This window comes from Oryza glaberrima, chromosome 12 (genome assembly GCF_000147395.1).
Source record: "Oryza glaberrima chromosome 12, OglaRS2, whole genome shotgun sequence".
Classification (NCBI taxonomy): domain Eukaryota; kingdom Viridiplantae; phylum Streptophyta; class Magnoliopsida; order Poales; family Poaceae; genus Oryza; species Oryza glaberrima.
Genome location: NC_068337.1, coordinates 9,257,385 through 9,545,236, shown reverse-complemented (window position 1 = coordinate 9,545,236; position 287,852 = coordinate 9,257,385). Strand labels below are relative to the sequence as shown.

Sequence of the window (287,852 nt, the reverse complement as noted above, 5' to 3'; positions counted from 1 at the left end):
ATATTATTGGATAGAACATGTAACGGATCTAGAAAATTTCTTAAGCATGGGCAAAATAGCTACTGGCAGTGGTAAACACTGGTGAAGCAACATACTCATCCTTTGTGTCATGCGGGTAAGCCCCAACAAGTGCCTAGTCGGGCAATGCCAAGAATTTTCCAAAGCCCAAAACAATTTATTTAGGTTGAATATTTGCTAAAATAATTAAATTTTAATTCCTTATTTTAACATTGAAGTTCTAATGCACGATCACGCAGGGCACCACTTGGAAAAAATACTTACTCCATTCGTCCCAAAATATCATAGCAACATAGTATTAGATAGACACATTCTAGTACTTCAAAATAATAACAAGCCTCTCCAGATTCATACTACAAATTAGATTGTTTTATTTTGGGACATGGTAGTATAATGTTCCGTTGTTTCTATGGTGTATATTACTTGAAAAAAAAAGATCATCAGATATCTATATACTTCCTCCGTTTCATATTACAAGACTGCCCATATTCACATATATATATATATATATATATGTGTGTGTATGTATATGTGTATATATGTATATGTGTATATATGTATATGTATATATATGTATATATGTATAGGACACACATATGGGGCACCATGGTGCCCGGGCACCATGGTATCAAATGCACAAAATCACTCAAATTTTTCAAAATTTTCAAATTGTGAGTATATACCTAGTTATAATAATTTGATTCATACCTATACCTATCAACAAAACAACTCAAATTTAACTTTATTTCACAATCCATGATTACATACCTAACTAATTATATGTATGGATGCTATATACCTAGAATCAAAATCTAACAAAAACAAGTTCAAATTCAGTTCAAACTTGCTTTGAACTAGTTAGTAAAGTAGTTAATGTTAATACCTAAGTAATTGAAAAAGTTTCATACTCATTTGAATTGGGTATATACTCAATTTCAACAATGGTGCCCGGGCACCATGGAGCACCAAACAAATTTACTATATGTATATATATGTATATATGTATATATATATATATATGTGTGTATATATGTATATATATATATGTGTGTGTGTGTGTGTGTATATATATATATATATATAGAGGACACTCATATGGGGCATGCCCGGGCACCATGGTATCTAATGCACAAAATCACTTAAATTTTTCAAAATTTTCAAATTGTGAGTATATACCTAGTTATAATAATTTGATTCATACCTATACTTATCAACAAAACAACTCAAATTTAACTTTATTTCACAATCCATGATTACATACCTAACTAATTATATGTATGGATGCTATATATCTAGAATCAAAATCTAACAAAAACAAGTTCAAATTCAGTTCAAACTTGCTTTAAACTAGTTAGTAAAGTAGTTAATGTTAATACCTAAGTAATTGAAAAAGTTTCATACTCATTTGAATTGGGTATATACTTAATTTCAACAATGGTGCCCGGGCACCATGAAGCACCAAACAAATTTAATATATATATATATATATATATATATCAATGAATCTAGGCAAGGCATATATGTGTGTCTAAATTCATTAACATAAGTCTTATGACCTGAAAAGGAGGGAGTATGTAAAAAAATAATTTTAGAAGGACCACAATGTAAAGGCCGCACAACCCAACCACACCTCACGAGCATAGAGGCAGAGGGAAAAAAAAGGAAATAAACAAAGAGAAAACCGAAAAGAAACGGACCCGAGAACGAGGAGGAAAAGCAACAGCAGCCCAGCACACCACAGCACAGCGCCGCTCCCTCCCTCCTCCCATCTCCTCCTCTCCTCTCCTCTCCTCCGCTCTCGCGAAGCTCCCAAGTTTGACTCCCTCGAGACCCACCACCACCACCACGCCGCGAGCACGCGAGCGAACGCGCGGCGGCGGGGGGGATGGGAGGGGTGACGTCGAGCGTGGCGGCGAAGATGGCCTTCTTCCCGCCGACGCCGCCGTCGTACGCGCTGGTGGACGACCCGGCCGCCGGGGTGACCACCATGACGGGGCAACCCCACAGGGAGAACGTCGAGGTGCTCCGCCTCCGGACGCGGCGGGGGAACACCGTGGCGGCGGTGTACGTCCGCCACCCGGACGCCGCCACCACGCTGCTCTACTCCCACGGCAACGCCGCCGACCTGGGCCACCTCTACCAGCTCTTCCTCCACCTCTCCTTCAACCTCCGCGTCAACGTCCTCGGGTCAGTCCACTCGCTCCTGCTCGCTCGCTCGCTTCTTTCCTTCCTTGCTTGCTTGGTTGCTTCCTGCTTCGTTTGCTCCCTTCTCCTACTGGGGAGGTGGGCGTGAATCTGTGTGGTGGGGTTTGGGCGCCCGGTTCGTGGTTTCTGGGGCTCCTCCATGGCTGCGGCTTTCTCGATTCGTTACGCCCCGGATGGGAAATTTCATCTTCTGCTGTGAAAATTTCCCCCCTTTTTGAGCGCTGTTCATGTTGCGGTACTCGATAATTTTGCTCCTTTAGCCTAGGAAATTGATGACTTCTCCCCGTCTTTGAGAAATTTTGGTTCCATCTTTCGGAATATTCGTTTCCGTCTCCTTAGGTTTGCGGCACTTATAAGCAAAATCACGCAAATTCGGCATGTACTAGACGGTGTGATTTGTGAATTGTGATGGTTCGATGCCTCGAGTTCTGGGTTTACTTTGCGAGTAAAGTTGATGCAACCAGGCTGTGCCTTTCGCCAATTTCCTTTTCTTTTACTTTTCCTAGGACTTTTCTTTATGATTTCTGGCTCTCCATAAAAAAAATTTCCCGCTTTAATTTATTTTCCCCTTTTCACTTTCTTCGTTGGATGATTTTATTTTATTTTTACATCTCAAGATTTTATTAGTCTGTTATTGTATTTTTTTTCCCCTCACTATAGTGTAGAATATTCAGGTCCAGCTCTGAACAGCTGCGCCGTCAAGATCCTGTCTACCTGTTTTGGGGGTTTGGTTTTGCAGCTTTTCTTAAAATAGATATATCTTGTGTACGCCAATCGGCGTGATCTGATGATCTTTTCCTTGTCGGCTTTGCGCATATTTGTTGTTGTTGTTTGCAAATTTTAACAATGCCAACTTACTACTGGATTTTAGTGATATTTCTGCATACTAGTTTTTAATTCTTAATTGTTTGCGCTTTCACCTATGCATAAGACCTTTTCTTAGAACTTTTTTAAAAACCCTTTTCTTAGAAGTTGACCTATATCACAGGGAAAACATAAACAGTTTCTTGTATCAACCAGAAGCCCAAATCTGTTGTAGTTTATCAAGTTTGCTCTTTTTTTTTTCATTTAAAATGTATGATCCCTTGTTGTTAAAGTAGCCCTGTTGTGCAAAGCGATGTGTTTGTGAAGGTATCACTCAATCTTACACGCTTGGGTCATAAAACGTCCCTGCGGCAAATTGCTTGTGCATTTTCATGATTCATCTTTCACAGGAGCTAAGATTTCCGATCTACTGGACAATATAATTAAGGTCATACCTGGGGTAATAATTTGTTTAATGTAACAGAAAATTGTTCTGTAGAGTTCATGATCCACCTGGGTCCTCAGTTATGTTCTTGTTGCAGAGTTGATTATATGCATTTTATCTCTTGAATATTTTGTTTTGCTACATCCTTCTTGAGCTAGATTGAATCTTTGTCATCAAATTTAGCTTTAGAGTAACCTTTGCAATTTAATTTCAATTTTCGTATGCTTGAAACCTTGGCTACATTGTTTCTTATCTGGAAGGTCTTTAAATTAAGTTGTGTTTATAGTTTGTTACTAAAATCTGATTATAAATGTGGACGAGTCCCACATAATAATTTTATACCAAATCTTTATTTGCACATGTTTACAATTATTACAACTGTTTGATGGGGCTCAAGCAGCACTAGCTTTCATTTATGCCGCATCTAGCAGTGCAGTCCTTACTCATCATGATATGGGGCATAGAATGTGATGTTTCATGGAGTTTGATGTGGCCTGGTGTGCCTTGGTACTGCTTAGTTGTCCTTGACATATTTCACTAGTGCTTTCATCATTTGCATTTCTGTGTGGCCATCAATGATTGGTCTATTTAGCTTCTGTTTTTGTGTCCATCGTATGAGAAGTCTGTTTGAAGCAACCTGTGCTCAATCATATTTTTTGTAACTAAGCAGTTCCTAAATAGAGGTATTTTCATATAGTCTTTATTTGTTTCTTGTATAAGATTGAAGATTCATTGCGAACAAAACAATTATCCCACTACTCCCTTGTTAAAAATAGATATCATGACAAGGTCAGAGATTTACATTGCACTTTTAGTTGATCTGCTTCATTTATGGATTTGAGATCTACTTTGTGGAAGTAGCACAAAGGAAATTACTTGATCTTGATTGAGCATAACACTTCACATCTTAGGAAAAAGGCTTCATGTTGAATCTAATACAACAAACACTACTTATTCTAATTTCCTGTTATCTGGGTTTAATAGTGCTTTTGGAACATTGCAGATATGACTATTCAGGATATGGACAATCATCAGGAAAGGTATGCTGAAGTTTGTTGTGAGCAGTGCATACTACGTGACATTAACACGCTGAAGCTTGGTTAGCTTAGTTTTTCCCTTCTCTGCTTTCAGCCAAGTGAACACAACACTTATGCTGATATAGAGGCTGCTTACAAATGCCTCATTGAGAACTTTGGTGCCAAGGAAGAAGAAATAATTCTTTATGGACAATCTGTTGGAAGTGGACCCACAGTAGATTTGGCTAGTCGATTGCATCGGCTTCGAGCTGTTGTCTTGCACAGTCCTATACTGTCAGGATTGAGAGTTATGTATCCTGTGAAGCGTACATACTGGTTTGACATATATAAGGTTTGTTATCCTTTTTTATTCCATGTTGATTTAGCTTGATCTATTATTTCTTGCATGCTGCCCTTTTCTATATTAACACTCAACTTTCCCTCGGTATCCATTGACTTCCAGAATATCGATAAAATCCCTCAGGTCACCTGCCCTGTGCTCATTATACATGTAAGTGCATCCCATCATGCATTAATTTCTTTAAGAATTTGAATTATTGAACAAGCAGTTGCCAAGCTTGAAGTGAAGTCTTATAATTCAATCTAGTTCTTTAAGTACTGCTTTGATCGATAATTTTAATGGCTAGCAAGCTGGTTAATTAAGTGCACCACCAATGGTTCAATTTTCTAGTTGACTACTAGCAAGTTTAGTTGATGGTTATTCAACATAAATTTCCTTGTACGACATACATCATCTTACATGCACCCGCAATTACTTCTCTATTATTTTCCACTAGTTGTGCTTGCCGCGCTGAACTAATCTGCTTGAGGATCATAAAGGGAAAGAAGCTCAAAGTCTCAAACACATTCCTATTATGCATCATTGATGTTGAAAGAAAGAGGTGCACTGTCATTGTTCTTAGGGACTAGAGGTGCACTGTCATTGTTCTTAATGCAATGCCATATCATTTACTGTATTATAATAGTTGTTCCTGCTTTAGATGACACTTTTTTCTTGGGCAACGACGACTGTAAGTAGGGTTTTGGTCTCCCCAACCTCACCACCCAGAAAAACTGATCTCTCTCCCTCCATAATGGGGCATAAGGGCCGATGTCCAAGTTGAGTGCCTAAGCTTGAATTGTTCATAACTAGTCAAGTCCTGTAAACAGCAGACCTTAAAATCACATGATTTATCATCTGGAAGTCAGGATGATGGCTCTAGTCTGTGATGGCATGGCAACTTGATGACTACACCAACTAATTGATAACTTAACGATTTTTATTCACCAATCCACGAACCATGAAACTCTGTACATTACTATCTTTTTTGCACATGCATATTATATGCACTAGCTAATGTGAATTTTTAAGGAATACTACCTTACAGTGGAAGGGTTTATTGGGAGGAATGAGAAGTTTTTTTTCCTTTTTTTTTGTGTGTGTGTGTCTGGGGGGGGGGGGGGGGGGGGGGGTGGGCTTCGGTTCTGCCATCCAGTTTTTTTTTGTCCTTTCTGCCATAAAATCCCTTTTCATCTTTGCTAACTACAAGGCAAAGCAATGTTAGTCTATTTCCTGGCTTTGGTAGAAGGCCCATCTTATTTTCTCCATGCTTCTAAAAATACGATTTTTCAAAAAAATGTTTTTTTACTTCATTGGTTAACCTATTTGTTCAGTTTATTTCTCAAAATATTAATTTACCATGTTAATCAAGTTGATCATCCAACTTCCACGTTTCATCACTTTAGAACCCTCCCTAAGGACGTCTCACTGTTTATGTGAGGTAAAAATGCAGGAAAGAACAGTCCTCCAAATTACGCTACTATCAACACGGAAGTGCCTTGTTTACCTAGGATGGAAGGGTCTCTTGTGACCCCTGTAAGTGGAGAATGCAAAGGGCTTATGTGTTGTAGCGGTTCCTGTGCTGGGAATGCAAGAGCTGGACTATCTGCTGTCTAAGCCACTCTTCTAGACTGAAAGGGAGTGTGGTGTGCATCACAAGTGAGGGCATGCTCTTTGCGTCATGCAGAGATTCATGCTAGCACCTCTTTGCAACTATTCTTGGTTTGCTGGTTTTTGCCAATAATTTCCATTCCTGGGTCGCTTGATTCATCCCGAATCTTGTTCCTAGTTACTAGTTACAGGAAATTTTCTTATTTGCAATATTTAGCGTGCTCTAGAATCCTCCATAATATGTTGCTTTAGTAGCACTCTAACTAACAAATATTGCAGCTGCTTATTCAAATTCCAGTTCCAAAAGTTGTCCAAACTTATTGAACTCCTTTAGTTTCTTGGTGACCCCTTGTCCAATATCCTCCAGATACAAATATGTCTAATATACTCTGGGTTTTGGGAATAAAGGCATTAATTTTCAGAACAGTTAGCTGAGTAAATGGTTTCACTGGCTAAGTAGACCAGCTATTTGAAGAGCATGGATGATTAACACTTGCATGGTCTGTTGGTTATGCTGTTTTTCTTTTGGACCAAGGTTGGCTGGTTATTCTTTTGTTTTTCTTATGCCTTGTGCCAAGGCAAGCTGGTTATTCAGATTGGTTTTAATTCTATATAAGTTGATCTGATGTTACATATAAGCTGGGGCTTTATGTAGTTTCTCATATTCAGCCTGTAAAATAATGTGGGGCTTGACCCAGCAGCAGTCATGGACTGATGGACTTTCTAATTTCTAATATCATATGTCCTTTTAAATTTGACATTCTAGAATCCACAATATCAAAATTTGACAATCATGATGTTTAACTATCTAGATTAGAAATATGAGTATTATTCTACTGGATTATTCTAAATAATATTTTCATGACGATGTTTTTAAAGTGATGAAAATTGTTAAGTCTTAATTATGTCTGCTGCTGCACTTGCATGCAAATAGTGTGAAGTTATGTATGCAAACCATGTTGTATGGGATTACAAGTTTTAGTTTTAATTTGTTCCTGATAGGCCAGTATCAAGTTTACTTGAAATTGTGCATTGCATAATCCTGCATGTATGCCTGAATATTTTATTAGTCTAATCTCTTTCCTCCCTCTGCAGGGAACTGCTGATGAAGTAGTTGATTGGTCTCATGGTAAGCAACTATGGGAGCTTTGCAAAGAGAAATATGAGCCTTTATGGCTCAAGGGAGGGAAGCACTGTGACTTGGAGCTCTTCCCAGAATATCTTCGGCATCTCAAGAAGTTTGTCAACACAGTAGAGAAGTCACCATCCCCAAGGAATGCCTGGAGGGAAAGTTTGGACCGGATTGAACCCTCTCGGAAAAGTGTCGATTGCTTTGAACCCTCGAGGAGAAGTGTTGATTTCTTTGAACCCTCGCGGAAGAGCACAGACCGAAGGGAGAAATCAAGGCCAACCCGTGATAGGATGAGAGGTGTTGAACACAGATATAGCAATGTTGAGAAGACGGACAAATTAAAGTTCTCATTTGACCATATGGAGAAATCGAGGAGAAGCATTGACATCTTTGAGAGGCCAAAGAAGAACATTGAACAGCTCGACTGTGGAAGGAAGAGCGTGGATAGATTGGACCGGATTTGGGCCAGTTAAAAACTTTTTTAACATCTTATACAAGGTATACATGGGGCTTGGTTGTTTTGGGGGGGTTTTACTTGTGTATTTATTTGTATTCACCCATGTGCTGGAAGGTGTGGCATAAGAGTTGGTTCGCCGAATCTAAAGGAGAGAAGAAGAAGAGCTAGCTAATTGCTGACAATGTTGTTTGTCTCTGTTTAGAACTTGTACTGGTTTGTGTGGTGGAAGAAGTGTATGTTGGTCCTCAGCAAATGGTTGTTCTGTTAGGGTTGTTAAAAAGTTGGGACTAGTCCATGGATGGCAGCATTGTGTATAAATTTACTATCTGTTGCTCTGCCATCGTTATTTTTCTTCCTTCGTTTTCGTTATTGTTTTTTTTTATTACCCCCGTTGGTATTTGCTAATTGATACAATATATATGTTGATATGGCGCTGGCAATGCAAATTAGCATTAGCTGATCGTATTGTCATCATATTATGTAGTAAATCTACAGCAAATACAATGTGTTGCAGAAAATGATCATAGCTGAACAAATCCACTTGTTTAAGAGGGAAAAAACAACGAATATACTCCCTATTCCCTCCGTCTCAAAAAATAAAAAAGCTAACCTGGTACTAGTATTTGACACATTATAGTACTAGGTTTTTTATTTTTGTGGACCGAGGGAGTATTTGTTTGTTTAGGGAAGTATTTTTCTAGTGTAATTGTGTGAAGCAACCTTTTTTTGACAAAAATGAAATGGAAGGAAGCAATTGATCCAAACGAATCTCGTCATCTTGTTGGGTCAGCGTCAGCCAACGTGAGAACAATATCTTTAATCAACAGAGTATATATTTAATCAACAGTTAACAATATTTAGTCATATGGGGTACTTGCTCTATAATCTGACGTCACACCATTGTTTATGTCTTACTCTATAATCTAACATCACACCTTTATACCTATTCTATACTCTTACATCACACCACTATTCATGCTCTGATCAGATATGTGAATCCTTTTAAATTTGAATTTGTGATTCCCTCAGCCTCCTCTTTCTTCCTCTCTAATCCCGAAGCATCCGGGCCCACCTAAAGCTCGAAGAGCTCATACGAGTGTGCAAAGGGTGTCCACGGCAGCCCCATCACGGATCGGTGATGCGTTGACAAGTTACCGATCGAACGACGGACCTGGGAAATGAGACGAGCAAGCACGTTCATCCTCGTCGCGTCCGTATGTTGCTGAGACATGTCCCTTGGGCTCCATGATCCCCTTCCTCATCTGCTGCTGGCACCACTGCCGGCGGCTTCTCCCCCAACGCCGTTGTATCTTGCCTTGTTTTCCAATTTCCGTCTTGAGCCCACGGTTTATTTCACCAAAGAAATTTCATATGCCATAGTTTATTTATGAATTATGCTTTATTTTGTGCTGATCAAGGTAGAAATATGTACTATAGTATTTTTCCTTTCTGAGTGAGCATCATGAATGGCTCCATGGACGATTTGGCTCCCTAACAAATCAATAGGTTTAATAGGTTTTTAACTTTTTTAGAGAGCTACCTTAGCATTGATAGGTTTAATTGATTGAAATCAATAGCTATCTTTCCACATGATGTTTGCCTTCCCTATTGTAGCTATTAAGGAGTATGTGGGCTTGGTCTATGTAAAATTGGAATATGAAGATTTTGATGTCAGATATAACTCATATGAGAGTATATTAACACATGGCAATTGTTTTGTTTACGAGGGTCAAGTGACGAGGTTTACAACTGCAACCAAATGAAAGGAGGTTTGCTCCTGTTATTATATTATTTGATATTTGAGTAGCAGTCCATAATATTTATAGACAATGGAATCTTTCTTACAGAACTAGATGGACTGCTCCGCATGTTTTTTTTTTTCATATGCACATTCAATGGATCTACAAAATCTGGATCTCTCCATTATATTTGTCTACAAAATCTGGATCTAGAGGATTCAATAGGTTGTGCAAACCTATCTGAGAACGGGGCCGAGCAACATTGTGTGGATGTTGATTACGTGGAGATTCTTAAGGCGGGGATTATGGATTATGGGGACGGGGGCTCGAAAGCAATCGATTCGAATGAGCTGATTCATTTCCTTTCCCTAATTTATTTTGTCTCGTGCAAAACTATAAGTGTCGGGTGCTTGTTCACAAACGACACCTATATGTAGTTATAGGTGCCGGTTATGGAACCAACGCCTATAAGTTGCTGCATCGGTGCCGGTGGCGAATCCGGCACCAAAGGCTGATTCCCAACCGACACTAAAGTAGATTTTTGTAGTACTGATGGTCGCTGTCCTACTCGATCCGCGTGCACTGCCCATACCGTGTCAAGTACTCAGGATCGGAGTTTAGGTACACGGTGTCATGTCATTATAAATCTTGCAAATGGGAGGCCTGAGCTCGTAAGGGGAAAGCAAATAGGTGGAAGATAACGGGTTAGGCCAAGGGCATACTTGTGGGAGCGCTGTGGCATTGGGCAAGGACTTGCAACTAATATCCAAGTTCATTGGCAATTGGTTGTAGCCTTTCATCCGAGCTGAATGTACAATCTCCACCACCGATATAGTTGAAGCCATGGGGTTGATCTTTAAGTACCAGCCATCCTATAGTGATGGTTGTGGGCCAAGCAAGCGGTTATGAAGGTCATATTCAGAGAATGGGATGAGGCATACGTGTGCTTGCCTACATTGCTCAATGCTCTCAAGGCAAAGAACCCTTGTATGCACTAATGTGTTGAACCACACCCCGAGAAGTCAAGAACGGTGAACAGTTTTGCAAGGCGTGTATTTGGCCAAGCAACTTGAATTTTTGGGCAATATGTGGAAGCATTTAAGCTTTTAAGACTTGTTCTTGCGATTGATGGGATTTTCTTAATTAACTAGGAAGTTTAAAGGGACCTTGTTGACAACGATTGGGATTGATCATGGATAAAAGCTTGTGCCCCTTGCATTTGCATTGGTAGAAAAGGAGAACAAGGTAGGTTCATACGTGTACTGAGGCTTCGTCCTGCAAATTAAGCTTTGCCACACGTTGGCAAGTTGAGATGGCCTCCACGCTACCGGGGGCATGACATTCAGGCATTCAACGCTCTTTAACTTGGCACCAACACGTGAACTCAGTGTGATCTCCCAGTTTAGTTTTGAAACAGGTATTGGTCATGGTAAATTTTCGAAATAAGTTTTCCTAAAGGGCTAAGTTAGACCAGTGTACGTAGGTAAGAAACAGTATCATCACTAGAGTAATGTTGTACTTATTGATTGTTGATTATTACTGATCTAGTGTGTGAAGATTTGTTGAGTGTTTCAACAATGAAAACGAAGCGTTCGGCATGGATTAAGCGTTCAGAAATGAAAACGCCATACGGTTCACTCGTAGATAATGGCCTTGCTGTCCATCAGTCCATGTACTACATATAAACAGCATGCAGTAAGGCTGCATAGATTGGCTTTTACCACACTGTCTGGAAACCTCTTTTCTTCTCAGAAGCTGGGTAAGAACATTTTGAAAGTCCGATAAATATCATCAATTTGAAATCTTTTCGATGCAATCAAATTCAATCGTTAGGATTAGCTATCTTCTTCAACAATTAATTGGAAGAGATAGCAGCCCATCTCTAACTCTAACTTGTCCATGCATTTCAGTCGCCATTGCTTAATTCAGCACATTAATGAAGAAATTGAATATCTGTACCTTTCTACCTGAAACCAATTAATTGTGGTCAGCAAATAGGATTATCATTCCTTAAATTCCAAAGAAGAAGCAGTTTTCGCATGAGCAGATATTGTTAGAGTTTGTGTCGTATATGTGTACGTAGTCGGTTATAGTTTAGGTCTTGGAGGAGTTGTAATAGGTATTAGGACTAGAGTATGAGTCGGATTCTATCCTAGGATCTCTCATAAATAGAGGGACGTGCCTGTTGTAACCGCATGGCGACTTAGCATAGCAAGAGGGAGCGGCTGCCGGCGGCGATCGGCCGTGAGTCGTTGTAACTCTGATACGCTGTAATATGCTGGATCGGGGAGGAGCGCCCGTAATCAGTGCCCCGGAGATGTAGGCCTCGGCTGAACTCCGTTATCAAATATCGTGCCTTGGTGTCGTCATCATGTTTGGATCTCCTATGGCGTTTTCTTCCACGTTTAGCTACCAATGTCGATTTCGGGGCTGGTTTTTATAACAAGTGGTATCAGAGCCTGTGGGAGATCCATGGTAGAGGTACGAGGGAGGTGCTCCACGCCGCGACGACTACACAGGGTGTCCAGGGATGGACATGGACGCAAGGTGGAGCAAGGCGGCGATCAACAGAATTTGATCGGTGGAATCGAACACTTCTGGCGGCGGCCGGAACTGTCGATGGCTGCTTCAACAGGGAGATGACCAGATATGGTGTTCAGGTTGATGGCGGCGGAAGCGATTGGCGAATTAATCGGTGGGTTGGACACTTCGGGCGAGTGGCTCGAACTTTCCAGTGAGCTACTTTTAGCAGGGAGCGGCTGGCCAGATGCTCGGGGTTGATTGAAGTTGGAGGCGATCGGCATTCTCGATCGGTGGAATCGAACACTCTGGGCGGGGTGGCCCGGGCCTTTCGATGAGCTGTGTTCGACAGGGAGATGGCTAGACGTAGCGCTCGGGTTGTTCGGTGGTTGAGAAGACGGCATGGTAATTTGTCGGCTTCGGCTCGCGGCTAGATTGGCAGGTGGTCAATCGGAGGTCGGAGCGGATTTGTTTGCGACGAACTCTGGGCGGCAGGAACACGGCTTGGTGTGGTCGTCGTGTAGGTGCGGACGGAATTCGACGCGGGCCGGTTCCGGTGTTTGGAGGCGGCAGCTTTCTACGCGGCTGCACACAGGAGTCATGAGCAAGATGTGCAAATATTGGTCAGATGCATGTAGCATTAAGGAAGACAAAGATGCGAGATTGCTGAAGCATTGGACTATGGGCTATGTTTCTGGAAGCTATGCATGGACGCTGTGTATGTGCATATGCATGGGAATTATGGTGGCCATTAATGCAAAGCAGGATATCTGTTATTTTTTGTTGACTTGGGAGCTACATGGTGGCCGGGCAAGCACGGAGCCGAGTCTGATCAAGCATCAGGATTGATAGCCGAACGTGTGCGGGCCTAGTTGGAGGCATGGCACAATACGCATCAGCCCTAGCTAGGCGAGGAGTGGTCGGACGTTGGCGGAGTGGTGCGGTTTTTAGTTGTCGTTGATTACGGTGTGATCGAGGAGTTGTTTTCAAGTCGGAGTCGATGAGCCCGTACGGAGGCCGGGTGGCAGAAGACGGAGACAGAGTCAATTTTGGACTCAGGTTGTCTACCTAAACCGGAAAGTGGGACCGTGAATTAACAACAACATTAATTGAGCACCAGGTTTAGGCGTTCACCATGGATTGATCAGAGAAGGCGGTGGCTCAGGCGGAGGTGTACAGCAGTGCGTGGAACTGCCGGGCAACAGCGGGTGAAAATCGTTGAGGGCGTCAACGATTTTGCATGATGGGATATATGGAATCTGCGTCACTGAAGAGTAAGAGCAAATGCTATGGTGATAATTTCTTCGAGTGATTCAAAGCAACGGTGATTTTATCAAATTATCAGGAATTCGGTCTACGGATGTGGGAAAGCGTGGATGTTGGATTATTAGCTTGGTTCATAAGACGACAAGGAAGAAAGGGTTCTCTTCAAGTCTGGTGAGTTTGATTTATCTATTTGTTGATGACATCGGTTATCTGGCCATGGATTAGATCAAGTCAAATTTAAGACAGTAGATGGAGTTGAATATGGTCTTCAGGGAGTCCATGATGTAACAGCTAGAAAGGAATCTAATTTCGCTTGGCAAGACGGCTGTGGTGATAGGTGAGAAAGTGGAGCATTGTTGCAAGTAGAGTCAAGAGAAAGAAATTACACGGATAGCGGGAGTCTCTTGTTACGGTGAGCCTGGTGGAGGCTTGTCGGGGCAGCTCGGCGTGAGCGGCGAAAAAGGACCAACTCAAGTCCTGGTACATGGAGGTTTGAGCAAGTGACAAATTCAGATTGGCGTGGCATATTCGTCAAGGTGGAGTTTGTTAGAGTTTGTGTCGAATATGTGTACGTAGTCGGTTACAGTTTAGGTCTTGGAGTTGTAATAGGTATTAGGACTAGAGTATGAGTCGGACTCTATCATGAGATCTCTCATAAATAGAGGGGCGTGCCTGTTGTAACCGCATGGTGACTTAGCATAGCAAGAGGGAGCGGCTGCCGGCGGCGACCGGCCGTGAGTCGTTGTAACTCTAATACGCTGTAATATGCTAGATCGGGGAGGAGCGCCCGTAATCAGTGCCCCGGAGATGTAGGCCTCAGCTGAACTCCGTTATCAAATATCGTGCCTCGGTGTCGTCATCATGTTTGGATCTCCTATGGCGTTTTCTTCCGCGTTTAGCTACCGATGTCGATTTCGGAGCTGGTTTTATAATTATAACAGACATAATTAGCTGAATGATTAGCCCGATTAATTAAATATCTATAATATAAAGTTAACACATATAGGTCAAAAAAATATTTCAATCCAATGTTGAAGGAAGATTTTAAAAAACCGTATCGTTTAGTAGATAATTAACTGGCTAATGAGAAGAAACTGAATTGTTTAGTAGAATAATGAAGCGGCTAATATCAGATCTGTCAAAAACATCTGTTGAAGGAAGATTTTAAAAAACCGTATCGTTTAGTAGATAATTAACTGGCTAATGAGAAGAAACTGAATTGTTTAGTAGAATAATGAAGCGGGTAATATCAGATCTGTCAAAAACATCTGTAGCGGGTCGTAACTACCACATCTCATAGATAATCGAAGATCAGTGATGTCTCGTCCTCCATAGTAATTTGAGAGCTCTTTTCCAACCCGCATTAGAGGTAAGGTTATCTCAAATGTGATGTGTTAATTCAGCAGCTAGAGATACTCATTGGCATGTCTATTATGTAATAGTGTTGTTATTATTATTTTCAATATATTATTAATAATATGAAATTATGATTAGATGAAATATGTTTAAATATTAATATTGTTTGTTTGACACTAAACATCTATATGTTAACTTAATATAATCATATATCCTATATATATATACGCACCAACTACATCAACACCGGTTCATGTTAAAAGCGAGTAAGCTTAAAACCTGATTAAGGTCCTCTTTATTTAGGCTTAGGTTTATTGGCTTAGACTTTTAAGTTAGCTTATTGGCTTATATGATTTATAAGCCAATGAATTTAATGTTCTAAGTTTAGTGGTGGAGTCATACATCTGTCTCATATAAGCCAAAAAAGCTTCTCCAACCTAGCTTTTGGCTTAATAGTGTTAGAGTGGCTTATGGCTTTAAAAAAGCCAAATGAAAAAGCTGCTTGTTTATTTTGGCTTAAACTTTTTGACTTATAAGTTAGCTTATAAGTCTAAACAAAAGGGCCCAAGAAGTGTATGCGGACATGTAATCAATATTCGCACTGCTAACCTACCAGGCCAACAGTAGCTAGCACTAAGCAGCTGATCTGCGTGATTAATTGGATTAAGCCGGCGAGGTCGGCGTCATCGATCGTGTCGATATTTTGCTGCAGGGGGCAGTAGCCCTGCCCCACACCAGCACAAAACGCATGCTGTTTCCAATCGCCATCTGCCATGATGACATGATATGAATTACTCCTAGTACATGGTTAATTAGGCTGCATTCGCAGGTGGGGACTTTAATTACCTTCCACAGAGAGATCTATCAACACATGACTTATATAATTTTTAGATAATGAAAGTTTTTATCGAACTCAGTCAATTACATCAAAGTGATACAATTATTTTGAGAATAATTTTGGCCTCTGCATAACTAAGATGCACACAGCCGAACATACAAAACCACACTCGAAAGAAAAAAAGAATGACATGGAGTATTGAGGACCATCAATCTAACGACTAAATTGACACTCATGAACAACTAACTCCTTGGCCATCTCCTCCAAAAGCACAGAGTTTTAAGGACCACCAATTCTAATAATTAAGTGTTTGCTAAAATAAATTTATAGAAAACAAATTTATATAATTTTTTAAAACAATTTTCAAATGGAAATTGGATGTTTAGCAATTTAGGAATCAGATCTTGCATTCAAATGTAGTCTGTACATGGTTAATTACAAGTATTTATAGAGTAAAAAGGGATGTGAAGATAGTGTGAACATGCCCCTCATGAAGAAGTGTATCTCATGAAGAGGTGTCTCTTCATGGATAAGCACAATTAACATGTGCTGATTGATCATCATATAATCCTATTTCTAACATAGTCTAGCGAATCAAAAACCCTCCAGCTAAAAGTTTTAACCATATTTTATTTTCTAGTTTTTTAAATAAGATGGTTATATTTGTAGTCGCCACGCATTTAAGAGTTAAATGAAAGATTGTCTTTTTGTTTTACATAAAATTATTGACTGGACTCGAGTAGTCATCTTAATACTCGTAAGTTGCATGCATATGTACACTTTCTTGGTCTTTGTTACATAGTATATGAGTTATTTTCTCCTTGACATTGGTGACAGATGAAATACGGTAGGTCTTAAACTTTTCGATGATGATAGTATTAGAAAGAGGTTAAAGTAGTATTATACCCTTTATCAATACGGAAAGAGAATAAGGAGAAGCTACAAGGTAGTACTATTGGATGGTTAAAAATGAGGACAAAAATTTAAGATAAGAGAGAATCCATTAAAAAGTATAGTGGATCACTATAAAACTATACTCTTTTACAGAAAAAATCTTAAACCAAAACTACATTCTTAGAGATGAAGGGAGTATCTTCAAACCACTGTTTCATCCGTACTAAAAATAAAACGAAAATTTTAAATGTATATCTAAACGCCATCGAAATCAAACATTAAAAATCTGAAGTAGTAGGTAAAAGTATGTGATGGCTATTTTAAATATATTTGTGACGAATAATTTAAAATGGAGAGGGCAATATCCAGCGATGTGATGTGATGATCCATAAATAGACCCATGCATGCAGAAAGCCAAACCAAAACCATGTATTGAGCACATGTACTGTTGGCAACTTTCTGTGACAAGTTGACAAGCACGATCGCAGCACTTTATGCCTTACGGTGATCCTAGAGTCGCCAACCACCTCGATCTAGCAAAGAGCTAAACCTAGATGGGTTTTGATAACTAAACCGGCTAGCGGAGCCGATTTCTAGATAACTACCCGTCTCGTGGGCAAAACGGAAGGTTTTTAGGACAAACCTACGAAGAGGTGTCGCACTCTCGCAGCGGCGGCGGACGGTTTACGGCGCAAACCGACAAAGATGGACAAACTAAAAGAAAACTAAAAGCAATATGAAAAACGATTCGATTGATTGATACTAGATTGGTTTTTTACAATGAACCGGCCATGTCCCTTATATAGGGGTTGGTCTTGCCCTCTACAGGCTCTCCTCTACGTCCAACTCGGGATAGAAGCCAAAGGAAACCCGAAACATGCCTTCCCGGGCAAGGAAACCTCGAGACCCGACGAAACAGAATCGGACTCGGCCCTGCCAGTCAGACCGGCCACACACCGCCGGTCTGACCGGCCCTCAACCGGCGGTCTGACCGCCAACACACGGCGGTCAGACCGGCCCACTCGGAGAAAACCGGTAGACTTCCAAATTTGGCAATCTTTCCTATTTTAATCCTAGGTGCCAAATTTGGGTGTAAACACATGCCCCCCTGCCTTTTTTATGAATAACGTGAATCTAAAAGCATAAAACATGTTTTTGGTCTTAGGACGATAATCTAATTACCGGCCATAGTACCTCCTAAGCGTCTTGCCAAACGCTCGGGATGTATTTCTTCAAATATTTCCCGTTGATTGCTCGCTGAAAACGCTCCCCTTGAAGTGTCTCTAAAAAATACGCGTTCCCTCGAACAATGCCACATACTCGATAAGGACCCTCCCAACTAGGAGACCACTTACCGAACTCCTTGGATTGAGTACCCAAAGGCAAAATTGTCTTCCAAACCAAGTCTCCAACTTGAAACAACTTTGCTTTCACCCTTTTGTTGTACGCCTTGGCCACCCTCTTCTTCTCTTTCTCTATCTCCTCCAATGCCTTCAAGCGCTTGTCGATGACTTCATCAAGATTATCTCCCATCAACGTCTTGTAATCTTCACTTGACAAATCATCTTACTTGATATAACGAAGAGAACCAAGATTTACCTCTACCGGTAAAACGGCTTCTTGACCATAAACCAACTCAAAAGGAGTGACTTTAGTGGCACCATGTTTAGATATCCTATGCGCCCACAATGCTTCGAAAAGCACCTCATGCCACCTCTTTGGGTGTTCTTCAATCTTCTTTTTTACTAGCTTCAACAATGTCTTATTACTCAACTCGGCTTGTCCATTGGCCCGAGCGTAGTAAGGAGAAGAACTTAACAATTTAATACCATAAGATTCGGTAAAACTCTTCACTTCCTTAGACATAAAAGAAGTACCTTGGTCCGTAGTTAATGTTCGCGGAATACCGAATCTATGAATAATATGCTTCAAAATAAAGTCAATTAGCTCCGTATGAGTCATATTCTTCAAAGGCACGCTTCAGCCTACTTGGTGAAGTAATCCGTAGCAACTAGCACGAACCTATGCCCCTTTGATGACGAAGGATAAATTTGACCAATGAAATCCAAAGCCCATCCTCGGAACGGCCATGGTTTGATTATGGGGTTCAACACGCCAGTGGGCGCCAATTGAACATTGCCGAACCGTTGACAAGCCTCACATCCCCTATAATATTTAAAGCAATCATCAATCATCTTCGGCCAATAGAATCCCGCTCTTCTAAGCAACCAATTCATCTTGTGGGCCGATTGATGTGTTCCACAAATTCCTTCATGCACCTCTCCCATAACCACTTTAGATTGATCTTCATTTAAGCACTTCAACAAGACACCATCTATATTTCGGCGATATAAGTCTCCATCAAGCAATGTGTATTTGAACGCTTGCCGCCGAATTTTCCGATCAACCTTAAGTGTGGGATCCTTCAAATATTGAATCAAAGGAATTCTCCAATCTTCTTCTGTTCCCTGGGCACAAATGTCCGAATTCACAATTAATTCGGCCTCCAAATTGATTGAAACGTGCCTCCCAGTGCTCTGTCCAGAACCGGTCAGACTGGCCACACAAGGCCGGTCAGACCGCTCGGGGTGGCCGGTCAGACCGGCGGCATGCAGCCGGTCAGACCGCCCTTGGTCACCGGTCAGACCGGCCGTGCAACGCCGGTCAGACCGCCCCTGGTCTCCAGTTTTGCCAATTTCGCACAAAGATTTAAAATTAAGCACCGGCTCTTCTAATATCAGAAATAATCCCTTCTTCACATTATAACCAGATGCTTGTTGTGCCAAGTCATTTGCTTAGAATTATCACGCCTAGCAATATGTCTAATAACAAAATTATCAAAATTGGCAATAATATCCAAACAAGAATCGAGGTACCTATTTAGTGATCCGTCCAAGCATTTGTAGATTCCGGCGACTTGTTGCACCACCAATTCCGAATCACCAAAAGCCTCCACGTACTTAGCTCCAACCATTTCCATAACTTGTAAGCCGAACAACAAAGCATTGTATTCGGCTTGATTATTTGTACAATAATATTCCAAACGAACCGATGCTTCATAACACATGCCATTAGGTGAAAGCAAAACTACCCCTATGCCTTGACCTTCTTTGAAAGAAGAACCATCAAAATAAATTCTCCAAGGTATAACTTCAACTAAGCAAACCTCTCCTTCATAAGCAATATCTATATGATGGTCTACTATAAAATCACATACAATTTGGCCCTTCATAGATTTCAATGGTTCATAAGCCAAATCATATTCTATCAAAGCATATGCCCACTTGCCAATTCTCCCACTTAGAATTGGCCTTTGCAACATGTGTTTAATAACATCGGCTTGACAAGTAACTATGCATGTACTAGATAACAAATAATGCCTCAATTTGGTACAAGCATAGTACAAACATAGACAAAGTCTCTCTATAAAAACATACCTCGTTTCAGCATCCAAAAGACGGCGGCTCAAATATGTAATGATATACTCCTTGCCATCCTCCTCTTGCGTCAAAACGGCACCAATGACTTTGTCTTTGGAAGCAATATATAACCGAAAAGGCTTTCCGGCTTTAGGCGCTCGTACAACGGGCGGAGTAGACAAATATCTCTTCAACTCTTCAAACGCCTCTTGTTGTTTTGCCCCGCAAGTGAAATCGGCTTCTTTTTTCAAGCGAGGTATAGGAACAAAAGCATCGAATTTACCCACTAGGTCAGAAATAAACCTTCTCAAATATTTTACTTTACCTTGCAACTTTTGGACCTCCTTCTTGCATGTCGGCGCTTTGAAATCACGAATCTTTTCTATCTTCTTAGGATCAATCTCAACTCCTCTCTCATGCACCATGAATCCTAAGAACTTCCCCGCCGACACACCAAAAGCACATTTAAGTGGGTTCATCTTCAAACCATACCGGCGCATCCTTTCAAAAGCTAATCTCAAATCGGCTATGTGTCCTTCCATACCATCCGATTTGACAACAATATCATCAATATAGATTTCTAAGATAATACCTAGCAAATCATGAAAGATTAAATTCATTGCCCTTTGATATGTTGCACCGGCATTCTTCAACCCAAAAGTCATGACAACCCACTCAAACAAACCAACAAATCCCGGGCACCTAAAAGCCGTCTTGTATATATCCTCTTCCGCCATAAAGATTTGATTGTAGCCGGCATTGCCATCTAAAAAACTAATAACCTTATGACCCGAGGCATCATTAATCATCATGTCGGCTATAGGCATAGGATATTCATCTTTGGCAGTAGCTTTATTTAGATCTCTAAAATCTATGCAAACTCTAATCTTACCACTCCTCTTATTCTCCACCGGGACTATGCTAGATACCCATTCCGCATAACGACGTGGCCTAATAAACCCCGCCTTCAACCGATCAATCTCCTCTTTGACTCGGTCATATAGCAAAGGATTGAAACGACGAGGTGGTTGTTTATAAGGCCTAAAACCCGGTTTAATTGGAAGCCGATGCTCAACAAGCTCACGGCTAAGACCCGGCATCTCATGGTACTCCCATGCAAAGCAATCAACATACTCTTTAAGTAGCTCGATTATCTTAACCTTATAATCGGCTCTCATATTTTTGTTTACAAAAGTCGGCCTTGGTTTAGTTCCATTGCCTATATCTACTTCTTCCAAAGGATCGGCCGATGTAAACCCTTTCTCAAGCTTCTCTACTTCATCAAAATCTTCAACGGTTTCACCAATATCGTCCTTTGTAGACCGATATTCTTGCACCCTCTTTTGTAACCACTCTAAATTAGCCTCTTTACTCATTATACAAATTCATATGGCTTAGCCGTGCTACACTAGCCGGCTTTACAGAGATGGGTACAAATTTGCCATCGGAGATACTAATAAAATCATAACTAGAAAGATCCCTCCCCGATAAGCATTGGATATTCCCATGACGCCACTCGAAAGTAGCATCGGCCATTGCAACCTGGGCCGATGTATCCGCTTGAACAATCTCAACATCATCGCCGTCCCATTGAACTAAACATTGATGCAAGGTAGAAGGCACACAACAATTGGCATGGATCCAACAACGACCCAAAATAACATTGTAGTTACCTTGCACATCGACGATGAAGAAAGCGGTTGGTAGCGTCTTGTTTGTCACACCCTAAAAATCCCAAATATATAAATTGTTGTCTAAATTGGAATTATTAGAATTTATTTTAAAAGCCTAGAAGAGAAGATCTAGTTTTAATTAATAAATTCCAATATAAAATGGGGCCAGATAAAATTTCATTAAATACTTTGCTTAATTCTATAATTCCTAGATTTTTCTGGGATTTATTTGAGCTAAGGAAGTATTTTTAATAAATGGAATTGCATTTAATGAATAATTTAAATTGAAAAAGGTTTTTAAAATCCTCTTTTGGCTTTGGGCCGAAAGTCGGCCCAAAACCTTCTCTCTCTCTCTCTCTCTCTCCCCGGCCCAAGCCGGCCCTTTCCGCCCGCAGCAGCCGCGTGCGAGCGCCCTCGGACGCTGACAAGTGGGGCCCGCCTGTCAGGTCGTCATCTACCTCTGGCCGCCCGCCGCCTGAGCCCTAGCGCCGCGCCGCCGCCATCTCCCTCCAAATCTAGCCGCCCTTTTCCGTTTCCGATGAAATTAATAGAGGGGAAATGATCCCCGGGATCCCCTCTATCTTTTCTCTTATGGAATCGTCGGCTAATTTCGTTTGGAAATCTGTGGATTCGATCTCGAATCGGATTCATCTCACTCCCCGAACCCTAATCTTTCCATCGCCGTCGTCGGCCGCCGTGGGCCTCCGACGCCGCCTCCTAGCCGCTATAAATTGACCCCCAAGCCCGCCGCTACCCGCCGCCACCCTCGCGTTCGCCTCTCGTCGCCCGTAGAGCCCTAGCCCCGTGCAGCCTAGCGTCGCCGTCGCCGCCGTCACTCCAGCCGTGCGCCGTCGTCGCTTCGGTCGTCGCCGTCGCTTGGGGAGGTCACCATCGTGGTCGCCAAGTTGTCGTAGTCCTCGTCCGCCCCTCCGCCGTCGCTGTCGACCGCCGGAACACCGTCGCCGTCGTCAAGCCGAAGAGCGCCGCCGCTTCTTCCTCGTCGCCGACGTCGTCCGGTCACCGTCCGTCGCCGTTTAGGTCATCGGTGAGTTCGCTGCGTCGCCCGCATCGTTTTGGTGCTCTTCGTTCACGCCGCCGCGCCGTCGTTCGCCGGCAGGCATGCATGCCCGAGTCGTCGCCGGTGATGACGTCACCGCTGACGTCATCGTCGTCGTTCCCCGTGGCCCGGTCATGGACCGATGGATCTTGGCCGTCCGTTTTGGATGGATCGATCTCGGCCGTTCGTTTCCGTGAGCCGCCGCCGTGCACCCGGTTCACCGCGAACCCTAGCCGCTGACGCAATAAACCCCTTTTTCCTTTTCAAAAATAATTCATTATTGCGTCATAATTCAATTAAAATCTAAATAAGTGTTTTAATCCGATTTAATCTTTAAAAATTCATAACTAATTCATCTTAGCTCGGATTTAGTTGGTTCAAGTCTCTAAATTTTTCTAAAATTGAGATCTACATGTTAAAAATATCCACATGTACTGTTCATGCTTGTTTATGTGCTGTTTTGGTGATTTTGCTCCTTTCTGTTTAGATTCCGACGTCCCCGGAGAGTCTGAGTTTGCAGGAGAAGAATTTGAAGAGTTCCAAGGCCAACAAGGCAAGTCACACAGATCCCAAACAACCCTTTGAGCATGTTGATTTCGTTTAAAGCTATTGTTTCTATTCAACTATTGCATTTATTTTTGAATGTCATTGGGTGGAATTAACCTATTGTTTGTTATAGCCCTTTTGTTCTTGATTACTTTATTCCTTGATACCTTGGGTTATTGTAACTTGACTAGTTGAGCTTTATATATTGGTTCAGCTAGATAGTAGATATGATTGCTTAGCCATGCTTAGAAGCATTAGCACACTATTGGGATAACTTATGATTCACTATTATTTAATGATGGCTTAATGATAGTTCACGATGGTCAATCGTGATTGGTTAATTAATTAAATTGCCAACTAAAACTTGATAATGGTGGGTTGTGAGCACATGGTTTTGATAGTCATGCTCATGACAATTAAGGACCGGTTCACGAGTTTCGGTTGTGAAACATTAACCGTGCCAACCACAAGCCAGCGTGGGCAACGGCTTTACCTTTTGTATAACATGGTTCATTGCGGAGCACCAGACTGAGAAGTGGCGGAGATGAGCCCACGGGGGTCGCTGGGGAGTCCATGCCTTGTTTATAAGGGGGTGATTATGATCCAGGAACAGTGCGCTGTGGTGGATTTTGTTGTGCGAGGGGTACTGTCACAGCTCCTTTCCAAGGTACCGTGGTGGTATTGAGGCGCATGGTGACATGTCATGGGGCTGTGTCTTGTGGGTACAGTGGTACATCTCTGGCCAGAGAAACTATTCGAATAGCCGTGCCCGCGGTTATGGGCGGGTCTAACAATGTCTTTCGTGATTAGTCTCACACTTCTCATCATAATAAAAGATGCTATAACTGGTAATAATTTGATTAGCTCCTGGTTTGGAATGGTTAATTCCTGGTTTGGAGATAGAACTGTGCAGCCGGGATGGTTGTTCAGAATGGTTGGGCCTATGCAACAGGGTATGTTGTATAGCGTTGGATTAATATTGTTTAATTATTACTTAATTGTTTTATTAAATTCTGAAATGTTTATTAAATGTTGTTTATGCAAATGAAACCCTACTATGCCATCCTTCGTTATCCTGTGCACTTGCATATTTGCTGCGTGGCTTGCTGAGTATGTCATATACTCACCTTGCAATCATTCATCAGAGGAGGAGTTCTACAGTGATGCTGATGGTGTGGAGGATTAGGTGTAACCCTGGTCAAGCTGCCTGTGGAGTGGAATCGTCTGCGCCGTTTATCTTATTTTTCCGCTGCTTAGATATTTATTGATTGAGAGGAACTATCTACCTCTGTAATGACATTTTATTTGCTTATTAATTAGAGTAATAATTGTACTCTATTATCAATTTGTTATTGTGTGCCTCGGCTGATTCCTGGACGAGGGTTCACACACATGTAAGCGTTTGGAATTTTGGATAGAAATTCTGGGCGTGACAGTTTCCCACGGTGAGCTCCGCCAAAAAGATACCCTTTGCCTCCGTTGGTTCACCATTGAAGCCATTGAGAATCATGTTGGTCTTCTTCAACTTATCATCCTCACGCCCCAACTTCTTGAATAATGAGTACGACATCAAGTTCACGGCGGCACCTCCATCCACTAGCATCGTAGAGACCGGTTTTCCATCAACATGGCCTTTGAGATAGAGAGGCTTCATGTGACGGTTTAACTCATCAGGCTTCTCAAAAACCACGTCTTTAGGACCTAATGAGAATTGAGCAACCTCAGCTTCATCCATAGCACAAAACTCCATAGGCAACATACACACCATGTTGATATCCATGTCTTCCTTTGGAGACGATTCACCTTTGTCAACCGATTGTTCTTCCTTCTCCTTTACATCAACCGGTTTTCCCTTCCTATGGATTTAGGCCTCGATACCGGTGGTGGTCGCAACTCATTGAACCTTTTATCCCTTTGCTCTTCGGCCTTTTTCTCTCTTAACTCTTGGGCCCGAAGACGTTGCAACCTTCTCTTTTGCGTAGCCGTCAAATCCTTAGGCATCCACCTAGGATTCGGCTCTGTTCCAGGAGGTAAATAATGCCCTCTATTAATCTTATTTGAAGACGATGAAGCCCTCACATCGCCCTTTGCAGCCCTCTCATCAAACCGGCGCTGGAGCCCGGTCAGACCGGCCGTAGACCACCGGTCAGACCGGCCAGACGCGCTGGTCAGACCGACATGTGGCGAGCGGTCAGACCGGCCTGAGGCATCGGTCGGACCACCATCGGGTCGGCGGTCAGACCGGCCTGATGGCCCGGTCAGACCGGCCGACTGCGAGGAACTGGTACCGGCTTCGGATTTCTTGTTTGGGGACACTCCAACTCCATCTCTAGAAGGTATTGGCATATCATGAGACCCCACTTTGATAGTAATCACCTCCGAAGTCCTCTCCTCCACTTTAACGCGCTTTCCTTCCCTCTTTTCTTCATTAGCCCGATTTTTACCATAAAACCGGCTATTGTTTGGTGAAGACAAACGCTCATGAATTGGCCTCCTTGGTCCTCCCCACCCTTGGTTGAATTGCATTGGAGGCATATGGTTGAACATTGGCGGCGTTGCTCCTCATGGCATGAAGTAAGGATAAGGATAACCCGGCGGCGGCATTGGATAAGAACCCTATGACATGCCTTGTGGATGATGATATGGAGGTGAATGCGATCGTCTTGGTGAATGACCAAATCGCTCTCTAAGAGGTGATCTTGGTCTTTTCCCTTTGTTGCGAATCTTCTCACCACCTTGCCTCTCATATTTCTCCAAAAGCATATCAAAAGTCACCTTGGTCTTCCTAGGGGCCTTAGAAGTTGAAGCTCCACTCTTATTTTCTTTCCAAATACCAACCTTCGGCTTCTTTGGAACTATCATCTTAGGCCTAGGTTCACCAATGACCACTTCCTTTCCCTTAGTAGATTCGGCTTGCTCCGGCCGAATCAATACCTTCTTATCATTGAAATTAATTGTGTTCACCGGAAAATGATCATCATCAAGCTTCATCTTGGAACCATTGGTGAACTTCAATCGTCCTTCATCTATGGCCGATTGAACCTGTCGTCGAAACACATTACAATCATTAGTAGAGTGAGAATGAGAATCATGCCATTTACAATATGCTCAACGCTTCAACTCTTCTTGGGATGGTATGACATGGCCTTTAGGTAATCTAATTTGTTTTTCTTGTAAAAGATAATCAAAGATCTTATCACATTTGGCCACATCAAAACTATATTTAACCTCACTTTGCCGATCTTTGCGAGGAGTCGGCATTAGGTTAGAACAAACAAAAGGCTTATTTTTATTAGTCCATGACCATTCGGCAACATAAATATCATGATCACCCTCTTCCTCACTATCACTAGCCTCAGGGTAATCAACTATATTAACATTAGGCTTTTTGTCAAATGGTCTAGCAAATTTTTTATTATCCTTAACCCGGCTTTCTTGAGCCAGAGCCCTTTGCATAAGTTGACTAACATCAAGAAATTCTTGGCCATCTAGTCTTTCTCTAAGAGGAGCAATTAAACCATTAAAAGCAAGACCAGCCAAATCTCTATCAGTTATATTCAAAGTATAACATCGGTTTCTAACATCTCTTAATCTCTTAATATAATCAACAACAGATTCATTATACTTTTGCTTAACCGATGTTAAATCACATAACCTAAGCTCAGTTTCTCTAGTATAGAAATAATCATGAAATTTTTCTTCTAATTGAGCCCAAGTATGAATAGAATTTGCCGGTAAAGAAGTAAATCATGTAAAAGCATTACCGGACAAAGATAAAGAAAACAAGCGCAATTTAAAAGTATCACTATTAGCCTCACCACATTGCGCCAAAAATTGACCTACATGCTCCCATGTGGTCTTACCATCCTCACCACTAAACTTGGCAAATTCGGGAACTCTATAGTTACGAGGAAACGACACATTATCATAATAATCAGGATACGGCTTTTTGTAAGTTCTAGCACGATTCCTAGTTTCGATCCCTAGTCTATTCCTCATAATATCACTAATTATATCCTCCATATTATTAGGCCCTTGTTGATTTGGCGGTAGATTTGGTGGCCTAATAGGTTGTGTTTGTGGTGCAATATGATTATATTGGCCTTGTCTAGTATCGGAAGGATATCCCCTAGCAACATCATTATAGGCATTAGGAACATGTGGGGGAACTTGGGGATTGCTTGTAGCAGTAGATACAGGAGGATCAGATGTTCTAAGATGATACAAATAACTAGCATTAGTCATTGGATCTATCCCCTGTATTGGTATAATTGCACCGGTCTGACCGGCCCAATGCCCGGTCTGACCAGCGTCCAGAGGCGCGGTCAGACCGGCCTGAGTCCCGGTCTGACCGGCCGTCAGGCCCGGTCAGACCGGCCGTGTGCGCCGTTCCTTCGGTTTGACCTATAGGAGGTTGATTAGCGGTGGAAGAGGCTTTATTTTTTACCATGTGATCGGCCAAAAGAGGGCCGAATTTAACCCTTAAAAACTCATCAAATTTACCCTCAAAAGTTGCATCTAATTGATCTTTAAAAACAAGCATAGATGAATCTATTGTAGATGCAATTTGTTGTTGGATAGATTGTGATACCTCATCATTGCTTACCGAGTCGGGAGCGAGCTTAGGACGTGGCCCGGGCTTGATGGTCACGCCTTGACGAGTCCTAGTGCTTGCCCTCATCAACGCCTCCCGCGTGAGCTCGTTGATGTACTCCTCCATAGCTTTACGATCTTCTCCTTCGAAGTCATCCAATGTGACCGGGATCATATTGGATGGCTCCACCTCCGTCTTGGATGGCGGCTTCGTCATGGCGAAGTCGAAGTTGAGTTGACGATGAACGGATCTCCTCCCTAGTGGAGTCGCCAAAAATCGTGTTGGCAACTTTTTGTGACAAGTTGACAAGCACGATCGTAGCACCTTATGCCTTGCGGTGATCCTAGAGTCGTCAACCACCTCGATCTAGCCTAGATGGGTTTTGATAACTAAACCGGCTAGCGGAGCCAATTTCTAAATAACTACCCGTCTCGTGGGCAAAACGGAAGGTTTTCAGGACAAACCTACAAAGAGGTGTCGCACTCTCGTAGCGGCGGCGGACGGTTTACGGCGCAAACCGACAAAGATGGACAAACTAAAAGAAAACTAAAAGCAATATGAAAAACGATTCGATTGATTGATACTAGATTGGTTTTTTACAATGAACCGGCCATGTCCCTTATATAGGGGTTGGTCTTGCCCTCTACAGGCTCTCCTCCATGCCCAACTCAGGATAGAAGCCAAAGGAAACCTGAAACATGCCTTCCCGAGCAAGGAAATCTCGAGACCCGACGAAACAGAATCGGACTCGGCCCCGCCGGTTAGACCGGCCACACACCGCCGGTCTGACCGGCCCTCAACCGGCGGTCTGACCACCCAACACACGGCGGTCAGACCGGCCCACTCGGAGGAAACCGGTAGACTTCCAAATTTTGGCAATCTTTCCTATTTTAATCCTAGATGCCAAATTTAGGTGTAAACATGTACATTTCACAGGAAAATGGAATTCCTTATGGCTGGCTTTGGTCTCACTGCTACTGTGTTAGCTGCCTTGTTGATCCGTTTGTTGGTCATCAAACGGAACACCAGTATTCCAGTAAATTAGTACAAGGGAAGCTGCCGCCAGGGTCGAGGGGCCTCCCTATCCTGGGCGAGACCCTCGACTTCTTCTCCCAAAGCCCCTCCTTGAGCTGCTCGGCTTCTTCAAACGTCGTCTTGATAAGTAAAAATATAAACATATTCTACATGTTTATATTCTACATGTTTATGTTTATGGTTATACCGTGTTAAGTACAAGGAAATACATATTCTACGATAACATGGGTTATTTTTCTAACACAATGATATTTGTATTGTAGGATAGGATAGGACATAGTTTAATATTTTGGAAAGAATAACATTTGGAGAATTATTTTTTAAAGTTACGGAAATATTGAGAAGTTCATAATTGAAACATTAATACTACTAGCTTGTTAAATTAAAATTCCAAAAAAACATTACCAAAAAGAAACATACCTCCAAGACAGCCGTCGAGCTAAACCCTAAATTTTAGTGCAAAATATTTGAGCCCTGGGATACCATGCAAGTGAGTAACTCTCCCCGAAACAATCCATTCTCCCTTTCACATAGGGGATTTTACGTTGTGCCAATTTTTACACCTAATATATTTCAGTAAACTTAATATATATGTAGTACCTAGATACTGGAGTGTACAGTTAAACATAGAGGATGAGATGAAACATATTCTTTATTAGATTAAACACGTACTTCCTCTTACCTCTTTCTATTGAGATACCTTTTTGTTTAAATATGAACTAGAAATATTCTAATTCAAATTTGAACTTAAAAAAAGCTGCTATATTTTGTTACGAAGGTAGTACAACGTTATATCTCTACTATCTTTAAAGTGGAGTGTTTTTCCTTTCATCCCCTCCTTCCTAGTGTGTTTGTACATGAAAAGTAACTACCGGATCCAAAGTTTTATCCTCAATCACTCTCCCATACATCCCTAATCCTATCTTACTATAAAGTTATCCCCCACTAACTCTTTAAACTTAACATGCAAAGATGCCACATCATTATCCACTAATTAACAAGATACCACATCATCATCCACTAACAATCATCACATTTAAACATCATGCAAACATGCTATATCTTTATAGTTTTTATAATTTAAGAGCATTTCAAATATAAACATGTTAAATTATCATCCAACATGATTCACGTAATGTTTCAATGTATATCTTTATTATGTTTTATGATATCCTATATAGTATAGTTCATCCTCACTTAGTGCTTAAATGATTAATCTATGATCTAAATTATCTTTCTTCTTTTTCCCTCTAATTAAGTCATATCACATCAATTATTTTTAGCCTTTAGATGATTAATCTACGGTCCAAACTATCTCCCTACTTTTCTTCTTCCATAAAGTCATACCACCTTACTTTTTACGTTTAAATCACCATTCTACATACTATTTAAATTTAAATTATCATAAACCACATTAATTTACTTAATCTGATATTATCTAGCTATTTTACACGTTATTTTTTATTGTTATCATACTAAATTCCTACAGCAATGCGTGGGGTTTCACCTAGTTATATTTGTTTGGCCCCCCTAATTATATGAGCTAGATCCATTACAACGTACAGGCAGGCAGCATCTAACTAGTAATTTAAAAAGAATCGTCTTGGATGTTGTAGAAGAAATTAGTTATCATCGATGGCTCACACGTGGGTCTTTTAGCAACATGCTCTTTTTTCTCTTCATGGATTAGTGTTGATTTTGTAATAAAGAAAATTTACAAAATACCATTGTAGAGATACATGAGTTTTGCAAAATACCATTTTATCTGAGAATGACGTGACAATGAAAATACGATGGTATTTGTAGACCAAAAAAGTTGGCCCATATAAGTACTAAATTTTAATTTAAGCATATCTTAAATCTGTTGATTATATTATGAACTATAGCAGTTTGGTAAAAAAAAAGGAAGGTCCATGCAAACTACAACTTGGTAATCTTTAATTTCAAAATTATAAAATTGAATTACTAAAACACTAAATTGAGAGTCTATTTAAGATGGATACAATTCTATATTAAGTTTTCAACAAAAAATATTAAATATGAAAATAAATTTTATGTCAAAGATTCACTAGGAGCTCACTCAAGATCCACATAATAAATGGTTAGATCTTTCTAGTTAAAGTGACAACTCACTCAAACTACACTTAAATAGGTATACATAGATTATTCCACTTATCATAGCATACATGCTAGGTGTTTTTGTTCCTTATAAATTATATTTATTTATTTAATACTACATATATTATACTAAGAGAGGTTAAGGAAAGTCATCACATATAACTCAAAAATCTACAGCACAACATAGTGACCGATAAAAATATGTATGCTAACACTCAATTGTGCATGTTTTAGGTATGGTCCGGTCTTCAGAACAAACATTGTCGGCGAAGATCTGATCGTGTCTCTTGACCCGGAAGTGAACAACTTCGTGTTCCAGCAAGAGGGGAGGCTTTCCGGATGTGGTACCCGGACTCGATCATGCGGATCATTGGTGCTGACAGCATCATCACCACGCTCGGGTCGTCGCACAAGTACATCAAGAACATGGTGTTCCGGCTATTTGGCCCTGAGAATCTCCGGCGAGACATGATCAAGGATATGCAGAAAACGGCGGAGGCCAGTCTTTTGTCATGGCTTCATCACCCAAGCATCGAATTGAAGGAAGCAGCCTCAAGCGTATGTCTGATAGGTCAACCATAAAAAGAAAAAAAAACAAGTTCATTTTATTCCCACCAACTATCTCATCAGATTACTTAAACCCCCTTTAAAAAGCCCATTTTACACTTACGAACTATTGGAAACAACTCACTTTACCCCCTAATGGAATTTTTCTTTTTTTCCCTATCTATATATAAGTCGTATTTTACCCTAAATTTTGGTAGCATTGATAGGTACGTTATATATAACTTACTTCTCAATATTTTTTAGAATTTTTATCACTATATTTACATAGGTTTGAAAGTACTAAGACTGATTTAAACATTGAGGTTTTATATTTCAAGCAAGTAATCATAAAAATTCTAAAAAAAAATTTGAAACTTCGACAATGGAGTCATCTATAACATGAAAGAGTTAGCTTAAAATATGAATCTTGTAAAGAGAAACAAAGAGAAATGTTATTAAGCAGTGAAGTGAACCTTGTAAAATGAGAAAAAAAAGTTTAAGGTGTTATGGGCTCTGATGAAATATTTCAGAAGAGACAATTCTTGAATGAATGATCTTAAAGTGAAATGTCTAATCTTAAATCATTAATATACTAAATATATTTGGATTTAATATGTAAAACATGTATATTATATTTGTCACAATAATACGTTCTTATAGTTTTAATACTCCCTATGTGTCACAGAATAAGACACGCGTGTATTTGTAGATTTCAATCTTCAAATATTTGACTAATTATATATTATTCCAATATAAAAATTTTATTTGATGAAAATAATATCATGTAATTGAAATTCAAATTTGTATTATAATATATGAGAAATTAAAAGTATATTAGTTTTGAAACATTATTTAGTGGGACATAGGTTAGTAATTTTAACAAATATATTTATAAAGAAAGCAATGACGAGACTTTTTTTTGACTGCCATAGGGGAGGTTGTCGCGGTTAACAAGTTAAAATTAAAGAAGAAACGTGTTATATGTACAAAGCAAATAAACATGTAGTAACTATGTAGCTAATACAGAATGATTCACCCATTTCGCAATTACTTTAGTGATGGATCCACTACACTTACGTATACACACAATTGACTCTTTAGATCACTACAATATATTGCAGATGATATTCAGCGTTACAGCCAAGAAGTTAATCGGCTATGACTCCGTGACCTCGGACGGAAAGATGTGGAAACAGTACGATGATATCATTCAGGGCCTTCTATCATTTCCACTATGCATTCCTGGCACTTTATTCTACAAATGTATGCAGGTAAATTAATGCATATAAATTTGATGCGCCATAACCTAGTAATTAGATGTACAGTGCGGTTATATAGTTCAGCTACATATCCTCACTGAAAAGAGAAACTAAGAATATGCAGTTACATAATTAGTGCAAATATAGATCAACTTGCATTCATATTTTTTAAAAAAAAATGGTTTATACACAACCAATAGGTTTTTAACTATTCCCTTCGTTTCAAATTACTTATTGTTCTAGATTTATCATCAATTAAAAATATTAATCTTTGACTATCAAGTTCTATAACTATTGTTCTAGATTTATCATCTTAAAAATTTTTATCTTCAACTATCAAGTTCTATAAACTCATATAGTTCGACATCATAAGATTTATACTTTTATATTTACCATGAGAGATACTTTTATGATATATAATTCGCGTGTTGTTAAACTATATGGATTTCTAAAAAAAATAATGATCAATGATAGACACGTTTGACTTAGAACTAACCCAGGCTGATTGGTAATTTAAAACGAAAAGAGTAAATAAAAAGGACATAGCTAGGGTGACAGGATAAATTCTGAGCTACCCAAAGAAATTAAGAAGACCAAGTCAGGCTATAAAGAAAACGGAAATTTCAACAGACAAGCCTATTGTTTATTTTCAGGAACTGACGACAGGAGTTTCTCCTGTCAAAATTTATAGAAGAAGAGAATTGGCCCAGTTAATAAGGGAAACCGGGCCCAAAAACCGAACAAGCACGGTTAATTAAACGGGAAACCGACAAAAACCTATACAGAAAAGGAAAAGAAAGCAACTAATGAGACCTCACACAAGTCGTCGTTGCCAAGCTTGCCAAAGGCAAGCAGCTTCAAACAACAAAATGCACGAGGTCTCCAGAACCACCCAATATCCTCCAGTGGAGTAGAAACCTTCTGAGCGAAGCCTTCAACAAGGGAAACAACATTAAGATGCTGTCAACGCCCGTTCCCAAATGGAACCCGGTTTTCACCTGAAGGGAGAGAGAGCCATCATGACGATACCTCCAAGGAGGAAACGACACCCACAGGCGTCGATATCATCAGCCTAGGAAAGCACTAGGCAAGGTTTTCACCCGAGACTCTAAAAAATGCTCCACTTCCCAACCCTCGTCGCGTTGCCTAGACGTCTATTGAGGGTCATCGTTGCCGAGCTTGCAAGACAAGCAGCTCCGACTCTGCCTCAACAGTCAATCACAATGCAGCTCGACCAGAAACCACCTCACACACAGGAACCCAACTGCAGCAAACCTACGGCGTGGCCGACGAACAGCGAGACAGAACACCGGAAACCAACTCCGCACGCCACCCCTACCACACCAAAGTGCTCCTCAACAACGACTGGAAGCAGCCTAGCCTAAGAAGGGAGGAGCACCTAAGAAGAGGGTAGCGGGCGCCACACCGCCGGAGAGCACTGGAAGAACAACTGAAGAAGATGAGAAACCAGATCTGGAGGGAAAGGAGGGAGGGAGATGAAGGTGCCGTCCTCGCCGCCGGTAGACCGCAGCAGGTCGGCAGCCCCCGGCCAGGTCCGCGGCAGCCACCGCTAGAGCAGCCGTCGTCGCCGACGAGCCCGCGCCGAAGAAGCCTGTCGTCGCCGCCGCCCGGCCTCGACGTCGCTGGTCGGGACCGAGGGCCGCCGCCCGCCGCCGCTTTGCCAGCCCCTCATCGGCTCGCCGCCGCCGGTGGAAGTACCAGATCTGGCCAAGGGAGGGCCGGATCCGACCTCACCACGTGCTGGCCTGGGCTCGTCGCCGTCGCCGCCGCCTAGCCTGGTCGTCGTGTAGCACGCGCCGTCGCCGCCGCCCGGCCTCATCGTCGCGTAGCTCGCGCCGACGCCGCCACCATCCCGCCAGCCCCTCGTAGGCTCGCTGCCGCCAAGCGAGGGCCGGATCCGAGCTCACCGGCGTCGGATCCGGACGTCGTCGCCGGTGCCGTGCTCCCGCCTCCGGTCTCGTCGGCGCCCCAACCGCATTGACCATGGAGTGAGGGAGATGGGGAGCCCCACCGCCGCCGTCTTTGCAGCTGCCCGGCTTTGCCGGCGGCTGCTCGAGCGGCGGCGAGGCGGGGGGAGGAGGGGAAGGGTGGGGCGGCGGCAGGTTTCACCACCCAGACAAGCCTATTGTACTAAGCCATCTACAGAGATATGACATCCATGGGTACTCTGAGAGAATGAATTTAACCTTCAACGCATTTTTTTTCTCTGCTCTAGGTTCAAGTTGACAAGAGTAAGTGCAGATGTATATATGTTGCATGATCATCCTATATTATAATATTAGTTTGTAATATCAACAAATTATAGCTTCCACACTTTTTACAAAGAAATGAGCATACATAACTTATTCCGGAGACAGATCGAAATATTGTTTTAGCTATACTAGCGCACGATGGATTCAATCCGATCGATCCCTGCAGGGAAGGAAGAATGTCATGAAGATGTTGAAAGAAATGATGGACGAGAGGAAGAAAGCAACAGGCCGCCAGGAAAGCATTGACTTCTTCGATGTTCTACTCGAGGAGCTCAAGGAGGAGAAGCATGCAATGAGCGAAAATGTCGCCTTGGACTTGATTTTCTTGCTGCTGTTTGTTAGCTTCGAGACCACGGCATCCAGAATAACTGCAATACTGTGTTTTCTATCGGATAATCCCAAGGCCCTGCAAGAACTAACAGTACGTATAATAAGTCTTGAAATCATTTCAAGACTAGTAGACTTCTACTGTAATAATACTTCCTCCATTTCAGGTTATTTGTCATTCTAACTTTCTAAGGTTTAATGAAAATTCTTATTGTTCTCTCATTTTAAAGCTTTTTAGATGTGGCGTTTTATCTTAGGTAAATATATGGTGGAAACATGACCTAGGAGAAAACTTGTGTAAACCACCACCGAAAAGTCATCTAAAATCGCACAAAAAATCCCACGTGTACATAAGATGATGAATAGCCATATAAGAAATCTTATCCAAACTTGAGTTACCTTGTAACATATAAAAATGACAAATTATGAACCAGAAAATAGTACTGTAGATTTGTTTGAAATTAGTCCCTTTTTTTATCTCACAAATGAAGTCAAAATTGGAAAAAAGAATTTACACAACTATTCATTATCATCTTATCACACATGGGATTTGTTTTTGTATTTTAGATGACTTGTTAGTTGTTGTTTACATGAGTTTTTATCTAAGTTGGGATTTCCACCATATATTTTTCCCTTTTATCTTCATCCTTCATTAATACAGCAATGAAAATATATTAATCCAGGTTAATAACTGCATTAAGAAATGATTAGGATGTAATTAGGGTACCTGTATAATTTGCCGCAGCTCTTCGTTTGGTGTGAAATTTGGTAGAACTAAATGCACCCACGTTTTGTTGTGGAATATATATGGATGAATATATGTTAAATGTTATAAAAATGGCAGATAGATTTGGGTTGAAATACTATGAAAACGATGTGATGAATGATGATTTACCATGATTGTGTGTTGACTCTTACAATATCATAAATTGTAGATATAATAACTATGCTTACATGATGCGTTTTAGGTGCTTGCATGTTTGGAGCACTAATAATTGCTATATTTGTACGTTCAGTTTTAGATGCTTAGTCCATTGTAAGTATATAGAAGATATACTCCCTTTATCCTAAATTATAAGGTCTATATTTTTTACACAGTCTTCAATAACATACTTTGACCAGTATTTTATTCAATTCTATAATCCCAACAAATATAAAATTAGCATCACATAAAAGTACTTTAAAATATGAATATAGTGATATAACATGCATAATACTTATAGATATAGTTAGTATGATTATTACTCAAAAGCTACCGAGTTTGATTTTCCTTTAAAAGGGGATGCACTATAATTTTGGATGGAGGGAGTAGATGACAAATACTCTGAAATGGAGGTAGTAGTTATGTTTAATTACTTTCCTCATTGCTACCCCTTCGCGATTGTGACAATTAATTATATTGAGATGTGAAACCTAGCTATGTAGTGGAAATATATATACATAAGAGCTCTAATCTCTACTATTATAAAAGCTTTTGGAAATACATGTCCGTATTTTGTATTTGAGTCAATTTTTAATTTCGTTCATTTTTGAAAATACAAAAGGAGTCGTATAAGAAATCTCTTTAAAAAAACTCACATGCTAATTTGAGATGATCAAACTCCTAAATGCAGCTCATGATTTAAAAAAAAACAAACATTCAAGCGAACTGCCACAGTGAATTTCACCTTAGCTAACCATATAACGATAATAAGATTTAAATAGCCTTCACCCGTTGCAACGCACGGGCATTTTTTCTAGTTAATTAAGAATGTGAATGCTGATATTTGATACAAGTGCTTTCTTTTCTCAACAAGTTACTGTGGTAATGATATTTCTTCAAGTAAGGTAGGATACATTTTGTTGAACAAATTAATGATATTTGGTGCTTTCAGGAGGAGCACGATTACATCCAAAAGAAAAGGCCCGATCTTAACTCTGAAATCACATGGGAGGAATACAAATCTATGAAATTTACATGTCATGTATATGACTTAACTTCCTTGCATTTTTATTTTTTATAAAAATCACCAATTCACTTATGTATATAAATCCTTTTATAATACGCGCATGTCATCTGTTCTTAATTATTTGTTATTTGTAGGTTATACATGAAGCCTTAAGGCTTACTAACATTGCGCCAGTGATGTTCAGAAAAGCCACAGAGGATGTTCATATAAAAGGTAAAAAGCTACTCCCTCCGTTTCACAATGTAAGTCATTCTAGTATTTCCCACATTCATATTGATGTTAATGAATCTAGACAAATATATATCTAGATTCATTAACATCAATATGAATGTGGGAAATGCTAGAATGACTTACATTGTGAAACGGAGGGAGTATTGTTTTTAACAAGTACACTAATACAAGAGAATATATATAATAGAAGTACGTGTATATATATATTAGCATTTTTTTTGGAAAACACTTTTAGAATCTATTGCGCCATGCATGGATTCTAAGAATCATTTTGAGAACGATGGGAGTACATGTGTAGCTTTGGTACTTGAATGGGTTATATAAAGATAATTGCATTTAAGTGGATGAGTTAAATATTATATATTATAAATCTAAAAATTCGATTAGAACAATTTATCAAAACTAATACTGATCCATGCATTAAGTTTTTTCGGAAATCATACTTTTGAAAACGTAGCGCCTTGAATAGCCGATCAATGTTTATAAGTCATAGCTAATTAACATTTTTTTCCTAAATATGTTTGTATAATTAATTTGTGTAGGTTTTGCTATCCCGAAAGGATCAAAAATTATGATTTCCCCTTCCATTGTTCACCTAAACCCTGTGGTATACAAGGACCCGAATATGTTCAATCCTTGGAGATGGAAGGTTTGTAAAAGGATTTTTCTATTCATTCAATGAAATTAATTAATTTTCCATAGCTCAGTAACAAATAATTAAGTTTAATTTGTATACTCTAATGGTGTTATCTGTGGTCTTGATCCACTATACTTTACTTTTCCCCGTGTGAAATATCAAATAAAGCAATATTGTTTTTCTCACATGTTACAAATTTGTTCCATGACAAAGTATTTTTTTGGACAGAATGTCATATAGCATAAACACTCTTTTTTTTTCCACACGCCTTATACTCCCTCTGGTCAAGAATCCTTCACGCTTCCGACAGCTAAAATGTATTAAGCGTGGGTCATTTTGTTTTTCCTAAACGTCAAGTATTCTTGACCGGAGAGAGTATATTTTTTAAGGTAATGGAAATGTTTTCCACATTTTTCCATGTTAGAATGGAATGCCTTAGTGAGAAAAAATTAGAAGTGTGTGACCTAGCATTGTGCCTTCAAAGTTGAAGTGTGCGCGCACAGCTGTCCAGGATACTGCTGAACCAGCTGGTGGCGCCTCCAAGGATTTCATGGCCTTTGGAGGGGGACGGCGCTTGTGTGTTGGTGCCGATTTCGCCAAGCTGCAGATGGCGATCTTCCTCCATTGCTTAGTCACCAAGTATAGGTAAAAACCTTCACTCCCAACCTGCACATGATTTTCCCCACATGTCTACTTAGGTATACATTGCATCCTACTCTTGCAAAGATATTATTACCTAATCAGTTCACAGCTAGCCCATTTAGCTGAAAACTTCGAGATCATTTTTATCGGTATTAAAACATGTACACTCATTTTGCAAACAATTTGTTGTGCAAGTAATATGCAAATTTAATATTAATATAATAGCTCTTCTAATCTTCTATATACACATATTCTTATTTGTTAACTCGGCAAAAATGATATTGTGTTTACGCTCGGCAGATGGAAAGTGATCAAGGGAGGGAAAATGGTGCTTGGTCCTGGACTACAATTCCCTGAAGGTTTTCATATCCAACTTCTTCCAAAAGGCTGAAGATAATTGGGCCATTAATGTACTTTTAGCTCCTACACAATATAATATATATACTCCACAATAAAGCTCAGAAGCATGTCCCAGATGTATATTATCGCTGATGCTCGATACTTTGGTGTAATTTTCATTTTATGCAATATGATCTACGGTTATCCTATACTTGATTTGCTATGCTGTGTACTGCTCAAACACCAATTTGGCCCCTTAGGTAACTGGATTCAAATATCAAATGGCAAGATAGCGCAAAACTCACTCTAAACCCTTTCCAATGAACATCTTCTGGATTTGTTTATATCTAAAAAGAACCATTGGTCATGCGCTTCCCTACACCGAGAACCAATTGGTTCTAGTAGGTTATTGTAATTCTAATTGGATAAAGGATATTCTCAGGATATAAAAGCGACTAGTGCATACTTATTCAATTTGACTGAAGGTGCCATGTCATGAAAGTAGTCTAGACGAACTATTATAACTCACTGTACCATGGAAGGCTGAGTTGGTGGCTCTTGACTCAGCTTCAGTTGAGGCTGAATGTTAAGATAATTATATTTGTGTGGTTTTAGAAGTACTGGAAAAGCCAGTTCCCACTATACTTTTACAAATTATGATAATCAAACCTTAATTAAAGGAGTTACGAATTTGCATAGTGGAAACTCAAACTACACAACCACAAGAGGAAAACTAGAAAATGGGCTCACGTTATTCATGGGCCGTATTTTTCGGCCCTACCCAACTCTCTCTCTTGCCCCCGCCGCCGCCGCCGGGGGCAACCTCTCTCTCTCTGATCACCGCCGCGCCGCCTCGCCCCGCAACATTCTCCTCCGGCGACTCAACAAAGGTGAGCTGAGCCTGAGCCTCTCGAGTAACTCGACCTGGCGTGCGGTTCCTCTCGAGAGGCACTCGCGTGCTTGGGTTCTAGGGCTCTTCATCTTCTTGGTTGCTTCATCTTGCTTGGTGTTGGATTTGGATTGGATGCGGCTGCGTTGCGTGTGTTTTCCGCGTCGGGAGAGTCGGTAGCCGACACCTTTAGGCTGTAGATGCGCGGCAATGTAGCGGAACCCCATCTTCTTCTGATCCGGTGTCATGAGATGAGATTAGATGGGTGAACCATTTTCTGCTAGTTTGATCCAAATTTAGTGATTTTAGAGGTTTGATTCTGCTGCTCTTATTGCGATCGAGGGCTTATGTGGCCGTTTTCCCCTTTCAGGATTGAGTACATAAGGGCTTAACGCAAGAAGAATATGGCAGCATTCCTGAGGTCAAAATGTTCATCAGGTAATGAAATGGTTGCCTCAAAATTTCCCATTCGTAAATGTGCTTCTTGCTTCTCAACTATGATAATATACACCATTTGCATTGCTTACGTGATAGCAACTGATATGTGTTAGTAGATATGTTTGGTTCATGCAAAGTTAGAATGTACATGCTATGTGTGTTCTTTCATATTGTTCTTTTCGATCCATAAAAAACATGGACAAAAGTTATGCTTGTCACAGCGTATTAGTTGGACCTTAACCAGTTCAGGTTGCATTAGCCTGGTTAACCAACTCTTGTAATTTTTTGGGCTGTCATCTGATGTGATAGGATCATCGATTTGTAGCACTTAAACACTTGCGAAGTAAAATTGTTAATTTTGTGCATATGTGATTGATGCTCTTTTAACTATAAGAAAACAGAATCTTGTCTCTGGTTATATTTGGGCTGTTCATTTCCATTTTTCACATCTGCCTTATGGGTAGCTTACTATTGTTGCTTATGGTGCTGTTGTATGATGCTTATCTAATTCACATGTTGCACATGGTTGTTCTTCATCTACTTAGTTGGACGTACCTTGATGGGAGGCCTTGGGAACAATCTATTTGGGGCTGTTAACTCATCTGTTGAAACTGTGACAAGGCCATCTCACTGTGATGCTATCTGTCAGGTATGATTTCTTCTTTGAAGCAGAAATATTTGACATTTTGCTAGCCTTTTCAGATGCTTGCGGTTTTTTAAAAGTACTTCTGATATCCAGTTCATGAACATGGTGCTTTTTAAGCAATATCACATCTTATAGTAACTTGAAAATTCTAAAATTGATCCATGGACAAATATCTGTTGTTTTCACCAGTGAATCCATGACCGAGCAGCTGATGTTATTTCACTGTGATGTAGTTTTGTTTGATATAATTGAATACCATTTATCATATCATTCCTGTCAAGATTGAGATTCAGGTTTGTTCACTAGAACAATTGACAGACTAGACTCTTGGTATTTTACATGTTTTCTTTTATGGCACACTGTTTATTGTTCTCGGGTCAAAACCAAGCAGAGAATACATGTCTGCTAGTTTTTCTGAATAAATTTTCTTCATCCTGCTATATGGTACTAAGATAACAGGATTGTCGCTAGAATCGCAGTTATTTGAATTTGTTTGTATCATCATGCTTGTAGTAAAAATTATAAGTCATGTTCTCATTCTCCTTTCAGCAAATCAGAACATTCATTCAGATGAGAACCAACCTCAAGGTGGTAGACAACTCTGGCGCCAAGCGTGTAATGTGCATTCAGTCCTTGAGGGGGAAGAAAGGAGCAAGGCTTGGGGACACTATAATTGGATCTGTCAAGGAAGCGCAACCCCGTGGTAAGGTCAAGAAAGGTGATGTGGTCTACGGAGTGGTTGTCCGTGCTGCTATGAAGCGAGGACGCAACGATGGCAGTGAGATCCAATTCGATGACAATGCGATAGTTCTGGTGAACAACAAAGGCGAGCTGATTGGCACCCGTGTCTTTGGTCCTGTTCCCCATGAACTCAGAAAAAAGAAGCATCTCAAGATCCTGGCGTTAGCTGAGCACATAGTTTGAGATATCTAATGCAGAATGAAATAAACATGGGTCTGCCTTGAAGAGTATTTGACATTTGCTTTCATCAGTTGTCTGCAGTAATGTACGTTGAAAGGAGTAACTGAACTAATGGGTCTGCCTGCAGTCAATAGTCCTTCACAAGTTAGATTTTGTACTGCCATTTAACCTCAGTATTGTTGCATCACATTCCGATGGCTAACATACATTGCTTGTATTCTGTTGTTAAACTTGAAATTAGAACGTGCCTCTTGTAATTTCTGATCCCAAAGCGTTTCAGTTCATCTGCACCCCTATTCCTACCATTATCTTTCTGGGACATGCAGAAAATAAGGTGGTCTTTTCGCCATGTATGATATTTCAGTTCAGATGTTCATGCATGTGATGTAGTATCATCTAATTCCAAAACAAAGCTTTTCTTGTTTCTTTCCTTCATGAATGTTTTATAGAGACATTTGTTTTTACACTTTTGTGTTCCATTGCTCTTCTTGTTCTTGCTGTCTAGCAATATGATGCCCAGACTTGCGTGCTTTGGGTTTTAGTTTGCATGCTTGTTGGTCCAACTTTGTTTGTTGAGTTTAATCAGTGGCGTAGTGTTCATCATTTGCTAAATTTTGTGCAAATTGGCTCGTTGAGGTAGATTCACGCGCTATGTAAATTTGTGATTTTTTTCTCCTATTAGCTGCCGGGTAAAGACTTAGATAAATTTATACGTACTAGTACTACTCAGTAATCCACATGTACCGGGTACCTGACGACCTGGGGCACACTGAAAATGAGGCTTCTAAATATGAAATTGATGAATTTACTGAAAATGAGGCTTCTAAATATGAAATGGATGATTTACATCACGGTAGGAGGTACGGAGTTAAACATGAACAAGACAATCATACTTGCATGACCAACCTCCAGTCTTCTCACTCTCACTGTTGTTTAAACACGTATGAGCATACATATGAGGTGACATGGAACAAAATGAATATAGCTGCACAACTTTGACGACCTTTTACTACAAGTAAATTGCAGTTTGTTTTCTGTTGCAGCCTGATTGACCTTGGATGATCAGATAATAACAATACAGTTCTTGAATAGAACCGATTTAGCCTTAAAAAAGTATATATTGATTCACTCATGGCTAGTATATCAGTTAGTTTCTGAGATATTGGAAAAAGACAAAGTAAAACATAGACAATAGCACAGTGCATTTGAGGCTCAACTTTCAATTCAAGATAAAGGTTGAGATGTGGGTGTCAATTCATTAATCATGTTAAGAAGGCAGATTTTATACATCATAGCACTTATCTTAACCTACATAATTTTATTTGACTACTCAATAGAAAGTTAGGATGTGGGTTTCAATTCATTCATTGAGGAGGCAAAGTTTATACGGGTTTAAACAGCACACTTTTATTTGACAACTCGACGATTTTACTATCAAAATGCATAGCAACAAATGGAATGAAGAAGTAGACTCTGTTTATTTCAGTTTATGCTCTATTTTGGCATTCATTATTTGGTGCCATCAAACACTCTTCTCGATTGCAATATAACACAATGCGGAGATTCATATTGATTCATCTGGTCTTTTTTCATATGATACGCAATAAATAAAAGTGGTACTTGTGTTTTTACCATGTTTTTAACTCCAGATGTATTTTTACCACTACTTTTCCATCATGTCAGGCTTGTTCTTGCACCCATTTTTTTAACTAAATAATAAATGAATGTTCATATTTAAACAAGGGAAAATCATGTCAAAAAACATGATGTCATAACATGAGCAAAATAACAAAGTAATCAAAAAGGGCAAATCTGCAAGGGCATACTCCCTCCGTTCAAAAAAAAACCCAACCTAGGAGAGGATGTTGTCCAGATTCGTTGTATTAGGAGGGGTCAGGTTGGTTTTCTGGGGACGGAGAGAGTACGTGCATTTTAACACTGTTTAGGCTTTGTTTGTTGCCCCTGGTTCCCAACTCCCCCTCTCGTTTTCCACGCGCACGCTTTTCAAACTGTTAAACGATGTATTTTTTATAAAAAGTTTTTATACAAAAGTTGCTTAAAAAATCATATTGATCCATTTTTCAAAAATTTTTTTGCTAATACTTAATTAATTATGCGCTAATGGACCGATCCGTTTTCCGTGTGCGGGATATGGGTTCCCAACCCAGGCTGCCGAACACAACCTTAGTCATCTTAACATAATGGTGGCAACCATCAGCCTCAGTTCAAAAAATGAGGGTAAAATCACAAAGTTGAAAAAAGTAGGGACAAAATCACAATTGGAGTTGAACAGGGATAATAATACAATTGTCTCTAAATAAAATTTCATTATTAACTGTAAATAATGGGCAAGTCATCCTTTCAACTAGGTCATACCCGCGCGTTGCGGTGGGGATTCTAAGTGATAAACTAAAGATTTCTTATTATGATGATTTGTATGAATGAAAAGTGACCAATTCTAATAAAATGGTGTTAATAAAGGTTGACATTTCAAGTTTAATGATAATACAAAGGTATCATAATACAATATAAGAAAAATCAACTGTCAGTATGTTAGGCCAGATGGGTTAGTGATAAAAAATTAATATAGACAATAGTAATTTAATGGCCAAAAATATAGAGGAAAAATTGCAAACCTTGTCATTGGCATGTTTTTTTTTCTCCACTCAAGTTGTTGTTTTCCATATACATCATATCGACCTGTAAATTTGCGTTCTAAATGTTATGTTCAACAAAAAATATGTTAAACTCTTGCAACAAATTATAAGTGATATGAAGATAGAAGGTCAACTTTGAGACATATGAATGGACTGGTAAGGTCAATTTTGTCAGGCCAATTTTGAGAACATCCGAACGATAGAAGTTTCTTCAACAAAAGTTATAAAGAAGCTAATAATTAAATAGATAATACATGTGCACTGCTGCGAGTGGCGATCAATTGCCCTTTTCGTGCATGATCAAATAAGTTGATGCGTCTCAGTGTTTGCATCATTGGAATGAAAAGAAATGATATTGCGGTGAAAAGGGAGAAAATGGAGTGCATCAGCTTTCAAATGATCTGAAATCACCATTTTATCAGGGAGAGGACAAATGAACTCATAATTGCTAAAAATTGTTGAAATTTTGAAGGTAGAAAAAATATCATATAATTCCTTGCAAATCCACTGGCAGTGGCAGTTAGAAGGTTGCTTCGAGTAGTTCTGTCTACGTATAGACACGTACTGTAGTAAATTGCTAAATATTTGTGATGGCATGTTGTATTGCTATCTTGAAAAAAAAAAGAAGCTTAATCTGAGCCAACTACGAAATAAAAAATAAGGGATGAAATTATCTTGAAAAGAACTGATGAAGGATGACAAATTGGTTACCTATCACGAGAGTCTGCCATCCAGCAACGACGCCAATTCACTGGAACGACTGTTCCAATTATCGATGATGAGTATACGAGGCAAAGCAATTCCAGCTATTGAACAGAGTTGAATCCATCAGAGTGAGAGAGCATGTAAAATTTTAGCAGAATCTAAGACTAAGACTTGTTCGGAATGAAAGGCTTAAAAAACATGAATAAGAAACGTTTAAACATAGCATTTGAAAATACTATAGGAATAGATATTTGGATGAACCACGAGAATAACATATGAAACAATATAGAACTATAAGCCTAATAATGCTTAAGCCTTGCATTTGTGGTATTAGAGCTTGATTTGCCTCGATCCTACGCGAGGGGAACTAAAACAAAAGGGTAAGGTTAGATTTTTTTTAGTAAAGTATACGGGCGGTTTATAAGGTTGTACCATCTAGGTCCCCAAAATCTCAAAATATATATCCAGATCATAGAACTTGTCAAAGTGTGTCATCTAGGTCCCAAATCACCACAGCCTCTCTACTATCCTACATGATATTGTTGTGGCATTGCCACACAAACATGACATGGTATAATCTTGACTGACAAATTGGACTCAAAAAAAATTTTCCTTTTCCTTTTTTTTTCTTCTTTCCCTTTCCTTTTATTTTTCCTTTTCTTCTCATTCTCTTTTTTTCCATTTCTTCTCCTTCCTCTTATTGCAATAGTAGGCCACCACCGCACAGGTGCTGGGTCATAGAGAAAGGAGAAGAAAGAAAAAGAAAGAGAAGAAAAGAAAAAAAAAGAAAATTTTTAAGTGGGTCCTATTTTTCAGTCAAGATTTTGCCATGTCACATCCGTGTGGCATGCCATGTCAGTGCCATGTAGGGTCCTGGAGGGACTACAGTGATTTGGAACCTAAATGACACACTTTGATAAGTTCGGGGACTTCGATCTGCACTTTGAGAGTTTAGAAATCTATATGACACACCTCTATGGCAGTGTTTGGCAAATGTCTAAGGGAAATGATTTCCCACCCCTCTTTAAATCTTAACCATTCATTCTCCCTCATCCATTTAATCCTAACCCTTCATTCATTTCCCAATCCCAATCCCACTCCTCATTTCCCATTATCCAAACACACCCTATAAGTTTAAGGATCTTTGCAATTTATTGACGAAATCAATATCTCCTCAATTTTTACTACACAAGAATTCTCTGTTATGAATGTCCTCCTTTTCTTAAGAATCTTTTGATCCGAATAAGCACTAAATAATTTGATAATACAAATAAATTTATATGATACCAAAATTAATGATTTAGTACTATTGAGAGCCAGATAGAACCCAAATATTGAAGGTATGAATAAGTTGGCATAAAACCAAACATCTAAATGGTGTTTCTATTGAAATTGAAAAAGATAATATTAGGGTAAAATTTTTGTCGAACCCAAACTAAGGGTCTGTTCAAATTATAGCTAAAATAATCCTTATCAAATTTTAAGTAATACCATATATTTATCAAGATTTAACAACAAATTAAATATAAATATTTTTTTGGTAACTTTATAAAAAAATGTATAGTTGAGAATTGCATAAATCTCAACGGCCCCTAACCCTAGAATTCCACGCCGTCGATTCGAGTATTCGTTCTTCAAGTATTTTTTGCCTTCCCGGCGCCTCCACCCAAACCCCCATTCTATCCCTCCCCAAAACCACCAAGAAAATCCTTGTGATCTCGCCTCCAAAATCGATCCATGTCGCTGGAACCGGCCTCCCCTTCCGCCGATTCCGGCGTCACCAGCCTCACCTCCACCGCCAACAACGTCGCCGTCGTCGTCCGCGGCGGCGACAGCGATGACAGCGACAGCAGCGACGGCGTCGGCTACGACAGCGACGACCTGATGGACGACATGATGGACGACATCTTCGAGCAGTTCATCGAGAAGGACGAGCTGCTGGACCGGATCGGGCCCGCCTCGTGGCGCCGCTGCTCCCCGCCGCCACCCGGGCGCAGCGGCGGCAGGTCCTGGAGCAGAGGGAGCAGGCGCGCGCGGCGCGGGAGGAGCTCAGGCGCGGCGTGGCGAGGAGCAGGGAGCTGACGAGGAAGATCAGGAGGCTCAAGAGGATGGCGAACGCCGACGTCTCCGGCTACCCCGCCGCGCGGCGGGAGGCGCACGAGAGGAAGACGCGGCGGCTCGCCCGGGAGATCTTCGGCTCGGATGCCTAGCCTGGTATACTCTCTCTGATCTGATCTGATGGATGGATTGGTTGCAATTTGCTTTGCTTTGATTTGGAAAACAGGGATATCTTCGGTTCGGAATTCGGATGCTAAGTCTGGTAGTAATACACTATCTGATATCCCATGGATGGATTGGTTGAAATTTGTTTGCTTTGATCGGGGAGACAATGCAATGCTGTGCTAGTAGATTAAAGGGTAAATTAGATTTTAAACGGTGCTAGTAGTACTAATTTGGTGCCGTTTTGAATGCTGGAAATTCTCTAGTACTAATTAGGCGTCGTTTTGAATGCCGGAGATTCTCTTGATTTGTGGTAAAAACTTCTTGTTACCTTCAAAATTGGGATGCCACTGTGCTGGACTATTATTAATGCGACTCTACAGCCTAGTGTTGGTTGAGCTTTCATGATGTAGATGGGGATTTCTTTTTTAGTTCTTTGTGGGTGAAATATAGACAGCAATTGACCATCAGAAAACCAACCAAGAGACACTCAATCTCTCAGGCTCTTACATGTGCTACGCCCTGGAAGGCTGGAACATCTTTTCAAAATTTAGTCTCTTATATTTTTTTCTTTCTTTTTGACATCTGACAATCCCAATTTTCTTCACTTCAAATTTACAAAAAGAATAAAAAAAGACAGGCTTATGTGAAAATCTTGTGTTCCAATTCCGAACAGGGTGTTATATATGCTGTGTTGGCAACCTGGTTTCTAGAACGAGGCATCAATTGTTGGCTCCAGTGAGCTTTCATATTTTGTGGGAAATGCATGACGTGCTAATTGCCTACAGAACAAAATGTAGGTGTTGTAGTTTACACTTGTGCTAATTGCCCAAGTGATTTTGTCTTTTGAACTAACTGCACAAGTGATTTGATTGTGTTGTGTCAATGAGAACTCTTTTCAGAGCCCTGTTTGTGAAAAAGGTTTTAAAATGTTGAACCATGCTGAAAAAAAAGAACTGGATGAATCGAGGCCCCATGCATCCAATATTCCAATACATATATATGTTAAAATAATACCAAATTTGAACGCTACCTTGAGATATAACAATGTTGTCTTTTGTTAGTGTAAGATAAATTATACAAAATATTACATTCTACAGGATTTCTAAGACAGCCATTTATGTAGTGAAAACCACCAAGTAAGGAAAACCAAGGAGTAGAACTTCCAATAGTTGTGTAAAAAAATGCCCTTATTTTTTTGTAGTAAATGGAGGTCAAATTAGGCACAAATAGTTTTTTCAAACTTTTGTTGCCCTCCATCTTTTTGTCTGCTAAGTACATTGATATTGGCAATATGACGTAGCAAAAATGATCTTGATTATTTTATCTTTATTCCAGGCAATCACATCTATTCTTACTGCCAACTCAATTCTTGACAACAGAACCAAGAGGGTATTGTTGGCACCAATTTTGCCCATGATTTAAACATGATTTTAATATGTTGTATATTAATATTTAGCTTGTAATATACTGTATAGAGATGACCGAATGGATGAATAAAATCATTAACTAAATAAATAGCCATAATAATATGCGGATGGTGTGAAATAAATGTGCCCCTAAATATTCACCGGCACGGAATAAAATGTGTGTCACTTGCGTGCCTTATAAAATGTGTAGCAAAAACCACTGCTTTATCTTAACGTATGTAGTTGGCTCGATAAATACTGATATTTAGTTGCCACGATATATCCATGAATAAAATAAATAATATGATAAAAAGGGCGTATGTGAAATATATAAAATATATTTAGATACGATCATCCAATAAATTAAATCTTGGGCTTCGAAGGTATATCCATGAATAACGTTTATCTAGCTGACCAAAAATAATTGTGCTCTATTCACCAGTAAAAAATAGCAATTGCAAAATACGCCTCCAAACATCAAAGCCATTGCCTCTTTCTTTAATAGATGCAACCCGTTCTGATCAATGACTTGGAGGCACTTCTTTCATCAAGATGAAATCATCGGGACAGTCTATGATAGAGATTTGGCCTATGGTACCATACTTGCGTTCTCTAATTGCAAGGAACACGTCCATTTAGATTATCATGCCGAAGGTCCCTCATGATTGAGGGGAAAATCCGAATGAAAGTTGTACACCAATCAACTCAAGGAAGTGAGGCTTTTCCATAACGGGAATCGGTTGGGAGCTGATAAGGATTTGCTGGCCATCGCCTCCCGGTCGGGATGGCTCGCGGGGCAGATCGGGGTCGTACATCCGCTCGCCTGCCTGGCCGTAACGTGGTTGCCGCGTTGGCGTCACGCGTGCGCCATGTGGTACACCCGTTCCCGACCGCATGCGTCCATCCGCCCGCCCATGTGTGCCTCGCGTGCTCCAGTCGCCTTGTGTCACCGACGGGGTGGGCCCCGCTTGCCGACGCTGGCCTCCAATCCGCTGACGTCAGCCTCAGGCTTTAATGCGTAGTAAATCATTAAGGTTTTTTTTCTGTTTATATTAAAAACACAGTGAATCTTCTAATATTCATAACTAATTCATCCAAGTTCCGTTTAAGCCCATTCAAGTTGCAGTAAATTGATAAAAATGCCTAGAATCGAATTAAAATGATCTTGTTTCCCTTTTCAGTAGTCTTATAGCATATTTTACTTGTGTGGTTTGTTTGTCCCATAGATTCCAGCAATTCCGACGTTCCAATCTACTACGAAGTTGTTGCAAAGGTTCTTGTAGCACCAGAGCAAGGCAAGTCATGCATTCCTCATTGAGCATATAGTTCCTACTTTGCAAATATCCTGCTTTCTATTTGAATTGCACTATTTTATAATGTCATGTGGGATGGTTCATATGTACTCGACCATAGCATGCTGAGCCGCAGTATATCCTTCCCCATGATTAAAAGTTGAAGGTCTCTAGCACCCCTTGGAGTAGTAATTTGGAGGCGAGGCTTGTATTGCTTGTGTTGTGTCAAACGGCCACACAAATTGCCAACCTTTGAGTGGATTAACGTCATAATGTATGGAGCATAGTAAATGTCTTGCCCGAAGGTTCCTTTGGAGATTGCTATCTCTTGCATCATGAGGTTGATCCCATCGAATCTTCGTCCTTGCATTATGGCATCAATCACATGCTAAGCCACTCCCCAAATGTCATTGTTTTTTCCAAAACGAGGGAGTATAGTGGCTGTTACAATCTGATTGACCACACTCGTGAGGGTTCTCAAACCTGCCACTTTGCCATAAGTGTGCCTCTCACCATCCTCATAAAACTGAGCTAGATAAGCACGGTAATTCTTCTAGGGTTTGCCGCGAACTGGTCCTTAAATGCCATGGGCATGTCTAGCGAACCATGCGCCCACAGCCCACCATTAGGCATATTTTAGTTGAATTAGTACCATGGTGGTACATGTCCAATGGCATCTAATTAATCAAGATCTAAGATATTAGTGTGATTCCGCAAAGTGATAGTTGATCTAAGTATGGCTAAGCATCTCCTAAATCAACATCTAATCATATTAGTTCCCAAGTTATCAATGACACAAGGTAGTCAAGCTATGGCTGAGTACATAAAAGCCATCCCACATGACATTATAAAATAATGCAATTCAAATAGAAAGTGGGATATTTGCAAAGTAGGAACAATATGCTCAATAAGAAACGCATGACTTGCCTTGCTCTGGTGCTATGAGAACCTTTGCAACAACTTTATAGTCGACCGGAATGGCCGAAATCTATGCGACAAACAAAGCACACAAGCAAAACAAGCTATAAGACTATTGAAAAAGGAAACAAGAACATTTTAATTAGATTCTAGGCATTTTTATCAATTTACTGCAACTTGAATGAGCATGGAGCTCGAATGAATTAGTTATGAATATTAGAAGATTCACTCGGTTTTTTAGTATAAACAGAAAAACCTTAATGAATTTTTGCGCATTAAAGCCTTAGGGCTAACACCAGCGAGGTGGAGGCTGGCGTCGGCTAGCAGGCCCCACCCATTGGTGACACAAGGCGACTAGAGCATGCGTAGCGCACATGTGTGGATGGATGGATGCATGCTGTCGGGAACGGGTTCATCACGTGTTGGCCACGCGGGCGGGCGGATGGACTGCCCCGTGGCATATTACTCTAAAAGTGAACTTATTTTGGGACAAATAAAATGAGATAAAAATAAACTTATTATGTGACGAAGGAAGTAAGACCTTGTAAATCAATGGCTTAGATAATTTCTGTTGCCATCTATACTGGTACACTAATACTGCAAAAATAGTTGTTTTGTGTAATGAAATTGTGAAGTATATTTTTCAAGGATACTAGAGATTCAGGTACCTAATTTATTGACGGTAGTAATCATCATGTTGTTGGAGGATCTTATGATTTTCTGAAGTTGGATAATTGGTTTTATCATTGATATAGTACGCTCATAACATCTCAATTATAGAATTGTATGAACTTATAAAAAAAATTCTTAGGAATCATACAAGTAAAGGAGAATCAGTAGTTTCGGTTTGCTACAAGAATTAAAATGGCGACAGCCAAAATTATCTGCCTGAATATTTTGGTCTGTCACCTGCACATCTTGGTACTCAATTTTCAATTTTAATTAGGCAAATTTTGCTGCAGGACATCGCGATTGTGTGTATTTAGCTCAGGGACACCGTGAAAGTGAAGCTTTGGGGAAAGACATCCCATAATCGTGGTTATTTGCTGATGGACACCGCGCCGTCTAGCGTAGACTTGCCGTGCTGACGTGGCTGACGGGAGGCTGTTTTTTGACGCGGTCGGACGTAAATACCCATGCGCCTTATCTCCTCTTATCCACTAGGTTTGGCTCCATTCGCAAGCAGTACGGGTGGTAGAACCCTAGCTCTACTGATTCAACCGATACAGTGCCTATTCCACCGATTCTGTCGCCCTCGATACTGGCTGTTCCCAGGCATTGTCGCCGACGTGATGCAAGTTTGACCGGCGGTGATGGCTTCACCGTCGCAGGAGGCGGTGGAATCTGCGCTGGCGGCAGCTCCGCCGATGCCAAAATGGATTCCGAAAGGGTAAGTTTGGATTCCTCTTCTCTTTGATTTGTTTTTCCTCTCTTTGATTCGATTAGGATGCATGGTTTGGTCGAGCTGATTTGGGATCCCCTTTTTCTCTTCATTTGCCATCGCATTGTAGGATGGATCCGAACTCTGCATGCAGAGTTGTGGTTAGGGTTGTTGCTTACGTTGAGTATATGGATAATGGTAGCCAAGATTATCATGTTTCATCTTCACATAAGTGGGTTGTAGATAAAGACACCGTATGCTGATAGATTTGATGAAGGACTTGGATGATGAAATCATCCGTGGTAGTGCGCAGGAGCTTACAGTGACTTTCTGGGACAAGAGAGTGGGTAGGGATGTAGAAATTTGTTATGATGCTGTGTTATTAGAGGCATTTAACCAATACTGGAATGTTAGGAAGCTTCCATTGCAAGTGACAGTGAGTAAGCCTTGTTCCCAAACTGTGTCTTGTGTGGATGAAGCTGAAACAGTTGTTCCACTGAGTATGGTTTTACCCACACAAGCAAGTCAGGCTGACAATGTTCCTACTAGAGATGCTACCACAAAAAAGGTTCCCACCAAAAAAATAGCAAGTCTAGGGACAAAGCTACTGATCAATCAATGCCAAATCCAGATCCATGGTTTGAGTTTGATGAGGTTGAGTATGTAGGAGTTAGTGATGAGAGGGAGAATTACAATGAGCTGGTGTCAGATGATGAGGCTAATGATCCATATTATACTCCTGAGGAATCTGATGGTGATGAAGAGAATGATGATCCAGTAGATGATTTAGAAGTCAATGATAATAGGGGTTGTGAGCCTCTAATCCATATAACTGATGTAGACAATCCAAGGATAGAAGTTGGTGTTACTTTTGAGGATGGACTTTGTTTTAAGAAGTGTATGAGACAATATGCTGTCCTGAAAGAGGTTGAACTTGCAGTTCCCTACTCTGAGGCCACAAGATACAGAGCTTATTGCAAGGCAAAGAAGTGCAAATGGAGTATCCATGCTTCTAGGTTGTCAGATGGTAGAACTTGGCAGGTATGTAGCTCTTTTGTTTTACTTCTTTGTCACTTAAGTTTTGCAACTGAATAATGGTTTGGATGTTTACTGTCCCTTTTTGGTTGCAGATAAAGAAGATGCCATATGAGCATAGGTGTGCTAGCACAGGCAAATTGGAGAATAATTGCATGGCCAACAATTCTTGGGTTAAGGACAGGGTTATCAACAAGCTTAGAGAAGATCCAACCATAGGGGTTGCTGCTCTCAAGAAGACTTTGGAGGAGAAGTATTTAATCACCCTGTCATACTATGTAGTATGGGATGGTAGGCAGATGGCTTTAGATGAGATACTTGGTGGCTGGGAGCAAAGCTGAGGTAGTGTATAGTTTTAAAGCTAGGATTGAGAAGAGATCTCCTGGTAGTATAGTGGAGATGGAGTATGATGTGATCAATGAGAAGCATAGGTTCAGTAGGATGTTTGTTGCTTTGAAGCCTCTTGTATAGATGGATTTTTGAATGGGTGCAGGCCATATTTAGGCATTGATTCAATTGTGTTAACAGGCAAGTGGAGAGGACAGTTGGCTTCAGCTATTGGTATAGATGGCCACAATTGGATGTTCCCAGTGGCCTATGCTGTCTTTGGATATGAAACAAAGGAAAACTGGGAATGGTTCATGGTTTGTTTGAATAAGGCAATTGGATCTCCAGAAGGCCTAGTACTGTCCACTGATGCAGGCAAGGGCATAGATGCTGCAGTGACAAGGGTGTTCAACAATGGAGTAGAGCATAGAGAGTGCATGAGGCATTTGTACAAGAATTTTCAGAAAAGATTCCATGGAGAAGTATTTGAAAGAAATCTGTGGCTTGCCTCAAGAGCATATAGGAAAGATGTTTTTGACAGGCATTTTAATATCACGAAAAAGGCTTCCCCAAGAGCAATGCAATGGATTGAAGAGAATCACCAGCATTTGTGGGTAAGGTCTAGCTTCTCCACTTCATCTAAGTGTGACTATATGACAAACAACATTGCAGAGACATTTAACAGCTGGATTAGGCTAGAGAAGTCACGACCTGTAGTTGAGCTGCTTGACAAGATTAGGCAGATGATCATGGAGAGGATGTGTACAAGGCACATATTATCTCTTAAGCTGCAAGGCAATATCCTAGGAAATGTAATGAAGCAACTCCATGACAAAAGTAGGAATCTCAACTACAATCACCACAAGAGTCTGCCATTTGTAGGTGAAGTCAGTGGTGCAAACAGGGATTTGACAACATGGAGACACACAGTGGACTTGACCAAACAAGAATGTAGCTGCAATGAATGGCAGCTAACAGGCCTCCCATGTAGGCATGCCATCTCTTTTATTGGATCCCTGAGAGAAGTGGAGCTAGAAGGCTATGTCAGCCCCTACTATATTCAGTGGCATGTTCAGGGCTGCCTATTCCACAACTGTGCCTCCAATGCCAGACAAGAGCCTATGGGAGAAAGTGGACACTGGATTCAAGATGTGGCCACCAATACTGAAGAGATCAGCTGGAAGACCTAGAACAAGGAGGTTCATTGGTGTTGAAGAAGGTGGTTCAGGAAAGAAAAGAAGGAGGTGCAAGAGGTGCCATGGCTTTGGCCACCTACAAAAGACATGCAATGAACCTGTATATGATCCAGATGCCCCTCCCCCAGCTCCACCCAAGCCTAAGAGAGTTAGAAAGAAGAAATCCAAGCTTGAACAAGTGCCTACTGGTGGTAACAACACTATGTAAGTGTGTCCTGTTTTGATCAAGTTTTCAGTTGCCAATTTTTTTAAATATTTGTTCAATATCTCTTTCACAGGCCTCCTACTGCTGCTACTGATAGTGCTGATCAAGCCACATCTACTGTTGCCACTGCTGCTGATCAAGCCCCATCTAGTGTTGACCCTGCTGCTGATCAAGCCCATGCTGCTGCTGCTGCTGGTGATCAAGCCCCTGCTCAAGTTGCTATGCAGGTGGATGACAACCCTGGACTAGTTACAAGGAGCAGGAGTGTTGCATCCCTAGTACATGCAAGTCCATTTAAAGCCAACAAAAGGAAGGCTGTGGTTACCAGGACGGCAAAGAAGCTGTAATCCAATGCTATTAGAGTAGGTTATTTTGTTGAAATTTCCAGCTGAAGTAGTACCAAGACTTGTCTTTTGTGTACATGTGAAATTGCCAGCTGAAAGACATCCCTTGTTTTGCAAGCCTTGACTTTAGCTACCTATGTATATGTTGCAAGACATGACTTCAGCTATCTATGAAAGTCCTACTGCTGAAATGGAGGAATTGTTATTATTCAGATAATTGCTACTTCATATGCCATATGATTCTGAAATGTCAACAACAAATATTTCCTGCATTACATCTCAATTTTGGGCAAACACAAATATTTCCTGTAATACTGCATTACATGGTTCTACTTCATTACATTAAGTGCACAAATTTTGATTCATCACAATTCATCTCATTACTGCATTACATGGTCCTACTTTATTACATTCATGGCAACAAACATAACAAAAGCAGTCACAACTCACAAATGCAATCCCAAACATACAAATTCTACTCATTGCCTCCTTCATCTCACGTCTTATCTTCTCAATTCCATCATGTAGTCCTTTCAATGAAGCCTTCACTAATTTTGGGACATCATCTTCTGTCCTGTGAGCACTACAATCTGTCCATCCATGAAGGAAACCTTCCTTCACAAACCAAACAGCATAATCCCCTTGCCACATGAAAACTTACATTGTGCACTTGTCTGAAAATAACAACAATGAGCACACAGCTTATCAAATGACAAACTCGATTTCAACTCAAACCCTAGAAAAATTGGGGATTGCAAAGAACAACTTACAGTCCGGTCAGGCATCGATAGAACTTGCGGTTGAAATTCTCTTCCTTCTTGCATGTCCGCTCCACTACCGTTGAATCGCCCTCGCAGAATGGACATTTCACAAGAGGCAACTCACTAACCTATGAATCACGACGAACCCGAGAGGAAGAAGCACCTGAGAAAGAAGAAGCGGAAGACATCGTCGCCGCCAACGAGCTCCCTCCCTACCGCGTCTACCAAAGGGACCACGCCGACTTCAAGCAGTCGTCGCCTTTGACGAAGACGATCCTCGCCGCTGCCGTCCAGCTACAATGCTAGATTCGCCGATACTGCTTGCGAATGGAGCCAAACCGAGTGGATAAGAGGAGATAAGGCGCAGGGGTATTTACGTCCGACCGCGTTAAAAAACAGCCTCCCGTCAGCCACGTCAGCACGGCAAGTCTATGCTAGACGGCGCGGTGTCCATCAGCAAATAACCACGATTATGGGATGTCTTTCCCCAAAGCTTCACTTTCGCGGTGTCCCTGAGCTAAATACACACAATCGCGATGTCCCGTAGCAAAATTTGCCTTTTAATTATGTATGCTAATTATAATTATTCCCTCTGCACAATCATACAAAAAGAAACACATGCCCTGTGGAATATAATCTTCTGTTGTAATCATGCTGAATTTATATTTGTGATCATATCTTTGAAGAAGTCCAAGTGTTGTTATATAGATTTCACATAGATGTCTTTGTCGATTGTTTTCACGTGGATAATGTGCTTTGCTCAGTTTCCCTTTTTGTTTTAGATTTGACCATTGGATTGCATTTTAAATAAGTAGACCGATTGTTCCCTGTACGCGAGAATGGTTGCAGCTTGGAATGCATCTTCCATTTTTCACTTTGTTTTTAAAACTGAAGTGATGAATGACTTTTAAGAGTGACGCAAATGCAATGGCGATCGCGTGGTTTTGGTTAGTGGTTTTCAGTTTGCGACGGCGGCAAGCAGGAAAACTTGCCGGTGAGCTTTTCTGGGCTCTTATAGGATCAGAGATTAATCCCCTCAAAGACAAAATTACCAACTAAATGAAATTTACACTTTATTACCTCTTATAAGACACTTTTTTCTTAATGAAACTTTTATATGTTTTATCAAGTTTATAGGAAAGCATAGAAATATTTTCAAGAAACTACTACCTAAAGCGTAGCACGCGGTTTAAAACCAGCACGCCTCATGTACTCTGTTTCATCGGCGCACATGTTGAGAGGGTTTGTAATTATTTTACCTCCTACTGGTATATCTCATATTTTTATGGACCAACCCCCCCCCCCCCCCCCCCCCCCCCCCCGCGCCCCCCGCGATTGAGATCACCTGCACTTAAGCAGTCGCATAGGCATCGTTGGATTAAAAAGTAGCATACAAGATTTTCCTAGGCACTATTTAGCAAATACTGTAGCTGGATGTCTCCTGTAGCAAGTACTGTAGCATTTACTATTTAGAGCTGACGTGGCACAGATTACAACCGTTGATCGTTTCGATCCAATGGTAAAAAATAATTCCAACCGCTTAAGTTGCAGTCTTTATTATAACTGCACTGGATCCTTATTCTCCAACCCCACCCCTGGGCAGTTCCTGATTTTACGTATCAAAGCAAATCCAGTGAGGACGCCGCTGCCTACTCGGTGGAGGGGGCCAACCTCCGTATAGCGGCGGGCTGCTTCCTCAAGCGGCCTCTGCCTGTCAATGTTGCTGGCTTGCTGCCTTCCGCAGGTCCTGTCAATCGGTCCAGCGACCTCAGGACCGATCTGTAGATTTATGTGTTTTTTCGGTGTAATTACTTTACTTACAAGCTGTAGTTTAATGTGTTGGTTCTATAACATCACTTCACCATTTTCTGCCCTGCAAAAGATAATATTTTTACTTTCTTCTTTTTAACCAGTGGTGGCTATTTACCAGACATAAAGTGAGCGGGCTAGTGGAGTAAATAGATTACTACCACTACTACTACCATTTTCTGTCCCTGCAAAAGATAAAAATTTTACTTTCTTATTTTGAACGGATGGTGACAATTTACCACTTACCAGGCGTAAAGTGCACTAACGGGGTGGAGTAAATAGATTATTAATCCTAATTTTGTACAGTACCAGGACAACCGTTGCGAGTAATTTTGTTACACGTAAACGGGACAGTACGATTGTAGGAAACAGAACAAACAAAAAAGAGGGGACAGTACAAAACAGAAAAAAAGAAAGGAGGTGGAACGGGTGGGGGAGAAAACAGAAAAATAGAAAGGGGAAACGCTTGGAGGCGCACTAGTATTAAATTAACGTATTGCGCATGTGTTAGCCACTACAGAAAAATCTTTTTTTTTTCAGACGATGGCCTTTTTTTTCTTTTCCAAGCGGGTATACCCCTCGGAGCCAAATGGCCGCCTACGAAAATAGATCACAAGCGGCACGCCTACTATTATTGCAGGCGAAGATCTATTTTCGTAGGTGACCCTTACTTTTCTGCCAGCAAAAATAGGGCTATATGGCCTTCTTCCGCCCTGTGCCCTATTCACATCCGAGGTTTTTCTCTCTCCGAACACAACAAAAATATAGAGGGGTAGAGGGGGAGGTTTTGAACTCTAGAGTGGTTAGATCTATGTCTTTCCACTCTTGTTACGCATTTTTTTATATAATTTTAAACTTCCTTTTGTGATGTATCTATGTATACAAAATAGTGAAGGAAAAGCTCCATGCTTTTTTCCTTTATTTTTTGTTTTTAATTTGCTTTGATATATTTGTGTTGGATTTATGTGTGCTCCTTGATGCTATGTTGTTCTCTCATCCTCTACCGACTTCTTCAACACCAAATATCTTATCAAAATATATTCAATGGTAAGGGGATCTTAAACCTTAAAAGTAGGCCTTATACATTGTGAGAGTAGTCCTTATAAAAGGCATTTGGTTGAGCTAACTATATATATAAAGACTACCCATAAGAAATAAAAAAAAGTTCTATTACACTTTTCACTCATGGTAGTGCTACTCTCTCCCTCTCTCAATGGCTTTTTTTTGGGTTCATGGGGTCCACCTTAATACCCTCTTTCACCTTATAAACTATATCATGAACATCGGAATCCAATATAATGTCAAGATAGTCCATATACATTAAGCATGCCCCTATAAAAGCTAGTATTATATTTTTCCTACAAGCTTGCTCAAACTTATAGAAGTTTAACGTGGAAGAAAAAGTCAAAACGTCTTCTGATGTGGGCTTTTCATCTTCTTTAAAAGTTATGCAGTTTTTTCTTTGAAGAGCATAGAAGCATATCTCTTGTAGCTTTCATATTATTATTATAGATATACTATTTGATTTCATAAACTTATTGTTGCAATTGGAAATTAGTCTTTAAAGATGTATTTTTCTCACCACCTTGATTATATTACAAATTTTGATCCTATGGTTTATAGCATCCAATCAAAATGCATTGTGTATGCATTACAAATTCAATGTATGCATAGCGGTTTCCAAAATTTAATGTTGGAGTGGACTGCAGATAGCTTTTTGTAGCGATGATCTTCAGTGTTTTCTTTAGCTGTCTTTTGGTACCATGGAAGGACAGCTGCTTGTTCTACTCCTGTTCATGCTCTAGTGAATCCTGAATCCTACAAGGCCATAACTCAGTAGGACACTGTCCAGTTCACCTCTTCCGACACAAGCATGAGAGCTTTATGCTTTCATCCAGTAGGCGATAGAAATGCCCAGGAGGAGCTTATGATATTACATTCGTTTAAATTTAGATAATCAGCATCCCTTGTACCACATTGCAAACAAATGCCCTAAATGCTCTATTCTTGAGATTGGCATTGCCATCACCAGAAACTATCCGATAAAAACCATCATATGTATTTATAAGTTTTTACAATATTCCTAACAAAATTGACATGTAGGGGAGGTGTTTAATACATGCACGTAGTATCTCAAGATCTAGCTTGATTTTTTGGTATATATGAAATTAACAGGACAGGGGACTGATTCATGCATACAAATTGTATGATGTTGAAATATTATGTTTACAATAATCCAAGTGAAATGTAAATACCATTTTCTTATCCAACCGGATTATATCCTGGACATTTTCATCCCACAAGACTGAAATCGAGACTAATGGCAATATCTATACTATTTTAGCATCGGGACAAAGTCAAAATTTATATGTTTACCAACAAATTCTTGTACTCTATTGATAAAATCTAACCAAAATGCTTTCGTTTAAAGAAATGAGTTATGTTCTTGGGTAATTATTGTTCTTGATTGGTCATAGTCCGCCATAAAAACAAACTGCACGCTTCAAAGGTAATTAGTCAAGTTGAAATAAATTGGGACCAAAGAGCAAAACTAAATTTAAGATAGTACTCCCTCTGATAAAACATATTTGACTTTAAACCTGTTCTCCCATCATCAAATAAAGTTGATTGGATGGGTAATTGTAATTAAAATAACACTTTTTTTTGCGGGGAATTAAAATAACACATTTGTTCTTCCTCTCCATACAAGAATAGTGGATAAGACACTTTTAGCTATCAAAAACATTGTGGGCCCGTTACATTATGCTTTGGAGAACTAGCATCGAACAATTGAGGGGAAAGGAGATAGAGGGCATGTTGTGGTAGAGCTCTAACTTCTAAATTTAGGTAGAGCTGAAACTATTTGGCTGGGATCCAACTCTAGGAGAGGTGGAGTTGGAGTTTTGCCAAACATGCCTAAACTTTGCATAAGGAAAGGGAAGATTGAATTGGAAAATAGAGGTGCTCTAATAAGCCAAAATTTGTATTTTTCGAGTTTAATTTTCAAATTGATTTTAAGATATTTTTGACGCAATTTCTTTTTCAGCATTAGCTTTCAAGTCACTAAGAACACGTATATTCCCTCCGACCCAATATAAATTCAACCTAGTACAGATGAGACATAAGGACTATAAATCTGAATAGACATATGTCCCATCCATACTAAGTTACACTTATATTGGGACGGAAAGAGTATAAAAGCTTTACCTATAAATTAATTTTTTTCCCGGCTTATCTTGAGATACTTATATTGGGCCTTATACAGATTTTGATACCCCTTCAATCTAGGCTGGTACATTTTTATACGGAATAAGTTCACTTTAGGTCTCTCATTTTTGTCGCCTAGTTTGATTTTTGTCCCTGAACCGAAAAACTAGATACAATGCATCCTCCAACTTACAAAACCAGTATTTGACCCCGGTTTTGGCTAATGTGGCGTCTACATGGATCTTTTGACTAGGTCTTCATCCTACGTGACATTAACGTGGCGCTTACATGGCAGTTTCATCCCAAAAAAATAAAAAGAGCAAAATTGAAAACTAAATAATTAAAGAATATGCAGGGCCCATCTCTAACCACGACTTCGCAGCACATCATCCTCCCAACCTCTTCTCTATCCTTGACTTCGCCGCACCTCATCTCCCAACCTTTTATCTATCTGCGACTCCACCGATGACCTGAAGTCTGTGGGGAGGCCAGTGAGCGGGGCAGGAAGAGGCGAGGACTCCGGTGAGGCTGGCGCGTGGGTCGACGAACCCCGACTTAGCCTCATCCGCGTTGTTGTCATCGTCCTCCACCTCCTCGCCCCTCGCCTGTGCCGCGGGTGCTGCCTGTTGGAGCCACGCGTGGAGCGCTGACGAGGTGGACTGGTCAGTAAGCACCACCCATCTCCCTGCCGGCCTCTCCGCCCTGCCTCTCCCTGGAGCCCTTCCCCTTCTTTGACTCCGACGACGAGGATGCGTGGGCGTGGAGTAGGAGGAGGAGAGGGTGATGAGCTTTCTCGCTGCCGTCCCTCTGCTCCGCCTTGCCACCCGCTCCGCCCACCCACCGCCATCACCACCGGCGTCGCCATGCTTCCTCCACCCTAGCCCAATGAGCCCCCCCTCTTTCCGGCAGAGCGATGCTAGGATGGGGGTGGGGGCCGTGATGGTGAGGTGCGCGTCCTCCTCAAATCCGTCGCCATTGTCGTCTTCGGCAGTGATGGCGTTGCAGGTGTCAAGCAACATGACCCCTCTTCCCCTCCGCCGTAGCAACCTCCCATGTCATTGCTATAGCTAGGGTTAGATCCGCTGGAGAGCGTGTCCCGCCGGGCACGGTGACATGCGAGCGGAGAGGGAGGAGGCGGGGAGGTCGGCAAGCAAGGTGAGGGTGCCGGTGAGCGCGTTCGGAGAGGGAGGGTCCTCCCTCCCTGCCCTAGCCCTCCTCGCCGTCCTCCCAACCATTCCGACCAAATATGGGGAAGGAGGGGAAGAGGGGAGTAGGAGAAGGGGAGGAGATAAAGAGGAGGGAGGATGAGGTGGAGTAAGTGGGCCCACTGACATGCGGTTTCCACTATTTTTTAATCTTAATGTTTCATTGATATATGGGCCCACATATTTTGTTTTAATTTTTTAATTGTTAAATTTTGCTTCATGTGTCACGTTAGATTAAGCTCGAGTCAAATTAGCCACATAAACGTCACGTCAGCTGAAACCGTTGTCCAAACTGCCTTGGGCCTATATTGCACTTGTTTTGTAAGGCCTGGTTTAGTTCCCAACTTTTTCTTCAAACTTCCAACTTTTCTATCACATCAAAACTTTCATACACACAAACTTTCAACTTTTCCATCATATCGTTCCAATTTCAATCAAACTTCTAATTTTGGTGTAAACTAAGCATACCCTAAGTTGAGGAACCTGTTGTGTCTCTGGCTTTTCGGTTCAAGGACTAAAATTGGATTCGGTGTCAAGTTAAGGGACCCAAAATGAACTTGTTCCTTTTTATACTCCACATCTAACACAGGTGGTTGAGCTTACCCAGCTCTTTCCGACCCAATGTAACGAGAGTTGAGCCTCCTGTGTTTTCTGCTCCTGGCCCGTCCCTGTACAGGGTTGGTAACAGGGCCTGGCTTAGGATGCCATACTAAATAAAGGAAAAAGTGCACCGAAGGTCCCTCAACCTGTCAGCGAGATACGTTCTCGAACCGTAAAACCAGATATGCAGGGTCCCTTAACTATACAAAACCGGTCACAACAGATCCTTTAGTGGTTTTCAACCCGGTTTTATCCGACGTGGCGGCTGAGTCAGCGTGGACTCCACGTGGGCCCCACATGTCAGCTAGCCACGTCAGCCCTCTATCTCTTCCCCTTGCGGCGCCGACGGTGGACCAGGGCGAGGCGACGGCCACGCGGTAGGCCCTGACCGAGAAGGACCGAGTGCCGCGGTGTCGAGCAGGCTGGGGAGAAGAACGGCGGAGGTCGAGGGAAAGTGGGAGGCGTGCGGCGACCGCCTCTTTCCACGGCGTGGAGGATGTTCACAAGCTCCGGCATGAACCCGGCGTTGCCCATGGCCTTCTTGGTGTCCTCCGAGACGTGGCACAGCCGGTGCGCCGCCTTCAGGGAGCAGTGCTGCAGCGTGACGTCGCCGTTGGGAGGAAGACGAGGACGCGGTCGAGGAAGCCGGCAGCGACGAGCCGAGATGTCGAGGCTAGCGAGGACGCCGACGCCGTCGGCGACGTCGGACACGATGACGCGGACGCACTTCTCGTCGTCGTGCAGCACCTCGCAGAGCGCGTCGGCGGCCTCCCTCCGCATCTCGCCGCCGTCGATCTGGGGGTCGAGAGGAGGTCGGCAGGGCGATGAGGGAGAGGAGAAGGCCCGGCGGCTGGCTCGCGGCCGCTGCTCGCCCGCCGCTGCCGCTCTGCTCCGCCGACCGCGTGCTTGCGTACCGCCGTCGGCGCTTCGCTCCGCCGACCGCCCGCTCGCTGCAGCGCTCACCCGCTGCGCATACGTGCCCGCTGCCGCTCCGCTCCACTGCGCGCCTGACACTCACCGACGCCCCGACCCCTCTGTCCTCGGCGAGCTCGTGTACAACGTCCCCGGCGCCAAGAACGTCCTCGAGAAGTCGAGATGCCCCTTCTCGCAGCTCAGGCACGTACATGAACTCTCATGCATGCAATTATCCATTTAATCATTGTGTTTGTTGCTCATAATCATCTACGAGTTCTTGTTGATGGCGATGGATCACTTGACTAAGTTCAAGTGCGGCGGGTTCGTGCTGGGTCTCGCCATCAACCACTGCATGTTCGACGGCGTCGGCGCCATACAGTTCGTCAACTCGTGCGAGGGGTGTGCCGCTCTCCGCAGGTCGCTTTCCCGCACCACGAGTTCGGCAGATCGACGGCGGCGATAACGGCGGCTCGCCGACGCAGGACGGCGCCGAGCCGCTCCTGCACAGGTCGTTCTGGTTCACGCCCGAGTCCATCGCCCGCGTCAAGGCGCTCGTCGCGGTCGACGGCGGCGGCGGCGGGCGCGCGCCCACGACGTTCGAGGCGCTGGGGATGGGGCACGCGCGGCAGAGCAAGCTCCTCTTCGCCGTGGGCGGGTGGCCGCGGTTCACTTCGCCTCCTCCGGCAAGGAGACGCCGGGCCCAGCTCCACGCGCGTGGGCGCCGCCCTCCGCGTCCGAGCCCGGCGGAGACCTGGTGGTGGTTAGGCCGGTGTGCGCGATGGTGCCGACGCGTAAGAAGTGCGGCCCGCTGGAGGACATGGCGGCGCGGCGATGGGATTCGTACCGGCAGGCACCGCTGCTGCCGCCCTCCCCTTCTCCCGTGTCGCCGCCGCCGCGTGGCCGGTCGGCGATCGTCGGACCTCCTCTCCCGCCTCACCCTGGCGACCTCCCCACCCGCCGGCCGGCCTTCCGAGAGGAGAAAAGTGAGAGAGAGAGAGAGAGGGAGAGGAAAGAGAGAGAGGTGATGACATGGGTTGCTGACATATGGGGCTCACGTGGGTTCCACGCTGACTCAGCTGCCACGTAGGACAAAACCGGGTCAAAAACCACCAAAGGACTTAAAGTGAACGGTTTTGTATGTTGAGGGATGTTATATATCTGGTTTTGTGGTTGGGGGACGATTTTGTAACTCAATGATAAGTTGAAGGACCTTGGGTGTACTTTTTCCCTAAATAAACAACAACAAAAACTGTACTCCAATTCACTAGCAGTTCGGCGATGATCTATAATGATAAAAGGGGCTGTTCAGATTGATACCATTTTCAACCATATTATTTTTTTTAAAGTTGCCAAAAAAGTGTATACGTTTAGGTTTTTTTACCAAACTTTGGTAAATACATAAGAAATCATGTCAAAATTTTGGCTATATTGCCAACTTGTCAAAATTTTGGCACTACCAAAATAAAATTTGGTAAGATTTATTTTAGCTATAATTTGAACAAGTCCAAACACTTATTTTGTTTGTATGGTGATTTGATATCTTATCAAGTAAAAAGTAAAAAGAGATGCACTTCTTTTATAATTAATGGTATATCCACTATCCATACATTATTGGACGAACATACCATGCCTACATTCTTCCATGGGTGCCAAAGATCACACAAGGCCCAAATAAATAGATGTTTTTTTTAAAAACAAAATATATAGATATTCAGTCAAATATCTACGAATGCCAACATTGGTAGGTACACCGTAAGGCTGAGTTCTTTTCTTCTCTTTCTCAACTCACCTCTCTCATTTTGTGCAAGCTTTTCAAACTGCTAAAAGAGATATCTTTTTTTTTAAAAAAAATCTATATGAAAGTTGTTTTAAAAATTATATTAATCCATTTAAAGTTATTTTTAGCTAATAATTAATTAGTTATATACTAATAAACCACCGCATTTTTTGTATGGGGAGGTGGAGTTTGGTACTCCACGCAACCTAATTCTTGAGAAAGATTACATATATTTAAGATAATTGCAAAATGTATCAAATTTCTTAAAATATTAGTCATATTAGGGCCGAGGAGTGTTCTTTTCAGATTTTACATGTGGGAAAAAAAGGAATATTATTCATGTAGATATTACTTAAACTTGTTTGACCGTTCGTTTTATTAAAAAACTTAAGTAGTAATAGCATATTTAACAATGAATCAAATAAGAAAAAAATTAATAATTACTTAAAATTTTTAAATTAGACGAACGTTAAATATATTTTAAAAAAATTAATTGCGTCAAATATTGCAACGACGGAGGGAGTATTTCATTACTGATGACGAATGTCATTGAGCCGCGGAAATCGAAAGCGGCGTTACTTCCATGCCGAGCAGGAAGCCCCCTCGCCCACTTGGCCACCTGACGGCCGCAGCCGCCGGCACGAGTCCGATCTATCCATCCCCACCGTCCATCATCGGGCCACCACCACCACAGCTCGATCGGGCCCCACCACCCCTCTGTCTCGCCATCCACCGACGCACCCTCCCGTCCACGTGCCTCCGCTGCAGCACCCTCATGCGCCCAACCCGACCAACCCATCCCGCCTCCTCCACCACTCACACTCCGCCACGTGTCCATCTAAGCCTACACGAACTCCAGACACACGGTGCGTCGCCCGCACCCGATCCGTCTCCGCCTCGCGCCCCCTCGACGCGCTACCGAGCGTACTCCCACCGGACGCCGTAACGTCCTCGTCCATGACCGGTGGGTCCGGGAGCTAAGTGGGCCCACCGGTCAGTGAGGTAGGTGTGTATCGTAGCGTGGCGGGCGCTTTCCTGGTGGGGCCCCGCGCTGCTGCAGCTGCTGTCTGCGTCTCTCTGCGCTGCACAGCGACGTTAATGGATCTCCTCCAAAACAAAAGCGTACAAAAACAAAAACGGCTCGTTCTCACCGACGAGTGGGCCCATCCCCCCACCCGCCCTGGCCCACGCGCCAGTACCCAACGGTCGCCATCCACCGCCACCACCACACCACCCGCTACGCACGTTAACCACGCCGACACGTGGGCCATGGCTCACCCCGGACCCCACATGTCAGTGAAGGATTCGTCCGCATCCACCAAAATTATTCCCCCACCAAGACCCATCCCCCTACTAGTAGTAGGCTAGTAGTACTAGCTTTGTGGCTTCCGCTGCTTCTGTCACTGCTGCTGCTGCCGTCGCTATTATTAATCGCCATCAAAACGCCACTTCGCCCTCATTACTCCGTCACACCCAAGCCACGGTACGGCCTCCTCCGCCGCGGCGATCTCCATGGCCTCGCAAACCCTAGCCACCGGCGGCGGCGGCGGCGGTGGAGGCGGCGCGGCATTCTTCTGAGAGGCTCCGATCCGGGGGCGGAGGGTGGTGGTGGGGGGTTTCGTCGATGAACCCGCTCTGCTGCATCGCGCCGGTCTCGCTCGACAGCGCCGTCGAGCACCACCACCAGCCGCCGCGCATCCTCGCGGCGGCGGCCGCGGCGCCGACGTCGCCCACTCCGCCAGCGGCGGCGGGGGCGGCGGTGGCTGCGCAGGTGGTGCTGGATGCGGCGCAGGCGGCGGTTGCGGGGGTGCTGCACAAGTGGGTGAACTACGGGAAGGGGTGGCGGCTGAGGTGGTTCGTGCTCGAGGGCGGGGTGCTGTCCTACTACAAGCTCCGGGTTGGAGGGGGCGGGGATTCCGCGGCGTCGCCGGCGGTGGCGGCGAGGGTGATCGGGGAGGGTGGCGCGCTGCGGCGGGCGCGGGAGGAGGCCGCGGCGGCGGGGAAGCAATGGAAGCCGTTCGGGGAGATACACCTCAAGGTATGGTCCAGTTTGGCTTCCCATTGGATTGGGTTTGTTCGTAAGCGCGGTTGCGGCTTGGGGAAGTGAGATTTTTGGAGCGGCATTGCTCGGGTAATGATTGGGTGGAGAGTATTGTATTCGAAGTGGGGTAGATGTGTTTAGGTTTAAAAAATGGGGATCTTATTATTATTGTTTGTTATTTGTTTCACCTTTTCGATTGATGAGATGTGATGTGAGGGAGGCCTGGTCATAGATATGCTTCGCGTTGTTGCAGACAATATAGTTTAATACTGAAATTGACCATTGCTACGGAATTATCCAAATGATGTGGCAGAATTCTAGAGGGACAAGACCAGCATTGCTAAGGAATTTCCTGCTCTGGTGTTCAGGTTTCGTCAATCCGTGCAAGCAAGTCGGATGATAAGAGGTTGTATATATTCAGTGGAACAAAGACGTTACACTTGAGGTGTGAAACTGAGGAAGATAGGAATGCCTGGATACAGGCTCTGCAAGCGGCAAAGGATCGCTTCCCACGTTCACTAACGAGCAATGATTTTAGTCCCATGTCTGATGTTTTGTTGTCCACGGAGAAGCTGAGGGTGCGGCTGCTGCAGGAGGGGCTGAATGAAACAGTGGTCAAGGAATGTGAGTCTATTATGATGACTGAGCTTTTGGAACTGCACAACCAGATGAAGTCACAGCAGCAGCAGTATTCTATTTTGATAGATCGGCTCCGACAACTAGAGGTAGCTTTCCGTTTCTTGTTTTCATTACTTGTTAATGTTTTTTAGGATAAATCTAGTAATCTGTTCATGTGTTCTCGAAATTTCTGCAATAGACATGATACATCTTATTCCCTTAATCAGTGAAAAATACTAAGTGGGCTATCATAATTGTTTGTCTTAGTTTCTAAATGCCAGACAATAACATATGCCTGCAGCTTTTGTGCTTGGCATTTTTTATGTACAATCAACATTTTGTAAATCAAGCTACAGACTATTTGTCGATGTAAAATCATGTGGATAAAAATGGGATATCCATTAATTCGTCTGCAGTCCTTTGCATTCATATGAGAACCAGTTAATTGTGGTAAACAAAGTTACTTATTTATATTGACAAACATTGATTTACAGCAAAATAAAACATTTGCTTAGTCTGAAACAATTGCTTGCTGTGACAATAGTGTGGTTTAGTTACATAACACACTTAGTGTGTAAGCTTATCACAAGCTGCCATTTGTTTTGTTCTTAGTTCTTGAATGTTTTTCTTGTGAGATGGCATAAATTTGACCATAATCTTAAGGACCAAAATGGTCCATTTCTGGGTGCAGACAGAGAAAGTTGAGCTGGAGAGAACTGTTGTGCATGAAACTAAGGAGAGGGAAGCACATGGATATGCTAATGGCAGATATAGTGGTTAGTAATTTCATTAACCCATATCTTGCTTCTGATTTTGGTTGCTCTTTTACTTTGTTTTGACTTGAATTTTTTTTTCAATCAAATCACCTATTTCTATTTTGAGTATTTCTTAGCAAAAAAGGTAATTATCAACAAGGATATTATTTGGTAATTATCAACAAGGATATGTTAATAATAATTCAGAGATAAGCATATCCTTCCAGTAGCAAGTAGCAACAGTACTTAGGAAGCAATATTCAATTTACAAGATTATTCCACTTTTTTTTTTGCGGGGAAGATTATTCCACAATTTGTTACTTAGTTGCATTCAAGATATATTTGTTATATGCTGGTTGCATACAATATTCCTAATTATCTTCTTAGGGACTTGAGAGTTGTTATCTCAGTTCAACAAGCAGTGAATAACCAGGGCATCTAAATCTTCCTCCCATACGTTTATCCCCCTCCTTGTGTGCCCTTTCTTTCTGTCCCTTAGCCTAAGGCCCTGTTTGTTTCAGCTTAAGATTATTGTAATCTAGATTATTAAATCAGATTACTCTAAGCTGGATTATAATAAGCTGACATAAAATAAGTTACGAGTTGTTTGTTTCTCTGGATTATTAGAGGCATCTAAGGGTAGTGGGTCTTTAGCCACTCAATAATCTGGAAAAAGCTCCTCTAGAGGAGATTATTGGATTATAGTAATCTGGCTTATAGATTATAATAATCTAGCATAATAATCTACTTGTTTGTTTCAGCTTACTCCTAATAATCTAGATTATAATAATCCTAAGCTGAATCAAACAGGGCCTAAGTGTCTTCTTATTTGTCCCTATGCCTTTTCCCATTAGTCTATTGTTCATCTTCTTCTTCTCCAACATGGAACCTACCAGCAGGGAGCCTGCCCGGATGTTGCCCACCCCTGTTACACTACTCATTACATTTTCTAATCTGAGGCCAAGGCATGGATGCAATTTCTTTAAATGGGTAGTACTTTTTTTTTTGTGTGATTACAAGTGGATATATTCATAACTTCATATACCCATTTAGTATTTCATTGCTTTTTCCCATTAGTCTATTGTTCATCTTCTTCTCCACCATGGAACCTACCAGCAGGGAGCCTGCCCAGATGTTGCCCACCCCTGTCACACTACTCATTACATTTTCTAATCTGAGGCCAAGGCGTGAGGCAGATTTATACACTTGATGCAATTTCTTTAAATGGGTAGTACTATTTTTTTTGTGTGATTACAAGTGGATATATTCATAACTTCATATACCCATTTAGTATTTCATTGAACTTTTTCTGAATTGTGAACTGAGGTTTTTAGATATGGGAGGAAAAATAATAAATATAATATTTGCAAGTTTAATATATTGTTATTTTAGATGTTTCATATGACTCATTAATCTATTTAATAATCTGTGAGACTTTAGCGTGTTGATTGGTAGTTTGACTTATTAGCTTTTATGCGTGTTGTTGGAAATATGCTGCTGTAGATTAGATATTCTGTTCAACCATTGTCAGAGTTATTTGATGGTATCCAACATATATTGTTTCCATTATTTTGAATTGCTCGTTGCATGAATATGGCTGGGGCTGTTACATAGTGCATTTTCACATGGTTTTAGAGATAGTCTACATTCACATTTGCACATTGACATGCTGTTATGTTGTACATTCACATGGTGTTAGATATAGTCTATTTCTACTGTTAGCTACTTGCTGGATGTGTCAATGTTAGCATGGAAAAAAAATATTTTCTGTTGGTTGGCAGGATTAAGGCACCATCATTTGCCTTTAATGTACTAAAATTTCCTGATTGGTTCCTACACTCCCAGCTGATATTTTCCTGCTTGCTTTATTGGCAGATTTTTATTCAGTTTTATCAGGAGGAAGTGCAAGCGAGTCTGATCCAGATACTGCAAGTCAAGTGGCAGATGTTGAAACTGATGAAGATGAAGTGATGTACTTTGATACAAGAGACTTCTTGTCTGCAGAGTCTCTACGAAGTGCTTCATGTCGAAGGAGAGAACTTTTGACAAATGGTTGCAATGGATTAGAACATATAGACCCTGCTGCAAATGTCGTCAAAACTACTCAGTATCCCTCTGTTAAACGTCGAGATAAGTTACCTGAGCCAAAAGAAAAAGAAAACCCAGTAGGGTTGTGGTCAATAATTAAAGAAAATATTGGAAAAGATCTCTCGGGTGTTTGTCTGCCTGTTTATTTCAATGAGCCACTGTCTTCTTTGCAAAAATGTTTTGAAGATCTCGAGTACTCTTACTTGGTTGACCATGCACTACAGTGGGGAAAACAGGTATAGTTGATAGTCCATCCCAACTATTTATGTAAAGTTTGGTTGTTCTTGTTCAGTACATGAAATCCTTACATCTGTGTTCTTTATCTATTGACAACATGAGACTTTTTCTTAGACTTATGTTGGTTCATAGAAAAGCGGTTGATATGCTTATTGTTGTCTGAAATCATTTTTTGGTGCTGTATTCATCTCTGCCATTCATATGTATGGCACAAGGCATCCAACTCTATTGTTCTTTGTTATGTGTTAATTGAACCATTCATATAAAGTCTTCAAATATCTGTTATCATTGTAGACATGAACCTTGAACATAACACAGTCTTGGAGGAAATATTCTTATTTGAGGCTATAACATCAGGTTTTCTGAATCCTTAAGTATTTGCATGGCATTAATGTTTGACACCTTTCTTTAATCTGACAAAAATAGATCAGCAAAATGTAAAGAATTTAACCCACTACCTCCGTCCCAAAAAGAGTTCACTTTTGCACACGAATCTGGACAAGTACCTGTTCAGATCTGTGTAGAAAGTTGAACTCTTTCTGGGGCGGAGGTAATATTTTTCTTTCAGGTTAGGATATTACCTACATTATAGCATTTTTTGTACAATGTTCTTTTAGCCTTGTGCCTGAAGGTTAATTTCCCCTTGATACTGCCCCTTGTGGTTTTGTAATGAAACAACTCTTGTAAAATATAATGCAGGGCGATAGCTTGATGAGGACACTTCATGTTGCGGCATTTGCAGTATCAGGCTATGCTTCAACTGAAGGTCGGCAATGCAAACCGTTCAATCCTTTACTGGGTGAAACATATGAAGCTGATTATCCAGATAAAGGACTTCGATTTTTCTCTGAAAAGGTTGTGTAGTTATTTGAGAGCATGGAGAATTATTCCTTACTAAATTATTTCCTAATTCTGAATGCTTTTCTTAGTGTTGTGCAATTTTTTTGAGAAACATGTTCTTATTGTGTGTTAACGTGTCTTTCAGGTCAGTCATCACCCAATGGTTGTTGCATGTCACTGTGAAGGAAGAGGTTGGAAGTTTTGGGGGGATTCAAATCTGAAAGGGAAGTTCTGGGGTCGATCAATTCAACTTGATCCTATTGGTGTTCTAACTCTCCAGTTTGATGATGGGGAAACGTTTCAATGGAGTAAAGTAACTACTTCCATATACAATATCATAATAGGCAAAATTTATTGTGACCACTATGGTACAATGCGCATCAAAGGAAGTGGCGACTACTCTTGCAAGCTTAAATTCAAAGAGCAGTCAATAATTGATCGAAACCCACACCAGGTATTTATATTTTAGTGCATTGTGTTGATAGATTTGCAATATAATTTTGATCAAAGTACCTCAGATATACGAGCTATTCAATCCAATATTCAACATGACGGCTAACTGTATTGGAGAATGGGGAGAAGTCATTGTCTTACAATATTCTCTTCAGTTGTGAAAAAAATTCAACCATAGAGAAGCTTCCTCATATGCCACTGAAATTTCAACCATTCCATTATTCATCCCTTGTTTTTACTTTCGGCATATGTGTGGCAACTGCAGTATAGGAGTGAAAACCGGTGTAATAAAAATAAATCAGTGTGGAAAGATCTGACTGTTTGCTCTAAATTTAACTAAAAGAAAGCTTCTAAAAATTATGTATGGTAATGTCCATCCACAGGAGAGAAGCACTTGATGCCTACTCCCACCACCCCAAAAGTAACACTTTTTTTTTTGCCAAGATAATCTTGTGAACTATTTATTACCATTAATATAACACTATATGTTAGCGAAAACATAAATTTATAATTTGAAAGTACTGATGATAAACTATGTCATGTGCTTCTATAAACATGGTACAAACTCCAATTATGAGACCTATATGTTATCCTTTATTTCTGGATAAATGTTAAGAGAATTGTTGCTGACTGGCTGGTGTGTGCTGATTTTGTTGAAGAGGCGCAATGAATTTGAATAGATTTGCATATGAACTATGTCATGTTTGAAGAGTCCAAGGAGCTTAGCAACAGCAGGTGCACAGTATCAGCTATCTGGTTAGCCACATGGGCCTCTAACACTAGTCAGTTCAAATCTTTTAGCCAAACTATAAGCTTGATTAATCATTTAATGGCATTAGATTAGCTTGTATAGCCATGGTTTAGGTTTAGGTGGATATCTATTTATACTTAGTATTTCTGTAGTATTACCAGTTTCAGAGCAAAGTTCTCTGGTCTATTCTTCATCCTCCCAAGTCCTCTATGAACCATTATCGTTCATCTAGCCCTTTCTCCTTCAAGCTATCACGTCTTGCTTCTGTTGGTAGTTGTACTGTTGTGAATTTTGGTCCATTGCAAACTATGTATTTAATGTTTCTTACACCTTGGGTCAAATTGAAAGGTAGGCATATCAATATCTAGTAGTCTGTTTTGTGGTTTTATAAACATATTAATTGGACACTGTTCCCAGCCTCCCACATTAAATAGTTTGAATTGCTCGTGCAGGTGCATGGATTTGTGCAAGATAATAGAACAGGGCAGAAAGTTGCTATGTTAATCGGAAAATGGGATGAAGCTATGTATTATGTTCTTGGGGATCCAAGTGCAAAACCCAAGGGGTATGACCCAATGTCAGAAGCAGTTCTTTTGTGGGAGAGAGACAAGTCTCTGAACCAAACACGATACAACCTTTCCCCTTTTGCAATTTCACTAAATGAATTGACACCTAACCTGGCGAAGAAGTTGCCTCCTACTGATTCTCGTCTGAGGCCTGATCAAAGGCATCTTGAAAATGGTGAATATGAGATGGCTAATGCAGAGAAACTTAGGCTTGAACAACTGCAGCGACAGGTATTCCAACCTTTGGTTTGATTCATTTGTGTTTATATGTTTTTTGCTTCTGTTTGCCATGGCATATTTTCTTGGACATATGAAAGGTGAAAGGCATAAATTATGAAGTAAAGTTTTCATCCATTATGTAATGATGAGCATGTCTCCATAGTATTTACTTCCTCTGTTTAACAATGTAAGACTTTCTAACATTGTTCATATTCATATAGATTTTAATGAATCTAGACATATGTGTGTCTAGATTCATTAACATCAATATGAATGTGGGCAATGCTAGAAAGTCTTACATTGTGAAACGGAGGGAGTATTTGTTTTTGTCATATAAATACATAGTTAGAAAATGCCATATGGAGCTGAAACTGGCAGACTGTGAATGATGCTTTCTCATCTGAATTATGGTCGTGCTAGTGTAACTATTCAAGGGTTCTTTCATGATAAAAGTTCTCACTTTACATCTGAAGTTGCTATGTTTCCTCATTTTACATTCAAAATTGGATATTCTCTTGTATATGCCATCTGAAAATGATTTGCATCCCTTGGATGCTCTAGCTGCGAGAACACTGCTACAATGCTGCTGTTAAAGATTTTAAGCTAACCAGATATTTTGTGCAAATGAGAAAACTGCCCAACACAACTTGGCAAGGCATTTCAAGTTCAGTTACTCTTATATCTAGTTTTTATGCCACTTTGCCAGTTTATTACTACTATTATATTTTTAGGAAAAGTAGGGGGATTGCGCTGGTTCCACAGCATAATTGGACCACAAGGTTTTGCAGTAAAAAATGTGGCCACGCTAGACCCGAAAATCTCACTCATATGAGGCCAAACACACACCAGAGATTTTTCTACTCCTGCATACGACGCAAAGTTCAATTTCAGATATTCATTCCGTGGTGGCATGTAGTAGCATGTCCTACTGCTGCAAAGGTCATTCGGTGGTGGCATGTTTACTGGGATCCCTGGCACTTCTTACCTGAAACTGTTCAATTTTGCAGGCCCGAAGGTTACAAGAGAAAGGATGGCAACCCAGGTGGTTTAGCAAGGATGACGACGACAGCTACCGCTACATTGGCGGTTACTGGGAAGCAAGGGAGAAGGGGAACTGGGATGGGATTCCAGACATCTTCGGTCAGCGCAGCGCTTCACCTGGGTGGTCATAGCTTACCTACCCCCTCTCCCTGTGTAGTGTAATCCCACATTTCTTTACAGAAAAAAAAGTATGTTACCTTCTATATATACATATATTGAAGCAATGTCCATATGTGTGCCGATGTACTGGATTCAGAGAGCCGAGATGTACTGGTAAACACACGGCAAGATTACGTTAGTAGGAATTCGGACCCCAAGTAGGTTAGATTAATCCAAAGTTTGAGTATAATTTTATTGTCGGCCAGAAGATGTCCTGGTTTTGAGGCTACTCTTGTACATTTAAATTTTCTCAACTCACGAGTACTTGAGAGCTGTTTCCTGCTAGAACCTCAAGTACAAGGCAATATATTAGTTGTTTCCTACTCTATCCAGCGCAATTCAGGCATATCAGCGGCACAAAGCCGCAGGTTGAGGACTAATTTGTCCATGTGCATTTCTAAAATGCTAGAGACCATGATCCATTGATGTGCGCATTCCTTTCTGATCTCCATTTGGTATATGCCACAATTGATTTATCTGTAAACGGTATGGATTTAGTATGCATTAGCACTAATAACTTGATGGAAATTAAACTGTTCATCGTTAGATCAAGTTGGTCCAGCTCCAGCAGAATTTCAAGATGTCCGGTGTTTGATTGCCAAACCTAGGAGCTTGATAGCCATACTTGCAATACACATCATACTGAACTCTGGTCAGCACATTATGCGCTGGATTTGTCATCAAACTTCGCCGCACTTTGGGGCTAAAAGTTCGTTTGCTATGCGTTACGTGGCATGCCATACTTCTGCTGATTGACTTTCTCAAATTTAGATACCAACACCAATGTTTCGTTTGAAACTTGAACAAGTTGATTTGGCACATCTAAAGCTGAAGAAGAGAATCTTAACAGCGAAGTGATAATTGCGTATGCTATGTGAGGGAAAGATCTACGATCCCTACTACTCTCTTCATCTTAAAATATAAAAACCTAGAATCATATTAGACTAGCAACCTATGTTCTTATTTTTCAGATTCTTAGTACTATAAAATGCCCCATCCAATTCTAGATTTTTATATTTTGGGATGGAGAGAGTACGGTGATTCGATTTAAACTTAAATTTTATATGAGATGAGTTAGTAAACTCTAATAAGTCTGATATTATTGTAGTACTTTTCACTAAATATGAGAATGTATTGTTAGTAAAAAATTTCAAATGTTTGACCAATTCTAATTATAAATGTCAAGTATTTATGATCTGAGAAGAAGAGAGTATTTCTTTTCTTATTCAATTACATAGAAGACGTGCACCCGTACTTTTCCTAACATGCTCTGTCAAAGAAACGCTAGGAACAAAATTTAGAGACATCACAAATTTCTACCTGTGTGTGTAATTGTAGATATTAATATTAGTATTTAAGTCGTGAGCTCATAATTTGAATCTCCAGTTGATCCCTACTATTCTCGTAACATTTCTATGAAGCCTCAAATTTACAAAAAATGAACCTTACGGTAAACCTTTTACTGGCGAGTGGCAAGGATGAATGTTCTGTTGTTCACCGAAACTTACGGTGGATTTGACTCATCGAGACTGCAAATTTTGCTGTAACAATGCAATGCAGCTGCAATCCAGTAATGTAAGCAGTAAGCGTTGTGCAACCCATGTGTTTGGCTATGATTAAGCCTAGTTTAGAGCTTAATCATGTGGTTCACCACTAAAACAGGCCTCGAGATTCCCGCTCAGACCAGACAGATTTCCTTGGTGCTCGTTTACTTAATTCACGCCGTAGCTAGGGCTTTGCTTTTTAAAAACATTTCTTTGCTAAATAAATTACAGCGCAGGCCTTTCATCAACCAACAGGAACAAGATCTTTGATCTATGCACCATTTTCAGGGAAAAGCACGCTTGATTTGATGACTAAATGGTTTTACTAAACCAAAAGTAGTTGGAAGTGAGTCCTTAATTTGAACACAGAAATTTCACGATAATTTTGTCGGAAATTTATAGGAATCAATTTTTTTTCTTAACAATATTATAAAGAATCAGCTCAATTATCGTTGCTGCAAAATTACTAAGCAATTTTTAATATATTTTTTTTGGCAATCAAGTTAGGAGTAAAAAGGAAAAATAATAATGAAACATTAGGGTTTATCAGTACTTATAAGAAAAATGATATTCGCACTTTAAGGTGAAACATATTGATAAGTATATGTTAAATATTATAAAAATGATAGATATATTTGTTAAAATATTACAGATGTTGCTATATGCTTGCGTGAGACTATACATATGTAATTATTGCTAGTAGATGATGATGTGGCATGATTGCATGTTAAACTTTAGACTTAGTGGACAACTTTATATAAAAGTATAGATACCAAAATTAACCATGACACGACCAACGTGTTGGGTAGCCGACAAAACGTACCGGGGACAGCTTTGGAAATTATGCAAAGATCCTGTCACCATTTTTCAGTCTGTGGCAAGATTTTGGTGTTAGGACAACCATATCTACCCGTAGTCACAAACTCCAAGAATGAGACAACATGGAAGTATAAAGACCCATGCTTTTGGTTGTCCCCATTTCTCCTGCAATCTTCTTCAACCAACATGGTTCAGTAGAGCACAGGGGAATAAGTGCAGCAGAAGAGCCTCATGAGAGCTTCTCAAGTTGTATGTTTGATCCTTGTGGTTGCTGCCTTGTTTGTTGCACTTGCTTCTCTACAAGCAAGTGCAGGTGAGCCGACTTGTTCCTCATTCTCGCTCTTGTCTAGGGCTTTTTGGAGTGTAGGAATTTCCCAAGAATTTCGTAGGAATTCTACACGATGTGGTTTATTTTTAACATGGAATTCTTGTGGTCCGAATGAGCCCTCTCTTTTTTCCCTTTTTGAAGTGGTTTACATTTTTGAAGCAAATGATTTGCCGCTATATATTTATGGTGAAACTTTTCTTAAATTTTTTGCATCAACTTTTGATTGGAACAACGCAGATGCCGCTGGGTTGCATGAAGAGGCCGGGGCATTCAAGAAGGGCAAGCTGCCATGGTGGTGGGACACCGATTATACACGGTCGAAACGTCGAAGGCCAATACATAACTGAACTTGATACTTCATTAGTCTTAGAAGTGGTCTCTACTGATTCATATAATCATGTATGTCATCCGGTTAATCATTGTTGTATTAGCTAAGTTAGGCTACATCGTGAAATCCCTTTTAGTACTTCGGTTTCACATTATTCTTGTTTTTATTATATTGTAGAAACTTTTCTTAAGAATGATGGATGTTAATGTTTGACATGAGGAAATGTGTGGCAAGTATGCGCAAAGCAGCCCAGGCAACGAAATTCAAGGCATAATCATTCCATCCTAATATAAGGATGACAGTAAGGTAAGATTGCAGTAAGTCATATAACCTTGATTTTATATCTGTAAATTTCTATCTTTTTTGGCCTGGAATGCCAATTTCTGTCTTGCCAGTGTCAGTGGAGTATTCAGCCTACCTTTGTCGTACCAGTTTAGCGAACTTGATGGAAGCAAAAGAATGAGATGACCACAAAGAAACATAAAGTTCAAACTATAACATCAATGAGATCACGAACATGCCGGCAACTGTAGCTCTAGTTTCTCCATGCAAGATAAGATGTACAAACCAGGCTCCGACAGTGAAAAATAGTTTGCTTAGCAAGTTTTTACACTGATCAAGAAGCTCTCTTCATAGCGATGTACAAACCACTCTCTTTGATCCATAGAGGTGTCATAGCGATGCAGTTTTTACACCATATTAGGCCTTTGGGGTAGCAGAAGGTTGTAGAACTTGTCTTTCAGGAAGAAGCTACGGCCTTTGCTGTCGATGGATTTCTTCCACCCACACCATCCACCATTCACGATCTTCTTGAGATCATCAGCACCAGTATAGTGTGGATCAAGGATGAGAAAAGCACAATCACCACTGGCTTCGTTGTAGTCAACTCCTAAAAGGGTGTAAGCCAAGACTCCACCACCTGCATTAGTTTGGGTCAGGATTTCAGCACATAATTGACCCAAAACTATTTGAAGACAACCATGAATAACATCACGTCAGGGTTTCAAATGTTTCTTTGACGTGAAGAGCAGGGAGGAGATGAATGCATTCTAGTCTCAACAAGTGGAAGTGCAGGGTTCAGTTTAGAAAAAAAGTGGAATTGCACGGAAGGCAAGAATATTCATTCTAGTATTTAATATCTCGACTCAAGCAATGTTGCTGTCCACTGATGGTTGCATCATACAAGCACTAGCTAAATGTCTGTGCATTGCCACGGAAGTTAAGAAAGACAACTTAATTATATGTTGTAAAGCCTATATTATATACACAGAGAATGGATCAAAACTATCCATATTCTACGACTATCCTATACTCTCCTTTCTTTTATTCTAATTTGATATACCAACATATATGGTACTATTGCTAGATCCCACATGTCAGTTGGTAGTGGTGGAGGCAGACTCACTGCCACCACCACTACTGGCTTTTAAAGTAGTAGAGATACAATCTTGCTTGGTTAAGGCTGCGTTCGGCTCTTCTAGTTCCCATCCTCTTCTCCCTCGTTTTCCGTGCGCACGCTTCCCAAACTGCTAAACGGTGTATTTTTGCAAAAATTTTCTATAGGAAAGTTGCTTTAAAAAATCATACTAACCCATTTTTAAAGTTTTTTTTAGCTAATACTTAATTAATCGTGCACTAATCCATCGCTCCGTTTTCCTTGCAGGAGGTGAGGGTTCCCAACCCTCACCTAAGAACACAGCCGACGTCAGGTGTTAAACATGTAAAAGACTTCTGAATTTACTACTGTGTATAAACCTTCAAGTTTATATTCATTCTACATTAAGAACAAGAAATGCTGATAAACAAAAAGGAAAATGAAAGAACAAAAGGACCTGTTTCTCATCACAAAATTTAATGCTTTTTTTTGGGGGTATTTCAAACAAAATATGAATTTGAATGTCAAATTGTTAAGAACGCTACAATAATCGATATACTATGCCATCATCTTCCTTTTGGAACTTTTCATGTTGATTTAGTGCATCTACCAAAAGCCAAATTGTATGATTACACCATAAGGGTAGATTGCAGGAAGGTTTCTGTGATTGATACAAACAATAATACCAAACAAGTAGAACAAAGCACATACCAATCATCACAGGAGTTCCCTGGGTTTCAAAATGGATTGCAAGTTCTCTGCATTTCTCAGGAAGTTCATCACCAGATCTCACATTAATAACCTTGCAACTAACCTGTTGTCACATATTCTGTTAAGCTAACATGGTACATGGCATGATATCAACATAGAAAACTACATAAAGCTAACATGGAAACAAATTGCCTGGTGTCAACACAGGAAACTGCTTTAAGGTATGTGTTCTCAGATAAGTTCTGCTTCTAGTTGATCAGATTGTTAGATTCCAGAATGGTTTCAATGTGCAGCAATTTGAAATTCAGTTTAATTTAACATATAACAGGGGCAACAGAAACTGCGGAGAAATTAATTCCAAGCTACATTTACTGTGAACAATCATGCAATCTGATAGCATGACATGCCACAGAACCAACATCTAGCAATAACAAATTTATATCTGCTTTTTGCTTGAGATATAATTTGATTGTTTTTTGCTTAAAGGTATACAGGCAACACCACAAGCCAATTTGAAATAGACATTGAAATCATAAAATATACAAGATACGATATTGCATTGATAACATGGACTTCAGGTATTAACTAACAAAGCCCTCCCATTCTCAGAAAAAAAATGATCTAGATAATTGTTCATCAGAATGGAAGTAAAATAGAAACATACTCCAAGCAGTTTGTCAAGGACAAAGCTTAGTTCAATTGCTCCAATCCACTCTCGAGATCCAATAAATGATGGATCCTTGTCACCGATTTCAACAAGGACTTGCTGAATCTCCCTGAATAGGAGTCTCGAATACATGAATCAGTCTGACGTCATAATTTGTAAAGTGTAAAAAAAAGTCTCTCCAGTTGAAAGCACATATGGCAAGCTAGATTTATGTTATTAATCAACAACACCAGACTAATTGCATTTTAAGTAAAGCATACCAAAAATACCACAATTCTGTTCCGGTTTTCAAGAATACATTACTAATACTTATATCAAACAAATATAGATGTAAATGACCTGGTAATTAAGTGTGACGGTAAACAACAAGAAATGTAGGCATGAAAAATATTAGTACATACAAACCTGTGTGATGGAACATTTATAGATGAATACTGTTGCAATCTGTACCAAGACATGATAGTTTGTAGAGAACGATAAGCACATCCCCATCCCTGAAATAGAAAAATGGCCAAGACTGGTCAGAACAACAGTAGGTCAGATACAAAGAGTCTAGAAACATATGAAGAGGACACTAAACACAGTTCTAGATATTGTCCTCCAGGCATACACTGCAAAATGCTAACTGGATAATCCAAAGCAGCACAACAATATTTAGGTCTCATCCTGTAATACCAAAGTTTTGGCTTGGTGATAAGGCAAGCAACTGTGGCCAATATGGAATCTACTTTCGAAATTTAAGTGTGCTAATTACGAAGTGTCTTCCCATACTTCTGCTATTACTAGACAGTTGTGCATGAAACCTAACATCATAGTTTGAGGTGGAAGAACTTCGAATGTAAGCCTATGTAGCATGATCATGTCTAGGAGGTATCGTGTTTGTAGAGATACTGTGTTGGGCATGGAAAATAGCTCCGAAACACCACTAACACCTGTTTGACGTATGGTAGTGTTTTCATGTTCAGATACAGTTAATTTTATTGTTGCAAATTTTAAGGTGGCTTTGTCCCTCTTCGATGCAAGGAGTTGAAGAGAGATTTTTATAAGAGAAAGTAAGAATCAAAGAGATGATACTTAAAAACAAGCAGTCAAGCAGTCATGTGTCGAGCCAAAGTCATCGTATTGGTTCTGCTTGATTCAGAATGGTTACAATGATCTTTTTGAAACTACGGTTCTGTGGTGCACCAATGAATGATTACAGTTCTGTAAAACATTATTAGTGAATTTATTTCTAATATTTCGTTTATATTCCACATCAATGTCAATCTTTTTGGTAACGTGTACCTCAACTTACTACCTGTCAACATTCATATTAGGGATCTATAATCTGTTCTGAAGTTAAACCATCAATATTTTGTTGTATAGGCAGCTTGAACAAAATACTCGAAAACAAACTGTACGATACTGAGGTAAAAATATTCAGCATAGATGGAAGCCAGGCATTACATTATCATCAATACCATCATGAAGGTAATGGTAGTACTCATAGGAACCATCAATCAATGATATAATTCCTCCAGATACTGCAGTAAATAAGAAATGAAAACTCATTATCTCCCTGAAAAATATCCATAGGATTTCTAATTATGTTTAAATTAAAATATAGAGAAATTACGAACCACCACTAGATGGAATCTCTCTGTGGACATCCCGAAGCAATGATGAACCTGAACTCGATGGTGGATCACAATGAAAAAAAGAAAATTATTTTCAAAATAGAAGTGTCAAGAAACGGAAATCAATAAGCAGACATTAGACAGCACGAAATTAATTTCATTAAATCCAACATTCAAAATATTTTTATAATATACTTTTTTGTTGTTGGAAATGTTGATATGTTTTTCTATAAACTTGGTCAAACTTGAAGTCGTTTAACTTAGGGCAAAACAAAAACATCTTACATTCTAAAATGGAGGGAGTATAACATTCTAACAACATATACATATCACCATACCACTTTTTGATGCTTTCTTATCTGTCCCTCCTATGGAAAAATTTAGTGCATTTGAAATTCGTAATAAAGGACGATCTAAGGGAAGTTGTAGCCGTAAGTGCAGATTTCTTCTCAGTTCACCTGCAAATTAGGTAAAGTTCATGAAATAGATTATCTCGATGCACGCTATGCTCACTGGAAGTAATTACAAATTCTCAAAAAAATATTAGCATATAAAGAAAATTGCATACTTTGCTTTTCCTCAATCTCCCCATATCTTGTGTCATATATAGTCGTTACTGGGATTAACAGTCCAGGAGGAACAAAATGGTACGGAGAAAGCTGAAAACAAGGGCAATAACCATTTGATAAAAAAATCTTCAGAAAAAAACACTTTGCACCTGCAATCAATTTAATATAAATACCAGCGAAATCATATTAAATGATGCAAATAAATTAAAACAAAAGATACATGCACGGCAACATCCTATATATTTTCTCAGGTTTACTACAGAGATCCATGCAACCTTTATCTTTTACTTGTTCATTTGGTATTAAAAGTCCATGTTCCAAAAAAACCTTGATAATAAAAGGAATACATGTGATTACATAATGTCACACCTGTGGCATGCCTTGTACGCTTTGTTCATGACAAGTCAAAATCACTAGATGACGCGAATGTTATGATAACTTCCAGATTGATTGTGTTTGCAGTCATTACATAGCTGACACGAGATGTAAGATGTCAAACATTCAGAACACGACTACCATCTTTTAGCACCTGAGAATTATATTCAAACTAGAAACAAATTAAACACGGCCTAGAATTTTACAAGTTATCCTTGCTACAACTCTTGTTAGGTGGATTGGTGGAGTCAAAGGAACAATGCTGCTGCTGCTGCACCATCTTTAAGCATTCACACTACTGCTAGAGCATCTCCAATGCAGTCAACATGGTTCATCAAAAGAAGCATATGCGTAACACTGTGCACCCATCTAAGAGCTCAATCTTACTAAGGAAGCACAGGTGGTTATTCCCTAATGTCTGCACAAACTCACAAGAGTGACTTCATGCAGGCACGGCTAAATTAAATATGCTCCTAGAATCACATGAAGCCATGTTTTGTTTTGTACACTGCACTTAGATTGTAACATGTAAACTAGCAAATAGTTGTGCAAAAATGTAATCACGTGCACTGCATGGAAAAAATATGTGCAATTTTGTAATATCGCTTTATTTCTTTTGCACAGTGCATGTGATCATATTAGTGCAAAAAAAAAAAATCATGTGCACATATTCTACATTTACGATCTATTTTAGAACATCCTGAAATGCACCAAAAAATTTGGAAGAGCTGGGTGCCCTTGCGGTGAAAAGTTCTTGTGGTTCGCATTCCATAACTGCCGCTGGACAGCTAATTGCCTTGCCAAGCGTGGGCTAACTTATTATGTACCTGGGGTTGTTGAGTTGTGAGCTCTGATACAATAGCCTTCTTCATAATGCTCAGCTGATCAGCTAATCCTGGAATAATAAGTTCAGACACAGCAGCAGCTACAGGGAAATCTACTGAAGTGTAGCAAAGTATATCTAGCTTCAAGTTGATTGCTCTCAGGCTAGCCAATGCAGGTGCTGGCAAAAAGAACAAGAGCATATTTACTTTAAGGGAGAGTAACATTTCCTGAATTGAAGTGGACAACGAAAAAATTGTATGACATTAAGTAATGTTGAAGCATAAATAATTAAGTGTACTTCTGCACAAAGAATTTGCTTTACTAGGCAGAATGCCAGCTGCCACACCACAATCAGTACAATGGAGGGATTTAAACTTTTGAGGGCGCAAAATAAGTTCAAGAAAACAAGTACCTGGAAAGTACTCAACTGCTGGGGTGCTAGCCTTTGAGCTATTGAATGACTGATTGGACAATATGGTTATTTGAATTGCATCTGCATTCTAGCAAATAAAATTTTCAGAAAGGTGCTCACAGAATGGTACAAGAAGTCTGCATCATCCTACTATAGAATGCACCAAATATGATATATATTACTAGGCATTTTCAAAACAATATAACTTCATGTACTTCACATTTCTATACATGTCAGTCAGGCAATTTGAAATATAAACTTTCATTGCCAGATATTGAAGCTAGGTATACTTAAAATTTGATGCCTTCATGAACAGGCGAAAGGTAAGTGAACCAAGCTGACAATGTCCATACTCCACATTCCTCATTCGAGCTCCAGGAAACATATTCTCACAAGCTCACCAAGAAATAAATTTGTATCAAATTGGAACTAACAACCAATCACAACATGGAAGTATTAAGTTAAGTATCAACTTATATGGCAGGTTTAGTTGAGTCTAAGCTTACCTCTCTTGTCAATGAGAGGCTCCTCTTTGCTGGGAAGAATTTTGAACAAGATACAATATTTGCATCATACTCCTCTGTGCTTCCATTTCGAGATAAATGGGGAACAGAATTCAGATCATTGCCATGCAAGATAATAGAATAATGTGATTCACCAGGAGTTGTTCGTGGGCCTTCGATTAGGTAAGAAACATGAGGATCTCTGAGCTTAGAAGCTGTTGATTCAATGAGTGAATAAAACCTTGCTTCAATGCCTGCAAAAAGTGACACAATACATAATAAACAATTTGGAAACATTTGAATAAACATTTGCCAGAATCAAAACCATACAGATGAAGTAGGCACATCTCCAACTTTGACAACACATGAAGCAATTTGGTCCTTGCATTGCTAATAGTTTACTTAGGTCCTTCTATTCATATCATCCAATGGAAGTATTCCATCTGTTTTATTAAATGTAATGTCTTCAAGTAAACTATCATGGTGATATTTGTGTTGTACAAACCATGTGAATATTGATCATAACAAATACCTGCCTACTGAAATTTACCCTTAACACTTCACAATCCCCACATACCCTACTCCCTATTAAAAAAAACCATTCATGCAGCTTATTATACCATTTTGCTATGTGAAAGATAATCATACCAAACACAATTTGCTTGATGACATCAAGATATTTACAGCATGATCGTGCTGTACCTAAGTCTTAAGATATTTACAACATGATCGTGCATTCGTGCTACATATTTCAAATAATGCATGCAAAGTAAGAACCATCATGCTTGCACTGCAACTATCAAAAAGGATTTCAGTCTCTGAAGCTCAAGGAGAGGATCGAACAATTACCAGACGTATCATCCGAAGGAACATAGAGCGGGAGCTTCAGCAGCAACTCGCAGCGGAGAAGGCATCCCTTCTCCCACAGCAACCTCCCGGGATCATCCTCCCACACAACCTCCGTCACTTCCACCGCCTCCACCCCGTCCCCCTCAGAAACAACAAACCGAATCTCCCCGGTGCCCAATTCCACGCAGCCCCCGACCATGCCATGGCTCGCCCTCTCCCCGTACAGCCTCTCCCTCACCGCCCGGGCCAGCTCCAGCGCCCCGCCGGCATCCGCGCTCCCGACGTGCACCGCCCCCACGATGTCGAACCCCCTGACGAGCAATCCCCTGATCTCCTCTGCACGGAACCACGAGATTGTCAAGCGAGAGAGCGCACTGGATAGATAGAGGAAGGTGGCGAGTGAGGCGAGAGGGTTTTACCTGCTTCTCGCTGGAGATCGGGGGAGGAGGCGCCGTCGGGGAGGGAGCGGAGGGCGGCGGCGACGGTGAGAGGGGGGAGGAAGCGCGGGGAGCCGAGGAGCCAGCGGAGGGAAGGGGTGGGTGGGGAGACGAGGGACTTCTTCGGGCAGAGGAGGCGGAGGAGGGTTGGACGGCGGCGTGATCCGCCGGCGGTGGCTTCCATCGGCGGCACAGTCAATACGCTGCCTCACTTCCCAACTCCCAAGGCTCCCACCGTTTGCTCGCCAGTTGCGTTTCGGCTTGGGCTTTTTTTGGCCTACGGGCGGCACAGCTATGAGCTTCTTGGGACCTGAATTTTTTACATTTTGGTCCTTTTTGAAAACTTATTTTACAAATAGACTCCTGGAAAAACTTAAACCTAAAATGGTCCTTTTTGGGGCGCCAGAGTTACTGGCGCCGTACCCCAACATGGCAGCGCCAGCCATACTGGCGCCGTGCCCGTGCCACCGTGGCCCTAGGGCTGGCGTGGAGGAGCTGACTGGGCAGAAGTGGGGCGCCAGCCACACTGGCGCCGCCCCTCATACCACGGCGCCAGCATGGCTGGCGCGCCCCTTCTCTGAGGGCCGCCCCCCTAAACCCCGTGGGCCCCACCACCTTTCTTCTCCCCACTCCCATTTTCGCCCAAGCATCAGCCCGAGCTGAGCAGCAGCAGTTCTTCCCCACTCTCTCCCCCTCACCTCCCCACCTCAAATCCACTCCATTTGAATTTGTTTTTCGCGGGATTTTTTGTGGAAATCGAAGAGAAAGGTAGACTCCTCCATTCCCTCCTCTTTTTTTTCGTTTTTATTGGTTGAATTTGTAGATCGAAGGGTAACCCTAGAATCCCTTTTTTGCCCAAATTTGTGATTTTTAGCATTTGTTCTTAGGATTTACTTGTTGTAATGCTACATGTTTGCAATGTACTCATTGGTGTCATGATTTTTTTAACCATATATGTGGTAATGTTAATATTTGGATTGTTTGGTTGGATGGATGGATGAAAAATTATGGTTGAGGCATGAAAGTAATTTTAATTTGATGGACTTGATGCTAGAGCCTATAGGTTAAACTTTTAACCATTAATTATATGAAGGGGAGAAAATTTTAGTTGCATTATAGAAATTGATTATAGTTAATTAGAACTAGGTTGGGTTGTATGACGGAGTATTTGTAATATTTAGATGTGTAATGCACTAGTAAACTTGTTGATAGTTGTCGGTAGATTAAATATTTTTTTTTGGAGTAGTAGCTTTGGGATAAATTAAGTTATGCATTGGTTATAATACGTCGGTTTGGACTACGTTTAGGAATGAAGATTTAATTTATGTTGCAAATTTACATTTGATTTTTTGGTGTAGATGGATAGAATTGTTCGTGTTTACTACGGTGGTAGAATGGTGGAACCTTATGTTGGTGCACATGTTGAGTTTGAGGATATGTCATTGAAGACCATTTTATTTCCCACCCACCCAACTCTAGATGAACTAAGGTCACGAGTGAAAGAAGTTCTTGGATGGACCGAGGATAATGTGGAGATTTGTTTTTATGGGAGATACGATGTTGGTCAAGGGCATAAGTATATATTAAATGTAATAGGTCAGTTGGAATGGGAAGTTTATTTTGATTTGGTAAAAGAGTCTCAGTTTAGATCTCTAGAGGTGTTTGCATCAAAGTTGGTACGTACCGTAGAAAATTTGGATCTAAACAAATCTCCTTCTTATCATTACATTGAGAAGAATTTTGTGACATATTCTTCTCGTCGTGGAGGGGGTGCAAGTAAGACTGAGTTGGTACGAGAAGACTTGGAGGGGGAAGAAAATAAGAAGAGACCTTTGCTTGGAAATGATTTAGGGGAGGTAGGCCCATCAAAGAGACATTGCGGTAGTGATGATGTGGATGCAGCGAGGGAGATGAAAAGGGAGTTAGTACAAGAGGGGCTTGATCTAAGTGAACATTTGTCGGAGAGTGTGCATTGGTCGTTGTACGGAGGCAACCGTGAATACACGACGGAAGTAGCAAGCCAATATGTGAATCCAGATGATTACTTTTATGTCGAATTGAGTGGTGGTCACGATTCTGTCTCAGTAGAAGTCAATAGAGAGGAGGTTGACGAGGAGGCAAGTGTTGAGCAATATGATGTTGAATTTGCTGAAGACTCTGATGATGACCGTCCATTCCCTCCACTAACTAACAATGACAAGTTAGCATTAGAGGAATGTCGTGCGTTTGAGAAGGTGTTTGGGAGGAAGCCGGACATTCCTGAGTTTAGGGACCTAACACATGCCCATGGTGCAATACTAGATGGCGGCATCAACCTAGATCAGTTGCCAGAACCATTCCAGGTGGATGGTCTCAGAAAGGGTTTGGAGTTCCCATCCATGGTCGCATTGAAGCTATGGCTTCAGGAGTACGCCATCGTGCACCATCGTCCATACCGTGTTGTCAATTCTGCCGCAAACAGGAGGTACACTGTTAAATGTGAAAACCCACGGTGCAAATGGAAGGTCCATGCAACTAAGAGGTCTAGTGGCACGTGGAGGATATCACGGGTTGGTAAGGACCATAGTTGTGCTACTGCCGAAGGTTCAGGGAGCCACCGGCAGCTGACATCTAAGTTCATAGCAAATAGGTTATGCAATGCCATAAAACTGCAACCTACACTCTCTGCTTCTGCGTTAGCTTTGTATATATTTGAGGTTTTCCAGTATAGGGTGAAGTATGGCAAGGCTTGGAGGGCACGAGAGGAGGCTATGAAGCTCATTTACGGTGAATGGGGTGAAGCGTACGTCCGTTTGCCCACTTTGCTGCAAGCCATTAAGCAGACAAATCCCAGTATGGTCTACCACATCGATACTCATCCTGATCGGGTTGTCAACGTTGATGGAGTGACCAAGAAAATTTTTATGCGTGCATTCTGGTGCTTTGGTCCTTCCATAGAGGCTTTTAAGCATTGCAGGCCAGTACTAGCTATAGATGCAACCTTCCTAACTGGGAAATACGGTGGTGTCGGGCGAGGAGGAGGGCGGCGCCAGCCACCCTGGCGCCGCGGTCTGGGGCTGGGCGCCAGCCTTTGCCCGGAGGCAGAAGGGTGTCGGGCGAGGAGGAGGGCGGCGCCAGCCACCCTGGCGCCGCGGTCTGGGGCTGGGCGCCAGCCTTTGCCCGGAGGCAGAACAGACTTGGCAAAAAAAATTTGGGGGGGGAGAAAGTTGGGGGGCCGCAGAGGAGGGGCGCGCCAGCCATGCTGGCGCCGTGGTATGAGGTGCCGCGCCAGTTTGGCTGGCGCCCCCGTTCTGCCCAGTCAGCACCTCCGGACAGCCCTAGTGCCACGGTGGCACGGGCTCGGCGCCAGTGTGGCTGGCGCCGCCATGTTGGGGTACGGCGCCAGCCGCTCTGGCGCCCCAAAAAGGACCATTTTTGGTTTAAGTTTTCCCAGGGGTCTATTTGTAAAATAAGTTTTCAAAAAGGACCAAAATGTAAAAAATTCAGTTCTTGGGACTGTCTATCCATCTGTGGAATGATCCCAGATTTTCTTTCCTTATATTTACATCCAACGGACTAGGCTATTTCGTTTCTACCCCTACTTTAATGTCTAATATTGATTTTACCCCTACTTTTTAGGATTTTCGTTTTTACCCTCACTTTTTTGAACTGAATGCTTGTTTTGCCCCTACTTTGGATGGTGAAGTTAACGGTGTTAAGTAATTGATAAAATGACATTTATACCCTCTCATGTATGTACATTAAATATGTTTTTTACCCATTTTATACATGTAGATTTGGAACTTTATTTTTAGGAGTATATTTAAAATTAGATGACGCACATTGACTAATATAACAATTTGGACAAATTATGAATTTGATGGAATTTTGACAAAATTTCAACATTTTGATAGAACTTAAACAAAATTTCGACAACATTTTGTAAATTGTAATTATCTGTTCCCTTTAGATATTAGTCAATGTGCTTCATTTAATTTTAAATATACTCAAAAAATAAAGTTCTAAAGCTATATGTATAAAATGGGGACAAAAACACAATTAATGAACATACATGAGAGGGTATAAATGTCATTTTGTCAATTACTTAACACCGTTAACTTCACCATCCAAAGTAGGGGCAAAACAAGCGTTCAGTTTAAAAAAGTGAGGGTAAAAATAAAAACTCTAAAAAGTAGGGGTAAAATCAATATTAGATATCAAAGTAGGGGCAGAAACAAAATTATCCCTAAAAGAATATAGAGTAAATTTCACAAAACTACATGTTTCATGGTTCAAATTGCAGAAAACCACACACATTCTGACACTTGTTACTTAAGTACATATATTTTGGTAGTTTAGTTTCACAAAACCACACTATCGATGGATGGATTCACCCGTGAGATGACGTGGTTGTTCCATCTAGGATGAGAACGTGGCATCATATTAATTTCGTGCGATAGCTGGTAATAGGATGCCATATCCTCGTCCTAGGTGAAACAGCCACATCATCTCGCGGGTAAATCTATACATCGATAGTGTAGTTTTGTGAAACTACACAACCAAAATATATGTACTCAAGTGCCAAGTGTCAAAGTGTGTGTGAAATTTACTCAAGAATATAACTAATACATATTTACTTACACATTATTTCTATCAAAATTACAGTGCACTTACATGTCATATCAACTGAATTTATAAATATAATTTTAGTTATATAGTACTGTAATTTTATATTTTAAAGAAAATAACAAATATATATTTACTTACACAATATTTTTATCAAAATTAGAATTTGCAAATGTAATTTCAGTTATATAGGATTGTAATTTTATATTTTAAAGAAAATAACAAATATATATTTAGTTACACAATATTTTTATCAAAATTACAGTGCAATTACATGTCATATCAACTGAAATTGTAAATATAATTTTAGTTATATAGGACTATAACTTTATATTTCACGACGATAACAACGAGAGGGGTGGTGTCACTCGCTCGCCAAAGAGCGTTGGTCGTACTGCCGGCGGCCAGCTCGACCAGAGGCCACCTTGGTACCGTGCTTCTCCATCATCGCGCGCGCGGGCTAGCTAGGTAACATAGGTCGACGTGCCAGCCGACCGGCGGGCTGCATGCAACGTTCGACCTTGCAAATTGCCACTCGCATCGTAAGCTGCATGGAGACCAAAAAAAAAGTGTCAAATGCCAGCAAAAAAATCACACGAGAGATGGATAGCAAAATGGTTCGTGGTTTAGCTCTTGGACATGAGAAAAATGAATCTTCCAGAGAAGATGCTACTCACTCAATTTCAGGTTACAAATAGTTTTGACTTTGTTCAAAATTAAACTGTTACAAGTTTAACTAAGTTTATAAACAAATATAGTAACATTCACAATACTAAATTAGTTTCATCAAATCAATAATTGAATATATTTTCATAATAAATTTATCTTGGTTCGAAAATATTACTACTATTTTCTACAAACTTGGTCAAACTTAAAACAGTTTGACTTTGACAAAAGTCAAAACGACTTATAACCTGAAACGGAGAGAAAATATTCATTGCAGTTGAGTAAGAGAAAAAAATTAAACAACGTGAAATGTCAAAAATACCCTTAGACCCACTTATCATATTCTTCTTCTTCCTCCCCTTTGTCCTCACAAACCTCTTTGAGATATGATGACTACGCAAGGTCAGTGCATCGACTCCTAAATGACAAGAGCTCTTCAACAAGTATAGGCTATAAGCCCCTCTTTGTTTAGGTTTATATGTCATAAGTCTAAAGCTAAACGAACAAGCAGCTTTTGATTTGTTTTTTAAACCATAAGCCACTTTAACACTATTAAGACAAAAGCTATGTTGGAGAGATTTTTTATTTCTTATGTGAGATAGAGGTATGGTTCCAATACCAAACTTAAGATATTAAATCTACTAACTTATAAATCATTATAAGCTAATAAGCTAACCCTAACACTACTGGAGTCTCCAAGTCTGGAGAGGGAGAAGCTCCCTAGTGCCAAAAAGGCAAAAACCCATGGAAGCATCACCTAATTCGTCTATGGAGCCATGTGAGATGAGCATCACCCATGGAAGCACATGAGAAATACGGAAAAAATACGGAAAGAACTCTGTCTGGCCATTGATTTCCGCTAATCATTCTGGAAAGAGAATTAAAGGATGCATTGCAAATCCATGCAGATCCAAGTATTATGCAACTCATGTGTTACATGCGTAGTCCATAGGGGTTGCATAATATTCTACAAGAGTGAAGACATAAGATATGTGGAGGGGATCATTCTCATTCATTCTTTTATCCTCAAGGTACAATAGTGAGCCTCCTCTCCTTTATATAGGAAAAAGTACACCGTAGGTCCCTCAACTTGTCTTCGAGTTACAAAATCGTCCTTGAACCAAAAAACCGGATATGACGTATCCCCTATGTCGAGGAGTGACCCTCTCTAGCGGGAGGACGTGAGACCCCCCTTTGTGAGTTCGGCCAAGGGATTGGGCGCGATGATCGGGAGCGCGATGTTTACTTGGCGAATCGGATTCGCCTAGGGTTAGGCTAGCGAGGTGAATAGCGATCGAGACAGAGACGAGGTATTATCCAGGTTCGGGCCGCTGTGGAGCGTAATACCTTACTCCTGTATGCAGGATGATCTGCAGATTGTTACAAGGAATCCAAATCCTAGGGGAAAACAACTAGGGTTTGGCTAGTCTCTTCCTAGAACTTGAACTCTCCAGAGTCGTACTCTTGCTCGCCAGGTAATGTCCTCCTTTTATAGTTCAAGGGGATACCACATGCACTGCCTCTACGCTCCCCTCCTTGGAGAGGGGCCCACTCCGGCCTGGGTTGAATAGCTGCCCATGCCTTGGACCGGAAGCGAAGTACACGCTCGTCCTCAGGTGGTCCCCAGCGAAGTCCTCCACCTGACACGGGGGACATCCCCTGTCATTCCCTCATAAATTCTTGGAGACTTCGTGGGCTCACGCCATGGGGTGCACCGACCTGCATGTCGATCCCTTGCTGCTGACGAGACAGGGCATACCTGCCCCCACGCCGCCTGACACAAGGTAGGACGTGGGTGCGCTGCTGCCTGTCCCGTCCGTCTGTCACCGGTCGCAGACCGGTCAAGGCTGCCTGGCGCACGTCTCTCGTTGGGCGGCGCATGACCGGCCACGCCGCATTAAATGCGATGGGGGCGGTTGGGGTGCCGCCCATGAATGCGCCTGGCAGCGCCCGCGTTTCCGCCCGCTCGATCCCTCACGTGGCGGCCGAGCGAGGGCCTCGGGGTGACGCCGCCTCTTGGGCCCGAGGGGTACGACGAGATCCCCCGAGCCTCCTGGGGAGACACGGGCGCCCCTTGGCTATTCACTAACCGTGCGTCCGATCCCCCGATGAGGGATCCGGGCCGCGCGGCCACGTGGCAGAAGGGAAAGGACCCCTTCCCCTCAGCGTAGGTATCCCCGGGCCCATATTACCGACACCCTAACTTATAAAACCAGTGCAAACTAGGTCCCTCGGCAATTTTAACTCCAGTTTTATCCTATGTGGCAGCTGACTCAGCGTGGGACCCATGTGGGCCCCACGCATCAGCCTCTTCTTCCCTCCCCTCTCCACCTCTCTTCCTCTCTTCTCTCTTCTCCAATCTCCACGGGCGGCGCGCGGGGGAGCAGCTGCACTGGCGGCAGCCAGCGGGGCAGGAGCTGGGCGGCGGTGCATGAGCTCCTTGCCGGACGAACGCTAGACCGGCTCCGCCGCGCCCGCCGCGAGGAGGTGGCGCGCCTTGTCGGCTCGCTCAGCCGGAGTGCCGCCAATGGCGTTTACGCAAATGACCTGAGAATTTGAGATCATTGCCATCCACATGTTCTCCTTCAAGCCCTATCAACAAGATTGACACGATTAAGCTCTGGATCGAGATATGATCGATCGAGCAGCACCGACGAACTAGCCGCTGATCATCGAGTCAAATGCTCACATCTCATAAGCTCCAATCCACGTGGACGAATCAATCCATTAAACTTATATACGCATGCACAGCACGCACGAACACCACAAGAGGACATGAAGCTTCACCTGCAAATCTCTCTATAAATACATGGCAAAACCATCAACCTAGCTAGCACACAACAACTTACACATGGGCCTCATGCACGCACTCCTCCCCTTAGCAGCAGCAGCATTGCTGCTCCTCGCCGCGCCGCCGCCGGCGACGGCCGACGACCCGGGCCTTGCCGTCTACTGGGGCCGCCACAAGGAAGAAGGCTCCCTGAGAGAGGCCTGCGACACCGGCCACTACACCACCGTCATCATCACCTTCTACAACGTCTTCCGCTACGGCCGATACTCGTCGACATCTCCGGCCACCTGCTCACCGCCGTCGGCGCCGACATCAAGCACTGCCAGTCCAGGGGCATCACCGTGCTCCTCTCGATCGGCAGCCAGGGCGGCGGCTACTCCCTCCACATCAACGCCTCCGCTGCTGACATCGCCGACAACCTCTGGAACGCCTACCTCAGCAGCCACCGCGCTGGCGTGCACCGCCCCTTCGGCAACGACGCGGCGGTGGACGGCATCGACTTCTTCATCGATCAGGGCGGCGCCGACCACTACGACAACCTCGCCCAGCTGCTCAATGGCTACAAACAGTATTACATCGATAGGGCTTGAAAACGCCGATGTAGTCCTGCAGGTTGAACGTGCTGGGGTGAGCTCCGCCGTCTCGGCGACCACGCTCCGCATCTCCTCCGTGTCGTTGTCATCGCCGGTCCACCGCCGGCCCATCAGCATGCGAGAGACAATGTCGTTGGTGAGGCCCATCAGCTCCTCCCCCGCCGACCGTCGCTCGCTCGCCGCCTGCGCCCAGCCCGCACACCGCTCCGCCACCTGTCACCCGCACGCGGCTCCTCCCCACGCCACCTGTGCCCGCCGGCCGCCGTCCGTGCAGCTACTCCCCTGCGCGCCGCCTGTGGAGATGGGAGAAGAGAGGAGAGAGGAAGCGAGGTGGAGATGGGAGGGAAGAAGAGGCTGACGCATGGGGCCCACGTGGGTCCCACGCTGAGTCAGCTGCCACATAAGACACAACCGGAGTCAAAACCGCCAAGGGATCTAGTTTGCACTGGTTTTGTAAGTTGGGGGATGCGTCATTGTCACGCCCTGAAGTTCCCCTCCCTTGCTTTAAAATTTGTAAAATAAATTGCCGGAAGAAATTGTTTAAGTAACCTAGAGCTAAATCCCTAATTAATAAATGCAAATAATAATCGGAATCGGCATGTGGAATTTTTCTTGGGTTCCCCATGCTCTAATATATTAACATGAGTTTTAGTGGAATTTTCAGAGCCTTGGAAATAATTTTAACCAATTAAAATTCATCAAAGTGCAATATTTAATCCCTGGGAAAATCCTTTCTTCTTTTCCCTATCATTTTCCTCCTTTTCCTCTTCTTGGGCCGTCGGCCCACTTCCTCCCGCGCCTCTCCCTCCTTGCTGGGCCGGCCCAACCCCCTCCCCTCTCTTTGGGACGCCGACAGGTGGGGCCCACCTATCGGTCATCCCCTACCTCCAGCCGCCGCGCCTAAGCAGGCAACCGCCACCCACGCCACCGCCTTCCCGCCCTCTCCGCGCCCCACTCCGCCCGTGCTCCGCACCCACGTCGTCGCCCACCTTCCCTACGCCTCCCGCAAGCCCGCACACCCGTAAACGGCGGGGGATTTGAAATCCCCAACCCCACTCTCTCTCATCCTCCACCTTCCCCACTTCGCCGGCGCAATAGGGCCCCTTCCCGGCCACGACTCGCCTCCCCTGCTCCTATTTAAGCACCCCCGCACCTCCCTCTCTCTTTTTCCTTTTGTCGCCGCACTCTCCCGAGCCCTCTATCACCGCCGCGCCGCTCTCTCCTAGCACCGAGCCGCGCCGCCGCCCTTCGTGCCGTGCGCCGCAGCCTTCCGCGCTGTCCGCCGCCACCTCCCATGCCGCCGGTCACCGCCAGTGACAGTGCGCGCCGCCGCCGCTAGCCATGGCTGGCCGGCCGGCTTGGAGCCGAGCCGCGCCCAGCAGCCACCTCTCTCCCCTTGAGCCTTTGACCGGTGGGACCCGCATGCCGGCCCCTCTCCTTCCCCTTGTGCCGCTGACATGCGATGCCCGCTTGCCGGCGCCCACCCCTTGCTGATGTCATCCACCTAGGTTTATTGCGCAATAAATCAATTAAGGCCTTTTCTTTTTATAGTAAAAATAGAGATAATCTTCTAAAAATCATATCTAATTCATCCGAGTTCTGTTTAAGTCCATTCAAGTCTCAGTAAATTCAAAAAAATGCAAAGAATCCAATTAAAAATGGTTTTGTTTCCTATTTCAGTAGTCTTATAGCATGTTTTGCTTGTGTGCTTTGTTTGTCGCGTAGATTTCGGCCGTTTCGTCGATCCGCGGGCTCTCGAAGGCGTTGCTGAGGTCTCATCAGCGCGAGAGCAAGGCAAGTCATGCATTACAATTGATCATATTGTACCCAATTTACAAATATCTCGCATTTTTATTAAATGTTGCATTATTTTATAATATCATGTGGGATGGGTCCTATTCTCAGCCATATGTTGTTCACCTCATGCCATTGATAACTTCGGTATTAAAATGACTAGATGTTGGCTTAGGAGATGCTTTGCCATGCTTAGTTCAACTAGCACACAATGGAGGAAATATATTAATGCATAGACTTCAGGTTCTATTATTGATGTTGGATTAGTGCCACCGCAATGGTGTTAGTTAATTAAAATACACTACATGGTGGGCTGTGGGTGCATGGTTTTGCTAGTCGTGCCCATGGCGATTAAGGACCGTTTCGCGGGATGCCCTGGAAGAACTTATCTTACTTACCACAAGCCAGCGTGGGCAATGGCTGGGATTGTAGTGTAATTTAGCTTTCCTCTAGCCGATGTACCCAGGCAAGGGTGGGCGTGATGGAGTTGGGTCGGCCGGGGTGTTCGGTTGATCGGCTTTCGGATTCACCGTGGCACGAGAGGGGGGCCGCCCGTTGCCTGCTGGGGACGGGGGTGAACCCTGAGGTGTGGTGCGATCGGTTAGAGAGGGTTATGCGAAGGGTCCTGTCACGGGCTCTTTCCGGTATGTCGTGGTGGCATGTCGGAGCACGAAAACGTGTCGTGGGGCTGTGTCTTGTGGTTATAAGTTCATGTGCCTTAATTTGGTTTTGGTGATTAATGACAAATCTAGTTATATGAGACTAACATTTTTATGAGCTTTTCTTTGACTAGTCTCATTTGGATATGAAAGTAAAAATGATTAGAGGTATGTATTAACCTTCACATATTCTAACTTGGTCTCTCTTGTGGATCCAAAATATAGTGTGAGCTCCCTCATTGATCTTGATTGATTATGTGTATATGTGTTCTTTTATATCCATATGTATGCACATCTTGAGGGGGAGCTTATTCTATATTTTGTTTATTATAAGATTTCTATCTTGATTTGAAATCATCTTTCATCTCATCTCTCTATATTGTTTATATCGGATTATTATCTATCACAAAAGAGTGAAAAGATTGAAATATCTTGGATTAAACAATTTGTGTAATTGTTGCTTTGGTGATATATGATAAACCGATGTTTATGGGATTAACCTCTCTTTTACATAAGTTTTCAACAAGGTTATTTCCCGATAATGAGATGTGGTAGATATGCATTCTTTGGTGATGGACCTTAATCATGACAAGGATGAAATTCATGGAGATAAAGCGATATGTATCACTTCTTATCTCCTACTTTTTGATAGGTTCATATATATGATTTCCATGTTATTGTTATATAAGTGTGAGACTAATGTTTACTTGAGCCTTATCTTATTTAGTCTCCTTTACATTGAGAATATGGAGATCATGAAGGTATATGTTTTTTGGTTTATCTTTGTCATTGCTACATGCCTTCTCCATGTGTATAGGATAAACCCCATTGGTTCTTCATAACTTATGCATACACTTGCCTCTCTTGTATATTTATTTGTATGCATATTTTTAGGGGGAGCAAATCCTATACATTTATTGTGCATGTTTTAGATCCACGTTGTTCACCTATTATTTATATTGGATCTTTGCATTTGAGCTTGCATACGAGTATATGACACTTGCGATGTTAATGAATACTCAACAAACATATCCACATCTTTCATATGCAACCGGTTGGTCACCAAGTGGATGATGCCAACCGATTTGTTGGTACTAATGTTCTTCTTTGAGATGTGCAAAGGAATAGATCTAATTATGATGAAGCTAATGGATGACACCATGGGTTGATGGTCACCAAGCCAAGGGCATCGTCGTGTCGACAAGAATGAAATCAAGCTTGTGATGAGAAGAAAGTCTTGACAAATGATGGTAAATACCTTGGTATAAACATGGTTGAATCAAATGGTCACAAGTGTTGATCTCGACTCAAGCTTGACCCCAAGATGGATGGCGCAAGGCAAAGGTATAATGTAGCTAAGAATGTTTTCTTAGTCTTTTCCCGGTCTTGGTGTTTGGTGTAGACCGGATTTGCTAGATAGGCGCCGTACTATCAAGAGGAGTCTATGAAGCGAGCTTGTGGATGATCTTGTGCGATATTAGTTCATATGCATGTAGGTGCATTTGGTGGGCTTGTCTAGCCAAGTGTGATGAGTTTTCTCAAGTCCTAAACAAGAGAGAAGTGGGCATGTCCAATAGGAGTGAATGACATCTTGTGGGTATGTCCGGTGGATATCCTTTGGAGTGTGAGCCCTTTATCCTTGACTTAAGTTGTGTTTCTTGGATGGTTTTTTCATGGGTTTGATGGCCCTTTGAATAAGCTTTCCATAGAGTCCAAGAACGCCAAATTCCGAGACCCGAGTCAAGAGATATCGCCGAGTACAAATTAGGGAGTTATCAAGAGATACAACACGCGTTGGGATCTTCCTCGCCCAAATACATAAAGTGGGGCGGGGGGTATTTCGCAGGCATAAACTCGTACAGTTCCGGCCTGGCAGCTGGTTTTGGTTTTTCTGGTTTTTTAAATTCGATGCGATGAACTTTTACAGCTTCGTTGATGAGGTCTGCGAAGGTCATGCGAGGCTTCGTTGTCTGGTCGCAGATACCAGCGGCGATGTTGTTGAACCGAGCAGTCAAATCTGCATCCTTGCTGACAATTCTGTTAAACACGGTTGCACAGAGGGACGCCAATGCTTCCTGCAATTTCCAGTCATCATCTTGGGTACCTTCAAGGCCTGAAACTGCCACTCGCAGTATCTCTTCTCCTGTCAACCCCCAACCAAGTGCTTCTCTTAGCACCTGCAACATTACAGTGCTTTCGCTCATTCCGATATAAATAGGATGCATATAAAAGCAGTATCCCATCTTTTGGAGACTACTCTGATGGATATTCAGTAAGCATGGATGAAATTTTAACCTCAGTTTTGCTTTAAACAAGTTTGTTACCCATGGATTGCTGCGAATGTAGAGGTTGCCAAACTATTTAATGAGCTATGGTTTCGTGCATCTGACAATGTAGAGGCTGCCAGAGTTATATTTCATTATCATGAAAAAAAATGTTTGTTGACATAAGAAGTATAAATGACAGCGACTAACGTACCTTGGGTATCAAATCAATGATGGCCTCCTTCAGATTCTGAATATGTTCCTCGTCAGTGGAGTAGGGACTACACAGATGATTGAGGATCTTTGCTGCAATTTTTCTGTGCATGCTGCTATATACGCTTGAACGAGTATCAGCAATACAATCAACAATATCATGACCATATTTCCTCAATATGATCGTGGCACTGCTTCCACTTCTTCTACATATCTGCACCAGATCATCACCTGCTAGTTTTTCAAACAAGTCGCCCTTGCTGTTGTGAAGAAACATGTCCATCAGGGTGCCGATGAATTTTTCTCTGTCACCTTCGCCCATAAACGAAGATGGATCCATGCATATTTCTTTGAGAATACTTAACTCTTGTTTCTTGAGGTCCAGATCTTCACCTGGCAGATTTCCAAAGTCGCCCTTACTGTTGTCAAGAAACATGTCCATCAGGGAGCCGATGAACCTTTCTCTGTCTCCTTCGCCCATAATCGAAGATGGATTCAAGTATATTTCTTTGAGAATGCTTAACCCTTGTTTCTTGAGCGCCAGATCTACACCTGCCAGATTTTGAAAGTCACCATTACTGTTGTGAAGAGACATGTCCATCAAGGAGCCAATGAACCTTTCTCTGTCTCCTTCACCCATAGCCGAAGATGTATCCATGAATATCCTTTTGAGAATCCTTATGGCGTGTTTCTTCAGCACAGAGTCACATTGGTCACACTCAAGAATACTCTCCAAGGTGCCGATTGCTTTGCTGCTTGTTGATATTTCATGCCACAGAATATTGTTTGATTTTGTAGGGCCATACATAAATCGCATAAATCGGCTTAGTATCTTCACCCCGAGCTCTGCCATACGGGACCATTCGTTATGTTGTTTTTTGTGAAGTGATCCCTTGGACGTTATAAGTGCCACAATCTTGTTGATCAAGGCCGGATCATCTGTGTTGCTCATGAGGAACAAGTTGTTCTTGTCGTAGGAGAGCTTTAAAAGGATCTGCATGCCTGTAAGTTGCATCTGTTTATAATCTTTGGGGTAATAATCCTTTTCTTTGACAGAAATCTGGTGATCATCCTCTTCTTCAAAAGAAAGTTGGTCGCCGTCGTCTTCTTGGAAAGAACTATGGTGGTCATTCTGAAATCCTTTCTGCTCGAGTTCAAGCAAGGAAGATACACATCGAATCCCCTGCAGGATTTTGTCTAAACGGACCTCACCAGCAAAGTGATCAACAATCCTTGCGGCTCGCAACCTGATCTCTCCATCATATGCACTTTTGAAATCCAGCATCTGAACTAAGTTGTGGAGTATGGGACTGGAGGATGCAGATCCAATCATATTGTATATCTGCATACTCTGCCCCGGTAATTCGCTCCCCGATGCATCATCTCTATTAAACTTGATGAGTGTATCAAGAATCCGTGCACCTGAAAGGTACCCATCCGGTGATGTGGATTCCATCAGCTTGACGGCGTATGTGATCAGGTTCCTCCCTCTGGCAAAGGACGGGTCATTCTCACATCCCACCTTGATCTCATGTAAATAGTCCGAAACTGAACTGCGCGACACTGTATCAAACATGTATTTGTCGGCCACATCTTTCACTAGCTTCTGTTCTTCCCAAGCAGAGATGGCCCTGTAGTAGAAGAGGACGCCCTGGAACAGGGCCAGGGAGTAGAGAACCACCAGCGCAGGCTGCAGGTGTGCCTTGCTGCTGCTGTCTCCGGCCGTCACGCCGTAATCCTGCTGGATTAGACGCCACAGCGAAATCCAGGGGGAAACGAAGAGCCCAAACATGTAGAGCAGGAACAGCGGACACAAGACAATGGTGAAGACAAGCACTCGAACAGCACCCCTGAACCCAACCTTCTTATGGTTATGGGGCAACGCGATGAAGCGTGCGGCCTTGCACAAGCGCTTCAATGAGTACCCAATGTGGCTTACTTTTCCATTCAGAAAAACATCGAATATCCTGTTTCAGATATTTTTTGTTTGGATGGATGAATTTTCCGGTTAAAAGGACAGATACCGACAGTGGAAAGAGTAAGTATGGTTTTTTTGTTAGGGATGAACACAATAATAAAATAAGATTCAGTACATGCCATCCTGTCAAACTAATTTCACATTAATTAATGATCAAATTTACTTTTGGCGATCGTGTAAAATTAATTTTGCCATGAAAGAATGAATGCAGAGAGTAGCTCTTTCTTTTTCTTTTTCTTTTTTATTAACTCTATTTTTTTTCTCTTCCAAAATTTGACATTTCAATTCTAGTATGGCATCTCTCTGAACATGCCTATGTGTCTGTCTGTTGTAGAATCATACGATGATTAATCTTGGTGATGAACAATTGTCAACGGTAAGTGTTGTTGAAAATACGGTGGATAGTATTTTCGAATGGTGAACACTGCGGTCGGCACCGGGTGCTTGTCAGACCGGGCAGGAGGCACCGGTCAGACCAGGCGGCCCGACGGTCTGACTGAGTGATTCCAGGAGGGAGTCTGTTTCGGGTTGTTTTTATGGAATTTCTAGATTGCTTCATGTTTATTATTTCTAGATGGTTTCTATTCGTATGTGATACTATTGTATGCTGATGTGAGTCAAGTTAGTGTGAACTTGTACTCAGATATGGAGTTTCATTGTTGTTCATGTGCAGGTGTTGCTTGAGGCTATGGGAGTATAGTCGGTGATGGATCAGGACTAGGCTCGGAAGAAGTTGAGATCTAGACGGTCAAGGATGTCATGCGGGATGCTCAAGCTAGAGAACAATGTACATGGAGGTGAAGGTTTCCATATGGCATACACATCGTGTTGTGTGCATATGGAAAGAGGAGTCAAATTTCGATCGGAGTCCAAGTTTGGAAAGACTAGAGTTTGTAAAGTTTGTTTCTTGTACGGGAAGGACTTTTTGTATGAGTTGGATTCGTGGCTAGGGACAGCCATGTTATCGGTATAAATAGAGAGGGAGGATGTTGTCTGTCGGTATCAATGGATAGGAGTTGAGAGATAAGTTTGGGTATCAAGTCTAGTTCGAGATTTTGGTGAGGTGTGATGTTGGTGCACTTTGTAAACACTAGTTGATGCAATAAAGTCGAGATAGATTAATCTACATCTTAGAGTTTTCATCTATCGGTGTTTTCTGGATCTCGATGGTTTGACCGAAGTATTACGAGCGGTCACCAGCGGCAATCAAGCAGTCAGACTGGCGGCGGCGAGCAGTGACAAGTAGAGAGGCGGTGGTCTGATCGGCCAGACAACACCTGTCAGACCAGCGGCATAGGAGCGGTCAGATCGGTGCGCACATGGTGGTCAGACCGCGTTGCACTGACTTCATCAACTACAAGGGTAACTTCTATGTCCGCTAAAAGTTTTTGATTTTTGGTGTTACAACCATTCACCCCTCTCTGATTGGCTTGGTTCTTTTTTTTCGATCTTACAAGTGGTATCAGAGCCATGTTCACTCTATTTGATCTTTGCCGATCTTGAGGTCTTGCCATGGCTAACAAGTTTATGACCTGGCCACATGTTTTTTATGGAGTCAATTTTCCTTATTGGTGCGAAAAGAAATCTTATATTATGTCTCAGAGTTATGATATTTGGCAAAAAGTTGCAAATCCTTATAAAATTCCTGCTTAGATTAATACTGTTGTTCTTAAGACTGATTTTAAAAACAATTGCAAAGCTCGCAATATTTTGCTTAATGGAATTCCTTGTTCGGATTTTGATCGTGTTTCTCATCTGCAAACCGCGCATGAGATTTGGAAGCCATTATCTGATTTTCACCAAGGGACTTCTAATATCAATGAAGTGCGCAAAGATCTTTTTAAAAGGATTACGTAAAATTTGATATGCAACCTGAAGAGACTTTGGATGATTATCTTGCACGCTTTAACAAAGTTTTGAGTAATCTTAGATCTGTTGATTTCTCTTATGATACTTATTATACACAATCTGAGATTTCTCGACACTTTTTGAATGGTCTTGATATGTCGATCTGGGAGATGAAAGTGACTTCAATTTAGGAATCTGTTAACATGTCCGCTTTGACTTTGGATTCTCTTTACACCAAGCTTAAAACTCATGAGGTGAATATTCTTTCCCGCAAGATTGATCCTTAAATTAGTGCCTTGATCTCGTCTTTGAGTTCTTCCATTGGTGCTTCTTCTTCATCAGCTCTTAATTTTATTAAAGCCATGTCCGATAAACAACTCGAGTGATTCGAGGAGGACTTGGTTTAGGTTACTAACAAACTTTCTCAGGGTTTTGAAAAAGTCAAGAATAGGAAGCGAGGAGGATCTGTTCAATGCTTTCAGTGTGGCAAGTTAAATCACATCAAGTTCAATTGTCCTAACCGCAAGAAGACAAGCTTGGAGGAGAAAGTGAACAAGAATGACAAGAAGAAGGAGAGCAAGAAGATTCGCAAGCAAAGGCTAATTCAAGAATTGATAGAAGCTTTTGATAGTGAAGAATCAGAGGATGAAGATGAGCGCCATAGCAAAGGTAAGCAAGTTGTTGATTTGGCTTTTACTGCTCGCAATGTAGACTCTGATGTTAATGAATCTGATAGTTAAAAAAAGCTTAGTTAAGATCAATAAGAACATATTGCTTTAAAATTTGCTGAGAAATTGAAAACATGTTCTAATTTGCTTAATGAGAGTAACCACACTATTGAATTTTAAATGCTGAAATTGTTAGATTAAAATCTATGGTTCCTAATGATGATGATTGCAAATCTTGGGAAGCTTTATTATCTGAAATTACTGCTTTATGAGATGCCAATTATGTTAATTGCTTTAGATTGGAATCTGAGGTTGAAAAAACTAACAAGCTTTATTTGTCTTTTTCTCTTGGATTTGCTTTGCATGCTCATGTTGTTAATGAGTTGACTTTGACAAAGAACGTTTTGAAAAAAAATATAAAGTTGCTTTTTGTGCGTGTTCTTTGTTCAATGTTTTGAGTGCATAAAGGATTAAACAACACAAATATGTTTTGGTTTCTCCAAATTGCTCAAAGTGTTTTTTGAATGAAATGAGATTGAAAGATGCTTTAGGGCATGTTGAGTATATGGAGGATCTTGTAAAAGCTGATGAGGTGCTTTCTTGTTCTAATTGTCATAAAGAACAATGGTGTTTTGGTTGATGATGAAAATTGTGAAAATTTGACAAAAGAAGTTTCTTATTTGGAAAGGTTTTCTGATGGTAAGAAGAAACTTAACATGATTTGGATAAGTCAAAAGTGAGTGCTTATAATTGTGGTGTAGGTTTTGATACCAATGCCCATTTTACAAATCACCGATATGTTGTCTTGAGCATAACTGAAAAAGGTGAAGTACAAAACCCAAACCTAAGGAGTTTTGCCATCTCTTTCTTCGACGACTCAAGAGAAAAAGACTTTCATTGCAAAACCATCTACTTCAAAAATTTCTTGTCATGAGAGATACACTTGTTCTTTTTTGGAAAAGATGAATATTTGGTTGGTTTTTGTTTTAGACTTGTCCGCAAACAGAAAAAGGAAAGAGAAATTGCTTTTGCGAAACGACAGTGGCAAAAACAAGGTTGTGGATTAAGGAGCTCGGTTAGACCGACACTGACCAATCGGTCATACCAGTTGCCAATGGCGGTCAGACTGCAGGTGTATCAATGGTCAGACCGGCGACTAGGCCCAGGCAGACTGCAGGTACAACTGCGATCAGACCGACCTCGGGGCGATTTTGCGCGTAATTCAAATCGGATTTTTGTGAAGCGTCAAGGTAAGTTTTCAGGTATGTTTGGTTCCGATTTTGTTCGTGCATATGTACCTACTGGTTTAGTGTTGGATTCCAAATTTTTTTATGACTAATGCCAACACGGAGGCCTCAACATCTTCATGTTCATAGGTATTTTGGCGGCATACTCCCCATGATTGTTCAGTGCGGAGACGGTGATTTCTTTTCAAGGTAACATCAATGTACTTTTGAGTTGACATAACTTTGTTCTACTTCTTCGTTTATAAGCTTTTCATGCTAGTGTTTGAAGAGGTAGTTTTGGTAATTCAAATGGATATATGTTAATTCATAAGAACCTTGGTGATATCATTGGCAATTAGATGTCTTTTTCAAAATCTTTGATTTCTTCTTGATTTTTCTTCGGGGAGAATTGGAGGTTTATTTGAGGGGAAGTTTGTGCTTTTTCAGTGCATTCATGTCTATATCCATGCATTGCTCTAAATCTGAAAATAAAGAAAAAAATGAGAAAAAGAAGAGCTTTGGTATATACCTCTAGTATATTCTTGTGCATGCTAGTAAAATAATTGATGTATATTTGTTGATATGTTAGCTTGTATGCATTTTAGTCTTTTCATGTGGCTTGGATATTACTTTTAAGTGAGATGATGCATGACACTAATTCTTTTACTTGATTTAAGTAAATATGCAATGTTAAAGCAAGTGCTGAGTTTGGATGATTAATGCTTATATTTATACTTATTGGATTGTTATTCCTCAAATTGCTTATTGTTTATTCCAAATGTCACAGGAGAATAAAAAGTTGCTTATGATGAGAGAAAAAAAATGAATACAGAATCCTTGGAAACAGTATTGACAATAAAGCCGTATTTACAGTAAGGAAAATAATGGGTACCAAATCCTTAGAACATTCTTAACGACACGGACGTACTCGAAATAAATTGAGATATTTTATTATCAATGTCAAAATGAGCACAAAAAGCTCTAATACTTGTTGAAAATTCTCTTGGTTATTTTTGTGAAGAAGTTATTTTGAGAAAGAGTGATGATGCAATAGGTATATATATATAGGGATTTTTTTTCAACCTATGTACTTGTGAATATGTTGCATTATAAATCGTTTGAAATCATTAATCTTTATTATTGACTAGAAAAAATGCCTGTGTGTTGCAACGGGTGAAGATTATTTTAATCTTATTATATTATATCGAGTTAAGATGAAATTCACTGTGTCAAATTCGCTTGGATATATATTGTGTTAGAAAATCATGAGCTGTAATTAGGTGTCCGAACGTCTCAAGTTAGTAGTATGTGAGTTTTTAAAGAGATTTCTTATACGATTTCTTCTGTATTTCCAAAAGCGAACGAACTTAAAAACTGACTCAAATACGGATTTGTATTTCCAAAATCAAATGGACTTAAAAACCGACTCATACGCGGATGACGTACTAAAATACTGACGAGAACATCTTCAATTTTTATAATAGTAGAGATAGAAATATAATTTAAGAGGTAAAGATATATGTGCGCAGTAGCTTGATTGAATATTTCTCTGATTAGGTTTTCGTATTTCTCTTGGCAACGGTCATCGATCGGCTGCTGTTGCTGATCGTCTTGCTGCACGCGTGGATTTTCGATATGTGGGTAGTAATAGATCTCGGCTTTGATATCGATCCTGATCTTTTCTTTAATCTTTTTGGAACACGTATACACAGTAGACAATATTGGATTGAGTTTCTGATGAACACAGTAGGAATTCTTCTCAATACGGTATGTGCGTGTAGAGAATAATCAACAATGGTACGTCGTGCTGCTTGCCTCGGCGCACGGCAACACACCTGACTGCTGCTGGTTGGTGTTGATATAGGTGCACGACAGCAGGTCCCAAACCGTGTTGCCGAACAGACCGTATCGGCAAGATGACAACCTCGCGGTGGTGGTTGGTTCGTGACAATGCACAGGATGAAACGCAATCGGCCAAAGGCACTGATCCGAACAAGCAAATTTTCTTATGGAAAATCTAATGTTTAAAGCTCATACATGTGGGGCACATAAATAATTAAATTGGCAGTAATTATGTGCGAGGCTAATTCGGACATGACGACTTACCAAGCCACCGGTAAAAACATCTTCAATTTTTATAATAGTAGAGATTTGAGCTTAATTGTAATACCTTTGATTCATGTTTATACTCTAATGCATGCTTGTTAACTAGTTGATGAATTTATCTCATTTGTCTTGCAACATATGACCATGAATTGCTTTAGGTACACTTCAAAGCTCTCAAAAAAATTTCAGAAAATTAAAAAAAATAAAAAAAGAAGTGATTATTACATGTCACAATCATGAAATCATGACATTTGTGCTTAATTGGTTATATTTTCTCTTTTAAAATTCTTGATGAAATCATTATCAAATGGGGAGAGAAATATACAAAATACATGCTTCTTGAAAAGGGGAGAAAATAATTCGATTTTAAAAATAGTCGATTTTGCAAATATGGGACTTGAATATTTTCATATCAATGTAGTATATAAAGCCACTCTGGAATTGCAACGTTTTGCAGCATATTCGGTTCGCAACACTAGATCTGACAGTAAACTAGTAGCTAGCTAGCAATGCGAAACTCCAAATGCTTGGCTGAACTGGTTAATGTTGGGAACGCGAAATAAATATAAGTCTGGTGGAGATGGCTATAGATAGCTCACCTTGTTTGAACGAGCGTGATCACCGTGAGACTCCAGAAGTCCTTGTTGGATAGCATGGAGACGAATCCACCGAGGAGGATGACGGTGGACCACGTGAGCACCAGGAACCCCGTCCCAGTGACAACCATCGACAGGTACCCCATGAACACCGCATAGTCATTGATCAACAAGACCTCTGGCCAATCCGAATCAATGTGTAATCCAAGGCGATGACCACGGCTCTGTCCGGCGCCGGACATCGATCCTTCCTCCGCTAAACACCTGATCAAGTCGAGTTTGATATATACATGGTAAAATATTTCAGGTCCAGCCGTCTTAGATGATACTGGCTCTCACTGCATTTGCATGCTCAGTGTGCGCCAGGCACCAAGAAACCGGTAGGTAATAAACTCTAAACTGTACTAAACACTAAAATCACAGCAACTCCCAGGTGGTATCCAAGTAAAGTTCCACGCCAGTTTAACCCCAAAATCCACAAACCACGAGCATTAAGGCCTATATATCGACTCCCAGAGTCGCAACCAAGTGTGTGTTTAGTTCACGCTAAAATTAGAAGTTTGATTGAAATTGGAACGATGTGACGGAAAATTAAGTTGGAAGTTTGTGTGTGTAGAAAAGTTTTGATGTGATGGAAAAGTTGAAAGTTTGAAGAAAAAGTTAGGAATTAAACCTGGCCCAAGACAAGAAAGACGAAATTTTAAGGGATGATCACAAGCAGTATCTGCAGTCCCTTAATTACCTGCTTAGCCGCTTGCCGAACCCGGCCGGCCAGCCAGCCGCCGCCTGGCCACGCTGATACCTCGCTGCGGCGCACGTGCGCCCTCCGGACTCCGCTGACCCGCTGCTTGCTGGAGTGCTACTAGTTGGCAGCTCGTCTACTGAGGCAAGCAAGGGACCGCTTAGCTGGGGACGACTGGGGTGGTGGTGGGTGGGCTGTACGTTTCAATATTAAACCACCGGAGAGCTAGAACCATCCTCTTTCTGCTGAAGTGTACTGTTAGTTGATAGTCATATGCTCCACAAGTTCTCTGCTGACCATCTAGCAATCACTACTAGCAAAAGAGTTTTTCGCTGGTGGCACTGTCAGCCGCCCGCAAACAAATGGCAAGTGAAAATAACAATCTTCACTAGCGAAACTTTAAAGCTTGTTTTCACAAGCGGTTAAGTTACGTTGACCGCCAGCGAAAAAGATATTCGAGCGAAAAAAAGAAAATTGAAAATCCGTTTCCTGACCACCAAGAAAATTTGATTTTGGAGAAAAAAAAAACATGCCGGATCGATACCCGAGCTCCGCCGCCGGATGCGTCGGCCACGCCCCACCACCCCGAGCCACTGGATATGAGAGAGGGGAGGAGAGTGGAGGAGCCGCCCAGAGCCTGTCCATCGTTGCAGCCGCTGCTGTCGTCGTCCTTGAACTGGCTGCCGAGAACCACCGCCATCGGATCCGTCCCCTCCACCATCACTGCTACCGGTCTCGCCGCCGCCGCCGCCGCAGCCTCCACCGCTCCCCGCGCACCAGATCTGAGAGAGGGAGAGGGGTGGGTGGTGGCGGCGGAGGAAGGGGAGGAGGAGGAGCGGGGGAGAGAGCTGGGACTAGGAGGCGGCGGATCCACCGCCGGATGGAGTCGCCGCTGCTCCTCCCATACCAAATCGTTGCCCTCCCCGCCGGGCTCAGCCGAGCCGCTGTCTTCCCGCTGCCACCACCGGTGGGAAGGGAGGCGGTGGTGGCTGGAGAAGATGAGGTCTAGAGATGAAGATGAGGATGAGGAGGAGGGAAGCAGTGGTGGCAAGGTGGCACGGTTGGTGGTGGTTTTTATTGTGTTCATTTTTTAGTGCGATGATGTTTTTTTTTTTTTTTGGTGGACCTCTTAGCAGCCGACATCGAAAATTGGTTTTTTGCTCATGGCCTCTTAATAAGTCCGCTTGTAAACAATGCATTTTCGCTGGTAGCTTCTTAAGAGGTTCGTTTGTAAAAATATTACTATTTGCTGGCTTCTTAAGAGGCCGTTCGCTGAAGGTTCGTGACTTTGAATCTTTCCATACAATTTTACAAGCGGTGTTTTGTTATGGCCGCCGGTAAAAATAAAAGGTGGTGTCATAAAAAATCATTTTTTACAGTGAATTAACCATTCTATGTAGAGGCCACAAAAGCGATGCAGGCAAGTAGGGACGTGATCATCAGGAAAAAAATCTGGTGTATACGGAACAGGATGCAAACCCCAGTCCACACGGTTCACGAATCACGATCCCGACACCATTGCTCTAGAGCGGTATCTACGGATAAATCTTGTCCAACTTTTTTTACAAAACTAGGAAGGTGGTAGCCCGCGCATATGCGCCTTTCTTTTTTTCACATCACATCTCTTTTTTGAAAAAAAAAAGAGATCTGAAATAAGTAGGTGTGGATCATTTGTAAATGGTCCGTCACCACGGACTAATTAAAGTATAATTTTGTTTGGTTAATTCTTATTTTTATATCGTATATTTTCATTGCATGAATTCTGATATATAAGCTTAGTATGATTTGTATTCCCTAATTAACCAAACTTAGTATGAAACACCCATATAACAAATTTTGCAAAATTTGTGTGGCATGGTTCAAATTGTCCCTTTTTAATAGGAATTAAAGAGAAAAAAATCGCATGCCCTATACTCCGAATACTTTAGGTTATTCCCGTACTGTCCTAACCGCTGAATAAAATGGACCCCAAATTTTATGCATCTTCAAATGATGATATAATCCATATCACTAATTTTTCATGATTTTTAATAATTCTCGATTTCCATGCAAAGCGCCAATATGACTTGTTATTTTTGGACATTGTAGATTTAATTTAATGGTGCATACCTATGAACCAATAATGGATATATAGTGATATACTATATTACTGTTATCTTATTCAAAATTCTCAATAACGTTTGTAACATACCTGCATACATTTACGTATAGAGCCCGGGTGGAGATGGGTTTGTGAGGTAATGGTTGTAAATAATAGATCCATTTTACTTTTATCATTGTAGAGTTAATTTAATTATTGTGAAGTTATATGTAAGATGATAAAATCTATATCATTATTTGTTTATAATCTTTATAACAGTTTAAATACTATGCAAAAGTCAGAAAATATAATAAAAAATGGCATATTTCTTTTCCAAGTGAATATGGATATTTAACACTAAATTTAAAAAGTTACATGTATGATTTAGATGTTATAGTTGTTTAATTTTGTAACACAAATTTTCTAACTTAATATAGCTTGAAAATAGAAGAAAAAGATGATGAAGGGATTGAGGGAGAGGGGAGTACGCACATTACGTATGTACATCCATTACAAGGACTCGAATTTGCTATATATTTGTCGACAAATTTTCCTCTAAAAATTTATCAGATGTAATTACAGTACAATCGTAGTGTAATTACACTGTAACTTGCATGTAATTACACTGTAACTATAATGTAACTTGTACGTAACTTTCAAGAATCTCTCGGTAACATGTTATTTCAGTAAAATAGAGGTCGTGGGAACAAATCCTTTCACATATGTGTGTGCTGTGATTTTTTTCTTCTTCACCAGAACAAATTTTGTAATAGATCTAACGATTCAAAATTACGTAAAACTTAAATACAAGTTACACCGTAGTTACATGCAAGTTACAGTGTAATTACACTACGATTGTACTATAATTATATTTGTCAAATTTTTAGTAGAAAATTTATCGACAAATGTATAGGTAGTCCCACAAGGACTTAGTGGAGCCTGGTTTTAGCAGTGGATTTTTCTCGAAGATAGATATAATAGTTTTAAATAATGAGTCCACCGGATTTGATGAATTTTGTATTAATTAGAATGCTATGTGGCGGCTTAGAAGCGTCCGTAGGAGGACACATGCCGGCTTAAGAGCGTTTTTAGGAAGTTTAATGGCCTTTTAGTATGTAATAGATTAGGGTTTTTTTTTTTCACTTGAAAAAAGTGCCATTTGTGTTTTCAACCAGGTACAGTTTCCACCGGGATAATAAACCTTGCAGTCCCTGCAGCCCGAAAAGGTTAGGGGTAAGTCTATTTTGCTTCCCTCAATTCATGCTATGTGATGTTGATGTGTCATTAAATAAAAATAAAAAACTAAATAGGACCCACATGTAAGTGAGAAAATAATAAAAATAAATAACGGGTCCACATGTCAGGCACCCCTTTCTCCCCTTTACCCATTCTCTATCTTTACCCTTTTCTCTCTCCCTGGTCTCCGTTTCTTCTCCACATGTGACAGGTTGACAGAGGCTCGCGAGGGAGCGCCGGTGCAGCGACTGGTAGTGGACGGTAGCAGCGGCAGGACAGAGCTCGGTTGAGCAGTCCCAAGACCGGAATCAATTAGAGACCGTGGAGATGACGCATGAGCAGGAGCCTATTTTTCCATATGAAGAGTCAACAGAGATGATGGGGTGATGGAATGCGTCGGTCCATGGTTGCATAGGAGGATAGGATGGAGACGAGGGAGAGGAGCAGAAATGCGAGGAAGTCAGCGTGCCTGAGCTTGCTATCCCATTCATGGTAAGATGATAGCGATGGTGGACGGTCGTCGAGGAGCTTTCAGAGCACCCTGTCCCTTGTCCACCCTCCCCCGTCTGGGCGGCACGACCACTAGCTATAACCCCCGTAGTCCAGTTGTGGTAAGGCAATGGAGGGGCCAGAAATGGAGCACGAGTGAAGGGCAGCATGATACCAACGAAGGACAAGACTCCAGAGGATGCAATGGCGGGAGGACGGAATCGGCTTGGGCGGGCGTGGCACTTGATCCGCCCGTCCTTGCCGCCTGCAACTCCGGCGAAGAAGGAGAGAGGGAAAGGTTGGTGGCAGTGATGGATCCGCCTCCTCTCTGAGATGGTGGAGGGGAGAGAGCTCGGAGAGGATGGATTGTAGCGGTCCTACGCTTGCCTACCTTAGTTGTCGTCACCGCTGCAAAGGGAGGTAGCTGCGGCGTAGGCGGCGGAGAAGGAACGGTGTGGCACCGGTGGAAGCGATTTGATCTGGTGACCGGATGTCACACTCCGATTTTCTTTCATGGATTAAAATCAATTAATAATTCATTTCTAGAATATGTACTATTATATTATAAAAATTGAACATGTTTTTACCATTATTTTGGTACGACATTCGTATTTAAGACGGTTTTTATGTTCGTTCTCTTTTGGAAATACAGATCCATGTTTGAGTCGGTTTTTAAGTTCTTTCGCTTTTAAAAATACAGCAAGATTTGTATAAGAAATCTCTTTAAAAAAACTCGCATGCTAACTTGAGACGATAGGACTCCTAATTGCAGCTCCTGATTTTGTAAAAAAATATCCAAGCGAATTCTGACAGTGAATTTTATCATAGCTAAACCGTATAACAATAATAATATTAAAATAGTCTTCACCCGCTGTATCACACGAGCGTTTTTTCTTATATATTAAAATATAAGGAAATTTATGAAGTGAATTAATGTGGGAAATAAAGTTTCCTTTAAAAAATCATGGCTAAGGAATATTTTTATAATATTCTCCATACCCTAAAATACTATCTGGAATGTTCTTGAATTTCTAGAGCTCAATATCTGATTTTAATAATAGAAAGTTCATTTCATCAACAACTTACATACAAAAACCAATTCAAAGTCTACTCTTTGTCCTTGGACCGTTTCCAAACCAACTGTGGTTTCCCTCCCCCTCCTTTCCACGTGTGGTCTCGCCCCGCTTCTCCTTTTTTCTCTCTGTCTAGCCCAGCCTCCTCCGCAAGTCCGTTTTTCCTCCCCATCCACCGGCCCACCTCGCCCCACTCTCCCCTCTCCCCACTGGTGGAGAAACCATCTTTGCTCGGTCGGCCAAAATTCACAATAGTCCCGGTTGCAATAAAAACCGGGACTAAAGATTATCTTTAGTCCCACTTCAAAAGTTTAGAGCTGCTTTTTAATCTTTAGTCCCGGTTGGTGTATTTCTAATCCCGGTTGGTAACACCAACCGGAAAAAAAGATGCCTACTATCTTTAGTCCCGGTTGGTGTTACCAACCAGGACTAAAGATCTATTTTTAGTCCCGGTTGGTAATACCAACCGGAACAAAAGATCGTGGCGGAGAGTACGAGGCATATGCCATCTGCGAGATTGAGGAGGAGGAGGAGATGGGCAGCCTTATCTCTTCACCTCTTCCTCCACTGACCTTATCTCTTCATCCCATCTCTTCCTCTTCCTCCTCCTCTCCTCTAACTCCTCTCCTTCCCTCCCCCATCATCCCTTCCTCTTCCTCCTCTCTAACTTCTCTCCTCTAACTCCTCTCCTTCCCTCCCCATCATCCCCACTGATAGTCGGGCGGCTGGCGGCCTCGCGGCGGCGTGCCGGCGGGCGGAGGCCCGGGCGGCCTCGCGGCGGGACGGAGGCCCGGGCGGAGGCCTCGCAGCCTCGCGGCGGCGGGCGGCGCGGCCTCGCGGTGGCAAGGCGGCGGACCACGGGGCCTCGTGGCTGACGGCGCGGCGGGCGGTGCGGCAGCGGCTGCGGCAGCCTGTGTTTTTATTTCTTTTTTCTTTAAGAATTTGTGATTCGGATCTGTGTATTTGATTTGTGTGTGATGTCCATGAATATGTGATGTATTTGTGATGAATTTTGTAGAAGTTGTGATGTAATTTTGTTTTAAGATTTTGTGATCTATTTGACTATGGCCGATTTGGGGATTTGAGGATTTGGGGATAATTTATTTGGGATTTTGGGATGGGGATGGAGTGAAATCAATATATTAAAAACACAATGAAGAAAAGAAAAAAATAATAGAGCAACCGGATCTAGCTAGGCTAGCTATATCTTTAGTCCCGGTTGGTGACATCAACCAGGACTAAAAATGGATTTTTACTCCCGGTTATTTCACCCGGGACAAAAGATAGTGAGCTTTAGTCCCGAATTCATAGTCCCGGTTGGATAACCGGGACTAAGGGGGATTACGAACCAGGATGAAAGATGCTTTCTCCACCAGTGGCCCTCTCCTCTCTCCCCTACAACTGGGACCAAGAGGCCGACATCTCATAATCATCTCCTTTCCTCTGACCAAATGAGTTAGCAACCGTTCCCCCCATGACGACGTCGTTCCCGCGGCTCTCCTTTCCCGCTCTTACATTCAAACTCAAGAGGGCGCTATCGCCACCTGCGTCCTCCACCTCTTTCCCAACTCTCCCCTGCAAATCGCACGGCGTAAAGCCACATCTCGCTCCACGATGCCCCCTCCTCCTCCACCGGCTACCGCCTTTCCCCAGCCTTGAATCTGCCTCCCGAGCCTGTAAATGGCACCCCCGTGCCTTTTCCTCTCCTTTTCCCCTCCTGTAGAGCTCAATTGGACCCCAAACTGTTAGAATTTGTTATTGTTTCCTTCTTGTATTTACTTTGGTGTCCTCCTATTCTCCCAACTTTGGTTCTATAAGTCGGTTCGAGACATAGAAGGCCTAGCAACCTATATATGTACTCGTGCTATCTGGCAACTGATTATTGCATTGAGTTTATTCATGCTTACATGGTATCAGATTAATCTCGCTTTCGCGAAATTCTCCAAACCGGTGTGATGGTCGCTATAGACCAATTTCGACCATCAATATAACTAAAATAAAGGAGAACTAGATATGCTTGCAATGCATATTTGTTTTAGAATAATATAGTTCCACTTGTACTTGGAGTATTATTTGTTTGCAGATATTAGCACATAAATAGAAAATAAATGAGGAAAACTCACTCCTAAGCAAGCTTAAGCATAAGAAAGGCCCACATGTCAGGTTTAACCTCCGATCTTGGAAACCGCCATAACTGTCACAACTGTCATAAGGACCAACCTGTCAGTGACCCTGCCAAATCTGGAGGCCTGCTAAGCCGGCTAGGTTCAGCCTGGTGGCGTCAGATTAGGCTAGCCTTACACGTGGACGCTCCAGATCACTTGCTGATGGCGGTTACAGAGCATTTTGGACAATTCGCATCAGTTACAACCATCATACCGGCCTATTTAAGGAGGAGCTCATTTCACTCAACTTAAGCAAGACTTGATATCTCTCTCAACTTTAGTTTAGTGCTCTAATGCTATGTGGAGTAGAATAGAATAGTTTTCGCAGTCCTCGAGTCTTCGGAGGAGTTTGGGTATGGCTCTAGTAGTTTTCCTTTCCTTTTTAGTAAGACATTCGGAATTAACAGAATATTCTTCTTTATATACTTTCGGTACTTAACTTTGTTTGAGTATCAGTTTTACTTTATATCTATGTCGTTATAATTGTGTGGCTAGCTTACCAGAGAAGTGTAGTGTTGGTATTTCTTAACGACATTACTAGAAATAGTCATTCCAGCAATAGCGCCAGAAATGGTCCTGGTATATTTATGGTTACAGAATTAAGCCGCAAGCGCATAGATATACCATTGTAGTATTTCACCCGGAAGTATTCCAAGGTATCACATTTTTAATCCCAAGGGAAGAGAATAAGAGTGAACTTTACTAATGCACTTTATACATATATTACTTATAATTGTCAGAGCCTAAGCAGGGGTTAAATATAATGTAATGGTAGAGTGACACGAAGCAAAGCTATCCAATCCTCATAACAAAATAATTCTAACTAAGTGGAAGAAGAAATAGAAAGCACTGAATTCCTATATTTCTAGTATACACTCAAATTCTAATTTACATCTGCTAATGTACAATCGTGTGGCCAATACCCCCTAATAGTGTCCTCCTAGTACTTCGAGAGATCACCTCGGGTTGCCGAGTTTCTTACGACAACTTGTCATGGGCGTCCAACCGGGGCTAAATACGGAGGAGTACCCTCCCCAAGAATTTGTCTTAGAAATATATACTAACATGGAGGAATACCCGTACTGAGCTGTCACCATCAGCGGCCCACCTCTATTGTCCCGCAGCATATATGCCCAATTAATGATACTTAATAATCTAGGCACCATGCTTACATTATTAAATACTACTCTATACCCGCATGCTTGACATAGAGTAACGGATAAATCAGACCTTAAACCCGCACCATTACACCTCTCTGTTAGGCTACCCACACAATTAACATAATGCAGATATAAAGTAAGACCAATACTCAAACTAAGTAAAGTACCAAAGATATATAAAGAAGAGTAATTCATTAATTAGGAAAGTATTACAAAAGAGATTACAAGAGCTGCTAGAGCCATACTGAAAACTCTTCCGAAGACTCCGAGGACTTCCAAACACTATTCTATTCTACTCCACTTAGCACTATACTACTAATACTAAAGTATGAAGAGGAATTTAGCTTGCTTGAGTGTGTTGAGAAAGTGAATGAGCTCCTCCTTTTATAGGGCCGATATGACGGTTGTAGCTATGCATAATGTCCATTTTACCCTCACAACCGTCATTGAGAGTGCATCCTGGACGTCCACGTGGAGGGCCAGCCGGAGCTGAAGCCACCAGGGTTCGGGCGAACCCCTGGTTAGGCTGAACCTGGGCTAGCCCAGCAGGCCTCTAGCCACGGCAGGTCGCTGACAAGTGGGTCCCTTAGGCGGTTGTGGCAGTTAAAAGTCAGTTTCCGATGGTTGCTTCTGACATGTGGGCCCATCTTATCCATTTGCTTGCTTAGGAGTGAGTTTTCTCCACTTTCTCTTTATTTTATTTGATAAATTCCTGCAACATGTTATTCTCCAAGTACAAGTGGAAATATATTATTTGAAAATAAACATGCATTGTAAGCATAGCTAGTTCTCCATTATTTTAGTTATATTAACGGTCGAAATTTGTCGGTAACGACCGTCAACATGCAGTAGTGTGGGTTTAATGTTCGAGTATTCGGTTACTCTATGTCATCCATGGGGATATAGAGTAGTATTTAATAATGTCGGTGTGGTACTTAGATTATTAAATATCATTATCTGGGCATATATGTTGCGGGACAGTAGAGGTGGACTGCTGATGGTGATAGCTCAGTACGGGTATTCCTCTACGTTAGTATATATTCCTAAGATAATTTCCTAGGAAGGGTACTCCTTCGTATTTAGCGCTAGTTGGATGGCAATGACAGGTTGTCATAAGAAACTCGGTAACCCGGGGTGGTCTCTCAAAACACGAGGAGGGCATAGGGGGTATTGGCCGCACAGTTGTATATTAGCAGATGTAAATAAACTAGAATTGAGTGTATATTAGTAGTATAGGAATTGATTGCTTTTCTACTTCTTCCACATAGCTCTAGGATTAATTAATGAGAGAATCAAAGTTCTTCTGCTTTGTATCACTCTACCCATACACTTCAATTAACCCCTGCTTAGACTTTGATTATACAAGTGATGTATATAAATTGTTAGCATGGTTCTCTCTTATAAATCTTCCCTTGGGATTAAATAAATACGATACCTTAGAATACTTCCGGGTGAAATGCTACAATGGTATATCCATGCACTTGCGGATTACTTCTATAACCATAAATATACAAGGATTATTTCTGTGTCATTATTGGGAATTTATATTTCCAGTAATGTCGTTAAGAAATACCAACAACCGGCGCCTCTCACATGCGCCCCTCGGCGCTTCTCTCGTGCCACCATCACCATGACAGTGCCCTCACTCTCGTCGACCTCGGCCGACGCTCTCGACGCTATGGTGCAAGCCATCGCCGATGTCGTCCCGCGACTCTTTCTTGTCATCTAGCGACCACAACATCGACTCAGCCACTGCGGCGGCTGTTGCTGAGGCTCCACAAGCGTGCATCCAAGGCAGCGCATGCGGCGCTCTCGAGACCCCACCGGATCAATCCGCCGCTGCACCTAATAAAATTTCACCTCACTTTTCATCTATCGGCGAGGTTCAGATTTGGTCTATTTGTTGCTCTACGTTAACAACATCGGGCTCGCTGCTTCTACGGCGTACCTCCTGGAGTGGACAATCTCCTACTTACAGTAGGAATTCTCTATGAAGGATTTAGGTCATCTTCACCACTTTCTTGGCATCACTGTACATCGCCAACCTTCTGGTCTTCGGCTTCATCAATGCTAGTATTGTATTGAAATCCTCGAGCGTGCTAGTATGTCAGACTGCAAGCCATGGATGACTCCAGTCGACACTTCTACCAAGTTGTCCTCTACCAATGGTGTCGTGATTGCTGATCCTATTGACTTTCGCGGTCTAGCGGGTGCTCTACAATCTCTTACATTAACTCGGCCAGATATCGCATACGATGTCCAGCAGGTCTGTCTCCACATGCATGACCCTCGCGAACCACACCTTTCTGCTCATAAGAGGATTCTCCGTCATGTTCGAGGCACACTAGACTATGGGCATTGCATCCAACATTATTCTTTCGCTGACCAGATTGCCTACTCTGATGCAGACTGGGCCGGCTGTCCAAACACCATAAGTCAACCTCTAGCTATGCTGTCTTTCTTGGCAACAACCTTATCTCTTGGTCCTCTAAGCATCAGAACACCGTGTTCCGTTCCAGTGCTGAGGTAGAATATAGGATGGTTGTTGGTATTTATTAACGCCACAGATAGAATCCACAAGCGCACGAATATATCGATGTAGCACTTCACCTGGGAGTATTCCAAGGTATCGATTTCCACGAGGAATGTGTGTGCTAAGCTCTTCTCCAGGTTCATCCAAGAACATAAAGCAATGATAGGCAAAAGGGTAGAGAGGATTTCCTAGTGAGAAACAGTGTCTACAGAAAGCTTAATTTAATCCTATAACAATACTTTAGGCATTGGCTTGCTCACTTCTACCAGAACGCGCTCTACTCCGTACCCAGACAGAGAGGACTGCAGTGCTCTTGAGTGTTGTCACTACCTCTACACCAACCTTTAACGAATTGTGGGATACACAACAATCACTGGAAATTAACTACCTAGACACTAAAGTAATTAATTACTACTTTAGCGTTAGATAAACATTAAAGTAATCATTATCTATTAATGAACAATAGTGAACAATGATCCAGTATGCTAATAGGAACTAACTAAGATATAATTCTCACAAAGTAAATCTTAATTACTCGGAAAGATATTTCTATTAAATTAGAGTAATTAACAAGGTACAAAAAGTAAGAGGAGATTACCGACAACTCCGAAATTCCTCCAATTTCTTCTACCTTACAATAAAGTACAATAGAGCCACATGTAATTCAGCTCATGCTTCGTGTGTTATGAATGAGGGAGGAGAGGGGTATTTATAGGCCAAGTGCCTTGGGAGTGTGGAGATGCTCAAGGCATCTAATGAGTATATTCCCCCTTGCTTCACTTCCTTGTGCCAAGTGTCCTATGACGGTTTCTTCAGGTTGAAATTGTCACAACTGCCTTGGGATGTCGATAACTACCGGAGTGTGAAGTTTCTAGGCCAGATGGGCTGGCCCTGGTTTGGCCGAACCCTGGTTAGCCTCCCTGGCCTAGGCCTTTCTCCTGGTCACTGACACATGGGTCCCCTTTAGTATTTCTCTGGAGTTACCCATTTAATTATGAACTTATTGGGTTTGTGGGCTAAGACTCCATTGACTTGGATATGGAAGTATTATTTCCCTCCTTCATGTATATTTCCTCTCAACTTTAGTAGTTTGTCATCTGCATCCAAATACACATCAATACTTGTGAAAAGTGTTAGAAATAAACCCTATCACTATGTTGGATATTTTATACTCTCAGTTTTATGCAGGTATTGACGGCGTAAATTTGGTATTTAGCAGCCGTCAACAGCGGTCGCAAATGCTGTTGTTGAAACCAGTCGGCTTCGTCAACTAAGTCAATTCTGTTCTCCCCCTACTAAGGCTACTCTGGTTTACTGTGATAATGTCAACGCGGTCTATCTCTCAACTAATCTGGTTCGGCATCAACGAACTAAGCATGTCAAGACTAATCTCCACTTCGTTCGTGAGCGGGTGGCAGTTGGTGCAGACTGTGTTCTGCATGTCACCACATCGTCACATATGCCGATATCTTCACCAAGGCCTACCTTCGTCCGTCTTTACAAAGTTTTTAATGCTTCAATCCACAATTTAATTGACAGAGTAGAATGACCTAGCATACTAAGAACAATGTGAGGTGCAGGTGTGCCCTGTGTGCGTAGTAGCGGGGGCAAGCACAGAGCGGCGGACGGAGACTCGATCTGGATTAGAGTTTGGAGATGGAATAATGGATGGGAGGAAGGGGGAGCGATACTTTTCTGTTTGACTAGTAATCGTGCACGTGCAATGCACGTTCTTTCCATCATAACTTGCTTTGATGCAACTTTACAATTATATCATCATGATCCCTTAAAAATATTGGTGGTCCATCTTGAGAAGATAAAGTAGCACTTCAATGTGTAAATAAACCGACCGTAATACATTGAAATCCATGTAGCTAAGAAATAAATCTATAAAGAGGAATGATACAAGCTTCGTTTCCATTTCCATACAAACAGAAAGAACAAACAACCAGTACGTGCACAAAGTAATCCATGTAGAAACACACACTTACAATGGAGTCTAATTTGAAGATGGTGTATATTATAAATCCGTACACATTTCTTATATCTCCAAACAGAAGTTGAATCATCCACCATGAACACCTAGAATCGATAAATAAGTTCACACCCTTCAATTAGCAAAATCTATGCTCTGGTGGGCAACAATTGTTAACATTCATTCTACAAAGCTTGATAATTGAATCAAAATCCAATCCAAGAGAACGCAACCATTTCGTGATATGTCTTATAGATTTAACAGATAACAGATAAATGGAATGATTATATGTTCAGTTAATACAATAACAAGAAGCACCCATGATGGTGAACACTGCAGAGAACGGCACCATTTTATCATAGTACTGAATTACAGTATAGACAAATGTGTAGCATTTGGCAGCAGCAGGGTCCTTGTGTAGCCATGATCTTTGACAACCAAATTGACTTCCATACAATTAGTGCAGACAACTAAGGCACTGCCATGTTATTGAACTGCTTGCGAAGCATTGCTTAAAATATTATTGTGGCCCCAATTTTCGATACTAAATAAAAATTAGTGCATATGAGGAACAAAACAGAAAAGATGAAGGTACAAAGTGGTGTTAGAAATAATTGAGGATAACATAAGAAAGATATAGATACCCAAGTGTGGTGCTTAATTCTGTTAGAACTTGATAGCCCCAGGAAATAACAATAATTGGACCACATCGGAAGCACCTCAACAAATCCACAATGGAATCAGTCCTGCCGAATCGGTCATCCGAAACAAATTTCTAATACATGAATAAAGGAAAGGTCACAAGATTCAGCCGAGAAAAATAGTACATATTCAATAATACAAATAACAAGTCATATCATCTACAATCAGACCAGCAAACCTGTAAAGGCACATTAACTCTCATGCTCACATATTTGCTTCCCATTTGGCAATGAAACTGATCATCTGCATAGTCAAGAGAAAGAGAACATATCAATAGTTAGTGTGCGCATGCAAGGCACATGTCATGTATATCGATGGGAGCAAATACTCTTATTTTCATAAATACTAAAATCTGTTTCACATGCCAATTGATATTGAAATCTGTTTCTTTTTTCTCTGCAGTGTGCCCCTTGTGCCAGTATGAAGTATGAGCACCTGCACCTATACAGCTCCAGCAAACATGTGGCCTCGTTTTTATTGACGGAAGAGTAGAAAAGAAATATAATACCATTGAAGATTGATTTATCGCAAGGAGCAAGGTAATCTGGAGATGGCAGATCACAACAAAAAATAATTAATCTTACCAGCTGTGACCAAAGTACAGTTCTAGACTACCTTTACTTAGTAGTAGCAATCATAGAGATCGAGATTAGAGAGAGAGAGAGAGAGAGAGATGCGGCCCTACCTTTACCAGGAGCGTGATGCCCTCCGCGCCCACATCCGCGGCACAGATCGTCCCCTCCTGCTCCACGGTCACTGGCGTGCGCCTCAGGTTCGTGATGCCGCACATCATCATCATCAGTAAGAACGCTGAAAAGTTTTTCCAGATTAGACTACACTATCTGAAATAAAGAGGAGACTTTTTTTAAGGTCAAGAGGAGATGGTTTGAAAGCAAAAACAAATATTCCCATATTTTTTTTCCAAAATCTCGGTGCCCTTACCTTAGTCAAATCCTTTTAAAATGAAAAAATATTGGAGCAGTGATAAAAACAACTGGAGCCTGGTTGATATCTTGACAATTGGATAAATGAATGCTCACAAGAAGAATATAATTCTGCAATATAATCATAAAGAAAACAATATGCTGAAAGTACATGTGGCGAACCGTCAAGATAAATTAATGACTGAACACGTACCGATCGGTGAAAAAGGACTGAAAACACTTAATAACAGTACCAATAGCACCTTTTCGCCCACAAATTCTTCTTCAGTTCAATTTGTCATCAACTCAGTCCTAACAAGCAAACAACAAACCAATAAGATAACCGGGGAGCCTAGGGAAGAAAACAAGATTAGATATATTCAAAATCTGAGGCAATTGCAAGATTACATAGAAAGCATATCAATTAGGTACGGGAAGGGAAAAGAACCGCATCTGCCTCCATTACCGAGTCAAATCTTCATTGTCATCTGACATTACTGCACCTGTGCTAGCATTGCGAACAGTTGAGAGTTCAACTCATGATTAATTCTTGAAAGCTTTGTTAATTAAACTGAATTGGGTAAAATGGCTAGAGTTTTATAGGGTAATTAAACATACCACAAAAGCAAAAAAGAGATATGGAATCAAGATATAGTTCTGTCTCATGGTAAGTTTTATAGGGGAGTTTATAGCGCTGAACAGATGACAATGAAGGATTCTCAATTCACACACAATCATCTCCTAGTAGTTGTAAACAAAATCACAATTGTTAGGCAATCATCCAGGTCTTGAAGAGCCTCATCAATAGTCTTTGTTCAACCAAAAGATAGTTTGCTGAATAATGCTAGAGAGTATGTACCCATATAAAATAAGCTTTGTGAATATGTGAATTGGTGACTGATTTAATAGCGTCTGGAACAACCTCCTTGATCTTCTCTGTATGAAAACCAACCAACATGTATCAACACCAACTGGATAAACTATGTACAATATTTTCTTAAGTCCTCCACTGTAAGGAGATTAAATGAACAAAGCCTAAGGAGATAGATAAACCCATGAACAATCAAATATGAGGCAACGGTTAGGAATAAATAGAAACAGTATTGGTTGAGTGGTATTCAGTCGAACACCTCTGGGGCAAAACGGTTATTTATGCAACCAAAAAAGAACTCCACGATAATCTGAAACAAATAGACTGCAGTGATTCATAAAGAGGATCGAATGCAATTGGTTGGTACTTGGTACCTGCATGAGATTGCAGAATCCGTCTGATGAACAGAGCATCAAGGGTCGTTGTGGTCGTGGCGGGTAAAGTTGCAGGTGCTGTACTGGGAGAAGCCGCGGTGGAGGACAACGTCGGCGCTGGTGGCGACGGAAAGTCCGCTCCGGCCGCGGCGGCAGATGGGGCCGAGGTCGGAACCGGACACGGCGGCTCTGGCGGCGGGGAAGAAGCAGCGGCTCCGGCGGCGGGGATGCAGCGGCAGTCCACGCGGGGAAGAAGCACCGGCTCCGGCGGCGGCGAAGAATCAGAGGCTCCGGCAGCGGCAGTCCACGCGGGGAGGATGAAGTCTTCACCCGTGGAGCGATGTCTTCGCGGGTAGAGGAAGAGGAGTGAAGTATTCGGCGTGGATGGATGGATCAAACGAGCGAGGAGCAACGAAGTCTGCGCGAGGAGGAGGAGCGAAGTCTGCGCGGGGATGGAGAGTAGTATTCGCGGCAGTACTCAATTGTGTGGTGGTGAGATCGTGCGCGCGGATGGACGGCAGAGATTACTCCGAATGATTTCACCAGTAGGATTGGAGGGGGGCAACTCCTCCTTTTTATATTAGTATAGATTTCTCTCGATTGATTTTTCTATTGACGATGCATGGTGACTAATGTACTTGGGCCGTCATGGGCCTGTCTCTATCGGCCATGGTTGTCCTACGAATTTATCTCTGTGTAAGCTCGTTAAGACTTGCAAGCAGCTCGTAAACCCGCTTGAACTGGCTCGTTATGCCTAACGAGCTGAAACGACGTCTCGGCTCGTTTCAAAACATAATGAGCCGAGCTGGTCACAAGCCTCGAGCTTTTCGTCCAGCCCTAGTTGCGTCGTTCTGCTACTCCGTTCTACTGAGGTTCATTAGGCATGGGTAACAATCCCATGTTGCTGGAGATATAAGGCAAATGGACTAGAAATTTGCCCAAGTGGAGCAAGCTTCCCTAGTATTCATCACCACGATTTGATCTCACGAGTTTAAGTTTAGCATTATGCTGATTTTCCACTTTGGCCTTAAATTTCTCAAGAGATTTAGAACAACCATTAATGGGATAAATATAGCCAAAACGGGAATAATCATTTGTGAATGTAATGAATGAGTCAAAGCCATCCAGAAATGTCATTGGGAACAGTCCACAAATATCAATCTGAATTATTTCTAGTGGCCCCTTTCTTAATTGTCTTAGTGAATTTTCCCTTAATGCAATCTACGCAATGATCTGCTTCAGAAAAATCTGAAGGAAGGAGTATTTCTTCTTTAATGAGACATTCAATTCTTTCCCTAGAAATGTGGCCCAAACGATAGTGCCATAATTTTGATGACATCTCAGCTTTATCATTATATACATTTATAACATTCATCACAAAATCATCCAAAGAGAGCAAATAGAGTTTGTCTCGCACGAAGGCAAGACCCACAACTTTATTATCAAACTTAAACATGTTCTTTTTGTAAAATGACAGTCATAACCTGTCTCTACTAAGACTCTTAACCGAAATAAGATTTCTCTTAATAGATGGAGCAAATAAGACATTATTTAAAATTAAATTACAGCCGCTAGGGAGTCTATGTGTGAGGTCTCCAACAGCCCTCACTTCAATCTCCGCTCTATCAACTACTCTAGGCTATGAACTTTTCACCTATTTCACAAAGTTTTGATGTGTTTTATGTTGACTATTTGTTACACCAAATTGAGAGGCGTTATATAAACAAAAGTGTTTTAGATTCTTGATAACTGGAGTAATTTAATTTTAAATTATTTGGAGCTAGAATATATTATATGAAATTTATGACTTATAGTTTGTAATTTAGTAGTACTTACTCTACAACGTTAAAGTTTAGAGATGATCTTTATATTAAAGGTTCCATATTTTATTTTAAAACGTGAAACAATACGCTTCTGTGAATCTAGCAGGACTTGGTTCACTCTATTTTGAGCTAAGATGAGTTTCCTATGAATTTTAGAAGTTGGATTATGTGTGTGTTGATTATTTTGCTATTCATATTTTTAGTGATGTTTCAGGTACAGCCGTACAGGAGGTGCAAAATTTTATCTTACTAAATTAAAGTCCACATCTTGCTGAACCTACAGAAATTTGGTTCATCTCAAAACAATTTATATTTGATTTTATACGGATTTTACAATTTAACATATTTTCTAATTCAATAGGAAAACTTGTTAATATTTCCATTTTATTTAAAAGATTTCAAACTGGCGACTTTGCATGAAGAACCCTAGTTTTTATGGAAACCAACACGCAGTCCTGTGACTGTTCAATGGTGTGGGATATTTACAGATAGGACCCTAGAGTTTATCTAATTTCCAGAGAAAGTCCCTGTGTTCCTCCCAGAGCAGGGCAGCATGGCCGACGGCCATGCCTGGTCTCGGCGGCGGCGAACGGTGGGGATTCGAGCTACGCGACCAAAAGAAGAAATGTATAGGGGTCCTCTGCGAACTCGAAGATGATCCAATCACGGGCTATGGTGACCGGATTTGATAGCAGTGGCGGCGCGAGCGGCGGCAACACTCGGGTGATGGTGCATGTGGAGCTAGAGCTCGTTTATGGCTAAAAGAGCACATGAATGTGTGTTTACAGGGGTCTTGGAGACTCACTCGATGTCCCGCGTGGCCCAGAGAAGCTTGGATGACGGCGGCAGCGGCTTCGGACTCCGGAAAATGCTCGATCCAGCCATCAATCTGCCATGCGTGCATGCGCAGGGTGTTAGATAGGTGCTAGGGATGCTCCATGCGCGAGGAATCGGACTGGGACTGACCAGAGTGGACGAATTTGGAGACGGTGGTCATAGGCCGGAGTTGGAGAAGAAAAGCTCGATCCCTCTACTCGGTGCACGAATCTTCAGGAATATGGAGGGCTTTTGGAGAGGACCTCTAGGGGAAGCCTATGGCGCGGTGGCTCGCCCCGGCTTGCTCCAGATCGACGGCGACGGACATGATGTCTTGGCGGCGGCTCTCAGAGCGTGCTCCAGGACGACCGAGAGCGCGGCGGTGTTCCCAGCGATTGGCTGCACAAATTGGACCGCGGTTAAAAGGAATGGAATCGGCATGGAAGTGGGATGACGGAACGCATAAGACATGGAGACCGCCGTCATCTTTGCGGCCGACGGCGGGAAGGGTGTGGTCGACGGCGATCTGGGGCTGCTCTCTCGGTTTCTTCTACTCCATGGGATGGGAGTGAAGAGGACGGAGAGTACATGCAAAAAGGCGAGGTTTTTGCTCGGTGGAGGAGACCTGGGGCTCGGCCGGCCGTCGCCCGTCGACGTGTGGGGACGCGCGTGTCGCGCGTTCCTGAATGTGGGGTGACCTGGCACATTCTGTGACACTTACAGGTGGGTCCCACATAGACCTGGGGCCCACTGGCAGCGAGAGAGGAGGACATCTCTTGGAAAAACTTCAACTCTATTAGCTGCAGTACTGTTCCAACTTTGACTCGAACTTTTTTTGTATTGGTGTGGTTTAAATGGTGGTGGCCTACTGGGAAGTGGTACAGGGATGTTTGTTGCAGAGGTTGGACAAGGTTTCAGGCCAAATTGAATTATGGTTAAATTTTAAGAGAGTTGCAAAGTAGGTTAACTGAAATCTGTAATTTCCAGATTTTGCTGCTTTAGATGATTTATTATTTGAGGTATCAAAGTGAGTGATAAAAAATAAGTAAAAATTACATTTGTCGACGTTTGAGGTCGCGATTCCGGTATTTACATAGTATGGGGATCGTTGGTACTAGGATATATGCGAGATTATAGTAAAAAAGATGGGGACGAAGATTTTTATACAGGTTCAGGCCCCTGAATTGTCAGGTAATAACCCTACTCCTATTGGCCAAAGCCGGTAGTTGCTCTTATTCACCATAACCACACCAGTACAATATTTGGGGTAGCCTATCTATCTGTTGTCGACATGGCGATCTGAAGTGCTGACACGTAGTCGACAATAGAGTAGTCTTCCTCCTCAAATCCGCATCCGGCGAGATCAAAGACAGCGCTACGTCTCTCCTGACAGTATCCGTAGACACCGTAGGGACTAGCCGTGCTTATCTCTGAAGTCGATATCCGGCGTCTTCTGTTGGCGCATGTTGGCTTGTATGTTGATCTTGTGTCTTGATCTATTGTTCCGTGTCCCCTCTCCTCCTAGGGGGCCTTGTATTTATACCCATAGGTGTTCTCTTGTCCAAGTAGAACTAGGAAAACCAATATGGATATGATCCGAGTAGTCCTTATCGTTTCCATATAGAACTCTATTTATCTTTTCTTATCCGGAACTCCTTCTATATACCCGAAGGTTGTTTCCGTATAAAACATAGTATGTGGTGGGTCCTGCTAAGATTTAGTCAACTACTATTAGGTATGTAGTATCTATAACCTTGACGACATTGGGTTTTACTTATTGGATAGTACTTTTGGTGAATTTTTTCATGATTTTATATTGCTCCGATTAGATTTAGAAAGGCACCAAGGCTATCTTGTTGATGTGTTACTATTATAGAAATGCAACTAAGTGTTTATAAAAATTGTATTTGGATTATTCTCTACCTGAGGTGATATTGTTAGGCTTGATTTTCATTCCACCGTCCACAATCTCATGTGATATTTGTAAATTTATTTATTTATATATTTGGAATTAAGTTAAGTGAAGACTATGGTGAGAGTTTAATATAAGGGTGTTAATATATACTTATTAACTTTTGTGACCATGACCTATGTTCAGATGAGAGACAAAACTAACTTAATGAAGTTTGTCATTGGTAATGTTGTAATATTTTGGTTGTAGGAATTTTAGGGAATGCTTCCCATTCTTGACATTAGGTGTTCCTTAACTTAGTTATTGCTCCTAGATTTGAGTGATGCACATCAGACCTATTATGAAGTGCATTTAAAATTCAAAAACACAAAAAAGACTCAAGTCACACTAAAACATTATGCACATGCAATTATACACTATGTTTCATTTTTATTTCCGGTTAGTAAGGGAAAAGTTTTAAATTGTTACCAAATTCTCATATGTGCACTAGTTAAATTAGCCTTGTCTAGGTGTGTCAAAATTTTAAGATTTTTATTTATGAAAAGAATTTTCACCAATTTTAGATGCATAATTTGGAATTCAAATATTTTGGGTATATTACATATATAAATGCATCATTAGGAAAATTTGTATCATTCACAAGTAGTCCAAAACTTATTTGGAGATGGACAGAAAGAATGTGGACCCAATTTACTTGGAGATGAAGCATTGCCACATTCTATGTACGTATATATTTTTGTTCTTAGGGGGACCCTTCCCACGCAGAGTAGTCAAGAGATACAACACTCGTTGGGATTTTCATCGTTAGAACGCATAGCGTGCTCCGGCGGATAGTACGGCGGCTGCCTCTGCATTGCTTCTTGGATGAGGTCACTGAAGGTCTTGAGAGGCTCCGCTGCCAGGTCGCACATACGGGCCGCAATGTCTTCAAACCGATCGGCCAAATCTGCATCTGTGTTGACCATTCTATTATACACGGTCGCACAAAGGGATGCCAATGCTTCCTGCAATCTCCCGTCATTGTCTTGGGTAGCTGCAAGGCCTGAACCTGCCGGTGCAGTATAACTTGGCACTCTTTGTATATGTGTTTCTGTCAATCCCCAACCAAGTACTTCTCTTAGTACCTGCGACATCAACTAAGAAGTTAGCAATACTTTTAGACACTCTGTTTGGCATAAAAAAGATCAGAAGTTGTACGGTGTTTGCATTCTAAAAATAGTAAAAATCCAACTATATATCCACAATGAAAGGTACAATGTAAAATCAATAGTTATAGTATATTTCATTATCATAAAAAAGATGTTTATTGATATAGGTAGTAAATGTCAGAGATTGCATACCTTGGGCAACAAATCAATCATGGCCTCCTTCAGATTCTGAAAATGTTCATCATCGATGGAATAGTTACCATATAGGTGTTTCAGGACATCTGCTGCAATTTTCCTGTGGATGCTGTTGTACAAGCCTGAATCAGTTTTACCGACACAATCAATCATATTAGGACCATATTTCTCCAATATGATGGTGGCACAGCTTCCAAATCCGAAAGATAGCTGCGCCAGCTCTTCACCTGCCAGATTTTCAAACTGGGAGCCCTTACTCTTGTGAAGAAACATGTCGATCAGGGAGCCAATGAATCTTTCTCTGTTCTGGTCACCCATAACCGAAGATGTATCCCAGCATATTTGTGCGAGAACCCTTATAGCTTGTTTCTTGACCTCTTCGTCACATTTGTCACAGTCGATAATACTTTCCAAGGCGCTGATTGCTTCCAAGCTTGTCGATATTTTATGCCATAGAATGTTGTTTGATCTTGTAGTCGCAGACATGAACCGTTTTATAAGTTTCACCCCAGGGTCTACTATATCGCGGGACCATTTGTCATGTTTCCGGAGGTGTAGTTGTTTGTCGTTTATAAGTGCTACTATCTTCGAGACCAGATCATCCGTGTTGCTCATGATCCTCAGGTTGTTCTCGTCGTCGGAGAGCTTTAGAAGGATTTGAATGCCTCTAACCTGCATCTGTCTCTCTTCACCGACAGAAATACGGTGGCCATACTCCTCAAGTGGCTCATCTGGCTGATGAAATGGCTTGAGATCAAGCAACGAAGATATGCACTGGATCCCTTGCAGGATCTTGTCCAAGCGGATGTCGATTACAAAGTGTTCCACAATCCTCACGGCGCGCAACCTGATCTCTTCGTCATATGGGCTTTTGGAATCCAGCATCTGTACCAAGTTGTGGAGTATGGAGCCGGAGGACGCTGATCCAATTGTATTGGATATCAGCATACTTTGTCCTGGAAATCCGCTCCCAATTGCACCCGAGTTAAATCGGATGAGTGTATCAAGAATCCTTACTCCAGATAGGTACCTATAAGATAATAGGGAGATTTTATAAAGAGTAATTTTACGATCCTGAAAGGTAAAAAAAGAAATGCAAATTTTGATATCACCTTGTAAAAGAGGTACCAAATTTTACATTAAAAATTTGATATCTCTCGGAAACTCCTAAAGGGCCGTAAAATTACTTTTTTATAAAGAGTATTGCTATGCACATAAAGTTTCAGTCATCTAAAATTATACATTCCTAAGCCTAAAATTGTAGAGATATAGAATGCGCAATTTCACTTCTTTTTAACTTGTTATATATTGTTTTTACCCTGTTTTTATCTTAGTTTGGATAATTTTGCATGGAATTTTATAAACAGTCAATTTATTTAATTCCTTTCATATAAGGAACAAAGGGAGAGGTACAAGAACCACTGGATCAGCATCTAAGGGATGAAAAAAAAGTGACTGAAATTTATGGAAAGGTACCTGTTAGGTGATGTGGACTTCATCAGCTGTGCGGCGTACGTGATCATGTTCCAACCACCGGCAAAGGACGGGTCCTTCTCGCATCCCACCTTGATCTCGTGCAAGTAATCCAAGACCGATCCACGTGATGCCTCGTCGAACCCGTATGCATCGGCCACATTTCTTACCAGCTTGTTTTCCTCGTAAGCAGAGATGGTCCTGTAATAGAAGAGCACACCCTGAAACAGAGCCAGGGAGTAGAGAACCACCAGCGCCGGCCGCAGGTTCGCCTTGCTACTATCTCCGGCCGTCTCACCGTAATCCTGAAAGATTAGACGCCACAGCGAAATCCAGGGAGAAACGAACAGCCCAAACATGTATAGCAGGAACAGTGGGCATAGCATGATGGTGAACACCAGCACCCGAACGGCACCCCTGAACCCGAGCTCTGTGCGGGTATGGGGCAACGCGATGAAGACTGAAGCCTCCCATAGCCGCTTGAATGAATACCCAATAAGGCGTATATTTCCATTCAGAAAAACATCGAATATCCTGTGGTATACACTATAAGTTTCAGTTTTTTTTTATTTGAAAGGATAAATGTTGCATTTAAAAAGATTGAGAGAGGAGATAGTGGAAATAGTATTGTTTGTTCTCAACAATTCGTAAACCAACAATGCTTTTAGTATAAATGGAGCCTAACATTCTGACGTGTTAGCCCTAGATAAGTCACTACCACAAGATTTTTGGAGAGACTAGCCAACGGATCCTGTCGAAGGATGGGATTACCATCCATTCTTACCAGTTTTCTCTTCTTTCGTATCTCGCACTCCATCCTCCTCCCATCTATCGACCTCCACCTCCACCTCCCACTCTCTCTCTCTGTGACTGCTCCCTTCATTCCTACCGGAACAGGGGTGGGCAGTGGGCACACGCCCCTTGGTGAGCACCAGCACCTGTGCGTGGTACGCCTTGGCTTTGAAGGCTCAAGGCATTTCTTCTGGCGGTTGAGTTGTCTGCGACAAGCCACTTCGAGAAGGATGAGGTGGCATCCGTGATCTCTATGTTGCGTGTTGCGCTACCGGTGGTGGCTATTGGGCTCTCACACGCAGGGGCGGGCCTACCATAATTCATAGGTATTCAGTGGAATACCCAAGATTTTGGACAAAAAAATTCATATATGTAATATATATTTCATATGTATGTGGAAAAGTATGCAAAATAGACTTGTTCCTTAAAAGAAAGCCCGACTTAGCACCATCCCACCTCCCTCCTCTACTCGGCCCATTGGCCCAATAACCCAAATCAGCCCAAAATGGATGTAACCCTAACCTCTCTAGCTCTCCTTCCCGATCTCCTCCATGGCATGGCTACCTAGCCCCCTCCCCAACCCCGACGCGACGGCGCATCGCCTCCCACCCACCCCCGAGTCCTCAACGGCGGCAGCGCCCAGCTAGCTGCGGCGCAGCAGCGGCTGCCAATCTCACGCCGCGCGTCCGTGCCCCCAGGCCGGCCGCCGCGAAGGCCACCATTGCCCACGCGCCGCCGCCCCTGCCCTGTGGCGCCCAGGCGGTGCCCGCACTCCGCCGCCCGCACCTCCACCCTCCACCAGTCCACCTCCAGTCCCTGGAGCTGCCTCAGACTTAGACAGCCAGACGCCCAGACCCAAACAAAGGTGGAAGGTTAGAAACATTTTGGTAATTTGGTTGGATTAGGATTTTAGTATTTAGGTCATAGTTGAATCCAGGATGGTTCATTTGATTTAGGATTTAGGATTTAGTTTATTTGAATTGTTGAATCTAGGAATTGTTCATGGTTGAACATTTTTTATTTAAGATTTGAATCCAGTCATTCAGGAATGGTTCATGATCGAACAATCGAACTTTGAAACTTGTGATTCACTTATTTGTGAAGCTCTGTAGCAGAGTTAGTACTTATAAATTGCATCAGTGCACATATTCAGCAGAGTTAGTATGGTTAGTACTTAAATTGGAAGACCATATTGTTGTTCTATAGGTTTGAAACATGAAGAGGAAAAATGCTCCCACGGTTAATTTAAAGGCTTTTTTAGAAGCAGCTGTTGCAAAGAAGAGAACTCAAAAACAAGTTAAGAAGCAAGATGGGATAAGAATATTTGAATGATTGTTTGGTTACATTCATTAAAAGGGATCTATTCTTCCAAGTTAAGGATAAAGACATCATTACTCATTTTCATCAAAATATCAAGAAACGGAAAGTTCTTCTCTAAATTATAAGATTTCTTATCATTTTTTCATTTTCTATGCTCTATAAATTTAATATGTTTTGTCAATTAATACTTTAGTATGCTTAACACATTCAATTTATAATCAATTCTATGAATCTACGACTTTTTAAAATCATGTTTATACCGTTCTATATTATACAACTATTAGACTTTAGGTTGAAAAAAATTTCTCTTCCAGTTTCGAATACCCAAGTTGAAAATCCTGGGCATGCCCCTGCTCACATGCCAGGGGAACAGGAAGACTCGCAATGAGTTCAAGGTGGGAAGTGAGCTGAGGTGTGTGTCATGTTGCCACAGGTGGTACCTGTACTCGCTGTTGTACTTGCACACATGTTGAGGATCTAACGGTGGTGCTCCAGATCGAGGATGGCAGCAAGAAGGAATGGTCTCCCTCAACCTCCCAGAAAGGTACCCATCTCATCTCCGTGCTTGCCCTGCCTCCTTTCCCTTATCCTCTTTGGCTCTCGTTAGCATGAAGGGTTGGTCTGAGTAGCTGATAGTATTACTCTCTCCGTCCCTAAATAAAAAGGATTTTGGTTGGATATGACATATCCTAGTACAACGTTGTTAAACTAGGATACGTTACATCCAATCAAAATCCCTTATATTTAGGGACAGAGGAATTACGTACTTAGGCCCTGTTTAGTTCCAAAGTTTTTTTCCAAACTTCCAACTTTTCATCACATCAAACATTTCATACACACACAATTTTTCTATCACATCGTACCAATTTCAACCAAACTTCTAAACTTCAGTGTGAACTAAACATAGCTTTAGTATCTAGACTGATGGACCTGGTACACGTAGGTATCAGACTGCAGCATCTAAACAGTTGAAGTGGGGCGTTTCTAGTGGGGAGATCACTGTGGACTGACGAGTGGTTAGATGGTCTGACAATTAATCATGCTCATTAACTATCCCGTCCTTGGAACGGGCCCATAGCATAGCCGTAGTCAAAGCTTTTATACAGGTTCGAGACGTCATTAGGGTAATAACCATATGCCATGTTGGTTGTATTTGTAAAGACAAGTATATGTGTATTAGTTGAATACCCGTGCTTTGCTATGGATAAAAGAATTTTACTATAATATTTCCTAATATAAATAAAAATACAATTGTCATGAATTATGTTACCTATCTATTTGTTGTAATAATTATTCACCTTAATTTGATTTAATTTATATGAGACTATTCATGTGGATTTGATCATTTTTAATATCAAGAAGCTCAAGGATAATTTTCAAAATTTTCAATGGAAGTAAAATGGGATGATAGATTCACTGCCGCCACAACTCCATCTATTGTATACTAATAGTCTATTAAACTTCATACAAACGCTCTTAAGCTATCACGTGGCTTATTACAAACGCTCATAAGTCGTCATATGGCGTTCTAATAAATTAGAAAAATTCTAAGAAAAAAGCAAAACATTTGTCCATCTGTTTTCACATAAATTAGTGGACCCATTATTTCAAGCCGTTAGGTCAATCTAAAAAAAAATCTTTCCACCTCCACCTGGAGGAAGCTACCCATCGGACGTCCGATGCCCCAAAAAAAATCGGATGGTCAAATGTTGCAGTTGACCAACAAGTGAAACATTAAGTTATATAGGGTGAAACAAAAAAATCAGCAACTGAGACATTTAAATATTTTATAAAACATGATGAAGATACACGTTGAAACATGTCGCTGTCACGTATGAAACAACAAGTATTAACGGATTGAAACATGTGTTTTTTTTAACAAAATATAATCATGCGATATCTTGTTGTAAAGATTTAATTAAAACGAATACAATGGTGTGATCGGATCATGGATTGGATAAATAATTTAAGAGAAAAATCATTTTGAAGCTTGCTAAAATACATGCATGCATGTGTGCATAGATGAGGTGGAGAGAGAGTAGTAGCAGGTAGTTTTAGGAATTTTATGAAACACACTGAAGACGCACATTGAAACATATCACTATCACGTATGAAACATTTTATTTTAACGGTTTGAAACATATGTTTTTCTTTTGACATAACATAATCATATGATATCTTGTTATAAAGATTTAATTGGAACGAATACAACGGTGTGATCGGTTCGTAGATCGGATAAGTAATTTAGAAGAAAAAATATTTAAAGAGAGGAGGAAAACATGAAAAGAAACAGTTATGTATGTATGATGCAGTGATAGGATAGGCATCCGATATTTATGTTTCTTCGGACGTTCGGTATAAAGCGTTTTCCCCTCCACCTCTCTCCTCCCACACTTAACCCTCTCACTCTCTCTCTCCTTTGTAACGTACAAACCTGTCACTTACCGTGTAAAAAAGACCTACGTACGTAATGCCCATATATATCTCCTCCTTTTCTCTATACACCCTATTTTATAGCTAGCAATTCAACATAAATATGATGAGTTAAATGGTCACAATTTAATCTACAGTTAAATTGATAACTTAAGATCAATAAAATCCAAAATATTATGAAAATATAAAAGCTAAACATCAAACCATTGATTTACGTATATACAGGTAAACTATTATTTTTAGCTATTAGATTAGATCATATTAAAGTAATTAATCCTTCTTTCCTAATCTCATGTGTACTTGCAAGAGAGAAAAATAAATATATACTATTCGCCCAGAAAAAAATATACGTACATATATATTCATGTACAAGAGACTATTATTTGAAAAAAAAACATACATATGTACGTACATCAGAAAAGAACTATTAACCATGTCCTCCTAACCCTTAAGTAGAAAGTTTTTACTTGATCAGTCTACCCCTATGCTGTACTCCTTTCTCTCCAGTTTATTTCCTAGCGTTGTTGTTGACTATGCTATATCGTATATCTATAATACTCTTATATATAATACAATAAAAAACTATTACATTCTATCATATGTTATCTATTTTTTTAATAAAAAAGACTGTATATTTCTTCTGACACAAAACTAACGCTATAACAATCAGATTTCACAATACAATTAAAAGGAGATCACTAAGGTTCCGACCAAATAGAATGCAGCACAATTTATTAATATTGTTGTCGAAATGACAACCACATACGTCGAAAGACATGGTTACTCAACAGTGGTAGGAAGAAAACGAAGTGTATTAAATTTTGAGTTTCCCATCTTTTCTCTCCCCCCATTACATGGCCCTAGGGGACTATTTTATAGCCCCATTACAGGTTCTTACTACTAGGGTTTAGGTTATACAGGGGAATTTACATGATTACCCTTATGAAAGGGACATTTACAGGGGTACATGATGATATAGGGGCTCATGGGCCCCTGATGGGCCGTCTGGCGATCGCCGGCCCTATTGCCCCTAGGCTTGATGGGCCGGAAAGGCTTCTTCGGCCCTCGCGGGGGAGAACTTGCCAAGGCAAAGTCGTCTTCCTTCGGCAGATAGTCTTCGCCTTGCACCCTTCGCCTGAGACACCTCTGGCCTGGCAAGGCACTCGCACGACTCTTCGCCTCACGCCGTTCTTGCTCCATAGTCTTCGCCATGGGTTTCGGCAGATTTGGTCGAAGGGCCTCATGCCATCCGCCAACAAGCCCCTCACAGGCAAGGGTGAGATTGGAGCTTCGGCCGAGACCGTGCAAACCATGTGGTATGGTATGCGGCGCCCCCTTTCGACCGATGCTCCTGCCGAAACCTACATTATTCCTGCGAATGAAGTTTGTTATTTGTGCGGCTGGTATTATTTTGCCGCGCTTCGCCTCCTGCGTTTGGTTGCATATTCATATATATATTATATACATTTTTTATATATATTTTCTTTTCCCGGGCCGAAAGGAACAGTATTGGGCTTTCCCTTCGTGGGCTTTTTACTGTGCCGCTCAGACGGTGGGAAGTTACCGTTTCGCCTACCCTTGCGACACGTGGCGCTTTATTACTGGTGGGTAGGCGAACGCTCGCCCGGGCGAGCTATATATTCCCACCGACCTTTCCTTTTCACCGCCACACTTGCCATTTTACCACGTGCGCTCTCTTCCTTCGTTTCTTTCTTCCATAGCATCTCTCGACCCCTCAAGCATTTCGCCCATTCTCTTTCTTCTCCACCGCAAACGCACCGTTCGCCATGGCCCCTCTCAAGCCAAACCCTGCTTCGGCGAAAGGGCCGGATCCCGGCCAAGTCGATGACGACAGCACCGCCTTTCTGGGGGTCTCTCTTGTGGACGACGTCGAGCTGGCGAAGCTGGTCCGCTCTGGGGCGTTGGTCGAGGGGCAGGCTTTCGCCCCAGGGAAAGCCGTGGTGCCGAAACCTATCGACAATCGGACGGTGGTATTCGCCGTCTTTTTTGAGGTAGGGCTACGGTTCCCCTGCAACGTGTTGTTGTCGAAGATCCTTCGCCTCTTCCAGATGGAACTTCCACAGCTGAGCCCGTCGGTGCTTGTTCGGGTCGCTATCTTCGACTGGGTGTGCCGGACTTCCGGGTTTGAGCCTAATGCTGAGCTCTTTGGCACCATATTTTTTGCCACCGTGAACTCGAAGACGGTGATTACCCCGGCTGGAACGAAGAGCGTGAACTTTAACGTTCATCCCGAGCGGTCCGATCTCTGGCCGGTGAACGCTGCCATGTCGAAGTGGGACCGCCATTGGATGGCTAGGTGGTTCTATCACACCATCCCCTTCAATGCCGGCACTGACTCGGCGAAAGCCCTCTGTTGCCGGCGTAGGGCTATCGCGCCTAACCGGAAACCCAAGATCGCCGTGGACGGCGCTATGGAGGCGCGGTTCGATCTGCTGCGGAAGGTTTGCTCCCGCCTTAGCTGCCGTGACTTGGTGGAGGAATTCTGTATGCTTCGCATCTTTCCCCTCTCCCAGTCATGGCAAGTCATAGTTGATCAAGGCAAAGAGGTTGACGGTTTGCCGAACCTGGTTCTTCCTGAGGGGACGGACAGTAAGACTGTTCTCTTGCTATACACTGCTGTGCTTTGCTATCTTGCCTTGTCTGACTGTTAACATAGCTACACACTTTACTTTTGCAGCGTTGACCCTCGACCAGGCTGAAAACGAGGCCCGCAGGATGATCGGCGACGTGTCGGTCATCGAGTATAGCCAGTTGCTAACACGACAAGCGGCTGGGCGGGCGAACCGGGTTTACAATGGTGAATTGCCTCCTCGGGCAAACCCCCACAAAGCTGACGATGATGCAGGGCCTTCGCAAAAGCGAATGCGCGGACAAGTGAAGCTTGCCCCTAGGAAGCGAAGGGTTCCTACTTCGCCGGACTCTGACGCCGACGACGAGGACGATGCCGAAGAACGCGACGGCGAGGAGGAAGGAGAAGAGGAAGAGGAGGCCGTGGCCGATAAGGCCGCGAACGAGGCGATCGAAGACCGCGTCGACACCCCCGGCTACACTCCTACCCCAAGTCCCGGTCACAACGAGACCGGGGTGGAGTCGAACAGCTCCCCCCTTCGACGGAAGGATTTGGAAGGGGCGAAGGCCCTAGTTGCGTTCTCCTCGGGCAAGGCGGCGAAGAGAGGTCCGGTGCAGAAGATCTCTAAAAAGAAAGGACTTGTCGACATCGCCCGCGTTTTCAGCGACGACGAATCTTCTGACGGGACTCCAACTTCGCCCGCTGGCCGCAGTTTAGACCTTTCGACTGCTCCCCTCGCTCCACTCGGCGTTGCTGGGGCAGGCGGTAACACCGCCGCCGGGGTTTCGCCCCCTACTCCTCTTAAGGTTGTGTACGATATTAGTAGTGATGACGAACCTAGTTCGCCTAATCATTCCTTAGGGAGTGATAGTGATTATGGGGACGAAGATGTAATTTACCTGTAAGGTGAATTGTATCGTGTTGTGAAACTTCTATTCTTCGATTATTTTTTTTTCGAAGTTAATAAAGACGTGTTTTATTTCCTTTTCGCTATTGTTTGCATCGTCACATTTTGTGCTTTTGTTAGGTCGGAACATGCCGGCCCCTTTGCATATATTAGCGAAATAGGTGTACTAACTTTTCAGCTTTTCGTTGTTCGTTTTCGATCTGTAGCGTTCTGTGCCGAAAGAAACACTTTTGCTTTTATGCCGATCGGACGTAACGTTGTTCAGCTATTTATTTTCCGAGACAAGCTGTTGCGGTTTCAACGTTCGGCGAGCGATGCTTCAGCCGATTCGTTTCGCCCCCCTGGCCTTTTTCGCTGATCAGGCGTTTGCCTTGGGGTTTTTCCACAAATTATCAATCACACAAAAAAAATAAAAAGAAGGCGGAGGACACAGAGATTTTATACTGGTTCGGGCCTCCATGGTGGATAATAGCCCTACATCCAGTTTTTTCTTTTTTCTCTCTTTCTTCTTTTTTTTTCTTGCCGAAAGGCTTTCATAGTGCCGAAGGGCTTACATAATGCCGAAGGGCTTACATGACTGTATGTACATTTTTACAAGTTGGCGATTTGGGTGCCACCCATTCTAGACATAGAAGCGCTTGAGAGAGGCGGCGTTCCAGGAATGGTCGAACTCCTCGCCTTCGAGTGTCGCTAGGCGAAAAGATCCCGTCCTGGACTTGTGTTTGATGAGGTATGGTCCTTCCCACTTTGATTTAAGCTTGCCAACCGCTACTGGGTTCGCCTTTTTCCTTAGGACGAGATGACCAGGCATCAGCTCCGTGGGTCAAACTTTTTTGTTGTAAGTTGCCGAAGTGCTTGTGGCGTACTTGTGCATGTGCTCGAGCGCTTCGACTCTTACTCCTTCCAAGAGTTCGAGCGATACTTCGCGTCCCTCTTCGCCCCCAGAGAACATCACCCTTGGTGAGTTAGCCCCTAGCTCTGCTGGGGTCATCGCCTCATCGCCTCATCGCCATAAAGAAGCATAAACAGGCTAAACTTGGTTGGTCTTGTGGGGGTCGTCCGAAGGGCCCAGAGAACCGATAGAAATTCCTCTGGCCATTTGCCTTTCGTTGCCCCCTCGAGTCTTTTCTTTATTGCTTCTAGGATCTTGCCATTTGTACGTTCGGCCGCCCCATTTGACTGCGGGTGTGCGACCGACGCGAACCTGATTTCCAGGTTAAGCCCTTCGCACATTTCTCTGAACTTATCAGAGTCAAACTGCTTGCCATTGTCAGTAATGAACTCTTTTGGCACTCCAAAACGGCAAACAATGTTTTTCCATACAAACTTCTGTACTGCTGCCGAAGTCATTGCCCCAAGGGGTTCGGCTTCAATCCATCGAGAGAAATATTCCACAGCTACAATTGCGAATTTATACCCGTTTCGCGCCACCGGGAACGGTCCAATGATGTCCAGTCCCCATCTGGCGAAGGGCCATATTGGCGCAATGGGCTGCAGATCATACTGGGGCGCGGCTTGGCTTCGGCCATGACGCTGGCAACTTTCGCACTTCTAGATTTGCTCAACACAGACTTTCAACACAGTGAGCCAATAAACTCCTTGTCTAAATACTTTGGAGGCCACTGTTCTTGCAGCCTGGTGCGCGCCACATAGCCCCTGGTGTATCTCCTTTGCCATTTCTTCGCCTTCGGCAAAAGAGATGCAACGAAGTAAGGGTTGAAGTAGCCTGGAGCGGTAAAGCTGACCCGAGACCATCTTATACTTCATGGCTCTGAGTTGCAAACGCTTCGCTTCTGCTTCATCTACCGGAAGCCAGCCAGTTTCAAGGTGTTTCACAAATGGGGTTCGCTAGTCATATGGGTCTTCGCCCAGTTTCTCCTGGTCGATTGCCATGACTTCCGAGTTGTCCATGGGCACACTTGGAGCATGTAGGACTTCGAAAAAGATGCCAGGCGAATGTGGGCCACCACAAGCAGCGGATTTCGCCAAGGCGTCAGCTTCCTCGTTCTGGTCTCTAGGCAAGTGTTCGACCGTTGTGCCGGTGAAGCATTTTTCCATGGACCGAACAGCCTCCAGATACCTCTTCATTCCCTCTTCTTTTGCCTCGAAGGATTTGTCAACATGGCCTGCTATCAACTTGGAGTCAGTTCGAATTAGCAAGCGCCGGACTCCCAGCGCTTTCGCCTTTCTTAGGCCCAGGAGAACGGCTTCGTATTCTGCTGCATTGTTGGTTGTGTTGAACTGCAGTCTTGCTGTGTACCGAATCGGCACACCATTCGGCGAAAATAGGACTGCCGCAATGCCTGCTCCCTTGTGCGACCACGAGCCGTCAGAGCACATCACCCAGAATTGTTCGGCGGGCTCGGGGTCGGGGGCAAGTACCGGTGTCCATTCAGCTATGAAGTCGGCTAGCACTTGAGACTTGATAGTAGAGCGTGCAACAAAATGTAAGTCGAACGGGGATAGCTCTGCCGCCTACTTGCTGAGCCGGCCAGTGACTTCCTTGCCTCAGAGTATTTCGCCCAAGGGGTACTGTGATGGCACTATGACTTTGTGGGCCTGGAAGTAGTGCTTAAGCTTGCGCGAAGCCATCACTAGGGCGTAAGCCATCACTAGTGCTTCGGAGATGAAGTAGACCGGTTTTTGTCCGAACTCTGTTTCTTGGACGAGAGTAGCACTGACTGCCACCGGCGAAGATGCTAAGTATAATAGCAGTTCGCTTCCTGGGGGTGGGCTTATCAGAGCTGGCGGGCTTTGCAAGTATTGCTTTAGCTCATCGAATGCTGCTTGGCACTCTGGTGTCCAATTAAACTTTCCTGCGCCCCGGAGGGTCTTGAAGAAGGGCAAACCTCTTTCGGCTGCCTTTGAGAGGAATCGACTGAGTGCCGCAATTCGGCCTGCAAGCTTTTGTACTTCATGTACGCTTGACGGAGGCTTCATTTGCTGGATGGCATCGATTTTCTCGGGATTCGCCTCGATGCCTCTTTCGGAAACAAGGAAACCCAACAACTTGCCTGCGCGGATGCCGAAAACGCACTTCTCCGGATTCAGCCTTATGCCTGCTGTGCGCAAGCTGTCGAATGTCTCCTGCACGTCGATCGCATGGTCGAAAGCTTTGCGGCTTTTTACGATGATGTCGTCGACGTAAGCTTCCACATTCCGCCCCAACTGCTTGCCAAGGACCTTGTACACCAGCCTGGTGAAAGTTGCTCCTACGTTCCTTAAGCCGAAAGGCATCCTGAGGTGACAAAATGTGCCGAATGGAGTGATGAAAGATGTTTTGGGGATGTCGAGCGGGTTCATGTGAATCTGGTGGTAACCGGAATATGCATCTAGGAAACTCATGAGCTCGCATCCAGCTGTTGAATCCACGAGCTGGTCGATTCGCGGCAAGGGGAAGTCGTCTTTCGGACATACTTTGTTCAGGTCTGTGAAATCGACACACATGCGTCATTTGCCGTTTGACTTCCGCACCAGCACTGGATTCGCTAACCACTCCGGATGGTCAATCTCTTGGATAACCCCCGCCCTGAGCAATTTTTGTACTTCGGCTTTCGCCGCTTCTTGGCGATCGGCAGACATATTGCGCAACTTTTGTTTTCTTGGCTTAATGTCCGGCTTGACTGCTAGGTGGTGCATAATGAGATCCGCCGGGACACCCCCCACCTCGTCAAGGCTCCAGGCGAAGATATCGATGTTCTTTTTGAGCACCTCTAGGATACTCTCAACTTCTTCTTCGCCCATGTTGCCCCCAGTGATACGAGCTTTGTAGGGTCGGTATCATCAATCTGCACTTTTGTTATCTTGCCGTGAGGGGTGGGCTTTGGCGTGTGCTTCGGCCGTTCATGCGGTTCGGTCTCAACACTGTGCACTGCTCTGTTGATTATGGCTAGATCGCCTTTTGAAGCGGCCGAAGGCTGAAGCCCCTTGACTACTATTACCCCTATCGGGCCGGGCATCTTGAGCTTGAGATAATTGTGGTGGGAAATGGCTTCGAACTTGTTCAGGGTTGCACGGCCGAAGATGGTGTTGTAGTTGTACGGGATGTCGACGACGTCAAACAGTATTTGCTCTTCGCGTCTGTTCTCCCCCGAGCCAAAGGCTATCAGCAAAAGTGCTTGGCCGAGAACTTGAACTGCTTCTCCGCCGAAACCGTGGAGCGATGCTGGTGCTGGGGTAAGGGCTTGGGTAGGCAACCCCATCTTGGCATATGCTTCGGCGAAGATAACATCGGCCGAACTCCCTCCGTTGACCAGGATTCATCGGACTTCGAAACCAGCTATCTCAGCTGAGATTACCAGGGGATCTTGATGCGGGAACATAACTCCTTCTGCGTCTTCCGGCCCAAAAGAAATTAGCTGGTTCAGATACTGCGGCGCCCCTTCACCCGCCGAAGTGATGCTGTGGACCATACGGATCTGCATCTTCTTCTGCCGTTTGGACAACTGGCTTGGCGGGTCAGCCCTTGTAATCACTTGGATTACCCTTCGCTGTACATCTTGGCGTTGTTCAGCTGGGGGTGTTTGCTCCTGAACTGCTTCGCAGGGTGCTTCGACAGTTGTTCCCTACTACGGCCTTGGGTCTTGCGCGTTGCCACGTTGCCTAATATTTCGGCATTGCTCCGTGGTGTGCGAAGAGCGTCCGTGAAAGGCGCAGTAGAGGTCTTTTCGGAACTTCTTGCGGGCTGGCTGCTGATGGTTGCTCGCTTGCTGGGCATCGAACTCCTTGCGGAGGGCTTGCACTTCTTCGACCGCCATCACAGCTTTGCCCGCACGGTCTGTTCTGAACTTTCTCCAAGTTATGGGGGCTTGGCCTTGCCTTGGCGGCTGTCCTTGGATCGCCGGCTGAGACTGGCGAACAAAGAGGGGAGGTGGTTCGGCAACTTGAACTTATGCTTGAGCTTGAGCAGCGGCGACGGAGGCTTTGTCGTACTCAGCTTGTATAGCTTGCCGTCGCTTGGAATCCTCCTCGCCCCTTGCGAACCCGTCAATGATGCGAAGTAGGTGCTCGAGCATCTGAGGCTCCTTGTTGGCGATTTTTCTTGTGAGTTCGCCCTCGAGCAGACCGGCCGAAGCGGCGTTTATAACCGACGCCTCGGTTATGTCTTGAACTTGGCACCGGGCTTGCGAGAAGCGACGCATGTACTCCCCTATCGACTCCCCCTGCCTTTGGCGAATGCCGAGTAGGTGTTGTTGCGTCTTCGGCTCCTCGTAGGTGACTCGAAAGTTAAGGACAAAAACATCGCGCAATTGCTCCCATGAGTAAATGCTATTGGCTGGTAAATTGAAATACCAAGAATGGGCGATGCCGTCTAGAGCGAGATGTATTACCTTCGCTTTGGTATTTTCGTCACCATGAGCCGCTTCGATCGCTGACTCGTAGATGGAGAGGAACTCCTTCGGGTCGGTTTCGCCTGAATAGCGCGGGACGGGTGGGAACTTGAACTGGGGTGGGATTGGACGAGTCTTGATTCCCCTACTCAGCGGTAGCCCCTTTTCGCCTCCCGCCCTGTTTACCGCACCCTGCTGCGGGTACGGTGTGGCGAAGGGCGAAATCGCAGCTTGTGCGCGAGGTTGGGCCATGGCATTCGGCTGCCCGGCTCCAACTGGAGGTACTTGCTGAGCCGCCATGGATGGGTCAAAAATTGGCTGTGACCACATCATGGCAGCTTGGATTGGTGCTTGGTTTGTTCCGAAGTCTGGAGTTGGAGCTTGCTGCCGAATGGTTGGCGCCTGAGCAGCGTTGACGAAGTCGAACTGCGGTCCTTGATTCCACAGCGAAACTCCCAGGCCCGGCTGAATCGGTGGCAACCAATTAGGCGCACCTTGACTTGTATTCCCCTCCGGGTGGGCCGATGGGGTTGTACTTGAAATGCAGTGGGGTTGGTTGAGTTGCTGAAGGAAAGCTTGGAGTTGCGCTTGCAGAGCCGAAGCCCCTTCCGCCACTGTTTGTGGCGCTTGGCCGGGTGGTTGATGGTGTACTTGAGCAGCGACTGCGGCCGATTGCTGCCCAGCGAAGTACATTGGCGCTTGTGCGACTTGAGGCGGAAAGGGCTGGGTCGTCACTTGCGGATGGACTTGAAGCGGGACATAACCTGCCGAATACTGAAGAATTGGAGCCAACGTGACCTTGGTCCGCCTTGCCGCCTCATATGCTTGTTGTTGTTCTTGCATTTGGCGAAGCATGTCTTGGAGCCGTGTCATGTTCTGTCGCATGGCTTCCATGTCGGCTTCGGCTTGTGTTTCGGGGTCAGGGCTGACTTGGGCCTACACAGTGGCGAGCGCAGTCGGGGCCGCTGCCGGCTGCGATGGAGCGGCTTGGGGCTCCACCAGTTGGCTTGTCGAAAGGATCTACGCCCTGGTCTGGAGTGCCCTTGCCACCGCAGCCGCCTTTGCCACGTCGGCCGCGTTCGGCACTTGCACAGAGGTGGCGGGGGCCGAAGGCAGTTATGATGGCGCAGATGTGGAAGCGAATGGTCCTCCTCCATCTTCGGCCACGGGCACCGAAGGCTCTGCTCCCTCCTCGGCGGCCATGTCCGGTGCGGCGTTGCTTTCCTTCCGCCTTGCAACCTTCTCCTTCACGACCTTCTTCGGTGGCATTCGCTCTCAGTGGTTTCGCTCGGAGGTCCCCACGGTCGGCGCCAGCTGTTGTCGAAATGACAACCGCATACGTCGAAAGACGTGGTTACTCAACAGTGGTAGGAAGAAAACGAAGTGTATTAAATTTTGAGTTTCCCTTCTTTTCTCTCCCCCCATTACATGGCCCTAGGGGACTATTTTATAGCCCCATTACAGGTTCTTACTACTAGGGTTTAGGTTATACAGGGGAATTTACATGATTACCCTTATGAAAGGGACATTTACAGGGGTACATGATGATATAGGGGCTCATGGGCCCCTGATGGGCTGTCTGGCGATCGCCGGCCCTATTGCCCCTAGGCTTGATGGGCCGGAAAGGCTTCTTCGGCCCTTGCGGGGGTGAACTTGCCAAGGCGAAGTCGTCTTCCTTTGGCAGATAGTCTTCGCCTTGCACCCTTCGCCTGAGACGCCTCTGGCCTGGCAAGGCACTCGCACGACTCTTCGCCTCACGCCGTTCTTGCTCCATAGTCTTCGCCATGGGTTTCGGCAGATTTGGTCGAAGGACCTCATGCCATCGGCCAACAAATATGATGATGCAAAATTAAAGAAAATTAACTTGGTGAAAAATACAAAATAGTAATTAAATTTTTAAAAAGAACTAATGATTAAAAATTACACTCCAGTATAAAATACACCCTAATCATATCCTATCTTACTATAAAGTTATAACCCATTAATTCTAAAGCTCAACATGTAAACATGTCACAAGAATATATCCATCATTTTTATAATCCTTAACATATATTCACCATATAATCAAAGTATGGGATATCATATTTCATCTACTAAATGTATTTCTCTCTGAACATAGTTTGACAACCAATTTTATTTGTTTTTAATAACTAATATAATTTTTACTTTTAGCTCAATTAATTAAAAAAATTAAAAGTTATTTAGGAATTTCCGCAGCAAAGAGCGGGGAATCACCTAGTATATCTATAAAGTTCATCCTCACTAAGTGTAGTTAATACTAATTCTCTCTCTCATAAAGCCACATCATCTTAATTGTTTTTAGCCTTAGGATGATACATAAAGGGTGTAAATTGCATCTCTTTACATCACCTTAATTGTTTTTAGTCTTTAGAAGATTCATCAAAGGTGTAAATTGTATCTCTACCCTAAAAGGCACACCATATAACCCAATCATTTATAACCTATGGATAATTGATAAAGGCACAAACATATATAAACACATGAAAAAAAAATTGTATAGTAGGTAAGAAAGAAAAATTTATAACTCATATCTACTATATAATCACACAATTCTCTCACAACAACGCGCGGGGTACCCATCTAGTTATAATGTAGTTACGCTATAATTATAAATATAAATGCAAGTGAAGTGTAATTACGCAGTAAAAACATTCAGATTATGCTAATTGTGACTTCTCTCTCTTTCTGCCATTTGCCAGTCGCGTGGATGGCATCTGACCTTTCTACTGGTCGTGTACTGGTAGTAGTGAGGTTTAGAGTAGTAGCAATGGCTCAGCTAAGAAGCCAGTTAGTGTCAGCTTAGTAAATGCTACAGCACAAATCTCAACATTAGAAGTAAATTTCACTTTAAGGCACTATATTATTATGGATATTTTGCTTTTTACAATGTTTTTACTTTGCACCGGGTATTTTTACCTTTGTGACTTTTTTTACCACCCTCAACTTTTTTATCCATCTATATCATATATAAAAAAATATGGTCTTACATATAACTGTGACACTTAATTCATTATTAGGAGCCAACCTACCCAAGATCGTTGACATGCTTACCTAGTCCAAAATAAAAATATTGAAAATATTGGTGAAAGGGTAGTATAAAATAAAACATTCGAAAAAAAATATAGCCCAAAGTGAAATTTATGACCTATATATAGCATTTCGGATTAAAAAGTTATCACATGGAAAAATATTCTAGCCCCTTTTTATGACTTTCCGATGCAAATAATCTTGACAATTACTTCATGCTTTTTAATAACTGGTAGTGGATATTTTAGGCTCCCATCGGATGGCCTATTCAGCCAAAGAAAAAGCCAAATTTTGAATTTTTAAACTTAATTTTGACATTGATTTTGAGATATTTTCAACGTAGTTTCTTTTTCAGCATTGGCTTTTAAGTCACCGAGAACACATATATAAAAGTTTTACCTACAAATTTATTTTTATTTTCTAATAAGCTGTTTTGGCTTATTAAAAGAAAAGCCAAACGATGGGGCCCTTATTCATTTGCAACCCACTTTTTTCTGTAGAAAATTTATAAATATGTTAACTATCTTTTGAATTAAAAAATATTACATGAACCACATTCTATCACTTTTCATGATATTATAAATAGTCTTAACAATTGGCACAAATAAACTTGAAAACATATATTATTGTATCATATATTAGCCCACGGACATGCATAGACGAATTAGATCAATAATACAAAGAAACAAAAATATCAAAACTCATATCACCTCATATATTCGTGAACAATTACTACTCAAGCAAATATTTTTTTCACGTGGTTCTCACCACTGAAGCTATTAGATTATTTGAAGTAATGTTGAATGATCAATTCTGCTTATTTTTAGAAGAGAAAATTACTTTTGTACCACTAAAATTTAGTAGACCAATTAACGCCATAAACAAGTGCTAACTCTATTTTATAAATGGACTCAAAACTTTAAAAAAAATATTTATATCACTTCCATCTTATCTATGTGTCATTTCCTGAAGGGCGCCAAGCATAGATAACATAGCATGCTAAGCTAACTTACGTATAGCGGGGTCATGCATATGACTGAGTTGAGGTGACCCCAGTGACAGGTACAGTACTCACAATAAAGTTCAACTGGCCTACTTAAAATTGTGCTCAACACTGATCTTGAGGAGCACAGCTATTTATAAATAGGGGCAATTGCAAATTTACCACTACTTTGAATTCTTATTGCAAGACTGCCACTAAAAAATTACAAAAATGCCACTAGTACTGTCATTCGAGTCGCATCCTTGCAAAATTGAAAAAAACCAGTGGCAAATTTGCAAATGCCCTAAGGTAAGTTGCTCGTGCATCTGTGCGGTTTTCTTCCTAGTTATTTTAAAGAGTAAAATGCACCAGCGGTCCTTAAACTTGTCAGGAGATTTCACTTAGGTCCACGAACTTGCAAAGTGCACATCGAGTTTCCTAAACTTGGTTTATTGTATCATCCCAGTCCAAAGCCGTGTTTGACCGTGGTCTTGCCTACGTGGCACGCCACGTGGACGATGACATGGAATTTTTTCTCTTCTCCCTTTTTTTTGACCCGCTGTGGCCTGAAAACATCATCTCCTTTTCTCTCTCTCTGCCTGCCGCTCGTCTCCTCCTCGCCAACTCGGCTGCCGCCCCCGTCTCTCCGCACCACGCCGCACCACCGTAGCTGCTGATGACAAGCTGGCCATGGCGGCGACGGCAGATCCGCGAAGCCGCCTGCCACGATGTCGACGCACCACCTCGAGCCGTGGGGGCAGCTACCGCCGCCGCTGCTGCCAACTCCCTTAAACGGTGGGATCGAGGAGCTCCGCGTGCCCCAGCCTAGCCCCCCACCCATACCGCCGCCGCCGCCGACAACGAAGCCTGAGAGCCTACCTGCGGAGATGGACTCCGAGCCCGAGCTCAAGGCGCTGCCTCCGCCTCCACTTCTCGCCCTGTCACAGCCGCAAGTGGACGGTGCAGTGAGGCCGTGGAACCTGCGACAGCTGACGTGGCGGCGCCCAGCCATCTCCTTGTCGTGGGCGGCGGCGGTGCCCATGCTGTCCTCATTCCGACGCCGGAAGCGTGCGCCATTCTTGGTGGCACTCACCGCGGAGGAGATCGAGGAGGACATCTATGCGCCGCTGCCCCCCTCCCTCCCGTCAGTGCCGCTGTCCTCCCTCCCATCGCGCGCTTGCCTCCGGCATGGCGGCTCGGTGGCTCGGCGAGTGGAGCGGAGGCTGATGGAGAAGGAGATGGAGGCGCGGCTGTGGAGCTCGCGGTGCAGCGGCTGCCGGAGAGAAAAAAAAGGAAGAAGGGAGAAAAAAAAAGGAGAAGAAGGGAGAGAAAAAGAAGGAAGAAGGGAGAAAAAATAAAAAAATTTCATGTCATCGTCCACGTGGTGTGCCACGTAGGCAAGACCACGGTCAAATGAGACTTTGTACTAGGATGATACAATAAACCAAGTTTAGAGAGCTCGATGTGCGTTTTACAAGTTCGTGGACCTAAGTGAAACCTCACGACAAGTTTAAGGACCACCGGTGTATTTTACTCTATTTTAAATGAGCGATGAGACTGTCAGACGAGGGAGCTTGGCACAATACGATTGGCAGATTGGTCTTTATAAATCTCGTTGGCTTGCACTGCTATGTTGATGATTCGATCGTGTGGACCTGTATTTTTAATCGACTCATACGGATATTTTTTTAGGAGGTGTTTAGATCATGGGTGTAAAGTTTTGGCGTGTCACGTCGGATATTATATAGGGTATCGCATGGGATGTTCGGGCACTAATAAAAAAACTAATACAGAACCCGTCAATAAACCGTGAGACGAATTTATTAAGTCTAATTAATTCATCATTAGCACCACATTGTTAAATCATTGAACAATTAAGGTGTAAAATTTTTGTGGGGATCTAAACAGGGCCTTAATCGTCCTATGCAGCCATGGTTGGAGTCTGATATCCCTGGTTATAGGGAGTTGTTATCATGTATGGAATGATATATTATTGCTCCGTTGGTGTATTCATGCACCTGTATGGTATCCCATATTTAGGACACACTGACAATAGCAACTAGCCGTTGACTACCTAGCCTCCATATTTAGGAGTAAACTCTATTCAAGAAAGGACCATCAATCTTACATCATCTGAGCCGATCAAGCAGTAGCCATTGACTACCTAGCCTCCAAACATTCCCAACTGCCAACGGCAGCTCCAACCAGCCACATCTCCTCGCGGGGCCAAACTCCAACCTACTCCCTCCGTTAAAAAAAATCCATTTCTAGCATCCTAGTATCGAATTAGTGGAGAGTGAAAAAAATAGTAAGAGTAAAAGTGATAGATACTTAAAGGGTATTGAAGAAATAAAACTTCTCGTTTTACGTGTTGAGGGTAGATAGAATGATAGAAGTTGATTTTTTTTTTACAAAATTTAAACTCTAGAGAGTACAACACATCCCCTGGCCAAACGTGCACCGATGCCTATGCCAGAGCCACATCCATCGTCGGCCACTCCAAGTGGTCGCCTCGTCGCCTGGCGCGCTCCTAGATCGACATCACCTGCTGGCGCGCGCCACACCCACCACCAACCTCTCCTGGCGCTGCCATCCTCTGCTCGAGCGCCCCACCAGCTGCTCCTATGCAAACTCCACACCCGAGGGATTGCAGTGGGCCCCGTTCCCGGTTCCCGTAGGGAATTCTCCCACTAGGGAATGGGGCATGGATACAAGTGATTCTCCACGGGGAATCAAATGGAGGAAAATTGTCCCCGTCAGGTATAGTGGGGCGGGGATGATCCTCTATCCCATGTCCCCGTTCCCCACGGAAACCTGATTATTGTATATAGGGGTCTAAATCCAATGTGAATGTTACATGTCTAAAGGACTAACAGCCATGATAAGTGGATAATCAACAATATTTTGTTCTTGTCATGTGACTAATAGATACTCCCTCTGTCCTAAAATGTAAGCATTTTTAGTCCAGATTCATAGCCAAAAGTTGTTACATTTTGGGACGGAGGTAGTATGTGCTAATATATTGCTATATGTTATGGACATTATTTATTAATTACATATGTGATTTAAGGTGTAAAAGATTTTTTTAAACGTCGACGGAGGATCCGCGGGGATTAATTCCCCGCGCTGAGGCAGGGATGGGAGAGGATGGGGGCGGAGAAATTTCCTACTCACAGGGGCGGGGATAGGGACGTTGCCGTGCCTACACCCGACGCTTGATCCGGCCAGAGGGACGCTAGATCTGGCATTGAGGTTGCTAGACCCAGTCGTACTAGCCGCCACAACTGTACACATCCGACACAACTAACTAGACAGTCTGCCCACCATGTAGGCCACAATCTCTTGCTCACAACACCACCATGCCCCTGACCATCGACTTGCTCGTGCATGCGCGTTAGATCCACCACGCCCACCGCTCGCTAGATCCAGCTCAGGAGGGAAGAGAACGGTCCTGTTGCCGCCATCCTTGCTGCCACACGGTCTCTGGCGGCCGGCTCCTTTGACGGCGAGCTCCTTTAACGGCGAGTGCAAAGGGAGGAAGAGGGAGAGGTGGCGCAGTGAGCAGACTCACCACACTATCCACTCTGTGGGGAGTGACACAGGGACCTTCTGAATGAAGAAAACCCTGAAATGCTGCAGAAGTTTGAGCAGCACAAAAAGGTTGTCTTGTGTTGTTCATTCCTCTAGTGTTTCTAACATTTGAATTTTAGTATTGCAACTCCCAAAACACATATTGTGCAGTCTGTTCGGTGATGTGTCTATTTTGCTTGCAACATCCCCCTACGCAAAATGCTAAACATATTTTTGATAATTGGTTGAGGGAGTGCCTAGATCCATTAAAAAAATGATTTCTTTTTTAAACTATTGCCTTGTTACTTGGTCAATCTGCGTTGTCAAAATGATGTAATATTATACTACCAGTAGAAATGATCTAAACCATTTATTATTAAGGGTAAATCGGTGATTTACTAATACAGTAATTAGGGGTAACTTTGTCCTTTATGTTTTTTTCCTGGCTAAATCGATATGTGGTCATCCATTGCCCTGGTATCGCTCATATTCCATCCAAAAAGCCAAAAAAATGAAAAAAGAAGTTTAGTCAGTACTAAATGACGATTATACCCTTCAACGCAGTTTTTTTAAAATAATGCCACTTCACGTTTCTACTGCCTCCAACTAGGGTGGTAGTATAAGTAGATATGAACTCTTCAATTAAATGAGTTCAATGGTTCATATTGATTTCTACTACTAGTAGAGAGAGTACTGTAGTGGGGCTTTAACCCTTCATGTCTTTTAGATGGCTCCATTATTAGTCCTTATGCTTTTATAGGAGAAGGACATTATAAGTAATGGAGCTACACTATTGATAGCCAAGATCTTTTATTTTACTTTGGATGGCGCAATTCCTATAGAACATCATCATAGAACCCACGTGTTTACTATTCGAGATTTTAGTCGGATATCATCAGGAAGGGATGGGGATTTAAATCCCATAACCTTGAGAATTTTGTTTAACTTGACTCATTGGCCATTTGGCTATGTCTGTTGGCAGAGGCCGGAGATATAAGCAATTTTCATTATAAAATAAAACACATGTGTATGTGTATCTGAGTGTTGTTTGAGATCAATTTGAATATTTTACTGTGTAATATGAAATCTCAACGTTTCACAATTCTGAAGAGAATTCAAATTAAAGCTATATCTAACCATAAACTAGCAAGCTGAAACTCCAAATGCTCGGCTTAAGGGTCACTACAACAGAAATGCACAAAGGTGTCGGCACTATAGATACCGGAAGTGTTAAAACCTAGAACCGGCGCTTTCGAACAAATTATATGTGCCGATTCTAAAGAAAAACCGACACCAATATTATAGGTGCTGATTTTTTAAAAAAAGAATCAGCATCTAGAATATTAATAGGTGCCGGCACCTGTAAAACTGACCTGAGCCAAACCGGTGGGTGTTTTACCTCCCGTCCTTATCCTCTCTCTCTCTCTCTCCACCCCACCCACCCACCCACCATTGTCTCTCTCTTTCTCGCGCGCGCCCTCCCAACCCAACGGTGGCAGCGGCGATGATGGGAGGAGAGGCGGCGACAAGGGTGAGATTCTTGTGTTCTTGATGTTCTTGTGTTCTTGGTGTTCTTGTATGTTCTTGGGTTAAATGTTCATTCTATGAATTAAATGTTCTATGGAATTTGGTTCTAGTGAAGGTGAGTTGCTCGATGCATCGGCTCGAACATCAAGTTGGGGTTCTTCGTGGAACCTTAAAGGTGTCGATTTCTAAACCGGCACTTATTTCCCTTCCACATCAGTGCCGCCTATTAGGTGTCGGTTGGTAAATCCAGTACCTTTGTGAGGTTCTCAACCGGCACCGATTAAGGTTTGTGTAGTAGTGGGTGCACTTGATCAGTAATGACAATCAGATCTAATTTCAAGAATTGTGGAGTAATTCTAATTGTTCCCCTTGTTTAGTAAAACCATATGAGATGCTAGTGATCAGGAATAAAGGATTACGGTGTAACCAATATTCCGGGAATATGTGGCATTGGAGTTTCTTTTAAAAACATGTGTCTATCCTGGGTTACCCTTACCCTTGATGAAAACTTATCGAACTACAGAATTCCCTACTATTTGATCCCGATGGATAGGACTATGGGGGTAATATTCCACAATTTCCTATAGCCAAACGCACGGTATAATTGGTTAGGTCTACGGGGGTAATAATATTAAGATAACGATTCGCTATAACTAAACGCGAAGTCTTAATTAATTAACCTGGAACACCAAAATTTGATTGAGATGACGAGCTGACCTTGTTTGAACGAGCGTAATGACCGTGAGACTCCAGAAGTCCTTCGTTGATAGCGTGGAAACGAATCCACCGAGGAGGACGACGGTGGACCAAGTGAGCACCAGGAAGCCCGTCCCGGTGACAGCCATTGACAGGTACCCCATGAACATCGCGTAGTCGTTGATCAGCTTCACCTCTGGCCAGTTCCCATCGATGTGCCCAAGGCGATGAGCACGGCTCTGTCCACCGGACATTCTGTTCACCTGCAGAGACGGTAAATATTTACTTGTACACAAAACTACACAAAATTTACTTGTACGAACAGGCTCTACCGTTCTAATTCCGTTTACGAGGAAAAAGGAAATGGTAGGAAGCTATCTTTGCATTTTTCCCGACCGTTTTAGTCCTTAGCCGAAGCTACCATCGGCTGGAATTAAACCAAACCCTAGAAATTACAAGCAAGGACATCTAGATCCCAAGTTCCAGGGAACAGGCAATTAAAAACACACCACACCATTATAGGGAAGATGACAAAGTAATCTCTAGTCACAGAATCTAAAGATGTCACCTGTTTTGCCAAAACCTGGCCTGCGCCGCGACACGTTTGCCTCAGCCAGTCAGCCTGCTCGATCCTCCTGGTAGCGAACTGACAATTGCTTGGCGTCGCCGCAAGTTAGGTTCGGTTTGCGTGGGAATGTAGAAAGCAGAACGAAGGAATCGGGGAAGAAGAACAAGAGGAAGAGTGAGGCTGGGGAATTCGATCGGGATTTATTTACTACTTCTTGGATGCCTTGCCCATTCAGCAAGTAGGTGATTTAGGCTGTTTTTAGTTCCACGTCAAAATTGAAAGTTTAAAGAGATTGGAACGATGTGACTGAAAAGTTGAAAGTTTGATGTGACGGAAAAGTTGAAAATTTGAAAAAAAAAATTGGAATCTAAAACAGAGCTTTACACAATTCCACGCACGGCCCACACTGCATCATAACCGTTGCATATTTTACTAATCAGCTTGTTGGCCTGTTCTCAGAGAACTTAAAGCTCCTAAACAATTCAACTTTTTGTCTAGATTATAATAAACTCGAATAAAAAATAGGAGCAACCGGTTAGGGTTTGCAAGAATCTAAGAAAGCTATGTTTCCGCTTCTAGCTTCCTAGTTAATTTTTTAGATTCTATAGCTACGATTTCTTAGAAAAAATATATATTGTTTGAGAATGGTAAAGGTTCTGAGAGAAGCTGCAGCTTTTAGACTCCCCGAAACATGAAACTATATAGATGCAACAAAAGCAATGCAGCATGTAAGTGGCACATAACCATTACCATTATATGAAAAAAAAAAACATTCCGCCTGTCAAACTATCTTCAAGGCCGTACCTAAGAATCCTTCATTATAGTTTTTTTTTGGCAAATTTGCTATAGGACATCGCAATTGTGTGGTTTTAGCTCAGGACACTGCGAAAGTGAAGTTTTGGGGGAAGACATCCCACAATCATGGATATTTGTCGATGGACACCGCGCCGTCTAAAGGATACTTGCCGTGCTGACGTGGCGGGCGAGAGGCCCTTTTTTGACATGGTCTGACGTAAATACCCCTGCTGACGAAGGAGGGAGTAGTGGGTCCCACATTGAAGCGGTTGTGTTGGTTAACAGGAGGATTAAATAGAAATTTACTCCTTTGGGGACGAGTTGCCGTTGAGACATTGGAAGGGATGAGGAGGGAATAAATATTGCACAAGAGATAATAAGGTTATGTGGGGCCCACTTGACAGTGTCCCACTCCTCTTCTTTTTCTTCTCTCTCGATTTCTTCTCCTCTCGATCTCTCCTCATCTCTCTCCATCTCGTTTCCCTTTCTCCCCACGCGCGCGCGCACCCGAGCGGGATGCGGCCGGCCGCGCCGTCACGGCCGGCCGGCCGCGCAACTCGGGCCGAGGCGACAGCGGCGGCCTGAAGGCGGCCCGGCCCGGTGGCGTCGGGTGGATGGGAAGATGATGGTGACGATGGCAGGTTGCTGGCTCACCTGCGGCCCGTGGAGGAGGCGCGGATGAGCGGCCGAGGCGAGAGAAGGACTTAACTGGCGGCAAGCACGAGAGGGGAGCAACCGCTGCTTCATGGCAAGTTGGGGGCGCAACGAGAAGGGGAGGTAGGCAGTCGCTTGCATGGGGAAGACGAGGCCAGACGAGAGGCAGTCAACGAATGAGGCCTCTCACTTCGCCTCGTCTGTCTATCACGGTGTTGCCTCTCGCGCGACCGGCGACCGACTGCGGCGGCACGGGCCGAGGCGATGGCGGCGGCCTAAAGGCGGTCCGGCGGCGTCAGGTGGATGGGGAGAAAAGGCTGGCACAGCGAGGAGGTGCCGGGGCAGCGCCGGGCAAAGGAGGCGGAGGTGGAGGCGTTGGGTGGTCGGTGGAGGCGGCGCCCGTGCGGCCGGCTTGGCCGCGCGCGGGGGCAGCGCTCGCAGCATGGTGGTGGCCCCGAGCAAGACGAAGACGGCGGGTGGTGGCAAAGCGGCAGTGGCGCACGGGTGGTGCTCGTACGGGACATGTGGCCACACGCGCAGCAGCGGCCGAGCATGGCGATGCTTTGGCGCGGCGGCGGAGAGGGGAAAGAAGTAGCTGGCGGCGGTGGGGAGTGGCCTGACGGGAGGCCTTTTTTTGCTGACGTGGGGCTAGGGTTTTTGCGTCCGACCGCATCAAAAAAGGGCCTCCCATCTGCCACGTCAGCACGGCGAGTATCCTTTAGACGGCATGGTGTCCATCGGCAAATATCCACAATTGTGGGATGTCTTCCCCTTAAATTTTACTTTCGTGGTGTCCCTGAGCTAAAACCATACAATTGCGATGTCCTGTAACAAAATTTGCCTTTTTTTCTCAAAAAAAAAAGGGGGATGCAGCCGTCAATCAGTGATCACGCAGAGATTCTTGGGTTAAAGTGGTTATCAGGTACGCTACGTTGGATATCACGATAGCACGGGCTAACTAGGTTAGCAATATCACATAGGAGAAACCACCGTGTAAACTACCGGTGAGGTGAATTGAGCCAGTTTTTATAGTTGAGGAATACTCTATGTCTAGTTTTACAGTTGAGAGATGAAAGTAAAACGCAGGTTATAATTGAGAGATGTACATAGGAGCAACTTGTAGCGGAAAAGGAAGTCACACCTCTCCATGTCGTCCACGTGCAGGCCACATGAGGAGAAACCCTAGCTACCGATCGCACCAATTCCCGTGAGAGCAGGAAGCTGGGCCGTCGTCGGGAAGTCGGGCGGTGGTGTGGCCAATACCAAACGATGGTCTCCTTCTTCGGCAAGGGGGAGAAGGAGCGCAACTGGCAGATCCAACGCCAACACCACCAAATTCCCCCCCCCCCCCTCCCCCTCTCGGCGACTGGATCTGATGCCCCTTCACCAGATCTGGCGGGGGTCGTAGTCGATATGGCAGGGGTAAAGGTCAGTCTGTGAGAGGGTTGTCATGGTTGGCAGCGACAGACGACTGGAACAGGCGGAGCGAAGGTCGTGCATGGCCGCCGGCGAGAGGTCAATGCGGCGTGGAGTGGTGTGGCCGGCGATGACGTGAGGCCGCTTGGCCAGGGGAAACAGGAGGCCCGCGCTGCGCCTGGGGCACAAGCAGGAAGGTCGGTGTTGCGCAAGCAGCGATGGCCAGATGCCAGCGTGATGACGGCGGACATACAACTAGAGCGGGGTGGCGAGGACAACGAGAAGCCATGACCAACGACAAGTCGACAAGATGAGCAAACACGGCATGGGTAGGAGACTGGATGGTGCTCCGAGTCGAGATCCAGCGGCAGCAAGGGCAACAGGGCTAGTGACGCGACTCGAGATGGGGATGATGCGGGTAGTCCGGCCAAGGTGGCGGTGATGGTAGCCCCGTGAGGTGGGCATTCTAGACCTATGGCGAGCTTTGATGCAGATGCTAGTCCTCTTGCGGCGATGGCACATTGCCGCCACAAGATGACCATGTTGGCGGGCTAAAGTAGGGAAGAAGGGGGCCATTTTTCTCTCTCACCCTATCCCTCTCTAAGCCAACTGCGTGGATGAAATTGGAGCACGCCGAATGTCGGGATCCTACTTGATGGCCGACCGGTGACGAGGCGTTGACGCGGTGGCTGCTGTTTTCGGCAAGCGGTCTCGACACGAGAGGGGAAAAAGATTACGAACATAACCCCAGCCTGTTCGGGCCAGCAATTGCAACACTTGCGGGTGCCACATTTCCCTTGTTGCATGATCTTTCTTGCCCTCTCGATGGATTTCTTCGGTCGAAAACCATGTCCCGATCGACTTTCCAAGCGAAAATCCTTGTAGAGATGTCGCTTTCCTGCTTTTGTAGACTCGTGGTGTGAATATCTTTTACTTCTCATCCCTTTCATGTTTCCTGGCTAAAATCTCCCAGAGCTATAGACATGTAATCTTTTTAGTGCTCTATCAATGTAAAGAGGATTTTTACTGTCCTTGAGAGTGGCCAGTACCAAATCGTGGTCGTTCGATGAGAAAGATCGAACGGTCGAGCATGAGCGGTACCGCTACTTTGCGAGAAAATTGGGATTATACTATCGCAAAAAAGTAGTTTCGCTGAAATGCTATCGCTTTAAACTGATTCACTAAAATGCTATCCTAAACTGAAGGTGTTCACCAAAATACTATTTTCGCTCTTTTAGGTAAATATAAATGTTTTTACCTAATTTCAACTTTTTTCGGACCAAAATACCCTTGACGCGGGCCCCACCTGTCATACCCTCTCCACTCTCTCTTTCTCCTCTTCCTCTCTCGAGGATGCCGTCGGGAGCGCGAGGTGGCCGGCGGGTGGGCATGGCGAGGGTGGAGCGGGGCATGGCGACGCGGGGCTAGTGAGGGTGGGGCGGGCGTGGCGGCGCGGGACCAACCTCGTCACCGACGACGACGAAGCCACTGCCGACGCTCGCCGACGCTCGACGGCCAGCTTTGTCAAGGAGCCCGTCGACCAGTGGCTCTTCATCGTCGCATCCGGTGCGGCTTCCGCCTCCTGCTCCTCGGTGGCGACGATGCGGTGGTGATGCGGTGGCGGAGGCGCGAAGAAGGCGGCGGAGGCATGAAGAAGGCGGCGGCGGCGGCGCGAAGAAAAGCATCTAGAGCGCCTTGGTGCGGGGGATCTCCGCGGCTCCCACCACCGCCTGAAGCGCCGGCGACACGACCAGGGCTACGTCAGCCCTGTAGACGCCGTCTTCTTCGGGGCCGCGGCCGCCGGGGAGTTGGACGCCGCGGCGGCCGCGCGCATGGCTACGGTGGCGGCAACGCGCAGCAGCGGAGCGAAGGAGGCGACCAGGAGGGGCGGGCGGAGAGCGGCGAGCGGGGAGGGGGAGAGGGACAGCAACGCGGCGTCGGCCACTACTCGCCTTCCGGCCACCGGCGCTCTCGCCCGTCGCCGCCCTCTTCTTCGGGGTCGCGGTCGCCAGGGAGTTGGACGCCGTGGCGGCCACGTGCACGGCTACGGTGGCGGCAACGCACCGCGGCGATGCGAAGGAAGCGGCCGCGGAGCGAGGGAGGCAAGCCACTGGCGGAGCGAAGGAGGCGAGCCAGCGGCGCTCCCTCGAGAGAGGAAGGAGAAAGAGAGTGTGGAGAGAGTATGACAGGTGGGCCCGCATTAGGGGTATTTTGGTCCGGAAAAAAGTTAAAATTGAGGAAAAACATTTCTATTCACCTAAAAGAGCGAAAATATTATTTTGGTGAACACCTCTCAGTTTAGGATAGCATTTTAGTGAATCAATTTGAAAGGATAACATTTCAGCGAAACCACTCTTTTGTGATAGTATAATCCCAATTTTCTCCTCCTTTGCATGGGGGTACCGCTCCTCCTTTGGCGTGCGGGAGTAGAGTGAAAGGGTAAATATGTACTTTCGCGTTTATCCTCTTCCATGATGCTCTCGCCTCTCGTTTTTGCATCGTCAAAGCCCCAGGCGGCGCGGCGCCGTCAGGAGATCGGCAATGCCCCAGGCGGCGGCGTTAGGAGCTCCAGCCAGGCTCTCGACGGTGGTGCTTATATCAGGGTGATGCTCTTGCCAGCGGCAGTTAGGATCTTAATGAAATCTCAAGAGGCAAATATCAGGGGTACGGCGAAGCTCTCGGCGGTGGTGGTCACAAGCTCGGTGATGCCCCCCGGCTATGCTCATGGGCTACTGGGCTAGAAGATGTTGCCAGTTGCATGGCTGACTTCCCGTCCTTTAATTTCAGCGAAGCTCAGTAGCTCACCCACCTATTTCTTTCATGGTACAAATATACTGGTGTTGATTTTTGGTGGAAAAAAACTTCGTTGTTACTCTTGCTTACTATGGCTATTGGATCGATTAATTACTGTTATATTCCATTAAGCAATAAGCATCTAGCCAATAGCCGGCTCGGGACGGCGGCAGGCACAGCGGCCTCGATGAGAGGGCGGCGGGCTGGATGCGGCGGCGCCCGCGGCGGCCTCGATGCGCCGGCGGCCGCGGCAGCCTCGTTGCGGCGGCAGCCGCGCCAGGGTCGATGCGATGGCGCCGCGGCGAGAGAACAGGCTTGATACGGAGGCGCCGGGGAAGCTTCAATGCAACAGCGAGGAACGGATCATTAGCACGGGCACCTCATTTTCATTAGACGATCTTACCCCTATTAAACCGATGGTTAGATTAGATTGGTATCCTCCTTAAGGATGGGAAAGATGCTCCAATGTAAATGTGGCACTATCTTGTGCAGTTTGTTTAAAAAATAAATGTAATCTTTTTAGGGATGTGTAATGAATTTTTAAGGATGTAAATGTAAATGTAAATGTTTAGGGATGAATTTTTAGGGATGTGTAATGAGTCTTTTAAAAAATAAATGTAAATGTTAGGGATGTGTTATGAATTTTTTTGTCCTCTTTTAGGATTTGGGCCATGGACCATGGGCCATGGGCCGTTTGAGCGAGACAGGTTTCCCATATGGAAAAAGTACACCGAGAGCCCCTCAACTTGTCATCGAGTTACAAAATCATCTCCCAACCGCAAAACCAGATATATGACATCCCTCAACTTTAAAAACCGTTTACTAGATCCTTCGGTGGTTTTGATCCCGATTTTGTCCGACGTGGCGGCTAAGTTAGCGTGAGACCCACATGTCAGGATGCCACATCAGCACACTCTCTCTTCCCCCTCCTCTCCCTTCCTCCTCTCTGTCTCTCTAGTCTAGTACTTCATATGCTTAGTATTGTTAAAATTGCCAGTTCCTGAAACTGCACACAAATTTATTCCACCTACCTATTCAGCTATCCCTTACATTTTGAGGGTTTCTTTGGAACGCAGGGTAGGATGTCACGTGTCCTACGAAGAAAAAGTTCACCTGAAATTACAGAACATCTTGTTTGATAACCCCATATGAAAAACATACACTAGCAAGATCTCATGTTATTTTTCCTCCATAATTCCTATGAAATGGCACCTTCCATACGAATTTTAAGGAATTTCTTACATATATTCCTTTGTTTCAAAAGATCACATAGAATCCCCCCCCCCCCCCCCCCCCCCACTTCAATCCTTCAAAATTCTTCCAAGTTTCATTTGTTCCAAAGGAGCCATGAAAGGTTATATGGTATTTTAGGACATTTAGCTTGCCCACCCCGCTTGCATTCCTACTGCTAGTTACAGCGGCTCAAAAAAGGGCAAAGGAATAGCGAAAGGTAAGGCGGAAGTACCAAACATCATGTTTATCAGAAAAACACCTTATCACAAAAGCATCGCATATGAGCTTCTAGACAATTTAACAGGGCCTGAATATAAACGGCACGCTGACAGTAGCATATTTCCAAACGTACACAACAATGTCAATCAACTAGAAATAAATATATAAATATATATTATTATATCTCTCTCACACACACACACACCCCTGTTTAGAAGAAATATAAATGGTGCAGATGTAGAGTTAAGGTAAATTTCACAGGATGTTAAAAGCCAGCTACTCATGTTTTAAAGGAACTGGCAATGAGACCTGACTGTTATATTTACATGATAATCATATATACAAATTTTCTAAACCGAACCAATCATATGAACAACAGACTGTTTAATTGATGGTAACTATTTTCACAAGGATTAGCTGCAGAGCAGGATGAGGCTGATGAACAGCCAACAAGCTAAAGGGCGCGCAATGCAATCAATTTGAAAGTTAACGTTAGAAGAGTGCATCTGGAGAGAAAAGGAGATGAAGTGGCGTTGCAATTTGGACCTAACTGAGGTCAATTTCAACACGCTCCGGTGTCCCCCTCTCGCTTTGCTGCGCGACGAGTTCGGTACCTAGCTGCCCTTTGTCCCCTGCACCAAACGCATAGAGTTTTCCTGAATCTGTCAGTGCAAATGTATGTGCATTCCAGTAAATGGAGTTAGTGAGGCTGATCTGAGCAACCCTTTCATTTGTTCTTTTCAAAGAAGTCACCAACTCCGGGCTAAGGACATTAGTGTGCCTATTATTACCCTGGAAAAAGAAAAAAATATACATCAAGTTCAGAAGCAGAGAGTAAAGAAAAGGTTTATTATACTGATTCTAATTCGCAGAGAGAAATGCAAAGTTATAAAAGGTATATGAGCAAATGTGTTTATCTTTTCACTGAAGATTATCATTGTGAGTAAGGATGAGCAGATAGGTGAAGAGCTAAAAGAAAATGAAATTCACAGTAGAGGGTTAATAGACCCTCAATCTTTTGACAAAACGGAAGACAGACATTACTGACCAATACTCTTAGAAAATAACAATAGTAGATTGAAATACATACTGTGTGATTTAATTGGTAAATTGCATTTTGTGTAGCATTTAACAAAAATTATGGAACTGTGTAGAGAATCATAGAGCATTGAGCTTTGACAGCCTATTGTGAATATACAGACAGAATGAAAATATAACTCCATGTTTTTGTTAAATAACTTCAAGTATTCAAAACATGAAAACTAGTGCCTAACCTCAGTTATAGTGTTGTGGCCAAGACTTGATGATTCACCACATCCAAACGAGTAAACATCACCTTTATCAGATACAACAAATGTGGTGTAATCTCCAGTTGCTACATGGACAGCCCTCACATTGACTAAGGACTCAACAACCTTAGGAACAGACTCACATTCCTCATTACCGTGACCCAAGCAGCCATACCGCCCCCATCCCCAAGTGCAAACACGCCCATCCTTGCCTACAACAGCAGCATGCCAAGCACCAGCAGCAACCACTACTGGTTGTATATTCAAAGCTTGGAACTGCTCGATTAACCTAGGGTATTTCTCATCGGTTCGAGAACCATGGCCAAGTTTCCCACCTAACCCACAACCAACAGAATAAACAGACCTGCAACAAAAATAGGACAAAAGCATTTTAATAGTTTTATCATATCTATAACAGCTGGTGTATAGGTAAAAATATTCAAAACTTGCATACTGGTTCACCTGTCTATCAAAGCAAAAGACAAATTCATTGAAAATGTTAAAACAATTTTTCATATGTTATAATGGAATAAGAGACATTAGTTTTTTTTATTATTTTATCTGATCATACAAAACATTAAAATAATACAGTAGCTATACTACATGCAAATGTAATACTTACTTGACATTAGTTCACCTATTAGCTAATTGTTGTCAAATTAACCAAGGCTGAATAGTGAAGAGTGAGGCTAAATGCAAATAACGTGTGGTTTGTTTATTAAAAAAATAGTATATCACTAAGCCATACTTCACAGCATTGACAAAAAGTTGCATGTTTGGGTGAAAAATCTTACATGCCACTTGGTTGGCATGCCAGAGCCAGGAGATAGCAGTAGCCTGCGGCAATCTGCACAACTGGAATGTTCTCAAGAGGGCCTGCTAGAAGATGAGGCTGAACATCATTTGGCTCTGTCTGATGACCAAGTTTCATGTCGTTCCCCCAAGAAAATGTATACACATGACCTTCCCGAGATAAAACTGCAGTAAAGAAGTTCCCGATTGCTGCCTGGACAATGTATATGTCCTTCAATGATTCCACCAGCTGTGGTGTGGTGACAACCCTAGAACCTTGGGCTGCATATTCCACTTCTCCAAATGAATCCTTTCCAAATGCATAGACCCTACCAGCATCACTAACAAGCATTGTGCGTCCTGCTCCTGCTGCCGCTTGAATAATTCTAATACCCTGCAATGATCTATACGAGCACCAACAGACATTTAGCACTCTTTTAATCTACATTTGTGTCATGACTAAAGTTATGATAACTGTATATTCTAGAAGCACCTGATAATCCGTGGCCTCCACTCCTCTTCTAAACTACCATGGCCAAGTTGACCAGAGCTGTTGGACCCAAAAGTATACACTGCACCGCTTGTTGTCACAGCGATGCTGTGACCAGGTCCAGCGATTGCCTGAGATTTTTCCCTCCGGCAACATGCTTCACCTGCCATTATAAACCTAAGAACCAGCTTCCAACTCCCGCCGCAACATTGCTTAAACATTTCTCTTTCTTGTTGAGTCATAGGTTTAAATATCGCCCGTTTCTGGCACATATCCAACGCTGCGAGTTCTGACATTGACAACTGAAAATCGGGAGGGAAATTGGCAGGCTTCCGGAAAAACGAGCATGTTGCCTATCGCAAGCACAAATTTCATCAGTGGCAATATCAATTCTGCATTGGAGAGGAAGAACAAAACACTACTTGCCTCCAAGTGAGCGAGGTCATCAGGTTCCAGATTGCATGATGTGAGGACATGGAGGACAATTGATGGGTTTGCAGCCAAGGGGAATTCTCCAGGAGCAGAGCCACCAAAGCAATGGCGCTGTGACCTCTGAAACGACTGCTGCAACGGAGAAACAAGGGCAAGAGCATCATCTATGATAAGGTGGAGGGGTAGAGAGGAGGAAGCTCCACTGCTCGTCGTGGCGTCCATCCGCCACGGCTGCGACTTGCACTGCCTTATGCTTTTATCTCAAACTTGTGGTGTTCCTGGCTCTCCAGAAGTCCAGAGTGAATTAAGTACAGGACCATTCTGTAATGTGCAATGCATTAATGTAATCAAGACATGTAACTACAATCATTAATTGTTAAGTAACTTCTCTAACAAGCTCATCAGCACACCTTAGTTTAACACAATTAAACAATAATATGTTATATTATTCATCCGAATCAGAAAAGTGGATGAGAAAGAATCCATCCAACACTTGTAAACAAACAATCAGAGCATATCAATAATTGAAAGCATTCCCAAAGTCAATGCAATCAAACAGAGCATATCACCCTGACCAAACATATAGAGATGCCATATTCTTCTGGATGGCAAACAGACACTAAATCCGATGCAAAACAACCTCCAAAAATCAAGGAAACAAAGGAAGAAAACAACTGAAATCTCAAAACAGTGCCCCCAAACCCAGTCAAGAACACCATTAGACGGTTGTGAGGCTTGCACCAAGAAATGATTGATGCAGAACAGGAACATGTAAAATGGTAAAGGACAAAGAGCCACTTCCACCCCCTCACAAAACAAAGCATATTCCTCCCAACTCCACCCCCCACAAAAGTCTACCTTTCTTATCCTATCCAACAATTATCAACAATATCCACAGTTAACCAGTACACACACAAACAAGCAAGATTCCAACTGCATCATTGGCGGCAAAAGATCACACCCACTAACATCCTACCAGTAAAGAAAGACCCCAATTCGAGTAAACAACGAAGGATCCACGCTAATCGCCCCGATTCTGATGAAAGGATCACCAAAACCGAGAACATCATCTTTAAGCAGAGAACACCAATCCGAACAGACAATCATCAGGATCGCGATCATCGCCATGATCGGCTCCAATCATCCAACCTGACATCTAATTGATCGGCACACCACCCACAAGAAACCAAGAAATCCTCACCCGCTAATTCCCCCCTTGGTTCTTGGACCAAGAACACAAAAGAATCAAACCCCCTCCTCCTCACCAGAGGCAAAAAAAGGATCAACGAACACGCACCAACGGGCGGGTCGGCCAGTCAATCAATCGATCGGGAATTCTTGGGGTTGGGGGAGGAGGTTGGAGAGGCGTGAATCTAACCGAGAAACGGGGGAGGAGAGAGAGAGGGAGAGGATGAGAGCAGGCGAGCGACGGACAGGGACGAGCCTCCCAATAATGATGATGTGCGTGCGTGGAGAAGGGAGAGAGAGAGAGAGAGAGAGAGGGGAGGACGTTGCTGTTTCGATGCGTATTTCTGCAGCTTTGCTTTTCTCTCTCTCCTCTCCTCTCTCTCTCTCTCTCTACCGTCGTCGGCTGGTTCTTGGGGAGGAGATGAGGTGTCGACGAAGAGGGGGAGGCGACGTCGAGGAGGAGCAAATCGCAGCGGCCACCGAGGAATCATGCGGTCGGAATTACGGGAATGCCATCGATGCCGCTGACAGGTGGGTTATGGAGTGGGTGGGGCCCACGTGTCGGTGGGCTGCGGTGGGACGGGTTTGGGTGAGTTTATCGTCGTGCTGTTGGGGTTGGGGGTCAATTACTTGCGAGCCGGATTTGTTCGATGGCGTCAAGCAAACGTCCGCTGCAAGGAGTATTTTTGTCACTGATGGTCATACTATTGTTTATTTTCTGTAGGGTAAGTGTGTTTTACTCCTAAAACTATTTTTTTCACTACTGATTATAGGTCCTTGTTAGATTTCAACTTTTTTCTTTAAATTTTTAACTTTTTCGTCACATCGAACTTTCCTACACACAAACTTCTAACTTTTCCGTCACATTGTTTTAATTTCTTCAAACTTCTAATTTTAACGTGGCACTAAACACAAGCATAGTACTCCCTCCGACCGTTCTAAACATTTTGACCGTAGCACAGGTAAAACAAAAACAACGGGTTGGTTGAAAATTTATGTCAAATTTACCCTTGGCAATGATTTGGAAATGGAGAAGAATACAATAATAGGAAAACATACGAATAAAATGCCATGTTGGTTGGATTTGTATGGGATTTCATGACACAAAGAAAGTTTCAACACCGTAGTTTGATTGGCACATAAGAAAAATGCAGAATTACATGACACTGGAAGAAGAAAACATGAGGTGGAACCTCGTACTTATTTTTTCTCTAAAATTTCTCTACAATAGAAATTTCAAAAGAATTGGTAGGGATGTTTTTCATAGGATTATTTCTCATAGAATTCTTGTTTTTTTTTCTTTGTTTCAAAGGGGCTGAGAAAATAAAGTGAATATGGGGAAAGGCATGAATCCACAATACAAGTATCTAGAGTAGGGGTAAACTACTAATGAATGGTGTTGACGTATTTTAAAACAAATGATTTGATTGAAATTGACAATTATTCTAAATGGAGGGAGTATTTTCTTCTCTCAAAACATAGTTTCTAACATATTTTCCTAATTAGTGGGAAGAAGATGCGTACGCATACTACACTCACACCTGAGAATGCACTCTCTAAGAGACGAACAGCATGTGCGTAAATTTTTAGTGATAGCGTAACCGCGTGTGCGTAATATTCCTGAGCATCGGGATTTAAACCTAGTGGATAAAACCTTACACCATGGATTCGCTACCACACCGTGTAATGCTTTCCCTTGAGCCCCTGCATCTTGATTCACATTGAAAATAAGAAACTGCCGTTTAATCCAAACAGTTGAGTTGTCAAGTACTCCCTCCAATTTCTTTTTTAACTAAAAACAAAGGGAGTACAAAATTTTGGTGGGTGCATCATTCATAATTTTCTTGAGGAAATGTGGACAGTCCATTGAAAAGAAGAGAAAACGGGTAGGCAGTCACAAGCAGGAAGCTGATCAGAACTGTTGCAAGAGCTTATTCTTGCACATTTGCAATCTTCTTGTTTAAATTTCAGTACTTCTATATTATTCAAAAATCCTAGTCAATCAGAACTCTCGAGCCTGAAAACTCAAGGTAGTGCAGTAGTGGAAAGACCTGCTGCTCCTGATCGATACGGTTAATTGATCAAATTTAATTTGTGCTACTGGGACCTGCTGGATTTTCAGCATAAATTTCTCTTTCAAGAACCCTAGTTGCATCTTTTGAAAACCGGACTTTTCTCGTAACTCATTTGAGAATATAAATGTTTGCATAAAAATCACGTGAAGTTCCTTCAGATTTCCCAGTTCCAATTGGTGTTAAGCTCATTTCACTTCAGGAAAAAAAAGGCGGTTAAGTGACTATGATGCACAATGAAGATATCACATTTATAATCAAATACAAAATTGAACATTATTCATATGCAAAGTGGGTATATTTGAAGGAGATTAATGCAAACAATTGGAGGCATTTCAAATAAGCAAAATGGGAAAAACAATTCTAAGTCCATGAGGCAATCTCCTTCTACTTTCTACTCCGTATAAAGCAAATAACAAATTCACTACTGTATAAATGATTGAATGTTTACAAGTTAGGCAACTTACAAACAAATATCAGTGTGTTCTCAATGTTGGAGACTTGGAGTGAGTTTGAAGTGTTCAGAAAAAAGAGGGGGCCGAATGCTACATGATCCACCTTTCCGTTCTGTATCTATATAAACTAGATGTTCCAGTGCTACCAAAATGTTTTGTGCTGCTGGGAAGATCCCCAACATAATAACTACTCGAAAACTTGTTCTCTATCCTGATGGGTTCCACTTTCTTAACAGGCCGAGGACCCAAAGAATTTAGATCTATGAGGGAACCATAATCTTGGCATGCCTCCATTACAGTGTCGTATGATTTTGCAGGAAGCTCAAGCCCTTGGTTGCAAGCCCTCATGTACATCTCATAGGCAAGCCTGGGTTTACCATCTTGTACAAGAGCTTCAATCAACATCTGATATGTAATTTCATTTGGCTCAATGTTCTGCACTTTCATCCTATGGAACCATTCAAAAGCAGAGCCACCCTTATTGTTTCTCACGCATGCGCTGATTATCGCATTGAACGTAACAACAGTTGGTTCTATCTTTGCTGACAGCATACCACGAAGAACAGAATCTACCATAGCATGGTTCCCCTTGCCAATGTAAATTGATACTAAGATTGTATATGCATGTAGGTTCGGCTTAACGCCTACCTTGCACATGTGTTCCCAAACTCGGAGTGCCTCATCATACAGCTTTCCCTTCTCAAGCGCACTCAGCAGCGCTCCGTAAGAAACTACATCCGGTGTCAACCCTTGATCTATCATTCTCTTAAATATATCCACTGCAGCAGATGTTTCAGCTGCTCTAGAACACGCAAGAAGGACGGCATTCCACTCTCTGCTTCCAGGCTTCAAGCCCTTTTGTTGCATCTTATCAAGCAGCCTTACACCCCACCTCCAAATGCCCCTTCTCTTTGCAGCATTGAGTAGAATATTGAAATGTGACATGATCAGCTCATACGACAAGTTATTCGGTTTGGGGCCTTTGTCCAACAAATCCTCATAAATCTCAAGAGCTGCCCACCACTTCTTAGCCTTGCCCATCAGCCAAATCAGATGATTGCACACAGATAAGCTGATCACGCCATCACCACGCTCACGGATCCTTTGGTACAGCTCCTTGGCAATGGTGTAATGCTCCTCACCTGTACATGCCCACACAAGCCGCTCGTAATCTCTCCTGTCTGGCTTCACCCCAGCTTCATCCATGCCAAGAAGAACTTTCAGCACCTCACCTACTGGATTCTCACCACCCACAAGAGACCGCCGCATCGCCATATAGCAGACACGGGCAGTCAGCTTCTCAAACTTGACAAATTCTCGGTCCCAATCTTCACGATTCACCGCCAATTCACCCTTGTTGTACATCTCCCTTAGCTTGGTGATGAACTTGAGTGCCGCGAATGCATCGCCAGCCTTCTTGTAGGCCGACATCACTGTCGAGTATGTCGCCGCGGTGGGCACCAGGCCACTGCCCTCGATGGTGTCAAACACCCTGAAGACCTCATCAATCTTGCCTTGTTCGACATAGATTGACATCAGAGTGTTGAATGTCACAATGTTTGGGGGAACCCCCTGTGCCTCCATGTCTGCAAGCACATCGTGGATCCTCCCAAATTCCCCACTGTTCTTGACCGCGCCCAGCAGGCAGTTGTAGACGAACTGGTTGACGCCGCCGCCGCCGCCGCCACTCCCGCTTCCCCTCTTGAGGTGCTCCACGACGGCGAACGCGGCGTCGAGGCGCCTCTCCTTGCCCAGCCCCCGGATCACCGAGGTATACACCTGGAGCGGCAGGTGCTCCTCGCCGCCGCCACCGTCGTCCAGGAAGCCCTTCACCAGGGTCTCCACTTCGTCGGCCGTCCTGGCGTCCCGCAGCGCCGCGCCGACCGCGGCGACATCGACGTCACCGCCTCCCCTCGCCCTCCTCCCGCCGCCGCCGCCGGTGCCACCGTCAGCACCGCCGACCGCGAACTGCGGGGTCCTAGAACGGAACGCGTCACACTCGGAAAGCCGCTCGTCCATTTCACGGAGGATACGAGGGTTGAGTACAGGGGTTCGGGAGTACCTCGGCAGCGAACCTGCGGCGGGGCGACGAAGGCTGGTGGTGGAGCGGGAGGTGGAGGTGCAGGTGCGGCGGGCGCGGGGGGTGGTGACGGCGAGCGGCGGCGGCGGCGGTGGCGGAGGCGGGGTGGAAGACGGCGAGGGGGGAAGCCATTGGGGCGCTGGTGTGGCCGCTGGAAGAGAAGGTGGGAGGGGGAAGGGAGGCTATCTGCTGCTGCGGTGGCCACAAGTTTCCGCCGACTTGACGTGCGCGCTCCTGCAGTAGACGACAAACGTTGGCTTGTGTTTTGTGGGTCAAGTTGGATGTGCGTCAATGTTGGATGGCTATCGGCACGCACCGTACGTGGTGCGTCTTTGAGCACAGTCGTAATGTGGAATTTTTGTCCATTTTCTATGTTTTATTTTATGAGAGCCTGGTATTTGCTCTAGGAAATGCTTGTTTCTTGTTACTCATATTTTTAGCTTCTAATTTTTGAGTTGTGAAAAGGTTGATTTCTCAAGTATAAAAATTTGGAGTAGATAATACTAGTGCCTATGTATTATGGAGGGGAACATAAAATACAGGGCATGTTTATTTTAACGCCATTTTCAACCTTACTAAATTTTGGGATTGCCAAAATTTTAGCATAGTTTTCAAAATTTTGGCAACTTACCAAAATTTTGGCATGATTTCTTATATAGTTACAAAAATTTGGCAGCAAACTAAATGTAGCCACTTTTTTGACAACTTTACCAAAATTTGGTAAGGTTGAAAATGGCATTAAAGTGAACAGGCCCACAATAGACTCGTATAAATTCTGACAATCAACATCCACCGCAAATTGGATCCGTGCATGTAAAATCTCTTAATGACAAGAAGAGCTAACTTCCCACTTGAATCACACATTGATATTACAAGAAACATGACAAAGGGATGACTTTTAATAGTTTGATAAGTTGAGGGATAGGTTTTCACAAGTTCAAAAATAGAGATAAGGTAATCAAACTATGTCAAGAGTTAACATATAAGAATAGGCATTATCCTTTGAAATAAAATCATCATAAAACTATTATGGAATTTGTGCGCTTAGTAGAGATTTGCTGTATATCCACAATTGTCTGCATGCGGGATTTTAGCATACAGTATTTTCTATCCACTTTTATTATATTGCATGGTAGGAGCAATTTAAATACTATTTAGAAATTTTAAAAAAACATCACTTTCTTTCTTAGATTTATTTTTACTGGTGTGAAGACACTGCAAACTATGCGAGTGATTTCTAGGTCATTCTCCTATGCACTCCATGATTTAGGGGGAAATATCCTCCAAATTTGTCCAAAGTAGTACTCCCTCCATTTCACATTATGACATTATAAGTCATTTTTGACCTTTTTTCTTAGTCAATTTTTAAAAATTTGACCAAATTTATGTAAAAAAATTAGCAACATCTAAAATACCAAAGTTGGTTTTTATTAAAACTAACATTTGATATATTTTAATAATGTATTTGTTTTGTGTTGAAAATTTTGCTATATTTTTCTATAAACTTAGTCAAACTTCAAAAAAATGATTAGAACAAATAGTCAAAGCGACTTATAATTTGGAGTATAATTTTAATTTACCCCAAATTAAAAACAATACCATGCCTAAAATGGCTACACAAACATAATCACTCCCCCCCGGCCCCCAATTGCACCTAGTTTTGACAAACTAGCACTAACTCCCGCCATATTAACGTTGCTGTGCCTCACTCCAATTCCCCTCTCCTATATCAAAAGGAGAGATTAATCTATAGTTGAATACGGTCGGCATGAAAAAAAAATAAACAAGAAATAAAAGTGCTACTTTGATGAACCCTCACATGTGCAAAATATTTCCTCAGCACAATGGTTTAGGAGAATTGCCGAAGTTGATAAATTTACTACCACATCTTTCCTCGAAGCTTATAATATGCATGAAACATTGCCAGGGATAACATGATGTTTCATTCAATCTTTTATATATTTTTTTTGTCAATTGTCATATTTAATTTGCTGGGTATTTCTTAGAGTGGGTCAAGAAGTACCCACAGATGAGGACACACCACCTATGTGTGCAAAGTACTTAAAATGCCCAAGCAAGACAACCTTAGACGATTTTATTGATGATACGAGTATAACAATGCCAAATGTAGCCTTTTGCGGATTAACTTCACGAGTAACTCCATTTAAGTAATAAAAAAGAGAGACTTCAAATATCATTGACCGGAGAAGGTGTGACTTGAAACTAATGCATGAATTGCCATATCTAGAATATTTAAAGATATGCTATTAGACCAACAATATGCCAGATATGCAATTTTGACAATTTTCGTTCGAAATTCACATGTTTTGAGCAAGGTCAAAACAAGATTTAGCGGGACAATTTTAACAAAATTGGAAAAGTTCAAATTTCAAATGCGAAGTGCAAAAAAAATCCCTATGAAGGGTATGATGTTTGTTTTTTTTTAAAAAAATAGAATTTAGATGCGATTTTGGACCCCTATCTATTGGGAATTTCCTTTAGAAAGGAGAAGGATTCATGGGCAAAAAGATGATGAATCTTCAGCCCATTGAGCTCATTTTAGACGGAATTAATAATGTGTGTTGATGGACTTTACATTATGTTGCGATAAAATGTGGATGTTATGGACTTGAAATTGTTGTGTACTTGTGTTGATGAAAATACATTGTACATTGATCTGTCTTCAAAATTAGGTTTTCCAAATGATACTAGGGTCATGCCACAGTTTTTCATTATTTTTTTGCTATTTTTGCCCATCTTGCCTACATATTCTAATAGTTTCCACCACTTCCCAATCAATTTCTCCAGTATTGCATCTTCCATTCATATTCTACATTCAAGCATTTGTATATGCGTTTGTTCTATTTCTAGTCCAAAATAAATTCAATGAATCCCGTACAAATGGAATGGATTCCAATTAATTAACTTTGAATGCATTCTATTCTAATTTTGGAAGTTATACAGAGTTCAAATTCAAATTTTGGTTTGCGAACTTCCTTTGGATTTTGTTTGAGCCAAGATGATGTGGTACCACTGTTCATGGTGTGATAATAACAATTTGCCATCCCACCACGAGTCATGCCACGATTTCTTTTATCGGTGTCACAACATTGCTAGAAATATGTTTTTAAGAATTTAATTAATTAGAGTTAGTACGATTTTTTTTAATTTTCTATACTTACCACATTTTGCTGTTCACATGAATTTCATCCAATCCAAAAAAAATACATTTACTATAGTCACTTCTTTCCTTCCAATTCAAATGTGAGTGTAATCGGAGCAAAACTTGAACCAGAGTCACTAAGCCCGTGACCCTTTTTCTCTTTACACCCCACGTGCCAGAATCTTCAGTGTCAAACAACCCAGAAAAGCTCCCTTAATCCAAATCTCTAATCCCCCCACGCTAAAAAAAGCAGGGAATTCCCCAGCAGGCAAGGCAGCCTCATCACTCAACCGATTACTATTTGATTTGATAATAATAAAAAAACAAACAGAAAAGAAGAAAAGAAAATCATCCGATAGCCTCTCCTCCCCCCCTTCCCCTCTCTTTCGATAAAGCCTCCGGAGGGCATCGGAGGGCGTCGACCACCACCACCACCAACCCCCATCCATGGCGTCCCTCGCCGCCTTCCATCCGGCCGCGCCCCGCGCCGGGGCGCACCACCCGCGCCGCCCCAACCCGGCCACCGGCCTCCTCCGCCTCCGCCTCCCCGCACCCCCGCGCCGGAGGGCCCGCGCCGCCCCGCGCCTCGCGGTCTCCGCCTCCTCCGCGGGCGCGGGCGCCGCGTCGCCCTCCCCGGCCGCAGGGTGGGACCGGTCCGACGCGGCGTCGTCGCTGGAGCGGTGCCTCGCCGCGTCCGGGTCCGCCGCGCCGGCCTCGGCGCCCACCCGCGCCCCGCCGGCGATGAAGGGCGGGAAGCAGTACGGGTCGTTCGGCGCCGTCACGCTCGAGCGGAAGGTCGACCTCTCCAAGGGACGGAAGAAGATCACGCCCGAGGTAGGGTGGCTAATCATCATCATCATCATCATCATCCTTTTCAGAGATAGGTTTAGGGGGTTCGGGAGATAAGATAGCCTTCGTGTTGTTCTGAATTGGATGGTAGAGAGGTGAGGATATCAATCTAAATTCGTTTTGAAACTGGATGGATGGACTCGAAGGCCAAAATATAATGGATAAGGTTTGATGACGCAATGGCTCATGTGTGGGGTTTGTAGAGGATTATTCATGATATGGGAGCAATTTCCTGTTTGTATCTTTCAGCAGAATAATATGTTCCCCTGAATTTGCTTCGAATAGAGTACTAGGCCAATTACTATAGACTTAATGTTATACCCAAACTCATGTTATTTGTCTGACTGATGTTGATCTGGTGGTAGGTTGGGATTTGTATAACTATCGTATGTCCAACTTCACCGAGTGCTTCATTTCTTTGCTCTAGAAAAAAAAAGTACCGCACCATTTTGTTTTTATGAACTAGATGAAATTATCCTGTCATGTTGAGACAAGCTTGATGAGCTGTTAGCTTAATAAGTCAGTTCTGTATGCATATGTATATTTTTACTTTGAAGGCAAAATATCTGTTATTCCATCGTACTGCCATATTAATTTGTGAGTTTGATGACTGGATTGCATATATTCATCATATGCCTCTTCTTTTAAAATGTTGCAGCTGGCAACAGGTGGTGGCGGTGGTGATATTGGGAAAAGGATTGGTCATGGTGGTGGTGATGGTGGAGATGATGATGGCGATGATGATGATTACTTTGATGATTTTGATGATGGCGACGAAGAAGAAGGTGGCCTTTTTCGGAGACGAATTGTCATTCAGGAGGTGAAATCCTAAATATTTATAATCAAATACATTTATTTCTAAATACTGGAAAATATTGAAACCTATGTGCTGATTATTTCTTCTTTCATTGTACCAGCTTTTCAATAGAGAGTTTGTGGATGCTGTGATGCAAGAGTGGTGTAAAACGATGAGTAATTTGCCTGCTGGTCTCCGCCAAGCTTATGAGATGGTAAGATTTCATCTTTTGTTTCTCATGGCATACTTTGGTACCAAAGACTGAATTGCATTGACTGATCATGATATATGTTATCTAGGGTTTGGTAAGTTCTGCCCAGATGGTCCGATATTTGGCGATATTTGCAAGGCCTACTCATTCTAGGTCCTTCTCACGAGCTCTTCCTGGATGGCTTTCCAGAGGTCTTGTTGGAAGGTAACAGCTAGATGTCCACACTTAGTTTCTTGTCTACTACATTGTGTATGTTTTTTGCATATAATATTTTTTGGCATTCATTCATATGCCTTCTAAGGCATAATTCATGTTGTAACAGGCATAAATTACCTTGTTGTACTATGATTAGATTGCTAATATTTTCTTGGTTGCACATTTTGCTGCAAGGAATATACAGAGAGAAAAGAGATAACCTCACTATTTCTAGGTTTATTCATATACCTTTTTTGTTGTAATGCCCCAACCACCCAATTTGTGAGAAGTTTCGTTTACCAGTCAAACTATGAAAATAATATTTTTGTATATACCACCGGAACAATGTTTCAGCTTGCTGCTTCATGCCACACTGCACCAGCTGAACATCTGGGGAATTAGTTACCAAGGACCACATGTTGAAACATTGACCAGAGTGGGAAGCTCTTTGAAACACCAAAATGGAAGTCTTTTCCCTCTATACCATATCCATTCTATTCCACAGCTGTGACCGTAACTCATCATTGTTTCCTCCAAATTCCACATCTTGCTTGCCCCGTGCAACATGACTGCTAGCTATTTCTCAGGTGGCATCCCTTAGAAGAATGCTGGCATGGATCCCATGTATAGACATGGACTTGCCTCAGCACCATCACCTGTGCCTATGTGGGAGAGCATAGAGTATGGTTTGGCACAATCAGAACAGGACTAGGGGTGGTTGATCTCATTTGAAGTAGGGTGCACCTTGCCATCTGCACGTTTCTGTTATCCATGGCATTGTGATGTACTTGTTGATGCTATCCCACTTCTAGTTGCACCTTTCCATAGTACACCACTGACCATTATACAGACCTCACCTCTGCCATGGCGTGCGGAAGATAGGTAACATGCTGCAGATTTTGCTTAGTAGGGAAGCATTGATAGGATGTATATCTAGAATTCGTTGTGGAGGTGGGATAAAGCTTTCATTGAGTACAGGCGGCATGAATACTATTGGCAACATGTGCAGTGGGCAACCTTAACATTTTAACTCAACCCCGCATGGTTTATTTGCCTAGCTGGTGGAAAGTGCCATCAAGCAGCAGTTTTAGTCATTCCAGTGGTATATACAAAAATGTGTTTAGCGACTGCATATGCAAAAAGCAGCTAATTTCTAACAGTATGTGCAAAATCTGCTCTCATAAACTAATGAATCAGAGTGGAGGTTTATTTTAGTGTTTATACTTTTAACGTCAGTCCTGCAGTATATTGTCTGTTCCTATGTATTCCTGGAAGTCTTGTGCTCATATTTTGTCGATAGTAGCCACACAGTTTCTGTCTTAAATGATATGGAGTATCATTGTTCAATATTTTACTGAACAAAAAGAATGGCAAGCAAAAACTATTGATAACAATAGATGTAGGGGTAAACCTTGATGTGCTCTTAGCTGTATATGCTCTTTATTTTAAAGAAATCTTTTCTCATCATGTAATTATTTACATCATTTTAATTTACTCATGCTCATTGAATGGCCTTCATAGCTGAAACAAAAGAAGCTTATTTTAAATAAAAGTTTGGGGAAGGGCCAATATAACATATTTGGAATATGAAAGATAAACAAATATGTAGTAGCTTGGGTGGCACTATAACTTATTTGAAGATGATAGGTGACACCTAGTTCTCTTTGCCTTATTTTGTTTGAGGGAGGGGTGTTTTATGCTGGCAGTAGGAATGGAGATTTAGTTATTTGGACTTAAATGCAAGCCAGAAAGCAAAGTTGAGATGTTCCCCTCCTTTATTAGAAAAGCGTGTTCATGAATACTGTCTCAAGAAGTGCTTTTTCTTCTTATTTGGTTTTATGATTGAAATGACTGAAGTTGGTAACCATAATTTTGGTTCCATCTATATAGGATATATAGATTTATCACTTAGCTTGTAGGTTTTCTGAATTTAAAACCAAACTGTAACATATTTCTTGTTTTGGTACCTTAAGAAGTCTTAACTTCCAACTTTATATCAAGCTTAGCTTGTATTTCAGTAGTTGGTGAACTCCATCAAACAAACGCTTGCATTTCGTTGGCCACGCTTACTCAATAAATGCTTGGTTAAATATGAATGGAGATGTCTTGGTTGTAAATCTGGCTTATTCCATTGTTGATTTTCGTAACACCAGTTTAAATTGTCTCGTGTTCTGTCAAAATGCAGAACGCTTGCAGATCCATCATTCCCACATAAGATAGCTTTTGAGTTCATGGCTACCTTTTTCTCATCTGTTTGGTGGGAGATGAACATACGTAAGGAGAGGTATGCATATTATCTGCGATCTCCTTTTCAACAGTTTAATTTTTACCAACTCTTCTAACTCTGAGAAATTAGGTTTGAGCAAGAATGGGATTTGGCTGTCGTCAATGCTCTGACTGCATCTTGTTGCAATGTGATGGTTCTTGGGCTTCTGGCACCATGCCGCTCATATGGGAGCACATCCCGATTTGACTTCCAGAATGCAATTGAGAAACTTCCCAACAACATTTTTGAGAAGAGTTATCCTTTGAGACAGTTTGATCTACAAAAACGAATCAGTGCTTTCTTTTACAAAGCGGCAGAGCTTAGCTTGCTAGGGGTAGTTGCTGGTTCTATTCAAGGTGGTCTCTCAAAAGCCTTGTCTGCAAGAAAGGAAAGGAGGTGGGTTCATCACAGTTTTGATTCATAGAGTCATAAGAAAAGATTCTTCTAAGCTTTTCTGATCTAATCATTCTGGAATTTAACCTTTGGGTCTTTATTTTTCTAATCTTATATATAGGTTATCGGTTACCATTCCTTCTGTCAGCACAAATGCCCTTGGCTATGGAGCCTTCCTAGGACTATATGCAAACTTGCGGTATCAACTATTGTGTGGACTGGATCAGTATATGGTCAGGCGATTTGATGTTCTTGGTGTGGCAATCTTCTTCAGCACAGCACTAAGGTAACTATAGCTATCTAGAATATCCCACAGATAGTGTACTTTGTTATGCATAAAGGCAGAAACTTGGTTTTCTGAGATTAAACCATTGTTGGTGCATAGGATATTGTTGTTGGTGCTAGTCTGTATCAATTTTAATTACATGGGTTGTTAATATGTTCTGATTGATTTTTCACCTTTTTGTCTTGGGCTGTGAAAGTGGACAGCAACCTTCATTGAGATCTAGGCACTCACGGAAATGATTATTTCTGATATCTGTATTATCTAGAAACAAGATTAAGTAGCAATTTGCAGTGGTAGAGCCATAAAAACATGGGTTTCCCAGAGTTTTGGAGTTCACTCTATTGGTATAACATACCGTTTCAGATAAGAACACTCTTCAAAAAATTTCATCAAGTATGAACCTTTTGGTACCTGTTGTTAGGCCTGTGGCTCTCTCCTTCCTGTTACATATGAGAAACTGGAAACCATCGCCGGTTGGCTATCAAAATTGAAATAGGAAGGTTTGCATTTATCTGATGATGATTAGGAAGTTCATGCCCAGTTCCAGCAGATAATCACAGTTACTGTGTTCATGGAAAAAATATTATTGGCAAATTTAAATTTAATACATCCTAAACATGCAGTTTGATTAGCGGGTAACTGCTCGATTTTAGTTCTCGCAGCACTAGATCTGATTTGCTTCATAGTATATGGTTTTAGGTTATGCCTTTGAAATTTAGGGATTGTTAACTGTCCCCTGATATATGTACTATTCTTGTGAGAAATGCTTGTTGAATTTCTTTATTTAGTGATAAATCGTATGCTCATGACCTTCCACAGTTGGGTTGTGGTTAGAGTTCATAATTATGGATATGGCTGTGGCTGCATAATGACTATGTGAACTTTTCAGCAGTGCTTTGTTTGTATCTTGAGTTGTTGACTAAAAGTTGTATATAGGAGCTAATTGTGTATGCTAGATAATTTGATCTTCATTATGCCCTTGTTTAGATCCAAACTTTTTCTTCAAACTTCCAACTTTTCCATCACATCAAAACACATAAACTTCCAACTTTTCCGTCATATTGTTCCAATTTCAACCAAACTTCCAATTTTGGCGTGAACTAAACACACCCTATATTATAATTCACTTTAATTTTAACAGTTGCATATTTCTGTAATAATTGCTTTCTTTAATAATTCCATCGGTTCACACTATTTCTATTGCCCGTGTTCCAGTCTTCCAGGAGTGTTTTAATTGCATTTTATGGGGGCCACACTCTTGTCACTAATCCTGGTGCCATTTGTATTGCAGATTGACGAATATTCAGATTGGTGAATCATCGAGACGCACATGGCTTGGGGAGGAAGCTGATCCACAGTACTCAGATCGGCTGCTGAGAGCATATAAAAGACCAGTCGAGGTTGCTGGAGACCAACAAGATTCAAGGTGGTTTATATCGAAGGATGCGATTGTATCTGGCCTTGGTCTTCTCGGCATCAAGCAAGGTGGAACAGAAGCTGCATTGTCCAAGCCCCGCAGGAAGAGAGTTGTCCGAAAGAAAGTTGCCTCAACCTGAATTTAATTGGATGTTGTCTAATGCTGGAACAATTTTGCTTTAGTTCCACTACGCCGTATTGAGTTCTACCCAGCAAGGCGAACGAGGGAAACCGTAGTTGGCAGCCAGCCTTGCAGTCTGTCGTGGAAGGCATCGAAGCGGTGGTGGTGGTCATAACTGGGAGGGTTCAGAACTGGAGGCCCTTTACCATTTTGTATCTTTTTTCTTCTCGCTTTCTGATAAGAATTGACATCCCAATTTCTTGTACTGTTGTGAGCCAAGTAGACTCGGCATAGTTGTAGTCCTGGAGATTGTTAAAGATACAGTCGTTAATATGAGCAAAACCATTCCATTTTTGATTTAGGTCATGTAGTTGCCCGATGTATTGCTTGTAGCATTACAAAGTTGGATGCCTCTTTATCGTCAGATCCAAATGGTGTATCCTGGAAGCATTATGGGCTTTATAGCCGTCCGTTTAATTGATGTTTGCTGTAAAATGTATTACTAGTTGTGTCAACATCATCGACGAGCGAACTGGAAATTTAGGGGATGTTTGGTCGACGATTAACATGGTCAAACCTTACATTAGGGGATGTTTGGTCGACGATTAACATAGTCAAACCTTACATTAGGCAAGCTTAACTAAGAAATTCTGTCTTTGAAAATTAGTATGGTTAGCCATAAGCCCATAGTAATAGTGACTAAACAACCTAAGAAATTGTTATCTGCCTAAGGTTTATCTTGGCAAGTTGATGCATCTAACCAAATAATACTCCATTTTGATCAAAAGTCAAGAGGGAGTACACCCTTAATACCCCACGTGTTATGAGCTATCTAAATGTCTAACATAGACAAATGTTTAAGATGTATTTAACTAAAATTTAAAATCTTAAATCAATAATACTATTGAAATTTGATATGTAAAAATAACATGAACATATTTGTCACATAGGTTATTTCCATTAATTTTTATTAATCTATGTTCGAAAAAGTAGTGACAATGTGGGGACAAAAGAATATTTTAATTTTCTTTTGTTGTTCCAATCATGTGCCTCATCATATAAATTTGAAATTGAGTTAAATCCGATATATCCCCCCTCAACTATGTCAAAATTATGATTTACCCCTCTTTAGCTACAAAACCAGACACTTTATATAAACAACCTTGCAGACTAGGCAAATCACCCTATCCTAGTAAAGAGCGGTTCTCAATCCTACACGAAACACTTACGGCAATATAGTCTATAAACTATCAAAGAAAACGCTCGAAAAAGATCTAGTCCACTCACATGTTAGTCTAAAACATTTCTTCAATAAATTTCAAACTTACCAGATTTCATGTGTTTTGTGATAACACTCCGTGCATGTGGATACAAAGAGACAAATATAACAACTTCTAAAAGGGCCTCAATTAATATAAAGAAATATGTGTACTCAAAATCTGGATGCACACAAAACATAGGCTGAATAAAAGCTTTGCTTGCTCCGCAAAAGAAGAAGAACAAACCTCGTCAAGAAATTGTTAGCATGCCAGTAATTAGCTTTATTATCTTAGTGGAACAGAATAACCATGATGTCGGTGACACATTTTCTAACAAAAGCTTAGCGATCGACATTCGACAAGAAGGCTATTGGCCACAAAAGTAGTATATGTGTCAGACTTATTCAGCTGTTGGACACAATTATGGCTGTTGGTGAAAGCTGCAGATATTGTACACCACGAATCGTTTACAAATCTGCCCAAGTTCACTATACAATCCCTTCAATAAAAAGGTTTATTATATAAAATGGACATTAACTAAATATTGCTTAAGGTATAAAATTGTTGGAATTAATAGATGGGCTAAGGCCCACTCGAAGATTAATTCTTTGGAAAATTATAAAAGCCAACCTCATGGGATGGCGTGCATGAGGAGTTTAGTACCACTTTACTTATTCTAGAAGAGGGGGACCTCCTTAAAAGGGAGAATGCCCTCCTAGCCACTTGAAGCATGTGTGGTGGAGAGAAGAGGGGAAACACACGCGCACTCGCCTCGCCTGGCAGGCGCGCGTGCACGACGTACGCGTCATGTTACGCATCGAATGGTCCGCAAAATTGGCTCCTCACCCTTGCGCAGATGCAGCTTCCTTTTGCAGTTTTGTTTTGTTGCGGGAAATTTCGTTTTGCAGTTTTGTTTTGTTGCGGGAAATTTCGGGAAAAATCCGGTGCGTGAAAACGGCGTGGAGTCTGGATAAGTTACACGCGACTTATGTTGTTCGGTTACGCGGAGTGGAGATCGTGCGGGCGCCCTGGTCAAGCGACCTATCTCTATATAAACCGAGCCGCCGCCTACACGCAACACACGCAAAATCAATCTAGGGTTTGCCTCCTACTCTGTGCTACGCCGTCGCTCGTAGACTACTCCATCGCGCTCGCCGGCGTGCACCGGCGATCGGGAGAGCATGTCTCCGAAACCTCTGCCTTCGACGTCCTGCATCGGGAGAAGGCGGTATTAAGGTTTTTGGGAAGCGCTTCGTGTGACTGCTCCCTGTTCGTCCGCGACGGCTCGCCTTCCTCTTCGCTCACGTGCTGCGTGCCTTTGTCGACGCCTGCAACCGCGAGTAGTTCCTGCCGAGCAACCGGTCTTTCTGCCATCTCGGTACGTGTTCGACATGTTACGCATATTTGATCTGTTCATGTTTTACTGCTTAGTTTACATGTGTAGATATAATGATGTGTTCATGCTAGTTTACATCTGCAATGTCATGATTTATTTATGGAATAAATTAAATCATTATGTGCTTATAATTTCAACAAAAATTAGTACAACTACAAAATAAATATAAGTTCTAAATGTTACATGTACAAATAAAGCTAAATTATAAACATTAAATCAACAAATCTGATCATGTTTTCTAATTAATTTCTACCCATGTATTTCATCTGTCAAGATTGTCATGGTGGAAGAACTTTTGAGATCCATGTTCTACTTGTGCGTAATTAGGAAATAAAGTATTTAAAATTGAAATAAGAAGGCAGTGGTGAGTAATGAGTATAAAAGTATTCAGCAAGGAAAAATAGAAGAATAGAAACCTAGAATAAATATGAAAGGGCAATGAATAAAGGTGGTGTTTGAATATCCGAAGATGAAGATGGAGATAATGATTAAGTGTTTCACGCAAAACGAGGTGATAATAACGTGTGATTAATTGAGTTTTAATCATTACAAACTTAAAAAAAATGGATTAATCTAATATTTTAGAACTTTCATATATAAAGTTTTCGCACGAAATACACTGTTTAGCAGTTTGAAAAGCGTGCCAAGTTTTGGACAAAGTTTATTTTTTATGAATATTGATTTTGTTAAAAATATATAGATTGGCTACTGAACGTACTTTCAATTATCTGCAGAAGCCAGAACCTTCCACAAACATAAGTTTAAATTCAGAAACCAAATAGTGATGATCACATTTTCTTTAATTTGTACAGGGGTTCTATTTTACCCACGATATGTAGCGGCAGAGCCACCATCCTGGCTAGCTCACTAGTCCATGCACAATAGAATTTTTGCTTACACGTAGTTAGATTTGTCTGAGCTCTAAAGTTTTCCTGAATATACCACTACAAACATATAATATATCAATACGCCCGCTTTTAGGCTACTTGACAAACATGCTTCACTCAGCCTATCCAATTTTTGTACTGTTCTTAATACACTGAGGTACACAGTAAGGAAGCATGTGAAAATGGTTATTAACCTTTCCTTATAAACCATATGCACATGATTATGCTTTAACTGCACATTTGGTTGGATGTAGAGGCTGGTTTTACCCATTTCCCTAAAAAAAAAACTGATACACGCAGCCAACGCATCCTCTACCAGCCATAAAATGTGTTCGGACATCCCCTTGTTCAAACTCCAAGCACAATGGCTAATTTCCAGCATTTGTTTAAAAAATAAGTTTCAGGCAGATTATTGTTATAACACCTATTAGCTGCAAATCATTTTCTAAAAAATAGGACATCAACATGATCAAGGTATCAGTGGATTCCCAATTAACATGTAACTGATTATATTTCTCCCACGATTTACAATACATGATATCAAAATCCATATTAACGTTGAAACCAGAAATCGTAATAAAACCCTACCTTTGCTCCCTCCACCCTTTTCTTCCTTTTCTCCTCCTCCTCTTATTTCCTTTTCCTTTTTCCTCTTCTTCTGATCTTCTCTTTTGTTCCACTTCTTTTCCTTTTCTCTGCTCCTGGTACTAGCTGTTGGAATTAATAGATGGGCTAAGGCACATTCGAAGATTAATTCTTTGGAAAATCACAAAAGCTCACCTCATGGGATGGCATGCATGAGGAGTTTAGTATCACCTTGCTTATTCTAGGAGAGGGGGACCTCCTTAAAAGGGAGGATGCCCTCCTAACCACTTGAAGCATGTGTGGTGGAGAGAAGAGGGGGAACACGCGCGCGCTCGCCTTGCCTCGCCGGGCAGGGCAAGCGGCGTGCTTGCATGACGTACGCGTCGAATGGTCCGCAAAATTGGGTTGGCTCCTCACCCTTGCGCAGATGCAGCCTCCTTTTGCAGTTTTGTTTTGTTGTTGGAAACATTCCAAAAAATCCGGTGCGTGAAAACGGCGTGGAGTCCGGATAAGTCACGCGCGACTTTTCCAGTTCGGTTACGCGGAGTGGAGATCGTGCGGGCGCCCTGATCAAGCAACCTATCTCTATATAAACTGAGCCGCCGCCTTCACACAACACACGCGAAATCAATCTAGGGTTTGCCTCCTACTCTGTACTGCGCCGTCGCTCGTAGACTACTCCATCCCGCTCCCGGCGTGCACCAGCGATCGGGAGAGCAGGTCTCCGGAACCTCTGCCTTCGACGTCCTGCACCGGGAGAAGGCCGCAATAAGGTTTTTGGGAAGCGCTTCGCGCGACTGCTCCCTGTTTGTCCGCGACGGCTCGCCTTCCTCTCCGCTCGCGTGCTTTGCGCCTTCGTCAATGCTCGCAACCGCGAGTAGTTCCTGCCGAGCAACCGGTCTTTCCGCCACCTCGGTACGTGTTCGACATGTTGCGCATATTTGATCTGTTCATGTTTTACTGCTTAGTTTACATGTGTAGATCTAATGATGCGTTAATGCTAGTATACATCTGTAATGTCATGATTTATTTATGGAATATATTAAATCATTATATGCCTATATTCTCAACAATCCAAAAACCTTATTATAGACGCTATGATTTTACTATGGTTGGTTTTGCCGATGCACTGAAACCGGATAAATTCACCGGTGTGCACTTTAAGAGATGGCAGATCAGGGTCACTCTGTGGCTGACAGCTATGAAATGCTTCTGGGTGAGTACTGGCAAGCCTATGGGCGTTCTTAATGCTGATCAGCAGAAAGAATTCGATGAGGCCACTACTCTCTTTGTGGGATGCATTCTTAGCGTGCTTGGCGATCGTCTGGTCGAGGTGTGTATGCATATGACCGACGCTAAGGAGTTGTGGGATGCACTAAATACTAAATTCGGTGCTACAAATGCTAGCAATGATCTGTATATCATGGAGCAGTTTCATGACTACAAGATGGCTGACAACCGTTCTGTAGTCAAACAGGCTCATGAGATACAAACCATGGCTAAGGAACTCGAACTCCTTAAGTGTGTCTTACCCGACAAATTTGTGGCCGTGTGCATTATTGCGAAACTACCTCCATCTTGGAGAGGTTTCGGTACTGCACTCAAACACAAGAGACAGGAATACTCCGTTGAGGGGTTGATAGCGTCTCTTGATGTTGAGGAGAAAGCTCGGGAAAAAGACATCGCGTCTAAGGGCGATGGTGGGCAGTCGAGTGCCAATGTTGTGTACAAGGCCCAGAACAAGAGCAAGGGGAAATACAAAGCTTAACAGACCACCAACTTCAAGAAGCAGAAGAAGAACAACAACAATCCTAACTAGGATGAGAGGACTTGCTTTGTGTGTGGGCAACCTGGTCATATGGCTAGGAAGTGTCCACAGCGCAAGGGGATGAAGGCACCTGCAGGGCAGACTTCTAAGTCTGCTAATGTGACCATTGGCAACACTGGAGATGGAAGCGGGTATGGTAATTTACCTACTGTTTTTTCAGTTAATCAGTCTACTAATTGGTGGGTTGATACTGGGGCCAATGTACATGTTTGTGCTGACATCTCATTGTTTTCTTCTTATCAGGTCACACGGGGTTCCACCGTCCTAATGGGGAATGGGTCACATGCTTCTGTTCATAGTGTTGGCACGGTAGATCTAAAGTTTACTTCGAAAAAGATCGTGCAGCTGAAGAACGTGCAACATATCCCTTCTATCGACAGGAATCTTGTTAGTGGCTCCCGTCTGACTAGAGACGGATTTAAGTTGGTTTTTGAGTCTAATAAAGTAGTCGTGTCTAAACATGGATATTTTATTGGTAAAGGTTATGAGTGCGGAGGCCTGTTCCGCTTTTCCCTTTCTGATTTCTGCAATAAGTCTGTGAACCATATTTGTGGCAGTGTGGATGATGAGGCTAATGTTTGGCACTCACGTTTATGTCATATTAATTTTGGCTTGATGTCTCGGCTTTCCAGCATGTGTTTAATTCCTAACTTTTCCATTGTCAAAGGTTCTAAGTGCCATAGTTGTGTGCAATCGAAGCAACCTCGCAAGCCTCATAAGGCTGCCGAGGAGAGAAACTTGGCACCACTAGAACTCCTACATTCAGATCTTTGTGAAATGAATGGGGTGTTGACGAAGGGTGGAAAACGATATTTCATGACGTTGATTGATGATGCTACTAGATTTTGCTATGTGTACTTGTTGAAAACGAAAGACGAGGCTCTAGACTATTTTAAAATTTATAAGGCAGAAGTTGAAAATCAACTTGACAGAAAGATAAAAAGACTTAGGTCTGGTCGTGGTGGAGAGTTTTTCTCAAACGAGTTTGACTTATTCTGTGAGGAACATGTCATTATACATGAGAGGACGCCTCCCTATTCTCCCGAATCTAATGGGATTGCTGAAAGGAAGAACCGCACACTAATCGACTTGGTGAATGCCATGTTGGACACCGTGGGACTACCTAAGGCATGGTGGGGGGAGGCATTGTTGACCTCGAATCATGTGTTAAACAGAGTTCCTAACAGAAATAAGGACAAAACAGCATATGAGATATGGATTGGGAGAAAACCATCACTTTCTTACTTGCGCACATGGGGGTGCTTGGTGAAAGTCAATGTACTAATAACGAAGAAGCGCAAACTTGGACCTAAGACTGTGGACTATGTCTTTCTGGGATATGCTCACCATAGCATTGCATATAGATTTTTAATAGTTAAATCTGAGGTACCTGACATGCATGTTGGTATAATTATGGAGTCTCGTGATGCTACCTTCTTTGAGAGCTTTTTCCCAATGAAGGATACACATAGTAGTTCTAGCCAACCCTCTGAAATAATTCCCAGTTCAATCACACCACCAGAACAAACTGAACATATACATGAACATGTCACTGAGGAGGATGACAGTGAAGCTCCTTGAAGGAGCAAGAGACAAAGGACGGCTAAGTCTTTTGGTGATGATTTCACTGTGTATCTCGTGGATGACACTCCTAAGTCAATTTCAGAAGCATACGCATCTCTTGATGCAGACTACTGGAAGGAGGTTGTCCGTAGTGAAATGGATTCCATTATCGCTAACGGGACTTGGGAGGTGACAGAGCGACCCTATGGATGTAAACCTGTGGGGTGCAAGTGGGTGTTCAAGAAGAAGCTCAGGCCTGACGGTACTATTGAAAAGTACAAGGCTCGGCTTGTTGCTAAGGGCTATACTCAGAAAGAAGGCGAAGATTTCTTTGACACTTACTCACCTGTTGCTAGATTGACCACAATTCGTGTGCTACTTTCCCTAGCAGCCTCACATGGTCTTCTCGTTCATCAAATGGACGTTAAGACAACTTTTCTTAATGGAGAGCTGGATGAGGAGATCTATATGGATCAACCTGATGGGTTTGTAGTTGAAGGTCAAGAAGGCAAAGTGTGCAAATTGTTGAAGTCTTTGTATGGTCTGAAACAAGCTCCTAAGCAATGGCATGAGAAATTTGACAAAACATTGACATCTGCAGGCTTTGCAGTCAATGAGGCAGATAAATGTGTGTACTATCGCCATGGTGGGGGTGAGGGAGTTATTCTGTGCTTGTATGTTGATGACATACTGATATTTGGGACAAATCTTGAGGTGATAAATGAGGTTAAATCATTCTTGTCTCAAAATTTTGATATGAAGGATTTGGGAGTAGCTGACGTTATTTTAAACATTAAGCTAATTAGAGGTGAGAATGGGATTATACTCTTGCAGTCCCATTATGTGGAGAAGATCTTGAATCGCTTTGGCTACATTGATAGTAAGTCTTCTCCAACACCTTATGATCCTAGCTCGTTGCTTTGCAAGAACAAGAGAATTGCTAGGAATTAACTGCAATACTCCCAAATCATTGGCTCGCTGATGTACCTGGCTAGTGCAACTAGGCCTGATATCTCCTTTGCTGTGAGCAAGTTGAGCCGGTTTACCTCTAATCCGGGAGATGATCACTGGCATGCACTTGAGCGAGTAATGCGCTATTTGAAAGGTACTATGGAATTGGGGCTTCACTATTCTGGGTATCCTGCGGTACTGGAGGGATATAGTGATTCTAACCGGATCTCTGATGTGGATGAGATCAAAGCCACTAGTGGATGTCTTTACACTGGGTGGTGGTGCTGTTTCGTGGAGGTCTTGCAAACAGACCATTTTGACGAGGTCAACCATGGAAGCAGAACTGACGGCACTGGATACTGCTACTGTTGAGGCAGAATGGCTGCGTGATCTATTAATGGATCTGCCTATTGTTGAAAAACCGGTGCCGGCTATCCTTATGAACTGTGACAATCAAACGGTAATTGTCAAAGTGAATAGTTCTAAGGATAATATGAAATCGTCTAGACATGTGAAAAGACGATTGAAGTCTGTCAGGAAATTGAGAAACTCCGGAGTTATAACGTTGGATTACATCCAAACAGCTAGAAACCTCGCAGATCCCTTCACAAAGGGACTATCACAAAATGTGATAGACAATGCATCGAAGGAGATGGGTTTGAGACCCATGTGAGTTATACTATGGAGGTAACCCAGTCTATGTGATCGGAGATCCCGTGAATTAGAACCTGGGAAGAACAAACCATTAGTAAACTAGAGGAGAGTACCAATCTATACCCTCTCTAAGTGAAGATGCATGTACTCTCGTGAGCTGCAAGGCAGGTTGGCTATGCCTTAATGAGTTCTGTTGGCTTTAATTAGCGAAGATGCTGTCTTGCAGAGCATTCTTGAAAGAACTCACCTTTATAAGCTTGACTGTTGGTCGCAGTCTATGAAGATTTTGGGTGAATCTTCTTGGAAGCTTACTAAAGACCTAGGAGTATGACTTATACACTCCACCCGAGGGGTAGTCTATAGACGGTCTAGTACCAAATAAGACTCTGAGTGAAACTTGCTTGCATAAGACTTGCAATTCAAGGCGTAGTCCATTGTTCAAGTTGTGAGTAAGTGTAGCTTGGAGTTCTAGGTGGATGTTCAACCTTAATCGGTCTCCATCGAACCGCTGGTATATAAACAGTACATTGGAAAAGGCAAATCTCAGTGGGATTTTGAGATTTGGTGGGGGATTGTTGGAATTGATAGATGGGCTAAGGCCCATTCGAAGATTAATTCTTTGGAAAATCACAAAAGCCCACCTCATGGATTGCATGCATGTGGAGTTTAGTACCACCTTGCTTATTCTAGGAGAGGGGGACCTCCTTAAAAGGGACGATGCCCTCCTAACCACTTGAAGCATGTGTGGTGGAGAGAAGAGGGGGAACACACGCGCGCGCTCGCCTCGCCTGGTCGGGCAGGGCAGGGCAGGGCAGGGCAGGCGGCACGCGTGCACGACGTACGCGTTGAATGGTCCGCAAAATTGGCTCCTCACCCTTGCGCAGATGCAGCCTCCTTTTGCTGTTTTGTTTTGCTGCAGGAAAATTCGGATTTGTTTTGTTGTTGGAAACATTCCGAAAAATCCGGTGCGTGAAAACGGCGTGGAGTCCGGATAAGTTACGCGCGACTTATCTAGTTCGGTTACGCGGAGTGGAGATCGTGCGGGCGCCCTGATCAAGCGACCTATCTCTATATAAACCGAGCCGCCGCCTTCACGCAACACACGTGAAATCAATCTAGGGTTTGCCTCCTACTCTGTACTGCGCCGTCGCTCGTAGACTACTCCATCCCGCTCGTCGGCGTGCACCGGCGATCGGGAGAGCAGGTCTCCGGAACCTCTGCCTTCGATGTCCTGCTCTGGGAGAAGGCGGCAATAAGGTTTTTGGGAAGCGCTTCGCGCGACTGCTCCCTGTTCGTCCGCGACGGCTCGCCTTCCTCTCCGCTCGCGTGCTTCGCGCCTTCGTCGACGCTCGCAACCGCGAGTAGTTCCTGCCGAGCAACCGGTCTTTCCGCCACCTCGGTATGTGTTCGACATGTTGCGCATATTTGATCTATTCATGTTTTACTGCTTAGTTTACATGTGTAGATCTAATGATGCGTTAATGCTAGTATACATCTGTAATGTCATGATTTATTTATGGAATATATTAAATCATTATATGCCTATATTCTCAACACTAGCTGCACATGCTCCTCCCTATTGCCCTCCTCGCCCCTTCTTTCTTCTTATGCTTGGGCATGCAATTTTTATCCGCTATTAGGTATGCATTGTTCCACATATATTTGACTAGAAGTGCATCTCCTCTCCTGTACTAGTTTGTGCAGGATAGAAAAATGTAGCGCACATTTGGTTCTCTACCTTACCAATTTATAGGTATAACCAAAATCTAGACAAATTTTGGCACTATCAATCTTTTGGTAGGACAATGTTAACTAATATTTTCGAAAATAGTTCAAATCGTTTGGTAGGATAATGTTAGCTAAATTTTTATAGCTCAACTAGTTAGCTAAACATTATTTTCGGAAATAGGCCTTTGAATCCAAGTGAGAAAGTTTCACCATAAAGAATCTAACTAGTTGAGCTATGCTCATTACGCATAAGCTAATATTCCCAACAGTAAAAATAAAATCATAAGAATCAAGGGTTTGAGATTTATTTTGTACTTGTAGGAAAGACGAAAGAGAAAGAGAAAAAGGAAAAGGAAAATATGAAAGAAAAAAAAACATTAGAGGAAAATGGAAAAGGAGGAAAAGGAAAAGGAAAAGGGAAAAGAGAAAACAAGAAGAAACAAGAAAAACGATATTAATAGAAACAAAATTTGTGGGAAATCGTCAGAAAAAATGATAACAAAGTTTTGAATAATCAATTAGTCAAACTAAAACTATTGTTTTGAGATTTTTGTTAAGCTAGAAGTAAATGAAACGAACAATATTTTTATAATGTTGCAAAGCTGAAACTTAGAAAACCAGGATACGATGGACAATACCTTTAGAAAAAAACAAACCATAATATGATGGACGGTACCTTTAGAAAAAAAACATGGTATCGACTGTGGCCCTAAAGGATGTAGGGTAAAAGTATTAATACATACTTTACTCCCTTCATCCCAAAATGTACTAGATTGGACACAATCTGACAGTCCATATTCTATGTTTAGACGGAGCGAGTAGCACTTTTTTGCACTCAAGTAGTATGAGTACTTCCAGTGGTGAACTAGAATGAAAATGACCAGGGGTCCTTTTAGTATTGTTTTCTACACACAGGGTAATATATATATACAATACGATACTACCTATATCTTAAAATATAAGGAATTATACCTATATATCTGGACAACAAAATTTAAGACATAGTTAGTATATAGTAATAACAATATATAGTATTTAACTTAAGAGTCATAAAGGTGCAGTAACTTAGCGCCTTAGCTTATGCCTTAGCTTATTGAAATAGCGATCGATCTTACATAAATGCACAAGAAAGGGGAAACAGATTCTAATCCTTGAGGGATGTCCCCTTGACACCTTTTTCTTCCAAATTCAATGAAAGGTTATTTTTTTTAAAAAATATTAATAATATATAGTTAGCAACGCCTATCACTCCACCAAAAAAAGTTTAAATTCGACCTACACATTAAAAAAAGGATAATATAGATAGAATAGTACCACTATTATTTATATGGTGAATTTATCTTTTTAATATATTCTGAGTTGTGTTTGTACTAACTTTGTGAGGTGGTATATATATGTTGTACGAATGTCGCCAATTATTTTAGAATATTTTAAACAAACGGGAAATTTTCACCACAAGTTAGTCCGTTACCCCACTATGCAATTAGGTTCATCCAGATTTTGCTTTGTTGTCTATTTGTCCTCTCATCCACCAGCGAGTAAGTCGGTGGGGATGTGAAACAAAGGCCTGTTTGTTTCAGTTTAAGATTGTTGTAATCCAGATTATTAAATCAGATTACTCTAAAGTTGAATTATAATAAGCTGCGAGTTATTTATTTCTCTGGATTATTGGAGGCATCTAAGGGTAGTGGGTCTTTAGCCACTCAATAATCTGGAAAAAGCTCCTCCAGAGGAGATTATTAGATTATACTAATCTGGCTTATAGATTATACTTCCTCCGTTTCATATTATAAGACTTTCTAGCATTGTCCACATTCATATAGATGTTAATGAATCTAGACATATATACGTATCCAGATTTATTAACATCTATACGAATGTGAGCAATGCTAGAAAGTCTTATAATATAGAAAGGAGGGAGTAATAATCTATCATAATAATCTACTTGTTTGTTTTAACTTACTCCTAATAATCCAGATTATAATAATCCTAAATTGAATCAAACAGGGCCTTAAGAGTATCCATGGATGCTGGATGGGTTGGAGAAGAAGGCTTTATCAAATTTAATTGCAATTTTCTTTTATGGTATGGTCAGATATAAGATGCCCTAGGCGACTTTGTTAAAAAAAGAAGGTCAGTTACCCCACTAAAAAATATGACAAGATTACAAATGACAGTGCAGAGACTAATGAACTTTGGAATATGCTTTTTTCCTCTTTGCCGTGGCCCAAAAGAGACTGAGAGCCAATGTTTTTATTCTGGGGCATTTTACTATTTGCCACTCTGTGATGTGGTATTTAACTCTTTGCCACTCATATATTTATGACATGTGCACCCCAATGTATCTATCACATATGAGTTCAGCTAGAAAATTGTTAAACACCATATCTAAAGTAGCAAATAGTTAAATATCTACTCCCTCTATCCCAAAATATAAGCATATTTAGCTATGATTCATAGCCAAAAGTTATTATATTTTGGGACGGAGGTAGTATTTATCTTTTCTTGAGAAAAGGTATTACATGGAGCTTTGAACGAAACCATAACAGGATGACAGGCCCAAATGTTGGCAGACCCTTGTTTGAGCAACTATATAAGAAGTCTGCCCCTCGGCTTGCACTTGAATCCATCCAAACACCCCACCTTAATTCACGTCATCCAACATTGGAAATGGCGAACCGAGAGGAGCCTTATTCTACCACTGGCGGCACTGCTGCAAAAGCTCCTCCGGTGGCGAAGGACGCCAAACTGCTGATGGCGGAATGCCCTGAAGATCGCAAACTTCTCAAGGAGCTTGTGCACAAGGAAGACGCTTCGAAGATGATGGTGGTTTTGGCGTCAACCACCAACCAGCCTGCTGCAGAGAAGCCTGCGGCAGCCCGTGCAGTAATGAATCCGCTGCTGCTAGCAGCAGCATCCTTTGGTGCTTGCGAGGTTTTCTACTTTCTTTTCTGCAGAGAAGACGCGCGAGAGCCGCTGCCGACAATGACGGCTCGTGCATTTCACGCCATGCTTGCTGGGGACGCCTCCGGCGCCGATGGGCGGTGGCCGTCGACCCATCAGCAAGCTCTCGACGAAGTAGAAGAAGGCGGCGCCGGTGCCGCCGTTGCCGTTGGTCATCAGTCCACTCGACGGCTACCACCACCTGACGCGCCGCTCCTGGAGGGCATCACCGTTGAAGGTGACACCGCGCTGCACGTGGTGGCCACCCATGGTAACGCCGCCAACTTCTTGGAGTGCGCTGAAATCATCTGCAACAGAGCCAGGCGCCTACTGTTGGCGACTAACGACAAGGGTGACACGGCCCTGCATTGCGCTGCCAGGGCCAGGAGGTTGGAGATGGCCTCTCGTCTCATTGCTCTAGCCAAAGCTAGGGAAGACCACGAAGTCGAACGTGGCCAAGCAGCATCGTTTGGCAAGGTACTCCTGAGAACTGAAAATGAGCGCAATGAAACAGCCTTGCACGATGCAGTTCGCGCCGGAGATGGTGACATGGTCCGGCGGCTAATGGACGAGGACCCAGATTTGGCTTTGTTTCCAGTACAGGGCACTTCACCCTTGTACCTGGCTATCTCTCTACGGAATGGCACTATTGCTGAGATACTACATGAGAAGAGCAATGGGAATATATCCTACTCCGGACCACATGGACAAAATGCACTACATGCTGCTGTTCTTCTTCGACATACAGGTATACTCGCTTCACAATTAATTCCATGTTCCTTTTGGACCTTATACTTTCTAGAAAAAGTGTTTTCATCTCTCGAGAGAATATCTCCACACATGAAAGCAAAATTTAACTCATACAAGTTGTAACAAAAATAACAAATATAACTACAAGTGTACGATAACTATTTTCGATTTAATTTGTTCTTTTTGTTGCAACATGCAGAAATTTAATTCGGTCTTGCATATTTGTGGAGTGATATATTTCATATTAATCTATGTAGTCATTTTTTAATCAATTTTTTAATAACCACTTAGATGACATGCAAGCAACGAGGGGACATCCCCTCAAGGGATGAAAATCCACATCATTACTTTCTCAGGGATGAAAATCCACATCATTACTTTCTCGCTCATTGGTTGTTAATTTCTCTGCAAATGAAGTTGTGTGTCGCTTGCTGTCCCCATATATATATATATATTTCCACAACCCTTGAAAAAAAGCTCTCTTGTGTCTATGTTTTTTTTAGTTTCCTAACAAGTTTTTCCTGTCGTAATTCTACAGAAGTTGCCAACTTCAAAGCAGAAATTAGTTTTTCTTTTACCTAATCTTGTGATTACTTAGTGTCTAAAATGTTCTTCCATTTACAGCGGTGTTAGAACTACTATTGAAATGGAACAGCAACCTTACAAAACAAGGAGACGAAAATGGGAGTACACCTGTTCATTTTGCCGCATCTTTTCCTCTATGGCATCGAAAATTCCATTGGAGACATCCTTGGATTATTCGTGTTTCCCATAGTCTCTCGATGCTGTTAAACACTGGTGAGGTAGATCCATTCTATCAATCCGACAAGAATTGAATGTTTCCCGTACACATCGCTGTTGCCGTGGGGGCAGAACTTACCGTTGTTTTTTTGCTCGACAAGTTCCCCAACAGCGCGGGTTTGCGCGATGCCAAGGGAAGGACATTCCTCCATGTCGCAGTTGAGAAACAGAATTTAGCTGTTGTTAGGTTCGCTTGCCGGACTACGTCGTTACAGTGGATTTTGAACATGCAAGACAAGGATGGCAACACTGCACTGCACCTTGCTATCCAGGCCAATCACCTTCGATTGTTTTGTGCTCTTTTAGGGAATCCTCAAGTGAATTTAGATTTAACAAATCATAGTGGGCATACTCCTCTCGATTTGTCCAGAAGTATGCTTCCCAGAGGGATGAAATATACGGCGGTACGTACGTATAGCATGCATGAAATTTCCTTTATTATTTCAAACCTTTGCCATTCGAAGCAAATTTACAAATGATAACACATGGTAATATACAAACTCAACATTCCTCTTTTTCATATAGAACACTGAGGAGCTCATATATTTGACACTCAAACAAGTTGGCTCTGAACACTATCACGATCGCTGGGATCACATCGAAGAAATCTATAGCCGTCGTGTGGTATCAAAAGAGGATCTGGCCGAAGAATTAGACAGGATGCAAGAATCGACACAAACACTAGGCATTGGTTCGGTTCTAATTGTGACTGTGACGTTTGGTGCAATGTTTGCTCTTCCTGGAGGATATAGAGCTGATGATCACCCTTATGGAGGCACACCAACATTTTCTAGGAGGTATGCTTTTCATGCATTCATGATGGCTAATACGTTAGCATTCATTTGCTCGTCAATAGCTACCATCGGTCTCATGTACTCAGGATCTTCTATGGTTAACTTGCGGACAAGGCAATATAACTTTGGGATATCCGCATTTCTCATGACCAATTCGGTCACAAGCTTGACAATTGCCTTTGCACTTGTTGCTTATATGGTGCTAGCTCCCGTTGATCATAAAACTGCAGTTGTAATCCGTGTCTTGAGTCCTCTTGTTGTAATATATATCAACATCGATTCTTGGATAAAATTGGCTGTTATTGAACAATCGCTAGGCAGTAGAATGGGGTTACGTTCGACACCGCCAAGGGTCATACGGATGATGCTATGTAATATTTTATTTCAATTTTGGTCATTCATAGTCATCTTTAGTTTTAGTTGGATTGTATATAAAAGGACAGCCACACACCTTTGATGTGACCAAGCATCAAAATGCTGATAGGGGTAGGATTTGCGTACGTGCATTCATAGGGGTGAGTGTGTGTGCGTTGTGAGTGTCTGCGTTATACTGTGTAATTCTGAAAATAGGTGGTGGTCCCACAAGAAATGGAGTCATCATTGTTTTCTTTTATGGCGACAATGTTTTCACTCAACCATACTGAAGATCCGAATACTGTCCTCAAACTATGTCCATTCACAAATATTTTTTAATTATGGCGTATGTTGCATTTGTTGAAGATAAAACCTACGTAAACTAGTGGATCCATTTGTAAATTTTGATTACTTTCAACCTTGAAGTCTTAATTATTATTGCCCACATATATCTCTATTATTATAAAAATTGAATATGTTTTTGCCGGTATTTTGGTACGTCATCCGTGTATGAGTCGGTTTTTAAGTTCGTTTGCTTTTAGAAATACATATCCGTATTTGAGTTGGTTTTTAATATCGTTCACTTTTGGTAATACAAAAGGAACCATATAAGAAATCTGTTTAAAAAAACTTGCATACTAACTTGACATGATCGGATTCCTAGTTGCAGCTCATGATTTTTTTAAAATATATATATATATATATATATATATATATATATATATATATATCCAAGCGAACTCACGGAGTGAATTTCATCTTAACTAAACCATATAACAATAATAAGATTAAATTAGACTTCACCCGTTACAATGCACGGGCATTTTTTCATATATATATATATATATATGAATATATATATATATATATGTATATGTATATATATATGTGTATGTATATGTGTATGTATATATATGTGTATGTATATGTGTATGTATATATGTATATGTATATATATATATATATGTATACATATATATATGTATATTTATATATGTCTATGTATATATATATATATATATATATATATATATATATATATATATATATATATATATATATATATATATATGTGTGTGTGTGTGTGTGTGTGTGTATATATATGTATATATGTGTGTGTATATATATGTATAGTTGTATATATATATATATATATATATATATATATATATACACACACACACACACACACACACACACACACACACACACACACACACACACACAACACATATATATATGTTACGCACGGGCGACGACGCCGACTGCGGAGGCGGCGGCAACAGCTGCCTCGCGGCTGTAATCCTCGTGGCAGCAACCATGTCTCCGATGAGGGCGCTCTTCTCCAGCGTGAGCTCGACGCCGGTGGCGGGAAAGAAGAAGAAGACGGCGAGGAGGTGGTGCTTGCAATCTGCCCAAGAGAAGGTCGTCGTCGTCATCGTTCGCGTGCAAGGTGTACGACAAGAGGTGCCAGTTCAGCAAGCCATGGCCAGCCATTGCAGCGACCACACCCGTATTGCCAGGCTTCAGCTCCTAGCGAAGAGGTAGACAAGCGGAGGTGGCGAAGCCGCGGCCTGCGCCACCCACCGCCTGCCCGCGCGCCACTCTGCCACTTGCCCGCGCGCAGCTCCTCCCCCCGCCATCTGCGCCCGCTTGCTGCCGCCCGCCCGCGCGCCGCTCTGCCACCCGCCACCCAAGCGTGGCTCGAGGAGGAGAAGGAAGAAGAGGCCTGCGCCGCGCGCCGCCCGCCTCCCGTGCAGCTCAGAGAGGTGGCTCGCACGCCGCCTGCACCCGTGCAGCTGCCACCCGTGCAGCTGCTCCCCCGCCGACGCCCGTGAAGAAGAGAGGAGAGAGGAAGAGAGGAGGGGAAGAAGAGGCTAACGCGTGGGGCCCACATGGGTCCCACGCTGAGTCAGTTGCCACACCGGATAAAACCGGAGTCAAAACCGCCGAGAGACCTAGTTTGCAGTGGTTTTATAAGTTGGGAGACATCGGATATGTGGTTGGGGGACGATTTTGTAACTCGATTGACAAGTTGAAGGACCTTCGGTGTACTTTTTCCTCTCCCTTCTGTCCCTCTACCTCTCCCTCCCGGGCCTCTCTTCCTCTTGGGCTGCAGCCGCCTCGACCCAACTCTCTTCCCTCTCCCTTGGACCTAAGTCCTCCGGGCGGCCGAGCTGGCCCAGCCGCCGGTCGTCTTCCACCTCCAGCCGAGCCGCCTGTTCATCTGTCCCGGCCGAACTCAAGCACCGCTGGCATGCCGATCTCCCTCCCCGGACGTTTCCCCTCCGAATCAAATGCAAAAATCGGCTTCTCTCCTCCTCATCATCAATTTCCCCATATTTTCCCCTCTTGACTCGGCCTTTAATCGTCGAATTTAACCTCCGGTGAACCGCCGCCATTGATGGCAGGCCGGCGAGCTCCCCGGCCGTTCCCCTCCTCTACCCCGGCCTATAAAAGGGAGCCTCGACCTCCCCCACTCGCCACACACGCCGCCCGAGCCCCCTCGGTCTTCCCTCATCTCCTCGAGTCTTCCTCTCTCTCCACCACACCGGCCAACTCCGGCCATCCCTCCCCATCGTGCCGAGCAGCGCCAGACCTTGCCACCACCTCCCTCGGCATCGCAGCGACCTCATCTTCCCCGACCTCGCCTGCGTTCCGCCCGAGGCCAGCCGGAGCGCCGTCGACGCCGACATCCAGGAGGACGTCGTCGTCCTCCACCTTCGGCAGGCCCTCCCCGTCGAGCCGGGCGCCGCCAGCCCGTGCTATCGCTTCCATCGGCTGCGCCTCATCGTGCTCGTCCCCGGCGTCCCCTTCCCCGAGTCTGAAGCTCGTCCTCACTGGCGAACAGTGAAGAACACCGTCGTCATCCTCCTCCTCCGGCAGCCCCTCCCGCCTCACTGGAGTGCCGTTCGATTGCGTCGTGATCACCGCCGGTCTCGCTGCATCAAGATCAAGCTTGGCATTACCTCCTCGCTGCCTAAAGACCCTCGGAACGCCACCCCATCATCGTTGCCTCCCTCCTATCGTTGTTCCCATCAAGAAGAAGTGCTGCCTGTCGTCGCCATCAAGTCTGCAGCGCCAAGTCCTCCAGCATTCGCTTCTTCGTCGCCTGAGCCATCCCCCCGCTCATCTCCGTCGCCGTCCTCCGTTCATCATCGTCGCGCCAAGCTCGTCGTCGGTCACCACCGTTGTTCATTCACCGCGTTGTGCCCGTGGTGAGAACTCTCCCCTTGCTGCCCTCTCCTCATCCTCCTCGTGGCCATCGTGTGGTTCCCCACGTCTGCAGCTCGTGTGTCATTCGTGTGAGGCCCGCTTTGTCAGCCGCTTGTTTCGATTGACACATAGAGTTTCACTTCATTCTCTTTGTGGATCATCTCTGTGAACCCGGTCCACGGTGATCTAGCCATCTGACTCGTGGGTCCTGCCTGCCAGTCACTCGATCATTTCTCTCGAGCGATATTACATCACACATAATTTAACGGTATAATAATAATTAAACAATTCAAAAATATCCATTTAAATTACACTTAAAATTCATATGGTCATTTCTTGACCATGCATGACCCGGTTAAATTGTTTAATTTTTGTTATAACTTCGAGAACCCGTGATTGTTGTTTTTATGTATCGTTATAGTTTCTTTTTTAGATTTGTAGCCATGTTTTGTGGTTCATGTAGTTGTCGTCGTGTTAGAAGTTCCCGAAGTCATCGGAAGAGGCCATACCGTATTCCTTGAAAATATTGAATCCTATTATTGCAAAACTATGTTGTTTCACTTCTATATGCATCGCTTTTGTAAATTTTATGATGCTCACTATTTTTTATTTAATAGTTAGTATCTCCTATGATCTTTGTTATATAGCCATGTTGTTGAATTGCTACACATATGCTCTTGATAACCTTAAGAAAATGATAAAATGACTAGTATGGCTCCCTATATGATGGACTTAATAGTTGCTCTAGGTTAGGCTTATCTATGCTTAGATCCAACATAGAACCACTTTTTATAAATTAGACTGTGGGCAACAACTAAAATGTGTAAGAATGATGATTAGATGGCTGGTTGAGCCAGGACATGATGGAATCTCATTCAGAACTCCCTAAATCTGTTTTGGTGGGGCGCGAGGTGCATGGTTTTTGTTAGAAGCACCTCGTCCACTATAAGGACCGGTCTTCGGACCTCTGTTGCGAAGCATAACAGTGCAACCACAAGTCTAATGGGTAAGGCCTGACTAGAAGTTTAGAAAAGTCTGGGGCCAGGGAGGTCCACTTTGACCTGGAGCACGAGGGGGCATGTCTTGTCCTGAGGGATTTGGCAAACTTTACCTTGTCGGGGTCCAGCGAGCGACGAAAACCTTAGCAGGTCCTTCTATTTTGGGTTGAGCTACATAGATAGTCTTGACACGATCTTTACTTTTTGGGTACCTTTGAGGTATCACGATGCATGGCTGACATGAAGTCAAGTATTGTGTCTTGTGGGTAAAGATGTACACCTTTGATTAGAGTAAAACTATTCGATTAGCCGCGCCCTTGGTTATGGGCAAGCCTAACAATGTACCCAAGTTATTTCTTCTAAGTGATGATGGAATTCATGGAACTTTGGACAGGTGGTTAACCTGGGTTTAAGGCCGGTATGCGTGGGTCCGCAACCATGTAATATTACTTAGAAATAGGACCGAGTTTAAACTATGTTTTAAAAACATGAAAATATTGCAACTTTGGCTTTATGCAAAAATAAACCCTATTATGCAAACTCTTTTCCCCTTTGCACTATAATTCATTTCCTGGCATGGCTTGCTGAGTATGGTGGTTGTACTCATTCTCGATCAATCTTTCCCCCTCTAGTCAGAGAAGCTTTTCGAAGAAGTCTTAGGTGGAGTCCTGGTTTATACCCCAGTTGAGCGCCTGTGAAGATGGAGCCGTAGGCCCGCTAGTCCGCTGCTGTTTTTCTTTTGTTGTCAGGTCTAATGTGTCTTTGTAATAATGTAAATACTATCGTGTTAATTAATAAAGATGTGTCTTTGTATCAAGTTTGTTGTAGTGTACCCTGGCTTTTCCTGGGACGGGATTAATACACTAGCGTTCGGGAAAGATATTTTCTAGGCGTGACACATACGATGTTTTGAGCATTATATTCCGATCCAATGGTTCTACCCACCTCCATCACCCAGTATAAGCTCCTTCCAGTTTTTGTGTTCCCCATATTGTGTTCACCTACTTTCAGGTGACCATATTGTGTTCCCCATATAATTCAAGTCGTCATTAATTTCAGTCTTTTTTTTTTTTGCTTTTGTAGGATATAGCTAGAGAGGGAGAACGTTGGAACGTTAGATTGGTAGATTAGTTCTTCCTATATGGATAGAAGATCCCCAGCCATAACGTGAATGAGCAAAGCATAATGACACAATGACACTAGATTATATTTACAGTGAATTGTAGAACACATGGCATTAAGTAAGAAGTGGCTATGACCTTGGTATATTAGGCAAATTCAGTCTATAAACTGCTCTTTTATTTCATAACATTTTCTAAATATAAGGCCTCCTTATAGATTTAGCATCGGGGGGACTCTACAACTCTATAAATTTGTCAAGCTAGCCGAGTAGGAAGCCGATTGAACACGCACTGTAAACAGGTGGGCTGGGTTGGAACACATTTAATTCGCATACACCGGTGAAGTGCGATTAGCCTTGCGTTAGACGCCCCTCTCATTACCAGAGACCAGAAATCTTTATGGTCTCTGGTAGTGTCTACCTATGGTGTATTAGCAAATCTACAACAAAATCAGATACTGCATATGAATGGTTGGGTTAGGCCCAAGAGTAAGCTGAAATTTAGCTAGAAGACACCCACTCACGCTAGCCAATATGTGAAGCACTAGGTTAGGTCCTATTTAGTGCAACTACAAATTGAGCGTCTCGTGCAAAAGGTGCACTTCTCTGTTGATCCTAACCTCAACCCTAAGGAACAACTACCTAATGTTCCTTACTTCTCTATGTCTCGTCTATATGCTATGCTATTTTAGTTAATTTGATTAAAGGAATAGTGCTAGTTAATTTATTTCTCTAAGTGTTTGCTTGGATCTCTTCCATGCCCCTATATACCGTTAGGGTTCAATCAATTGGTACAAAAGGAATTTTGATTGTTTCTTTGTGTTTGCAAGAAAAAACAGAGGTATAAATAACATAATAATGAAACCAATGATCTCTTCCTCTATTCTACCATTGAACTATTCATTAGCATTGTCCTCAATTGGTACAAAATGAGTAAAGAGACTTTCTCTCAGCATCTGTAGCCATGGAGTCGCAGATTTAATGACATGGAAAAAAATGATGTCAGTGAAATCAACACATCATATTAGAATTAGAATAGATAACTTAGATAACTAGAAGTACCACAGTTTTTTATGGGGAAAATTTTCTTTTATCATTCGTTACAACTGTATTCTCTCTTTTGCCATCAAAGTAAAATTTTCTATTCTCTTTTTTACAACTTCCTTTGTGTATAGGTACAAAGACTTGTATTTATTTCAGTGAAATATACACATCAGTCACAATATCTGACTTAGATAGCTGACACCCTACTCTCAATCTCACTTTCTTTATCCATGAGAACATTTATTCATAAGTTCTAGTGTATTTTGAAATCATATTATCAAATATAAAAATCATAATTTATCTTTGAAATTTCGCATAAATATAGTCTTCGCTGTTGTAACGCATAGAGATTTTGCTAGTTATTTAAAAAGATCCATTTATCCAAAAAAAATATAAATCAAAGTTGGGTATAGCAACTTGAAACTTTGAATTGGGATTGTGAAACATTTCTATATAAAGTTTTAGATATTCGTGGCACGCTTTTCAAACTGCTAAACGATGCATTTTGTACGAAAACTTTCTATATGAAAATTGTTCTAAAATATCGGATTAATCCATTTTTTAAGTTTGTAATAATTAAAACTTAATTAATCACACGCTATTACCACCTCGTTTTGCGTGAAACACTTAATCTTCATCTTCAGGATATTCGAACACTATACACTATGGTACCACCATAGTGTTATTATGGAGGTTTAACCCGTTTGAATTCCAATATAAACTACATGATCATCAAACACAAAAGGGTGTGCAGTCACATCATTTTAATTCAACAAATATGAATAGCCATTATTATACTGAAACAGAAGTGAAATACATGCATACTGCCGGCGGCCGCATGCTACCTTTTGCACTACTACAGCAACTCCTCTATGGAGTGATAATACAAATTAATAAAAGAACATATCAAGTGGATTCGACTCTAATTAATTGGGACACACAATTAATTGATATACGTGCCCCTTGCAAAAAAAAAGATAAATACGTGTCATTACACGTATATGTATTCTATGCAGTAGTATTATACAGTACTATATTTGCACCATTTGTACCTATACGAATTGCGAGTAGTTAGCTGGTTGGGTGAACTTGAGCTCGGTAACAAGCAGAGCTGCTAGTTGCTGGATGAGCTGAGGAGCGCGATGATGTCGAGCGCGACGGAGCAGAGCTGCCTGAGCGCCACCTCTGTCGCGGCGAGCTCCGGCGGGTAGTCTCCGGGGCTCTGCCGCCCGAACAGCGTCCTGCACACCTGCGGGTACTCCGCGGCGGCGCTGACGTGCACGGACGCCATGTCGTAGTCCTGCTGCGCGATCGAGCCCTTGGCCGCGGTGAGCGCGTCGCGGGCGTCGCCGTACTTGGCCGCGCAGGTGGCGAGCAGCCTCTGTACGACTGCGCCGCCGCCGTCGCCGGCGACGCCCGCCGTCGTCCCCGCGTCGGTCGCGTTCGCCAGCGCCGAGGCCGCCTGCACCGCCCCGGATGCGTTGGCGGCGGCGGCGGAGACGGCGATGGACGACAGTCCGCGCACGTCGGCCGTGGCGCTCGACGGGTCGGCGGACAGCTCGGCGACGCAGAGGTCGTAGTAGGAGGTGGAGTTGCAGGTGGCACGCACCAGCGCCGCCGGCGCGGGTGGCGGCGGCGGCGGCGGCGGTACCGACGCCGGTGGCGGCACGCGCTTGGCGTGGCCACCGCCATGGCCGTGCTTGGAAGAAGGCCCCGCCCGTGAGCACAGAGTGCTCGACGGGAGAACCACCAGGACGAGGAGGACGATGAGCACCATTGCCGATGGCGCCATTGATGCCATTGGTGTTTCTCTCCTTGTGCCTGTAACTAGCTAGCTACTTAATTAATCACTGCCTCGATGTCAACTATCAAAGAGATTTTTACGATGGTGTTGGTTTAGCGAGGCTAAGCTAGATAGCTAGTTGCTCGACGATGAGCTTAATTAAGCTTGTATATATAGGAGATGGGCATTGTGGGGTGTGTACTGGCTGGAAAATTTGACTGTGAAGTTGAACTCCAAGTCTCAGCAAGGAAGGCAAGAGGAAGATAGCTGGTCAACGAGTGGTGGAGATTTGTAGCTACGATACGAACGATTAGCTAGTCCACTAGTTAGTGCGTTGTTAGCAGATACTTGAAAGAACTGTATATATAGCTTTTTGTAGTTTGATTAGGTAAGATCAACTGACTTGGATACTCCATCAATATTGCATTTTTCTTTTTCTTCTCGGTTTAATTAGGTTGATATAGGTATATATATATATATATATATATATATATATATATATATATATATATATATATATATATATATATATATATATATATATATATATATATATATATATATATATATATATATATATATATATATATACACACACACACACACACACATACTCCAGCAAGTTAATTAGCAGGGGAGTGTACATATTACTACATATACTATTTGTGTTGTTAACATTTTTAAATAACGAATAAATTATTGCGTTTGACATCCAGGAGCAGAGCAGCAAAAAATATAATATGCTAAACTGATGCAAAAGAAGCAGGCAGCTAATTTTGTCTAGTCAGTTTTCTATAAGTACGTGTTAGACAGAGGTATACATTCACGAACTTTTAGTCATCCGTGCTTGCAAGTTGCAACGATGATCAAGCTAAGCAATATACTAAGTCATTTTTAAAATATATAACACCGTTAACTTTGTTTAATCATTCGTTTTATTTAAAAATTTAGTATAAGCATTGTAAATATATAAGTTAAAAATATATTTTGTTTAATGATAAGACATCTTAAAATAATAAATAATATTTAAATACATTTTTAATAAGAAGAATAATTAAATATTATACGCCATATATTTTAAAATATGGGAGTATATAATTGTGCACGATTTGACAAGAAACACTAGCTTTACAGCTGAAAAAAAATATAAAAAAAATTAATTATACAGCTAATCCGCAGTAGCTTGATCTGCTTATTTTAATCTGTTTCTTCGCCTTTTGACCGACGTGTTGACGCCTCCATGCATGCATGGGACTGCGTATATATCTAGGAACCGTGTGGACTGAATTTAGCGTCAGCTAAGCTAGCTAGCGAAGATGAGGACCGCATATATATGGTTGTACACTTGTCCTACCTCCCTTCATAAAAGACTTGTTTTAGCACTCCCAGAAAAAAAGAGACTTGTTTTAGCATAAGGACAGTTCCAACCCTCCACCTAGAATGGTGTCTATGGCATTAACTATATTGTCATGTATGACTTTTAGCTTATGTGGCACTATATTAATTAAGAGAGAGTGAAGAGAGGAAAAAATTGGGTCTCATGCAAGACACAGCTTCAACACGAGAACCTATGCGCTAGACACTATCAAGTTTTGCATTGGGAAAGAATAATGTCTTCATAATAGATGAAGAGTAAATATGATTGGTAGAGAAGAGAGATGATGTATTTATTAATGGCCTACTTTAAGAAACCATGGGTTGTAGAGTGTAGTTTCTATTGTGATGTCTTATTGACGTATCACCAGAGACACTGTTTATAGACACTATAGGTTGAGACTGCCCTAAGAACTTCTCGCACAGATCGAGACTTAAAAATAGGCATCTTTAATATTAATTCATCAATTTCTTCTTGTTTTAGTCATCAAACCAATATATTGTCTTCTTGTTTTCTCCCCACTCATTCACTATCTATATTAATGAAATGTAAAGTAATCTTTTAGCTTCCTGCTGAGTATGTTTTTAAAGTACTACCTATATTCCCATCAAAAAAAGATCTAGTGGACCTCAATGTAAAACAACAATCTTTTACGGACAAATTCATAGCGCTAAAACAATAGTCTAATTAATCAATATTGTAGAAAAAAGTTTTATGATTATTTTTAGGAAGCATTCAACAAAGTGAATAGGCTGAAAAAGTGGGGGGACCTAATGGGCGATCGATCGCCAGGGCGATCGCTCAGTGATCGGATCCGGCCCCCCACCTTCCCCTATAGGCACTCCTCCCACTCCTCCCCTTCCTCCTCCCCTTCTTCTCTTCCTACTACAGTACACCACAAAAATTTTTTTTAAAAAACAAAAAGTTAGAAAACATTATGTATAAAAAAATTGAATTCAAATTCAAATTTGAATCGGGTATATAAACTTATGACTTATAAACTTTGGATCTATAAACTTTAAGTGTATAAACTTTAGATGTATAGAAATACTATATATAGAAAATGTATTTGAACTCAAATTCAAATTTGAATTGGATATAATTCAAATTCAAATTTTAATCGGGTATATAAACTTTAGGTCTATAAACTTTAGGTGTATAAACTTTAGATGTATAGAAATACTATATATGAAAAATATTTGAATTCAAATTTAAATTTGAATCGGATATTTGAATTCAAATTCAAATTTAAATCGGATATATAAACTTTAGGTCTATAAACTTTAGATGTATAGAAATACTATATATAAAAAATATTTGAATTCAAATTCAAATTTGAATCGGATATATAAACTTTTGACTTATAAACTTTTGGTCTCTAAACTTTAGATGTGTAAACTTGAGGTGTATAAACTTTATGTGCATAAATTTACTAAAATAGGAAAGTAATACGGTGCCAAAAAAGGAAACCAAGTCGAGGAAGGGAGGGGGAGGAGGGGGGGGGGGAATCTGATCGCCCTGGGCAGTAGCATTTCAGCGGAAATGCTGTTTGGCGATCGATCGCCCTAGGGATGAGGTAGCGATCAGATTCGCTCCCCACCTCCCCCCTCCCTCCCTCCACCTGTTTCCTTTTTTGGCACCGTATTACTTTCCTATTTTAGTAAATTTATGCACCTAAAGTTTATACACCTCAAGTTTACACATCTAAAGTTTAGAGACCAAAACTTTATAAGTCAAAAGTTTATATATACGATTCAAATTTGAATTTGAATTCAAATATTTTTTATATATAGTATTTCTATACATCTAAAATTTATACACCTAAAGTTTATAGACCTAAAGTTTATATACCTGTTTCAAATTTGAATTTGAATTCAAATATTTTCTATATATAGTATTTCTATACATCTAAAGTTTATACACCTAAAGTTTATAGACCTAAAGTTTATAAGTCAAAAGTTTAGATACCCGATTCAAATTTGAATTTGAATTATATCTGATTCAAATTTGAATTTGAATTCAAATATTTTCTATATATAGTATTTCTATACATCTAAAGTTTATACACCTAAAGTTTATAGACCCAAAGTTTATAAGTCAAAAGTTTATATACCGATTCAAATTTGAATTTGAATTCAAATTTTTCATATACAGTATTTCTATACATAAATTTTTCTAACTTTTGTTTTTTTAAAAAAATTTGTGTGGTGTACTGTAGTAGAAAGAGAAGAAGGGGAGGAGGAAGGGGGAGAAGGGAGGAGTATAGGGGGAGAGGGGGGGGGGGGGGAACTGATCGCTGGGCGATCGCCCTGGCGATCGATCGCCGATTAGAAGGGCTTTGTGAATATTTGTAGGAAGCGTTCAACAAAGTGAATAAACTGAAAACTAGCTTAAATTAAACAAGGTAATACCATATCCTAGAGTCTTTCCGATTAAACAAGCGTTTGACTATTGATTGTTGATTCTATTGCTTCTCTCTCATTACATGGGCAGGGACAAAACGTGTGGGATCGGACCTGGTTGCCACGCTGCTAATTCTGACTAAATTTTGGTTGCTAAATAAGTCCATGTGTCTGGCAGATTCCGGTAGCTCTCCTCAAACAGCTACTCCTGAATGTCTGTCATCCAGCAGCTGCATACATGGAGTATATGCTAGCTAGAACAAGTGAACAACCACCGCCAAAATCAACGCGTTGTGTGGCTACTGCTTGATCAGTCCATTGCTGTCTCGTAGAACTCTATCTGACTTGCAGAAAGAAAAGAAAAGAAGTCTAAAAGCTAGCACACATACTACTATATGACCAAGACCATGATCCTCGCATCATGAAATTTAAAGTTTCCGGTAGGAATGAACCGATTCGATCGATTCAATTGGTTGGTGTAATTCCTCGATCAAACCAGGGCAGACGGCCGGAAGAATTGAATTGAATCCTATGCTTTGAGATTGTGAAACACCACGTGTCATAGAAAGGGAGGAGGTCTTTTTGATAAGTGAAAGAAAAGGTCCTACTTCCTCCGTACCAAAATATAACAACTTTCAGCCTCTAGAATTTGTCCCCAAATATAACAACTTATACACAAATATTCTCTTCTCAACCAATCATATATAACCCTCCACCATTCAAAATTTCTACCTACCTACACTTCTCATCCAATCACAATCATCCCTATTTAATTCTACCTAATTTCTTAATAGCTATATCCAACTCTAAAAATTCTTATATTGTGGGACGGAGGGAGTAATAAATTTGCCTTCACTAGTATAATATGGTACATACTCCGTCCATTTCAAAATATAAGAATGGTTAGAATTCGAATGTTGTCCTAAAACATAGCTATTTTTAGCCCTACTTCTTGTTCCGTCATTCCATGAATCACATCATTAAAAATTCTTCTTATCTTATAAGGGCAGTAAAGTCTCACCCCTTCCATCCTTTTATAAGGGCAGTAAAGTATTTTCTTCTCAATTATATATAATCCCTACTAAACAATGTAGAAATCTTTGTATTATGAAATGGAGAAGCTACTATGTAGGTTCGCGGTAAATCAAAATCCTCATATTTCCAATCTAAATCATCTTCAGAGTTTGAATCACCTCGAGCCTTTAATCTATATAGGGGCTAGTGTTGATTCCGTGGAGTCAGGATTAACTTTATATCTTTAGGGTTGATCCTACGGAGAAGAGAATGGAGAGAGCTGGGGGAAATAATTAATTAATTCTACATCTTAATCCCCTCTAATTTCCTTAGAGGAAGGTCAATAGTGTAGTCGCATGTTAGAGCAAGGTCAATAGTAAGGCTATTCTCATATTGTTTTGTAGTTAGTGTTAAAGCCAACTAGTATAATAGATTGGCTATTGTGCATACTGATACTGTTTTAACCAAACAATTAATTGTGCATGCACATATTGACATATATGATCAAAAGTGGATGATATTCTCGTGGTCATTGCTGTGACATGAGAGTGAATACAACGAAGAACAAGAATACGCATTCTCGTGGTCATTGCTGTGACATAAGGATGAATACAACGAAGAACAAGAGAACGTTTGGCTTCCTGCTTGCTTAGCCCATCTCTCTTCTTCCAGTTTCCCCTCTTTTCTTCTTCCTGGGCCAAATCACAGTAGCCACCAGGCCTAAAATCGAAGCAATTAAAAGATAATGATAGGTTGTTTATCCTTTTATCCATCTCCATTCACACGAAAGCAAAAATTAATGAAAGGAAGAAACAAAACAAAATGCAAATGAGAACGGTTTTGCAGCTAGCGGATGGTTTGATCATGGCGGAGCAATAAAACTCACGGTGGATTAGCTCCATCCATGCATCGATCCTGCCTAGCTTTTATCAATGATCATCCATGTGGAAGCTGCGTGCCACCACGTGGCGGTGCAGCGCGCGGCCTCGCCCTGCTCTGCTCCGATCTGCTGCCTCGTCGAGACGTCGTCTCACGTGTGCCCGTGGCTTGCCTTCAAGCGAGACTACTTCGTCTTTGCGGCGGCGGCCTCCGGCGATGGTCGCGGCGGAGGCCCAGCTGCTTCCCCCTTGCTTTGCGCGCTGCTGTTCAAAGTGCTCCCACCTTGTGCCAAAGAGGAGGACATCGGCGGCGGCAGCGGCACGTTGCGTGGCCGACTTCTCGTTGCGTCGCCCGACGCATCTCCAGACTCCAGTCCGTCGGCATCTTGTGTTGTGCAGAGGCGAAGAGTACGCCGTCACTGAGCTCCAGCCAGGGTTTTCAATTTTGATTCCGTCCGAAATTTCAGGAATTTCGATCATTTCGGTAGAACAGAAATCCCAAAAAAAAATCAAGATTTTCGGTACTTTTTGACCAAAATTGTTTGAAATTTTAACATAATTTAACTGGATTTGTCTAAATTTTGATCAAATTCGCAAAAATTCGAGAATAACCGAAAATTTCGGCCGAGATAATCACTTGCCACGGAGACTGAAATTTCGAAACGAAATTGCAATCACTAGCTCCAGCTCATCCGGCGCGGCCACCATAAGATCGCTTCTCGATAGTGCGTGCTCCGCTCAACCATATCGGCCAGACATGGTGATGATGACGATAGCGATCTCATTTTATCTTTTGAGGGCTTTAAAATTGGTTGTTTAACAGAAAAAGTAAAAGATTTTAGTGGTTCTCTAAATTTTTATATTTTCCCTCGAAAAACCGTGTGTAACAAAAATAAAAGAAAGGATGTGTGTGTTTATGTGCAACAAAAATAAAAGAAAGGATGTATGTGTTTGACAAAAAATGAAAATTAAAATGAGGGAGCGAAGAACATGCATCCGGCTACCGATCTGCAATGGCGGCGGCGATGATGATCTCTGGCAGCTCAACCAACGCCGTTATCGCCTTGGAGAGCTACCTCTGCTGGCATTGGTGGAGCTAGTGTTATAGCATTGGTGTCACATGACACCAATGGCCTTTGGTCTATTCCATGTACTCCTTTCTATTCTTCCATGGATGACGCCTTCGGGCAAGGGTAAGCCTAGCTCGGGATCTCCTGAGCCGGCGACGATGATGCCTTCGGGCGTCGTAACCCCCCGAACATTTACATATTACTGGTGGAAACGAACAAGTATACAGCTTCAACCCTCGCCAACACGCGGCTCTTCTACTGCAACCTGCCACATGCGTACATTATGATGTCTTCATCCACAATTCTTGCCATGGAAAACAAATGCGATTTCACTAATCCATGGACCAATTGAGAAGATGAAGAACCAGGGATATCAAACATGACCATTGAATAAAAAGTCGATTGATTGTGCTGAATCTAAATCGATTGATTTTACTTCTGTTTTCGCATTGAGCAGCTGTTGAACACATTCTTTCTCCCTCGATTCCTTCATCACCTTGGTTGCCATGCATTCTCCCTCCACGTAGCAACCTGAACCAAATCACCAAGAAACCATCATCAACCCAAGTCAAAAGGAATAACCAAACACGAGATTCACCAAATGGAAACAGCACCGCTCGCCTTAGCATTGAGCTTCCAGATACCGTCGCGCTGCTCGTCGAGCACCCTGTCGAGGGAGGCGCGGGCCTTCTGCTCCAACCAGTCAACCTTGGCGACGAGCTCTTCCGGGTCAACCCCACCATCGGGCTCCTGCCGCGTGGGTAGGAGGCGACCTGCGTGGGGCACGACACGCTCCGTTGAACTGGAATAAGAGATGGGTTGGGTGTGTGCGACACCACATGGCTACTAGCAGATGGGAGTGAGCTTATTCCTCCCTCCGGGCAGTACTCCAGCCATTGCTCCAGGCTGCCCAAGATTAAACAATCATCATTCAGAAATCGATTCAAAGAATAAGAGGAGGAAATGGATTCGGGATGGAGGGTGAACCCAGGATGTGGAAGACGTGACTCCCCGCCAGCGGATCCGAACTTCCCGCCGCCGTCGCCGAGGTGCCCACGAAACCGTGGGAAGTGGGGGCAGAGGGGATAGAGGTGCGGTGGGGAGATGAGGTCATGGCGGCGAAGGTCCGCAACGGCGATGTGGCTGGGGAGAAGGGAATAGGCAGCGGCGAGGCGAGAGAGGACGACACCGAGTGAGCTGGGTTGGACCAATTTTGCAAAAACACCCCTCAATCCTCATATATTACAACGAGGTCCACCACAGCGATCCCTCACCATTAATCTGCAATCTAACAGCTACGAGAGGGGGACGAAAGTTGGAATCGCGCAGCACCACATGGAGGGTCTATTTGCATGCAAATCCGCATAGAATTCGATATTTAGATATATGTGTGCATTTTTTTAAAATAAGGCCAATATTATGGCTTTATGCTAATTATATATTTTTATTATTTTTTCAGGCGGTTGATAAATCTATTTATGAGTATTACTTTACTCGGATTTTATGCCACGTAAACCATACATTTTACTTACTGCATAAAGCTTTGTTATTTAAGTCGTTTTATTATGAAGTCGGTTTTTTGCTTTATGGAATATAATTTATATTTGGCCGTCGGTATTTTAGCTCGGATATTATCCGGGTATTTTCACCGCTTATGATATATTAAGTCATCCAGTTGACTATAATTATTTATTCCTTAATTATTAAAAACAACTTAGTTTGTTTAACTAACCACGTGGTACAGGGCTACACCTAATTAGGTGCATTAGGTATTTTCATTTTTTATTTTTTTCTTGCTCTTCATAGCCTACTGTATAGGTAAAAGTACTCAGGAAACTATGGCGAATATGATTGAAGCACTTAACTTTAGATTTATTTAGTTTGGGAGAAGATTATCTTTTCGACTATAAAGATCTCATGGGCTACTATGGAATTTATGGGTACCATATATACACACGACTGACTACCGAGGATAGGTTATACTGCTAGAATATGTAATGAATTATGACTAGTGTGTAACGCTACCATGTGTATTAAGAAAACGGCTTAAAGTTTTTTAGTTCGGTAGTATTGTAAAGTAGATACCTTATTCGGTGAGGTTTTTATCTGTAATCTTGCTCCCCGATCTATATAAGTCGGACGGGAGGCCCCTCAAGGGCACAACAAATAATAAGACTATCATATCAATATAACACCTGGCAGATTCCAATCCCTAAATAGGAGTAGGGTATTGCCTCTCACCGAGAGGGCCTGAACCTGTCTAAACCCATGTTCACAATCCATCTACTTTAGCTCTTGTGCGCTACCCCTTTTCTTATTGCCGATTCCCAGTATCGACAGCATCCGCTGGGTGTAGTATTGATCTGACGATATGATCGTGGCTTATGTCGCTATGTCCTTGGAGGACTTCCTGCTCACCTTATATAGGTTGAGAGGCGGGTTTACAAAGAGAAAAACATAGCCGGACACGATATCAGTTTTCTAATCTATTACACAAGGGCTATAGGCCCATCTATAGAATACAAGGCAACATTATGACCGAGTCCTAACTACTCTATTACATAATATATGGATCTGGTCTACCTCCTATCTCTAATCGGATATGCAAGCCGTGTGGGTATCGGGTACACATACTCCATAGTCCTATTTTAGTTACATGACATTTTTTCGGTAGAAGCCATATATTAATTTGTGTCTCATATGCCGTGTGTTGTTCGCTTGAAAGAACCGAATTACTTCCAAGAGGTCAGCTTCGATTATGTTCAAGGATTGTTTGTATAACGCCCCAATAAAACGAGAGCCTACGAGATTACATTGGGTAGTTGTAGCTAGGGCTGTCAACGAGCGAGCTAGCCTAGTCCTCCTTCGCCTTTTAAGCAGGCTCGCGAGCTCGAGTAAGTATAGAATAATATATATTTTGATGATAAAATTTTGTATAAAACAATAATTTTAATTAATAATATTAAACAAAAATATTATGAGAACTTAATATTAATATAGGATGTCAAAACTAGCTTGAATATATGATGCCAAAAATACACTAATTTTTCACATGAGTAGGTACTAATTTATCCTTGAGCTAGCACTTATCATATATAAGAGAAAAAAAAGTTACGCACACAGTTAGAGTCATGAAAAGCTTGAGCTCGGCTAGACAATGCTCGTGAGCTTGCAGCTAGGCTCGGGTTCGGCTCGTTAAGAGCTCGAGCAGCTCGCGAGCCTAGAGCTTTTTTAACAGCCCTAGTTGTAGCCTCAGCTAACTAGTTTAAGCATCACGATCTTGGTATAGGAACTCCAATGCGCTTTATAAAGAAATGGTGGAGTTCCTGTTGTTTATCTTGGTTTGAGATCCACAAATGATAAGTTCATGAATAATAAATTCAACAGATAATCAAAGAAAATAAATATGTTAACAAATACGGCTAAGAAATAGTTTGCCACGAGTTAAATATGTTTTGATATAGAAATATTGATATATACAAGGATACAATTATAAAAAAAAAGTGTGGCATGATAATTATGTGATGTCCAAACAAACACTGTTAAGTTGGTTAAAGTTGCTTTGTTAATATTGTGTCAAAGTATAGTCACCCTCCAAACACCCACTTTATCTTTTCCGTTTTATTTTTCAACTAACTCCGTCATATGTACTCTGTCCGCCTAAAAAAATTCCTAGACACGGATTTATTATTTCCTAGACAATGAATCAAACTAGGGAATATCAAATCCGTGCCAAGGTTTTATTATGGAGAGAGTATTCCGTAGCTCTGAAAAACATGATTTTTTTTCTTAAAGAAAGGAAAAACGTAATAAATTATAAGTAAATAAATATGGAGTTATTTTACCCCGCAAAAAGCCTTAAACCCCGGGATTTCTACACTAATCGCTTCCAATTCCGTCGCTTTTCTGTTCTCCCATCCTCTCGTCGTGCCGACTCCTCCACACCACATGGCAGCGTAAGCGAGTAGCTCCCTCCCCCATGGCGTACTGCGAAGCCGGTGGCTCGGGCGGGAGATCACCGCCGTCGGGGAGCGGCGGCGGCGGCGGCGGCGGCGGCGGGAGGAGGAAGACTCTCGCGGAGGTGATGGCCACGAGGGCGCCGCGGCCGGCGTCGATCCGCCCGGAGGCGACGCGGGCCGCCGAGGCCGCCGCGCGCGAGGTGCTGCTGCGGGTGGCGCCCACGGAGGAGGCGGAGCGGCGCCGGCAGGACGTCGTCGGCTACCTCAGGCGGCTCCTCGGCACGGCGCTCGGCTGCGAGGTTCGTGCGTGCGTGCCCTTGGTCGTCGCGGCGGCGGCGGCGCCTCCTCGTCGTCGCTAGTCCGGCCGGCCACCGACCGTGCCTCGTGATCCGCGCGGATGACGCGGCTCTGTTTCTTTCTCTGTTTTTTCTCTTTTTTTTTTGCCCAAAAATAAAACAAACAGACAAAAATGCCGTTGCTTCTTGTAATTATGACATCATTATGTTTGTTTCGTGTAGCTTACATGCATCCACATCCATTCATAAAAGGGAATTTGTCATTTGGATGATGAGCTTTCGCTTTAATCACTTGCTCAGCACATGTCGTTATCAATTTATCATCTTTGTTCCGTTTTTGCTGATTAGGATAGGACTAATCCATCCATCCCGTCTGGATTAGGACTAACGGGTAATTACTCAGTTCATATGCTCGAAGGCTCGAACCCATGCGAATCATCTTTTTTACCAACACTTGCTTGATAATTGACTGACTAGTGACTAGTCGTATTCACTGTACGAGTAGGTCCAACCAATTCTTGTGCCTACTGCCTATCGAGTGACATCATGTCAGTTTTGTTTTTATAAAATATAAGGGGTGAATATAGTTCTTTCACTTCTTTGACCATATTTTGTAACTTTTTTTTACTAGCTTATATCTTCCATTACTTTTACGTTTCACCTTAGCGTAAATACAGGCTTGTTTTCAGAAACAGAAATGCTTTGTCATCTAGCTTTTCTAATACCAACAATTGTATTTTTCTAGTCCCTCAATTCTAAGGTAAAAATGTTGTTGCTTTCATGCTTGTAAATTTGCGTGCATGCATTGGATTGCGGCACGGGTTGGTGAGCGAAAGGTACTGCAATGGCCTCATACGGTATGGCTAGAGCAATAGCAAGATCTTAACACGGCGTAGTGATAGTGACCTTACACTTTACAGTATGGTGCATTTGAAGTTCTCTAAGATGGTGTTCTTTTTTTTCTCTCAATTTCTGTCTGATACTTTCAGGTCATTGCATTTGGGTCAGTTCCACTGAAGAGCTATCTCCCAGATGGTGATGTTGATATAACCGTACTTGGGAACACCGCTCTGGACGGCACTTGCATTAGCGATGTTCACAGTATACTCGAGTCAGAGGAGCAGGATAGTGGTGCAGAACTTGAAATAAAGGGTTTACATTTCATCGATGCTGAGGTGCATTTCTCATATTATACTTATGTTAAGTCATTTATTTTAGGGAGAGTTTAGGCAAAGACAGTTATGGAGCACTAACAATGTTTTGACATTTTTCCTTGTTTCTACATCAGTCATCATGCATGGTCTCTTAAGAAAGCAGAATTTTCTTTTCATTTTCCAAATTGATGCTATGCATTGGAAAAGAGATTGAACGATGTATTTCTAACCTTTAGATATGACACTAATCTAATGATATGCACAATCTCATGAAATTCTGCCATTGTTTTTGCGTCCAGGTAAAGCTAATTAAATGTGTTATTGAGAATATTGTTGTTGACATCTCGTTCAACCAAATTGGTGGGGTGTCCACACTCTGTTTTCTTGAGCTGGTATGTAGATGCGAATCTAAACTATCTGCTCCACTCGAAAGTATTCGTCTTGAATATACTCACCAAGCAATTTGAACAAATGTAGTGTGTGATGTTGATTACATACTTGAAGGTTTTTTTTTCCTTTTTCAGGCTGACCGTAAAGTTGGGAAAAATCATCTGTTCAAGAGGAGCATTATGCTAATCAAGGCTTGGTGTTATCATGAAAGCCGCATACTGGGAGCTCATCATGGACTATTATCTACTTATGCCTTGGAAACACTTGTTCTTTACATATTCAATATATTTCACAAATCTCTGCATGGCCCCTTGGAGGTAAGTCTGGCAAACCATAACATTTTTTAGAGTTTTTACAAGCCTCTTTCTAAGATAGTTGAACTAAAAAATTTTGGATGAAATTTCCAGTGGCTTTTCATTAATTTGTTAAGGGAATTTGCATGGCGAGAACTAAAGTTTTTCTATTTGTGGTCTTTGTTTAACAGGCATTGTATAAGTTTTTGGAATATTTTAGCAAGTTTGACTGGGACAAGTATTGCATAAGTTTAAATGGACCTGTTCTTTTGTCATCCTTGCCCAACCTTGCTGGTGAGTCTTGTATTACTTTCCTTTGTCCAGTGATCACCAGGCATGTATTGACTGGTCTAAATGTTATAATCCCTGTGACATGTAGTTGAACCTTCAAGCATACAAGATGATCTACTGTTTGGCAAGAAGACTCTTCCGGAAGTTTCTGATGGATCAAACATAAATTTTTGCCTGAAGCATCTAAACATAATCGATCCATTGAAGTGGAGTAATAATCTCGGAAGAAGCGTCAGCAGAGGTTAGAATAACCTAGAGGCTGCATCATTTTCTCATTATTTTTTACATCATTTTATTTTTCTATGTTCTACCACCATGTAGTGCACATTTCTGTATATGTGCATACTCATGTGGCATTCTTTTTTATGCTCTGGATGTGAAGAAAGGCATATGTTCTTAACAGCATACATAGAGATCTCTTTGCAGGATGGTTCTGATAATTTTTGTGCACATGCTGATTTTTTTTCAGGAAGCTTTTATCGCATAAGAGGTGCTTTATCATTTGGTGCGCAAAAACTTGGTCAAATTCTCATGTTACATTCTGACCTTATTCCTACTGAGATCTTTGGATTTTTTGCGAACACCTTGAAGAGACATGGAAGAGGAGAAAGATCAGACGTTGGTAATAATGATTCAATCGAATCGTTGCTTGATCCTGAACATGCACTTGAGAAAGACGCACCAGACTTCACAAATTCTGACAGGAATCAAGATGAAAACAGGAATCCAAATCTGCAGAGGACTTCAAATAGATATTTTCGTGATGCTAAAGATCGTCCTTGGAATAAAATCTGGTTTACAAATTTTGATATTCAGTATTACAACATGGTTTCAGGAGCTAGTTTAATGAGCCACTCAACATCTTCCACAGAGAATGGCAACCACAACATTAAACAGCGCTGTAGATCACTTATGGAGCAACAGAATTATGCAAACAACCAACCACATATATTGACTCCATCTACTCATAAAAATACTTTGGACGTTATCAACTCTTGCAGAGCTGAGTTAAATAGGAGTGACCTCCATGAAGAAAAAGTAATACTTTCTCCTTTCTCACCATCAAATTTGTTGGATCTATCAGGGGATCTGGATTTGCACTTGAGATGCCTTCAGAAAATTCAGTACCACCTGGAGTCCATGTTTGATGGGTTGGTGCAGCTGATTCAGGAAGCATTTTTGTCTGGGCTGCTAGATGAGGACTCCTTCAAGATTCCAACCACAAGCTTCTCAAATAGTACTGATGAACGGCCTACAGGGCTATTGCCAGTTGCATCTGTTGATACCGGTACAAGGAACTTATGTCCAGTTTCCTACTTTCCTAGCACAGGAGATGTTTCTCATAAATCACACACTGAGGATCAAGTCAATGCAGTTTGTCAGAAGAATGTGGTGTTGTCCTCGGGAACATGTATTATATCCAACGGGTTTGCATCTTCTCCTTCTCCTCCTGCTGATTTAGAGAGTTATCCTGTTTCTTGGTTTCATAACACACAGGAAATTATGGCTCACGGAACTGGCTTGCAGACTCTCAAAGTAAGAACCTTTGCGGCTTTTGTGCATTAGCTTTTTGCCGTCCATGGTTTGGAATTAGTTATGTTGTCAATAATTTGACTTAACTCTTGTTTGTCCCATATGCGCAGAATGTGTCATTGCTTCCTGGAACAGATGTACTATCAAATGTAGTCGGACAACTTCCATTTCTTGCAGCTGATTCACAGAACTATAGCTTTTCTCGGTCTCATAACACAAGAGAAAAACGTGTGATGCGTGGAACTGGCACATTCCTTCCTAGAATGGTGAGGACTCCTGGGAAATCATTTCTCTTGTTAATGCTCCATGATTTTGAACTTCAAAAAGATTTTGTGTTCGGTTGTTGGACTAGTTAATTTGCTGCTCCTTTTGCTACCTTATTGGCACACTTTATGCTCATCTTATTCTCTGTTCATCCTAGGCTGGAACTGATTCGTTCATTATCATTTTCGTCATGACAAAAGCTGGAAACAAGCTGTTTTATGCAACACACTCAACATCCATAGTAGTATAAACTAGAAATCATGTATTGGTCCATTTCTTACTAAATCTATGTAAGAAATTAGTGTATTACATAGTTATTCTACATAGCTATTCATTTCGGCAGTTCATTTGTTTATTACAGAGTTATTATACATACAAGGAACGCATATTATCTGAAAAAGGAAGAAGGGAAAGAGAGAGATTACCAGATCGACCATGGAAGATTAAAACCAACCCAACTAGCTACCTTCACCAGCACACCTCTCCTGAAATGGGATGTTCTGGGGCAAGCACTGGGGGTATTACGATTGACCAAAACAGTTCACAACAGGATTACTCAAGAAGTTCAGTTCCAGCTGAAGGAGGGGTTTTTCAGAAGAGAGCACTAATAAATCATGTAAGCGAACAAATTCAGACCAGCCTGCCATGGGATGTTCATAACAATCAACATGGGTATGTTTACTCGGACATGAACATGGTTGACAACCAAAACCCTGGTACTACTAGTGAAGGCCTTGTCGGACATAACAGTGAATCAAGAGAGCTACCGATACACCATCCACCAGAAGTTCAATTCAGCGAAACAATGGCATCATCACCTTGTATATTGCTGCCTCATTGCATCGGCAATGGTCAAGGAAATTTACTCCAAGAATCCAATACTTGTCAGCCCTTCCCACCAGCAACAGATGTTTTTCACTCAACCAAAACAAAACAAGATGAAAATCTTGAGTTTGAATCTTTCGGACCTATCCCATTTAGTCCCCCCTGTGCAAAGTTCGGTGAAGCATTCCCTCTGCCTACTAGCAAGGGGCCTGCTGAAACCAAAAGCAGGTGATCCTATCTCATGGACTAACTTTTTTTATGTGATGCTTAATTACATTGCAATCTTGTGTTTTTGCTCTTCATGATACAATCTTGCTGTTGCGTTTCTCTGCTAATTAAAGTGCATAATTTTGTGAATGAAAATCTGCAGACCAGATGGACTCTACCAGCTGAGAGATGAAGCTGACTTCCCTCCTCTCCAGACTCGTTCTTGCTGAGACTAGCAATGGATTTAATCATAGAGTTGGAAGATAGAGGAAGCTTACTGGCTGAGAAATAGGTGCTTCAGGAGGAACCTGATATCATATGAAGTTTGGATGTTATCGCCCTCAGTTTGGAGTACTTCTTTAGGTGTGTCACTCCCGGTAGAATCTTTAGTAAAAAAGAACTAGTTCACCTGCAGCTTATATAACCCAAAAAAAGGAAAGAAAAACAAAAATGCTAAATAAAAAGAGGATTCCATGGACCCTATCAAATTTTAATAGAAGACAAAAGAAGCAGTGTATAGGTGCAACACCCTTTTGCTGTGCTTTATGTTGATGCACCCTTTGCAGTTTGCATGGTGAATTTGTTTAAAGTAAAGTTTTTTCCTGTAATAGCTTATTCATTGGGGGTGAACGCATGGTTGTATACAACTTAATACGGCATCAGCACCTATCTGTGGCCCTTGTACCTCATCCTTATGATCAGGCTGTGAGCCTAGACTAGTCAGCATGTTTTTTTTTTTTTGAAACGACCCGCACTAAGACAACGTGAAGTTTCATATAGATACAGTAGGAAAAAAAAATACAAAATTACAACCCTTAGAGATCGTAACCAGGAAAAACAAAAGACAAAACACCGACCGCTAGTGCCGAACCGACCGCCGCTATGCGTGGTCGGACACTGCTAGGCCTACAAGGGGGATCACAAATGCCCCCCACACACCGACTTCACTTAGGAAGATCGCTAACGAGTTTTCAGTTATGCTCATGTAGAGGGGCTGAAGAGAGCGAGAGGGCGAGAGAGAAGAAGATCCACTCGTCCCTCGCGATAACCTGGTTTGGCTGAAGCATGTGAGTATATGAACCGAATAATAATTAGAAAAAAGTCCAAGTTACCTCAATGAACTATCGTGGTTGGCTGAATTATGAAAAGGAAAAAAAAATATTGCGTATGATCGACTTAATTAGACAGGCAAGCGTGCAGAGGTAGACTCCGACGACGCCTCGTCTTCGTCTTCGTCGCCGCCGTACGTGCGAGCAAGCCACACCCAGACCACGATGACCCCAACGACGAAGGCAGCGACGACGCAGGTGCATGCCACCAAGACGCGCGCGTCCTCCACCCTGAGGCCCAGGACGACGCAGACCATGATGCAGATGATGAAGAAGCCGCCCCACGTCCCGACGTCGAAGATATTGTCGTAGACGCGCACCGGCGTCCGCGGCAGGAACAGCTGCGCGTAGGACGTGGTCGCGTAGAGCACGGAGAAGTAGGCGCCCATGGAGAGCAGCAACGGCAGCCGCCACGGGACGCTGCTGAAGAAGGAAGGGAATCCCAAGTGGTAGCCGTACGCCAGCGACGAGGTGGTGCCTATGGGGTACGTGTGCCAGCGACTCCCCGAGCGTCGGCGACTCCGCCGTTGCCCACCGTTCACCACGGGGTACGTGTGCCAGCGACTCCCCGAGCGTCGGCGACTCCGCCGTAGCCATGGATAGTCAGATAGATCGATTGATGCTGCAGCTAGCGTAGCTAGTATGATCGATATTTCCCCGTATAAAAACGTACGTCCACGTACCTAATATATACCCAGTCGTATATATTCCTTCCTTCGACTTAATATTTGGAAAGTAATGTGCCAAGGGAAATTCGAGTAATATGCTACACTATTATTACATTCCATAATTGGCTTTCTGCCCAAACTTTCGTCCGTCGTTGTCCGGCCGGTTCCCATCCGCACGACAGAGTTCCTCCTCATCCTCGAGTTATCTCGGCAGTAATAAGAACCGTAAATATTCCGCCTAGAATCTTTACTTCCGGTTAGTAACACAAATTGATTTTTAGTACTGGTTATTTTTTGTGAGAACCTGTCAGGCCCCTCTGATGGTACAAGAGATCTTTAGTACCAATTACCGGTAAGATCAATACTTTAGTACCGGTTCGTGTCACTAATCGGTACTAAAGATGATGAACACCTTAGTATCGGCTGTAGACACCTACCGTTACATGTGTTAATCTTTAGTACTGGTTAGTGACTCCAACCGTTACTAAAGACAGTACATGCTTTTTTAGTTTTTTAGTCTTTCTTTTTTCTCCAGCCCAAACTATTACTGCCAAAGAGGGGAAAACTAAGGGAGGTGCTGCCAAATTTTTTTATGAAAGTATTTTGGTGATTTATGTATCTAAGGGGTCTAAAAAGTTAGCAACTTCATTCTCAATGGTTTTATGGTTAACATATTATATTGAGTAAAGTCCATCACCGGTCCCTAAACTTGTATCATTGTGTCATCCCGGTCCCTAAACTCGCAAATCGACCATTCAGGTCCTCAAACTTGTTCGAATGTGTCATCCCGGTCCCTAAACTTGCAGATCACTCGTTTAGGTCCTACAACTTGTTCAGTTGTGTCACCCCGGTCCCTAAACAGGACGGTCTAAAATCTTTTTATCAAAAAATAATTCATAACTTTTTCATGTGAACTCTAATGAAGACAAACTTTATATCAAAATTGTAGCCCTCGACGCGTCCTACAACTTTGTAGTTGAAAAGTTTTTGAATTAAAACTGTTTAGGGTCCCAAACTATTGTTGCATGTTTATAGATTTTGAAATTTTAATTTTAAAATTACATTTTGGGACAAAAATGACTTAAAATAAAAAAAATCAACTATAAAGTTGTAGATCGCGCCGAGGGCTACAAGTTTGATATAAAGTTTGTCTTCATTAGAGTTCACGTGAAAAAGTTATGAATTATTTTTAAATATAAAGTCTTTAGACCGTCCTATTTGACCCAGATGATATTCAAATCCAAGTTTAGGGACCGGGGTAACACAACTAAATAAGTTGGAGGATCTAAACGAGTGATCTGCAAGTTTAGGGACAGGGATAACACAGTCGAACAAGTTTGAGGAATTGAACAGTCGATTTGCGAGTTTAGGGACCGGGATGACACAGTGGTACAAGTTTAGGGACCGGTGATGGACTTTACTCTATTATATTTGTAGCTATGTTTCTATGTGCCATTCTCTCTCATAAATATATGAAAAAAGATGAGAGAGGATAAAATTTTAGACGATATAAGAGCACTTCATAATTTTTAGAGACATGGGATTAAAATGTAAAGAAAAAAAGTCAAAAAAGGAAAATTATAGAAAATGAAAGGAAAAAAGAATAGAAAATTAGAGAAAAGAATGAAAAGATGAAGGAAAAGATAGATAATAGAAAATAGAAACATAAGTGTGGAATAGTAAAAAATAAATGAAATCTAGCTGTGATTAGCAATACTCTTCATCCACTCAACTTTTGAGTTTAATTATGATGTTTCAAATTATTAAATGCTTATTTAATTATTTTCACTTCCGCAGATTTCCTTTAAATTTCTTTATTTGATGTAGATGAACTGGCAATGGATATACACCGTGGATCGACGGTCGAAAGAGTTTATTGATGGCGCACATTATTTTTTGAGTGTGACCGATGCCCACAAACCTAATTGTTTTATATGTTGTCCAAGAAAAAATTGCAAAAATCAGAAGCAGTATTCTATATCAAGAATTCTTCATATCCATTTGTTGCAATCGGGATTCATGCCTTGCTATAATTGTGTTAATGCCAAAATATGGTAAGATTTTTTAGTGGATTCGGTTAAGGAAAGAGCGAAGGTGGCGGTGGCTCAGGTTGCCAGGGAGAAGGGCTTCCCAATGATGATATAGGGAAATGGAGTGGTGACCAGGGTGCTATACGGAGCGGCTGTCACATCCTAAAAATCTCAAATATATAAATTGTTGTTTAATTGGAACTATTAGAATTGATTTTAAAAGCCTAGAAGAGAAGATCTTTTTTTTAAATAATAAATTCCAATATAAAATGGGGCCAGATAAAATTTTATTAAATACTTTGCTTAATTCTATAATTCCTAGATTTTTCTGGGATTTATTTGAGCTAAGGAAGTATTTTTAATAAATGGAATTGCATTTCATGAATAATTTAAATTGGAAAAGGTTTTAAAAAGTCTCTTTTGGCTTTGGGCCGAAAGTCGGCCCAAAACCTTCTCTCTCTCTCCCCGGCCCAAGTCGGCCCAGTCCGCAGCCGCAGCCGTCGCTCGCGCGCGCGCGTCCGCCCGCTGACAGGTGGGGCCCACCTGTCAGACTCGTCGTCTTCCTCGCGCCGCCGCCGCCCGAAACCCTAGCGCCGCGCCGCCGTCGTCTCCTTCCAAATCCAGCCGCCCCTTTCCGTTTCCGGTGAAATCAATAGAGGGGAAATGATCTTCTCGATCTCCTCTACCTTTTCCCTTTTGGAACTTCGGCTAAAATCGTTTGGAAAGCGGAGGATTCGATCTCGAATCGGATTCGTCTCTCTCTCCCGAACCCTAACCTTTCCTTCGCGTCGCCGGTCGCCGTGGGCCTTCGCCGCCGCCTCCTTGCCCCTTTAAAAGGATCCCCGGTGTCTCCGCTACCCGTCGCCACCCTTGCCTTCGCCTCTCGTCGCCGGTAGAGCTCTAGCACCGTGTAGCTTAGCGCCGCCGTCGCCGCCGCCGCTCCAGCCGTGCGCCGCCGTCGCTCCAGTCGTCGCCGTCGCTCGGGAAGGCCGCCGTCGTGGTCACCGTCGTGTCGCCGTCCTCGTCCGCCCCTCCGCCGTCGCTGTCGACCGCCGGAACATCGTCGCCGTCGTCAAGCCGGAGGTCGCCGCCGCTTCTTCTTCGCCGCTGTCGCCGACCGTTGTTCTTCCGCCGTTTCTTTGGTCACCGGTGAGTTCGCCGTGCCGTCCGCTACCCGTAGGTGCTCTCTGTTCGCGCCGCCGCGCCGTCGTTCGCCGGCGAGCTCGCGCGGTTCGGTCGCCGCCGGAGGTGACGTCACCGCTGACGCCATCGATGCCGTCCGCCGTGGTCCGGCCGTGGACTGGTCGATCTCGGCCGTTCGTTTTGGATGGATCGATCTCGGCCGTCCGTTCCTGTGAACCGTCGCCGTGCACCCGGTCCACCGCTAACCCTAGCCGCTGACGCAATAAATCCTCTTTTCCTTTTCAAAAATAATTCATTATTGCGTCATAATTCAATTAAAATTCATATAAGTGTTTTAATCCGATTTAATCTTTAAAAATTCATAACTAATTCATCTTAGCTCGGATTTAGTTGGTTCAAGTCTCTAAATTTTTCTAAAATTGAGATCTACATGTTAAAAATATCCACATGTACTGTTCATGCTTGTTTATGTGCTGTTTTGGTGTTTTGCTCTTTCCTGTTTAGATTCCGACGTTTCCGGAGAGTCCGTTTTCGCAGGAGAAGAATTTGAAGAGTTCCAAGGCCAGCAAGGCAAGTCACACAGATCCCAAACAACCCCTTTGAGCATGTTGATCCCATTTAAAGCTATTGTTTCTATTCAACTATTGCATTTATTTTCGAATGTCATTGGGTGGAATTAACCTATTGTTTGTTATAGCCCTTTTGTCCCTGATTACTTTATTCCTTGATACCTTGGGTTCTTATAAATTGACTAGTTGAGCTTTATATCGGTTCAGCTAGATATTAGATGTGATTGCTTAGCCATGCTTAGAAACTTTAGCACACTATTGGGATAACTTATGACTCACTATTATTTAATGGTGGCTTAATGATGACTCATGATGGTTAATCATGATTGGTAAATTAATTAATTTGCCAACTAAAACCTGATAATGGTGGGTTGTAAGCACATGGTTTTGATGGTCGTGCTCATGACAATTAAGGACCGGTTCACGAGTTTCGGTTGTGAAACATTAACCGTGCCAACCACAAGCCAGCGTGGGCAACGGCTTTACCTTTTGTATAGCATGGTTCATTGCGGGGCACCAGACTGAGAAGTGGCGGAGATAAGCCCACGGGGGTCGCTGGGGAGTCCATGCCTTGTTTATAAGGGGGTGATTATGATCCAGGAACGGTGCGCTGTGGTGGATTGTGTTGTGCGAGGGGTACTGTCACAGCTCCTTTCTGAGGTACCGTGGTGGTATCAAGGCGCATGGTGACATGTCGTGGGGCTGTGTCTTGTGGGTACAGTGGTACACCTCTGGTCAGAGTAAAACTATTCGAATAGCCGTGCCCGCGGTTATGGGCAGGTCTAACAATGTCTTTCGTGATTAGTTTCACACCTCTCATCATAATAAAAGATACTATGACTGGTAATAATTTGATTAGCTCCTGGTTTGGAATGGTATATTCCTGGTTTGGAGATAGAACTGTGCAGCCGGGATTGGTTGTTCAGAATGGTTGGGCCTATGCAACAGGGTATGTTGTATAGCGTTGGATTAATATTGTTTAAATTATTACTCAACTGTTTTACCAAATTCTGAAATGTTTATTAAATGCTGTTTATGCAAATGAAACCCTACTATGCCATCCTTTGTTATCCTGTGCACTTGCATATTTGCTGCGTGGCTTGCTGAGTATGTCATATACTCACCTTGCAATCATTCATCAGAGGAGGAGTTCTACAGTGATGCTGATGGTGTGGAGGATTAGGTGTAGCCCTGGTCAAGCTGCCTGTGGAGTGGAATCGTCTGCGCCGTTTATCTTATTTTTCCGCTGTTTAGATCTTTATTGATTGAGAGGAACTATCTACCTCTGTAATGCCATTTTATTCGCTTATTAATTAGAGTAATAATTGTACTCTATTACCAATTTGTTATTGTGTGCCTCGGCTGATTCCTGGACGAGGGTTCGCGCACATGTAAGCGTTTGGAATTTTGGATAGAAATTCCGGGCGTGACAGCGGCGAAGCTAAGGGTGGTGGTTGAGTGCTACGACGGTGGTGGCACGTGGCCAGAGTACGTTGTAGTGGCGCGGTGGGAAGGTGGTTCTGGGCATGGGGAGCTGGAGAAAAAAGGGGGAAAAATGGCGAGAGGGGTCCGGGAGGAGCTTTATAGGCCTGGGAGGCGGTGAGAAGGCCGATGAGAGGTGGATTTGGAGGGAGGTGTGGACGACGACGTGGGATGAGACGTAGCTCCATGTCACGTGATTTGCTGGGGAGAGTGGGGGAGGAGGTGGCGGGCATGAGCGACAACCACATCCGCACGGTTACACTAACACAGAACACCTGATAGGTGCCAGTTGGGAAACCTCGTTTAGGTGCTGGATTTCCCAACTGGCACCACGGAGGCGACTCTGATGACTTGAGTGACCACGGAGGCGGCACCACGGAGGCACCTTTGAAACGTACGCGAGCAAAAAAAAAAGGCTCGATGCACCAGCTCGAATCGAGCTGATGAATCGAGCGCATCCACCCTGCGCTGCCCCAGCATCTCGATCCAGAATATGGCCTTGTTTAGTTTCAAAAAAAATTTGCCCAAAAACATCGCATCGAATCTTTGAACACATGCATAGAGAATTAAATATAGATAAAAAAAACTAATTACACAGTTTGTATGAAAATCGGAGACGAATCTTTTATACCTATTAGTCCATGATTAGCCATAAATGCTACAGTAACTCACATGTGCTAATGATGGATTAATTAGAGTTAATAAATTCATCTTGCGATTTACAGACGAGTTAAGAAATTAGTTTTTTTATTCGTGCCCGAAAACCCCTTCCGATATCCGGTCAAAAGTCCGATGTGACACCTAAAAAAATTTCTTTTCACGAACTAGAACTCCCAAATCAATCACAGACAATGAACTCCCGAATCAATCACAATCCCGAATCAATGAACAACAATCACAAACATCACAGATCAACAAACATTGAAAAACATGACCAACGCGAAAAGAGAGATGACCGACTCAAACGCTGCTCACCGTTGCCGTCTGCCATATCTGCTACGGGAGAAGCCAACGCCGCTACCACCGCCGGATCCACCCGCGGAAGCCTCCCCTCCCGCCGCATCCCTCCAGATGTGGCGGAGGGTGGGCGTCGCCGCCTCCTGCGCTCTCGTCATCGTCCAAGGATCCGTTGCTGCCGCCGTCACCCGTGGATCCGCCACTGCTGCAGCCGCCACCTGAGGATCCGTCGCCGCCAAGCCGCCAGGCTGCCACCACGTGCCCTCCTGCCGCCAACCCTCCCTCTAGATCTGGCGATGGGTGGGCGCCACAGCAAGACCACTACCGCCTCCTACCCTCCTGCTGGATCGGGTGGACGGGAGGGTGCCTCCACTAGGCCGCTGACGCCTCCGCCGAATCCGGCCTGCGGGAGCTACCACCTCCTCTGTTGTCGGTGAGTAAGAAGAGAAGGGAGGGGACGGGGACAAGAGGGAGTGAGAGGGAGAGGGTGAGACCGTGAGAGGAGGTGAAGGGGGGGGGGCGTCCTTATCCACTCACCCCCCCTCACCTCTCACACGGTAATTTATCTCGACGCCCGCCCCATGCGCTAAAAGAAAAAAACGACTCTCTCGTCTCAGCTTGTTTTATAGGGTGTCGTTTTCTTAAAAAACGAAACTATAATATATTATAGGTGTTGGTTTTTAATTAACCGTCACCTATAATATATCAAAGATACCTATTTTTGTTTAAATAAAAACCTAGCACCTATAGTATTGGTGTTGGATTTTCTCTATAACCAGCACCTATAATATATTAAAAGGTGTCGATTTTTTTGTATTTTCAGCCTGTGGAGATGGGAATAACACTATAGGTGCCGGTTTTAATTGTTCCAGCACCTTTAGTGCCAACTTGTATTAGGGGTTATGTGGTAGTGTTAAGAGGTGCGAGCATGGCCGAGTGAGGCGGGTGCGACGTGGGGGTGGGGGGAGGAGTGGCGGCCATGGTGGTTTCAACCGACTGGTCGGAGGTTTTGGATGACTGGTGGGGCCTCCAGTCTCACCTTCCGGAGAGAGGGATAGAGGGGGCCGGGAGGGGTGGCAAAATATATTTTTGGGAGATGGAGGAGGCAAGCGGGCCGGAGGCCCAATGGGAGGGAGGAGGCTGACCGGTTTTTAAATTTAATATAATTTCTAGAAATGCATTATAAAATGATTTTTAATCCCGACAAAAAATCAGGGTGTGACAACTATCCCCTCTCCCCTCTCTTCTCCTCTTTTCCCAATCCCCTCCTGGGTGGGAAGGACGACGAGACGGGTAGTAGGGAGAAGGATGACATGGGAGAGCTAGCGGCGGTGACGTCGCAAGGATGCTCGTCGGAGTTCAAGTTCAAGCCGAGCAACCAGATGCTCGTGGAGCTCTTCCTCCTCACATACCCGCATGACGGCTAGCTCCCGGTCCCCAGCGTCATCTTCATGGAGGAACGACCACCTGTGGGGCATGCTGCTATCGCTGTGGATGCTCCTCTACCGCCATCGCTGGGGCGATGAGGACAAGGCCTACTTCATTGGGTCGATGGCAGTGAGGGGGCCTGGCAGGAGGGCTCCGTTGCCAGCGACGACAAGTGGGTGAAGAAGCAATTTGAGCTGGAGTCGCTTGTGCATAGGGGTGAGGAGGGTGTCGAAGCGGTGGAATTATCGCCATAAGAGTCGGCTTGGCCTTATCGACCTTGCACTTCTCCTCGAGCGTGTCGATGCTGTTCTTTTACAGGATGCTGTAATTGGGCTGTTTGGGGTAGCCGTCTGTTTATGCAAAAAACACACACTAGCCTGAGAGATTTGCTTTACTCTAGTGCAGGTCCAAAGATTCTGCAACATTTAAATCGACAAGAAACATAGAAAACAAAGTTAAAACCATAAACGATAGCCGATCGGCTGGATTGCCGATGAGGTATCGTCTAATATCAAGCCAATGCAATATAATTTGGATCGACAGTGAAGCGTATAGTAGATAAAGAACTAAATTCACTTTATCGGCTGTAGATGTTAACATCATATAATCTATACCTCAAAATATGTTTAAACTAAGTGATTGGGATAGATCGGACAGCCGCCGAGACAGTATAAATTACCTATGTTTAAAAGTACTTCAAAGTAAGGATTATATAAGCTCATGTCATAGTCGGTAGGTAAATCTAGCGTGTATTGGCTATTGCTCCGATACTTCTTTATACTAAAGGCCTGTTTGGCACAGCTCTAACTCCAGCTACACCTCTCCTGGAGTTGGAGCTCAGCCAAACAGTTTTAATTCCACCTATAACCGGAGTGGAGCTGGGTGGAGCTCTCTCACAAAATGAACTAGAGAGGTGGAGCTGGGTTTAGGCAACTCCACTCCAGACCCAATTCCTGTAGCTAAATTTAGGAGTTGGAGCTCTACCAAACATGGCCTAAGATATCATTATAGATTAAATATATTAAACAAGAATAAATCCATTATTGGTACAACCTAAGTAGATCAATATCAAGCTTAATATATTTCACTTTAAGGAGATCTTAATATAAATAGCAGATTTAGCATATCAAGTAAATAAATTAAGAACAAGATAGCTAAACCAGGTAAAATCGGCTGAAACTCCGATGCTATCTCTATTAGCAATCATGAAGCAAGCTAGAGATTATAGTTCTAGATATTACTTAATAGATCAAACTTAACTGATGCAGCATTAAGCATAAAAAGAAACATAAGATCTAATAAACAAGCCAATGAAAATCTTTTTGAGATGGTGGATATACTATATAATCTAACTTGACAAAGTTATCTTATTCTATCGGCTGATCTCGATGATGGAGGCTAGCTAACAAGACTAGATAGTAATATCGATCTAGATTATATATCATATATGATAACTCGACGATTTACATAAATAATATTAGAGTATCATAAAGATGTAAGCACTAATCCCGAGAATGCAAGCCGCCATAACAAGTTTTACCTCTCGTCAGAGATCGTAACCGATGCAGCCCAACTCGAAAGCAAGAACTCGTCGAAATAATGAAAGTAGAAAAAGGTGGCGATGCGCCAAAAGTGTATTGCACTGGTATTAATTGATTACAAGGTATCGGGCACATATTTATACCCAAAATACAAAATATGTCCACATCTGACACGACTCTACTCCTATTACAACTCTAAAACACAAACAAGTCCCTTAGACGGACTCTTACGAAGAATATCTATAAGAAAACGACTAAAATATCCTAATTAGTAGATACAATTGCCTTCTTCAGACTCAATTCAGGCCTGGCAATACTTGTGCAACATTTAAATCGATCCCGACAAAGATTCCAAGATCACTTTGCCGAATTCGGTTACATCGACTTCTCCTTATCCGACTCGGTATCAGCCGATGCAGACGGTAGCCGATGTGTACTCTGTTTACAAGAATAACGAACTCCTTCCAAATCCGCTTCGGCTCTTACTCCAAATCCAATCTATGATTCACCAAATTTGGTCGTTAACACCGTCGTAAGATGAGCGACAAGTGGTTGAGGAAGGGATCCTACGGTGCGACTGTATGGCTCCAACTGCGCGAAGAAACGGATAGCTAGCCGCATGCATGATCTCCACGCGTGGAAGCGCGGCTCGCCTCCGCTTCGCTCGTTGCTGGGGATGCGGACTACGCGGCTAGAAGCAGAAGCGACACATGTCATAACTGGGTCCGTTTAATTATATGTGAAGCAGTTAGTTGGTGGCCAGTTTCTGAGAATGTGAAAAAGCTGGGTTTCCCGACGTTTGATTTCTAGTTTATTTTCTATATTGAGCAACTATAGTATTTTTAGAATCTAGACAAAACTGTATTATTTAGGGGAGCTTTTAATTACGAGAGAAACTATATCAGCTCGAAGCTCCCAAACAGACTTATTGATTGCCGCTTTGCTCATGCTTCACCTTCATGCGCCAGATTGCCGCCAAATCATCGACAACCACAGCTACCATGGCAGGGAAATCGAGGGACGCAGTAGCTGCCATGCATAGCAGGAGGAGGCTAGGAGAAGGACCTAGCCTCTACAGCTTCTATGCCTAGTTCTTTGATTGTCATGTATATTCATCAATTTTATTTGATTTATCGTTCATGATGCGTGCTGTGACGGAGGTAGTATAAGCAATACTCATTCAATTCCAAATTGATATATATATTTTATATGTACATTAAGACCAAGAAAAGCTAATAACTCTCTCATAATATATTTACTCTAGCAATAAACTTAATGCATGCACCATCCCCACTATTTCCTAGCCAATAGCAAATCAAGATATTGCATGTGGGTTATAAATACTTGTGTGCATGGATGCATGCATCAATGCCCATTTACTTCAATGCACAAATAACGAATAGACTTAATGAATAAACATAAATATATAGATCATTTAGGAATAGCCTAAAAAAACTATATATAGATCAATTTAGAATGGATGGAGTATAAGTCTACCTTTACTTAAATAAAGTAATCTATTAGCTACGTTTTATTGAAAAATATTTTTCATTAATATATAATAAATCCATAAAGTCATTGATAGCACACAGAAAAATTGTTAGTAAAATTTTGGAAACTGATATGCTAGATATTTTAAAAAATCACACATAGTACAAATAGATATAAACCAACTCTATTATTGTGACACAATTTTTTTTTTAATAATTTTAGTATAGAGTTTATATGTTGTAAGGGTAATCGGAAGAAAATCATAACTAATGTCCAAACTACTTCGTTATTAACCCATACATGTTTACAAGGAGTAAAAAATACTTCAACAATATAATATCATCCGACACATTCATAATAAAAATGAAAGCAACATTAAACAAGGTGCCCTTCCTAGTTAACTACATAAGTGCCATATATACTAGACAAAGACGATAAAAGAAGTCATTATTATCAACGGAGGAAGTAAGGAGAAGCTGTGTGCCTTTGAATCTTGGCTCGGAGCAACTCCTTGTTAGCACCAGGAATCTTGTCAATCTTCTCCCCATCCTTGACGAAGAAAAATGTTGGCACTATCCCTTCGATGTCATACCAGTCCGTAACACTCTCCAGCTCATCGCTGTCGACATTGACCTTAATGAAAACTGCACCGGCGAACTCCTTCGCATACTCGGTGAAAGCTGGCGCGATGTAGCGTGAAGCAGGGCACCTGGAAGTAGTGAACTGGATGACTACGAGCTTGTGGGATTGCTTGGCTTGGCTCATGTGGAGGGCGAACTGCTCCATTGTGTGGGGCACAATCACCGTCCCTTCCGCACCGGTGGGCATGTCTTCTTCGATACTTATATCTGTAGTAGTGTATGTTTTGTGTTGGTGTGCAATTATGGTTAAGACATGAGTTAGTACCATGGGATATATATTATACTCCCTCCGTACTCGTAAAGGAAGTCGTTTTGGACAGCGACACGGTCTCCAAAACACAACTTTGACTTATTATTTCTATAAAAATATCTATTATATACTAAAAGTCCATTAAACTTCCTACAAACGATCCTAAACCGCCATGTGCCCCCTACAAACGCTCCTACGCCGCCACGTGGCACTCTAATAAATTAGAAGAATTAAGCAAAGCATCTAGCCGTTGGTTTTCATTTAATCTGGTGGACCCACTATTTTTAACAGTTAGATATAGCATAAAAAAATATCAATTAGATTTATTATTATCTTTAAAAATCCACACATGCTCCGTACGTGTACGTGCATGTACGTTACATATTTTGTACGTGGGCCCCACTCCCCCTTTTCTTTTTTCTTTTTCCCTAACACATGAGAAAAAACAAAATTCATATTCCAGCCCATATGGTTCGGAGTATGTACTTGCATGTAGGGCCCCACGTCCCCACTTTCTTGTCTTTTTCCTTTTTTCACTCACATGAGATAAAAACCACGTTAATAATTCCAACCCATAGTTGTACAAACATAAGTTATTTTGAGTTGTACTATACGCACGTCATCGAAATATTCATAAAATATCTAAATAAATGAATAATATACATTATATAATCTATCTATTATATACTAAAAGTCCATTAAACTTTCTACAAACGCTCTCAAACTGTCACGTGGCGCTATGATAAATTAGAGAAAATCATAAAAATTCTAAGAAAAAAGAAAAACATCTACCCCTTGATTTTTCACTTAAATTGGTGGGTCCTATATTACACACCGTTAGATGAAATTGATCTTAAAACAAACCAAATACTATAGGGTCCCACCTCTCCTCCTTCTCCCGCATATGTGTGGGTATACGTACGTACCATGGTACGTATGCTTTCTTCCCTTCTTTTTTTCCTTTTTTCTTATTTTCCCCATTTATATAGTAGATATATATATATATTTAAATAATCATAATTTTACAAATAAAGAATCTACCATCATACAACTCACAGGTAACTAAATTAGCTCTACAATTTTTGAAAATAAAATTTACACCATTATATGTTACCATTAAATTAATAATGTAATATATTTTCTACATAAACATGTGTACTCATTATTTTGTACTATTATTTTTAAATAATGCACTATTTTAAAATAAAGTTTACACAATTATATTGTGTACCTATCAAATAAACAATTTTAGATCTGTATTAACTGATTTATATGTGCACTTAAACCGACAGACCCATTATTTAAATTATCGGAACTATTTTTTATTACATTGGACTATTATTCTCAAATAATGCACTAAAGTCTATATCATTATATTGTGTACCCATTAAATTAAAAATTTAAAATCTATAATAACTAATGTACACTTATACTAGAATCGGTGGACCCATCATTTAAATCATCTGATATATTATTTGCTAGTAAATAAAGCGTCCGAAGTTCTCTTTTTGGCCCGCTGCACAATGCACGTCTGCACTTTTGCCTTTTGCACGCGTGACAAAGCGTCGTGTCTGAGGCATCTAAGGTGATCACGACTGCCGCAACACTTCCGTTTTGCCACATATAAAATCATATATGGAGACGATTAATTTATTAATAACATGAAAAGAAAATTAGAGGTGTGATGCAGCGAGAGCAGAATTAAGCAATATGGGTTGTGTTTTTTCTAACACTTAGCTCTATTTAAGTTGAAATCGAGAGTTAATTACAGAATAATTATAATGTATTTTGTTATGTCGTATTTGGATTTTGTTCTATTTGTAGCTCTATTTAAGTTGGAATCGAGAGTTAATTATAGAATAATTATAATGTATTGTGTTACGTCATATTTGGATTTTGTACTATTTGTTTGTATAGGTAAAAGAAATCATTATGTTATAAATGTGAGCACAATATTAACGAATATCAATATAACTCTTACAAAGACAAGGGTGCTATAAGACCCTCTTTTTTTCCCTGATTCTATAGTTGGATTTTCGTTTGCATGCTTTCTAAGTTTCTAAATGGTGTCATTTTTAAACAACATTTTAACTTTCTAGAAGTCAATTCATTCATTTATACCCTCAAATAGCTATAACATAAATCAGATAATTGATCAATTTCAGCTGTCCTAAACCCTAAGTAGTATATATTTTTTTCATGCGAGTCATGGTGATCATTAAATTAGGGATCAACGGATAATCAAAGTCGTAAGATGAATATATACGAACTACTATCAACAATTGTAAATTGGTGTCAAAATTAATTGCTACTAATTAGACATCTAATGGCTTGCTAGCCACATAATTAATTTCTCTCTACATGTATATAAACATACACGAAGCTAGAACAAATATTACCATATGCCCCATATATATATATTAAGCGGTTAATATTCTAATTACATGTGTTAAGTCCTTTAAAATTTCTTAAAATGCTCTCAAGCTATCACGTGGTGCTCTAATAAATTAGAGGAAATATTAGAAATTCTAAGGAAAAAAAAGCAAAGTATCCATTCCTTGATTTTCGGTTAAATCGGTACGCCCAATATTATAAACGATCTTAGAGCAAACTAAATACTACAAGGTCCCACCTCTCATCCCCTGGCATAGGTACGCACCTACGTACATGGGTACGTACGCTTTCCGTCCCTTTTTCATTTTTCCCTTTCTTTTTTTTCCATACATACACTTCCCTCCCTTTCCTACTATATCATGCGCCTTCATGAGACAATTTATCACAAGAATTTTGAGTATCTTGCTCTCGCATTTTTCATTTGTGGCCATACAACACGGTATGTATATGAATGGCCTGTATGATATTTAACTAGCAATAGTTTATTATTTACTCGAGAAAAAAATGATTCAAAAGTCATAAGTACTTAATCCATCTCCTACTCAAAGTTTGTGAATGGTTTTTTAAGATATATTAAGAAAAATAGAACCCTTAAATTATCATAAAATGACATTATCCGAACTTTAGTTTGCCCTTAATCTATGAGACAATTTTTGAACAACAATAATCTTACCTTTCAATAATATAAGTGCCCGCGTATGCGCGCGGGCCACCTTCCTAGTTTATTGAAAAGTGATATATGTATACTTTTATGAAAGTATTTTTCAAGACAAATCTATTCATATAATTTTTGTATTTTCAAACTCAACAACTTGAGAGTTATTTATGATTTATATTCCCAAAGTTTGACTTAAACATTGTCCTAAACGACTTTCTTTACGAGTACAGAGAGAGTACACATTTGCACTAAAACGCACCCAAGACGCGCAATAACTAAAACGCGCACCTCACATAGTAAATTCTTTACTGAAAGTTATGTTGTCCACAAACAGCTCGTAAATATTTTACTAATAGGCTCAGTGCGGGTATTTGGCGATGATTCATATCTCAGTAAACCAATTACTAGCACTGCTATGTCTAGATTCACATGGGCAGATTTACATCATAGTTGTTTCAAATAATCATACACTAATTAATATTTCATCGTTTTACATGTGTTGTTTTCATCTTCATCTTCATAGGTGTGTTTTAACAAATGTCTTGACTTGTGCAATATATAAAGGATACTATAGTGCATACACCTTTCGTTCTTTGATCCAAGTGTTAGGGCCAACATTTTACGGTTCTTAAGTAGGTAAGACTAAGAACCACACCTTCTAGGTACCCGAGAAAATATAGGACCTCCCATTTACTCCTTAAGTACCTTAAAAGAGATATTAAGATGAACTGTAAAATGACAATAAATAAAATTACCTCTACTCTGAAGACGTGAAGAGGATTCCGGTAGCATACAAAACCTGATTCAGGATCACAACAATACCATTTAACTTCCATTAAAATTGGTTTCAAACAATCATCAAGTCAGGTTGAAGATGCATAGAAGGTAAAGATAGAAGCCACGGCAGAGAAAGAAAGAAGCTCAATAATCCTTGTAAGTTGTAACCTGGGAATAGAATGAAAAATCCATACCCGTTATCATCTTGTTGTGCCAAATCTTCATCCAAGTCTCTCCCTTCGGCACCAAAGATCCAATCCACCCATTGTATATCAACCATAAGAGTGCTCGGCGTCGGATGCTTGCGAATTGCAGTCCTCAAGGCAGACTCCACTTCAGTTTTGTTTGATTCATCATCATCAGTGCCCCCAATTCTTGCAGAGATCTCTGCAAGGGCGACCAAGTGTTCAAACCCTGTCTCCTTAGAGTCATACTGCTTGAACTCGTTGGCATTGAACCTTAGATTTAACCTTTGCACACTCGGCATTGCTCCTTCCACAAAAGTCATGCATGGTGCTGTACAGACAAACATGAAGTACTTGAGAGACCCGAACCCCTCATTCGCCGCGACGATTCTTTGTGCAGGCGCTGTTCGAACAAGCAGCGAAAGAGCAGTGAGAGATCCCAGTCCTTTGAGAGTGTCAAGGTCATCCTGGGAAATTTGCATGACTGCAATGTTTAAAATGCAGAGATTGTTGAGCTTTCCAGTCCATTTGGGGATGCTGTTGAAGATGTACCTGTGACAGTGAGGGAGCAGATCAAGTAGTACAAGACGAAGGTGCAACAAACACTGTGTATGAACAATATCCAATAGGACAGCAGTTGCTCTTGCATCTGCTTCCAGTGTCTGCAAGTGTTGTAGTCCTTGGATCTTCTCTGGAAGTTTAACTGTGATATTACCTGTTATCTTCAGATATCTCAGTTGTATCAGTTCAGAAATGCTTGTGAGGTCATAGCTTGTTTTCTCTTGATCAGCCCAAAAACAAAGAATCAGAACTCGAAGAAGCCTATAATCTGCAATGGAAGGCATACACTTGACTTGTCCGAAAAATGCCATCGATCGAACTTGTGAGAGTCTCAAACCTGCTAGTGGTGTTGTATCATGTGCATTGCTAAAGTGAAGAGAGAGTCGGCGAACCTTGTCAGAATGTCTTACTGTCGTCTGAGAATGATCCAATGTAATGCTGAAATTCTCCTCTATTGACTTACACCTGATGAAATTTAATACCATGTGGTGCACTACACATGACAATACCTCATTTTTGCAGTTAACATCTACTGGTTGGACCAGGCCCCTACCAACAAGTTCATCAAAATAGTTCCCTGCAACTTCTTCCATGACTTTATTTTCTATGGAATTGATGAAACCTTCAGCCATCCATTGCCTCACCAAGTTGGCCTTCCTAATTATGTAGTCCTCTTTGTAGATGCTAAGGTATAACAGACATGCTTTCAAACAATGAGGAAGATTATTGTAAATAAGGTTGAGTACTTGCCTCATCCCCTGCAAAGTAGGATTTTTCTTCAAATTGGAAGTAGTCAATGATTTTTGTATGTGATTCCATTGCTGCATTCCATCTAACAGCTGGCTTTTAAAATGTCTGGCTGTTATAGTTATTGCTAGTGGCAAGCCACCACATTTTTTTATTATGTCATGAGAAACTTCAGTAAGATATCCAGGAAATTCATTTCCTTGGCCAACAACTCCACTGAAAAACAATTGACTTGAGACATCATCACCCAGTGGATCAATCTTAATAATGTGCTCTGAGTTATATCCACAGCATGCCAAAGCTACAGGTTCAATTTCTGTTGTTATTAGTATTCTACTGCAACTATTATTATCAGGCAAACCACGGCTAACAATATCCCACATTGATGAAGCCCATAAATCTTCAATTATGATGAAGTACCTGCAGAACATTTAGTACTTCGTAAACATTAAACTTCTAATGTACGAAAAAAAAATCATATTTAAAAAGCTATACGTGGGATAGCATGCTGAATTTAAAAAGTTGAGTGCAATTTCATTTTATCAGCTTTGCAAACATGGTGAAGACATGTTCATCTTGTAAATTTCAGAAATTAAATTTAACCACATATCTAAGGCATGGAAAAAGACACGTACTCCTAAGCAAATACTCTCTCTTGTTTTTTAATGTTTGATGTCAAACTTTTGGACATATATATGTTCGATCATCCATCTTATTAAAAATATAATTATCATTTCTTTTTTAAATTTATTTTATCATTAAAAGTAATTTAAGCATGAATTATATTTTTCATATTTATAAAAAAATAAAATAAAATGAATGGCCAAACATATATAAAAAATCAACATTGTCAGACATTAAAAAACAAGAGGTAGCAGTTAAATTGCACTATTTTTTATCACTGTTTCATTTTAGTTATATTTTCAATTTTGTTTATGTACAAATACGATTGAGTTTAGTCTAATTTTTTTTGACCGATCAGGGGAGGCCCTTACGACTATTTTTTATTAAGTAAAAAAGAGTTCTTGTAACAACTGAGAAAATGAAAAGAAAATAAATTACAACTTACTACTATAAGTTAACATGTCATTGTGGTAGTTTAGTCTAAAAAATATAACAAGGGTATGAAATATGTACTTTCATTTACATTTAGTAATTAAAAATACAAACAACTTTGTAGTTGTTCTACTAGTAGTAGAAATAATGTACTAGTAGTTTAGGCGTCTAAAAAAATATAACAAGGGTATGAAACATGTACTTTCATTTACATTTAATAATTAAAAATACAAACAACATTGTAGTTCTTCTACTAGTAGTAGAAATAATGTAAACACTTTACCTTTATTTTTTCATGCAATAGACCATATCTATTTATATTAACAACTCAATTGTTATTTAGTAGAATGAGGTGGGTATAATAATTGTTTAGGTTACCAGTATAATTCATGGCTCGAATCGTATCTACTCTATACTAATAAAGGGCACTATAAAAGTAATTTAAAATATTATTGGCATTGTCGAGTAAATTAAATTCATATGTATAGTTACTAACTTAATTACTATATGAAGGTTAAAAAAGGGAAAACTTGAGAAAATCATACTTAAAAGTTTGTAAATTCATGAAAAAAGTACTAGAGATAGATGTAGACATGAATTACTTTTTATCTTGCAAATGCGTCCGGATAGTTTCAAGGAGTCGATCAACCTCCCAAACATCCGAAGACTGATGCTGATGTTGTGGCCGCAGCTGTGACAGCATGTCGGTGAGGATCTTCGTCATGTCAGGCTTCCGGGGCGTCCGCACGAAAGCCCGGCAGTCGAACGGCGCATCCAACCGCCGGCCATGCAGACGATAGAATTCTGTGGCCAGCGTCGTCTTGCCAACACCTCCGGATCCAACAACGGAAGCCACCTTGAGCTTCGGCTCGCCGTCGGCCAGCCACCGGACGAGCTTTTGCATCGAAATATCCCTACCAACGAGCTGGCCGTGCACAGCAGCGTCGTCCATCCCGAACGTCAGCGACAGAAACCGGCGGCGTTCGTTGCCGGCGGAGTCCTCGCGATCGTCGTCGTCGTCTTCTTCTCTCGGCCTCGAGCTCGAGGTGCGCCTGCCAAGATCGTAGCTCTCGTGGCGGCGAATGGCCTCCTTCACGCGGGCCCTGAACAGGGTGACCTCGTCGGCGATCCACCGCCGCCGGTTAAGCTCCCCTCGAAGCCGGGCGATCATGCTGCTGATCATCTTCTTGGCACCAGCAGTGCTACTGCCATCGCCGCCGCCGCGGTGGTGGAGGAGCTGGGTCGTTAGCTCGTCGAGGAAGTCGTCGACGTCGTAGGAGAGCTCGCGAACCTCCTTCGCCCAGCACGCCACCGTCGAGTCTGGCGGTGGCGCGGTGTCTGACGGCGGCTCCACGAGGAGGTAGTGGTCATCTAGCAGGTGTCGGAGATCGCCTCTGAGGAGGAGGATCTTCTTCCTCTCCCCCTTCCGCAGCGACGACGGTTGCGCAGGCGGCGGCGGCTCCGGCGGCTGCAGCAGCAGCGAGTCGAGCTTGCTCGTCAGGGACCGCATGATGACACCCTGCGATGCACTGACAGCCGGCGCCATGGATGGAGACCTCTGCAACTCGCCGGCGCTGAAGATCAGGTCAGAGCTAGTGATCGAGATTATGCCTCGTTAGTTGCTGATTTGACAGCATGGATCGCCCAAGAGTACAAGAAATTAACTCTTGAAACTTACTCCTATCTAGTAAGAAATCATGCAGAGAGGCTGCAAATGTAGCTCGGCCATAGCCTTCAAAGGTTGATGTGGAAAGAAGTAGGCAATCCCTCGTCTCTTTCGTCATAGGGAGATACTCCATCCAAATCCAAATGTATTAAGCATATTTCATTGTGTTGATTTTTTTTTTCCAAATGAGATGAGCGTATTCATATAGTCTCCATGCATCCGAGCCTTAAATGAAGAGAGTCTCTTTTCGGATTTCCGTGTATGATTAAATTGTTGACCGAAACTTGAGCAGCCATGCATTCTCCAACCCTTTTGCATGCATATGAAAAAGTTTGTTACATGGGAGTACAAATCGAATGAGTTCATTTTTTCTTGGTCTCCATGATAAAATAAATATGCTTAAGACCTTTGCTTGGACCGAGTAGCTAATTAATGGAATAACTTTTCCTACTTTGGAACTATGACGCCTTGGTTCTCGCTTGAGAGTAACGTTGTACGATGGTACTCCATTCCAAAATATAAGGCACAACGACCCTTAATCCAAAGACCAAGAAATAATTATTATCATCTTGTAGTTTGGATCATCCTAATAAATTGTAATGCATATATCCAATAGGATTAGATAACATGAGAGTGGAGGAATTAAAAAAGTAATAATTTAATAGAGAAGATGCCATAGTTAATTGCATGCTTGCATGTATGTCTTATATTATGGAACATCTAAGAAAAGTGGTTGTGCCTTATATTATGGAATGGAGGGAGTATTTTTTATAGTCATATTTCAAAATCTGAAAAATTTATTTTTGATAGGCATATTTCAATCCAACAACCTATCATCTTAATAACTTTCTCGGATTTAATGTGTGACTCTCTATTCTTCCACACATGATTGGCTACATGGGCATTGAGAAATGTAAATATTAATGAATCGCTTGTTTACGAGGAATGATTAGTAGCATGTTTAAATGGATGATAAGTAGAATTACTTATCCTTGATCTGTGTGCCAAGATGAAATATGACTATCAAAAGTAGATGGAGGGAGTACTATATAATTAGATGTTAGGTTAGGCCAAACTCCAAAGAGGATAAAGTTGGAAGAAAATTCTACAGAGGAGAGCCCATTGGGGATTAAAAAAAAAGCATAACTAAGGGCATTTGCCCTGGGAGCAACTCTTGATTGTAGCCTTTGGGATAAAAACATGCCACTGAGTTGAGAGTACTAATCCTACAGTACTTATCTTCATAGTAGTAGCTTTGGGATAGCAACACTTCCATTAATGCTCTCTCCTTGTTCCCATGATCACCGATGGTGCCGTCTCCCTCGTCATCACTGGCCTATGTTGTTAATTCTTGGCTACCACTACCTCTCGAGTAGATGGCTACCACATCTACTCAAGAGGTAGTTGCAACCAGGATCAAGGCGCTAGCTACCATATTGAATCTAGACACAAACTCACAGTTTGACCATTTTGTAGCTGTGATAGAGGTAGTCTTCCTTGTTACGATGTCTCAATAGCAATAGAGTTACGTCCCGGGAACAATGTCTTCCTTACAATAACGGCATCAACATTTTCCATCCCCGACATTTGAGGTGCCACTATCTCTTTCTCTGTATGGACCACACCCTCTCTTCATGCGGAATTGGCGACTTGCAAAATGTCCTCCAAATCCAAAGCTACACGAGATACCCCTTCCTCTATGGTGGGATCCAAGCCTACACGACAATGTATTATTGTGTGTTCTCTAAAGGAGATGGGGGTTTGTGTGTCATGGGAGAGGGGAAGGGGACGGGTTAGCTTTGACAGGTGGGCCTGGCGACTTTTTAATATTTCCTGTACTTAGTGTTTTGGCTATATTGATTCCATGCAGGCTGCATGCTGCCTATGATTTCTACATAGCATGTGAGATAAGTGCTTACTCATTCCTATTTCTTGTCCCGTGTTTTATAAACCTTTCGAAATTGTTACAATAACCCCCACCAGCCTTATCCACACGGTATGGGTATAACATAAAGTCAAGAAAATTTTTATCTTTTTTTAAAAAAAACTGTAGCACTGGCTACCAAAACTCAGCCAACTTTATGAATTTTCTTTCTATTCTTTCAAAATTCTAATTTGAAATTTAAATTCTCAAAAAAAAGATAAAACACAAAAAAATTGCTGAAAGAAGTGAAAATTCAAAAGTGGTATTTCGCAACCTAGCTATGTGCTGACAAGTTAGCAATCATTCTTTCATCGCTTTAGCAAAGACGATCATCCATTGGCCTGTAATGTGACGATAAGATATATAGTAGCTAGTGGATGCTAACAAGGAAAGTAGCAAGATGCGGATACCCTTGATAAAACTGGTATAATAGAATACCACAAAGGTTGATGTAACCTGCGAACCTGCTTTTAATTGCAGGCAATGAGTCAGTCAAGCACTATGAAATGTCTTCTTTAAAAAACCACTATATGGAAGGATGCCTGTGAAGATTATGGATACATGATACCCACATGATCTATATGTATCCAGCTGCTAATAGAAGGTGTGCTATATTTGTACATAACTTGGTTGCTAGGGTTTCCTTGCTGGTTAAGGCAGGACCGTACACTTCGATTGGGTTTATCTCTTGTAATACTAAAGGGAACTTAGGCCGAATCCGACTGGGTTTCATACTTGTAACCTCTGCCCCCAACCTATATAAGGAGAGCCAGTAACACCCTCAAAGGACAACATACAACAAGTCACCACAACAAGATCGTCAGATCAATACAACATCCGATGGATTCAATCCCTAAAAAGGAGTAGGGTATCACTTCTCATTAAGAGGATATGAACCTGTCTAAACCTTTGACTCCACATCCATCCACTTTTGGACTTCGTACCACTATGCCGGATCAGGTCATTTCTGACAGGCCTAAACCCTCACCTCTGATGGGTTCAACCTTGGTCAAAGATGAGTAGTCACTGATGATGTTGAGTCACCTGTGATGGGTAAAGGCCTGTTAGAGGTAAGAGTCACCTCTAATGGCCCCCAACTAAAACCCATCACAGATGAGGATCACCTCTGACTGGTCCCAACAAAAACCTATTATATATGAGAGTCACCTCTGATGGGTATATATTTTAACATGTCACTGACCACAATTATGATCCATCACTGGTGTGAAAAATGGGAAAAAAATAACACCGTCCTCCTAGGTTACCATCACATTCATTTGGATGGTCATAGATCACATCTGGCATTCACAAATAAAATAAATCATCAAAATTCCTCTTGTTCCCATGGCATTCATCCCAACAAAACCACATGAATGTCAATCACCAGAATCACCACATGAATCGGAATCATTGATCATAGTAGCAAGAATGTGAACAACATGAACAACACAAGACAAAGTATTTGGGTGAAAGAGGACTGGCAGGCAATGGATCTGAACGCCTCCACCTGCCATCATGCTCGTTGTGCTTGTTCCTGAGACGGCGCAGATTGGAGCTTGGGTGCGGAGGAGACAACAAAACAACGGGCGACACATGTGGATGGAGGTGGCGGCGACCCGAGCTCGATGGTAAAGGAGACGAAGAGACGGCAGTCGGTGCATGTGGATGGAGGCGACGGCGACCTGACCCCCACGTCTCCCATTCGCCTGCCTCTGCCCTGAGCCGCCGCATCCACGCCCACACCCCCGGATGCCTCCCCATTTCCGGCCCCCTCTGCCCGAGCCGAGCCGCCGCCTCCCCATCTCAGACCTGCGTTGCCGTGGTCGTTGCCTCTACCTCCACGCCGTCGCCTCCGCCTGCCTCCCCATCTTCGGCCCCCTCTACCTGCCGCCTCCCCGTCTCAGATCCGCGTTATCGCCGTCCCCGCCTCCACCTCCATGCACTGCCTCCGCCTGCCTCCCCATCTCCTTCCCCTTTGCCTTGAGCCGAGCCGTTGTTCCCCGTCTCAGATATGCTCCGCCGCTGCCTCCACCCGCACGTCGTCGCGTCCCGCCTGCCTTCCCATCTCTAGCCTCTTTCACCCAAGCCACCGCCTGCCCATCTCAGATGTGCGTTGCCACCGCCTCCACCCCCACGCCATATCCTCCGCCTACCTCCCCATCTCCCTCTCCACCTCCCTATTGTTGCAGCCTCAGCTCCAACTCCCGCTCACCCGTTGGCGCTGCCTCCATCCCCGCTGACTCACTGGCATCATCTCCGCCTCCACCAACGCACACCCGCCGGTGAGAGGGAGGGGAGAGAGGGGAGTTCAAGAGAGGGGATGGTTTGAGTGGGAAAGAGAGATTGAGAGAGAGGGGGGCAAAAAAATCTGGCAGGTGTCCTCTACTCCTTTGACAGGGTGAAAGTTAAACATAAAAGATGATTTTCAATTTTCCATTGACGGCCTATATTCTTGCACCCGTTAGAGGTAAGTTGTCACATGATCGTCTCTGTCAAGTGCAAATGACAGCCCGTCACAGGTGACAAATTACCTGTGACGGGCCTCGGCCTATGGTCTTGTCTATTGCGGCCTCTAGTTAAAGCCATCACAAGTGAGGCCTTATGTGATGAGGCACTCTGGCCCGTCACAGATGAGCCGTCACAGATGGAAAGATCTGGTATACCCTATTCAATTATTGCCGATAGAACATGGACAGTGCTTGAATGAAAAATAAAAATAAGAAAAGAAGAGAGATTCTGTTATCAGTACACCACTTTGTCGTACCAACTTTGTTGGAAAGGACGTGATCCACTCGTTTAAAATCATCCTGACTTAGCACGTGCGAGGTAGCTAGCTACTGTTTTGGAGTGACAAACAAAGCAAAAGTTCGCTTTAAAAAAACAAAGCAAAAGTTGGTGCAGAATATATACCTTTGTTTTCTTCTGAAATTATTCTGATGATTTATTCTTGATGGGGAACCCACCTAAAAATTATTCGTGCTCTGTGGATTTTTCAACCTCACAGAATGTCGCCAGTCTGATTGCGAGTATAAATAGTTTCAAAACTTGCGTACTAGCTAGATAAATTTACCTATTCTAGAATGCTCTCTTTTATACGCTTTCTTCTGTTTAATCTTGGATGAACTTTGGATTGACTTGCTTTAACCCACATTCAGGTCTCACTATATAATATGAAACCGACCATGTATCACCGATTCTATCCTTTTAATTTTATGAGCGATGACGATGCTGATGATTTATGTCTTATATAGTTAGGAAGTATAAATTTTGTAAGTATAACTTATAGAGCCATCTATTTATCAATTTACCAATTTTTTTCTTATTTATCAATCACTGTTTAAACAGTAGATCAATATCCAACCATTCACATTTATATATGTTTTCTTGTGGTGAAGCAAACGATGTTCTAACCTACTCTAGTGCAAATTCTTACTAGCATGAAACATAAAATATGACTTACGTAAACATAATAATGCATCTGGATTAACCCTGAAAATAAAAACAAAGTAAAGTAAAACTTGCATTTCATTTGTGTTGAAGTTGCAGTAATTTTATTTTGTGCATGTTTGGGCCAAGCAGGCTTGTGCAAGTTTAGGCGATTTATTGTCCAGGTGTAGGTGACTGACAGATAAGAAAAGATCAAGCGAATGATAAATAACTAAACGGATAATTTCTTCATTCAATACGTAAATGTTGAATTGTCATCATTTTTTAGTGTCTCGTGTATTATCGTGTGGGAAGAAAGCTGGCCTGAAAGTAAAAAGAGCCCTACTCATCTTGCATAATAGTGCATACATAGCACCATTTCGAAGTAGGGTACGTACATCAAGGCAAGGAAGATATTGTATATCAATTTTTTTTAAAAAAGGTACTTAATTAAAGATGGATTTTTTAATTCCGTTTGAATTTTTATTTCTATTTTTTAAAAGTATTAGATCACACCACAGGTACAATCAAAAGTCAAAACCATGCATGTATATCTTTAGCTGTACTGAAAAGCCAGAAATTCGGTGATTTTTTTTTCAGAACATATGCATTGTTCTAAAACTTCCCAAAATAATATTCTGCCCTGATTTTAGAAACACCTCCCAAGTCACACAACAACCCTAGCTAGTGTGTGGCATCTGAAGACTGAAAATAGCTTTTGTTTTGCGCTAGAACCAGAGATAATGCTGCTTTATTTTCGTCCTTATTGGCTGAGGCCAGCGAGTGTCTGTTGAAAATCTACTATTAGCTAGTGTGAAGAAAACAATTCGGGTTCACCAAGATTTCAGGAGAAAAAATGATTGGAGGTAGTCCCTTTTGTCCTTACCAATGATGGCACGGAAATTTATTAAATTAGCCGTAAAATCCATGCGAATAGAACATATATACTCGTGGTGCTAAGTTTAATTATGGAACCTCCATAGTCATATCATACTCTCCCTCCATTCTAAAATGATCATCATATTACATAGGTACATCAAAACTTAAAAAAAACTAATAATTTTCTCATACTATATTTACTCCAGCAATAAACCCGATGCATACACCATCCCTACTATTTTTTAGCCAATAACAAATCATGATATTGCATCTTAGTTATAAATTAATACTGGTGTGTATGGATGGATGCATCAATATCCATTTACTCCAATGCATAAATAACGAATAGATTTAACAAATAAACACAAATATGATGATCATTTAGTAATAACCTCAAAAAAGTTATATAATGATCATTTTGAAACGGGGGGAGTATACAGCAGTTCACAAAGGGAACCACTTGTGTGTGCGTGTGGTATATGAGTGTAGGGTGTGTTGGTGTACTCAATTACGCTCTAATCCCTACCCCGCAGAGGGTGCCAAATTTAAAAGAAAACGTCATAGCTAAAAAGCCAATACCCCTTCAGCCACAAATTGGTTCCATGAATATAACACTACTGGAAACAGATTTTTGCAAACGGGTAAAATAGATTTTTCTAAGCGGCCATCCATCCCGTTTGCACTTAAAAACCTGCGAAAAATACATGACTTTTACAGGCGGCGATCAACCCCACCTACAAGAAATCATTTTCACATATGACATCTCAATTTTCATAGGCGCAAGCCTACGAAAATATTCTTCGTGAACAACAAAAAAAAAGAACAATCCGCCCACCACCCCCATCTGCCGCCGCCGTCGCTTGCTGTGGCCGACACGACCACCATCGCTCCTCTGCTGGATCTAGGAGGGAGGGAGGAGGGGAGCCGCACCGCCGCCTCTGGTTAGATCTGGGAGGGAGGGAGGGAGGGAGGGGGGAAGAGAGACGGGAGGGGTCGTGCCGTCTCTTCCGCTGCCGGCGCCCTCCTCCTCCACCTGTTGAGGCCGCCGCCACCGTCCTCCCCCTCCAGCTGAATCTAGGAGGGAGGGAGGGGAGGGGAGGGGACGCGCCGCCTCCGCCACTGCCAGCACCCTCCTCCCTTTGCCGGATCTGGGAGGGAGGGAGGGAGGGGAGGGGTTGGGCCGTCTGCGCCTCTGCTGGCTCCCACCCCCCTCCGCTGGATCTGGGAGGAGGGGAGGGGTCGCGCCGCCTCCTCTACTGCTGTCTATGGCTGCCACCCGTGGGGGCCTCCGCCACTGCCAGTGCCCTCGCTCCTCCGTCAGATCTAGGAGGGAGGGAGGGAGGGAGGGGAGGGGCCACACTACCTCCTCCGCTACTGTCTGTGGCCGTCACCCGGGAGGAGCCACGCTGGCACCTGCTGGGAGGGAGGAGTGAAGGGGGAGAGGGGGATGGAGAAGGAGGTCTAAGGAGGAGTGAGGCCTTTTTTGCAGCCGTATGTCTTTACATTCCACCTGCGAAAATTAATTTTCACATGCGTGGTCTTAAGACGCCCGCCTACAAAAATAACCCTTATTTTGTAGGCGTACCTTTTAAAACCATGTCTGTGAAAATCGATGTTCGCAGACAGGACTAGTTTTATTCTACCTTTAGCTATTTTTGTAAATGGTGATTTTGTAGTCCGTCTGGAAAAATAAAATCATGAGGGAAAAATAGTTTTTCTAGTGGTGTGATTTTGGTTTCACCTGTGTGGTAAATGCATGATTAACATCTTCTAGTCCCACAAGTCAAAAACCCATGCAGTGCACGAGCTAGCTACTCATGAACCATTGATCTCATTTGATCAAGGGTTCAGATCTATTTATACTACCACCTTAGTTAGCGGTAGCAGAAACATGGAGGAGCATTATTTTTTTAAAAAAGGTGCGGAGGTGTCACGCCCAGAAATTCGCTAACTCGAATTTCAAGCAAAATGTGTATTAAAATCCCTGTCCAGGACTAGCCAGAGTACACAAATGACAATTTAATAAACAGATCCACGTGTTACAAAAACAATAAAATAAATCTTACAAATGCAACGGAAAAAACAAATAAACTAGACTGAATCTTCACGACCAAAAGCATAGCTTCCTCCATAAACCACAGGCAATCCTCGACGTTCGGAACAAGCTCAATCCTCGAAGAACTCACCATCTAAACCAATCTCTGCCTCTTGGGGGGGGGGGGGTAAAGCAAGACTAAGTACCAATCACCATACTCAACAAGTCATACCAGAGGGAAGGTATGATGCAAGATATTCTCAAAGGAATGGCTCATTGGATATTTGCAATAAAAGCAGCATTTATAAATCATATTTTAAATAAGTAAAAGAATATATGTATTTAAGTAGTATTAAATCATCACTGTCGAACGCTAAAGCCACGTTGCGACAGGCCCAACCAAACCACCTGAACTACACCAGTTTTACAAGTCATATTATTATAGTGAGACTAATCACGATGAGCTGGTTGACTGCCCAATAACCGCGGGCACAGTTATTCGAATAGTTTTCCACAAGACACGATTCCACACATGTTACCATGCCTCGAAGTACCGCCACGATACTACAAAGGGGGAAATCATGACAAAACCCTTCATATAACCCTCCCTAACCGAACATACCCACCTCAGGTTTCACCCCCTCCTTGTGCCAAGTCGGGCAGTCCCCTCTCATGCCTAGGTAAATCCGGAAATAACAAAGACTAATATCTAGGCCCAAATTGCACCATCGCCTCTACCCTTGCCATGGTATGTCAGCTAGGTTAAGTTATACTCTAGATTTAGCCTGGAGCCCATGCTGGTTATTACCATATAATTAAGAACTAAATTATAATGAATCCCATTGTGAACTAGTTGATCTATGCTGGTTATCACCATATAATTAAGAACTAAATTATAATGAATCCCATTGTGTACTAGTTGATCTAAGCATGGCTAAGCATTCCTAAACATATCATCTAGTCAATTATAACCCAAGTTATCAATAGCATAAGATATTCAACAGGCTGAGTATGATAGGCATCCATCCCACACGACATTCTAAAACAATGCAATTTAGTAGAAAGCAGGGGATTTTGTAAAATAGGCTCAGCATGATCAATCTTGTATGTATGACTTGCCTTGCTCTTGTGCTGATGAAACCTCGGCAACCACTTTGAAATAAACTGGATCACCGGAACTGACGGAATCTAAACGACAAACAAAGCATACAAGAAATACAAGCAATAACGCTACCGAAACAGCAAAAGAAACCAATTTTAATGGATTATATTCATTTTAATGAGTTCACTGCAGCTTGAATGGGTTAAAACAGAGCTCAGATTATTTAGTTATGAATTTTACAATATAAGCTGCGTTATTACAAATAACCGAAAAACCTTAATCATTTATTACGTATTATCGCCCAAAGATAAATAGATCAGTGGAAATATATCTCTGGTAAGTAAGCCTCACGAATTAACGACTCCACAAGCCAATACTTTGTGACCCGGGACCATCCAAACGGTCAACCGAACCGGCGAACGGAACCGGCGGCTCAGAACGACTATAAACTAACGAACAACTCAGAACGACCGAACGAACTAATACTTTGACAACACTACACGCGAACGAACGGTTAGCGGCTTAACGAACGGCTGCAGCAAAGGCGGCAACTAAGCACAGTTAGCGGCAACGACTCGGTACAGCAAACGATAGTCCGGTAGGTATGGGCAGCGAGCAAACCACAACGACGACGTGGGACCGCGGCAGCGGCATGGCTAGGTGGTGGCAGCTCGGCTCGGCTCAGGGGCGGCAGCGACGGCTGCAGCAACGGCTCGGCGCGCGGCAGGGGCAAGGCGACGGCGGCGCGATAGGGTGGCTACGGCTCAGCAGCGACTAGGGCAGCGGCGCGCTTGGCAGTGGTTACACACGACACGGCGACACACGAAAAAGCTTAACCCTAAAACGAGAAGAAAACCTCACCGGAGAACGGAACCCGGAGAGGGATGATGGCGGCTGTTCCGGCAGCAACACACGTGATCGATGGCGACGCTGGATGAGAAACAACGGAATAGATTAAATAGATGAATTGATGTTTGCGGCGGAAAACACATTAATAGAGAGGGAGAATGGAGTACCGGCGACGCAATGACGACAACGACGGCGGCTGGAGGAGGCGGCACCGGCGGGCGGCGGCATGGCAGACCGGCGGCGGCGAGGCTAGGGTGAAGGCGTGTGGCGGCTTTGGGAGAGGGGAGGGGATAAAATCCGAATAGGAAAGGGACTAAAACGGGAAAGGAAGGAAAAAGAGATGCGGTGCCGTTTAAGGAAAGGAAAGGAAACGGTACCGGAAACGAAATCGGACTTGGCTCGTCATGCAAAACGAAACCACGAACAAAGAGAGGAGTGAATCAGGCATGATTCATGACCAAAGGCGAGGAGAAAAATTATTATTAATTCAAATCTTGATAATTTAAATTAACAACATCAATTCTGTTGCTCTGAATATTCCGCTTTAAGTCCTGTTAATGATTTTGGAGCAAAGAGAATTCAAAAAAAAAAATCTCCCTAACATTTTCGATTATTAAATACATTATTAATTAGGGTTTTCTCCTGGTTATCCAAAGTAATTTCTATAGTCAATTTATTGGTGAATTAGAATCTACCGCAAAAGGGGAAACTCTGGGGTGTGATAGGAGGGTTATAATCGTCATTTAGTAGTGAAAAAACCATTATTTTTCTTTTTTTTTTGGCTCTTTCGATGGAATATGATCGATGTCAGTGTAATGGATGACCACATATTGATATAGCCGGGAAAAAACATAAATGCCAATGTTACCCTAATCACTTTATTAGTAAATTTTTGATTTACCCTTAATACTATTAGTAGTATTATACTAACAGTAGAGAGCACCAGAGCATCGCTCATTTCTATATATGAAGTATACTATATGTATTATAATATTCGATCTATATTACTTAGCCATAACAGTAAGTACAAGTTTCAATCAACCTGAGATAAACTTTTAACGATCTATTTGCAGCGTTCGTGTACATAAATAGAAGTCGGCAGTATTGTTTTTACCTCCTGCTACCTTACTTGCATGGTGTATGCATGGTGTAGTGTACATATATATACTCCCTCCGTCCTAAAATATAGTTTTTTTGAGTGGATAGGACACATCTGAATAGACTATCCAGATTAATTCATAGTATTAGGATATGTCACATCCTACTAAAAAAATATTATATTTTGCGACGGAGGGAGTACATCATTGTAACTAACATTCTGAGATATATTCATATATATATATATATATATATATATATATATATATATTCCTCCTAGATTAAAAATGTCTCGCTATTGTCAATTATAGACTTGTCTTCTAATAATGTAATTAGGGCATGTTTAGATCCATTTGGAATGGCAAATGGCAAATGGCAAAAATTTTGGTGGCAAAAGTTTTGGCATTGCAAAAGTACTAGTTGGTGTTTAGATGCATGTTAAAGTTTTGCCATTCTACACTAAAGTGAGAGAGAGAAAGAGAGAGGGAGTGGTCCCAAAGCACTTTTGGCACAATTTGCTACTATGGACTAGCAAATGCCAAATGCCAAATTGCCAACTTTTGCTACTAGTGTTTAGATCCAAAATGGCAAAACTATATAAACAGGGCCTTAGTTAAACCGGTTTTATGTTTTTACCTTTCAAACAATATGGGTAGGTATATATATAGCTCTCGAACAATGGAAAAAAACCTTATTTTTTTTCATAAAGTTGGAATCTTTTTAGTGTAAAAAAGAAAACAGTGCAATAACTGGGGAAACGAAGGAATACAAACTTCATATATGCTATATAGTACTACTAGTAAGAAATAGCTTACCAGTTGTAGTACGTTCCACACTTCCAGCGATGGAGCAATCGGCGGCGACCGCCTTCACCAAGTGCGTCGTGGGGAAGCTCCTGGAGGTGCTCGACACGAGGTACAAGATGCTCAGGGACCTAAGCCACGAAACCGCCTCCATGCAGAACGATCTCCTCCTCCTCGCGGCGTTCATGGACGACCAGCTCCGGCGGTCGTCGTCGTCGCCGGCGGCGGAGAGGCCGACCGCCGTGCTGAGGGCGTACACCAAGCTCATGCGCGAGCTGACGCACGACATGGAGGACTCCATCGAGCGCTTCCTCCACCGCGTCGCGCCGCGCGACGACCACGGCGGCGCCGGCGCGCCCAGCTGGCCCCGCCGCGCCACGCGGTGGGTGGCCACGCTCCGCACCCGCCTCCGGTTCGCCGCCGAGATCCGGCAGCTGAAGAAGCGCCTGGAAGATGAGACCAAACGCCTGAGGAACGCCGTCGAGGCTGCCGCCGCCACCGGCGGTGGTGGCCATTCCTCTGCCGCGCCGGCGCTGGCGGCAGCAGCTCCCCGCGGCGGTCACGTGGAGCCGAACCCGGTGGGCATGGAGAAGCCTATCGAGCATCTCGTCCAGCTGCTAGATGAGGCCGGTGCCGGCGGCGGGCCGCAGCAGCTGCGGGTGATCGCCATCGTCGGGTTCCGAGGATCGGGGAAGACCACCCTCGCACGGGCGGTGTACAGTCGGTCCGGCCGCCAGTTCCGCGAGCGCGCATGGGTCGACGCGTCCAGGTGGACGGACGTCGGCGACCTTCTCGCCGACATAGTCCGGCAGGTGCGCCTCGGAGAATATGATGTTAGCGAATCTCACGAGGAGAATCTTCGAAACCGTCTCAAGAACAAGCGGTACGTATGTTCCAAATCGAGAGAATTTACACTAGTATTTACCATCCTCCAAAATACTCATGCCCTAATATAACTCTCACAAATTTTCATGCATATTTACCATTTGGGCTTACATGTCAGCCTCATCCATCATGGTCCAACATCCCATTTTTCCAAATGGAGGATGAGGCTGACATATGTGGGCTTGGGTGGCAAATGGGCATGAAAATTTGGGAGAATGACGTACACATGAAAATATTTATGTTATATATTGGGAGGATGGAAAAAATGTAAATTCTCCCGATGGAAATCTAGTCATAATACGTACATTTTAATCTAGAAATGTAACATAAACATGACATGCGCAATAGAGAATGATTCTAGCATGGTGATAAACATGAATATGCTAATAGAAACAATAGTATCTAAAAACAACAATAGCATCTAAAAACATGTTTAATACTAAGATGAGAAGAACGTACCTGAAGAATGCTCTGGATCCAAATGATGAGGCATTGTTATTGTTGCTGCCTCGGTTGCCGTTGCCGTTCTCTCCTTCTCCGTTGCCGCCGTTCCCTCCTATGTTGGGGACATTGCAGGTAGCGGACATGATCGGAGTTGTCGATGTAGAGAAAAAAGAACATGATGTAGAGGATTCAGTGCCAAGAGCAATCGCCTGTAAAACGCGCTCCCCACAAACCTGATTACCTGCCTACTCATGCAGGTTCTAAGTGGACAAAGTTCCGGATGCCTGGTTGTTCTCAGTACCTGTGCGCAGGAACTTAGAACCGGGAATTGATAGAAGCTGCGTAGGAACAGAGAAGAGGGGGAATTCTACCATAGGAGGAGAACCAGTGGAAGCTGATCATAAGAGGGGATCTTCTGTCTATCCCAGAGGAGAAGATAACGTTGAACACCCTAGAGGAACGCTACGAGATTGATAGTGCATTATTTTCTAGTCGGTTACTAGAGTAGCGTCACCATTCATACCCGTCGGTTACTCCTTTTCTCATAAAAACAAAAATAATAGAAAGCTAGCTAATCTCGCATGCCACGCCATGCCCACAACCTAGCCCGGAACGCGCGCGCATGTAGGCAGGCCCACCATGATCACCACTTCAACCACTTAACAAGTACTTTTAATTAGCTGGCTATTTAAGTTGACGTCCCTCTACATTGGTTTTCAAGGTGATATTAATCCCTTAGCATTAATTATGTACCCATAAAATTTATTATGATTAAATTGGGTCTAGCCCATTTAATTCTAACAATCTCCACAAAATTTCAGAGCTTATAGGAAATATTGTCATTTCTACATCTGTTTGTTATACCAGTGTTTCGGTGGAGACTGTTAAGTTGAATTTCCACCTAGAACTGTTAAGTTGAATTTCCACCTAGAAAAGATGTTACATCTGATCACAACCGAACAATGGGCCCATGGGAATTGTCAGTCTTGTACAATCAGTCTTTACTCAATTAATTAACTGATACTGGGTTGTTGTTATCACCTGCTTTGTTTGGAGCATATAAGTCGTACTATAGGCTTTTGCATAAGTATCTAGAGATCACTCAAATCTCATGGGCACCTTCCACTCAAGTCTGTCGGAGCATGAGCTCCTCGATCGGGGGTCCGTGAGGCCCCCCTTTGCTAGTTCGGCCAGGGCAGCGGGTGAGATTCGAGGATTCAGTGGAAGGTGTTATGTGGAGAAAATCGGACCCCTCAAGGAAGACGAGACAAAATGGGTTTATACAGGTTTGGGCCGCTGTGAAGCGTAATACCCTACTCCTGTGCTTGGCTGATCTTGTGAGAAATTACAAGATCTCCTTGTTGGAGTAGAAGGTGTTGATTATGAGGGGCAGAAGCTGCTCTAGAGTCTAAAATGGCTCATCTCAGAGAAAGGGATTCCTCCTCTCCCTAAGTAGGCTTGGACCTCCTTTTATATCTCAAGGGGTTACCACATGGGCCCATCTAGCCTATTCAGGGAGGATAATCACATTAAATGCATGTCTTGTTGCTTGCCTTGTAAGTCTCTTGCATGCCTTGCTGCGACGCAGAGTCCACCGAATCTTATCCAGCTAACAGAAGGGACACACCCGACATTCAGTATTTAATGAGTGAGGACTTTTGGGCCCTCACTTGCCCCGGGAAACAGGAACCCTACCATAACCGGGTTAAGCAAGCCGTCTCCGGCTGTGTTGAGAGGCTAAGACCTCTCATCATCATGGCTAATGGGACAGGGCAGGACGCATGCCGCCTAACACGCGCGGTAGTGCACCTGGCACTCTGGGTCCCATCAGTCAATCAACCGATCACAGGCCGGTTGAGTGCATTACACGCCACATTAAATACGGCGTGGCGAAGCCGCTCAGGTCGCCATAAATGCAGGTAGGTGGGCGCGTGGAGGCAGCCACCTAACCCACTGCACGTGGTGACCCGCGGACGGGGTCGGGGGAGCCCGACCCCTAGTTACAGGAGGGAGTGGCCGCCCCCTACCTCGGGCCCGATCCCCCCTCGGGGGAGGGGCACGTGGCGCCTGGGGCAGCCTCCTCCCTCTAATCTCAGTCGGGATGAGCCTAACCCCCAAGCAAGGAGGGTGCGGCAGCCGCCCTACCTTGGTCCCGGTCCCCCATCGGGGGAGGGCCACGTGGCGCCTGGGGCAGGCTCCTCCCTCTAGTCTCGGTTGGGACGGGCCCGACCCCCAAGCAAGGAGGGGCAGCCGCCACTCCACCCCGGGCCCGAGCGTCCTCAGGTAAGTGCCACGTGGGTTTGGGGGCGGCCTCCTCCCTCAAAACATGGTACCCCCGGGCCCATATCACCGACATAGTCAGATTTATATAGGTATGTTCCTTCTAAAATGTTATGTAGCTAGGCCAACATGTCTACCTTAAGGAAAGTCACTCGGATAACATTAAGGTATGCACCAACCTGCCATACAAATGTGGAGAAAAGTACATCAAAGAAATAAGCCTCTCCTCCTAGCTACCTAATAGCTTATTTCACCATCCTAATTCACGGGATCTCTAATCATATACGATAGGTTACTACTATTGTGTAACTCAAGTGGGTCTCAAACCCATCTCACTCGATGTACTGCCTATCACATTTTGTGATAGTCCCTTATTGAACTGATTTGTTAGATTTTTAGCAATCTGGACATATGGCTGCGTTCGAATCTCCATCAAAAGTTTGATGAAAATTTTGATATTCGTAAGACGCTTTTCAAACAATCAAGCAGCGTGTTTCATGCGAAAACATTCTATGTGGAAGTCGCTCTAAAATATCAGATAAATCTATTTTCCAAGTTTGTAATAATCAAAACTTAGTTAATCGTACGTTAATACCACATTGTTTTGCATAGTCTAATTAAAACTTAGTTAAAACGGTATCTTCGTTTACATGAGTTTCAAACACATAGTCTAATACTATCACTCCGAAGTTTTTTAGCATTCTCATAGACTTCAATCTTCTTTTTACATGTCTGGATGACTTCATGTTGTCCTTCAAACTGCTCACCTTAATAATTACCATTTGATTATCATCGCTCATAAGGATAGCTGCCACAGGTTTTTCAACCACGGTAAATCCATCAGAGCCCATGAAGTACTCGATTTCAATAGTGGCAGTACTACCTCAAATTATTTTGATTTAGTGACTGGCCCTCAATCGTTCGCAAGTTGTTATATGTTGCACACGTATATACCATGAGCGCAACTTATCCATTTTTTTTGTTTAACCATATTTTAATTTTCTCTTTAATTAGGTATCTAATTGTTCTTGACGACATCGGCCTGGAGCAGTGGAATGCCGTAGAATCGATATTTGAGAACAATGGTAGAGGCAGCAGGGTAATCGTGACGACGGCCATCCTCTCGGTCGCCAACAGTTGCACGGCCTACAAGTCCGGAGCCAACGGCGGATGCTGCATCCGTCGCCATGGCTGCGTCTACAAGATGCAGACTCTCGGAGAAGCACACGCCAAGGAGCTCGCCCTCGGCGGCGGCGATCAGCGGCCGCCGGAGCTGGAGCACGGCTCGGCGACGCTCATGGCGAAGTGCGACGGCCTCCCGCTCGCCCTCGTCAGCGTCGCCAACCACCTGCGGTGCCTGGGCAATCTCACGGGGCGGCACTGCGCCGACCTGTGCCACCTCCTCGGCTCCCTCCTGCTCGACGAGCGCAACGTCCCGAGGCTCGCCGGGACGGCCGCCGCCGCCGACAGCTTCGCGAGGCTCCGCCGGGTTCTGATGGACAGCTACGCGGGCCTCCCTGACTACGCCGCCAGGACCTGCCTGCTGTACCTGGCCGTCTTCCCCAACGACGGCCGCCGCCTCAAGAGGAGCGTGCTCGTCCGGCGGTGGCTGGCCGAAGGGTACGCGCGCGGCGGCGAGGACGTGCTTGGCAATAGCACCGACGTGGACGTCGCCGACGGCCACTTCAGGTCGTTCATCGACCAGAGCATCATCGTTGCCCACCCTGCCGACGACGACGACGACGACGACCACCGCACGAGGAGGTGCAGGACTCACGGCATCGTGCACGAGTTCGTCCTGCACAAGTCCATCGCCGAGAGTTTCATCTTCTCCTCCCGTGCTCCTCCAAGGCGCAAGAGAGTCCGCCACCTCTCCATCCAAGGCGGCGGCGGGAACACCACGACGGCGGCGCTGAGCACGACGGACCTATCATGCGTCCGCTCGCTGACCGTCTTTGGAGACGGCGGCGACGCCGTCTCCAACCTCCGAAAGTGCAAGCTCCTCAGAGTCCTTGACCTCGAGCAGTGCGCCACTGCTCTGAGCAACGATCACCTCGCTGACATCTGCAAGCTCTGGAACCTAAGATACCTAAGCATCGGGATGAGCAGCAATATCACCATGCTACCAGACAAGATCCGAAGGCTGAAACTCTTGGAGACGATCCATCTCAGCAAGACCAAGGTGACAATGCTGCCACTACAAGTCGTCGGCCTGCCATGCCTAGCTCACCTGGTCGGAAAGTTCAAGCTTCTCCTCCCAGATCAACGTGGGAAGAAGACGGTGGTGATCAGCAACGAGCTCGAGAAGCTCGCGAAGAAGAGCAACCTCCAGACGCTCGCCGGCTTCGTCGCCGACGAGAGCCAGCAAGCGTTTCCGCAGCTGATGAGGCACATGAGGAAGCTGATGAAGGTCAAGATATGGTGCGAGTTCGGAGGAGAAGCCAACGGTGTCTCGACGACGGCGACGGATCACCTCGCCGACGCTATCAGGAGCTACATCGAGGCACCCAAGGTTGAAGAGACCGACGCACGCTCGCTGTCAATCGACATGGAGCAATGCTCGAAGCAGCTGATCAGGTCATGTCATGGAGAGAGCAAGCTCCTGCACTCCCTGAAGCCTCCATGCCGCAGTTACCTCACCTCGCTGAAGCTTCATGGCGACCTGTTCCGGCTGCACGGGCTCATCTCCATGCTCAAGAACCTCTACGAGCTCTGCCTCTCGTCGACGACGACGACCCTGACCAGGGATCTCGTATCAACCATCGGCGGATTGCCTCTTCTTCTTCGCCTCAAGCTGGTGGCGAATCACGTCGAGCATTTCGCCATAGGAGCCGGGGAGTTCAGAAGCTTGCAACACCTGCTCCTCGTGGTGCATCGTCGGAATCCCATCCTGCCAAAGATCGAGGAGGGAGCACTGCCTCAGCTCGTCTCTCTCGAGCTGCTCTGCAAGCATCTGCGCGGCCTCTCCGGGATCCAGATCAGACACCTCCAGCGTCTCAAGGAGGTCGCTCTCGATTCTCGAGTGGGCGAGGACACGAGGCGGGAGTGGGAGGCAGAGGCCAGGAGGCATCCGAACAGACCCAGCATCTTGCTCCTGAAGAACAGGTACAGTACTGTCCTGTCTGACGACACTGACAGATTGGATGATCAGATGGACGGTGAGCTTGCTCGGGACGCTGCTGCTACTGAGAAATCCGCACCTGATGATGCTGCTGGCATCCAAGAGCAGATTGCGGAGGTGGAATCAGAAAGCAGTGCATTTCAATTGGCAAATGCCACTACGAATAATTCAGTCACTGGAAAGGAATCAACAGCTCATGATGCTGATGAAGAAGGATTGGGAAGCACTACTGCAGTGCCCATGGAGCAGATTATTGTCGAAACGACAACCGCATACGTCGAAAGACGTGGTTACTCAACAGTAGTTGAAAAAACGAAGTGTATTAAATTTTGAATTTTCTTTTTGGGATCCCTCCGTTACATGGCCCTAGGGGGTTATTTATAGCCCCATTACAGGTTCTTACTACTAGAGTTTAGGTTATACAGGGGAATTTACATGATTACCCTTACGAAAGGGACATTTACAGGGGTACATGATGATATAGGGGCTCATGGGCCCCTGATGGGCCGTCTGGTGATCGCCGGTCCTATTGCCCCTAGGCTTGATGGGCCGGAAAGGCTTCTTTGGCCCTCGCGGGGGTGAACTTGCCAAGGCGAAGTCGTCTTCCTTCGGCAGATAGTCTTCGCCTTGCACCCTTCGGCTGAAATGCCTCTGGCATGGTAAGGCACTCGCATGACTCTTCGCCTCACGCCGTTCTTGCTCCATAGTCTTCGCCATGGGTTTCGGCATATTTGGTCGAAGGGCCTCATGCCATCCGCCAACAAGCCCCTCACGGGCAAGGGTGAGATTGGAGCTTCGGCCGAGACCGTGCAAACCATGGGGTATGGTATGCGGCGCCCCCTTTCGACCGATGCTCCTGCCGAAACCTACATTATTCCTGCGAATGAAGTTTGTTATTTGTGCGGCTGGTATTATTTTGCCACGCTTCGCCTCCTGCGTTTGGTTGCATATTCATATATATATTATATACATTTTTTTTTATATATTTTCTTTTCCCGGGCCGAAAGGAACAGTATTGGGCTTTCCCTTCGTGGGCTTTTTACTGTGCTGCTCGGACGGTGGGAAGTTACCGTTTTGCCTACCCTTGCGACACGTGGCCCTTTATTAATGGTGGGTAGGCGAACGGTCGCCCGGGCGAGCTATATATTCCCACCGACCTTTCCTTTTCACCGCCACACTTGCCATTTTACCGCGTGCGCTCTCTTCCTCCGTTTCTTTCTTCCACAGCATCTCTCGACCCCTCAAGCGTTTCGCCCATTCTCTTTCTTCGCCACCGCAAACGCACCGTTCGCCATGGCCCCTCGCAAGCCAAACCCTGCTTCGGCGAAAGGGCCGGATCCCGGCCGAGTCGATGACGACAGCACCGCCTTTCTAGGGGTTTCTCTTGTGGACGACGTCGAGCTGGCGAAGCTGGTCCGCTCTAGGGCGTTGGTCGAGGGGCAGGCTTTCGCCCCAGGGAAAGCCGTGGTGCCGAAACCTATCGACAATCGGACGGTGGTATTCGCCGTCTTTTTTGAGGCAGGGCTACGGTTCCCCTGCAACGTGTTGTTGCCAGAGATCCTTCGCCTCTTCCAGGTGGAACTTCCACAGCTGAGCCCATCGGTGCTTGTTCGGGTCGCTATCTTCGACTGGGCGTGCCGGACTTCCGGGTTTGAGCCTAACGCCGAGCTCTTCGGCGCCATATTTTTCGCCACCGTGAACTCGAAGATGGTGATTACCCCGGCTGGAACGAAGAAGACAGTGTTCGGGAGCGTGAACTTTAACGTTCGTCCCGAGCGGTCCGATCTCTGGTCGGTGAACGCTGCCATGTCGAAGTGGGACCGCCATTGGATGGCTAGGTGGTTCTATCACACCATCCCCTTCGAGGCCGGCACTGACTCGGCGAAAGCCCTCTGTTGCCGGCGTAGGACGATCGCGCCTAACCGTAAACCCAAGATCGCCGTGGACGGCGCTATGGAGGCGCGGTTCGTTCTGCTGCGGAAGGTTTGCTCCCGCCTTAGCTGTCGTGACTTGGTGGAGGAATTCTGTATGCTTTGCATCTTTCCCCTCTCCCAGTCATGGCAAGTCACAGTTGATCAAGGCGAAGAGGTTGACAGTTTGTCGAACCTGGTTCTTCCTGAGGGGACGAACAGTAAGACTGTTCTCTTGCTATACACTGCTGTGCTTTGTTACCTTGCCTTGTCTGACTATTAACATAGCTACACACTTTACTTTCGCAGCGTTGACCCTCGACCAGGCTGAAAACGAGGCCCGCAGGATGATCGGCGACGTGTCGGTCGTCGAGTATAGCTAGTTGCTAACACGACAAGCAGCTGGGCGGGCGAACCGGGTTTACAACGACGAATTGCCTCCTCGGGCAAACCCCCACAAAGCTGACGACGATGCAGGGCCTTCGCGAAAGCGAATGCGCGGATAAGTGAAGCTTGCCCCTAGGAAGCAAAGGGTTCCTGCTTCGCCGGACTCCGACATCGACGACGAGGACGATGCCGAAGAACGTGACGGCGAGGAGGAAGGAGAGGAGGAAGAGGAGGCCTTGGCCGATAAGGCTGCGAACGAGGCGATCGAAGACCGCGTCGACACCCCTGGCTACACTCCTACCCCAAGTCCCGGTCACAACGAGACCGGGATGGAGTCGAACAGCTCCCCCCTTCGACGGAAGGATTTGGAAGGGGCGAAGGCCCTAGTTGCGTTCTCCTCGGGCAAGGCGGCGAAGGGACGTCCGGTGCAGAAGATCTCTAAAAAGAATGGACTTGTCGACATCGCCTGCGTTTTCAGCGACGACGAATCTTCTGACGGGACTCCAACTTCGCCTGCTGGCCGAAGTTTAGACCTTTCGACTGCTCCCCTCGCTCCGCTCGGCGTTGCTGGGGCAGGTGGTAACGCCGCCGCTGGGGCTTCATCCTCCGCCGAATGGATCGTGTTGGCTGCGGCGAGGGTTTTCGGGAGCCCTCTGCGTGAGCCAGCTATTTCGCCGTTAGTCAAGGCGAAGGGGAAGGGTGCGGCCGCCGAAGCATCTGCCTCTAAGTATTCCCTTGCGGCACCCCACTTCGCCCCTGGTGATTTCGAGACTCGGGCGGACCTTATTCCCTTTGTGGAGGGAGTGAGCAACCTTGTCTTGCCCGCCGGCACCCCGAGCTTGTTCACCGAACTTAATGAGTTCGACGAGGGGTGTTCCGCCATTAAAAGCCTGGCGGTTCGGGTATGCCTTTTCTTCCTTCTTCGTTTTCTTCTTCGTCTCCCCGTTTTTTTTTACGTTTGACAATTAACCTTTTGTTCTTTTGGCCCGCTCCAATCTTTCATCTAGATTCTTGCGGCTCACTGTTCGACGGAGCGAACCGTACGGGCCCGTTTTGACGGTTTTAAGAGCCGTCTTCGGGCCAGGGATGACGAAATAAGCCGCAAGAACCTGGAGGTGGAGGCCCTGGCCAACACCCTCAAGGAGGCGAAAACTGAAGTCAAACGCCTTCAGTCTGAGCTGGATAAGGGGAAAGAGGCCAGGGCCGAGGTTGATCGCCTCAAGGCCAAACTGGAGAAGGAGAAGGCCCATTCGGCGGTGCTGATTGACTACTACAACCTTACTGAGCCGAAGATGGAGGCTTCTGCGCCTGAAGGCTAATAGGGTCGAAGCGAGCGCCGCGGAGGAGTCGCAGCGGTTTTCACAGTAGATGGCGAAGACCACCGAATCGGCAAGAATGGCTTGCCAAACGCTCCGCCTCGCCCTTACCGACATGGGCGCGAAAGTGCGGGGGGTCCCTGCCGAGGATGCATTAGCCTTTGACTTCTCCGAGTGGACCCAGCAGGCTGGCGGATCGGTTTCGGACTGCGCCACCCCGTACGGCGATTGCTGTGCGCGTGTATCGGCGGCCTTCACCTTAGGCCTTTTGCAACAGTTCGGCTGCGAGCACGCCGCCGAGTTCCCTACCTATGCGAAGGGGGACTGGGAGATTAGTGTGCAGAACATTTCGCCCACTCTTCGCGCATGGCGAAAACAGTTCTGGCAGAAAGATGGCCGGTTCGCTGCCAAAGCGCGCCTTTTGGAGCAATTGGCGAAGGCGGAGGCGGCAGATCGGGGCGAAGGAGAGGGCGCGGCAGGCGAAGAGGTTGGAGGCGATGCCCAGGATCACCCAGAGGTGTGAGGCCCTCCGCCCTTTCCTTAGATTTTGTAGTTTTCCTCCCTCTTTTGCGTTTGCCTGGAGAGGCGAATGATGTACATTCAGCAGGCTGTCGCCAAACCTTAAAAAAGGCTTTTTTGTACATTTGGAATATATGACACAATCTTAATTACTTATTGATGATCGAAGTCTTTGGCATATTATTATTTCGCTCATCTCACATTATGCCATACCTCCCCCTTCTTCCGCCTATTCTTACTATGTAAGCTGTGTTTTGCTTTTTCTGCACTGTCCATCAGGGGGTTCGCCGAAAGTCGTGCATTTGGCCCCCTTCCAGGAGCTAGCGAAGTCGTGCTCGAGCGTCTGAGGCTCCTTGTTGGCGATTTTTCTTGTGAGTTCGCCCTCGAGCAGACCGGCCGAAGCAGCGTTTATAATCGACGCCTCGGTTATATCTTGAACTTGGCACCGGGCTTGCGAGAAGCGACGCATGTACTCCCTTATCGACTCCCCCACGCTGGCTTGTGGTAAGTACGATAAGTTCTTCTAGGGCATCTCGCGAACCGGTCCTTAAGTGCCATGTGCACGACCATCAAAACCATGCACCCACAGCCCACCATACGGTACATTTTAATTGTCCAACACCAGGACGGTGGCACTAATCCAACATCAACACTAGAACCTGAAGTCTATGCATTAATGCGATTCCCCCATTATGTGCTAGTTGAACTAAGCATGGCTAAGCAATCCCTAGTCCAATATCTAGTCATGTTATATCCGAAGCTAACAAAGGAGCATGGTACAAACAGCATGGCTAAAACTGTAGGTAACCATCCCATGGTATCCTTGTAAAACAATGCAATATTTAAAGGAAAACAATAGGGCATTTGCAGTATAGGATCAACATGTTCAAGTGACAAGCATGACTTACCTTGCTCTATTGCTAGAGGAACCTCGGCGACTATTTCAAAGTACACCGGAGCGTCGAGAGAGCCAGAACCTAAGCGACAGACAAAGCAAACAATACAAACAGACCATAAGACTACTGAAACAGAGAACAAAACCATTTTTAATGGATTCTTTGCATTTTTCTTGATTTACTGAGACTTGAATGGGCTTAAACGGAGCTCGGATGAATTTTCTATGAATTTTAGAAGATTCACCGTGTTTTTACTATAAACAAAAAAAATCCTTAATTGATTTATTGCACAATAAATAAACCCTGGAGAGGGAGGGCGCGCCGACATGCGGGTCCCACATGTCATAGGCTCGGGTGGCGGTCCGCGGTGGACCGGGGAAGAGGGCGGCGCACCACGTGGCACTGACGTGGCGCCGACACGGCGGCCACGCGGCAGCCAAGCGGGCGGCCAAGCGGACGGCAGCGGGAGCGCACGGCCGGTGCGCACGCACGGCCATGACGCACGGCGGCGCTACTGCGGGGCGGCGGCGGCAAACGGCGGCGACCGACGGCGAGCGGCGGCGCACGGCGAGCGACGGTGGCACGAGGCGGCGGAGAGCGGCTAGGCGGCGGCGCTACCGGAGGAAAAGAGAGGGGGAAGAAGGAGGGGGTGTCCTCGCCGAAGAGGTCCGACCGGCGTGGAGGGAGACTACGGCGAACGGCGACGACGATCGACGGAGGGAAGTCGACAAGCGGCGGATGGGGTCCGGGATGACCTAAGGAACAAAATGGAAGAAGTTAGAGGGGAAGAGGAAGATCACCGAGGGCGGGAACGCCGACCGAAGGTGGTGGCCATGGCGGTGCTCACCGGCGCACGGTGCGGAGTGGGTTCCGGCGGCGGAATCCGATGGAGGAGGGGTGGACGAGGCGGCCCGCACAACGGCGAACGCGTCGGCGTCGACGGCGCGGCGGCTAGCGGCGGCCGGAGCAACGGCGGAGACGGCGGAGAGGTGGGCGGCGGCGCTAGGGCTAAAGAGAGCACGGGAGCGGGTGATTGCAAAGCGAAAAAGAGAGAGGAGGGAACGTGGGTGCTTTATATAGGCTCACAAGGGTCGATCGTGGCTGGGATGGCCGCGATTTTGCCGGCGGAGTGGGGAGAGGTGGGGAGGAGAGAGAGGCGAGATTCGAAATTCGAATCCTGGCCGTCTCGAGCGCGGGCGCGGGCGGGAGAGAGAGGGAGTGGGCGCGGGGAACACGGGGGAAGGCGGCGACGTGGGCGACGTGGCCCGGGAGGTGCCGAAGCAAGCGAGGCGGCGGTTGCGGGATGCGGCGGTGCCGGCTGGAGGTCGGGGACGGGCCCGACAGGTGGGCCCCACCTGTCGGTGACACCGGGAGAGAGAGGAGGGGGCGTGGGCTTAGTTGGGCTGTGGCCTTCGGCCGGCCCAGCAAGGGTGTGGGAGAGAGGAGGAAATGGGCCGGCGGCCCATTAGGGGAAAAAGGAGGGAAAAAGGAAAAAGAAAAAGGGAAAAGAATTTCCAGGGATTTAAATATTGCTTGTGCTCCATTTTAATTGGTTAAAATTATTTTTAGAGCGCTGAAAATTCCACTAAAAATCTTGTTAGCATATTTCGACATGTAGAACTCAAGAAAAATTCCACATGCCAATTCCGATTATTATTCGCATTAATTAATTAGGGTTTCACTCTTGCTTTTACACCGGTATTTTCTCAAGACCAATTATTAATTCCATTTAGGCTTAGGGGAAGAATTTCAGGGTGTGACAAACCTACCCCCCTTAAACGGAATCTCGACCCCGAGATTCGGAATAGCTGGCGAAGAGGTGCGGATGGGCGGTCTTCAACTCATCTTCCCTTTCCCAGGTTGCTTCTTCCTCTGAGTGGTGGCTCCACTGGACCCTGCAGAACCTGGTGACCTTGTTTCTGGTTCTCCTTTCACTGGTCTCAAGAATGCGAATTGGCTTCTCCACATAAGTCAGGTTCTCTTGAATATCGATGTGCTCCGAGTCGGCTTGTTCTTCGGGTACCCTCAAACACTTCTTTAACTGAGACACATGGAACACATCATGGATACTGGCCATGTTGGATGGAAGTTCTAGCTGATATGCAACTTCTCCTCTTCGTTCCAAGATTTTGTATGGTCCCACGAAGCGTGATGCCAACTTGCCTTTTGTCTGGAAACGGTGCACTCCCTGAAGCGGAGTGACACGAAGGTACACATAATCCCCTGCTTCAAAAGTGAGCTCTCTTCGGCGGTTGTCTGCGTAGCTTTTCTGTCGAGATTGTGCAATTCTCAGCCTCTCTCTAACAGTTCTGACTTTCTCCTTTGCTTCCGTTAGCACTTCTGTCCTGAACAGTTGATGTTCGCCTGTTAGATCCTAGAAGAGAGGCGTGCGGCACTTCCAGCCATACAATGCTTCAAACGGTGCCATTTGTAAACTGGTCTGGTAGCTATTGTTGTAAGAGAATTCAGCATAAGGCAGACTCTTATCCCAAGCTTCGCCAAAATCAAGTGCACATGCTCGCAGCATATCCTCCAGGATCTGATTGACCCTCTCAGTCTGGCCATCTATCTGCGGATGGTAGGCTGTGCTGAAATTCAAATGGGTTCCCAATTCTTCTTGCAACTTCTGCCAAAATTTTGATGTGAACTGGCTCCCTCGATCAGATACTATCTTTTTGGGTACTCCATGCAAACACATGATTCTTGAGAGATAGAGCTCTGCCAACCTTTTGCCTGTATAAGTAGTATGCACTGGAATGAAATGAGCAACTTTGGTGAGTCGATCCACGACTACCCAGATTGAATCGTGGTCGGACGATGTCCTGGGCAGACCTGTTATGAAATCCATTCCAATCTCTTCCCATTTCCATTCCGGGATTTGAAGAGGTTGTAACAATCCTGTAGGCCTCTAGTGTTCTGCTTTAACTCGCTGACAAATATCGCAGAGTGTGACAAATTTAGCTATTTCCCTTCTCATGCTGGCCCACCAAAATTTTTCTTTGAGATCTTGGTACATCTTGGTACTGCCTGGATGAATTGAGTATTGAGTCTGATGAGCCTCGGTGAGTATCAGATCCTTCAGTTCCTTGACGTCAGGTACGCACAATCTTTCTCCCAACCAGATTGTGCCATGTTCATCTTCAAGGAAATCCCGGGCTTTTCTGACCCTCATATTCATTTTCAGTTCAGCTATCTCAGGATCATTTACTTGAGCTGCTCTGACTTGATCCACGAGCGTAGGCCGTGCCTCCAGGGCAGCCACGTACCCGTGTTCTACGATTCCCAAGTTGACATGTTCAAGCTCCTACTACAATTCCTTACACATGCCTCCGGTGCACAAAGCATTGCAGTAGCTCTTCCTGCTTAAGGCATCTGCCACCACATTGGCTCTGCCTGGATGGTAGTGAATGCTCATCACATAATCCTTGATTAACTCCAACCATCTTCGCTATCGAAGATTCAGATCAGGCTGGGTGAAGATATATTTCAAACTCTTGTGATCCGTATAGACTTCGCAGCGGTTGCCAATCAGATAGTGCCTCCAGATTTTCAAAGCGTGAACCACCGCTGCCAATTCCAGGTCATGTGTTGGATAGTTTCCTTCATGTGGATGCAACTGCCGCAAGGCATAAGCGACCACTCTGCCCTCTTGTATTAGAACACATCCAAGCCCGTGACAGGATGCGTTGCAATAGACTTGGAAGTCTTTCGTCTGATCGGGAAGAATCAGAACTGAAGCAGGCACTAATTTCTTCTTGAGTTCCTGAAAACTCTTGTCACACTCGGCTGTCCACTTGAATTTCTCGTCTTTCTTAAGCAACTGAGTCATAGGTCTGGCAATTCTGGAGAAATTTTCAATGAACCGACTGTCACGACCAGAATTAACCCAACGGGCATTCCTTACGTGCGTGCATTATTCCTTGTCCCAGGAGGCAAGGTACACCAAAAGTTGATACAACTCAGAGTTTAATAAGCGGAAGCGTAAATAGTTAATTTATTACATGGGCGGCGAAGGCCCAGCACACATGAAGACAAACGAAAAACAGCGGAAGACTAGGGCGACGACCATAGGCGCTTGACGGTAGGCACGAGCTAGACACCAAAGCCTTCATCTTCCAGGAACTCCTCTTCTGGGTTTGGGAAAAATTGAGCAAGACTGAGTACAACCACCGTACTCAACAAGACACACCCACAAGTGCAGAATAAATGCAAGGGAGTACAAGGGAGTCATAATATAGGGGGGTTTAGGGTTTGCAGTAAACAGCATTAAAAGACACTTAGTTGCTCAAAGCTATTTTGTAAATACGATCCTAGAGCTATACAATATTATTAATCAAGGCCGTGAACCCACACGAACCTGCCTTAACCCAAGGCCTACGATGATTCAGACCGAACTGGCAACCCGACCCTGAGTCCCAGCTCGTCCCAAGCCAACCCAGGCCAACCATTCCACATTTTAGTTGTTAAGCAGGTTTTAAGAATTAAAACACTAACTTGGGTACATTGCTCGGCTTGCCCATAACCGAGGGCGCGGCTATTCGAATAGATTATACTCTAATCAGAGGTGTACATCTTTACCCACAAGACATGTCTTCCTCACGTGTAACCACGTGCCACATACCACCACGGCATACGGACGGAAGACATGACATAGTTTCCAACCCATCCTAGCCATAGACAAGAGTACCGACCCAACCCCACATACGGCTGGAACCTCCGGGACAGGTAGGCAGGACTGAGCCCCTAGCAGCAGGACACCAGCCCTGTGCCATGACATCTCGACTACGGGCCGCAGCTCGTGTAGCCTTCATTTGCCCTAGAGATGTCCATCGACCCCCGACTTTGTCCATCTCCATCCGTGTACTTTTGTTTATAACCAGACTGAGCCAGAAACTAAGCCTTACCCACTAGACATGTGGAAGTACGGTAGTGCTTTGCAACAGAGGCCCGAAGACCGGTCCTTATATGGCCCAGGTGCTACTATCAAAACCATGCACCCCGAACCCATCCTAAAACCATTTTGAGGGTTTTGAATAGAGGGGAAGGTGTGCATCCAATTCCACAATAATCCAACCATTCCATAGTGTCCAGGTGATATGAATATTCCCAAAGTCTAGAGTTGTAAAACCACCTAATGTTGCCTAATTAACCAGCGAAGCATCTACCTAAGTTCATACTAGTGGAACCATAAATATAGTACCTACTAGTTGGGGTTTTGTTTATTCTAGGGTGAACAAGGTAATAATAACAATAACAATAATAAAAAGGTCATAACAAAGGTAAATAGGCATGGCTAAATAAAACAGTGATAACGCGGGAATTTAAGTAAAGCGGTAATGCAATAATTTAAATCAAAATAATTTTATAAACTGGGATTCAATATTTTCAAGGATGGTGTGACTTGCCTTGCTCGCTTTCCCAAACGTCGGCTTCAACCTCCATGTAGAGCGGATCTTCCGAAGCTGCAGCGTCTACACGACCAACGGAAAGGAAAAATGCTTTTACTCTAATAAACTCCATATAACAAGCAGGAACAAAGCACAAAAATGGGTTCTTGAGTTCTTAAGAAAAAATTAGAGACTTGAACGGTCCAATTCCGAGTTCGAATGGCCAAGTTATGGCCATTTGAAGTTTATATGCTCTTTAAGTGAATATTTGCGAATTTCTTCATTTAAATTTTAATTTAAAAAAAAGGTTTATTGCGTCAGCAGAGGGGGAGGGGCGCGCGGACCAGGTCTACGGGAGTGGGGCCCACGCGGTAGCCTCACGGTCCACGGTGGACCGGGTGCACCCGGGCTCTCACCAGCCGGTGCCGTGGGCCCCACGCGTCAGCTGCACCCGAGGGCGGCTGACGGCCGGGCCCCACGCAACAGCCGCTCGGCGCGCCAGAAGGCGGCCACGTCGGCGCGGCCGGCGGGAGGCGGCGCGCCCGCGCCCCTATGGTCGCCGGCGGCGGCCATAGGCACGGCGGAGCGGTGGCCGAGAGAGGGGAGGGAAAGGGGGAAACGAGGCGGCGGTCCACGGCTCATCTTAGGTCGACGGCGACGACGAAAAAGGCGACCGGAGCGGAGGAAGGCGGCGGCGCGGCTCGGGCGGACGGGGACGGCAGCGCTCCGGCGGTCGGCGAGCTCGACGAGGGGGTGGACGGGGACGGCGGCGGTGCGGCGAAGCCGGAGAAGGCGACACCGGGGCGGGAGACGGTCCCGGCGAGCGGAGAGAGCCGGCCGAAGGTCGTCGGCGATGGAGGAGAGAGAGGGCGACAGCGCGAGCTCGATTCTGGCGAGGAGAAGGCGCGGCAAAGGGTGGAAACGGGCGAAGGAGGTGGGGGAGGGTTTAAATAGGGTTGGAAGGGGGAGAGGGCGGCCGGGGAAGGAAGGAAACCGGTCGGGAGGTCCGGCCGCCATCAATGGCGCCGGCGAGATTTGCGGGAGCAAATCCGCCCGTTTGAATGCGAGAGAGAGAGGGAAAAATGGGGGGAAAGGGGGAGGGGATCACGGGGAATAATTCCCCCCTATTGATTTCACGCGGGGACGACGGGAGGCGGCGGGATTCGCGGCGGCGGCGGCGCTAAGCGCGGGCAGGGCGGCGGGAGCGGCGGGAGGAAGGGGATGACGGAAGGGCCCCACTCGTCAGCGAGGGTGGCGGGCGGGCCCGCCGTCAGCGGCGCGCGCGCGGGGAGGGGCCGAGTGGGCTGCGGGGGAAGAGGAGAGAGGGGGAGGGAAGTGGGCCGAGCCGGCCCAAGAGAGGGAGGGAGGGTTTTTTTTGAAGGTTTTTCTTTTTATAAAATCATTTTAACTTTGTTTATTTCTTAATAATTATTATTTGTGTTCTGAAAATTCCACTAAAATTTATTTACACATTTTAGGCTTTTAGGAAATATACAAAAATCCTCTAAGCCTTATTTGACTTTTACTTTGCACATTTTAATTTTTGGAGGCTTTCACACGGATTTTAATTATTCTAGGCATAATTTAAAGGATATATGTTAGGGTCGTTTTGGGACGTGACGCCGACGATAATAGCCCGCGAGTCCAAGGAAACTCCGAATCTGTGACACTGTCTTGGGTGGGGTCCACTTGGTAACTGACTCCATATTCGATGGATCAACTGCCACACCCTTAGCTGTAATGACGTGACCCAAGAATTTGACCTCTGATAACCAATAGTCATATTTGCTGAACTCGGCATAAAGCTGGTGCTCTTGCAACTTCTCGAGTACTAGACGAAGATGTTGCTCATGCTCTTCTTCCGATTTGGAATAGATAAGAATGTCATCAATGAAGACCACGACAAACTTGTCCAGAAACTTCATAAACACTTTGTTCATCAGGTTTATGAAGAAGGCCGGTGCATTGGTAAGTCCAAAAGACATAACTGTGCACTCATACAACCCATACCGAGTGGTGAAGGCTGTCTTGGGAATATCCTCTTCCCGAATCCTCGACTAGTGATAGCCTGATCGCAGGTCTATCTTGGAAAACACCTTAGCTCCTTTCAGCTGATCAAACAAATCATCAATCTGCGGCAAAGGATATTTGTTCTTAATTGTGACCTCATTAAGTGCGCGATAATTGACGCACATTCTCTTCGTCTTGTCCTTCTTCTCGACAAAAATGATCGGAGCACCCCAAGGTGAAGTACTCGGCCGGATGTACCCTTTTTGCAGCTATTCGTCAACCTTATTCTTGACCTCTGCTAGCTCATTGGCTGCCATTCTGTACGGCCTCTTGTAAATTGGGGCAGTTCCCGGTGCCAAATCAATCCGGAATTCAATCTCTCTCTTGGGTGGCATGGTAGTGATGTCCTCGGGGAACACTTCTGGATACTCGCAGACTATGGGGATATCTTCCAATTTCCTCGAACTCTTCTCCTCGGTGACCATCGGATTTTCCACCTCAATCTGATTTAAGTAGATTCCCTGCTTCGGTGAGACTGGTGACTTGTACACCACTATTTCTCCCCTCTCGCTAGTCAAGGTGACTGTGCGATTCGCACAATCAATGACACCCTTGAACTTGGTCAGCCAATCCATCCCAAGAATGACATCTAGGTCTTTGGATTCAAGAAGGATGAGGTTGGCTAGAAATTGTGATTTGTGGATTTCTAATAGCACTGAAGGGCTATAACTGACCGGGGTTGAACTATTTCCCAGGGTATGAACCCTCATTGGTGTACTAAGCTTTTCTTTTCTTAACCCATGCATCCCAACAAACCTCTTGGAAATGAAAGAATGCGTTGCACCAGAATAAAAAAGTACTGTTGCAGGGATTGAGTTAGCAGGAAACGTACCCAGTACAACCTCTGGTGCTGCTTGCGCCTCTTCTGCGGACGCGTGGTTGACACGAGCCTGGGCAAACCTTGGCCCGGCACGCCTTGGCTTCAGGCACTTGTCAGCAAAGTGGCCGTGCTCGCCACAGTTGTAGCAGGACCCTGGTTTTCCTCCAGTCTCCTTCTTGGCTTGGGCTGATGGAGCTAGCTGTGCTGGTGCCATTGGTAGGCGCGGAGCTGCACTGCGGTTGGGCTGACTTCCCTGTTGGTTCTGGCTGCCACTGGCGCCCTGGTGGAAATTGCTTGAGTTGTAAGGGCGATGCTGATGGACAATCATGGTGGTAGGTCCACCCTGCTGTCCGGGAGTGAAGCGTGGTCGCTGGTGACTTCCTTGGTTGGACCGGAACTGAGCTGCCTTTCTCTTCCTGTCCATTTGGTTGCGCTGATCCTCCTGGCGGATTGCCTTATCTACCAGCTTCTCGAAGTCAGCATAATCCCCGGAGATCAACTGGTTGGTCAGCTCGTCATCCAAGCCTGCTAGGAACTTCTCCTGTTTTTCTGCATCGGTGCGGACATCCTCCGGTGCATATCACACCAGGCGATTGAACTCATGCAGGTACTCAGTCACTGTCCTGTTGCCCTGGTGGAGTGCCCGGAATTCTCTCTTCTTTTGTGCCACGACCCCGTCTGGCACCTGTGCCTTCCTGAAGCTACGACAGAACTCCGCCCAAGTGACTTATGTGCCTGGCGGACGGGTAGCCATGTGGTTGTCCCACCAAGCTGACGCGGGACCCTGGAGCTGGTGTGTGGCGAAGGTGACTTTCTCCTGGTCGTTTCACTGCAGAAGGATGAGCTTCTTCTCTATGGCATGGGATTGGTGGTGCTAGAGAAGGTGGGTGGCCTAACAGGTAGAAACTCTGGCAGCTTGGACTGAAGGGGAGGGGGACCAAACTGTTGCTACTGCTGCTCAGCCTGCTGCTGCATCCTCTGGTGCATCTGCTAGTGCTGCTGCTGCATCTGCTGCATCATGGCCGCCATCATCTGGGTCTGATGGGCCATCACCTGTGCAAGCGTTGGGTTCTCGGGGAGCGGTGGCGGACCGTTGTCGGAGGCGCTGTTGGGATACCCACCGTCGGTGCATTTTTCGCCGTTGCTGCACTCACCTGCTGCACGGTTGCCATTCCTGGTGTTGACCATCTGAAGGGAGAGCAGACGGAGGGGGTGGAAAAGAAGAAAAACAGATGCTCAGGAACTAAGCTTTATTATATAGGAATTAAACACAATTGTTCTGATCTGAATCAAAAGACTTGAAACAGCAAGCAAATCCTTATTAGGACAGCCATATCATAGGCACATGATATCGACCATCGATAGACCCACAAGCGAATAGACCTAAACACACAAACTAACAGACAATTACTAAGCAGAACGATATGCTAAGGGAAAACGAGCCTACTGCTCGGAACGGCTCCTGCGGTCGGTGGAGTCGAAGGCATCCTCCTGCTCGTCGCCAGGTCCCTCTGAGCAGCTCCTGGAGTCCGGCAGATACGTCTCGCCACCGTCCGGCTCTGAGCCACTGGAACTGCTACTGCTGCCGCAGCTGCCACTGGGAGTAGCAGGCAACCAACCTCCATTGCCACTGGCTGGACCCCTGGCGGCTGACGCTGGAGCGAAGGAGAGAGCGGACGTGGGAGCTGACACTGGAACAGGAGCTGGAGCTGCGGGCGCTGCAAGAACTGCGGGAGGAGGTGGGTTGCTGGGCGCAAGCCGAATGTGCACAGGTGTAGTCGTCGACTTGCGAGGCGTGGAGCGGATCCGGACTCCTCCGGGAGCGGGGAGACCCTTCAGCTGAGCGTTCTTCTTCTTCAGGCGCGCTATCTCATCCTTCAGAGCTATGATCCTCACAAGCTTCCCATCATTCAAGGCTTTGGATGCCTTATGCAAGTCAGAGTGTATCCTGTCCATTCCCTTCATCATGGCACACATGTGGCTGAAGGTGGTGTCGTTCTCGCCTGCCGTCAGGCGGAAGGTACTGATGTCGTCGTCATTTGCTCGGCGAGGGTGGAAGCGGTACACCGTGTTGCAGAAGGTGTAGCTGTGGCGCTCGCAAAGCCTAGCTATCATCAGATATGCCGCCTCCTGACAGGCGTGGTCAGCGGTGCCTCCAGATGCCTCAACAACCATGTTGGCGAGGTAGGTGCCCAAGATGCCGTGAACCTCTAGACAGACACGGTGGGGAAACTCGCCACTGAGCGGCAGGACGATCGAGTACTCCGGTGCGTTGGGGTAGCCCACCACCAGGGTCATGCGAGCCAACTCTACCACAAAATTATCCATGCCTTCTCCGTGGTGGTTGGGGGGTGGTCGGCCATCTAGAGAAGACAAAGGGGTAGGATCAATGCATGCTCAAATCCAATTTAAATAAAGCGGTAAAGGACTCAAATAAAACGAACAAATGAGAGATCGGATCTGCTTCGACAGTTTCACTCTCAACTCTATTTCTGTCCAAAACCATAACATTATCATCATTGATTCTACTTTCATTCAATGCCACTGTGATATCTTCGTTCTCTTGGCATGCTTCAGAAGTAGACTTTTTATTTTTATTTTTTTTAAATAAGGTGACTGCCCAGCTTTTATAACAAAGCATAAGAGTTCATACAATGCTGGGATTACCAGCTTAAGAGCTTAAAAATAGAGAAATTCGACTAAAGGACTAGCGCTGCTGGCACAGCCGGAACAAGCTAGAGATGAAAACAACACGAGCTGTAAGTCCAAACGTAAAGAAAGTGCGAAAGAATGAAGAAATTCTGCTTGGATCAGGTTGATGGCATCATCTGCTTGAATCTCCTGTCGCGCGGATATTGGCAAGCAACAATCCTTGCACTTTCTCCATCTCTCCCCTTAACTTCATGGGCGCCAAACTTTTCAACTGTACAAGAAATGACAAAGCTTTGTGAGGTAGAGAAACAACATTTCTCAGCAGATGGTTATTGAAAACCCAGTCGTTTCGAACAAGCCAAATTGCCCAAGCCCCTGCAATAAAGCAACACCACAAAGTTTTGCTATCTAACCCCCTTTGATTTTGAATTAGGTTTAAAAGATCATTTCTAGAAGTGGGGATCGCCTCCAAACCGAAAGCATCTCTGTAACAGCACCAAAGGAATTGGGCTGGGGGGCATTTGAACATTAAGTGGTTTGTATCCTCTTCCTCCCCACAAAGCTTACAGAAGTAGACTTTTTTGTTAACGATGGATCATTTTCTTCATCTTCTGTAGGAGGAAAGTCGTACAGATCACGTGGCTTTGTCTTCACCACGACAAGCCATTTAGGATCTCGAGTATCTTTGACATAATATATGTGCTCAGCTTGTGTAGCCAAAATATATGGACCATCAATTCACAAGGTGTGAGAAGTATTTATCAAGGTAAATCTGTACTTGTCCTGCTTTACTCCCCTTTCTTGAGTGTGTACATCCCACCATTCACATTTGAACAGTACAACACTGAAAGTACCATATGTGAGCTTGATAATATCTGACAAGACACCGAAATAATCTTTGCTTCCACTGGCTTCATCACCTTTAACAAACACTCCACTATTTTGTGATTGAACTAGCATGTCTCGGTCTTTGGTGTTGAATCTCCACCCGTTAATCATATAACTTGTTAAATGGTTTACTCGAGCATCAGGTCCTCTTGCTAGAGCAAATAATTCATCTGTAACAGATGGAAATCCTTTGGAATACAACTCAAATATCTGGGTAAAATTCAGGGTCAAAAAAATATTTGGGTAAAATAATATAATTATTTTTAAAATTTAATATGGAAGTAATATGATGTGGTATATTAGAATACATACATGATTCTTGAACCATTGAAAAAACTCTTTGTCGTGGCGCTTATCCACACCTATATTGCTCTGGTTGCTCAGTTGGTCCTTGTGAATGCGGCAACATAATTAAATATATGTTAAATTTCAGTAATATTATCATCTTAGAAAAAAAAGACATAGAGTTGCCTCGCTTACTTTGCATATTCTGATATTTCTTCACAGTTGTTAAGTACATATATCCGAGCTATCTCCAACTCATTCAATGCCATCTGACAGTACTTGTTTCCAAGTAGAGGCCTTCCAACAGTAGTAGATATTTGTAGTTTTATGGTACCATTGTCATTTGGCACATCCGCATTCCGACTTGGTCAGTTGTTTCTTGTTTCAACTCTTGCAAATACATTGAACAAAAATGCACACATTCTTGCAAAATATATGCCTCAGCTATCGATCCTTCGGGGCGAGCCTTGTTTTTTACAAATGACTTCAATCTACGTAAAAATCTTTCAATGGGATACATCCATCGGTACTGAACTGGTCCACCAGCAATAGCTTCCTGAGCTAAATGAATTGGTAGATGCATCATTACATCAAAGAATGAAGGAGGAAATATTTTCTCCAATTTACATAGAGTAATAACAACTGAGGATTCAAGCTTTTTTATGTTTTTAACATCTAACTTCTTGGAGCAAATTTCTCTGAAATAGTTACATAGCTCAATTATAGCCTCACAAACATGTGGAGGTAGCACTCCACGAATGGATAATGGAAGGTATCTGTGCAAAAATGCATGACAATCATGGCATTTCATCCCTGATATTTTACCATTTGTTGCATCCACATAATGTGACGCTTTTGAAGAGTACCCATCTGACACTTTAATTTCCCTAAGGAATTCACAAAATGCTCTCTTTTCTGCTAGTGTCATTGTATAGCATGCCGGACAAAATAAATACTTGCCATCAGCTGTTGGAGTGCATGAAGTTCAGGTTGTATTTTCATGAGTCCCAAATCAAAGCGGGATTTAATGTTATCCTTTGTCTTTCCTTCCAGATTTAACAAGGTACCCACAATACTATCACACACATTCTTTTCTATGTGCATTCATTTTTTTCTCCCGCCCTTTTGACGTTTTTATTTGGCTGTAAAAGGCTACCCATCTACCCCTACCACCTACACAGTACACAGTAAACACACAACCAGAATCGAAGCACCTACATTTACTACATTTAATGCGCATATCCAGTTTCTAGGTCAAGGTAAATATTCCTGTTCCCTAGATCGATTCTCCTACTCCAACCCTCCAGAAGTCCACAATCTTTAACTACTCTGTAGAGTAGATTGATTCTTTAATAATTCGACACAGCCCTAGTCCCTAGACTCCTAGAGTAGATTGATTCCAGCTAGACTCTTGATTTTTTCCACACAGTCCACTCCAGTCCCTAGAGTAGATCGATTCCATCTCTTATTATGTGGGAGACTTCATGCCGCCGGCGTTCAGGTGGTGCGGTGGTGATGCCCTGCAGCCTGCTCGCGCTGCAGTCGCTTGATCGCTACAGATCGACTTGCTCGGTTGCATGGCGCATAGATACCAATGGATCGATCTTTCATTCATTATCATGCTTACTTTTTTCCCCACTTGTGTTCTTATAAATCTTTTACTGCATATGTAATTTGTTATGCCTTCTTATCCATAGATTAATGTTCTTTAATTTTTATTTCCTCATCAGCTCCTTCTTTGATCTCCATTGGGACAGACTGCATGCTTCTGTTTATACTCGACATTTAATTCCATAGGACATTCCTTTAGATCTGTTTATATTCAGTATTTAATTTCATAGGACATTCCTTTGAATATGTTTATACTCATTTTTGCATTCCGTAGGATAACATGGTTTCCCAAGTTTGCCAACCCACCAATCAGTTGGAGAACTCGAATGACGTCACACGACAACCTGCGGATCAGGCCGGAAATGGAAGGATTCGACTCATCAACACATGTTTCGATCTAATATTTGAGTTGTTTTATGGTATCCATTTATTTTTGTTTCCTTCGCATGTACGTTTGTAAATGTACAAAAACTCAAACTATCTTTCCTTTTTCCTTTAAATAGGTATTAATCGTCGGAGACCTCGCGGTGTTACAGTTAACACGGCACTTACAAAACTCAGAGCAAGAGGTGTACCGCTAGATATTCACTTTCCTAGACAATTTGGCAAAGTATGTGGTAGGCATGCTAGCATCTTTAAAAGTGAGGTCACTGTTTGTGTAAGGCAGGAAGCTCCTCTCAAGTTGAAGAAGTGGAAAAACATTGAAAAAGCTTTTCATGGAACCTCGTCTTCAATCTGGACTTTGTTGAAGGTCTATCACAAACATAGCTTAGTTTTTTCATATAATTTTGTTGTCTCTTGCATTACTAATCTAGCATGACATGATGATGTAGGGGAAGTTCCCTGAGATCTCACTAGATGACTATGAATGCGTCATGGCACAAGTTGAGAGGCAGTACAATATCCGATGCTACAATTTGTACAGGACCTACCGCACAACAAAAGTGCGCCCAATTCATGTTGCACCTGAAGATTGGCAGTGGTTGATTGATAACTTATGGAGTGATGAGCAATTTCAGGTACATATTTATATTTTTACACAGTTTCATATGTTTCAATATTAATAGTTAATCAACTTTTTCATACAAGCGAAGCAAGCAAAATTCTATAAACAAATCGAAGCAAGAGATGAAGTCACTTGTTGGAACTATTAATATTGAAACATATGAAGTCACTTTAGTGCAAATAGCATCTAAACTGGTGAGAAACTTTTGACCAATCATATTTTCTATAGTTAAACTATTTTTGGCATCAAACATGTGTAATATATACTTAATTTATATGCACTGTAATTGTAGAGAAACCCTGAGACTGGTGCATGGCCTAGTGCTGTTGATGTTTGGAGAGCAATCTATATGAAGGCAAATGGGACATGGTCTATTCCTAATGGAGCAGAAATACTGGTATATATTAATATTAGTTCATTTGGCTTTCTATACACAAGATTTAGAATTATTCGCTTACCTCTTACTCTTCAATGTGCACAGAACAATCTTGAGGAAGCAGCTGAAACACACAAGGAAAGGATTGCTGCTGCTCCAATCCCATTGGCTGAGCATTTTGCACTGGTTCTTGGTAGAAAGCCAAACCATTCGCGTGGTGTTGGCATTGGTGCAGTCAACCAAGGGGCTCAAGAAAGGTATAGGATTCGTGCACGAGCTGAGGCTGCTGACCAACGTGCTAGTGATGCACAAAACCAAGCAGCTGCATTGCTAGAAGAAGTTGAGAGATTGACATAGGCGAACAATCAATTGCGTGATGAGCTGCGGTTTCAACGTGAAGAGCTAAATTCTCAGAATAAAACTGTTGAGGAACAAAGTGTTGATATGGAACGTTTGATGGACCGGAAGCTAGAGGAAACAATGAATAGAATGATGGCTTGCATGGGCGCTGCTGGTGCTGCTTCTTCCATTCCTTCATCCTTTACAAGTACACCAACCAACTAGGTAAGGTTACCATAAAACATTACTATTAATAATGTTAGTTTACTTATTCAATAGATTACAATGGTCATCTCTTTGACGTTTTTGTAAATGCAGGATGTGGGAAATCGACAACATATCACTTTCATCTAGGCGAGCATCCGATGAGTCAGCATCGATATTATCTTCAATTCTTCATTTAGATGTCATTTTGATTTATATATTTAGATCAAAGTGCTCTTTCTGTTTGAGCACATTTTTCTTTCTACAATAAAGGGTATTTTTTTTTCAGAATTATAAAGGGTAGTTGGAGTACTGCTAGTGCTCATTTATGTGTACTGCATTTTGCTCTGCACTTCTCTTATAGCATTGTAATCTTTCATCAATAAAGGATGCTCTGAAATGGATATTTCAACATGTTCTATTATTATTGTTATAGATTTGCAAGAATATATATAGTTTTCCTCGAAAATGTTTCGAGCTGTTTACTTGGTTTCCCAAATAAAATAAAAAAAATGTAAATTGATTTATAAAACATGAAAAAAAATCAAATTGGTTAATTTGGCAAAGAGTTAATTAATTATATGAAAAATGTCACTCTTTACGTACACTATAGTGATAAGAATGCTTTGCCATACCTACAATTTTTTAACCACGAATATGTCATCCGATTTGTGGAAAAAAATAATGCAATATGCTAATATTATCTGGTGAAAAGATTGCCACAATAAAATGCATTTTCCTCACAATAAATGTATTATTCAAGTTAAAATTTCCTCACAGCGTTATATAATCTCGTCACTATAACAAATTAACTTGTGAGAAATCTTTTTCACATGTATATCAATAATATGTGATGAAAATTTATCATTATTGAATCATACAACTGTGACCACGATTCTCACTAATTACTAACAAAACGTGAGGAAATAATCCATCACAATCTTGTACTCCCTCCTTCCAAAAATGTGAGTCCTATTTCTTTTTGCACCAAGACCAAAAAGCAATTAATTCTTTCACCATGTGACCAAACCAATGAACATGCAACCAATAAGCATTAAAATGGCTTCTTGGGTTCCTATCAACAATTTAATTTAGCACATAATGACTACAAATAGGACTTAGACTTTTGGAAAAACCAAATAATGAAATAGGTCTTAGAGTTTTGGAAGGAGGGAGTACATCTGTGATGTCGTTGCGGTGACTAGTACATCTCGTATTTGTTACCACAAACTATCACTATTGTTATGATCATTAATTACAAGACTTTTGGTCACAAATATAATTAGTATTTGTGGTGAAAAAAATTCATCACTATGTTATTTGTGACGCCAATTTCAGTGATGACATAGCGACGAATCATAAGTTCGTCATAAGGCAGTAACTGTGATAAAAATATAGTTATAGTGATGATTTTGTCATCAATGAAAAGTGTCACACCCTGAAGTTCTTCCCCTGAGCCTAAATGGAATTAATAATTGGTCTCGAGAAAATACCGGTGTAAAAGCAAGAGTGAAACTCTAATTAATTAATGCAAATAATAATCGGAATTGGCATGTGGAATTTTTCTTGAGTTCTACGTGTCGAAATATGCTAACAAGATTTTTAGTGGAATTTTCAGAGCTCTAAAAATAATTTTAACCAATTAAAATGGAGCACAAGCAATATTTAAGTCCCTGGAAATTCTTTTCCCTCTTTCTTTTTCCTTTTTTCCTCCTTTTTCCCCTAATGGGCCGCCGGCCCATTTCCTCCTCTCTCCCGCGCCCTTGCTGGGCCGGCCCAGCTAAGCCCGCGCCCCCTCCTCTCTCTCCCGGGGTCACCGACAGGTGGGGCCCACCTATCGGGCCCGTCCCCAACCTCCAACCGGCACCGCCGCATCCCGCAACCGCAGCCCCGCTCGCTCCCGCACCTCTCGGGCCACGTCGCCCACGTCGCCGCCTTCCCCCACGTTCCTCGCGCCCACTCCCTCTCTCTCCCACCCGTGCCCGCGCTCGAGACGACCGGGATTCGAATTTCGAATCCCGCCTCTCTCTCCTCCCCACCTCTCCCCACTCTGCCGGCGAAATCGCGGCCATCCCGGCCACGATCGACCCTTGTGAGCCTATATAAAGCACCCCCGTTCCCTCCTCTCTCTTTTTCGCTTTGCAATCACCCACTCCCACGCTCTCTTTAGCCCTAGCGCCGCCACCCACCTCTCCGCCGTCTCCACCGTTGCTCCGGCCGTTGTGCGGGCCGCCTCGTCTACCCCTCCTCCATCGTATTCCGCCGCCGGAACCCACTCCGCACCGTGCGCCAGTCAGCACCGCCATGGCCACCGCCTTCGGCTGGTGTTCCCGCCCTCGCTGATCTTTCTCTTCCCCTCTAACTTCTCCCATTTTGTTCCTTAGGTCTTCCCGGACCCCGTCCGCCGCTTGTCGACTTCCCTCCGTCGATCCTCATCGCCGTTCGCCGTAGTCTCCCTCCACGCCAGTCGGACCTCTTCGGTGAGGACACCCTCTCCTTCTTCGCCCTCTCTTTTCCTCTGGTAGCGCCGCCGCCTAGCCGCTCTTCGCCGCCGGCCGCTCGTCGCCTCGCGCCGCCGTCGCTCGCCGTGCGCTGCCGCTCGCCGTCGGTTGCCGCCGTTTGCCGCCGCCGCCCCGCGGTAGCGCCACTGTGCGCCATGGCCGCCGGGCCGGTTTGAGCCGCCCGTGCACGCCGGCCGCGCGCTCCTGCCGCCGTCCGTAGATCGGGGCCGTCCGCTTGGCTGCCCGCGTGGCTGCTGCGTGGCCGCCGTGTCGGCACCACGTCAGTGTCACGTGGTTCGCCGCCCTCTTCCCCGGTCCATGGATCCGGTCCACCACGGACTGCCACCCGAGCCTATGACATGTGGGGCCCGCATGTCGGCGCCGTCCTCCCTCTCTAGGGTTTATTTATTGTGCAATAAATCAATTAAGGATTTTTCTATATATAGTAAAAACATAGTGAATCTTCTAAAATTCATAGAAAATTCATCCGAGCTCCGTTTAAGCCCATTCAAGTCTCAGTAAATCAAGAAAAATGTAAAGAACCCATTAAAAATGGTTTTGTTCTCTGTTTCAGTAGTCTTATGGTCTGTTTGTATTGTTTGCTTTGTATGTTGCTTAGATTCTGGCTCTCTCGACGCTTCGGTGTACTTTGAAATAGTCGCCGAGGTTCCTCCAGCAGCAGAGCAAGGCATGTCATGCTTGTCACTTGAACATGTTTATCCTATATTGCAAATGCTCTATTGTTTTCCTTTAAATACTGCATTGTTTTACAAGGATACCATGGGATGGTTACCTACTGTTTTAGCCATGCTGTTTGTACCATGCTCCTTTGTTAGCTTGGGATATAACATGACTAGATATTTGACTAGGGATTGCTTAGCCATGCTTAGTTCAACTAGCACACAATGGGGGAATCACATTAATGCATAGACTTTAGGTTCTAGTGTTGATGTTGGATTAGTGCCACCGTCCTGGTGTTGGACAATTTAAATGTACCATATGGTGGGCTATGGGTGCATGGTTTTGATGGTCGCGCTCATGGCACTTAAGGACCGGTTCGCGGGATGCCTTGGAAGAACTAATCATACTTACCACAAGCCAGCGTGGGCAACGGCTGGGCTTGTAGTGTAGCTTTCCTCTAGCTGACGCATCCAGGCAAGGGTGGGCATGATGGAGTTTGGATGGGCCCTGCGACGACCTATGCGGCTTCCGGATTCACTAGGCACGAGAGGGGACAGCCCGCTGCTTTGCGAGGAGTGGGGGTGAAACCTGAGGTGTGGTGTACTTGGTTAGAGGGGGTTATGCGAAGGGTCCTGTCACGGCCTCTATCCGGTAAGTCGTGGTGGCATGTCGGCGCACGGAAACGTGTCGTGGAGCTGTGTCTTGTGGGTACAGTTGTACATTTCTGATCAGAGTAAAACTATTCGAATAGCCGCGCCCGCGGTTATGGGCGGTCAACCAGATTCACCGTGATTAGTCTCACCCTAGTCTAGTCTAATGGAATTGATTAGTTCAGGTGGGTGGTTGGGCATGTTGCAACGTAGTGTA

At 43.2% G+C, this 287,852-nt stretch overlaps 14 protein-coding genes, 1 long non-coding RNA gene and 4 pseudogenes across 38 annotated transcripts; 11 read left to right on the top strand and 8 right to left on the bottom strand.

The window, feature by feature from the left end:
• Nucleotides 1-1,699: 1,699 nt before the first annotated feature.
• LOC127757431 (uncharacterized) lies at nucleotides 1,700-8,468 on the top strand. Its single transcript, XM_052282934.1, has 5 exons — nucleotides 1,700-2,205; nucleotides 4,476-4,512; nucleotides 4,604-4,840; nucleotides 4,952-4,999; nucleotides 7,535-8,468. The coding sequence occupies exons 1-5, from the start codon at nucleotides 1,904-1,906 to the stop codon at nucleotides 8,042-8,044; spliced, it is 1,134 nt and encodes a 377-aa protein (XP_052138894.1). The 5' UTR covers nucleotides 1,700-1,903; the 3' UTR covers nucleotides 8,045-8,468.
• A 20,383-nt stretch (nucleotides 8,469-28,851) lies between these two features.
• LOC127756258 (cytochrome P450 87A3-like) lies at nucleotides 28,852-39,338 on the top strand (annotated as a pseudogene).
• Nucleotides 39,339-40,058: 720 nt separating this feature from the next.
• LOC127756824 (50S ribosomal protein HLP, mitochondrial-like) lies at nucleotides 40,059-42,623 on the top strand. Its single transcript, XM_052282203.1, has 4 exons — nucleotides 40,059-40,176; nucleotides 40,546-40,613; nucleotides 41,159-41,262; nucleotides 41,809-42,623. Exons 2-4 carry the CDS (start codon nucleotides 40,580-40,582, stop codon nucleotides 42,181-42,183), a joined length of 513 nt encoding a protein of 170 aa, XP_052138163.1. The 5' UTR covers nucleotides 40,059-40,176; nucleotides 40,546-40,579; the 3' UTR covers nucleotides 42,184-42,623.
• Nucleotides 42,624-47,167: 4,544 nt separating this feature from the next.
• On the top strand, nucleotides 47,168-54,281 carry LOC127757983 (uncharacterized; annotated as a pseudogene).
• Nucleotides 54,282-67,555: 13,274 nt separating this feature from the next.
• LOC127757254 (oxysterol-binding protein-related protein 1D) lies at nucleotides 67,556-76,234 on the top strand. Its single transcript, XM_052282738.1, has 8 exons — nucleotides 67,556-68,181; nucleotides 68,553-68,909; nucleotides 69,494-69,578; nucleotides 71,433-71,881; nucleotides 72,582-72,737; nucleotides 72,868-73,176; nucleotides 74,379-74,723; nucleotides 75,719-76,234. Exons 1-8 carry the CDS (start codon nucleotides 67,768-67,770, stop codon nucleotides 75,881-75,883), a joined length of 2,280 nt encoding a protein of 759 aa, XP_052138698.1. The 5' UTR covers nucleotides 67,556-67,767; the 3' UTR covers nucleotides 75,884-76,234.
• Nucleotides 76,235-79,403: 3,169 nt separating this feature from the next.
• On the bottom strand, nucleotides 79,404-87,529 carry LOC127757552 (probable Ufm1-specific protease). The gene is made up of 13 exons (XM_052283090.1): nucleotides 87,252-87,529; nucleotides 86,833-87,168; nucleotides 85,987-86,237; nucleotides 85,481-85,568; nucleotides 85,071-85,246; nucleotides 83,868-83,958; nucleotides 83,638-83,757; nucleotides 83,303-83,350; nucleotides 83,130-83,206; nucleotides 82,089-82,177; nucleotides 81,681-81,792; nucleotides 81,017-81,119; nucleotides 79,404-79,849 (listed from the first exon to the last, which is right to left on the bottom strand). The coding sequence occupies exons 1-13, from the start codon at nucleotides 87,451-87,453 to the stop codon at nucleotides 79,620-79,622; spliced, it is 1,923 nt and encodes a 640-aa protein (XP_052139050.1). The 5' UTR covers nucleotides 87,454-87,529; the 3' UTR covers nucleotides 79,404-79,619.
• Nucleotides 87,530-95,448: 7,919 nt separating this feature from the next.
• Nucleotides 95,449-95,921, top strand: LOC127756257 (xylanase inhibitor protein 2-like; annotated as a pseudogene).
• Nucleotides 95,922-100,103: 4,182 nt separating this feature from the next.
• Nucleotides 100,104-111,069, bottom strand: LOC127757206 (uncharacterized). Of its 8 annotated transcripts, none has more exons than XM_052282673.1 (5): nucleotides 110,563-111,069; nucleotides 110,019-110,263; nucleotides 109,280-109,540; nucleotides 100,856-102,821; nucleotides 100,104-100,554 (listed from the first exon to the last, which is right to left on the bottom strand). In XM_052282673.1, exons 3-5 carry the CDS (start codon nucleotides 109,516-109,518, stop codon nucleotides 100,153-100,155), a joined length of 2,607 nt encoding a protein of 868 aa, XP_052138633.1. In that variant the 5' UTR covers nucleotides 109,519-109,540; nucleotides 110,019-110,263; nucleotides 110,563-111,069; the 3' UTR covers nucleotides 100,104-100,152. The 8 variants fall into 8 exon arrangements, 6 of the variants coding, with proteins under 6 accessions (XP_052138633.1, XP_052138632.1, XP_052138631.1 ...); XM_052282672.1 differs by having other exon boundaries at nucleotides 110,019-110,260; XR_008013388.1 differs by lacking the exon at nucleotides 110,019-110,263 and adding an exon at nucleotides 100,673-100,777 and having other exon boundaries at nucleotides 100,416-100,554.
• Nucleotides 111,070-122,273: 11,204 nt separating this feature from the next.
• On the bottom strand, nucleotides 122,274-128,833 carry LOC127757209 (uncharacterized). 12 transcript variants are annotated; one of them, XR_008013396.1, is made up of 8 exons: nucleotides 128,389-128,833; nucleotides 125,600-128,311; nucleotides 124,763-125,290; nucleotides 124,569-124,666; nucleotides 124,374-124,486; nucleotides 124,117-124,241; nucleotides 123,610-123,674; nucleotides 122,274-123,504 (listed from the first exon to the last, which is right to left on the bottom strand). It is a non-coding gene; the product is annotated as an uncharacterized LOC127757209 (long non-coding RNA). The 12 variants fall into 12 exon arrangements; XR_008013392.1 differs by having other exon boundaries at nucleotides 122,276-123,674; nucleotides 124,763-125,095; nucleotides 125,214-125,290; XR_008013394.1 differs by having other exon boundaries at nucleotides 122,276-123,674; nucleotides 124,763-124,862; nucleotides 125,214-125,290.
• Nucleotides 128,834-130,767: 1,934 nt separating this feature from the next.
• Nucleotides 130,768-156,869, bottom strand: LOC127757208 (uncharacterized). Of its 2 annotated transcripts, none has more exons than XM_052282676.1 (5): nucleotides 156,730-156,869; nucleotides 156,183-156,424; nucleotides 132,970-133,500; nucleotides 131,491-132,523; nucleotides 130,768-131,274 (listed from the first exon to the last, which is right to left on the bottom strand). In XM_052282676.1, exons 2-5 carry the CDS (start codon nucleotides 156,413-156,415, stop codon nucleotides 130,921-130,923), a joined length of 2,151 nt encoding a protein of 716 aa, XP_052138636.1. In that variant the 5' UTR covers nucleotides 156,416-156,424; nucleotides 156,730-156,869; the 3' UTR covers nucleotides 130,768-130,920. The 2 variants fall into 2 exon arrangements, with proteins under 2 accessions (XP_052138636.1, XP_052138638.1); XM_052282678.1 differs by having other exon boundaries at nucleotides 132,970-133,167.
• A 7,121-nt stretch (nucleotides 156,870-163,990) lies between these two features.
• Nucleotides 163,991-168,429, bottom strand: LOC127757309 (ultraviolet-B receptor UVR8). Of its 3 annotated transcripts, none has more exons than XM_052282813.1 (6): nucleotides 168,044-168,429; nucleotides 166,837-167,163; nucleotides 166,414-166,763; nucleotides 165,923-166,324; nucleotides 165,114-165,492; nucleotides 163,991-164,631 (listed from the first exon to the last, which is right to left on the bottom strand). In XM_052282813.1, the coding sequence occupies exons 2-6, from the start codon at nucleotides 167,062-167,064 to the stop codon at nucleotides 164,386-164,388; spliced, it is 1,605 nt and encodes a 534-aa protein (XP_052138773.1). In that variant the 5' UTR covers nucleotides 167,065-167,163; nucleotides 168,044-168,429; the 3' UTR covers nucleotides 163,991-164,385. The 3 variants fall into 3 exon arrangements, with proteins under 3 accessions (XP_052138773.1, XP_052138772.1, XP_052138774.1); XM_052282812.1 differs by having other exon boundaries at nucleotides 168,140-168,429; XM_052282814.1 differs by having other exon boundaries at nucleotides 168,221-168,429.
• Nucleotides 168,430-169,842: 1,413 nt separating this feature from the next.
• LOC127756203 (protein LOW PHOTOSYNTHETIC EFFICIENCY 1, chloroplastic-like) lies at nucleotides 169,843-172,821 on the bottom strand. Of its 2 annotated transcripts, XR_008013198.1 has the most exons (3): nucleotides 172,620-172,821; nucleotides 170,570-172,525; nucleotides 169,843-170,298 (listed from the first exon to the last, which is right to left on the bottom strand). XR_008013198.1 is itself a non-coding variant. In XM_052281598.1 (2 exons), the coding sequence occupies exons 1-2, from the start codon at nucleotides 172,767-172,769 to the stop codon at nucleotides 170,648-170,650; spliced, it is 2,028 nt and encodes a 675-aa protein (XP_052137558.1). In that variant the 5' UTR covers nucleotides 172,770-172,821; the 3' UTR covers nucleotides 170,507-170,647. The 2 variants fall into 2 exon arrangements, 1 of the variants encoding a protein (XP_052137558.1); XM_052281598.1 differs by lacking the exon at nucleotides 169,843-170,298 and having other exon boundaries at nucleotides 170,507-172,525.
• Nucleotides 172,822-176,167: 3,346 nt separating this feature from the next.
• LOC127757533 (protein RETICULATA-RELATED 1, chloroplastic) lies at nucleotides 176,168-182,687 on the top strand. The gene is made up of 8 exons (XM_052283064.1): nucleotides 176,168-176,634; nucleotides 177,308-177,469; nucleotides 177,567-177,659; nucleotides 177,745-177,860; nucleotides 180,037-180,135; nucleotides 180,208-180,513; nucleotides 180,632-180,796; nucleotides 182,088-182,687. The coding sequence occupies exons 1-8, from the start codon at nucleotides 176,248-176,250 to the stop codon at nucleotides 182,350-182,352; spliced, it is 1,593 nt and encodes a 530-aa protein (XP_052139024.1). The 5' UTR covers nucleotides 176,168-176,247; the 3' UTR covers nucleotides 182,353-182,687.
• Nucleotides 182,688-195,734: 13,047 nt separating this feature from the next.
• LOC127756764 (ankyrin repeat-containing protein At5g02620-like) lies at nucleotides 195,735-198,929 on the top strand (annotated as a pseudogene).
• Nucleotides 198,930-206,098: 7,169 nt separating this feature from the next.
• Nucleotides 206,099-207,125, bottom strand: LOC127757852 (pectinesterase inhibitor 28-like). Its single transcript, XM_052283432.1, has one exon. The coding sequence runs from the start codon at nucleotides 207,003-207,005 to the stop codon at nucleotides 206,319-206,321; it is 687 nt and encodes a 228-aa protein (XP_052139392.1). The 5' UTR covers nucleotides 207,006-207,125; the 3' UTR covers nucleotides 206,099-206,318.
• A 10,531-nt stretch (nucleotides 207,126-217,656) lies between these two features.
• LOC127756657 (uncharacterized) lies at nucleotides 217,657-223,464 on the top strand. The gene is made up of 10 exons (XM_052282015.1): nucleotides 217,657-217,984; nucleotides 218,971-219,156; nucleotides 219,435-219,527; nucleotides 219,660-219,842; nucleotides 220,010-220,112; nucleotides 220,198-220,350; nucleotides 220,579-221,645; nucleotides 221,753-221,908; nucleotides 222,268-222,959; nucleotides 223,102-223,464. Exons 1-10 carry the CDS (start codon nucleotides 217,706-217,708, stop codon nucleotides 223,166-223,168), a joined length of 2,979 nt encoding a protein of 992 aa, XP_052137975.1. The 5' UTR covers nucleotides 217,657-217,705; the 3' UTR covers nucleotides 223,169-223,464.
• A 12,173-nt stretch (nucleotides 223,465-235,637) lies between these two features.
• LOC127756636 (disease resistance protein RGA5-like) lies at nucleotides 235,638-244,505 on the bottom strand. Of its 2 annotated transcripts, XM_052281993.1 has the most exons (5): nucleotides 244,304-244,505; nucleotides 243,228-244,217; nucleotides 240,271-241,989; nucleotides 240,055-240,098; nucleotides 235,638-236,204 (listed from the first exon to the last, which is right to left on the bottom strand). In XM_052281993.1, the coding sequence occupies exons 2-5, from the start codon at nucleotides 244,169-244,171 to the stop codon at nucleotides 235,810-235,812; spliced, it is 3,102 nt and encodes a 1,033-aa protein (XP_052137953.1). In that variant the 5' UTR covers nucleotides 244,172-244,217; nucleotides 244,304-244,505; the 3' UTR covers nucleotides 235,638-235,809. The 2 variants fall into 2 exon arrangements, with proteins under 2 accessions (XP_052137953.1, XP_052137951.1); XM_052281991.1 differs by having other exon boundaries at nucleotides 243,228-244,505.
• An 11,845-nt stretch (nucleotides 244,506-256,350) lies between these two features.
• On the top strand, nucleotides 256,351-264,066 carry LOC127756673 (disease resistance protein RGA4-like). Its single transcript, XM_052282036.1, has 2 exons — nucleotides 256,351-257,290; nucleotides 261,031-264,066. The coding sequence occupies exons 1-2, from the start codon at nucleotides 256,449-256,451 to the stop codon at nucleotides 263,468-263,470; spliced, it is 3,282 nt and encodes a 1,093-aa protein (XP_052137996.1). The 5' UTR covers nucleotides 256,351-256,448; the 3' UTR covers nucleotides 263,471-264,066.
• An 18,940-nt stretch (nucleotides 264,067-283,006) lies between these two features.
• On the top strand, nucleotides 283,007-284,035 carry LOC127756512 (uncharacterized). Its single transcript, XM_052281854.1, has 4 exons — nucleotides 283,007-283,078; nucleotides 283,177-283,281; nucleotides 283,366-283,824; nucleotides 283,918-284,035. Exons 1-3 carry the CDS (start codon nucleotides 283,007-283,009, stop codon nucleotides 283,615-283,617), a joined length of 429 nt encoding a protein of 142 aa, XP_052137814.1. The 3' UTR covers nucleotides 283,618-283,824; nucleotides 283,918-284,035.
• Nucleotides 284,036-287,852: the final 3,817 nt, after the last annotated feature.

Excerpts from the sequence above, each read along its gene's own strand:
- LOC127756636 (XM_052281991.1), bottom strand. The coding sequence starts at position 244,171 with ATGGCGCCGGCTGTCAGTGCATCGCAGGGTGTCATCATGCGGTCCCTG. Across the intron at positions 241,990-243,227 it reads ACGCATTTGCAAGATAAAAA|GTACTTCATCATAATTGAAG; the intron begins GTAATTCATGTC and ends AATGTTCTGCAG. Across the intron at positions 236,205-240,054 it reads TTCACGTCTTCAGAGTAGAG|ATATAAGTATCGAAGAAGAC; the intron begins GTAATTTTATTT and ends ACACTACTACAG.
- LOC127757254 (XM_052282738.1), top strand. The coding sequence starts at position 67,768 with ATGAACCCGCTCTGCTGCATCGCGCCGGTCTCGCTCGACAGCGCCGTC. Across the intron at positions 68,182-68,552 it reads TCGGGGAGATACACCTCAAG|GTTTCGTCAATCCGTGCAAG; the intron begins GTATGGTCCAGT and ends TCTGGTGTTCAG. Across the intron at positions 74,724-75,718 it reads TTGAACAACTGCAGCGACAG|GCCCGAAGGTTACAAGAGAA; the intron begins GTATTCCAACCT and ends TCAATTTTGCAG.
- LOC127757552 (XM_052283090.1), bottom strand. The coding sequence starts at position 87,453 with ATGGAAGCCACCGCCGGCGGATCACGCCGCCGTCCAACCCTCCTCCGC. Across the intron at positions 85,247-85,480 it reads AGCAGTTGAGTACTTTCCAG|CACCTGCATTGGCTAGCCTG; the intron begins GTACTTGTTTTC and ends TCTTTTTGCCAG. Across the intron at positions 81,120-81,680 it reads TCCTTGACAAACTGCTTGGA|GTTAGTTGCAAGGTTATTAA; the intron begins GTATGTTTCTAT and ends ATGTGACAACAG.
- LOC127757206 (XM_052282670.1), bottom strand. The coding sequence starts at position 110,663 with ATGGACAGGCTCTGGGCGGCTCCTCCACTCTCCTCCCCTCTCTCATAT. Across the intron at positions 109,541-110,562 it reads CATCCGGCGGCGGAGCTCGG|GTGTTTAGCGGAGGAAGGAT; the intron begins GTATCGATCCGG and ends CGACTTGATCAG. Across the intron at positions 100,555-100,855 it reads TCATTGATTTGATACCCAAG|GTGCTAAGAGAAGCACTTGG; the intron begins GTACGTTAGTCG and ends GTAATGTTGCAG.
- LOC127757208 (XM_052282676.1), bottom strand. The coding sequence starts at position 156,415 with ATGTCCGGTGGACAGAGCCGTGCTCATCGCCTTGGGCACATCGATGGG. Across the intron at positions 133,501-156,182 it reads ATTACGCTCGTTCAAACAAG|GATATTCGATGTTTTTCTGA; the intron begins GTCAGCTCGTCA and ends TGTATACCACAG. Across the intron at positions 132,524-132,969 it reads AAGTCCACATCACCTAACAG|GTACCTATCTGGAGTAAGGA; the intron begins GTACCTTTCCAT and ends ATTATCTTATAG.
- LOC127756203 (XM_052281598.1), bottom strand. The coding sequence starts at position 172,769 with ATGGCTTCCCCCCTCGCCGTCTTCCACCCCGCCTCCGCCACCGCCGCC. Across the intron at positions 172,526-172,619 it reads GCCGCAGGTTCGCTGCCGAG|TTCGCGGTCGGCGGTGCTGA; the intron begins GTACTCCCGAAC and ends AGGACCCCGCAG.
- LOC127756824 (XM_052282203.1), top strand. The coding sequence starts at position 40,580 with ATGGCAGCATTCCTGAGGTCAAAATGTTCATCAG. Across the intron at positions 40,614-41,158 it reads GAGGTCAAAATGTTCATCAG|TTGGACGTACCTTGATGGGA; the intron begins GTAATGAAATGG and ends TCATCTACTTAG. Across the intron at positions 41,263-41,808 it reads ACTGTGATGCTATCTGTCAG|CAAATCAGAACATTCATTCA; the intron begins GTATGATTTCTT and ends TTCTCCTTTCAG.
- LOC127757852 (XM_052283432.1), bottom strand. The coding sequence starts at position 207,005 with ATGGCATCAATGGCGCCATCGGCAATGGTGCTCATCGTCCTCCTCGTC.
- LOC127757431 (XM_052282934.1), top strand. The coding sequence starts at position 1,904 with ATGGGAGGGGTGACGTCGAGCGTGGCGGCGAAGATGGCCTTCTTCCCG. Across the intron at positions 2,206-4,475 it reads CTCCGCGTCAACGTCCTCGG|ATATGACTATTCAGGATATG; the intron begins GTCAGTCCACTC and ends GGAACATTGCAG. Across the intron at positions 4,513-4,603 it reads ATGGACAATCATCAGGAAAG|CCAAGTGAACACAACACTTA; the intron begins GTATGCTGAAGT and ends CTCTGCTTTCAG.
- LOC127756673 (XM_052282036.1), top strand. The coding sequence starts at position 256,449 with ATGGAGCAATCGGCGGCGACCGCCTTCACCAAGTGCGTCGTGGGGAAG. Across the intron at positions 257,291-261,030 it reads AACCGTCTCAAGAACAAGCG|GTATCTAATTGTTCTTGACG; the intron begins GTACGTATGTTC and ends CTCTTTAATTAG.
- LOC127756512 (XM_052281854.1), top strand. The coding sequence starts at position 283,007 with ATGAAGTCACTTGTTGGAACTATTAATATTGAAACATATGAAGTCACT. Across the intron at positions 283,079-283,176 it reads TGCAAATAGCATCTAAACTG|AGAAACCCTGAGACTGGTGC; the intron begins GTGAGAAACTTT and ends CTGTAATTGTAG. Across the intron at positions 283,282-283,365 it reads CTAATGGAGCAGAAATACTG|AACAATCTTGAGGAAGCAGC; the intron begins GTATATATTAAT and ends CAATGTGCACAG.
- LOC127756657 (XM_052282015.1), top strand. The coding sequence starts at position 217,706 with ATGGCGTACTGCGAAGCCGGTGGCTCGGGCGGGAGATCACCGCCGTCG. Across the intron at positions 219,843-220,009 it reads CTCTGCATGGCCCCTTGGAG|GCATTGTATAAGTTTTTGGA; the intron begins GTAAGTCTGGCA and ends TTTGTTTAACAG. Across the intron at positions 222,960-223,101 it reads CCTGCTGAAACCAAAAGCAG|ACCAGATGGACTCTACCAGC; the intron begins GTGATCCTATCT and ends GAAAATCTGCAG.
- LOC127757533 (XM_052283064.1), top strand. The coding sequence starts at position 176,248 with ATGGCGTCCCTCGCCGCCTTCCATCCGGCCGCGCCCCGCGCCGGGGCG. Across the intron at positions 176,635-177,307 it reads GGAAGAAGATCACGCCCGAG|CTGGCAACAGGTGGTGGCGG; the intron begins GTAGGGTGGCTA and ends AAAATGTTGCAG. Across the intron at positions 177,470-177,566 it reads GACGAATTGTCATTCAGGAG|CTTTTCAATAGAGAGTTTGT; the intron begins GTGAAATCCTAA and ends TCATTGTACCAG.
- LOC127757309 (XM_052282813.1), bottom strand. The coding sequence starts at position 167,064 with ATGGACGCCACGACGAGCAGTGGAGCTTCCTCCTCTCTACCCCTCCAC. Across the intron at positions 166,325-166,413 it reads TGGAGGCCACGGATTATCAG|ATCATTGCAGGGTATTAGAA; the intron begins GTGCTTCTAGAA and ends GTGCTCGTATAG. Across the intron at positions 164,632-165,113 it reads GCCACAACACTATAACTGAG|GGTAATAATAGGCACACTAA; the intron begins GTTAGGCACTAG and ends TTCTTTTTCCAG.